Source organism: Eumetopias jubatus, unplaced genomic scaffold (assembly GCF_037043125.1).
Source record: "Eumetopias jubatus isolate StellerSeaLion01/CBP00866 unplaced genomic scaffold, mEumJub1_p1.0 scaffold_2, whole genome shotgun sequence".
Lineage (NCBI taxonomy): Eukaryota > Metazoa > Chordata > Mammalia > Carnivora > Otariidae > Eumetopias > Eumetopias jubatus.
In genome coordinates, this window is record NW_028274808.1 from 112,658,305 (window position 1) to 112,914,816 (window position 256,512).

The 256,512-nt window shown below is 40.6% G+C and overlaps 5 protein-coding genes across 10 annotated transcripts; 3 read left to right on the forward strand and 2 right to left on the reverse strand.

Moving 5' to 3' along the window:
* Positions 1–871: 871 nt before the first annotated feature.
* GAR1 (GAR1 ribonucleoprotein) lies at positions 872–9,928 on the reverse strand. 3 transcript variants are annotated; one of them, XM_028121341.2, is made up of 7 exons: positions 9,669–9,928; positions 9,104–9,311; positions 7,527–7,681; positions 7,033–7,092; positions 2,750–2,891; positions 1,533–1,604; positions 872–1,167 (listed from the first exon to the last, which is right to left on the reverse strand). In XM_028121341.2, the coding sequence occupies exons 2-7, from the start codon at positions 9,297–9,299 to the stop codon at positions 1,154–1,156; spliced, it is 639 nt and encodes a 212-aa protein (XP_027977142.1). In that variant the 5' UTR covers positions 9,300–9,311; positions 9,669–9,928; the 3' UTR covers positions 872–1,153. The 3 variants fall into 3 exon arrangements, with proteins under 3 accessions (XP_027977142.1, XP_027977144.1, XP_027977141.1); XM_028121343.2 differs by having other exon boundaries at positions 9,659–9,928; XM_028121340.2 differs by having other exon boundaries at positions 9,524–9,673.
* Positions 9,298–89,828, forward strand: CFI (complement factor I). Its single transcript, XM_088021335.1, has 16 exons — positions 9,298–9,314; positions 9,615–9,762; positions 10,129–10,206; positions 45,554–45,595; positions 53,494–53,773; positions 55,409–55,562; positions 59,243–59,424; positions 60,269–60,382; positions 60,483–60,593; positions 70,323–70,340; positions 71,533–71,568; positions 73,421–73,524; positions 73,690–73,793; positions 83,136–83,413; positions 87,396–87,500; positions 89,611–89,828. Exons 1-16 carry the CDS (start codon positions 9,298–9,300, stop codon positions 89,826–89,828), a joined length of 1,989 nt encoding a protein of 662 aa, XP_087877461.1.
* An 8,254-nt stretch (positions 89,829–98,082) lies between these two features.
* PLA2G12A (phospholipase A2 group XIIA) lies at positions 98,083–114,840 on the forward strand. 3 transcript variants are annotated; one of them, XR_003611988.2, is made up of 5 exons: positions 98,083–98,398; positions 107,897–107,973; positions 109,163–109,328; positions 111,556–112,003; positions 113,594–114,840. XR_003611988.2 is itself a non-coding variant. In XM_028121312.2 (4 exons), the coding sequence occupies exons 1-4, from the start codon at positions 98,188–98,190 to the stop codon at positions 111,672–111,674; spliced, it is 573 nt and encodes a 190-aa protein (XP_027977113.1). In that variant the 5' UTR covers positions 98,083–98,187; the 3' UTR covers positions 111,675–113,547. The 3 variants fall into 3 exon arrangements, 2 of the variants coding, with proteins under 2 accessions (XP_027977113.1, XP_027977114.1); XM_028121312.2 differs by lacking the exon at positions 113,594–114,840 and having other exon boundaries at positions 111,556–113,547; XM_028121313.2 differs by lacking the exon at positions 113,594–114,840 and having other exon boundaries at positions 109,163–109,353; positions 111,556–111,644.
* Positions 114,841–117,918: 3,078 nt separating this feature from the next.
* CASP6 (caspase 6) lies at positions 117,919–130,527 on the forward strand. 2 transcript variants are annotated; one of them, XM_028121297.2, is made up of 7 exons: positions 117,919–117,993; positions 123,575–123,617; positions 124,152–124,298; positions 124,720–124,796; positions 126,517–126,692; positions 129,223–129,382; positions 129,994–130,527. In XM_028121297.2, the coding sequence occupies exons 1-7, from the start codon at positions 117,954–117,956 to the stop codon at positions 130,230–130,232; spliced, it is 882 nt and encodes a 293-aa protein (XP_027977098.1). In that variant the 5' UTR covers positions 117,919–117,953; the 3' UTR covers positions 130,233–130,527. The 2 variants fall into 2 exon arrangements, with proteins under 2 accessions (XP_027977098.1, XP_027977099.1); XM_028121298.2 differs by having other exon boundaries at positions 117,948–117,993; positions 124,172–124,298.
* A 9,293-nt stretch (positions 130,528–139,820) lies between these two features.
* On the reverse strand, positions 139,821–233,777 carry MCUB (mitochondrial calcium uniporter dominant negative subunit beta). The gene is given in 9 exon segments (XM_028121327.2): positions 139,821–140,780; positions 140,782–140,819; positions 142,801–142,917; positions 143,734–143,937; positions 145,601–145,761; positions 156,699–156,803; positions 160,749–160,919; positions 161,416–161,491; positions 233,518–233,777. Coding segments are annotated over 9 exon segments (1,005 nt in total). The 5' UTR covers positions 233,617–233,777; the 3' UTR covers positions 139,821–140,746.
* Between the last annotated feature and the right edge of the window lie 22,735 nt (positions 233,778–256,512).

The window sequence follows — 256,512 nt, forward strand, 5'->3', positions numbered from 1 at the left end:
CCGAAAAAGTAATTTTCAGCATATTTGTTCATCATATATATTTATTAATTCTGCTGCAATTCCATTAATCAAAAAAGATAAGTAAAACCCAAATTACTGATAGAGACAATACTATATGCTACTCAAACAAGCATTCCAGAGTTAACCAAGTATTAATATTAGGTACAGCATGCTAGAAAATTTAAGGAAAGATGGAAACATCATTCTTTCTGAGAACAAATATGTGTGTTTGGGGGGGAAATCAATGGCAGGGAAATGGTTCCATTATCACAGCATTCTAACTTGCTATCATAGTTACTTCCTGATACTACACTAGCAGTAGGGATCAAAAATCCATTTCATTTGTAATGTCCCTACCCAGGAATCTGAACATGTATTTATTTCTAATGAATAACATCTCTTCTTTTCTTATGATAAATAACATCTTAAGAGTTTCTTTTAAAAAATAAAAACATTCAAACTTTCAAGATCCCATCTAAGATTGTTGAATGAGAATTGAACATTTCTCCAGAAATTACTTGAACTTCAGTTCTCACGTGAACAGAGCTGTTCCAACTTTAATACATTCATAATCAACACTATAATTTGCTAATCAATTATTAATTGAAATTAAAGAAACTGCTTTAGTAACTCTTAACGTACACAAGTGAAATGAAATAAAAGGTGCTGATGTTTTCATATACAAAAGGCAAAGATTTTGAAAGGGGGTGTTAATTTATAAATAACATTAAAGTACTGTTCCCCTAACCTACTTTTTTAAAGATCAGTTATATATGTTAACAAATCATTTTTCCTATCTGAAATCCACTGAGTTTTAGTTATTCCTTTTAACTTCAAAAATAGCTGTTTTAATAAACACAGCTGCTCTAACTTAAAGAAATAAAACATTTTATTTTAAAAATTCCAAGTATGCTTCAAATGAAAACTGCCCATTTATTAAGCACCCACAAAGTTCCAAGCATTGTACAAAACATTAAAACATTTGTTCATACTCTTTTAGAGCAAAATTGCCTACTCTGTTGCACTCATTTTTGCATGGCGTTGACATTTTAGTCCCACTGCCAGAAAATGACCAGTTCTTCAAGACTTGCTCAAGAAACAAGTTTCTTATCCATAGAAGTAGATCATGCAGGAAGTTTGTCAACTGTTACACTTAATGTCCTCTCCCTGATTAAGAGAAAATGAAAGTATTAAGGCTATAGAAAATAAATTTTTAATAGCACTATACCCGAAATCTCAAGTTTAAAATCTCTTCTTATACTGGTTAGACAACCAATTTACCAAATTTAACTGTCATTCATATTACACACCTTTTTATTTTTCAAATTAATACAGCAAAACAAATTAGATGTAGGTGAAAAAATTCAAAGGGGAAAGCAAGAAAGTGATATAAAAATGAAGCTATAAATTAGCCTAAAGCAATGGTGTTCTATATACTCGGGAAACCAAAATAAGACCGAATAAAAATTTAAAATGGTAGATAATACCAATTCAGAAATTCAGTGATTCAAAGATTTTTTTTTCACACTCACCTCTGAAACCACCACCACCCCTTCCTCCTCTGAAGCCTCCACCTCCACCTCCTCTTCCACCTCTAAAACCACCTAAAAATAAAGGAAATGTTTAGAAAACTACTGTAGCCTATGCTATTTTGATAAGCCTAACACCCTGGATTACAAGTTTTTAAACAAGTATTGTTTTAATGAATTACAAAAGCTTGTTAAAGTTCCATTTAGCCCTACTGTTAAGTGTAGGAGTACCTCAACTTTTGCTTACTTTTTTGATTGAACTAAGGCATTTTTATCCTAAGAACCAAGGGTAGCAGCTAGGGGGAGTGAATTTTTTTTCAGTGTTATAGATGAGACTGAATATAGAATGGGAATGAATCATCAGATTCTCAAAATATTTAATAGACATATATTCAGATTTCTTAAAGAGATTATCTCCTAGCTATATGGACCCAAAAAAGCATATTTAGAATGAAATAATTAAATTGAGAAAGGCAAAGGTGAAAACAGAGTTCTCTCCTTTCTGCTTCAGTAACAGAAGATATCCAACCAATTTTCGGGTCCCCTTCCTAACCACTTAGGCTCTGCCATCATCCTGTCACCTACCCACTACACCACTACTCACAGATCTAGGTATACTCTATGCTGCACCGCACCTTATTCCCAACCCTGTTCATAATGATCAATGTACCAAAACTCTGAGGAAATACATATATCAAAATGCTGAAATCAAAGCAATGAATTTATGGGGAAGTCTTTAACATGACATCAGAAGATAGGGGCTTTATTTTTAGATGGCCAATTGTTTGATAAGGGCAAATTAACTTCTGTAAGCCTCCCATTTCCTCATCTAAAATAAGGCTATCACCTACCTCACAAGGTTTGAGTGAATATTAAAAGAATATGACCAGCTCTCAGCATATAATCAACACCCAGTAATATTAACTAAAAAATTAAATTCAGTCAAGATAATCTTATACTTTATAAAATGCTCAACAAAACATGAATAACCCCAAAAAGATAAAATCCCTCAAAATTATATTTTATTAGATTTTTCTTAAATAAGTTATTGAAACTGAGCATTATTACTACGGCAATCTGCTAAGATTTGAAAATAGCTTTTCTAAAAAAAAATAAATAAGCATAAAGGAGGTTTGCCTATATAAAAAATTAAATTGTACTGTATGAACTGGCTGCAACTTTGAAATCTCATTAGAAAATTTCCCCCAAAAGTAACTTACCACCTCTACCACCTCGGCCACCTCCACCTCCTCTTCCTCCTCCTCGACCTCCCCTGCCACCACCTCTTGGAGGTCCCTTCTCACCTGGAGGTCGAGGTAAAAACCTCTGCAGTGGTAACAGTTTATATGGGTCTATATAAAACTGGAAGTATAACAGAAACAATCAGTGCGATGACTTAGGAAGTAGAACAGTATAATCATGAAGAATCTATACACTAGACTCAAATATGCTTGAGTTCAAATCCCAACCCTATTAACTACTGTGTAGCTAGCCGTGGGTAAAGACCTAATTTCTTTGTACCTTAGTTTTCTGATCTATCAAATGAAGAGAATAAAGTACCTACCCCACAGTCTTTGTTAAGATCAAGAGTAATGTATACAAAGCACATACTTCGCACACAGTAAGCAATACAGGCATATAAATAAAAACCAAGACCAATTCAATCTCATTTCTCATATTTATAAATAGATGTCTTCCAAAAATTAAGTACCTTTTCACTCAATAGAATTGCCCTAAAATGAAGGGCGCCTGGGTGGCTCAGTTGGTTAAGCAACTGCCTTCGGCTCAGGTCATGATCCTGGAGTCCTGGGATCGAGTCCCACATCGGGTTCCCCTGCTCAGCAGGGAGTCTGCTTCTCCCTCTGACCCTCTTCCCTCTCGTGCTCCCTGGCTCTCATTCTCTCTCAAATAAATAAATAAAATCTTTAAAAAAAAAAAAAAAGAATTGCCCTAAAATGAAAACTATTAAAAATTTAACATTAAAATTCACAATGAAGTACAGACACACTAGTTATTTCAAAACCTGAATAAAGGATCATATCAGTAACTATTTGCTGAACATACAAAATAGTAAAGGATATGCATAAACTAAACCCATTCTATTATTTGGGATTAAAGAGGTTATTTTTTATAATAATGAAACATAACGGGGTATATTTCACAATTTTACATAAAACACGCATAAGGAGTTTCAAATGATAATGTATTACTTATAGATGTCTGAATTCCTCTTTAGATACCACCTTATCATTCTTCCCTTCAGAGCGCATTCTCCCAAAAATATTGTCTAGCTCTGCACTGTCCAATATGGCAGCCACTAGCCACACTGGCTATTTAATTAACAATTAAAGATTCAGTTCCTGAGTTACATTAGCCGTATTTCAGGTGTTCAATAGCTACAAATGGTTAGTGGCTATTGTATTAGGCAGGTATTTCCATCATTACAGAAAATTCAATTAGACAGCCTGGGCTGGATAAGGAAGACTTGAACCTGAACAGTGAATCTAGAAAAGGGAAGAAGTAGAATGTACCAATTTAGCATCTGTGATAAAAAACACTAAATAATAAATCCACAAGGGCTCCTGGGTGGCTCAGTCAGTTAAGCATCTGCCTTCAGCTCAGGTCATGATCTCAGGATCCTGAAATCGAGTCCCACATTGGGCTCCCCACTCAGCCTGGAGTCTGCTTCTCCCTCTCCTTCTGCATCCCTCCCCCCACCGCTCCTGCTCTCTCTCTCTCTCAAATAAAATCTTTTGAAAAAAATAATAAATCCTCAAATAAATAATACTGTGAGAAAAGGCAGTCGTCCAGATCGAATTTTAGTGGCTCTCGCAGGCAAATTCCTTTTTTCAGGTCACTAAATGAGAAGCCTGGCTCTCGGGCCCACCTGAAGCAGTTCAATTTCCCAGGGGGTCCTTGCCAGGGTTTCTACAGCCAGCAGCAGCCTTATGCCAGCAGCAAGGCACTATCCCCATCTCATCTCCTATTCCAATCTGGGTTCTGGGCCCAGCACTCCATTGGCTCCATGACCTTTTGTCCTCCCTGTTGCTAAATCCAAAGAACACTCTGCAGCAGCATTTTGCCACAGCTGATCATTTCTGTTCTGACTTTGGTGATAACCACTTCTACGAAACTCTCCTGGTTTGCCTCCTACTTGACTGGTGTTATTTCTCAGTCTCCAAAGGATATATAAATTTAGGAGGTATCCTAAAGCTTTTTCTCATTCTTTCTTCCTAGACTGTACCATATACTGTCTGTACAACTTCCAATTCCACCTTTAATCCAGGCTCTTCCTTTGAACTCCTAACTATGTGAATATCTCATAAGTGCTTCAAACTCATTATGTCTAAAACTGAATTCACTGTCTTCCCCCAATCCCCTTCTCCTTCAATGTTTCCCATTTCGGTACATGGTGACACCATCCACAAAGATGCTGAAATCAGACATCTGAAAGATGATTTTTTTTTTAAGATTTTATTTATTTATTTGAGAGAGAGAGAGAGAATGAGCAGGGGGAAGGGCAGAGGGAGAAGCAGACTCCCTGCTGAGCATGGAACCAGCCGCCAGCTGTGGGGCTCGATCCCAGGACCCTGGGATCACAACCTGAGCTGAAGGCAGCCACTTTACCAACTGAGCCACCCAGGCGCCCCGGATGGTGGTATTTTTAACTTCAACTATTAATCAATTACCAAGATCTTTCAATGCTACTTCCTGTATCTCTCATAAATCCATCCACTTTTCTCCATTTCCACTGTCACGACTACCCTAGTCCAAAATATCTCCTCTGGGACTAATGCAAGTCTCCGACCTGGCCCTTTCACCTACAGTACTAACCCATTTCCAGGGTGCTCTTTTATTTTTCCAATGCTTTTTTAATATAACTTAACTGTATTTATCCTAATATTTAAAAACAAAACTAAAACTAAAATCTAAACTCTTTCCCACGACCTGGAGGGAGGCCTTAAGTAACCCACCCCCATCCACCTCTCTAGTCTCTCCTAAATGTTCTATGTTTGAGCTATACTTCTGCTTTTTCAGATCCTTAAATTGGCTGTCTCAGAGACTTGTACCAACTGTTTTCTCTTCCCACCTCTTTGACTAGCAGTGATTCCCCACTGCTACCCTAACTACATCAAAATTATCCAGGAGCCTGCCTTTTTACAATTGAATCCTGATCCCTACCTAAGACTTACTGGCTCAAATTTCTAAGAGTGGAACCAAGAAATATATGACCATAAAAGCTCCCCCAGAGAACCCTCCTACACCATTGGTGGGAATGCAAGCTGGTGCAACCACTCTGGAAAACAGTATGGAGGTTCCTCAAAAAGTTGAGAATAGAGCTACCCTACGACCCAGCAATTGCACTACTGGGTATTTACCCCAAAGATACAAATGTAGTGATCCAACGGGGCACACGCACCCCAATGTTTATAGCAGCAATGTCCACAATAGCCAAACTATAGAAAGAGCCAAGATGTCCATCAACAGATAAAGATATGGTATATATATATATATATATATATATATATATATATATATACACACAATGGAATATTATGCAGCCATCAAAAAAATGAGATTTTGCCATTTGCAATGACATGAATGGAACTAGAGGGTATTATGCTGAGCGAAATAAATCAGTCAGAGAAAGACAGGTATCGTATGATCTCAATGATATGAGGATTTTGAGAAACAAGACAAAGGATCATAGGGGAAGGGAGGGAAAAATGAAACAAGACAAAACCAGAGAGGGAGACAAACTATAAGAGACTCTCAATCTCAGGAAAGAAACTGAGGGTTGCTGGAGTGGAGGGGGGTAAGAGGGATGGGGCGGCTGGGTGATGGACACTGGGGAGGGTATGTACTATGGTGAGCACTGCGAATTGTGTAAGACTGATGAATCACAGACCTGTACCCCTGAAACAAATAATACATTATATGTTAATAAAAAAATTTTAAAAAAGAAAAAAAAAGCTCCCCCAGATATTCTGATGAGCAACAAGGTTTGGGAATCACCCCTAGTCAATTTTCAGGTCTCAGCTTCTAGTTCACTTCCTCAGAAATCCAATATACTAAATTTGGTCCCACTACTAACATTTTCATAGCAATCTGTGTATCTCCTTCACAGTATATATCATAATGTTATTGAAATATTTGTGAAATCATTTAATGTCTGGCTTCTCCCAAATTAATGTTTCACAATTTAACGTTTTACTTACAATGTTTGGTCATGTAAGCTTTCCAGTAAGAGTCTTACATAAACTAAAAAACATATTATAGTAGTTATAGAATTTGCTAATAAATATTTTTAAATAAATATTAAATATTAAATAAATTACTTTTAAAGACCAGTAAGTTTAACATCTAAAATACAGAACATCTCAATTTAAGAGCTTCATTAGTGATACACTGGGGGAATCTCAGGTGCTCTAAGTAACACTGTCCTAAGGAAGGTCATTCACTTATAAAACCAAAGATCCTAGTTATCATAAGCTTGACTCACCTTCTGCAGTTTTTTAAAGGAAGATGCCTTCATATTTTCAGACAATTTAACAGAAAAATACTATTAGTTATATTAAGGAAAAAGATCAAAGAAGGTAACCTTCTGAATTCATATGTAATTTTAAAAACAAAGTTATATGGGAATATTTAGGAAAGGTAAAAAATGAGTTTCCAAGAATAAAATGAAGTTTTTGTTTTTGAAACTTCTAATTCCACACTATTCCAGTGGCATCTTCATAATCAAAGCAAAGTACCTTAATCCTATAGCACTTATCCAAATGGCAATCATTTCTAAAACCTTCCAAAAAGGAAGTCACTCTTACAGGGTCTTTCTTTTCAATATGTGGAAATACATTCTCCTTGTTGGTCCAATCTTAGCAATACTCTGTCCAATTTAATGAAGCAGGAAGTCGAATTAAATCAAGACTTAGCTCCCTAAAAAGCAAATGGTAACCTTCCAATGAGATCACTGGGTCTTCTAATTAAAAAGGATACAAAATCTCTAAGTTGTCCAAATATTTCATCCACTTTACCAATTTGTTCTTTGTTCTCTAAATAAACTGGAGCATTGAAATAAGGCACCTTATTTTCATCTGTAGTACATTTGCAAACTATGTCATCTTCACAGGGATGCAGGAACTCTCCCAATACTGAAACAGGACAAGAAAATGTTAAAATATAAAACAATTTCAAATGACATTGACCAACAACATCTGGAAGCTTTCTTCTTGGGTACCTGGGATTTCACTTTATCTGTTCTCCTCTGAGGCAAAAAGAAAAAAAAAAAAAAAAAGCCAAAATCTCCACACTAGCTATGTGACCTGGGGTAAGATTCTTATCTCTCTGCTTCAGTGTCCTCATCTTTAATAAGGGCTAATAACAGTGCCAACACCTAACATATAGTATTATGAGGAACAAACACAGTAATAAATGGCAAGTGCTTAGAAAAATGCCTGATACATTAATGCCAACCTATAACAGGTGTTTTATTAGAACAATAACTATTATTATTAAACACTATGCTTACATTCTACTGTCTCTTTTCATTTCCCCAGTCCCTATCTGTAAATTAGTCTTTGTTCTCCTTTTTTTCCTCCTTTTATAATCTCCCACTACCACCTCTTCACCAATGACTCTTCACCCTTTTTCAGGGAAATGTGGAATCTCAAAATAACTACCTTTATTTCTGACTGTCACCCCAACTAAAATACTCATTACATCCCTGCAAAACTAATTCTTTATCCCTATCACCCAGGCTCAAAGCCTGGTACCTTTTATTCCCAAGTATTAGCCAAGTTCTACTGACTTTGTTTCCACCGAAATCTCTCTCCCATCAAACCCTTCCTTCTTTTTTCTGATGTCCACCACCCTCACAGTGCATCATGCATGGACTGTTGCATGCTTGTGGGCTCCGACCTATGACTCTAGCCACTGCATTCTTCAAACCATGTTGCACACTGATCCAACCTCATCTTTATATCTCTTTATGTCTCTTCCTCCTTTCTCCTTTTTGATGTAGGTTTTTACTGTCAAATCTGTCTCACTTTCCTGACTTCTAACCACCTCACTGATAATTACTTCAAATCTACTCTAGTTAGGTCTTTTTCTTGGCTTTCCCTCTGTAGTTTCCCTTCCAAGCAGTTTTTTTTCACACTTCTCTTACTCATGAATAGCAACTGACAGCATGGGCTTTGAAGTCAGGAAACCTGGCTTTGTATCTCAAAATGATCACTTATTACTATGAGAAACCTAACTCTGAATCACTGTTTTCTTACCCTGTAAATCGGGAACAATAGGAGTAAACACACAATATTACCTACTTAATAACTTCCTTTCAGCCCAAGCTCAATTTCCACTTCCATGACGCATTCTAAGTGTTCTTTTGCTTTCTTGATCTTCCCTTTACATTACAGCACTATTTTAAGTCAGTTTACAGCATCTTCAGACCTGACTCCCCAACCAAGCAGCGACTTCCGTATGACAGCTGCTAGAGTTTTCTTTCAGCAAGTAGTCCCCGAAATTAAACCCACAACCTCCGCCCCCAAGTAGGCTAAGCTTTGAAGCCGACATACAAACTACATGATCCGGCGGTCCTTGGTCCTGGCCTTTGTTAAAGCCTCCGCGGCCACCTCCTCGTCCAAATCCTCCTCTGCCGCCACCGCCGCCTCTGAAATTACCGCCTCCACCTCGGAAGTGGTTGTTGCTGCCGCCGCGACTGAAGCCGCCACCTCGATTAAAGCCCCCCCGACCTCCGCCTCGAAAAGACATGCTTAACTCTACCTGGTGAGAAAAACAGTGCGTACCTTTTGGTCATTGTGGCCTCTGGGTACACCACCTAACCCCTCTGAGCCAGGGACAGAACACCATACAGGGGGGCAATAATAAATACAGCACCCTTGCAACCTCACGCACGGCCAAGCCTCCAGAGACTAACCCGAAGGGTGAGGAGTGTCACCTCCCCAGAGCCCCGTGCGCGCTGACCGACCACTCACCAGCCTCGTCGCCCCCGGTTAGTACCTCCTCCCCCAGCAGGCAGCAAGGTCTTCACGCCGCATTCCCTTCTTTCCTCCCTCCCTCCCGCAGCTGGGTTTCGGGTCCAGCCATTCTCGTATCCATCTGCTCCCTACCGCAACTCACCGGCGCCACGTGCACGTCCGGCGCGGCTGCGCACACCCACTCTCCCGGTACTTCCGCCGTACACGAGCCTCCTCGGCCACCGTACCCGCGCACGGTGAGGGCGGGGGGAACGACCAGAAACTTGACCGACTGGTTTACAAAAAAGCCAGTCACCGGCAAAACCCGGGGCGCTGTCGCCTTTCCAAAACAGCCTTCAGCGCTGGAAGAGCAGCAGTACTAACTTCAAACACTAGTTCACGACAGTCAGGTCAACTTGCCTAGTCCTCCATAGGAAATGACGTATAATAGTGGCGTCCTTTGAATCAAGAAGTTGCAGGAAGTGCCCCCGCGGTGTTGCCCTGGGAGATGGCTGGCATTAGTGATCCGCCCCCTTTCCCGGAGGCCTGGCGGTTCTAGGTGGCTGGGGGCTGGCCGTGAGCCCTAGCTTTTCAGGCTGCAAAATGGTCTCCTCCTTCGTCAGTTCGTTGCCAGCCGCAGCAACTGTGCCAACCACATCTCTGAGGAGTTTTCAGCTGCGCTCTACCTAGAGGTGGATCTGGTGGCGTCGCAACCCAGTGCAAGGGCTTCCTGCGTTCTTTTGAGCGCTAATTTCTTCAGGACCTCTTAAAGTATGCACGATTGTGAGCTGAACTGTGCCTGTCCTTCTCTCCTATGGTTTCACCAGTTAAAGGAAGAAAAAAATGCGTGTATGTGTGTACGTTCCTTTAAAAATATTTTTTCTTTAAAAGTACCTTTTATGTGACAAAAAGCCAAATAATATTTTTATCTTTTGCACCAAATAGTTTATTCAATTTGTCAAGTGCTTTTTTTTTTTTTTTTACACGCTTTAGTTAAATAATCTCCACACCTAACGTGGGGTCCAACACACAACCGGGAGTTGAAGAGTGGCAGGCTCTTCTGAGTGAGCCAGCCAGGCGCCCCTGTCCAGTACGTTTTTAGCGTTGGCAGGCTCTGGACCATCTATGCTGCAAGCTCCTCTTCCCTTTTTTCTTTAAGCCCTTGATATCTAATTTCAGCTTCCAGTGAAATTTCTCTTCCAAAGAAAGCTAGTGATCTATTTGTTAAATTTGGTTGGTCTCTTTTACACCAGAATCTTTTTTTTTTTTTTTAAGATTTTATTTATCTATTTGAGAGAGAGAGAGACAGCAAGAGAGGGAACGCGAGCAGGGGGAGTGGGAGAGGGAGAAGCAGGCTTCCCGCCGAGCAGGGAGCCCGATGCGGGGCTTGATCCCAGGATCATGGGATCATGACCCTAGCCTAAGGCAGACGCTTAAGAACTGAGCCCCCCAGGCGCCCCTACACCAGAATCTTTTGAGACCTTACCTTGGTATTTGACGTAGTCGATGGCCTCTTCTTTGAAAGGGCAGAGATCGGTACCTACTTCGGAGGGCTGTTTTGATTCCGAAAGAACTTCGTAAACTTAACTATGAAATACTGGAAATCACAATATGTCTTCTACACCAATGTATAAGCTTCTTGAGAAGGCCCCTAACAATCCTACATATAAAAGGAACTTGATAAATGTATTTTTTATTCAGATTTGGTAAATGTACTTTAAATTCTGTACATAGTATAGAAAATTACTCAAAACTGCCCTGCCCTATTTTGCTTTACTTCATTTAACTTTTATGTTTGGTGTTTAGCTCCATTTGGTGTCCACTGTTACCTCTAACTCACTGTGATGAAATCAATGAAGTTTTATAAGACCTTCAGGATTACTTGGTGCCCCTTTATTTTACTTATTGTCGGTGGGAACTAACATTCAGACAGGTGAAGTAACTTTGCCAGCCAGTTATGGGAACAAAGTAGAACCTTAGATTCTCAGAGCCTTCAGTCCTTCTGTGCCCACCCTCCATCTCTTACTCTTCCCAAATTGTACATCATTCCCCTTCCCTGTCATACTCTTGGTGTCTGAATCTTTGAACTCAGACTTTTGAGCACTCTCCTCTATCATTGTTATCACCATCCCCACCGTAGCCTTGATTGGTCTCTTTTCTCCAAAGCTATCAATTGCTATTAATTCCTTGGAAGATAGCTTTGTGCTGTCATTACAGGCCGCCTGTTGTCACTGCCACACTTCCTTGTGTTAATTCCTACCCTAAATCACTCAATATAATCTACAAGAATTCAGAAGTCCAGAATAAATGCTTCCATGTTTAACTTTTCTTCCATCTGTATTGCATGTGATGACATACTGACCTAACTAAAAGAGTTTACTCATGCCATAGCCGTCCTCAAAACCTCAAATAGCTCCCCATTTCCTTTTTAGCAACAAGTCTAAAGTAAAATCTTTGCATTGAGTAGGTCCTCTATGTGATTAATTTTATTTCCTTCTTATGTTGTACACCATCCCACTTCTTAATCAGGCCAGCACCATTGCCTTGCTTCTCTTTCTCCATTGTTGTCATATACTTCCTGCTTAGAAAAGTTTCATTTCCCATCTACCAGACCAGCCGTTTTCTCTCTTTTTTTATCCTGGAGGAACCCTTAAAATAATTTTCATGTGTTTGAAACCCCTGCATAAAAATGTTATAAGTGTGTGTGCGTGTATTTATATATATATATATATATAATAAGCATATATATATATAAATATGATCAAGTTGTAGACATAATGATCCAGTAATAATTGTCAATGCTTTTTTAAACTGTGGTAAAAGACACATAACAAACTTTACCATATTAATCATTTTTAAGTGTATAGTTCAGTGGTTTACACTATTGTGCAACTCGTTGAGAATGATGTTTTTCTGTGAATCTATTTCTTTGTCCAACTTATTAGCCTATTCTGTGTACGTTCCCCTCCTCATAAAGGATATCAATTATGATGCAAATTTTTAAAAAACTTTTATTAATTTATTTGACAGAGAGAGCACAAGCAGGGAGACCTGCAGAGGGAGAGGGAGAAGCAGGGTCCCCACTAAGCAGGGAGCCTGACATGGGACTCAACATGGGGCTGGGTCCCAGGACCCTGGGATCACAACCCCAGGGGAAGGCAGAAGGCAGCGTTCAACGGATTGAGCCACCCAGGCACCCCAGTTGTGATGCGAATTAAGTAGGAGAAGAAACTTCCATTTTTCCTTTCATAAAGATTGCAAATCGATTTTAATGAATGTTAATCTCTTTTTATAGGCCTATATTTGGATAAAAGTGTTATTTTTGAAGTGAAAAAAACAGTGAAATTAACCTATTTACTAAGAAATCTTTTCTTGCCTTTTACTGTGTATATCCTCAATTCTGAGTCGATCTTGAAGCTGGCATACGTAGATTTCATTTTCAACTAAAATAAGATGATTTCTGTCTTTGCTCTTAATGTTCATTATTAGACAAGATAAAGCTTGCTCACACAAGTAAAAGGTTGAAAAGTACAGTAAAATATTTATTACTTTTCTATGAATGGTATAGGATGCTTTTCTTTTACAGAAATCCAGAACTTATAGAAGGGCAAATCAGTAAATTTCATCTTACATTTATAATCATTAATTCACAAAATTCTTCCTCTTCTATCAAAGTCAGGTGCTCAGACTGAGAAGATTCAGAGAACGGAGTCCTCATTCAGGCATACACTTGTGTTGTGGAGGGAAAATATTTTTTAGTTTTGTTCTACAATTCTCCTAAGTGGTTTGGTCTCAACTTGAGACTTGAAATTTCCTCACTAAATGCAAGCAGCAGTGGAAGCTTCAAGATTTCTTTTTGCCATGTGATTTTTTCCAAAATTTTTATTTCCATTTAAAACCAAGACTCTTGTCACTTGAAATCAAAATATTTTCTCCACGCCCTTGAATATACTCAACTAATTCAACTAGTTCATGTGATGAAAAATGTCTACTAAGTAGGCTAGTTTCTGAAGCTCTTCTTGATCTTCAAAGCATTTGGCACAACCTAGCCTACTATTTTCTTGGAAGTATTACCACAGCTCAGTTTTCAGCTCAAACATCCTGTTAAGAAACAAAATCTGTATTAGTTTCTCTTACTGTGTAACAAATCACCCCAACACTTAGTGGCTTAACACAATAAATATCCTGCATAATTTCTGTAGGTCAGAAATTCGGGAGCAGCTCAGGTTGGTGGTTCTGGCTCAGAGTCTCTTATGGTCTCAGTCAAGATGTTTCCTGGGGTCGCTGTCAGTGACAGTTGGAGGCACAACTGGGGGTGGAGGATCAGTTTCTAACATGGCTCACTCGTGTGTCTAGCAAGCTAATGCTTTCTATTGCCACCACATGAACCTTTTACAGAGTACTTAAGTATTTTCATGACATGACAGCTGTCTTCCCCTACAACAAATGATATCCTAAGCCATAAGATATTATGCATGTAGCAGAAGATTTATGTGGTCTTTGTCCAGGTTTTCAGTTTCTTAAACATTGTTCAGTGAACTAGCCTTTGATAAGTTTAGGCATTTTTTTTTCCTCTCTCTCTTTTAAGATTTATTTATTTTATGGTGTTCCTGTGTGGCTCAGTCGATTAAGTGTCTTCCTTCGGCTCAGGTCATGATCTCGGGGTCCTGGGATCAAACAACCCCCCCTCCCCACTCCCCCCCCATCAGGCTCCCTGCTCGGCGGAGAGTCTGCTTCTCCCTCTCCCTCTGCCCTTCCCCGCCCCCTCATGCACTCTCACTAAATTTGAGAGTGAGAGCAGGGGGCGCGGGGAGGGGCAGAGGGAGAATCTCCAGCAGACTCCCCCTGAGCAAGGAGCCTGACTGGGGGCTCGATCCCAGGACCCTGAGTTCATGACCTGAGCCGAAATCAAGAGTTGAACACTTAACTGACTGAGCCCCCCAGGCACCCCCAAGTTTAGGTATTTCTGTAGCATCGTCCCAAATTATTTTCATTTCAGCTCCAGAAGTTTCTGACACCAGCATATCTCTGGGAAGAAAGCAGTGTATTGTGAATATATCAGGATTTTCTTTTCTTTTTTTTTTTCAAGATTTTATTTATTTATTTGTCAGAGAGAGAGAGTGTGCGAGAGAGCACAGGCAGAGGGAGAAGCAGGCTCCCTGCTGAGCAAGGAGCCCAATGCTGGGCTCCATCCCAGGACCCTGTGATCATGACCTGAGCCAAAGGCAGATGCTTAACTGACTGAGCCACCCAGGCATCCCAGGATTTTCTCTTTTGTAAGAATGAACACTCTTAGGGAGCAATGTTCAAATCAGTGGGGCATCATCAGTGCAGATGCCAATGCACTTCTTAAAGATGTATCTTTTGTTTTAAATATGAAGACAAAACAGTAAATGTATCTTGGCCTTTGCTTGTTTAGGGTAGCATTTTATAGCAGAAAAATTCCCTTAAATTTCACCACAATTTATGTATCTTACAAGTGGTACCATATGTCAAAATCTGTTGATCCATCAATCTGAAAAAGTTGTTTTTTGGTTTATGACACAAAATCTCAGCATCATGTGACATGCCACTATTTACATCCATTTATAATACTTTGAGAGTAAAACCTTTTAAGTTTCTCATGTCTTATCCCAACATTTTACTCTCTAAATTTACATACTAGGGTTGTGAAGTTCTTACCAACTGTTGGGCTTTTTCCACTTTTAGTCAGAAAGTTCTGCTACATAACAACTTGCTTTCTGGATTTTTATTGAAGGTAACTTTTTTTTTTACTTTTTTTTCCTTAAATCTTTTACTCTAGGATTCCCAAGGCCATTTTAAATTTTTTGCTCCTTTTAAAAAATTTTTTTTATTTTTTTATTTTTTTTAAAGCTTTTATTTATTTATTTGTCAGAGAGAGAGAACGCAAGCAGGGGGAGGGCAGAGGGCAGAGGGAGCCCCTTGCAGGACTCAATTCCAGGACCCTGGGATCATGACCTGGGCCGGAGGCAGACGCTTAACCAGCTGAGCTGCCCAGGCACCATGACTTTCTTTATTAAAACTTTTATTAAAAAAAAAAATTTTCAAACATAAAAGTTCAGAGAGCAGTACAATGAACCTCTATGTACCCATAATTCAGTTTCAACAATAACCAGCCTTTTGCAAGTCTTGTTTCATCTATCTCTTCATTACTATATGTATAATATATATTATTATAAATTATACATATAAACTTATTTATAAAATATTTTATTTTTAAAATAAATATTAATTTATAATTCTAAAATATTTTATGTTATTTTATAATTATAAATTACTATAAATTATATATATATATATATATTTTTTTTTTTTGCTGGAGTATATTGTGGTAAGCCCCACATAGCATTTCACCCATAAATCTCCAACAGAGGACTTTTTAAACATGGGTGCAATATCATTATCACACCAAACTAAAGTAATAATTCCTTAGTATCAGCTAATAACAGTCCATGTAGAATTTTCCCTAATTATTTCAAAATGTCTGTCAGTCGTTGCTTTGAGCAAGTAAGATCCAAGCTATGCCTACGCATTACATTTGATTGATCAGTTTTCTCCCCCTATTTTTTTTCATGGCATTTGTTTGTTGAAGAAACTGAATCTTTATCTTGTAGTATTTTCCAACCTTTTAGTGGTATAAACCATGTTTCTCTATCCTCTGCATTTCCTATAAACTGGTAGTTAACTGGTAGTGAGATCTTGAAAATTGATTATGATCGAAGTTCAATTTTTTTTTTTTTGCAAGAGTATTTCATGTTTTCCACATGAGGAGGCACTTGGCATCCAGTTGTCTCTCTTGGCAATATTAAGATTGATCAGTGGGATCAGTGCTTTTCACCTAATGGTTTTAGCAACAATTGATGATTGTCACCTAGATTTATTGGTTTATAAGTGTTTACAAAGTGGTGATATGCTAATTTTACCATTCCTTCTGCAATTAGCTGACATAAAGAACTTTCCCTCGTTTTTACATATTTATTTTTATTTCAATCCTTTGTTATTTTTATTATTTTTTAAGTGCTTAAATTGCTTCATCTTTGACTTGTGAGAGCCCCCTGAAGTTGTGTCCTATATCTTTTAATACCACTCACTAGCCTCTAATAGCTTTCTTGCTTTCTGACACAAGATGTCTTTATCTGACTTATATGTTTTCTACCTCAGCCCTTTCTCCAAGGAGCCCTTCCTTCTTTTAGTGAGAAATAGTATGTAAAGAACACCATCCTGACCCTAACCCCTCTCATGTGCTCTCTCTCATTCTCTCTCTCTCAAATGAATAAATAAAATCTTTTAAAAAATATTAAAATATTTTAGACGAACCATGAGAGACGATGGACTCTGAAAAACAAACGGAGGGTTCTAGAGGGGAGGGGGTGGGGGGATGGGTTAGCCTGGTGATGGGTATTAAAGAGGGCACGTTCTGCGTGGAGCACTGGGTGTTATGCACAAACAATGAATCATGGAACACTACATCAAAAACTAATGATGTAATGTATGGTGATTAACATAACAATAAAAAATTTTTTTAAAAAAGAACACCATCTGGGCACAATGGGGTGGTCTTTGCTTCTGTATTATTTTAACTTCTAGGCATTGGTGAATACAGATAGGAGGTATATATTTTTAGAAAGAGAAAAATTATGGCTCACAATGACATTTTCAATTCAAAGTTAAGACTACAATGTTTTTGCTTCTTTGAATTCAAACTTGTGCCTCTTCTACCCTTTAATTATGACACTAACCTAATTACTTATTTACTCGAGCCTACAGACTTATGTGTGTTTGTGTGTGTGTATGTGTGCATAAAATAGTTGTCAAGTGTTGATGTTATTATTTACAGACTGCTGAATTCTATTTAAGATTTTGTTTATATCAGTTTGCTGGCATTTTATTTAGAGTGTTTGCACCTTTAGTCATAAATGAGGTTGATCATTTTCTTTTTCTTGTGCTGTACATTCTGGTTGTGTAGATCCTTATTAGGATCTCTGTGGATGATTGTGCAGGAGAGGGGTAGGGTGGGATGTGAGGTCTCAGGAGCTTGACTATGGCTTATTTTTCAAATGCAGAGATTTCCTGAACCCCATGAAGTTGTATATACCTGGAATGCTTCTTTGCTTCTCCTGCCCCACCATCTGCTCAGGAAATGCTAAGTTAGAACATGATGGGCCGAGAGCCTTCTGTAGACTTTATCCTGGAGCAAATGCTGAAGTAAGTTGCCCCAAGAATGAGGTACTGGCTCAGGGCACCTGGCTGGCTCAGTTGGTAGAGCATGCAACTCTTGGTCTTGAGGTTTTGAGTTCGAGCCCCACATTGGGTGTAGAGATTACTTAAAAATAAAATTAAAAAAAAAAAGAATGGGGTACTGGCTCAACTGTTCTGACCTTTCTTTAATTGACCACCTAGTCCATCACTTATCTCAGATTTCTACTATCTCTATTTATTTTGTGGTCTCCCTTATTCTGGATACCTTGTTGTCACCTATATAACATTTCTTAAACTTTGTTAAGTTCTGCAGTTAATCTCTTCCTGTCTATTGTACATCTTCAGTAATTCTTCACTGTTTATATCCTATTGATGGACTCCCTCTTCGGTTTTTGATGGTGCAGTGGAATTATTTTTATTTATTTTTTATTTTTAAAAAAGATTTTTTTAAATTTATTTGAGACAGAGAGAGAGAACAAGTGAGGGGGAGGATCAGAGGGAGAGGGAGAAGCAAACTCCCCAGTGAGCAGGGAGCCCAACACGGGGCTGGATCCCAGGACCCTGAGATCATGACCTGAGCTGAAGGCAGACAGTTAACTGACTGAGCTACCCAGGTGCCCCAGACTTATTTTTATTTTTATATTTATTCTCACGTGTTAGGAGGGAAGAGATACTAACTATAGAGAATGTCAGTCATTATGAACCATCCATTACGTTTCCTTTTTCATTGCTGACAGATAGGAAAGTCACTTTCTTCTATTGATTTTGTATTCAGTCATTTTAATAACTTTGACATTAGGTCTAATACTTTTTCAAGCACTTTTTATCTAAGTAGACAGTCATTTCATCTGCAAATAATGGCAATTTTGTGTCTTCCACTCCAATATTTATGTTTTTTCATGTTTATTGCCTCCAACAACAACAGTATTGAGATACAGCATCTTTGATTTTTCTGGGTTTGGCTCAAGTGTTTCACCGTTGTATATGGTGTTTACTGTTGGTTTCTACCCTTTATCAGGTTAATGATATTTGTTCTTTTTCTAGATTGTTCACTTTTTAAAAATTAAGAATTTATATTAAACTCATATCAAACACCTTTTCCATATCTTATGAAATAATTATAAAGATTATCTTATTTAATCTATTATTTTAATTAATTAAATATTTTAATATACTGAATTACATTAATAGATATCCTAATGTTGAATATCCCTGTAAATTTCTTAAATGCTCCCCACTTGGTCATTACATTGTTTTTAATATACTGTGGTTTATAATGTATAATTTGCTAATATTTTATTTAGGATCATTGCATATAAATAAATAATTTTAATTATTAGCTTATAGATTTCTTTTTTAAAAAAAGATTTTATTTATTTATTTGAGAGAGAGAATGAGATAGAGAGAGAGCATGAGAGGGGGGAGGGTCAGAGGGAGAAGCTGACTCCCTGCTGAGCAGGGAGCCTGATGCGGCACTGGATCCTGGGACTCCAGGATCATGACCTGAGCCGAAGGCAGTCGCTTAACCAACTGAGCCACCCAGGCGCCCTAGTTTATAGATTTCTTTCAGAGGCCCATCTTACCAGTTTTGGGTATCAGAGTATTGCTAATAAATTGGAGGGCTGGCCATCTTTTTCTGTGTTCTGGAAAAATTGTAAATAACAGAAAAATAATCTTTTTTAAAAAAAAGATTTTATTTATTTATTTATTTGACAGAGAGAGAAAGGGAGAGAGAGCAGGAACACAAGCAGGGAGAGTAGGAGAGGGAGAAGCAGGCTTCCCGCGGAACAGGGAGCCTGATGTGGAGCTCGATTCCAGGACCATGGGATCGTGTCCTGAACCGAAGGCAGACGCTTAACGACTGAGCCACCAAGGCACCCCAAGAATAATCTTTCTTAAAAGAGTTAGTAAAATAAAATCTTTAAAAAAAAAAAAAATAGGGGCACCTGACTGGCTCAGTCAGTAGAGTGTGTAACTCTTGATCTCGGGATTGTAAGTTCAAGCCCCACATTTGGTGTAGAGGTTACTTAAAAATAAAATCTTAAAAAAGTTAGTAAAACTTAGTGTCTTTGGGGGGTTAAAATCTTTAACTTTTCTATTGCTCCTTAGCGATTAATTTATTTGAATTTTCTACCTCTTCCTGAGTAAATTCTGATCATTTTATTTTCCTTGAAATTTTCCTCTAGATATTCAGATTATTTGATAAGTTGCACATGCTTTTATCACTTAAGGTTCTAAGTGACAAGCCACCAAACCAACTCTGGCTAACTTTAGTAAAAGAAAATTCATTTGGAAGATAATAGGATATACACACTCTTCCCCCTTCCCCAGAGAAGGAACACAAGCAGGGGGAGTGGGAGAGTTCCGCGGAGAAGGGAGCCCGATGCGGGGCTCGATCCGAGGACCCTGGAATCATGACCCGAGCCGAAGGCAGACGCTTGAGCCGAAGGCGGTCGCTTAACGACTGAGCCACCCAGGCGCCCCAGGATATTCACCCTCTTGACAGGAGGCTAAGAAACTAGGCTTAAGAACTGAGGATAGTCACTCAGGAAGGCGAAAAGGAATGACAGGAAATTTGTGTTACAACTAACAGCTAAACCATCTGACCCGCACACAGCTGCTGCCGCTGCTTCAATAAATTATTCCCTATCGGTTCTTCCGTTCTATCCTTAACTCAGCGTTCAAACACCAGGGAAAGAGACTATTTGATCAGTCCCTGGTCTATAAGAGGGAATGGAAAGAGGTTGGAGATGGATTTCTTAACTTCTGTTTTGGAAAACAGGTGCCGGGAATTATTCTCGCACCGAAACAACCCATAGTAGAAGAAAGATAATTCCACAAAAAAAATTGGGAACCTATTATGAAGGAAAATGGGTGTTGGCAGCCCCCTAAAAATTCCCACTTCAATAGCTTTCCTCTAAAATTGTTTTACTCTCTCTCCTTTTTTTTTAATTTCTCAAAATGATTCATTGGTTTACATATCAAATCTGCTACTTTTTTACTTCCTGGTTTCTTTACTATTTTTTATGTCTTTATTATTTCCTTTCTATCAATTTTGATTCATTTTATTCTTTTAATGCTATCCTGAGTTGTTTGCTTAGTTCACTTTTTTCAGTGATTTTGTTGTTGTAAAAAATTTAAATGTAATTTGGATATTTGTCTTTTTTGTTGTTTTTTCTTTAATTTAATTTTATGTCTTTTAAAGATTTTATTTATCTGTCAGAGAGAGAGAGAGCAAAAGCAGGGGGGGCTGCAGGCAGAAGGAGAGGTAGGCAGAGGGAGAAACAGGCAGGAGGAGAAGCAGGCTCCCTGCTGAGACAGGAGCCCGGTCCGGTGTAGGGCTCAATGCAGGGCTCAATCCCAGGACCCTAGGATGACTTGAGCCGAAGGCAGACGCTTAACCAACTGAGCCACCCAGGTGTCCCATGTTGTTGTTTTCTTCTATTTTTTCTAAGCTTAGAAATCACCCCTTACCTAAGGTTTAATACTTGTTTCAGTTGAATTTCTTTTAGAGATAAGAACCTTGATTCTAGTTTTAGCAATATTATAAAGTATATCAATAAGAATTTGGTCAGGAAAACTTAAACCACTGTAAGTATTTTAAACAGAGAAGAAGATCAGAAACAGTTCTCATTCACATGGGATGAGCAACAATATACATTACAGTTTTTCCATAGATCTTATCCCCCACCTTCTGTCGTAATAAAGTCTGAGGAAATCTGGATCATCTGGACTTCCTGTAAAACACCACATTCTTCCATTACATTGATGGCATTACCTTGATCAGAGCAGGTAAGCAAGAGGTGGCTAGCATGCTGAATGCCTTGATAAGACACATCTACTCCAGAGGGCAGGAGACAAGGCCAGGATACCTTCTCTAAATTAAAAGACAAATTATTTCATCTTGAACTGCCTTTCTCAAGGAAGAAAGCACAAAACACAGGAATACTGCTCAGGCTGCCAGGGCAGGAAAGTGTTCTGCAGTGGTTTGACAGAGACTATGATGTTAGAATTGTCGGTGGTGGAAAAAAATATTGTATCATGTTTGAGAAAGAACCATTGAGAGAATTACAGTAGAGAACCCTAGGGTTCTGGAGCAAAGCCATGAATTATCTGCAGCAGAATTATACTCATTTTGAAAACAACTGTGTGCTATTGGACCCGGTAAATCTGGAATTACTGAACATTGGACACTATATCACGTGAGCAGAAATGCCCATTGTGAGCCAGGTCCTAACAGACTCACAAAACATAAGGTTGAGCAGGCCTAGCAAAAATGTATTATAAAATGGAAGTGTTACATCCAGAAACAAATACAAACCAGACCAAGGGCACTAGCAAACCGCATCAGCTGGTAGCTTGGATATCCCCCTCCCCACCTAATCCAAACTGTTGCACCCAAGTCCTTCCCTCAGCTCACACCTATGGCTCTATAAGGAATATGGTATGACCAGGAAGAGGGAAAAACGTGTTTGGTTTACAGAGGGGTTGGCTCTGAAAGCTGAAAATAGCAGCCACAATACAGCCAAACTTAGGAGTGGTTTTAAAAGACACTGGTAAGGGGAAGTCTTCACGATGGGCTAGAGCTTCAGATAATACACCTGGTCACCCACTTTGTTGTTGCCCACTTTGTGTGGAAATATCAGTGACCCAAGACTAGACTGTATATGGAATCCCAGGCAATAGTGATTGCCTGACCATCTTTTTTTCTTAGAATAAAAAGTATTCAAGGATTAAGAACAAGAAGATCTGGGGTAGAAACATGTGGATGCACATATAGGAGTTGAAATGAAATATAGAAATATTTGTATCATGTGTTAATACCCACTAGCAAACGTCCACCAGACAAAAGATACTAAATAACCACAAAATGACTCGGCCAATTGGTATCAGCCAGTGTCAGTCAGCAGCCACCCCAGTGCTAGCACAGTGGGCACAGGAATAAAGTGGCCATAGTGGCAGAAATGGAGGCTAGTCATGAGGCCAATATCATGGGCCCCTTAAGATTTAGTTAGCTGATGCCATCAACAAATGTCCATCCTGAAAGCAATGGAGACTAATGCTGAGTCCCCAAGATGGCACAATTCATCAAGGATACCAACTAGCCACTTGGTAAACTGACACAGTTGGTCCTTTCCATCTTAAAAGGGCCAGTAGTACATTCTCACAGAAATAGACATATATTCCAGGTTAAGGTGTTCCTTTCTCGCCTGCAGGGCCTTAGCTGGGATCCTAATCCAAAGGATTTCAGCGTATTTAATCTTCCAACATCCTGTCAGACAAGGGGACCCAACCTGACAGCAAAGGAGATATGAGAGTGGGTCAACGACCATGCAGTTCACTGGTCATATCACATATTGCACCACTGGAAACCTGGCAGCCGTATGGAGCATTGGAACAGCCTGCTGAACGCAGGAGGGAGGGGTTATTTAAAGGCAATACTCTGAGGACTGGGTGCTGTCCTTCAGCAAGCAACATAGGCATTGAATCAAAGACCTTCATTTAACATTGTATCCCCAACAGACAGAAGATGGAGGTCTGGGAGCCAAGGAATAGAAGCAGAAATGACCACACATACTGTCACTCCCAGTGACTAACTGGGAGCTTTCTACTTCCTGGCTCCACAACTGGAGACTTTGCAGAGTTAGGGATCTTGTTCCCCAAAAGAAGCATACTTTTACCAGGAGGCACAGCAAGAATCCCAATGAATTATAAGCTAAGCCTTCTGCCTCATGCACATGGATTGGGCTTCTTGTGTCTAGGGACCAGCAAGAAAGAAGAGGAGTCACCACGTTGACAGGGATAACTGACCCCGTTCATGCAGAGGAAGTAGGGCTGCTGTTACCTAATGCGGGAAAGGAGGAGGAGTATGTATGGAACCATATGAGCTCCTTGGATGCCTCTTGTGAGAGTAAAAGGATAAAAACAGCAACTATGGTCTGAGAAGGAAATGTAACCAGGGGCTCTGGGAAGTTTGTGAGTCGTGACATTAGGTAAACACCTGAGGCTGGCAGAGGTGGAGCTAAGGTGAAAGGAATCTATAATGGATAGGAAAGAGGCAGAGGATGAATATCAACTACAGCCTCAAGATCCACTACAAGGGCCAGGGCTCTAGTTTTTCTTATCACTTCCCTCTTCTAAATTTTTCCCCAGGAAGAAAGGCCTCCTACGATTTGGAAGGAGCCGCTCCTGGAGCATATATGGAAAGTAGATCTAAGACAGCAAATGGTGGACTCAAAGCCAGGGAGATGAGTTTCCCAGATCCCACTTCATGGAAGGTTTTGCTGCCCTAGCTGTGAAAAGCGTGATCAGCAGACCCTTCTGATGGCAACTAAATGTCGGATCCTTCAGGGTCTTCCTCAGCTGCAGAGAAGGGCCTCACCTAAGGGGATGCCTGTCCTGGGCAACCCACACCAGGTGACTGAGCAAGGCAGGGTTTCATGGTCTAGCCATTTCTGTCTGACCCAGAGACACCTGATAGGCCACATTCACTCCAGAGTTCCCCATGAGTTGCCCAGGGCTTTGTTAAACCTGCATTCCAGTCTCACTTTTCTCTCTGCTCACTCCTGCTTCTCCTCCCTTATTTTCACAGGAGTTAATTTCTAGTAAGTTATCTTCCCCCCAACTCTGTCTCATGTCTGCTCTGGGAGAACCCTCACAAAGTTTTCTATGCTCAGAAGATATAATTTGATCACAGCATAACTGATGCATGGTAAAGGCACTGTTTTGTTGAGGATTTTTAATGTCTTCATCACAGCTTTCAATATGATATACTTTTACTTCTTATCTCCTTGTCTTCAACCTTAAGGGAAACCATAATTTTGTTTTACCAGAAACATAAGAAATTTCCTTCCAGTGTAGTTTCTGTCTTCCCTAGAAAACAGAATTGAGGCATTGTCTAGTAACAAAGTGGGGAAATCAGTTTCCTCTGGAGGAAACATACTCCCTATTGGTCACCTCCCTCAGCTATTTACTGGGAAGGTCTTTTTTGGTTTCAGTTACGGTAAAACTCTGGATTTTAGCCAAATTCTCTAAGTTCAAAAGTACAAAGCTCTTTAGGACACTTGCTTTTTCTAAATGTTTTTCCAAAGGTTAAAAATTAAATTTCAAAAGAATACCCAGGGTGCAGAAGAGAGACAGACCCTGAGAGTCTCCAACATGAAGCTTGCTCATGTTATTTTGTTACATCTGTGCTTCTGCATAAGTTTTTGCAAGGTAAGTAACTCAATATTTATGTAGACTATTTTAATTAGATTTTTAAATATCATAAAAATGTAAGCAAAATCTTAAAGACATGGGGGAAGGGAGGAAAAAATAAAATAAGATGAAATCGGAAAAGGAGACAAACCATAAGAGACTCTTAACTATAGGAAACTGAGGGTTGATGGAGGGTAGGTGGGTGGGGGGATGGGGTAACTGGGTGATGGGCATTAAGGAGGGCACATGACGTAATGAGCACTGGGTGTTATATGTAACTGATGAATCACTGAACTCTACTTCTGAAACAATACGTTATATGTTAATTGAATTTCAATAAAATAAAGTTTAAAATAAATAATTCAAAAGTAAAAAAAAATCTTAAAGATACTATTTTGACTTAGAGATTACACAGTTCAGATACCAACAGCAGCAGTATATAGTCAGTAATAAAGATTTTATGTTAATATCTTGATGAAAGAGCTTTAAGAAATTGCTTTTTTCGTGCGCCCTTATCTGTGCTAGAGATTGAACTGAATGAGAATTTTACTAATATAGATCTGTAATTTATAGTAATCCTATTAAATCAAAAAATATTTACCAAACTCCTTCTACATGCAAAGTATAGTGCTGGGCAAAGAGCATGTCTGATCTCCAATAGCCCTTCGGTACAGTTGTAGAAAGATGACATAAACATGACAATGAGGAAATAATAAGCAAGATTTAAATAACTTTTGAGAAGGAACTGTTTTAATTGCCAAAATGTTACATCTAATTGCCAAAAATGTTACAAATATCATGTGCCAAGGGACTTTGATGAGAGCTAAAATCCCTTCCTGCTAAGAGGTCAGGAAGAGTTTATGGACCAGTGGGATTTGAGCTGGATTCATAATTCTGGATTAGGGTAGAGAAACAGAGTGATTTCCACCCTTTTCAGCCTGGAAAAGCAGCAAGTGCTATGGTAGAAGAATAGTAAAGCCCTCATCTCCTCCAGGTGAATAAATCCATTTGATTAGAATGGAAACCTTGTGGGGAACTTGGGCAGTCAAAACTGGTATGATAGATTATAGCCAGGTTGGAAGGTCATCTATTAACGTTAGAAAGGCTCTAGATATTTTAGACAATTATTGATGATCACTTTTGTGATCAAAGCATTTTGAAACAAGATTACAAAAACTGTTTTGTCTTAATGCCAGCTTAGAGAAGCAAGTATTTAAAGAAAACTACCTAAGAAATGAGAATTACTTAAGTTTCCTGTAACTTCTAAAATATATATGCAATGCTTGTAACAGAGAACAAATGGAAATAAACTAAGTGCTCATTGATAAGAACTTGATTAAATATTGTACATCTATAAATGAACTATCATGTAGCTATGAAAATGATGCATTTTATATTTATTGAGAAAAAAGTCCTTACTAAAATCTTATTTCTGTTAAAGAAGAAAATATACACACATTCATGTATCTGTGTGTATGTGTACATATGCACACACACAAATACACAGATATGCTGCTCATATAAACAGCAATTTAAAAGTTCCTGGAGGGTATATATCAAATAGATACCAGTTGGTATCTCAGGTAATGAGATTACTGGTGATTTTTATTTTTTGTTTTATACATTTATGAATTTTCAGAATTCAGAAATTCTGTTTTATTCATTATTCATTTTTTAAAAATACCAAATAAATGTGTGTTACTTTAGAATAAAGAAAAATTTGTTTTTGAGGAAAAGATATTTCAGCCACATTTTTGGTTCCCATAACAAAAACAATAAAAAACAAAACAAAATAGTATTTTTCACTTACAGAAAGGGAAAGAGCCTCTTTCACTGAATAATCAATCAATAATAAAGTTGCCTTCTTTCCTTTAAAAAGCAGCATTTTATAGGAATTGTCATATTTGTGAGAATTTCAGAACTTCTTAAAATATTAATTTATAAAAGAAAATGCAATGCTGAGAGATAACCATTTTTAAATGGAAGTTGCCATAGAGACAACATAAATGTGTTCAAAGAAGTTTTAAAATGTGTCTACATTTTCTAAATGAAATAAAATACATACATCTGGGAGAAATTTTTGTTATTTTGAAAGCTAGGACCAGATTTCCGTCTAAGGAATAAAAAGTCCTATGCCTTTTTTATATCAAAAATTTTTGATGGACTTATTTGAAGGTGGATTATGTCAATAGCAGGAGTGAACTGGTAGTAGGATAGACTTAGGTTGTTCTGAAAGCAGAAATGAGAATTCTGGTTTTACTGCCCAGACATACAGATAAGGGGACTCAGGTTTCTCTGGGAGATAAAACCAGGACACAGAGGGATTGGCTGCTGTATTAATAACCAAGGTATATTAAAGAATAGGGAAGCCAAATGTTTCATTCAATATCGTTATTTACTACTGTGGGAGTATTGTGCTGTAACATAAACCCTGACCAAAACCTTAAATTTTTACTTACCCTAAAAGTTTATTACAAACCTAAGTTTATATTGATACTATTTTGGAAAGAAAGAATGAGAGTGATGTTCAGCAGAGTGATGAGGTAATGGAAAGACAATATGCACAGGAAGCAACATGCAATGCAGAGAGTGAGGTCAGCAAAAATGGCAGAGTAGGCAAATCCAAACTGTTGTCTTTCCACACACACATGCACACACACACACACACACACACAAATCATGCAGACTGTCAGAACCAACTTTGTCAGAACTCCAGTTATTAATCAAAGGCCTACAGCCTCCAAATGAACACTGAATGAAGGAAAAGGCAACTTAAAATGTTAGGAAAGCTTTGTGACATTTCTACTTGCCCTTGCCCTACCCTGTCCCCAGTTCAGTGCAGTCTTGAAGATGACAGTCCACATGAGGAACTCTTGTTCCTAGCTCCGGAAGGAGCAGAGCAGACTTTATTTAAAAAGAATGGTGTTTGTCTGTTCTAACCTGCCTGGGGGATACTGGAAAGACTGATCAAACATATTTGTCTTTGTTTTGCCTAACTCAGAACTCACTCAGAGTGGAAAGACAGTGGGAATTCCTCAAAAACACTGTGACATAGGGACGCCTGGGTGGCTCAGTCAGTTAAGTGTCTGCCTTTGGCTTGGGTCATGATCCCGCGGTCCTGGCATCAAGTGCCACATCAGGTTCCTTGCTCAGCGGGGAGCCTGCTTCTCCCTCTGCCTGCTGCTTCCCCTGCTTGTGCTCTCTCAGACAAATAAATAAAATCTTAAAAAAACAAAAACATTGTGAGGCACCAAACAACCTGGGACAAAAGATTACAGTTGAGACAAATGGTAGAGTGTCAAAGCTTGGGAGGAAAATTTAGGGAAAGAGTTTCTGTGGGAAATTAGACCATTCAAAAGTCCCTGTGAATACTTGGGAATTTAAAAAGCAACACACATGCCCAGGGCAGGATGCATGCTCAGAAAAGATTAAAGAATACTCTAAGCCTGCACCTCTAGATGATCTCTAGGCTCAGTGCAAGCATGAAGTGAAGGCTAAGAGAGAATTGAAAATGGCCTAAGTGTTGAAGGGGTACTGAAGAACAGAGCCAATTTGCAAAGTCTATTAGAAGTTTTCGGTAGTTGATTAGAGGAATTTCTTATTCTTTTTATTTTATTTCTATGAAAAACTCACTAGAGTTTTAATAACAGATTTGAGCAGGCAGAAGAGTAAGTGAACTTGAAAATCAATTAAATTATCCAGTTTGAATAGCAGAAAGAAGAAAATAATGAGAAACTAACAGAGATTAAGACCTATGGGACACCATTAAGAACACCAAAATATACATAATAGGAACCTCAGAAGAGGAGAGAACAGGTTAGAGAGAATATTTGAAGAAATAATAGCCAAAAACTTCCCAAGTTTGAAAAAATATATGAATCTACAGATTTAGGAAGCTTACCAGCCCCCAAAAGGATAATGCAAAGAAATCCACACCAAGACACATTATAATGAAATTGTTAAAAGCCAAGGAACAAAACAGAGTATCTTGAAAGCAGCAAGAGAAAAGCAACTCGTCATGGACAAGGAATTTTCTTTTTTTAAAGAGTTTCTTTATTTACTTGACACAGAGAGAGAGACAGCTAGAGAGGGAACACAAGCAGAGGGAGTGGGAGAGGGAGAAGCAGACTCCTGGCTGAGCAGGGAGCCTGATGCGGGGCTCGCTCCCAGGACTCTGGGATCATGACCTGAGCTGAAGGCAGATGCTTAACGACTGAGCCACCCAGGAATGCAAGAAGGGATTTTCAATAAGATTAGAAGTACATTTCTCATTAGAAACCGTGGAGGCATGGAGAAGAGAGTGGGATGACATTTTTAAAGTCTGAAAGAAAAGACTGTCAATCAGGAATCCTATATCAAACAAAACTATCCTTTAAAAATGAAAAAGAAATTAAGACATTTTTCAGATCGACAAAAGCTGACAGAGTTAGTTACTAGTAGATAGGAAATCCACTCTAAGAAAGATAGTTCTGCAGGCTGAATAAAAATATGCTAGACAGTAACTAGAAGCTGTAAGAAGAAATAAAGGACTTCAATAATGATAACTATGTAGGTAAATACAAAAGTCAGTGTAATTTTATTTTTGGTTTATAGCTCCTCTTTTTATTTCACATTATTTAAAAGAATGTATAAAAAAGAATTATAAATCTATGTTAACATGCATACAATGCCTAAAGATGTAATGTGTGACCATCACATAAAAGAGGGGGTGGACCTATATAAGAGCAGGGTTTTTAATATGCTCATGAAGTTAGGTTGGTATCAATTCAAACTAGATTGCTATACATTTAAGATGTTAAGTATAATCTCCATGTCAACCACACACACACACACACACACACACACACACACACACACACACACACAAATCTTTAAAATATACAGAAAAGCCATGAGAAGAAAAGCAAAACAGTTCACTACAAACAAATCAACTAAACACAAAAGAAGTCAGTAATAGAAGACATAAAGAACAACAAAATTGAGGCAGAGCAAGATGGCGGAGGAGTAGGAGACCTGGATTTCGTCTGGTCTCAGGAATTCAGCTGAATAGGGATCAAACCATACTCAACACCTATGAACTCAACAGGAGATTGAGGAAGAGAGTAGCAACAACTCTCTGAACAGAGAAACGACCACTTACTGGAAGGTAGGACATGCGGAGAAGTGAATCCGAGGCGATATTTGGGAGGATAGACGGCGGGGGAGGGGGCCTCTGTCAGCCACTTCTGGCAAGTGATAGAGCCGCGGAGCACAAAATTGGAACTTTTAGAAGTCGACTCCGCTGAGGGACGTCAATCCAGTAGCTAAGCTTGGGGTGGAACCCTCGCGGGACAGTCTGGTATCAGGACCCTCGGGGTCACAGAAAGACTGGGGGTGCCTGAGTGCAGCAGAGTTCCCAGGTATCGAAGCGGGGAAGGCGGCTGCAGAGACGGAGCTGAGGCGTGGGCTCTCAGCTCGGGGTTGCCATAAACTGTGATCCGTGGCCCAGTCGGGCCACTGCTCCTCCAGCAGGGACCCAACAAGTGGCAGAGCCGGGGAGACTCCCCTTCCTCCCCCGGGAGGAGCGGCGCGGGAGCGCACCACAGGGATCTGCTGAGTTTGGAGACTCCACACGGGGTTGGGTGCCAGAGATAGAAACACTCGGTCAGAGGCCGGGTGAGCATGGAGTGTGGCTGGAGACCAGGGAGACGGGAGTGACTGCTTTTCTCTGGGAGTGCACTGAGGAGCGGGGCCCCGAGTTCTCAGCTCCTCCGGGTGGAGATTGGGAGGCCACCATTTTCATTCTGGTCCTCCAAAGCTGTACCGAGAGCTTGCAGGGAACAAAAGCTCCTGAGAGCAAACCCGAGCAGCTTGCTTAGCCCGGACCGACAAGGGCGGGGCAATTCTGCCTCCGGCAAAGACATTTGTGAACCACGGCAACAGGCCCTTCCCCCAGAAGTTCAGCACGAACAGTCAGCAAGCCAAGACCAAGTTTACTGATCAAGGAGAATGGGAGAACTCCAGCGCTAGGGGAATACTGCACATAGAATTCATGGCTTTTTTACCATGATTCATTAGTTTTTCAAAGTTAATTTTTTTAACTGTTTTTTTTTAAATTTTTCTTTTTCCCTTTTTCGACCAACATCTTATCAATCCCTTTTTTTAAAAAAACATTTTTTATTTTTCATTTTTAGAGTCATATTTTATCCCTTCATAGTTGTTACCCTTATTTTGGGCATATATATATATAAGTTGTTCTCTCTTTAAAATTTTGAGGTACAGTTTCTTCTAACAGATCAAAATATACCCTAAATCACTAGTGTATGGCTTTGTTCTAGTCTCCTGCCTGATCACATTCTCTCCCTTTTTTTACTTTTTTTTTTTGATCTTTCTTTCTTCAAACAACTTCTTATCTTATCAATTCCTTTTATAAAATCTTTTATAATTTTCATCTTTACAGTCATCTTCCATCCCTTCATTGTATCAACCCTTATTTTGTAAATATATAAGTTTTCTTCCTTTAAAATTTTAGGAGGCACTTTCTTCTAACAGACCAGAATACGCCCAAAATCTAGTTTGTGGCACTGATCTATGCACTAGCCTGAACATATTTGATCATATTCTGTTTTTCTTTGTTCTGTTTTTGTTTGTTTTTATCTTTTTCTTTTTTTTTTCTCTTTCTTTTTTCTTTCTTTCCCTTTCTTTTCCCCTGGTTTCAGATCTTTTCTGATTTGTATAGAGTATATTTGCTGGGGACGTTGTTAACCTGTTAGCATTTTATTCTCTCATTCATCTATTCTCCTCTGGACAAAATGACAAGACGAAAAAAATCACCTCAGCAAAAAGAACAAGAGGTAGTTCCGTCTGCCAGGGACCTACTCAATACGGATATTAGTACGATGTCAGACCTAGAGTTCAGAATCATAACTTTAAAGATACTAGCTGGGCTTGAAAAAAGCGTGGAAGTTATTAGAGAAACTCTTTCTGGAGAAATAAAAGAACTAAAATCTAACCAAGTCGAAATCAAAAAGGCTATTAATGAGGTACAATAAAAAATGGGGGCACTAACTGCTAGGATAAATGAGGCAGAAGAGAGAATCAATGATATAGAAGACCCAATGATGGAAAATAAAGAGGCTGAGAAAAAGAGAGATCAACAACTACAGGATCACGAGGGCAGAATTCGAGAGATAAGTGATACGATAAGATGAAACAATATTAGAATAATTGGGATCCCAGAAGAAGAAGAAAGAGAGAGAGGGGCAGAAGGTATATTGGAGCAAATTATAGCAGAGAACTTCCCTAATGTGGGGAAGGAAACAGGCATCAAAATCCAGGAGGCACAGAGAACCCCTCTCAAAATCAATAAAAATAGGTCAACACCCCGACATCTAATAGTAAAACTTACGCGTCTCAGAGACAAAGAGAAAATCCTGAAAGCAGCTCAGGAGAAGAGATATGTAAACTACAATGGTAGAGACATTACACTGCCAACAGACCTATCCACAGAGACCTGGCAGGCCAGAAAGGACTGGCATGATATCTTCAGAGCACTAAACGAGAAAAATATGCAGCCAACAATACTATATCCACCTAGGCTGTCATTGAAAATAGAAGGAGAGATAAAAAGCTTACAGGACAAACAAAAACTAAAGGAATTTGCAAACACGAAACCAGCCCTACAAGAAATATTGAAAGGGGTCCTCTAAGCAAAGAGAGAGCCTAAAAGCAGCATAGATCAGAAAGGAACACAGACAATATACAGTAACAGTCACCTTACAGGCAATACAATGGCACTAAATTCATATCTTTCAATAGTTACCCTGAATGTAAATGGGCTCAATGCCCCAATCAAAAGACACACGCTATCAGATTGAATTAAAAAACAAGACCCATCAATATGCTGTCTGCAAGAGATTCATTTTAGACCCAAAGAGACCCCCACACTGAAAGTGAGGGGATGGAAAACCATTTACCATGCTAATGGACACCAAAAGAAAGCTGGGGTGGCAATCCTTATATCAGACAAATTAGATTTTAAAACAAAGACTGTAATAAGAGATGAAGAAGGACACTGTATCCTACTTAAAGGGTCTATCCAACAAGAAGATCTAACAATTGTAAATATCTATGCCCCTAACATGGGAGCAGCCAATTATATAAGGAAATTAATAACAAAATCAAAGAAACACATTGACAACAATACAATAATAGTGGGGGACTTTAACACCCCCCTGACTGAAATGGACAGATCATCTAAGCAAAAGATCAACAAGGAAATAAAGACTTTAAATGAAACACTGGACCAAATGGACTTCACAGACATATTCAGAACATTCCATCGCAAAGCAACGGAATACACATTCTTCTCTAGTGCCCATGGAACATTCTCCAGAATTGATCACATCCTAGGTCACAAATCAGGTCTCAACTGGTACCAAAAGACTGGGATTATTCCCTGCATATTTTCAGACCACAATGCTTTGAAACTAGAACTCAATCACAAGAGGAAAGTCGGAAAGAACTCAAATACATAGAGGCTAAAGAGCATCCTACTAAAGAATGAAGGGGTCAACCAGGAAATTAAAGAAGAATTTAAAAAATTCATGGAAACCAATGAAAATGAAAACACAACTGTTCAAAATCTTTGGAATACAGCAAAGGCAGTCCTGAGAGGAAAGTATATAGCAATACAAGCTTTTCTCAAGAAACAAGAAAGGTCTCAAATACACAACCTAACCCTACACCTAAAGGAGCTAGAGAAAAAACAGCAAATAAAGTCTAAACCCAGCAGGAGAAGAGAAATAATAAAGATCAGAGCAGAAATCAATGAAATAGAAACCAAAAGAACAGTAGAACAGATCAACAAAACTAGGAGCTGGTTCTTTGAAAGAATTAACAAGATTGCTAAACCCCTGGCCAGACTTATCAAAAAGAAAAGAGAAATGACCAAAATCAACAAAATTATGAATGAAAGAGGAGAGATCACAGCCAACACCAAAGAAATACAAACAATTTTAAGAACATATTATGAGCAACTCCATGCCAGCAAATTAGATAACCTGGAAGAAATGGATGCATTCCTAGAGATGTATCAACTACCAAAATTGAACCAGGAAGAAATAGAAAACCTGAACAGACCTATAACCACTAAGGAAATTGAAGCAGTCATCAAAAATCTCCCAACAAACAAGAGCCCAGGGCCAGATGGCTTCCCAGGGGAATTCTACCAAACATTTAAGGAAGAATTAATACCTATTCTCCTGAAACTGTTCCAAAAAATAGAAATGGAAGGAAAACTTCCAAACTCATTTTATGAGGCCACCATTACCTTGATCTCAAAACCAGACAAAGACCCATCAAAACGGAGAATTACAGACCAATATCCTTGATGAACATGGATGCAAAAATTCTCACCAAAATACTAGCCAATAGGATCCAACAGTACATTAAAAGGATCATTCACCATGACCAAGTGAGATTTATCCCTGGGCTGCAAGGTTGGTTCAACATCCGCAAATCAGTCAACATGATACAATACGTTAACAAAAGAAAGAACAAGAATCATATGATCCTCTCAATAGATGCAGAAAAAGCATTTGACAAAGTACAGCATCCTTTCTTGATCAAAACTCTTCAGAGTATAGGGATAGAGGGTACGTACCTCAATATCATAAAAGCCATCTATGAAAAACCTACAGCGAATATCATTCTCAATGGGGAAAAGCTGAGAGCTTTTCCCCAAAGTCAAGAACGCGGCAGGGATGTCCACTATCACCACTGCTATTCAGCATAGTATTAGAAGTCCTAGCACAGCAATCAGACAACAAAAAGAAATCAAAGGCAGCCAAATTGGCAAAGAGGAAGTCAAACTCTCACTCTTTGCAGATGATATGATACTGTATGTGGAAAACCCAAAAGACTCCACCCCAGAACTGCTAGAACTCATACAGGAATTCAATAAAGTGGCAGGATATAAAATCAATGCACAGAAATCCGTGGCATTCCTATACACCAACAACGAGACAGAAGAGAGACAAATCAAGGAGTTGATCCCATTTACAATTGCACCCAAAACCATAAGCTACCTAGGAATAAATTTAACCAAAGAGGCAAAGGATCTGTGCTCAGAAAACTATAAAATACGAAAGAAATTGAAGAAGACACAAAGAAATGGAAAAACGTTCCATGCTCATGGATTGGAAGAACAAACATTGTGAAGATGTCCATGCTACCTAGAGCAATCTACACATTCAATGCAATCCCCATCAAAATACCATCCACTTTTTTCAAAGAAATGGGACAAATAATCCTAAAATTTGTATGGAACCAGAAGAGACCCCGAATAGCCAGAGGAATTTTGAAAAAGAAAAGCAAAGCTGGTGGCATCACAATTCCAGACTTTCAGCTCTATTACAAAGCTGTCATCATCAAGACAGTATGGTACTGGCACAAAAACAGACACATAGATCAATGGAACAGAATAGAGAGCCCAGAAATGGACCCTCAACTCTATGGTCAACTCATCTTTGACAAAGCAGGAAAGAATGTCCAATGGCAAAAAGACAGTCTCTTCAACAAATGGTGTTGGGAAAATTGGACAGCCACATGCAGAAGAATGAAACTGGACCATTTCCTTACAACACACACAAAAATAGACTCCATATGGTTGAAAGACCTAAATGTGAGACAGGAGTCCATCAAAATCCTAAAGGAGAACACAGGCAGCAACCTCTTTGACCTCAGCCGCAGCAACTTCTTCCTAGAAACATCGCCAAAGGCAAGAGAAGCAAGGGCAAAAATGAACTATTGGGCTTTCATCAAGATAAAAAGCTTTTGCACAGCAAAAGAAACAGTCCACAAAACCAAAAGACAACCAACAGAATGGGAGAAAATATTTGCAAATGACATAACAGATAAAGGTCTAGTATCCAAAATCTATAAAGAACTTATCAAACTCAAGACCCAAAGAACAAATAATCCAATCAAGAAATGGGCAGAAGACATGAACAGACATTTTTCCAAAGAAGACATCCAAATGGCCAAGAGACACATGAAAAAGTGCTCAACATCGCTTGGCATCAGGGAAATCCACATCACAACCTCAATGAGATACCACCTCACACCAGTCAGAATGGCTAAAATTAACAAGTCAGGAAACGACAGATGTTGGCAGGGATGCGGAGAAAGGGGAACCCTCCTACACTGCTGGTGGGAATGCAAGCTGGTGCAGCCACTCTGGAAAACAGTATGGAGGTTCCTCAAACAGTTGAAAATAGAGCTACCATACGATCCAGCAATTGCACTACTGGGTATTTACCACAAAAATACAAATGTAGGGATCCGAAGGGGTACGTGCACCCCAATGTTTATAGCAGCAATGTCCACGATAGCCAAACTGTGGAAAGAGCCAAGATGTCCATCGACAGATGAATGGATAAAGGAAATGTGGTATATATACACAATGGAATATTATGCAGCCATCAAAAGGAATGAGATCCTGCCATTTGCAACGACATGGATGGAACTCTAGGGTCTTATACTGAGTGAAATAAGTCAATCAGAGAAAGACATGTATCATATGACCTCACTGATATGAGGAATTCTTAATCTCAGGGAACAAACTGAGGGTTGCTGGAGTGGTGGGGGTTGGGAGGGATGGGGTGGCTGGGTGATAGACATTGGGGAGGGTATGTGCTATGGTGAGTGCTGTGAATTGTGCAAGACTGTTGAATCACAGATCTGTACTTCTGAAAGAAGTAATATAATATATGTTAAGAAAAATAAAGAAGAAGATAGCAGGAGGGGAAGAATGAAGGGGAGTAAGTCAGAGGGGGAGATGAACCATGAGAGACGATGGACTCTGCAAAACAAACTGAGGGTTCTAGAGGGGAGGGGGGTGGGGGGATGGGTTAGCCTGGTGATGGGTATTAAAGAGGGCACGTTCTGCGTGGAGCACTGGGTGTTATGCACAAACAATGAATCATGGAACACTACACCAAAACAAATTATGTAATATATGGTGATTAACATAACAATAAAACAAAAAAATTAAAAAACAAAAAAAAACTAATGATGTAATGTATGGTGATTAACGTAACAATAAAAAATTAAAAAAATAAAGAACAAAATTATAATACATACAGAGAACAAATTGCAAAATGGCAAAAGTAAGACCTTCCTTATAAACAACTTAAATGTAAGTGGGTTAAATTCTCCAGTGACAGGCAAAGATTGGCAGAATTTATTTTTTTAAAAACTAACCATGGTCCAACTATATGCTGTCTACAAGAGACTCACATTAGAACCAAAGACAAATAGATTGAAAGTGAAAGGATGGAAAACAGTATTCCATGAAATAGTAACCAAAAGGGAACTGGAAGTGGCAGCATTAATATCAGACAAAATTAACCTTAATTTTGTCTTGTTATGAGAAACAAAGAACATTAGATATTGACAAAAGAGTTCATTTAAAATATTTTATTTTAAACATATACACACCAAACAGTAGAGCTCAAAATACATGAGACAATGACATAATTGAAAGGAAGAATAGAATTCTATGATAATAGTTGGAGACTTCTATATCCCACTTTCCATAATGGATAGAAAATCTAGACAGAAGATTAATAAGAAAATAGAGGATTTTAATAGCACTATAAATCAACCAGACTTAACGAGACATATAGAGCACTACACCTAACAGAAGCAGAATACACATTTTTTTTCAAGTGCCCATAGAGCATTCTCCAGCAAAGGCCACAAGAAGGCCACAGAACATGTCTCCAAAAATTTTAAAATATTGAAGTCATAAGAAATAGTTCCTCTAAAGATAATGGAATAAAGCTAGAAATCAGTAACAGAAGGAAAACTGGAAAATTCACAAATATGTGGAAATGAAACAATATACTCTTAAATAACCAGTGGTCAAAGAAATCACAGAGTAAATTAGAAAATACTTAGAAATGAATGAAAGCAAAAATACAACATACCAAAACATATGAGATGTAGCAAAAGCAGTTCTCACAGAGACATTTATAGCAGTAGATGCCTACATGAAAAAAGAACAAAGATCCTTAATAAAAAACCTAACCTTAAACCTTACAAGAACCAGAAAAAGAAGAACAAGCTAAATCCAAAGCTAGGAAATAATAAAGATTAGAATGGGGAGTTTTTATCACGAACAGATACTGAATTTTGTCAAATGCTTTGTATTTCTATGTTGGTAATTATTTCTGTTTCATTTATGATTTTATTTATTTGAGTCCTCCATTTTTCTTGATGAGTCTGGTGAAAGGTTTATCAATTTTGTTTATCTTTTCAAAGAACCAACTGTTGGTTTTATTGAACTTCTCTATTTTTGTAGTCTCTATTTCATTTATTTCTGCTCTGATCTTTATTATTTCCTTCCTTCCACCAACTTTGGGCTTTGTTTGTTCTTTTTCTAGTTCCTTTAGGTGTAAGATCAGACTGTTTGAGATTTTTCTTGTTTCTTGAGGTAGGTCGGCATTGCTATACATTTCCCTCTTAGAACTGTTTTTGCTATATCCCAAAGATTTTGGACCATTATGTCTTCATTTTCATTTGTCTCCATGTATTTTTTTATTTCCTCTAATTTCTTCACTGATCCATTGGTTGTTTAGTAGCATGTTGTTTAGCCTCCAAAAAAAAAAAAAAAAAAGAGGAAGATGGTGAAGAAGGAGAAAAAAAGAATGTAGATGGAAAAAATAAATAGTACGAAAATAGAATCAATTAAACTAAAAGTTGGTTCTTTGAAAAGATCAACTAAATTGACAAACCTTAGCTAGACTGTTAAAAAAAAAGATGCAAATAAAATCAGAAAGTGAGAACATTATTGCTGACCTTACAGAAATCAAAAGAATGATAAGAAGAGTTCTATGAACAATTATATGCCAACAAATTAGATAACCTAGATGAGTGGACAATTCCTACAAACACACACATTACCAAAACTGAATCAAAAAGAAATAGTAAATCTGAACAGACATATAACAAGAGTTGAATCAGTAATTTAAAAAAATTTTTCATCAAGGAAATGTCCAGTATCAGATGGCTTCATTGATAAATTCTACCAAACATTGAAAGAAGAATTAATACTAATTCTTCTCAAACTCTTCCCTCAAAAAAGAAAAGGAGTGAATACTTCCTAATTCATTTTATGCATCCAATATTACTCTGATAACAAAGTCAGAGATACCACAAGAAAAGGTGCAAAGCAGAGATAAAAGCTACTGTTTTCACTGACCTCCCCCACATATCAAGTATTCCCATAGATTTCCAGTATTCGTCATTCCTTTGGGTAGGTCCAGATTTCCATCCAGCATAATTTTCCTTCTGCTTAAAGGACTTTTTTTTTTTTAAGTTTTCTTGTAAGGCAGATATACTGATGATTAATTTTTCAGCTTTTGTGTCTAAAGAGGTTGTTATTTGCCTTAAACTTTTTTTAATTTTATTTTACTATGTTATGTTAATCACCATACATTACATCATTAGTTTTTGATGTAGTGTTCCATGATTCATTGTTTGGATATAACACCCAGTGCTCCATTCAATACATGCCCTCTTTAATACTCATCACCAGGCTAACCCATCTTCCCACCCCCCTCCTGAGCAGCCAATTATATAAACCAATTAATAACAAAATCAAAGAAACACATCAACAGCAATACAATAATAGTAGGGGACTTTAACACCCGCCTGACTGAAATGGACAGATCATCTAAGCAAAAGATCAACAAAGAAATAAAAACTTTAAATGACACACTGGAGCAAATGGACTTCATGGGTATATTCAGAACATTCCATCCCAAAGCAACAGAATACACTTTCTTCTCTAGTGCTCATGGAACATTCTCCAGAATACATCACATCCTAGGTCATAAATCAGGTCTCAACTGGTACCAAAAAATTGGGATCATGCCTTACATATTTTCAGACCACAATGCTTTGAACTAGAACTCAATCACAAGAGGAAAGTCAGAAAGAACTCAAATACATGGAGGCTAAAGAGCATCCTACTAAAGAATGAAGGGGTCAACCAGGAAATTAAAGAAGAATTTAAAAAATTCATGGAAACCAATGAAAATGAAAACACAACTGTTCAAAATCTTTGGGATGCAGCAAAGGCAGTCCTAAGAGGAAAATATATAGCAATACAAGCCTTCTTCAAGAAACAAGAAAGGTCTCAAATACACAACCTAACCCTACACTGAAAGGAGCTAGAGAAAAAACAGCAAGTAAAGCCTAAACCCAGCAGGAGAAGAGAAAGAATAAAGATCAGAACAGAAATCAATGAAATAGAAACCAAAAGAACAGTAGAACAGATCAACGAAACTAGGAGCTGGTTCTTTGAAAGAATTAATAAGATTGATAAACCCCTGGCCAGACTTATCAAAAAGAAAAGAGAAATGACGCAAATAAATAAAATCATGAATGAAAGAGGAGAGATCACAACCAACACCAAAGAAATACAATTATAAGAACATATTATGAGCAACTATATGCCAGCAAGTTAGATAATCTGGAAGAAATGGATGCATTCCTAGAGATGTATAAACTACCAAAACTGAATCAGGAAGAAATAGAAAACCTGAACAGACCTATAACCACTAAGGAAATTGAAGCAGTCATCAAAAATCTCCCAACAAACAAGAGCCCAAGGCCAGATGGCTTCCCAGGGGAATTCTACCAAACATTTAAAGAAGAATTAATACCTATTCTTCTGAAACTGTTCCAGAAAATAGAAATAAATGGAAGGAAAACTTCCAAACTCATTTTATGAGGCCAGCATTGCCTTAAACTTTTAATGATATTTTTGTTAGGTATAGAAGTATAAGTCAACAGGGTTCCCCCACCCCAGTATTTTTTAACTGCTACTCCACTGTCTTCTTACTTGCATTAGTGATGAGACTTCTGCTGTCACACTTACCTTTGTTCCTTTGCCCATAATGTGTCTCTCTTTTTTTTTTTTTTTTTTTGGCTCTTTTGAAGATTTTCTCTTTATCACAGGTATTTGACAATTTGAGTATGATATGCCTTCATGGAGTTTCCTTCATGCTTCTTCTGCTTGGGTTTTTTTCAGCTTGTTGGAACTGTGGATTTATATTTTTCATCAAATTTAGAAAAGTGTCGGCCACTATTACTTCGAATACATTTTTTGTTCCCCTCTCACTCACTTCTCCTTTGGAACTCCAATTACACACATACCATGCCACTTGAACTTGTTCCACAGCTCACTTATACATTGTTTGATAAATATTTAGGTTTTTTAATCTTTTCTTCTGCCAAGTCCTACCTGTCATTAGTCCCATCCAGCATATTGTTTTTATCTCAAATACTGTAATTTACAACGCTAGAAGTTTAATTTGGATCTCATACATTTTTGTTTCTACAGTCATAATAAATACTTGAATATCCTTGCCTGCTAATTCTAACATCTATGCTAGTGTTCTGGGTGAATTTCAGTTGATTGATTTTTCTTATTAGGAGTCATATTTGCTGCCTCTTTGCAGGTCTAGTATTCTTTATTGCATGGCAGATAATATTAATTTTATGCTGCTGGATGCTGAGTATTTTTGTATCCCTATAAATATTCTTGAACTTTGTTCTGAGATGTAATTAAGTTACTGAAAACAGTTTGATCCTTTCAGGTCTTACCTTTAAGCATTCTTACATAGGACCAGAATAGTACTCAGTCTAGGACTAATTATTCCACACTATGAGGCAAGATCCTTCTGTGTACACTTAAAATGCCCTATGAATCACAAGTGATGAGAACAAGCACTATTCATGGCCCTGTTTGAATGTGGGCCCTGTCACTTAGAATTCTTTTTGGGTAGTTCTTTCCCCAGTCTGCGGTAGTTTCTTCACACCCATTATTGCTGATGAATACTCGCTGAACACTCAGAGGGGATATGCTAAGGAGTTCCAAAGTTCTCTTTCTATTCCACTCACTTCTTTCCAGTACTCGATTCTGTGAACAATAGCTGCTTTGGTCTCCTCAGACTCTCAGATCTGTCTCCTCAGCTCAGGGAGTCCCTTAGGTTCAGCTCAAGTTCCGTCTCTGCACCACAGTCTTGGAACTCTCTTAAGGCAATCAATTATACGGCTTCTTCATTTACTTCTCAACTCTCAGGATATTACCCTTCTTTGCCTGATGTCCAGTATCTTGAAAATCATTGCTTTCTATATTTCGTCCATTTCTTGGTTGTTTTAGGCTGAAAGGTAAATCTGGTCCCTATTATTCAATCTTGACTGGACGCAGAAGAATTCCTATTTAATTTAATTTTAACTAATTTTAATTTAGATAGCCTCATTTGGCTAGTGGCTCTTGTATTAGACAGTACAGTTAACAATTGCTGGGATTAATGAGATTGAGTTTTTAAAATACAGATGTAAACTTCAAATGGGCATTTTTTTTAATGTATCCTTTAGTAGACATTGTGTTATAAGTTTAAGTTAATTCAGTCAGCTCTCAGTTCAACCCTGATAGAGGCAGTCGCATATACATTATGCACTGGAATTGTTCAAGCTCATTTTAGGTATAGCTCTTGTCTCCAAATTCTGTGTTATCACATTTTTCTGAATGTAAATAGATTCAAAATAAACAGTGTTGTCACAGTGAATTGTAAGGATGAAGGGGTGAAGAAACAAGTTGAGTTTTCAGTTTTTTCATTCTAATGGCCATTTGGAATTTTTGTTTTTTAAAATATAAAATAGTAAAACAGTGCAGACCAGAAGGTGTGCCAAGTGCAAACAATAGTACATACATTTTACCAAATTTGAATAATATCTTTAAAATGAAATTTATTCTTTTTTATCAATGTATTTAATTGTTCTTAAACTGCAATATTATTGGGACACCTGGTTGGCTTAGTCGGTTAAGCATCTGCCTTCAGCCCAGGTCATGATCTCAGGGTCCTAGGATTGAGCTCCGTGTTGGGATTCCTGCTCAGGGGGAAGTCTGCTACTCTCTCTCCCTCTGCTGTTCCCCCCCACCCACCTCCTGCTTGTGCTCTCTCACTCTCTCTCAAATAAATAAATAAATAAAATATTTTTTAAAACCTGCAGTATTATTATTCATTACTATAACAGACCTGTATATAGGTATATTCTTTTTCTTTTTCATTAAATACATTTATATAGTTAAAAATATGTTTTTTCCTTATTTGTACTGTATTGTATTTTTTATTCTTATTTTTTATAAACATGGTTTTATATATATATGAATTTCAATGAAAGAAAACGTTTGCTGTTTTCATTTTTCTGCATAATTTATTGTTCATTTCTTTCATGGTTTCTATTAAAAATAATTTTGTTGTGTGGGGTAATGTTTTCAAAGTATCTGTTCTGGGTGCACCTGGGTGACTCAGTTGGTTGAGCATCGGACTCTTGGTTTCCACTCATGTCATAATCTCAGGGTAGTGAGATTGAGCCTGGCATTGGGCCCCATGCTCATGCTCATGCAGAGTCGGCTTGATATTCTCTCTCTCTCTCTCCCTCCTCCCCTTGCTTGCACTCTCGCTCTCTCTAAAATAAAATCTTTTTTTTAAAAAGTATCTGTTTTGTGTGTCAAATACACTAGGCTTGCCATTAGTCAATAGATGAACAATTTTTTGCAACTCATATTCCAAAGTGCTGGGTTCTTTAACATATGGAGTTCCTACAAACAAAACAAAAAAGCCAAACAAACAAACAAAAAAACGAGACAACAATCCAGTATACATCAGAAAAAGATACGGTTAGTGCAAGGAGAGAAATAAAAATCTTAAAGTTTGAGCATATAGAGAGATGTTCAGCCTCACTCATTGGGGAAAATTGCAAATAAAACTGTACTCAGATAACATTTTTATATATCAAATTGGCAAAGATAAAAACATTTACTGAGGTATTATGTTCTGTGGTCAAGATTATGGAAAGTAGGCACTGCCATATATTGATGTTGTGAATGCAAACAAAAACAACCTCTATAGAGAGAAATTAGGCAGTATCTTTCAAAGTTAAAACTGCTAATTTTTTTATTCAGCAATTTCACAATTTCAGATAAGTACTGACATGTATTTATTATATGTGGGAAATGATGTGTATTATATAAAAAGATTCACTATAACATTGGTTATAATGACAAAACATTGGAAAGGGCCACTGGTTACAAATTACACTGGTGTAGGGGTGGGCAGAGTTAGAAAATAAAATATAGGCTCATGTACAATGATGATCTCTGGAAAGATTGACAATGAAATATTAAATGGTTGACTCTGAGATTGGCCTGGGTAGGTTGAATGGAGAAGAAAAAAAGGAAATATATGTTTTATAGGCACCTGTTTATAATATTCCTTTGTGTTTCCTATTTTTAAAAAATTAATTAAAATGAAAACAACAAAATTTCAGCCATCTTACCTTCATAATAAAAAACAAGACCAATAAACTAGGCCAATGATTTTTTTTTAAATCTCTGAGGCAAAAATAATGGATTTGACCCCAAAGTAATATTCCCAATTTTTTAAGAACAAGATTTAAGTGCCCACCCTACCTGAACATACCATACAACCATTTTCCTACCATTTCCAGCAACAACATACTGGACCTGGGACAAATGGGGTAGTTATTTAAAAAATAAAACAAAATTCAAATAATTTATGTGAATTAAAACAATTCATCCTTATGTATTAGTAAAGAAACATTACTTTTTTATCTGGATAGAATGGCTGCTGGTTAAGTATCTGGTTGTTGGGGTATCAGAGCATGATTTATATCAGAAACAAGTATAATACAAGATAGACAGATCCAAGGAGAGGAAAAAATTGAAAAAAATTGCTAGCGAAGACCAGGATGAGAAGAAACTGAGGCCACAGAGGGCCTAAAACTCTTCCAATGGAAAGACTTTTCATATGGTTCTTAACTTTAGGATATGAGCTGTTTATTCACTTCTGGAAGACAGACCAAATACTATATTGTTTACTCTTTTTCAATCTTTTCCATTTTTCCCCTCAGTGTTTTCCAGGGAAGTGATGATTGTACCAGTCAGTTAATGCCATAAAAATAAAATCACTATAAAATCTCAGTGGAATAAGACTTTATTTAGTATACTAGTCTGCAGGTTGGCTGGTGATCAGCTGATCTAAGCTGGGCTCAGCTAGAGTGGTTCTTCTTTGCTAGCCTGGCCATGTTCTTCTCATAGCTCTGGCAGAGAAGCAAAAGGACAAACCCAATTGGACAGATACTTTCCAATCTCCTGTGTCACATCTGCTGACCTCCTGTTAATTAAAGCAAGTCACATGGCCAGACCCAGAGTCTGGAGTTAAGAAAATACACCCTGCCCCCAGTGAGAAGCACAGCAAAGGACTGGAACACAGGGAAGATGGAACTGGGGCCACTTGCAATCCACCACAGTTACTATCATATTTGCATTTCTATAGGGTCTTAAATGTTTATTTGTGTTTTCCCATGTATTTTGCATTTGATCCTTAGAACAGCTCCGTGAGAATATTTTTATTTTCCACATTTTACAGAAGAACAGAATCAGAAAGTCATTTACCCAAGATCACACTGCTACTTAGCAGTAGAAGGGGGCAGTGGAGGCCTTTTCTGTGCTTTGGTCATAGTTGATCTTTCTTTTTCCTTTGTTTATAGGATACAGATGAAGAACAAAGAAAATGGACAAAGATGACACAGGTAAATTTATACAGCTGTATACAGCTGTATATAGGAGATTGTTTATTTCTTATTTTCTAATTACCAACCATCTATCTAAAATTTTGTCATTGTAGTCATGCTTAGAATAAAAAGACAAAATTAACATCTAAATAATTGCTACATTATTGCAAATACCAAGGAAAGGGCCAAAACAAAACAAAGCACAAACAAATCCAAATACACAAAAAAGCAACAGTAACTAAAGGAGTTGAGTCATGTTTTGTAGATGAGTAGACTATAGTCATAATTGCTAAAAATTTTTGAACATGTGATTCTAATAATAAATACACAGCTGTATAAATAATGCACCTTAAAAGACAAATACAATTTTAAGCACATAAATAATATTTTAATAATTTTCATCAGTTTTAATGGAATAATGTCATTAAACACACTTCATTATTTTTAAAATTTTTCATTCGATTTAACGGCATATTAGCTGCAAAAGATACTTCAGAAAGAGCAACACACAATAAACACATAGGGAGAGGTTCATCATTAATGATATTAGATATAAATCTTTATTTCAAGTACTCATTTTAATACTACTAATTGGGGGGACAGGGCTGACTTCTTGTCATATCTAATTAACTTTTCATGTTTTTAACCCCATGATGTGGCTGATGAACATCTTCTACTAGGGTTAGAAGTGTAGATTCTGCCATTTGCTTTTCCACTGGTGTTGCATTTGGGCATTATTTTCAATCCAGCATTCATTTCACACTATGAATATTTAAGCCACTTACCCACTTGTGAAGATTATTTTAGCTAAAACTAAACCGTATAATCTGTAATATTCCTTAATCCAGCATGTGTATATGATCCTCCATCTTAAAACGAAACCCTCTCTTGACTCAATATCCCCTTCCAATTATCAACCCCATTTCTCTGTTTCCCTTTACATCTAAACTCTCAAAAATTTGCTGTGCCCAGTTTCTCTTTTTCCATTATTTCTTGAGCCCAGCCAGGTTTGAGTTCCTACCATTCCACCAAAATTACATTTCTCAAGGTCATCATTTAACTAGAGAAGCATTAGATGCAGCTGCTGGTCACTCCTTCCTTCTTTTTGCCTCTGTGCACAATTTTCTACTTATTTGTCTTTTACTTCACTGACCACATCTTCTTATTTCTTTTACAAATTCTTTATCATCTGCCAACTTCTAAATATTGGAGGGCTCACACCCTCCAGTGGCTTTATATTTCATTCAGAGAATAAGCTGGTCTTTACAGTAACTTACAAGGTCCTATATGATTGATCACCCATCCCTCCAGTTCTCTGACCTCATCTCCTCCTGTTCTCTTCCAGCCTCTTACTCCCCTCCAGCCACACCTGCTCTCTAGACCAAGAGCACATCACATATGCTTCTCCCCTACAGATTTGGCTAATTCTTCTGACCATGACACCTCACATCTAGATACCTGCCTGGCTTGCTCACTCACCTTCATATCTCTGCTCCAAGGAAAACTTCCCCCAAAGTCTTCCCTGACAATTCTATACAAAATAGAATTCCTCCCCCTCACACTCCCCAGTATCTATCCCTCTTACCCTGCATAGCATTTGTCACCTTATGTTATACTATGTATTTATTCTCTATTCATTTTTGTCTGTCTTCTACTAGAAATGTAAGCTCTATGACTTTGTGCAGTTCACTCTTGTATCCCCAGGACCTAGAACAGTGCCTGGCACATAGTAGGCACTCAGTAAATATTGAATTAATATGTTATGAGTGCAGGCACACATGCCAATCCATACTTGATTATTAGTAAGGATTAATTTCTTCCTACTTTTTTAATAAAACAAATTAATATAATTTCTGTTATTTTACCCACCTGATTATCTTCACACTCGCAGGTTATATGTAACCCACTTTAGAAGTTATTGGTCAACAGAAGTGGTTGTCAGTCCTTGGGAGCATAAGAATCCTTATGGAACTTGTTTAAGCTACAAATTTCAAGGTCTTTCCCTAGAGATTCTGATTCAGAAGATCTATTGTTTGAGTTCAAGAATCTGCATTTACAAGATGATTCACCTTAAGTGGTTTTGATGCAGATGGTCTAGGGCCATAATTGGGAATACCTGATCCATGTATTTGGTAGGTCTTTTATAGCTCATTACTCCAGGCTAAATAAAAATGAGGAAAAAAAAAAAACAAACTACTTTAGCATGCTTCAATCAATTCACACATAGCTCATACACAGAATGATTTAGGTCCCATACTTTCTAGATAAGTGGTTCTCAAGGTTTGGGATTATGAGGACTATCTAGATATAGATAGCTATGTATATCTAGATACCTAGCCTATGTTACACAGTATTGGCTAGGTTATGCAGCAGTCAGAGCCAATTCCAAAATCTCAGTGGCTTCACACTACAGAAGTTAGTTTTTACTCATGCAAAGTCCACTGTGGGTCTGGGTGACTCTCTAGGGAAACTGTCCTCCATGTGTTGGCCCAGCATTGTGGGCTGCTTTGGTCCTATGTTGTCTCTGCAATACATGTCTCCATGATCACCATGTCAGGACAGGTCATCGAGCATTATATGTTCCTTCAGCTTACATTTCATTGGCCAAAACAAGTCACCACCATGTCCAACCTCAGAAAGGAATGCAATCTTCCCATTTGCCCAGAAGTAGAGTTAAATAAGATTTTAGTAAACAGTATTAATGTTTACCACAAAGATAAACACTAAAAAACGTTTTGATCCATCACCCCATCCTATATCATCAACCACATACATAATAGTAATTGTTCTTTTAGTATCTGTTATTGTGGAAGGGAAGGAAGGGACAAAGTCTATAATTTCAATGATGATTTAAATAATTTTGCTTAGTAATCTTAATAGCATCTACATACATTGGAAAGATGAGTTCACATAACTGTATGAGGTGTAATTTATAATCTGTTTCAGGCAAAGACTGGTATACAAATACATTTATAAACCCCTTTAATAATATCTTTAGACATCATCCACCCACTACTCTAGGCATTGAGGACCCATAGACACATGTAATTTACCCAGTCCCCTCAGCATTAAAGCTGGCTGTCATCATGTTTTACATAGCAGATAAATAAACCTTACTCTTCTGTCCCCATCCAGTGCCCCACGATAACTTTCTAGCTCTCATTTGATTACTGCCATTGTCAACAGCCACCGTGTTGGTGTTAGCCATTACCATCAACCTGAAATTTAAAATGTAATATTATTATAAAATTGATTCTAACTTACAATCAAAAGTTGTAGGAATAGGAAACTGCTTAATTTCTAAGGCAAACTTCTGCACCATTCCCTGATCATACCTTCTCCTATATCTTTCTCAGTTGTGTTTCAACAATACTGCTCCCTTCCTCTTAAAGCTTCAATCTTTCCTATTCTGTTAGTTTCCTGATCTTAGCCTATGGTGGTTATGAAATCTCCTATATCCTAACAACAACAAAGTTTCTCTTTATTCTGTGTCCCTTTATGCTACTATCCCAACCATTTTCCTTCAAAGCCTAATACTTAATTTTTCTCTGCTGAAAGCACACTGATATTCTTTTTCATTTAATTATGTTTATCAAATTAATCCATGTATAGTTTACAAAGGCAAATGAGGCTTAAAACCATGGTAATACTAAAAATGTTTAATTGTTAATGTAAATATGTTATTGGGCGTAGATACTGACCAGTCAGATAAGATCATGAACCAATTATCTCTGCTTATAAAATATCCTTATCACATCCATCCTCACCCTGATTTTCTCCATCCAGAGACAACCACTTTCAAATCATTACTGTTTTTTCTGCTATTTTTTTCTTCTGCTATTTATATCAGATTCCTTTATAACAAGTTTATACAAACATTTCTTTTAAACAATTGCCTGGATTTTTAGTGACTCCATCTTCTTCAAAAGTACTAATTCCTTTTTCTTTTTCTTTTCTTTTCTTTTCTTTATTTATTGACAGAGCAAGAGATAGAGAAAGCAGGAGCACAAGCAGGGGGAGTGGGAGAGGGAGAAGCAGCCTTCCCGTGGAGCAGGGAGCCCGATGCGGGGCTCGATCCCAGGACCCTAGAATCATGACCTGAGCTGAAGGCAGATGCTTAATAACTGAGCCACCTGGGCGCCCCTCAAAAGTACTAATTCCTAAACTTTTCTGGGGTCTGTGGGGTGAATTTGCTTTATTCTTATGGCCTTTCCTCATTAGGCCTTTTAGTTCCATCTGGTCTGCTAAATATATTACCACCAGCCCACCTGCTTTCCAGCTTTCAAAATTTTGATAACACCTCAAGTCTCTCGTTGCTAGGTGGACTGTGGAGACCTAGGGCCCTGAAGCCTTGATCCAACCCATCCATCTTATCAGCCATCTTGGGCCTTTCTGGTTTAATCTGGCTTGGCTTTGTTTTGGAGTGCTGCCAGGACAGGCCCCTGACTTCCTGATAGCTGGCCTTGACTTCTTTGCTGGCCTCCAGGTATCCTGTTAGAACCTAACTAACTGCCCCTAACAATCTCCCCATTCGCTTTGAGTGTATTGGTTACACCTTATTTTAAAAAATTCTTTTACCCTAACTTTAGTGGGCCTTGGAGAGGAAGCACAGATTTTTTTTTTTTTTACAGGTTTATTTACTTATTTGAGAGAGAGAAAGAGAGCATGAGCAAGAGGGGCAAAGGGAGAAGGAGAGAGAATCTCAAGCAGACTCCACACTGAGCACAGAGGCCCATGAGGGGCTCAGTCTCACGATTCTGAGATCATAACCTGAGCCAAAACCAAGAGTCAGATGCTTAACCAGCTGAGCCACCCAGGTGCCCCGGAAGCAGAGACTTTTTTAAAGCCTGTGTTCAGTATTCCATGTCAAAGCACGAGGCCAATCAAATGGCTACCCTGTACTTCTGCTTTCATTTCTTCACTTCCCATTCTGGCCTCAACTCACGTAAGCCTGGTTTCTGCCTCTAACATTCAACTAAGACTACTTCTTTGAAGAGTCCCAGTGATCTTTGTTCATCTAATTCAGTGGCCCTTTTTCAGTCTTCATCCTCTGAAGCTCTCTGCAGCATTAGACACGTGGAGCAAAGGACCCCTCTCTGGCAGGGAAGCAAACTCTCTTTTACTTGCTGCACATCTTCAGCTCCTTAAATATAAATTCTCCCCAGTGTTCTGTGTTCGTTGGGCATTTTTTCACCCTTCAATGAATACCAGGTCTACCATAGCCCTTAAAGCAAGTCTGAGCTGGGAAAGAGAAGAAGCTTTCATCTGAAATGAAAATCAGAGTTTCGGTGATTACAGAGAACTAGATATTGTAGTTGTTGTTTTACAATTGTTCCTGGGACTAAAAGTCTTAGTTTTTTGTTTTTGCTCTAATCCAAGAACGACTAGAAAGTTATGACACTTTCCCACGTTTCTGTCCAAAGACCAAGAAGAAAATGAGTCCTCAGAAAGGATTTAAAGGGATAAAGCCTGAAAAAAATCAAGCTGCTTTCTCCTTGCACCCAATTGGAATGTCTCTCTTTCAATATAAGGGTGATATGTAGAACGGTGACATTTCCTGCTATCAGGGCACTTACAATCTTCTCAGTGGAAGCTATAGGAGCTAAATAATTACAAAAATTTCAACTCTACTTAAAGTGCCACAAAAAAGGTACATGCAACCATGAAAAGTATGTGACTCATAGATTTCTTCAAAGATCAGTGTGTTAAAAACCAGTGTAGTGAATGACCAGTTTGTCAAATTTTCTTGTATCTGTGGCGATTTAGTAAAGTTTACTGAAAAGCATATTCAATGGAATGACTTTCAGAGCTGCGGCAAGTTTTTGCATAGTCTTAACTGACTGGTTTTCATTTGTTTTCACAACAGCATTTAAAGATTGTTCAATTTGTTTCTGCCCTCACTGTCTATTATTGCAGCTGGAGGACACTGAGAAAAAGAGGAAGACTTGTTGCTGGGGGCTGGGGAGACTAAAGGACAAGACGCTCATCCTCCAGATGGGCCAACTAGGGGACGGAGCCAGCACTGGCTTTCCACAAGTCATTTTTGACCCACTTGGTCTGTTCCCAGCCCTCCACATATTTCCCCTGGATTCCTGCAGGTCTAGTTGGCCTCCTGCCTGTCTGATCTGATCTCCAAGATCTTCCTCAAATGCATATTTGCTTCCTTGCTTAAAATGGCTCCCCCCAGGACCTGCTCTCTTACCCACCACCCTCCCTTTCTATTCTCCAGCCTCAGTCAAGCCTGCTGTTCTCTTTCTTACAGTCCTGCCTAAAGTGCCTACCCACCACCTCCTCTGCCAGCAACTTCTGCTCAGCACCCTCAGAACTCAGCCCAGATTAGCTCTTTCTAGAAATGTGCCCAGAGCCTCCTAGTCAGGCCAGGGTCCAGAACACTGTCCTGATGGCATCCCCAGCCCATCTCTATCAGAAAAATTGTCAGTCAGGCTTGCCTGTCTCTCTTTGGATTGGATAGAGAGTTTTATTCCTCTGGCCCTAGCCTTAGGCCATTCTCTGGCACAGAGTGGTGCTTACTAATTCATTTATTGAGTTACCTAATAAATGAGCTAATAATCTGTCTTCCAAGCTTTAGAAACACACCAGATATCCCTTTTCCACAAAGTATTTCCAGATGCATGTCCTTCAGACACTTCATACTCAACAGGTCCCAACCAAATTCATAATAGCATTTATACATCTTCACCATCACTCAACCTCAAAACCTAGGACCCACCCTCCAACCTACATAGATTAAATTGTCCACTCCTATTGCTTTTGCTTGCTTGAGTGTCTTTCCAAACCATTCTCATACTCCACTCCTGCTGCCTCTTACAGTTTCCTGACCAGTGACCACCCCATTTGAAGCATACAAAACCCCATATGCCCACCAGTTGGGACTGCTCATGATTCCCTAAATACATTCTGCACCATCCTTCCTGTGTTTTGCTAGCACCAGCCCTCTGCTAGCATCTGTCCTTCCTCACCTTGCTCAAATGCTACCACCTCCATGAGGCCTTTTTAAATTCCCCTAGAAAGACTAACTCTCTTCCACTCTGGTTCTCCAAGAGTACTGTGTTGTATTTGTACCACTGCTATATCAATTACCACAATCTGCCTTGTTCCCCAGCTATTATGTTTCTATCTTTTTTTCAAAATATTTTATTTATTTTTTTTGACAGAGAGAGCTAGCAAGAGAAGGAACACAAGCAAGGGGAGTGGGAGAGGGAGAAGCAGGCTTCCCGCCAAGCAGGGAGCCTGATGCGGGGCTTAATCCCAGGACCCTGGGATCATGACCTGAGCCGAAGGCAGACACTTAATGACTGAGCCACCCAGGTGCCCCTTATGTTTCTGTATTATTGCCTAGATATCAAGCCCTTGGAAGACAGAGCCCATGTACGTTCATCTTAGAGAAACTTTATACACTGTAGGAGTTTAACAAATGGTTTTGCATTATTAATAAAATTAACCTATTTCATTAACCAATTCATTCCACAAGACTATATTTAGCACCATTTTTTTTTACTTCTTAATATACTTATGAGATTCATTGATTTCTTCCAAGGCAGAATTTTATGTTGGCTTTAGGATAATAATAGCTCCCATTGATTTCATGCCTAGTACCTGTCAACCATTATATGTATATAATTTCTAATCCTTGCAATAGCCTTGCAAAATAGAAGATATTAGCCCCATTTTCCAGATGAGGAAACACACAATTCTTGAGGGTAAATAACTTACCCAAGGGCATAAAGCTGTAAGTACCCAAGCTAGGACTAGAAGTCGGGTTTGTGATTCCGTAAGCCACCACACCGCATCACCTCATCTGTACTGTGGGGTAGGTGAGTCTGTTTTGTTCCTTTCCTTCACTTAACTCCAAAAAGAAGATTTTAGTTTGTTAGTGTTTATTTTGTGTTTTACAGCTTTCTTCAATATTAAACACACCTCAAAAGCATCTGGTAGAAGAAAAGTGCTTAACTGAAAAATACACACATCTCTCCTGCAAGAAAGTCTTCTGCCAACCATGGCAGAAATGCATCGATGGGACCTGTATTTGTAAACTCCCTTATCAGTGCCCAAAGAATGGTACCCCAGTGTGTTCAACTAACGGGAAAACCTACCCAACTTACTGTCAGCAAAAGAGTTTTGAATGTCTTCGTCCAGGAGCAAAATTTTTAAATAGCGGAGCATGCACAGCTGAAGGTAGGAAAAGCCTAGTTGAATCTATGATATAAGAAGGAAATTGTTTACCATACTTTCTATTAGAAAATAATTTTGCTATGAAATGTTATGATGACAGTTCAAAATTCCTCCCTAGACCCTCAATTGTAATTGTGGTGCTAACTAAAGAAATTAGGGTCACCAGAATAGTCAGCCTTTGAGACCACAGCACAAGGCCCTGAGGCCAGTCCTTCCCCTTAGTGCCTGTGCCATTCTCTGCTGCTCAGGCCTTCAAAATTATCCCACCCTCACTTCTACCTGCATAGCAGAACTATTCCCAGAGCCATTGAGTCGGTTCAGAACCCAGTGAACAAGTCTTTACGTGAGAGGGATACTGACGCGCCTCTGGACCTCCATCTCCAGTAATTTCTTCCAGCATCCATCCCACCAGCCCCGACCCCTAGGGAGTCCCAACCCCATTGGCCCTGATCTAAGGGGAGCTTGGGCCACTGCTGACCTAGGACATGCTCTAACCTAGCAAACTTGGCACATCAGACAAAAGAGCTTGTCTACACTCCATCCAGGTTCCTAATGCAGTGAGGAGGCTGGGATGCTGATAGATGGATTTGTGGAGTAGTTAAGGTTAGGGATTTCACTGTCAGATTTAGTGGCAAGCCCCTCCAACCCCACCTCGGTTATTGACAAGCTATGTGACTGTCAGACCCCATTTTCCACATCGGTAAAATGTGAGTAACACTAGTTCCTAACTCACAAGACCCTCATGAAAATTAAATAAAATGATGTATGTAAAGGTCTTCACACAGTGTTTGGCACACAAAAAGAGCTCATGAAATTTTAACTATGATAGCGAACCTCAGGCTTATCTTCTGATATCAATTATCACTGGCATTTCATGAACTGATAAAAAATACTCAAAACATTCTCTTTTTTAAAGATTTATTTATTTATTTGAGAGAGAGAGCATGCAGTGGGGAGGAATAGAGGGAGAGGGAGAGAAAGTCGAGCAGAGTCTACGCTTAGTGAGGAGCCTGACCTGGGGCTTGATCTCACAACCCTGAGATCAGGACCTGAGCTGAAACCAAGAGTCAGGCGCTCAACCGAATGTCACCCAGGCACTCAAAACTTTATTTTTAAAGGTACCACGACATATCCTGGCACACAGTAGCCTAAATATGTGTGTGATGATGAGTGAAGATATTGAAGCATTGTGGAACAGGAAGAGAGCTCCCTACTGCCTGTGGGAAAGAAGGGAAGCAATAATGGAGATTATTTTGTCAGCGGCAGACTTTTGTTCTCTTGAGGCATTAAATGCCTTAAATATATGAGAATACATAAAACTTTTTTACATCCTAATGGTTTGGCTTACTCTGAAAAGCACAGACTTGGAAGTCAGATCAATATGGTAGCTTCCGATTCTTGGCTTCCCCACTGGAGCGAGCAACTTAACCTCACGTGTAAAAATGGAGGATAAATATCAGTGTAGTCTTCACAGGGTTGCCTTATGAAATAATTGCTTACTATTATTTAATGAAAACCTTCATGGTGTTCAATGTTAATTTGAAATTATCTCTTTTGTTATTTTAAAGGCTTTTTATCAAGAGGAGAAATGGTGAATGCTTAAATATTGCTCATTCTTTCGGTTTTTTTAAATTTTAGGACAATTTAGTGTTTCCATAAAGTATGGAAATATCACTTCAGAAGGAATTGTTGAAGTAAAACTTGTAGATCAAGATAAGAAAATGTTCATATGTAAAAAACCCTGGAGCATGACAGAGGCTAATGTGGCCTGTCTTGACCTTGGATTTCAACAGTGAGTGTTTGTGTCAGTGGATTTTCCCAGGATTGGTTTTATTGTTCCAACTATTTGTTTGTTTGTTTTTTCTAAGATAAGATTTCTTTTTTTTTTTAAGATTTTATTTATTTATTTGACAGAGAGAGAGAGAGAGTGCACAAACAAGGGGAATGGGAGAGGGAGAAGCAGACTCCCTGCTGAGCAGGGAGCCCAATGCAGGGCTCCATCCCAGGACCCTGGGATCATGACCTGAGCTGAAGGCAGATGCTTAACTGAGCCACCCAGGCACCCCACCTATTTGCTTTTTCATTACCCAGTCTTTCTCTGCCTTAATTTCCTCATATGTAACCTGAGAATATAACTGCCTGCCTCATAGCACTGTTATGAGAATTAAATATGTTCATGTTTCACCAGCACTTAGAACACCACTGAGCACCGAGCACCTGTAAGTTTGTTTAAGTATCTGGATATGAATCCTTTGCAGTTCCAGAGAGTTGTAAATATGTTCATTACTATCTCTGCTTGTCTATAACTATGTCCACTTTTTCATACCTAATATTGTTTATCTATGCCTTCTCTCTTTTTTCTTGATCAACCTTGAAGAGATCTATTTGACTGTGTTTTCGATTTTCTATTTTATAGGCAAATTGTCTCTTGTTACTTTCTCTCAACTTCATTAATTTTGTTGTTCCCTTTGGCTCTCTCTCTTCTTTTCTCTATTGTATTTTTTCTAATTCCTTGAGTTAAATGCTTACTTAACTCATTGATTTACAACTTTTCTTATTTTCTGACGAGCATTTAAGGTACAAATTTCCCTCTAGATAATGCTTCATCTGCATGCCATAAGTCTCAGGGGCATAAAAGTGGTGTTTTATTTATTGTTCAATTTGAAATACTTTTTAATATTCAGTATAATTTCCTTTTTTGATTTAGAAGTTTCTTTTTTACTTTCCTAATGAATATATATTTGCTTTTAGTTAACTTTTTGTTATAGATTTCTTATTTAATTGTACTGTGGTAAGAGAATAGTCTCTATATGATGACAATTGTTTAAATATTTGTTGACACTTGCTTTGTGCTGAGTATATTTTATTTTATTTATTTTGTGCTGAGTATATTTTAAATGTTTCATGTGCAGGGTTCTGTATACTAAATATGTTGTCCATTAAAATAAGTAAGCTTGTTAACTGCTTTGTTCAAATCTTTTCCTATTTATTTACTTACAAGCTTTTTATGTCTTTATCTTTTAAATGTGTCCTTTATAAACACCATGTATCTAGATTTTTAAAAAAAAAATCCAATATGACAATAACTGTCTGAAGAGCTTAGTCCATTTACATTATTGATTATTTACATTGTTGAATTTATTTTCCCTATCTTATTTTAGTATTATTATTTACCCTGTTTTTTCTGTGTATTTGTTTCTTCCTTTTCTAATTTCTATTGGGTTAATAAAGTTGTTGTATTTTTTAATCCCACTAGCCCCCTCTACTTGGTTTGTAAACTATATACATCCTATTTCTGTTCCTTTAGTGGTTATCTTCACATTTATACCATGAATTCTTTTTTTTTTTTTTTAAAGATTTTATTTACTTATGTGACAGAGAGAGACACGGCGAGAGAGGGAACACAAGCAGGGGGAGTGGGAGAGGGAGAAGCAGGTTTCCCATGGAGCAGGGAGCCCGATGCGGGGCTGGATCCCAGGACCCCGGGACCATGACCCGAGCCAAAGGCAGACGTTTAATGACTGAGCCACCCAGGCGCCCCTATACTATAAATTCTTGACTTAGGAAGTCCTCACCCTCTTAGGAATAATATAAGGAATGTCACTATTTTTACCGAGTTTCCAGCATTTAGTTGCACATTATTTTTATATATCCCTGAAGTTAATTGCTATCATTATATAATAAGTTATTATTATTACTGCTGTTCAGTTAGTGCTTACTCAGATTTATTTCATGTTTACCAACATCTTGGTTTGTTGCTGCTTCTTGCATCTCTCACCTTTATTCTAAATTCAGTTTCCTTCTTCCTAAACCACATCTGCTAGTAGTTCATTAGTGAGAGTATCTTATTAAATGGAGCCACGAGATATTTGTGATTTTTGACAGTTTGTGACCTACTACCTATAATTCAACCTAATGGGAAACTCTCTCCATCTTTGATGTCCCAGTATTTTGCTCTTATCATATTTTGTATGAGCTAATGGACAGACTTCTCTTATTTTATTTTATTTATTTACTTTTAAATATTTTATTTCTTTATCTGAGAGAGAATGAGAGATCACAGAGGGAGAGGGAGAAGCAGACACCCCGCTGAGGAGGGAGCCCGATGCGGGGCTCAATCCCAGGACGCTGGGATCATGACCTGAGCCAAACAAAGGCAGACGCTCAACCAAAAGCCACCCAGGCACCCCCAGACTTCTCTTATTTTAGCAAGTGGGTATTTCCTTTACTTCTTTAAGAGCTCATTGAGCCCCTCGTCAGGCTCCCTGCTCACCTGGGAGTCTGCTTCTCTCTCTCCCTCCACTCCACCTGGCTGCTCATGCTCTCTCTCTCAAATAAATAAATAAAATCGTAAAAAAAAAGAAAAAAGAAGAGCTCATTGAATGCATTTTATCTAGTATTTTTAGATAGTTTTAAATTGAGATGTTTTTTTCAAATTATTTACCTATGAGATTGCCCCAATGGCTCTCATTTGTTCTCATATTCTGATGCTGTTTGGCACAGTTTTATAACTCCTTTTTATCATCATTATTGATCTGAAATCATTAAAAATGCTTTTCTTATTCCCTTTAATTATCTTCTTTTTGCCTTCATTATAATTGATCTAATATTTATATTGCCATTATTGCTTTGTTATTGTTTATATTTACCTGAAGCATCTTTGCTCAACTTCTTATTTTTAACACCATTTCCTCCATTTCCTTCTAAAGAGAAGCAGGGAGCAATTGAATGTTGTAGAAGAATAGTTTACTGTAACTCATCATCTCTAGTATATTGAATCATGGAGGTAGCACAAATTCTGAACAAATTTTGAAATCCAAGCACTGGCATATAGATGCCAAAATATCACCTTAATACTGTCAAGGCTGAATTGAGAACATGGCTTGGCATAAAAACAAAATGAACCTGCTATAATTAAACCAACTTAACCTCCCAAATTCTAAGCAACAATGGGGCCAACCAGGTAAGCCTTACAGCATGAGGCATGTGAAAAGGTCCCCAAAAGGAAAGATGGAAAAGGTAAGCTAACCTTGCCTGATTTATAATTCCAAAATTCCCTGATTGATTATTTACTCCCTTTCCTTGAGCAAAAAGGAATTAAGAGATAGAGAGAAGCCAAGAATGACTCATCTCAGGTTGGAAGGAAACATCAAGAGTGTGGAAGAAGGAGTTCTCCTTAACAAGAAACAGAGAAGAGGAAACTAATATTTGCTGACTGTTTGCCATGTTTGAACTCTGGCTAACCAATTTAAATTGATTGTTTTAATTAATATTTACAAAACTAGCTGAGATTATCATATTCCCTTTTACAGGTGAAGATACCGAGGCTCAGAATTTAAGCATCTTGTTCAGTGTATCACTCATATGTAGAAAATTAGAGGAAATTACTTTAGTTCCTTACCTCATACAGTAAGGTTATAAATGCAAAATACTAATCATTCTATCCTAATGTTTCATTTATTCTATTTGTAGAGGTGCTTTTGATATTCAAAAAAAGTTTGAGGTTCCTGAAAATCTCCATTTAAATTCCACTGAATGTCTCCAAGTGCGTTGTCGAGGATTAGAGACAAGTTTGGCTGAATGTACTTTTATTAAGAGAAGAACTAAAAATGACAAGAATTTCGCTGGTGTGGTTTGCTACACACAGAATGCAGGTTGGTAGAGTACTTGCCTGAAACTTCAAAGCTTCCTTCAAAATTGTTTATTGCACACCACGTTGGTCGTAAACAAACAAGTTTAGGCTTTAGTAAACAAACAATTTAAGCTTTAGAACCTAAATTGGTGCTTTTCCTCTATTGTACCGTTTTGCATTCAAATATTACTTCTCTCCAGGTTCCTACATGGGGAGCAAAGTTGCCTGACTCCTCTATGCTTGCTGAAACATCTGGATAATACCACAAACATAAGTAATACAAACATCAGAAGAAACCTCAATATCTCCTTTGAGAGGCCCAGCCTACACACTTAAAAATGTCTTTAAAATATTTAAGTGACCACAGTCTCAGGACAGTCACTGCCACTTTCCTCCTCGGTCCTGACATGGGAATATTTTAGTCATACATAGGGTTTTAAAGGCTAAAGCCTTTTTTGGTGCTAAAAAAAAAAAAATACCATCAAAATATAAATTGCACTGCCCAAGTAAGTCATGGGATGGAAGTGAGGATTTGTGCAGCAGCTCGAAAGGAATGGGTGAACACTGGTGTTTGCCGATGTGAGCAAGGGCCCGTGACCCTGAGCCCCCTCCCCCAACCTCAGCAAGTACAGACCTCCACAGTAAATACTGGTTTTCAGAGATAACGAAAGGGACTCCATAAACCAGCATTGACATTTTTTTTTCTTTATTAACCATATATATTATGTTGATGCTACCAATACGTTTAATATCATTTTCTATTTGATGCCTGACTTTATATTAATGTCCTCATTATTCCAAATGTGATCAGGATGTCACCTACAACTCCATAAATAAAATTCACAAAGAGAATTCCTAATTTACAGCTCCTCCAACAAATGACTCCTTTCACTGTGTGAACGGGAAATACATTCCTCAAAAGAGAACCTGTAACGGTATCAATGATTGTGGAGACCAGAGTGACGAACTGTGCTGTACAGGTAGAAGAAGACTCCCCCATTGAATTTCAGATTCTATCCTATTGGATTTTAAGTATGAAGAAAGAAAAATAAAAACCTTCTTCTATTTATGTTTGTGTAGGATGCCGAGGCAAAAGTTTCTTCTGTAGATCTGGTGTTTGTATTCCAAACAAATATAAGTGCAACGGTGAGGTGGATTGCATTACAGGAGAAGATGAAATTGGTTGTGAAGGTAATTAAGGTTTTGTGCTACATTTTCCCATTACTTGATCTGGGGACTCTGAAACTTTCTTTTAGGTAAATTGTAATCTTAAGTGGGTATAGGGGAGTGTTAGCAGTAAGAATACTACTGAGTGGGCATTCGAAGAACTATGGAATGTTCTCTCATATTTTCATTTATTAAATACATTTGTTATTTCAGAACTTTTTATCAGAAAGGCTCCCACATAACAAAAATAGATTATTAGAATGAACCAAGATGTGCCTCTCTCCCAGCTTGAACAATTATCAATATTTTGCCAGTCTTGTTCAGCTTGTTTGAGTATTTTATTTATTTTATTTTTTAAAAATATTTTATTTATTTATTTATTTGACAGAGAGAGACACAGCAAGAGAGGGAACACAAGCAGGGGGAGTGGGAGAGGGAGAAACAGGCTTCCCGCTGAGCAGGGAGCCCCATGCAGGGCTCAATCCCAGGACCCTGGGATCATGACCTGAGCCGAAGGCAGATGCTTAAGGACTGAGCCACCCAGGTGCCCCTTGTTTAAGTATTTTAAAGCACATTTGAGATATCATGTCACTTCCCCTACATACATTTCTAATGATACAAACATGTTATACATACACAATATACTCTCATTAGTATCCCCAATAATAATAATTCCCTAACACTGTTTAATAACAGCCCATGTTCAAGTTTTCCCAACTGTCTCAAAAATATCTTTTTTAAAAGATTTTATTTATTTATTTATTTATTTATTTATTTATTTATTTATCTGAGAGAGAGAGAGAGAGAGAGAGAGAGCAGGAGGGACAGGGAGAGAGAATCTGAAGCAGACTCCAAGCTGAGTCCAGAGCCCTGTGTGGGACTTGATCCCACAACTGTGAGATCATGACCTGAGCTGAAACCAAGAGTCATCTGATGCTTAACTGGCTGATCCACCCAGGCACCCCTCTCAAAAATGTCCTTTTAGAACAGTGTGTTTGAATCAAGATCCAAAAGAGTCTAACATTCTATTTGATTATTAAGTTTTTAACATATCTTTTATTCTTTAAGAATTATGTTTCTTGGCCTTTTGGCTAAGATCAAGTGTAAGAGTTACCCACCTGGAAACACAATGGTCCAATATCTTTGGGACACAGCAAAAGCAGTTCTAAGAAGGAAGTTTATACCAATTCAAGCCTATCTCAAGAAAGAAGAAAAATCCTAAATAAATAATCTGACATTATAATCTGCATATAATCTGCAAAAATACTTAACAAAATATTAACAAACCAAATTCAATGATACATAAAAGGATCATTCACTGTGATCAAGTGGAATTTATTCCAGGAATGCAAGAATGGTTCTATATCCTTTAATAAATCAATGTGATACATCACATTAACAAAATGAAGGAGAAAAACATATTGTCATCACAACAGATTCAAAATAAGAATTTGACAAAATTCAATATCCATTCATGATAAAAACTCTCAACCAAGTGGGTTTAGAGGGATCATACTTCAACATAATAAAGGCCATATATGATAAACCTACAACTAACATCATACACAATGGTGAAAATCTGAAAGCTTTTCCTCTAAGATCAGGAACAAGACAAGGATGTCCACTATTGCCACTTTTGTTCAACGTAGTACTGGAGTCTTAACAATCAGACAAGAAAGAGAAAAAAGAAAGAAAAGAAAGAAAGAAAAAGAAAGAAAGAAAGAAAGAAAGAAAGAAGGAAAGAAAGAAAGAAAGAAAGAAAGAAAGAAAGAAAGAAAGAAAGAAAGAAAGAAAGAGAAAGAAAGAAAGAAAGAAAGAAAGAAAGAAAGAAAGAAAGAAAGAAAGAAAAGAAAAGAAAAAGAAAGAAAGAAAGAAAGAAAGAAAGAAAGAAAGAAAGAAAGGAAAGAAAGAAAGAAAGAAAGAAAGAAAGAAAGAAAGAAAGAAAGAAAGAAAGAAAGAAAGAAGGGAGAAAGAGAGAAAAAGAGAAAGAGAAAAAGAAAGAAAGAAAGAAAGAAAGAAAGAAAGAAAGAAAGAAAGAAGGAAGGAAGGAAGAAAGAGAGAAAAAGAGAAAGAGAAAAAAGAAGGAAAGAAAGAAAGAAAGAAAGAAAGAAAGAAAGAAAGAAAGAAAGAAAAAGAAAAGAAAGAAAGGGCATTTAAATTTGTAAAGGAAAAATAAAACTGTCCAATTTGCAAATGACATGATACTTTACATAGAAACTCTAGGGATGTCTGGGTGGCTCAGTCAGTTGGGCATCTGACTCTTGGTTTAGGCTCAGGCTATGATCTCATGGGTCTTGAGTTGGAGCCCTGCGTTGGGCTCTGCACTCAGTGGGGAGTCTGCTTGAAGATTCTCTCCCTCTGCCCCGCCCCACCTCAAATAAATAAATAAATCTTTTTAAAAAAGAAGAAAACTAAAGACTCCACAAAAAAACTGTTGGGCGCCTGGGTGGCTCAGTTGGTTGGATGACTGCCTTTGGCTCAGGTCATGATCCTGGAGTCCTGGGATCGAGTCCCGCATCGGGCTTCCTGCTCGGCAGGGAGTCTGCTTCTCCCTCTGACCCTCTTCCCTCTCATGCTTTCTATCTCTCATTCTCTCTCTCTCTCTGAAATAAATAAAATCCTTAAAAAAAAAAGAACTAATAAATAAATTCAGTAAAATTGCAGGATACAAAGTTAACATTCAGATATCACTTGTGGTTTCTATATACTAGTAACAAACTATCAGAGAAAGAAATTAAGATAACAATTCCATTTACAATTGCACCAAAGGAATAAAATACCTAGGAATAAATTTAATTAAGAAGGTGAAAGACTTACACTCTGAAAACTATAAGACATTGATGAAAGAAATTGAAAGTGACACAAATAAATGGAAAGATATACCATGTTCATGGATTAGAAGAACAAATATTTTTTTAAATGTCTATACTACCAAAGTAATCTACAGATTTAACACAATCCCTATCAAAATATCAATGGTATTTTTCACAGAACTAGAGCAAAGAATCCTAAAATTTGTATGGAACCACAAAAGATCCTGAATAGTCAGTCTTGATAAAGAAGAACAAAACTGGAGGTATCACAATCCTAGATTTCAAGATATACTACAAAGCTATAGTAATCAAAATATTATGGTACTGGCATAAAAGCAGACACATAGATCAATAGAACAGGATAGAGAGTCCATATGTTTACATGCTTACATGCTTGATGCTTACGTGGTCAATTAACCTACAACAAAGGAGGCAAGAATACACAATCTAGAATAGACAGTCTCTTCAATAAATGGTGTTGGGAAAGCTGGAAATGTACATTCAAAAAACTGAAACTGGACCACTTTCTTACACCATGCACAAGAATAAACTCAAGGGGCGCCTGGGTGGCTCAGTCGTTAAGCGTCTGCCTTCGGCTCAGGTCATGATCCCAGGGTCTTGGGATCGAGCCCCGCATCGGGCTCCCTGCTCCGCGGGAAGCCTGCTTCTCCCTCCCCGACTCCCCCTGCTTGTGTTCCCTCTCTCGCTGTGTCTCTCTCTGTCAAATAAATAAATAAAATCTTAAAAAAAAAAAGAATAAACTCAAAATGGGTTAAAGACATAAATGTATGTTAATTAATTGAATTTAAATTAAAAAAATAATAAAGACCTAAATGTGATACCTGAAATCATAAGTCTCCTAAAAGAGAACATAAGCAGTAATCTCTTGGATGCCAGCTTTAGCAACATTTTTCTAATATGTCTCCTCAAGTGAGGGAAACAAAAGCAAAAATAAACTATTTGGACTAAAACAAAATAAAGAGATTTGCAGAGCAAAGAAAACCATTAACAAAACAAATAGGTGAGCTATTGAATGGGAGAAGATATTTGTGAATGATATATCCAAAATATATAAAAACTTATACAACTCAACACACACACACACACACACACACACACACACACACACACACAATAATTTGATTAATAAATGGGCAGAGGAATGAACAGACATTTGTCGAAAGAAGGCATATAGATGGCCAATAGACACATGAAAAGATGTTCAACATCTTTAATCATCAGGGAAATGCGAATGAAAACCACAGTAAGATATCACCTCACACCAGTCAGCATGGTTAATATGAAAAAGACAAGAAATAATAAGTGTTGGTGAAGATGTGGAGAAAAGGGAACCCTTGTGCACTGTTGATGGGAATGTAAGTTGGTGCAGCCACTATGGAAAACAGTATGGAGTTTTCTCAAAAAAAATTATATATATGTATATATAACTACCATATGATCCAGCAATTCCACTACTGGGTATTCACCCAAGGAAAACAAAAACACAAATGCAAAAAAGCTATATGCACCTCTATGTTTATTGCAGCATGATTTACAATAGCCAAGATATGTAAGCAACCTAAGTGTCCATTGACAAATGAATGGATAAAGAAGATGTGATACACACACACACACACACACACACACACACACACACACACACACACACTAGAATATTACTCAGGTCAAAAAAAAAGGATAACATCTTGCCATTTGCAACAACATGATAAACCTAGAGAGTATTATGCTAAGTGAAATAAGTCAGACAGAGAAATACAAATACCATATGATTTCACTTATATGTGGAATTTAAAAAACAAAACAAATGAACCAACAAATAAACAAATTAGAAACAGATACATAAATACAGAGAACAAACTGGTGGCTGCCAGGGGTAGGTGGGGAAGATGGGGGAATTAGTTGAAGGAGATTAAGAAGTACAAACTTCCAGTTGTAAAATAAGTAAGTCATTGAAAAGTACAACATAGAGAGTATAGTCAATAATATTGTAATGATGTTGCATGATGACACATAGTAACCACACTTACTGTGGTCATCATTGCATAATATATAGAATTGCTGAATCATGATGTCATACACCTGAAACTAATATAACATTGTATGTCAACTATACTTCAATTTAAAAAATGTTACCTACCTATCCACCCCCAATTTTTTTCACACCATTGATTTTTTTTATTATGTTATGTTAATCACCATACATTACATCATTAGTTTTTTTGATGTAGTGTTCCATGATTCATTATTTGTGTATAACACCCAGTGCTCCATGCAGAACGTGCCCTCTTTAATACCCATCACCAGATTAACCCATTCTCCCACCCCCCCTCCCCTCCAGAACCTTCAGTTTGTTTTTCAGTTTGCATTTATTAATTGGTTTTCTATAGAGAAGAACTTCCCATCGTCTCTCATGGTTCATCTCCCCTTCCGATTTCCCCCTTCATTCTTCCCCTCCTGCTATCTTCTTCTACTTCTTCTTTTTTTTTAAACATATAATGTATTATTTCTTTCAGAGGTACAGATCTGTGATTCAACGGTCTTGCACAATTCACAGCGCTCACCATAGCACATACCCTCCCCAATGTCTAGAACCCAGCCGCCCTATCCCTCCCAACCCCCACCACCCCAGCAACCCTCAGTTTGTTTCCTGAGATTAAGAATTCCTCATATCAGTGAGGTCATATGATACATGTCTTTCTCTGATTGACTTATTTTGCTCAGCATAACACTCTCCAGTTCCATCCACGTCATTGCAAGTGGCAAGATTTTATTCCTTTTGATGGCTGCATAATATTCCATTGTGTATATATACCACATCTCCTTTATCCATTCATCTGTCGATGGACATCTTGGCTCTTTCCACAGTTTGGCTATTGTGGACATTGCTGCTATAAACATTGGGGTGCACATACCCCTTCGGATCCCTACATTTGTATCTTTGGGGTAAATATCCAGTAGTACAATTGCTGGATTGTATGGTAGCTCTATTTTCAACTTTTTGAGGAACCTCCATCCTGTTTTCCAGAGTGGCTGCACCAGCTTACATTCCCACCAACAGTGTAGGAGGGTTCCCCTTTCTCCACATTCCCGCCAACATCTGTCCTTTCCTGACTTGTTAATTTTAGCCATTCTGACTGGTGTGAGGTGATATCTCATTGAGGTTTTGATTTGGATTTCCCTGATGCTGAGCGATATTGAGCACTTTTTCATGTTTCTGTTGGCCATTTGGATGTCTTCTTCAGAAAAATGTCTGTTCATGTCTTCTGCCCATTTCTTGATTGGATTATTTGTTCTTTGGGTGTTGAGTTTAAGAAGTTCTTTATAGATTTTGGATAGTAGCCCTTTATCTGATATGTCATTTGCAAATACCTTCTCCCATTCTGTTGGTTGTCTTTTGGTTTTGTTGATTGTTTCTTTTGCTGTGCAAAAGCTTTTTATCTTGATGAGGTCCCAATAGTTCATTTTTGCCCTTGCTTTCCTTGCCTTTGGCAACGTTTCTAGGAAGAAGTTGCTGCGGCTGAGGTCGAAGAGGTTGCTGCCTGTGTTCTCCTTTAGGATTTTGATGGACCCCTGTCTCACATTTAGGTCTTTCAACCATTTTGAGTCTGTTCTTGTGTGTGGTGTAAGGAAATGGTCCAGTTTCATTCTTCTGCATGTGTTCATGCCATTGATTTTTAAACAAACTTGGTCATTTGCCTACAGGATGTTCCTTATTCTGGATTTACAGAGATGTGATGAGATACAAAGTTCAATATTTTAGGCAAGAATTCTTTTTTTTTAAAGATTTCTTTATTTCTTTATTTCTTTATTTGAGAGGGCGAGAATGAGAGAGAGAGAGTACATGAGATGGGGGAGGGCTAGAGGGAGAAGCAGGCTCCTCACTGAGCAGGAAGCCCAATGCGGGACTCGATCCCAGGACTCCAGGATCATGACCTGAGCCAAAGGCAGTCACTTAACCAACTGAGCCACCCAGGCACCCCAAAGATTTTTTTTTATATTTATTTGTCAGAGCGAGAGAGGGAAGAAGGGAGAGAGAGAGCAGGAACAGGGGGAGTGGCAGGCAGAGGGAGAAGCACGTTCCCTGCTGAGCAAGGAGCCTGATGTGGGACTCGATCCCAGGACCCTGGGATCATGACCTGAGCTGAAGGCAGACAACCGAATGAGCCACCCAGGGGTCCCTTAGGCAAGAATTCTTGATGGGTAGTGCTGTGTCCTTTCTATTACATAAAATAAGTTCTCTGGATATCCCACTATTAATGATACTAAAATTGATCACCGGACCAGCTTGATCTTTCCTTTTTAAAAAGTTCCCCCACAACCTTTCATCTTAATGGTTTTTAGTAGCCTGTGTGATTGTTGCCTAGATCCAATTTGTCAATAGGAACTATAAGATGGTGATTTCTTTAAAAAAAAAAAAAGATTTTATTTATTTATTTGACAGAGAGAGACACAGCGAGAGAGGGAACACAAGCAGGGGGGAGTGGGAGAGGGAGAAGCAGGCTTCCCGCGGAGCAGGGAGCCCGATGTGGGGCTCGATCCCAGGACCCTGAGATCATGACCTGAGCCGAAGGCAGACGCTTCAACAACTGAACCACCCGGGCGCCCCAAGATGGTGATTTCTAATTCAGCATTCCTTCTGCATTTATTAATTGGTTTTCTATAGAGAAGAACTTCCCTTCATCAACTATTTTGTTTCCATGAAATGCAATTCATAGTAGAAAGAAAGCATAGTTTTTAATTCTTTCCCTCTACTTACCAAGTTTCAAAGCAATGAGTTAATGCTCTTTGTTTTTTGGTGCTCATTGGAAAACCTCTGATGGTAAAAATATTTACCAAGTACCTACTCTGTGTCACACAGACTGACTTCTTACTTACATCAGTGCTTTCTGGAAGTTATTATATTCATTCATTTACTCAGTGAATATTTATTAAGTTCTTACTATGTGTGCCAGGCCCTGTTCTTGAAAACAATCTAATTATTTTTATATTCCACATGTGCCTTACAGGTAAGCATTAAATACATGGTGGAGATATATATGGATAAATGAATTGATAATAATTATGTTTTGCCATTGCTTGGTATTATTTGACTTTACTAAAGTCTTAACTTCCCATTGACATCAGTTTTTAAATGTAAAAACACGTTTTAGGATCTCAAATCATATTATTTCTTTTGAAGTTTCTATACGCTGTTGAGCAAAATACTTTTATGTCCATTAAATATAGTTAAAACCTTAGTAAAGAGAGGAGAGAAAGAAATTTCCAAACATTTTTTAAGGAGGAAGACCGTAAATCATGACTCTTGCCAGTAAAGCTTGAGAGTCATTCCTTCCCAGTTTTATTGAAATAGAATTGACATACAACACCGTATATAAGTTTAAGGTGTAAAACATAATGACTTGACAGACATATATTGAGAGATGATGACCACAGTAAGTTTAGTTAACATCCATCATGTCATATAGTTACATTTTTTTTCTTTTGATGAGAACATTTAGGATTTACTCCCTTAGCAACTTTCAAGTATACCATACAGCAATGGTAACTATAGTCACCACGCTGTACATTACATCCCCAGCACTTATTGATCTGGAATTTTTTACCTTTTGACGACAGTCACCTAATTCCCCACCCTCTACCCCTGCCCCTAGTAACAACAAATTTGACTTCTTTTTCTATGAGTTTGTTTTGTTAGATTCCACATATAAGTGAGATCATGCAGTCTTCCTCTGAAGGTCTACAGTTTGATTTCACTTTTTCAGTATAATGATATTTGGGGTTTCTTTTCTTTCTCCTCCACTTCTGTTCCTTTTCCCTCCCTCTCCTCCTTCTCCCAATTCAAAACTCTAAAGTTTAAGGTCAAAACACAGAATTTGTTGGCTTATCAGGGGAAAAAAAAAATCCCACTGCCAGGGAGTAACTATAACATAAAACTTACTTTTTAAAAATCAATTACTTGAATCCATATCAAAAATACATTTAGTCAACTGTCATTATTACTTCAGTTTACCCTTCTTTAGAGTGAGCACCACCTTTTGTCTTTCAGTAGTTGTTCTGATTTTTCACTCTCTAAGCAAGAGCAAATGAGAGAAGAGATGAAAAATAAAAATATTAATATATTCATTGCTCTTTCAGTGGACAGATAGGAATCACTAAACCAAGGGAAGTTTGGAGTATAACTTGGTTTCATGTATCCTGGAAAGCCCACCTTTTATAATTATAAGTTTAACAGGGTTATACATTTTGTATAACTGTATAATAAATTTGCTGTCCGTATGTGTTCAGATATATCCAAAATATACATCTCTTTTTAAAACTCAAGTAAAGGGGTGCCTGGGTGGCTCAGTCGGAAGAGCATGTGACTCTTGATCTTGAGGTTGTGAGTTCAAGCCCCATGTCGGACACAGAGATTACTCAAAAATAAAATCCTTTAAAAAAAGAGAGATTAAAGGGGCGCCTGGGTGGCTCAGTCGTTGGGCATCTGCCTTCGGCTCAGGTCATGATCCCAGGGTCCTGGGATCGAGCCCCGCATCGGGCTCCCTGCTCCTCGGGAAGCCTGCTTCTCCCTCTCCCACTCCCCCTGCTTGTGTTCCCTCTCTCGCTGTCTCTCTCTCTAATAAATAAATAAAAATCTTAAGAAAAATAAAATAAAAAAATAAAACTCCAGTAAAAATTATTTCCTTGCCGTAGTGAAATTGGTATGTGTTTAAATGCAATATGAAACATCTGTTATGTGGTATTAAAAATCAAGGAAAGATGACAGACTGCGATTCCCCTTTATCTTTGTAAAAAACTTAACTTGTTATACCAATTCTGAGATATTAATGATTCATGTATATTTTATCCAGGTGAACATTATCTCTTTGCTACAGTGAGTGTTTTGTTTTGTTTTTAGGAACTGGACATCCTGAAATTAAAGGACATCCTGAAATTAAAGGTAAATACATTGTTATAGTAGAAAATTTATATTACAGAATTGAAAACAAGGATAAGGTATTATAGTTTTATGATATATGTATAATATCATTGATATGGTATTCATTTTTCTCAAAAATTATCCTTTGCTGTGGTAAATTTTGTTTTTCTTACATGTGGCTCAAGGTAAAAAATTTAAATTCTTGGAATATTGCAGAATTGAAGCAAAACAAAGCTACTGCTGTCTTTTTATATATATTTTTAAAGATTTAGTTACTTTAGAGAGAGAGAGAGCGTGTGTGTGTTTGTGTGTGTGTGTGAGAGAGAGAGAGTGAACTGGGGGAGGGGCACAAGGAGAAGGAGAGAGAGAATCTTAAGCAGACTCCCTGCTGAGCATGGAGCCTGATGTGAGGCTCGATCTCATGATCCTGAAATCATGACCTGAACGGAAATCAAGAGTCATATGCTTAACTGACTGAGCCACATAGGCGCCCCTCTTCTTATATTTTAATGAAGCTATTAATTGCGCATGATATAACCACGTGTGAGCAATAACTCAGCTTTCACGTTAGTGCAGGCACAGAGGCCTTTCTAATGTCAGCTGAGTTCTCTTTCAGTCAGTGTTAGTAACTGTTCCCTGCTTTATGTAAGGACTTTGTGAATCAGAGTTGAAAAAGAAGCTTTCCTTCTCTGACCCAAGCATTTTGCCTATTCTAAATGCAGAAAACTACAGCACCATGAGTCTCACCATTCACTTGTACCAAGAGACACCTCTAGTTGGTACCTGCAAAATTTCTACATAGTTCATCCTGAGCCTTCACAATTACCTAGGTATAGAAAGGAAATAAGATGGTATGCTTTGTGGATTTGTACTGTCCTTTTTAAACAGAAGACAGGTTTTTGGGGTGCTTGGGTTGCTCAGTGGGTTAAGCATCCAACTGTTGATTTTGGCTCCAGTCATGATGTCAGGGTGATGAGATCAAGTTTGTGTCCATGGAGACTGCTTAAGATTCTCTCCCTCCCTCCGCCCCTCCCCAACTCATGCATGCCCATGCATGTGTGTGTGCTCACGCTTTCTCTCTCTCTCATCAATCAATCAATCAATAGACAACAGGTTTTAAGACAAAATTATGATCAAAGTTGAAATAATTTTAATTATTTAATTTCTATTATAAACACAACCATAAACATTGGAACTTTTTGTTTTATTATAGAAGAAACAGAATTTTTGACTGCTGATATGGATGAAGGTAAATTAACATTATTCTTTTTTACGAGTGCTTCCTTGATTTACATCTGCATTTTAATGTTGTGTGTGTATGTATGTATGTGTGTATATATAATTAATTCAAGCAACAATTACCTTTGCTATCAATGTAAATAGAAAAAAATAACATTACTCTTCTTATCACTCTTAAGAAAAACTCACATAAATGTTTCTTGAGAACTGCTTTTAAAAATGGGTTAATTCACAAGGCTAATTTTGAAGTGAAAACAATATTTTAGAGCTACATAACATTTTTTTATTTGCTATGAGCTTTGTCATGTCAGTTTTGTCAAAAACAACCAGATTTCGAGCATGACCCATGACATTTTGAAATATAAAAATAATAGACTTTACTTGAGCTGGTTCTTTTTCAATGTTTTCAATCCTGATAACAGAAGGTCTGTGAAGATCTGTATCCCGGCCAGTTGTGCACTGAGAGCTAAATTAAATTAAGTATTAAGTCCCTGAGGAGACAGTAATTAATAAGAGTTTTTGGGTCAGACAGACTTGAGTCATCCTGACTCAGTTATTTATTTATTAACTGTGTAACCTTAGGTGAATAACTTAACCTCAACTACAAATTGGGAATAAAATAGCTCCCTGTTTTAGGGGAATTTAAGCTGAAGTTCACATCAGACTCTCTTCTAATTGCCAGACCCCAAAATTAATTAACAATTTTTTTTCATCAGCAATGATTGAAAGATTTAGATTTTGAAGATACAGCTATCAGTCCGAGGAGATTTTTCACCAAAGGCTCTTTATTTTCTACTCAACGTAGCATTGGTTTTCAGATAGTGCCTGAGCTGCTTCCACAATCCTCAGTAGATGAGGTCTTTCTTCTTTTAAAGGTCCAAGCACAAATTTAAAACTTACCATCACATTTTTCCCCCAACCCGGTTCTTAGAATGGGTGGGACAAAACGAACAGACAAAAACCCATCCATATTCACTCACGATTTCTCTCCCTTAAAGACCCACCTCCTTCTTATATGCCCAAAGTAATTGACAGTGATATTAATTTTCCTTTCTCATTTGGGCCTAAGGAGCAAGTTTGTAAAGATACTCATGATGTACTAAAATATATAGAAAGAATAAGGAAAACAGCTTATATTTTCACTTTCTTCCTTTTTCATGAGTTCTTCCGCCAATTCCCATCTCAAGCCTTGTTCTGCCAGGTGTCTCTGTGACAAGTGTGCCACATCTAAATGTTCACAGAGGAAGGAAATATCATCATGTGTCAAGTGACCAAAAGAATACCCCCTCGCCCACTGATCCTGGATTGTCCATGGGTCCCTGGCACATTACCTCGCAGGGTTAATATGATGATTAGATTAAATAAACTACATACAAAATATTTAGCACGAGGACTGACACAGAAAGTGCTCAAATGTTAACATCATTAATGTTAATATTATTGAAAATAATTCCATATGAACAGCCTCTGTAAAGTAAAAACTATGAAAGTGAGAAGATATAGGTGCCCATGTTGTCAGCTCATTCTGATGATTTCTGAATGAGACCCTCATCCTGAGTATGCCTGGCCATTTGACATCTTTTATCTCTCTGCCAAAGGCAGAGATAAAAATGTTTAACCCTTCAAGTTGGCCTCTTTCTGCCACCAGTGTACCTTTAGGCAGAACTTCAGAGAATCAAGCAATCTTCATATTAAGCCAGAATTTTTGAACAAGGTCAACAGTACCAATTAGCATCTAAAAGAATTTATTAGTCAATTCAGGCTGTTTTGTTTTAGCAGTGACTTTGCTGGTTTTGTGGCATAAATTAGCAAGAAGTAATGGGTTCAAAATCATAATGATACAATCTCTTCCTTTCTTGAAGAAAGAAAACGGATAAAGTCAATTCTCCCTAAAGTGTCCTGTGGAGTTAAAAACAGCGTGCCCATTCGAAGGAAACGAGTCGTAGGAGGAAAGCCAGCACACATGGTAAACCTGTTACTTCCCAGGAGCAGTCCAAGTTTGAAAAACAAAGAAAGGTGGGGGAGATATGTAATGATAAGAGACTGGGAGTCTTGCAATGGGCATATCTTAGGGCTACCTGTCTATCACCGTCTGGTCGAATGACAGTGACCACACTAATGTCTCTTACAGGGAGACTTCCCGTGGCAGGTGGCAATTAAGGACAATGAGAAAATCAAATGTGGAGGAATTTATATCGGAGGGTGTTGGATTGTAACTGCTGCACACTGTGTCAGGTAAAAAATGTCTCCAAAAAGATTTTGGATTCCCTGAAATAATGAAAGTGGGTAATAGAGATTGTGGCAGATGATAGATAAAAACGTGACAAATTCCACTCTCTTGACAGCTAAATCCCCTCCAGCATTCATGATCAGAACCCCAGAGGCCATCTGTGTTCTTCTCCCCACCCCCCCCAGACCAAATTGTGATCCCAGATGGCAAGTTCAGATCAAACCCATAGGTACCAAGTTATGTCACGTGACTCATTTGCATGATGGGAAAGCAAGTAGATACTACCTACGTTTTGTAGAGTTAGGACCAAACTGTTGAGAAGAGTTTATGACTGAAAAGTTTATGAAGAGCTGATACTTACCTGGCATTTTCTCTGGTCTATCTTCAACAAGGATGTTGTTTAAAGAGCCTCATGCATTTAAAGGCTTCAAATGCACAAATCTTTTTTGCCCCTTCCACATACCCTTAAATGTATTTGATATGTGTTCCAGACAGTAAAGGAACTGCTCAAAGCTCCATGCTAACTGTCTCACGTGCTGCTCCAGCACTGGCTGGCTCGTCTGCTGCATGCGGGCATCACTGATGTCTCTTCTTCTTCCCATAAGGAGACCAATCGTATGGGGTCAGAACTCCACTTATGACCTTATTTAAACTTCATTACCTCTTTAAAGACTATCTCCAAATCTACTAATGTTGGGGGTTAGGTCTTCAACATACGAATTTTAGGGGAACACAATTCAGTCTATACCAGTAGCTTAAGGGCAATACACAAAAGGTGCTGATAACAAGTCAAGGTCAGCTGAAGGACAGAGTTTGGGCTTCCAGCCTCAGTGCTGATTTTTAGAATGAATGAAATGTCATTTGTTGAGTGCCTCTAACAGGCCAGATAATGGGTGTGGCATTTTCACAGATGTTATTTTGTTTTAATATTCTTAACAGCCCTAAGAGGTAAATATTAGTCTTCCCATTTTGTGGATTAGCAGACTGAGACTGAGAAGGTACATAAATTGGCTAAAGTTACGCTCCTATCAGCAGCAGAAACGTAATTTTCGGTACCCTCTGCCACCATACAAAGCCTTTACAATATTATTGATTATATTCTCTATGCTGTACATTACACCCCCTTGGCTTATTTACGTTATAACTAGAAGTTTGTACTTCCTAATCCTCATCACCTATTCTGCCCGCTTCCCAATTCCTCCCCCTTTTTCTGTGAATCTGTTTCTGTTTTGTTTGTGTTCATTTGTTTTGTGTTTTAGATTCCACACATAAGTGAAATCATATGGCATTTGTCTTTCCCTGTCCGACTTATCTTACCTGCAAAACACTCTCTAGTTCCATCCACGTTGTTGCAAATGGCAAGATCGCATTCTTTTTTATGGCTGAAAACTTTTCTATTGTATACATACATCACATCTTCTTTATCCATTTAGCTATCGATAGACGCTTAGGTTGCTTCCATACCTTGGTTATTATAAATAATGCTGCAGTGAACATAGGAGTGCATATATGCCTTTAAATTGGTTTTCATTTTCTTTGGGTAAATACCCAGAACAGAATTGCTGGATAACATGGTAGTTCTATTTTTAATTTTTTGAAGAACCTCCATACCTCCATACTGTTTTCCTTAGCGGCTGCACCAATGTAGAGTCCCACCAACAGTGCACAAATCCCTTTTCTTGACATCCTGGCCAACGCTTGTTATTTCTTCTCTTTTTGATACTAGCCATTTTGATGGTTTTGATTTGCATTTCGCTGATGATTAGGGATGTCAAGCATCTTTTCATGTGTCTGTTGACCATCCGTATGTCTCTAGATGTCTTTGGAAAAATGCCTATTCAAGCACTCTGCTCATTTTTTTTCTTTTTTTTAATTAACATATAATGTATTATTTGTTTCAGGGGTACAGGTCTGTGATTCAACAGTCTTACACAGTTCACAGCGCTCACCATAGCACATACCCTCCCCAGTGTCCATCACCCAGCCACCCCATCCCTCCTGCCCCCCACTCCAGCAGCCCTCAAGTTTGTTTCCTGAGATTAAGAGTCTCTTACAGTTTGTCTCTGCCCATTTTTAATTGTTTTTTTATATTAAGTTGTGTAAGTTATATACATATATATATGATATGATATTAACTCCTTGTCAGATTTATGATTCGCAAATTTCTTCTTCCATTCAGTAGGTTATCTCTTTGTTTTGTTGACAGTTTCCTTCATCATACAAAAGGTTCTTAGTTTAATATAATCCCATGTTTATTTTAGCTTTTATATTCTTAGCTCCTTTGTCATAGATTAATTGACCATATATGTGTGTGAGATTTTTTCTGGGCTCTCTACACTATTCCATTGATCTATGTGTCTGTTTTCAGGCCAGTACCATAATGTGCTGATTATTATAGCTTTGTAGTATAGTTCAAAATCAGGGAATTTGGTACTTCCAGCTTTGTTCTTCTTTCTCAAGATTGCTATGGCTATTTAGGGTCTTTTGTGGTTCCATAAGAAGTTCAGGATTCTTTTTTTCTAGTTCTATGAAAAATACCATTGGTTTTTTTATTTAAAAAAATCACAGTAAATGTGTAGATTGCTTTGAGTAGTATAGACATTTTAACAACATTGGTTCTTCCAATCCACATGGTGTATCTTTCCATTTATTTGTGTCACTTCCAATTTCTTTCATCAACGTCCTATAGTCTTTCATTTCCTTAAATTTATTCCTAGGTATTTTGTTCTTTTTGGTGCAATTGTAGATAGGATTATTTTTATTCTGATAGTTTGTTATTAGTGTATGGAAGCAATTAATATCTGTATGTTAATTTTGTACCCTGAGATTTTACTGAATTCATTTATTAGTTCTAATAGTTTTCTGGTGGTGTCTTCAGAGTTCTCTCTCTCTCCATATATATATATATATATATATATATATACACACACATATATGCCATCAGCAAATAGTGACAGTTTTATCTTTCTTATCAATTTCGATGCCTTTACTTTTTCTTTCTTTCTTTCTTTCTTTTTTTTTTTTTTTTTTTTTGGTCTGATTGCTGCAGCTAGGACTTCCAGTACTATGTGGAATAAAAGTGGCAAGATGGGCATCCTTGTCTTGTTTCTGAACTTAGGGGAGGAAAAGCTTTCACCAGTGTGCAGTGTGTATGATGTTAACTGTGGATTTGTCATGCATAGCCTTTATTATGCTAAGGTACATTTCCTCTACATCCACTTTGTTGAGAGCTTTTATCATAAGTGGATGTTGAATTTTCTTTCCTGCATCTATTGAGCTGATCATATGATTTTTATGCTTTGTTTTATTAATATGGTGTATCACATTGATTGATTTGTAGATGTTAAGCCATACTTACATCCCTGGAATAAATCCCACTTGATCATGATGAACGATCCTTTTAATGTACTGTTGAATTCAGTTTGCTAATATTTTGTTGATGGTCTTTGCATCTATGTCTATCAGAGATACTGGTGTGTAGTTTTCTTTTCCTGTAGTGTCTTTGTCTGGCTTTGGCATCAGGGTAATGCTGGCCTCATAGAATGAATCTGGATGTATTCCTTCCTTTGCAATTTTTTGGAACGATTTAAGAAGGATAAGTGCTAACTCTTCTTTAAATATTTGGCAGAATTCACCTGTAAAGCTGTCCAGTCTTGAACTTTTGTGTATTGTAAGTTTTTAAGTTACTGGTTTAATTTCATTACTTGTAATCAGTCTTGATTCAGATTTTCTATTTCTTCGTGATTCAGTTTTGGAAGGTTTATGTTTCTAGGAATTTATCCATTTCTTTTAGGTTTTCCAATTTGGTGGTGTATAGTTGTTCATAGTAATCTCATAACCATTTCTATTTCTGCGGTGAGTGTAACTTCTCTTTTGTTTCTGATTTTACCTATTTAGGCTCTCTTTTTCTTGATGAGTCTGGCTAGAGGTTTATCAAACTTTTTACCTTTTAAAAAAATCTGCTTTTAGTTCTATAGGTTTTTTTCTATTTTTGTCTCTATTTCATTTATTTCTGCTCTAATCTTTATTTCCTTCCTTCTACTAACATTGGGCTCTGTTCTTTTTGTAGCACTTTTAGGTATAAGGTTAGATGGTTAATTTGAGATTTCTCTTGTTTCTTTAGGTAGACCTTTATTACTATGAACTTCCCTCTTCAAACTGTTTTTGCTGCATCCCATAGATTTTGGACTGTTGTGTGTCCATTTTCATTTGTGTCAAGGTGTTTTTTATTTTTTCTTCTTGATTTCTCATTGACCCATTGGCTGTTTAGTAACATGCTGTTTAGCCTCCTTGTGTTTGTGTTTTTTCCAGTTTTCTTCTTGTAGTTGATTTCTAGTTTCATACTTACATGGTTAGAAGAGATGCTTGATATGATTTCTATCTTCTTGAATATATATATATTTTTTAAAGATTTTATTTATTTATTTGACAGAGAGAGACAGCGAGAGCAGGAACACAAGCAGGGGGAGTGGGAGAGGGAGAAGCAGGCTTCCCGCTGAGCAGGGAGCCCGATGTGGGACTCGATCCCAGGACCCTGGGATCATGACCTGAGCTGAAGGCAGACGCTTAACGACTGAGCCACCCAGGCGCCCTCTTCTTGAATATATTAAGACTTGTTTTGTGGCCTAACATATGATGCACTCTGGAGAACATTCCTGTGTGCTTGAAAAGAATGTGTATTCTGTAGTTTTTAGATAAAATGTTCTGTATATATCTATTAAGTCCATCTGGTCTAATGTATCACTTACGGCCAATGTTTCCTTATTGATTTTCTGTCTGGTTGCTCTATCCATTGATGTAAGTGGTATATTAAAGTCCCCTACTATTATTGTATTACTGTACCTTTCTTCATGTATGTTAATACTTGCTTTACATATTTAGATGCTCCTATGTTGGGTGCATAAATCTTTATGAATGTTATATCCTTTTCTTGGATTTACCTTTTATCATTATGTAATGCTCTTCTTTATCTTTTGTTATAGTCTCTGTTTTAAAGTCTATTTTATCTGTTGTGAGTATTGCTACACCAGCTTTCTTTTTGTTTCCATTTGCATGGAACATCTTTTTCCATCCCTTCACTTTCAGTCTGTGTGTGTCTTTAGATCTGAAATGAGTCTCTCATAGGCAGCATATAGATGAGTGTTGTTTTCAACTCATTCAGCCACTCTATGTCTTTCAACTGGTGCATTTAATTCATTTACATGTAATTATTGATAGGTATGTACTTATTGCCATTTTGTTAATTGTTTATTGGTTGTTTCTATGGTTCTTCTCTGTTCCCCTCTTATTCTCTGCATCTCTTCCATTGTGGCTTGATGGTTTTCTTTAGTTTTATGTTTGGGTTCTTTTGTCTTTATTTTTTGTATATCTATGGTAGGCTTTTGGTTTGTGCTCACCATGAGGCTCATATATATTAACCTAAAGTCTCTCTCTCTTCCCATATATATATACACACACACACAGCTGATAGTCACTTAAGTTTGAACACATTCTAAAAGCAATACATTTTTTTACTCCCTCCTTCATATTTTAAATTTTTGATGTCTTAAATAAAAAGATGTATCTTTTTATGTGTATCCCTTAACTGCTTATTTTAGTTATAGTTGATTTTACTATTTTTGTCTTTTAACCTTCATATTAACTTTCAAGTAGCCAATTTACTTTACTGCCTTTACTATATATTTTCCTATATCAGTAAGATTTTTTTCTTTCATATATTTTCTTATTTCTAGTTATGGCTTTCCCTCTAACATTTTTTGTAAGACCAGTCTAGTGGTGATGAACTTCAGATTTTGCTTGTCTGGGAAATTCTTTATCTCTTCTTCAATCCTGAATGATAATCTTGCCAAATATTGTATTCTTGGTTGTAAGCTTTTCCTTTTCAGCACTTTAAATATCTTACCACTCTCTTTTGCCCTGCAAAGTTTCTGCTGAAAAATTAGCTGATAGTCTTATGGGGCTTCCTTTGTTTGTAACTATTTGTTTTTCTCTTGCTGCTTTTAAGATTTTCTCTTTAGGGACGCCCGGGTGGCTCAGTCGTTAAGCGTCTGCCTTGGGCTCAGGTCATGATCCCAGGGTCCTGGGATTGAGCCCCACATAGGGCTCCCTGCTCCATGGGAAGCCTGCTTCTCCCTCTCCCACTCCGCTGCTTGTGTTCCTTCTCTCACTGTGTCTCTCTCTCAAATAAATAAATAAAATCTTTTAAAAAGAAATTTTCTCTTTATCTTTAACTTTTGCCATTTTAATTATAATATGCCTTGGTAAGAATCTCTTTGGGTTCATCTTGTTTTGGAACTCTCTGTGCTTCCTGGACCTGGATGTGTGTTTCCTTCCCCAGGTTAAGAAAGTTTTCAACTATTATTTCTTCAAATAAATTTTCTGCCCACCTCTATTTCTCTTCTGCTCTGTGGACCCCTAAAATGTGAATGTTAGTATACTTGATGTTGTCCAAAGGTCCCTTAAACTACACTTTAAAAAAATTTTTTTTTCCTTTTTGCTGTTCTGCTTGGGTAATTTCCACTATTCTGTCTTCCACATCACTGATCTGTTCTTATGGATCATCTAATCTGCTATTGATTTCCTCTAGAGTATTTTTTAGTTCAGTTATTGTATTCTTTAGCTCTGTGACTTCTTTTTGGTTCTTTCATATTTTCAACTCTTTGTTGAAGTTTTCACTGTGTTCTTCCATTCTTCTCCCAAGTTCGGTGATCATTTTTATGACCACTATTTTGAACTATTTATCAGTAAATTACTCACTTCCATTTCATTAGGGTTTTTTTTTTTTTTTTAAGCCCTGGGGTTTTATCTTGTTTGTTCTTTTATTTGGAACATATTCCTCTGTCTCCTGATTGTGTTTGACTTTTTCTGTTTCTGTGAATTAGGCAGAACTGTTACCTTTCCTAGTCTTGAAGGAGTGGTCTTGTGTAGGTGCTTCCCTGTGTAGACTGTGTGCGCTGGAGGTTTTGGTTGACTGCCCAAAGATGGAACAGGCATGGGCCAGGGGGTCTTAGGGCATGCTGCACTGGGGCCACCCTACAGGAACAGCTGGAGCTGGAGTGGGCATGGGTCTGGGGGTCCCAGGGTGCTCCATGTTGGAACCACCTGGCTGGAGAGCTGGAGCTGGAACTGGCCTGGGTTGGCAGGTTCCAGGGTGCTCTGCACCAGGGCCACTGTGGCAGGATAACTGGAGCTGGGGCAGACAGGCTGGCCCCTCCATATAGGGGCTGCCCTGGCGGGATGGCTGGAGCTGAAGCAGGTGCATGCTGGAGGTGTGCTCAAGTACTTTCCACCTGGGCCACCTTGGTATGATGACTGGAGATATAGTGGGCACAAACAGGGGGGTATCTGGGTGTGCACTGAATTGGGGCAGCCTCAGTGAGATAGCTGGAGATGGGATGGGTGCAGGCAGGGGCCCACATAAAGGGGCTGGCTGGAGCTGTGAGGGCTAGGAATCTGGGGTCACTGAGGCTGTAGGTCAGCCAGAGTGTAGGGCCCCTGTTCCCATCTGTGCTATCAGGGTGGAGAGGAAACATAGACAATGGCACTCACCAGCACCTCCAGGTCATCGAATCAAGTCTGGAGTTCCCATCATTACCATGTCTCTGTCTCTCCTACCATTCTCTATGTGGTCCCTCTGTTGTTGTGCAGAGCTGTTCAATTAGCCTTCTGTTCTTCTTCAGGAGGTATTGCTCTATATGTAGGTGTAGATTTGGTGTGTCCATGGGATAAGGTGAGTTCAGGGTGAGTTCCTACACTGCCATCATGGACCACCACTCTCAGTAGTCTTGATCTATGTTGTTTCTACTTTTTTAATGCATAGTCTCATGAATTTTGGTGGGAGGAAGGGCCCACTTCTCCCTTAGAGAGACTGAAAATGTCAGACACTTGCTTTGCCAGGCTTGTTTGCTTCTAGAGTATCTAAATAACATTGGCCCATTAAGCTCCATATGATCTGACCCCTAATTACCTTTGCCAATTTCATCTTGCCCCACAGCTTCAACTCTTGCTGTCTGCTCTACCTGCTCTGGACTTCTTTCAGCTACTCATGTGCACCTTGCTCCCTGTTGCAGAGAGACCTTCATATGTTATTTCTCATGCCTGAAATGATTTTTCCTACCCTGTTTCTCTAGTTAGTGCTACTCTTTATTCAGATCTTAGCTCAATCTTCACTTCCTCAGAGACTCTTCCCTGACTCCCTTAAGTCAAAGCCTTCTTGATAAGTTCTCAGAACCCCATGTGCTGTTCATTCCTCTCACTTTAGAATACAGTATCTTCATTATTGTCATTATCCACTTAATACTGTAGCTTTCCTTAGATCCTGAGCTCCATGAAGGCAGGAACTATTTCTGTTTTTGTTCATTTCAGTATCCCAGTGGCTAGCACAGTGCCTGGTAATAGTAGGTGCACACTAAGTATTTGTTAGTAAATTGAATGAATAAACAGCGTTAACCTTTAAACAATATTCATGACCTCTGATCCTAAAAAAACAACCAAAATTAATATGATGCACAGTATTCTTGGAATATTAAGTATAAATGAAAGCATCCTGAACACCTCCTTGGTTCCTAGAACAACACTGTTTAACTGTTAGGTGATGACCTGAGATAATGATGGTAAATGCCAATTTGCTGGAACCCATGAGGTGAAAATTAGTATGAAAATTGAGTGAAGCATAAGAACAAGCAATATCTAGCTCATTAACCATCTAAACTAAATTTTAAAGCAGCGAATATATGCCAGGTACAATACTAGATGCAGCCATCTATCCACAGATGAATTAGATCCCATCTTTGACCTCCAGGAGCACAATCCAACAGGAAGAAAAGCTTGTGAGCAAATAAATTACAATGCAATGTTAAGATGAAAAAAAAAAAAAAGATGAAGTCAGTCTTAAACGCAGGATAATGGCTGCTATGGTCTTCATCCTGAGAACCTCTGGGTTTGGCAGAGTAATGAGAACGTGTGTCCTGATTTCCTCATTTCCTCAACCACATTTCTGGCTACATGCTTTCTGGTCTCTGCTTGAACACCTTCAGTGATGGTGCTCTCACTCCAGAGGCAGCCAACTCATTCCACTTCTGGGTATCTCTGGTTGTTAGTGAGTTCTTTATGTCCCTGATATGGAGCAGTTAAGATGGATTATTCCTCTCTTCATTTACCCACTGACTTTAATTCTACCCCATAAATTTAATCACACTGCTTCATGACAGCAAGAATTTTTTAAAAATCTGGAAAAAGGAAGACAGTCCTTTAAAAGGGAGGCTATAAAGATAAAGCATCAGATGTTCATGTTTATAGTTGGTATTTTTCCTCAATATATCTTATCTCCCTTTTCTTTTCTGTTATAGCATCAGTAAAATATACCATTACCAAATATGGTCATCATTTCTAGATTCGTTAAGACCTGAGATGGACATAACTGTTCACTTTGCAAAGAATATTATTATTCATGAAAAGTACAACGGAACCACCTATGAAAATGACATAGCTTTGATTGAATTGAAAAAACACTCAAACCGAAAAGAATGTGACCTGCCTAATTCCATCCCTGCCTGTGTCCCCTGGTCTTCATATCTATTTCAAGCTAACGACAAATGCATTGTTTCTGGCTGGGGTCGAGAAAAAGGTATATGTTTTAAATTTTTTGATCAGAATCCAGGGGTTGAAATAAGTGGGAATAGAAATGGACAGGAGCTAATTTCCTAGTACTCAGGGAGAAACATAGCAGCAAATCCAGAAAAATGAGCATTCAGCCAGGGCTAGCTTCATGAGTGTGAGACCTGTGCAGTTGCCCAGCATCCCAGGCTCCAAAGGGCCCCTTGCTTAGTGTACAGCTCTGCTGTCATCATCATGAAATTCTTAATAATTTTTGCAGCAGCCCCCACCTCACGTTTTTATTTTTCACTGGGCCCTGAAAATTATGTAGCTGATCCTGATCCAGAGTTTCAAAGGACACCTACAGTCTGTGATCTTGAAGCATACATTGAGGGGTAAACATTTAAAAAAAAAAAAAAAAGTAGAGTGACGGGGGACATATATAACATGGACTTTCTAGATTTGTTAGAGAGACATGGATGGAAGATAAAGTGGTTTCCAAAGGAACAGTCAAAGTATAAGTGAGTCAGTAATCCCACAACCCTGTGCTCTTTCCTCTACTCCCCCATTCTCCTTGCCCCACCCTCCCCATCACATCCCACAAAGAGGAAGAAAATATAAAGAATTATTTCTTGAGCTTCTAAGAAGACTTGAGGTGAACATTTGTATGAATAAGCTATGTAGACACTTAGGGACAAATTATTAGAAAAACTGGCTAAAGAAGAAGTTAGATTAGAATTAAATTAGCCAATGCTTTTTCCTTTATCTTGAAGAGTTAACTTTGAAATTTAGCTTCCTTTTGACCTCCTACATACTCTTTGTAAATAACTTCACTACATTGGTCTTATAGACTCATACTCCAACACATTACTTAAAATTGCCACATGGAAAAGTATAAAATATGTATATAAATTAACCTGGATTTGTAGTATGTTTGAATACCCAAGACTAAATTTTATTAGTAATTAGTTTATCCAGAAGGCATATATCCTTACATTTGTTCCTTAAAAAAAAAGCTTTTATTATGTACACTTACAAGTATACAGAAGAGTAGAGACAAGAGTATAATAAACCTACTTATTCACCACCCAGTTTCCAGTTATCAGCACTCTACCATTCTTGTTTTATCTCTCTGAATCAATCACAAGCTCAATAGGATAATTAGGAAGGGTTGTTTATAAAGGGATTAATCACAGGGATGTGGATAGGGGTTGGGGAGCCACAAGGGCTCTGCAGCAACCTGGGACCAACAGTACCAGAACAGCCTCTCTTAGGTCCGAAGACGTGAAAGGAAGAAGTTACCAAGAGAAAGAACCTCAGGTAGAGCAGGCTGCCTTGAGAGAAGCAATGACTTTGGATCGAAGGTTATGGCCAACCCCAATCTCCTTATCCTCTCTCCTTACCCTCCCTTCTTCTGCTGGGGTTTTATATTGAAAACCAGAGGCTAAGAGATTCCTACTGAGGCAGTCCCTTAGATCAGGCTCTTTGGGTAGGGTGCAGGGCATTGAAGGGTGGAGAGTGGACCTGAAGGACAATTGGGAGCTATTGAACATATTCCCTCTACCCCATACATTTTCTTTCCTGGAGCATATTAAATCAAACCCAGATATAAAGTAATTTAATCCATGAATATGCCAATAGATATCTTTACCAGGTAAGGACTTAAAAACAAAAATGAAAGCAAAAACACAACACCATTCATACACAACAAAATGAAAGTGATCCCATAATAATATCTAATAACCATCATCCCATGTTTAATATTCCTGAATTATTTACAAAGTATTTTTACAATCAGGATTATTTCCATTGGGATCCAAAGTCTGCACATTGCATTTGGTGGCTATTTTTCTTAAGTCTCTTTTAATCTCAGTTACCCATTCCTTTTATTTAAAATGTATTTATTAAGGAAACTGGGTCATTCTTATTTTGGAATTTTCACACCTTGAATTTGGCTGATTGTATCCTTGATGTGGCATTTCACATATTCTTCTATTCCATGTATTTCCTATAAACTGGTAGATACGTTCTTATGCATTGTTTTACTTATTAATCAAATATAGTTTAACACATTTTTGAGCCCTTACTATGTTTGCAAGATAATAATGCTAATGTGCTAGGATTTCCCTGATGAACAATATGGACCAGGTCAACAAGGAGTATAGAGACTACAGATCTCAAGGGACTTGAGTACAGAGGAGCCATCAGACGTGAATGCCACCATCGGACAGCAGAATGTGACAGGTGCCTCGAGAAATATACAAAACAACGGGGTGCTTGAGTGGCTCAGTCGGTTAAGCATCCAACTCTTGACTGTGGCTCAGGTCAAGATCTCGGGGTTGTGGGATCAAGCCCCACATCAAGCTCCATTCTGAGTGTGGAGCCTGCTTGAGATTCTCTCTCCTTCTTCCTCTGCCCCTCCCCACTCACACTCTCCCTTTAAAAAAGAAAAAAAAAGAAGTATACAAAACAAGAGTTCTGGAGAGGGAGTAATTTCCTGAGCCATTAAAAACTGTTCACACAGGGGGCACCTGGGTGGCTCAGTTGTTAAGTATCTGCGTTCGGCTCAGGTCATGATCCCAGGGTCCCTGGGATCGAGCCCTGCATCAGGCTCCCTGCTCAGCGGGAAGCCTGCTTCTCCCTCTCCCACTCCCCCTGCTTATGTTCCCTCTCTCGCTGTCTCTTTCTCTGTCAAATAAATAAATAAAATCTTAAATTAAAAAAAAGAAATAAAAGACTGTCTTTTAAAAAAAAATTGTTCACACGGTACAGGAGTTCCCAGTTTTTAAATGCTTCTCCTGAGTTAGAAGGAATAATAAATTACTAATTAAAAAAAAAAGAAGCTCTTAACCTGAAGATAGCATCTTAAAACTAACTTGAAGTAAGACTTGAAGGAGAAAAAAAGAAACTCTTTCCTAATTTGCCCTATACTTGGGTGGATTTTTGTCTCCCCCTGCTTCTCAGAAGAGAATAATACTAGTTTTCACAGTTTATTACATACCCCCTACAGTGCTAGGGTCTGTGGAGGTGTCCTCTCAAGATATCCAGAAGCCTCTGCCCCCTGATAGTTTATACATTAAGTTAGGGGGTGAGTCATTTGGCATAAGTTGTTTAGCGTAAAATTGGATTACGGAGTTCATGGATGAATAAATTACATGAATATTTATTAAGCAACTACTTTGTGCTAGCATGAGGCTGGGTGCTAGCATAGCAATCCATCAATCAGGTCCAGTCCTTGCTCTCCTAGAGCATAAAAATTGCTGAAAGCTTGGGGGAAAGGAGGAGGGGAGATGGGGCAAAGACTTGCTCCTTACACCCAAGACATCTCACCTCATATTCTTAAGTTTTTCTTATCTTCCTGGACGGTCGATCAGCAACAGTATCTGCCACTTCTCTCTCCTTAGATGAAAAACGTTCAAGCCCCACATCTCTAACTTAGATGAAAAGGAAATCCTAAATCCTCTTTCAAATCACTTAGGAAATGAACTTCTTCAGACACACAAAAACATACACACTGATAACTTCGTATACATTTTCTTCACTTAACTTCTATTAAAAGGCCGTTTTCACTCTAACAAGCACTTTCCAGGAAATCCGGGATGTAAGATGATAGGACCTATTCATGTGAGAAAATGCCGATCACTGACTCCTACCCAGCTCCCACGCTGGACTCAGAAATCAAAGGGGAGGGAGTTTATCTTGTTCAGCTCAGAGCATCCAGGTCTTTGTGAAATAGGAACAACTTCAGGCATGTGTTCAGGAATGCCCCTTAACTTTTCTTTTTTTAAAGATTCTATTTATTTGCCCCTTAACTATTTTTAGAAAGACAGTTGGAGAAACTGGACATAGGAGCAGTGTGTGATTAAATATGTTAATGAGCTCTCCTCAAAAGTTGATGTATGTGTTAAGGAATATATATAATCTCTATGCCTCATGGTTTCCTAAATGATGAGAGTATTTATTTAGATTTCTCATTGGTGACTTCTAAATGTCTGTTCTTTCCCTTTGCTCAGATAACCAAAAAGTCTATTTACTTAAGTGGGGTGAAGTTAGTCTAATCAACAACTGCTCCAGGTTTTATCCGGGTCGCTATTTTGAAAAAGAAATGGACTGTGCAGGTAAGCACGGGGTGGTTTCCCTAAGATCTGTACCTATACCCCCTACCAAACATCTCCCCTCCTCACCAAATCTGCCTCCTCGCTCTGGGCCCTGGGCCCTTTCATCGGGCCTCCTGGCTGGGGCTTCCTCAGCCCTTCACTCAATCCCTCATGCTAATAGGAAGAGGAAGAATCTTCCTTATGCCACTGTATAGAAAGGCGCCTAAAAGCACAGACTCTGGAACCAGGCTGCCTGGGTTTATATCCCGATTTTTACCAGTTACGACTCACATGGCCTTGAGCAGTCTTCCCCATCTGCAAAACTGGGGATCTTCATAAATGAGGAAACTGAGATGCAGAGCAGTTACATAATTTGCCCAAAGTCTTATAAGAACTGGCAGATCCAGGATCAAAACCCAACCTTTTTCTGAATAAAAATCTGAATGATCTCATTTCAGACATGTCCGCTTGGAAGTAAATCCTCCCTCCTCAGCAATCCCATGGCACTTTTGATGACCCCTGCCACCATCTCCTTTACTCTCATAGTGGCCCTAGTGCCCCTACCCAATGTTGCAAGCTTGCAGAGTTCTTGTCTCACAGAGAGGAGGAAGGAATCTCGCGGACACAAAAGGGTGAAGTGAAGTGAAAGTTTATTAAGTGAAGGTGAGAGCAGAAAGGAAAGAAGAAGCTCTCTAGAGTGAGAGGGGTCCCAAATGGGTTGCCACGGAGGGCTTTTAGTGGCAGTCTTTTATTGAGAACTGACCGGAAAGCTTGTGGCCTTGAGATTTTTGTGTCTTGGTTTGCTGCTTTCTCTCGTTTCTCTCTGTCTCAGCGTCTCCACCTGCCAGGAATAGTTCCAGAGCCCAGTCAGGGGAGTCAGGGCCCTCCTATCTCTCCTGCCTAGAACTTAACCCCTTCCCTATTCATAAGACAGAACCCGTGGGCAGAAAGAGCTATACTAGGATTGTGAGGAATGACTGTTTACTTTTTAATAAGTGGGGGTGAGGGATAGCACCAGTCTCCAAGGAATCTGGAAGCAAGGCTTTCAGGACCTTGAGGGGCCGCTGCTGCCAAGATGAAGTTACTTTTAAACATTAAGGCACTGAGGCGACCACACTTTTCTTGAGGAAGGTCACCGTCTTCTAAGGTCTTTTTAAATCACTGATCCCAAAAGTTATAGGATGTCAATTACTTTCAGGTTATCTATCAGTGGGTGGCAAGCTGTAGGAGACTTTAATTTAAGCTACATTTCTTTTGCCTTTGTTTCCCATATCGCTAACAACAGTTACACAGCTACAAGTCAGTTCCTGCTTTTGGTGGTGACGCAAAGGCAGGGAACCAGCCAGGGTAATGCATTTAGGATGCTTTATTAAAACCACTTATAAATAGTGTATTCCAGAAAAAGGCAAAGTAATTGACATCCTATAACTTTTGGGATCAGTGATTTAAAAAAAACTTAGAAAGTCCTAAGAGTGAGAAGAAAGTAAACAGACCATTCCCTGTGCTCTCCCTTCTTAAATGGAGTTCAGGATGACAGAGGACAAAAGGGGAGACTAGCACAAAACCTACCAGGAGGCAATTATCACAGTTAAGAGGGAAAGCTCGAAGGGTTCTGCCTGCCTGAGTTCAAGTCCAGCCTGCCACTTAGTAGCTGTATGGCCTTGGATAAATTAGTTAACCTCCCTGGGCCTTATCTGTCTCATCTGAAAATAAGGATAATAATGATACTTATCTCATTAGGGGTGTGGTTTAGGATCAAAACAATGACTGACTAATGCATATTAAGCACTCAATAAGCACGAAGTATTTCTATTATTTCCCCCACTGAGTATTGGATGCTACTTTCAGATTGCAATCTCGTCAAGAATATACACTTGCATACACAACAGAGAAAGCACGGGAAGCCCTCACTAAATATGGAGAATGAGCAGAAGACAAAGTGTGTCCCAACCTGCATCTCTCCACCTCTATGGGCCCAGAGGGGTGTGAGGGAGAGTATGCGTTATTCCCCGTTAGCAAAGTGTAAGAAAGCCAAAGTTGGTACACACATTGGAGGAGACAGGAAGTCAGCATGGCAGCCTCGACAGATGGAAGTACGTGTGTGATTTTCTTTTTCCTTTGTCTTTTTCAGGTACAGATGATGGTTCCATCGACACCTGTAAAGGGGACTCCGGAGGCCCCTTAGTCTGTAAGGATGTCAACAATGTGACTTATGTTTGGGGTGTTGTGAGTTGGGGTGAAAACTGTGGAAGACCAGAGTACCCAGGTGTTTACACCAAAGTGGCCAATTATTTTGACTGGATTAGCCATCATGTGGGAAGGTCTCTTATTTCTCAGTACAATGTATAAAATTGTGATCTCCCTCTTCTGCTCTTTTTCTCTTGGGAGTTGGATTTTAGTTGAAATGGTACTGCATAATTAGTACTTCTCTAGGAAAAAAAATAATAAAGCACATTTTATTGGATATTTTTAAAGGTTTCTACAAAGCTTCTTCCATATTGGAACTTTGCTGTGTAATTATTGAAGAAATATTTTAGTCGGGCATACATACTTTACTTATTAGAAAATGTGATTAAATTATCTCTTTATATAGGAAGGATATATTGACTATACCAAAGGCTTTGCTAGTTGAATGACACTGGATTCACATAAGCCTGCATTCAAACCCCAATTCTACCATCTACTAATTACTTGGCCCTGGGCAATTTACCATCTTCTTTGTGTCTCATTTTCTACCTTTAAAATGGAAACTAGAATTTTGAAAAAATAAAACCACATACTAAATGAAATGTTTGCACAGTACCTGTCACAGGAAAATAACTGACCTCACACCTCTTGTCCCATTTCTCTGCTTCTTAAAGTATTAAAAGTTCTCTTGAGGGCGCCTGGGTGGCTCAGTTGGTTAAGCGACTGCCTTCGGCTCAGGTCATGATCCTGGAGTCCCAGGATCGAGTCCCACATCGGGCTCCCTGCTCAGTGGGGAGTCTGCTTCTCCCTCTGACCCTCTTCCCTCTCGTGCTCTCTATCTCTCATTCTCTCTCTCTCAAAAAAAATAAATAAAATCTAAAAAAAAAAAGTTCTCTTGAAAGATTTGTCTTTAGTTCCATTTCACAAGTCCTCCTTGACCCTCTCTTTAAACCCCTCCACAGATACTGCCACACAACCACTGACCTCCTTGGTGTCAAACCCACAGTCACTTAGCTACTCTCCTCTCCCCCTGCCCCAGCTGCAGTAGACACAGTCAGCCCCTCAGGACATCACACTCTCCGCCTGGCCCCCAGCCTCCCTGGCTGGTCTCCACCTCCTTCCCAGTCTCTTCCTTCTGGTCACTTCTTTCACTTTGTCTTTTTCCTAGTGATCTTACTAAATCCCACCCACAGTCCAATGACCCACAAATCCATATCTCCAGCCCTGATCTTCCTAAATCCCAGACTAGTATTTCACTGAGCACTTAACATCTCCATCTGGACATCTAATAGCATTTCAAAAGAAACATAGCCAACAGGGACGCCTGGGTGGCTCAGTTGGTTAAGCGTCTGCCTTCGGCTTAGGTCATGATCCCAGGGTCCTGGAATCGAGCCCCGGCATCGGGCTCCCTGCTCCGCAGGAAGCCTGCTTCTCCCTCTCCCACTCCCCCTGCTTGTGTTCCCTCTCTCGCTGTGTCTCTCTCTGTCGATTAAATAAAAAAAATCTTTAAAAAAAAGTAAAGAAACATTAGCCAATCCAAAATGGCCCCTTCTTTATCCAGTTCCTCCCTTCTTAGTAAATGGCATTTACTCAGGGCTCTCCTGCACGCCCACTGTACATTAGGCACCAATCTCTTTCTATCACGTGACCCTGGTTTGTCTACTTCCCCACAATGCTCACATATCCACTACTGCTCTCTGCTTTCTATGCTGTAAGACACAAGAGAAGAGAGACTGTCTGTCTTCCTCCTGTCTGCATCCCTAGCACTTGGTTCAGAGGAGGTGCTCAGTGAATGAAGAGTAGCTGCTTTTATTATGATGATTTAAAATGCAGTTCTCATCATCCTGAAGACAGGTATATTTTTCACATAAGTATTACCTTCAATACCTGTGGTTCAGTCCTGGATAAAGCCCAATTGTTTTAATAAGACAAATGCCCATTTCTATGTACATTCCAAAGTTGCTTACTGCCCAGATTTTTTTTCTTTTTAAAAATTTTGGTAACATATACATACAATTTTTTTTTTTTTTTTTTTTTTTTTTACTGCTTTAACCATTTTGAAGTGTACAGTTCAGGGGCATTAAGTACGTTCCCCTTGTGCAACCATACCATCTCCAGAATTTTTTCATCTTCCCAAACTGAAAACCTGTGCCCATTACATACTAACTCCTCCTCCCCTCCCATACTGCCCGGATTTTTGATGCTTTTTGTCATTGAATGCAGGAGAGTATTTGGTTATCTATGGCTGTAAGAAAGAACCCCCACATATATATTTAAATAGCAGTTGTTTATTATTTTGCTCACGTGTCTGGGGATTGACTGGGGCTCAGCTGGCCATTTCTTCCATCCTCTAGCGTAGCTACTATCAGACAGGGAGGGCTGGGGCAAGGATCATCTGGAAGGCTTCACTCATGCGTCTGGTGCTTGGGCTGGGAGAACTCAAACAGTGGGGCTTCTCAGGCATCTCTCTCTATGTGGTCTTCTCCACTTGGGCTCTCAACATGAGGACTCAGGGACACTAGACTTCTTACATAACAGCTGACAAGTGTCCCAGGAGAGCCCGCAAACTAGAACAGCCTTTACAAACCCAGCCTTGGAAGTCATTTAGCTTTGCTTCCATCACAAGACCTGATCAGGTTGAAGGGAGGAAATATAATCCGTCTCTTGATGGGAAGGGTGTCAAAGTATCTGTGGCATGTTTTAAAACCTCCACCATGTCCTGGCCCAGCAAACCTGGAGCATGTAGCATCTCCGAAGATGCCCGGATATGAGTACTAAGGGCTGCAAGCTGGGAGAAGGTAGCGTCGTGGTCCCTGGAAAGACCAAGCCAGTCTGCACATGACCTGGGACCTGGAGGCTTCACAGCAGAGTGGACCAGAATCGGGGCCTGAAGAATGAAGAGCCAGCTTCTCCATAGTGACTCCATGTGACAGAGCCTGGGAATAGCAGGAGTGAAGTGACTGGCTGCTGACCACAGAAGCCATTCTAATTGGTTTAATGAAAAAAAAAAAAAAAGATTTGTTCAAAGATATCACGCAGTTCACAGAATCTCCGGGAAAGCCAGAGAGTTGGCTATGCATCTGGGAATAATGCTCAAAGAGCGCAGTAGGACTGCTCATCAGAGGCTCCCGCTGCCACTAGCTCGGGTCCCAGGCTCCACGCAGAGGCAGGGCACTGGGCACTACTGCTTGACCCTCTGCCACGAGCTCGCGAGATGTGGAGTGCTGCCATCACCTTACATTTAACCCTGGCCTCGGCGTTCACTATGGTATGAGGGAGACAGAAAAAAATTATAAAGCTGCACTTTGCCAGGGACAACGGTGAGGAAAAGTCAAGGGAGACGCATAAATCAGTCTGAAGTGTCAAAGAGGCCTCCCCAGTGGTGAGCTTAACCTGAATTACAGAAGAGATTTCCAGGCAGATGTAAGTGCAAAGGTTCTGTGGCTTGAGGAGCCAACCACGAAAGGGGACCGAGAGCAGGGCAGCATGATGGTGGGGGTGTACAGGGTGCAACTGAGGAGCTGGAGAGGGAGAAAAGGGCAGGTCAGAGAGGGCTTCATGCCAAAGAGTTGAGACCACTGAAAGACTTTGGAAAGTTCACCCTGGAGGTATTGAGGAAGATGTACTGGAGGGGGTGAGATGGGGTAGGAGAGACAGTTAAGAGACTATTGGAGCAATCCAAATGAAAAATGGTGAAGGTAGAAACTACAGCAGGGCACTTTTAAAGAGGATGGCACTGATCCCAGATATATTAAGGAGTAGAATGAATGGCAGCTGGGGACAGAAAGAGAGGACAGGGCACTAGAGAGAGGGATGGGAGTCTAGAATAACTCCCAAGTTTTCTCTTGGACAATGAGATGATTGCTGTTGCCATTGATTGAAGAAATAAAGGAAACAGAGAAAGAGAAGCAGGTTTCGTTAGTTAAGGATATTTTGAAGCTGTGAGGTCTATGGGAGCCTAGGAAAGATGTACATAGCATGCAGTAGGGAACAAGAAACTGAAAATCAGTCAGAGGTTTGGAAGTAGCCAGAAACCCAACCTAGAGAGACCACACACCTGAATTTATCCTGATGGTCTAAAACCCTGCAGTCCCACCCAAATGCGTTCCTTCCATCCTATCCAGCACATTCTCTCTGTATGCTGAGTGATCTTACATTCTACCCACAAAGATCACTTGAAAGTCTCTTCCCTGATTGCTGTGCTTTGACTACTGTGTTCCCCCAAAACTCATGTTGAAATCCTAATGCCCAATATGATAGTATTAGGAAGTGGGGTCTTCAGGAGGTGCTTAGGTACTTAGGAGGGTGGAGGCCTTAAGATGGGGGACTACTATTTTATAAAAGAAACCCCAGAAATTCCACCCCCCTTCCATCATGTGAGGACACAGAGAGATGTCAGTTGTCTGCAAACTGGAAGAGAGCCCTGCCCAGAACCTGACCACTCCAGCACCCTGATCTTGGACCTCCAGACTTTAGAAGTGTGAGAAATAAACTTCTGCTGTTTATAAGTCACCTAGTCTGTGGTATTTTGTTAAGAGTAGCCCAAGCAGACTAAAACACTGATCAAATTTGCCTGATGATAGAATACCTGAAATGGAAAGCCGTTATCTTGAATATATCACGGAACCAGCCCATGCTTATAGATCTGGTGCAGTCATCTCTTGTCCTTCACATTGTCCCTAGTTTGAAAGCTATTCATGCTATTAATTTTTTATTTTTTTTTTAAAGGCAGAGCCTGGAAACTAGCACTTATTTCCCCTTAACTTGAGCCCTTTTTAGAAACCAATGTTCTCACCTTTACACTGGGCAAAGATTGATCATTATGGCTGGAATGGTTTCACCGCTTGGCATTTATTTTCATCACAATAACACTGCTTGGGCCATTTGATGAGACATTGGAAAAGGCTAAAAAACAGAAACTGCCCTTGATCATTTGTATTTTGTTGATTTTGTATTGTTTCAAATAACATAGAGGATTCCACCCTCCAAGCATTCTGTGTTAATATGTTACATTTAACCCCAATACATTTGGCATTCTTACTCATTAATATCACCATGTTCCTTGATGTCCATGACACTGAAGAGACCATTCGGGGTGTCCAGAAGGTGTTTCTGACTGACTAAGCTCATAACTGGACTGGAAAGCTTTGTATAGAAAACACAGCCTCGTCTCAGCCACCCAGAAGATCCCATTCCAAGGCACATGTATCATGCAGACAAGAATTAGCACAAACACAGCATATTTTATATTTTCATAATTTTGTGTGGATAATATTGACCAAAGTTGCTTTTCCCCATTCCTCTTCTTTTTCCTCCTCTCACTACAAATGTGTCTTGTCCTCAGTATTCCACTGACACTTTTCTTATGAAGTTTCCCGTGACCTCCCCGTTACTAAATTCAGTGATCAACAGCAGGTCCTCATCTCCCTCCACACCAGCCAAATCGACGGTTCTGCTGTTCTTAGACACACTGCAACAAAGCACTCTCTAGCTGCACTTGGAGGACCCTTCTGAGCCTCTTTTGCCACTTCCTAGTTCCCCAACCTCCTACAACCTAGACTTGGTTCTGCTTCTCCACATACTCACTTTTTAGAGGATCTCTTCTAGTCCCATGGCTTCAAAAGTCATTTCTATGCTGATGACTTCTAAATAAATTTCTATTCCTTGCCCCATCTCTGAACTACAAATTCAGAACAAGTTTCTCAAACATGTGTCTGAAATTAATTTCCTAAATTTTCCCGGAAATCAACTCCTAGAATCCTCCCCATTTCATTTAGTGAGAACTCACTACCCTAAGTGCTGAAACCCAAACCTTAATGTCATTGATTTCTCTTTCCTTCATTTACCGTACTCAATCCAACAGTAATTCCTGTTGGCTCTACCATCAAGTTCTATCTAGAATGTGACCACTTTCACACCTCCACTACTCCTTCCCCGGGCCGGTAAGACAATAATGTCTTACCTGGTTCATTACATCCTAACTGGCCTCCTGGCTTCAGCTCCTGCCCATCCAGTCAAAGTATATCTAGACAACCTAGCCATTTGCTAGCAGGAGAGACCTGGAAGTTGTGGGTTTGCAACCAACAGTGTCTGTCACAGTAATAACAAGATTTGCTGATTAGATGAAAAGTGCCCTGTAAAGAGGCTCTTTTCAAACCTTTTATGCTGTTAGGAAGGAAGGTTGGAAGGGGGTCATCTAGAAGTTAACATCATATGACCAGTCAGGGCCGGCTTCATGTCCATGAATCCTGTGCCCACGTACAAGGCACTGAACTCGGAAGTCTTTCACATTTGCTCTAATGCTCTCCTGTCATCACCTTGAAATTCTTCATGATTTTTGAACAAGGAGTCCTGCATTTTTATTTTGTACTGAGCCCTGCAAGTTACATAGCCAAACTCTAGTATCTGGCAGCAGGAATTAAGGGGGAAAAGTAAATCTTGGAATTACTGCAGCAGAACAACAAATATCTAATGATTGAATATGAAGTGAATGTAAAAATAAAACTTAGACTCTTGTTTTCTGGAAAGATGGTGATGATTCCAATGGGGAACACAGTGGAAAAGGAAATTTGTTTCAGAGAAAACGAGAACAACTCTATCAGTCCAAGGAACTGGAGTTTGAGAATTTAATCTCTAAAGAGAGTTGAGACAGAGAAGACTAAATCTGAATCCTCAGAGCAGAGGCTGTAGTTAAGGTATAAGAAATTAGAGGAGATCACCAAGGAGTTAATGTATAGAGAAAAGGAAAAAAGAAAAAAAAAAAAAAGGTTTTGGGGCTTCAGTAACTGAGGGTTGGAATCGAGTTACTACATTCTCTCTTTTCTTGTGGAATATTTATTCACATATGGGAGAGTTTCTCTGAAGACTTGAAAGAACCAAACCTGGTTTAAGGGTTTGGGTGGTGGAATTAGGTGGGACCGCAGAGGTAATCTAACTGAACACCCACACTTTAGAGATGGGAAAACCAATGCTCCAGAACACATAAAAAAATTTCTATGGTCCCTTTTCTGAATGTTTTGAAATGTGCATTTCAAAATTACCAAATATGAAGAAAAAAATCTTTGGCATCTCGTGAAGGTAGAATTAGCCCCTAGTTTGACTGGATACCGCCATATGACTCCTCCGTACTCTGACTCCTTCACCGAAGAAGGCTGACAATACCTCCAGGGCACAGGTCTCCCCTTCCCCCATTGTGGCAGGCAGATCACAGCCCAAGGGCGCCTGGCTGAGGGTCGCAGCCTGGGGTTGGGCTACATCTGTGTGTCTGCCAGGAGAGACTTCTTTTCCTGTTTCTAACTCACCTTAAGTCTGCATCCCAGTAAAGCGGTGTTCTGAATGTGAGATGATGTGAAGTACCTGGCACAGAGTAAGTTCTCAGTACAGGGGGACAGAATTCTTAGGAACTCTTTAGTGCACATTTATTATACTTATGAAGCTTGTAACAAACACAAAACGCCAAACTAGAATTTATTGGTAATTTTAATAAGAAAGGATGCATCTATTCCCAAGACTTGCGATACTGCCCTGGATCTTACCGTAAAATTCTAGGAAATTTCCGGGATACTAACATAACCAGATATTTATAGCTCTGGTAAAAAAACTACTGCAATAATTATTTAAGGATTCTGCACAGCGCAGGGAAAAAAATACTGAGAAACTTCACCGGAGTTATCAAATTTCAAAATATGGTCAGCAGAAAAGCAGTGATTTCCAATTAAGTTTTTTTTAAACTGTATTCAAGTGTAGAGTAGAATACCGTTTCTTCCTTATCCAGAAAGAAAACTTACAGTTTTTATTGTCAAACCAGTGTCTTCCTCCAGAATTTCTAAACGAGATCTCGCTCATGCTTGCCAGTCAGGCACCACCACCTCCTCCTCGGGTTGAGCGGTCCGGGTCCCGCCCCCGCAGCCGCGGCCACTGCGGGCAGAGGACCTGGCGAGCACGCGACGAGGTGAGATTCCGGATTCCGGTCCACGGGTCACGCAGATTCGCGTTTTCAAACCGAAACTTAGCTGGACCCCTCGCAGCGCTCTCTGTAAGGGGCTAAGGGAACTCATTTCTTCCACGGCGTCCACACCCAGAAAAGCTTGTCGCTACGAACGGGCGGGGGTAGGGACTGCTGGGCTGAACCCTGACAGGTCGGGGGGGGGGGGTCTTCACTTGGCTGCCCCCTCGGGCAGAGGCGCGCCCTCAGGCAGGGCGGAGGCGCGCCGCGGGGAGCGCTTGGACCGGAGTTCGCAGCCCCTACGCCGCGCTCCCGCTTCGCCGGCCTCTGACGCACCACACTTGTGCGCAGGCGCACAGTGGGGGCCGCGGGCCCAGGCCAGCGCGTGCGCCATGCCGCGCGTCTTCGCGACGGCGCCGCCTCCCAGCCAGAGCTGAGTAAAGGCGGTGAGGGCCCGCCTCCCAGCTCGGAAGGAGGCGTGGGCATGGAGCCGGCTGGGGACGCGGAGCCGGGGGCTGGCGCCGCCGCCTAGGGCGCCCCGTGGGCTCCTTGGGGGCACGGCCCGGTGCTGCGCGGATGGCCCTGCTCCCGCGGCCCGCGTTCGCCCTCGTCCTCCTCCTCTTCCTGCCCGCCGCTCTCAGGTGCCAGGAGCAGGCCCAGACCACCGACTGGCGGGCCACCCTGAAGACCATCCGGAACGGCGTTCACAAGATAGACACGTACCTGAACGCCGCCTTGGACCTCCTGGGAGGCGAGGATGGGCTCTGCCAGTATAAGTGCAGTGACGGTGAGAGGGAGCCCAGGTCCTGCGAGGTCCTCGCTTTCAGGGTGTTGCGGGGACGGAGGTCGTGGAGGTGTTGGGAGGCAAGGCAGACCTTGACGTTGTCCTCTAGCCGTGGAAAGACTTAACCACTGCTAGGGTCTTACCATTCTTGTGATTGAGCAATCAGGTTAGAAGTGCGCACCGCTATTGTTAGCCTGTGGGAGGTCACCTGAGGTGTACTCTCCGTTCTGTTTTCATTGCTTTTGAATCACTACGTTTTCTTTTTCTTTCTTTTTTTTTTCTTTTGCTATTGCACGAAGTTGCCTCAGAACTTTGTGACGTACGCATCATGGGAATGGAGTGGAACAGAACGATTTTAGCCCTATATTTTAGCACCGTTAGTCAGCCGAACATGCAGAATATACCGAGAATTGTAATCATGACGTTTTACCTTTTTCAAGAATTGGTTTTAATTTTTTTTTTCCCTGCAGGGCCACAGAAAATGAATTACGACCTTTGTACAGACTTCTGGTGTACTCTATTGTTGAGAAAGAGTTCTGATAATTCTTCTAGAAATTGTCTATCACTTGATAGGAATTTTCTTTCCTTGGTTAATACTACTATAATTGTTTTGATTTACTTTTCATATTTTTTAACTTTAATTCTTTTTGAATCTGAGAACTTGTTTGGTGCCATCGTTGGTAATAATAAACTCAAGGTCTTAGCAGAGATCTTTTCAAGCACTTGCTTTTTTTGAATGTTTAAATATTGTAGCAGCTCAGGTAAAGTACTCAGGCTTCTCTTTGGAAATTCAAAATTTTAAGATTTTGATTGGGAGGTCATGTTTCCAGTAAGAGTAGACGAAGTCGGGGCCTAGTTCATTTAGTGCTTGGCACCTTAAAGTAATAGGGAACTCAGTGACTAATGGTAAAACCAGATTGCATGGAGGTGAATTTAAAAGAAATCTATGTCATGTAAAACTGGGATGCCACTTGCTGCCTGTAATTCTCAAAATAATTTCTAGTTTTATGTTAATTGAGGTAAAGAATGAGCCATATCTCGTATGCTATGAAGTGCAAAATGTTTCCTTCCTAAATTTATGCCTAAATGTTACCACCAGTATGCAATCGGGAAGGATGTTGTTATGAGAAATAAGTGAATTATTTGAAAATTAAATGGTTGCCTTTCTGAGGCAGATGTCATAATTTTACTTAGTCATCCCCATTCGTTATAGAAATATCTGAGTGCCTGTTACGTCTCAAGTGTTCTACCAATTGGAGATTGAGCAGTAAACAAAACAGATAAAATTCCTGTCCATGGAGCTTACATTTTGGTGGGGAGAGACAGTAAACTAAAAAACAAGTAAAATAAGCCAAATATGCAGTATATGTAGGTCTGAAGTTTGCCAGTGTTTTGAGAACAATAGTAAAAACAGCAGTGGCAGTGTTGGGAGGCAGTTTACTCATTTTAAATAGGTTGTTCAGGGAAGGTCTCACTGATAAGACAGCATTTGAGAAGAAATCTGAAAATGCTGAAGGTGACACTGTGATGATCTGGGCATAAAACCCTCCAGGCAGAGGGAATGGCCAGTGTGAAGGACCTGAGGAGAAAGGCCAGTCAGGGATGACACCGAAGATTTTGGCCTGAGCCAAAGGAAGGATGTGGTTGCCATTTACTGAGATAGGAAAGGCTTAGAAGGAGTAGTCTTCATTAACTTGTGATGAGTCAGGGGTTCTAGAGTTTATTTACATTTAAAATAGCTCTGAAGTTGAATGGATACTGTTCCTATTATAAAGATGACTTTAATCTTTTGTTTTACTTAACCCTTTTTATCTTCAACAAGCCTCACTAAATTTACCATGTGGAGTCTCAAGCAAGATCTCCAGCACAAAAAAACATAAATGAACTTGAGAATTTAGGAAATGGTATGCTTCAGTGAACATCCTTTTGTGTCAGTAAATGCTGTCTTCTCATAGGAGTGTGGTTCCAAGTCACCATGTTGATAATTCCAACATAATGAAAATTGTTCTTTAATTGCTATTACTTGAGAAGTCTCCCTGGAACACTGTTTCAACCTTTCCCAGATTTTGGAATGCAAGTGATCAAATCAGAACCAAACAAACAGACAAATCCCAAAGCTAGAGGAGCATGGCAATTAAGGAGTGTTTAATAGTTGCAATAAAAGGTAAAGGGATCTTTAAAAAAGACTTGGTAGTAGGGAGAGGGTGATCAGATTAAAGGGCACTCACTTGTTCCATTCAGTTATCTTTGTTTTATCAAAAGGACTGGCTTTATGGAGACTTGCTCCCTTCTGGCCATCCTCCCTCTGGTGAGAACAACACTTTATTGAGATTGAAGTAAAGTTACTTAGGGGAACAAATTAGATGGTTGCTATTTTTTTTCTATTTTTTTTTCTCCCTGACAGCAAAGAAGATTTGAGGATTTGAGAAAGAAAACTTTCTGTTTTCTTTTGAAAAATAGAAAACAAAATTGGCTTGTAAAATGCTTTAGAATTATGAATAGGTAGGTAACTCATTCAGTGATTTATGTTTATGTCTTAACAGGATCCCTTTGGCTGTTGTGCAAAGGATAAAAAGAGTCCAGGGAGGTGGGAGAGCAAGAATGGAGGCAGAGTGACAGATGCAGGAATTCAGACAAAAGATGGTGGTGCTTTTGTCCAGGTTCATAGCAAGAAAGGTCATGAGAAGTGGTTGGATTTGGGGATATATTTTGAGGGAAGAACCTGAAGGATTTGCTGATAGCTTGGAAGGAAGGTGTGAGTAGGGTAAAAAAATGATCCCAAAGTTTTTGGCCTGAATGTTTGGAAGGATGGGGTTGCCATTAACTGTAATAGGGCAGACCATGGAAAAAAGTCACTAGGAAAGATAATAACATATTTGTATGCTTTTGAGAATGATTCGGTAGAGAATGAAAACACTATTGAAGGAGAAATGAAGGAGAATTATTGGAGTCAGGTCCTTAGGTAAGTGAGAGGAGTGGGTTCCAGTGCATAAATAGATTGGCCAAGAGCACGGATGGCCTATCCCTATTAATAGGAACAGAGGTAGAGGATATGGGCACAGATGCTGATTAGGTGGATAGATGTCCAAGTTCTCTTCCCATCACTTCAGTTTTCTCAGTGAAGTAGGAATCAAGGTCATCAGCTGAATGCGAAGATGGGAATGGAAGTGTTGGAGGTTTGAGGAAATTAGGAGAGTGAATGGACTAGAAAAATGAAGTAGCACAAGGGCCCTCCGAAGATTAAATCATGAATTAAAATCTCAAGTGTTTAGGAAAGCAGGTTTGAATTCTACACTGCATTTCCTATAAAGCACAGTGCTAAGATCTTTGACCCAACAGCCTTCCCTTTCTGTTTCCCATCTGCTTCAGTGTCAATCATGTGAAAGAAATTCATCTGTTGGGAAGTATTTACATCAAATTTTTTTTAAAAATATGTAGAAAAGATCTATCGTTACCTCAGTCCAGGCAAATCTTTAGACTTTATCTGTCCATACAGATGATAAAGCATCAAGAGAGGAGCATTTGCCTCAGTCAAAAAGTAGAATCAATGAATAGTATTTCCATGTAGTTGTACCCAGTGGATTTGGTTTGTTTTTTAAATTCTTCTAATCTCATTTTTTTCTTAGCTTTCTGTATTTGCTTACAAATTTTAGTGACTCTGATACATCATGGATTTTGGTTTGACTTTGATATTGCTTCTTCTGTTACTCAGTTTTTGCTTGCTTTGTGTATTAGTCTGTTCAGACTCCTGTAACAAAATACCATAGACTGGGTGATTTAAACAACAGGAAGTTATTTCTTAGAGTTTTGGAGGCTGGAAAGTCCAAGATCAGGGTTTGGCCAATACTGTTCTATAGTGAAGGTTCTTTTCCTGGCTTGCAGACAACTAACTGCCTTCTTACTGTTTTCTTACACTGGGGGTCGGAGAAGCAAGTTCTCTGGTGTCTCTTCCTTGCTCTACTCTCATGACCTTATCTAAACCTAATTATCTTCCAAAGGCCCCATCAGCAAATGCATTGGGAGTTAGGGCTTCAACATAGGAATTTTGGGGGGGACACAGTTCAGTTCATAAGCACTGTGTAAAAATTGGCACTCAGTAGAAATGCTAAATTTTTTTAATGTTTAGCATCTTACAACAACAGTTATAACAACATTTAAAATGATATTAACATATTTATAATTTTTGAAGTGTATAGCAACTTAATCTTTAATAAACAACTTTCTATGTAACTTGTCTTGCTCAGAAATAGTAATTTCAATTTAAAGGTGAATTTAGAACTTCAAAACACTTTAAAATGTTTTGGGAAATCTGTTATTTCCCAGTTCTCTGGGGTTTTTTGGGTTTGGGGGGTTGGTTTTTTGGTTTTTGGTTTTTGGTTTGTTTGCTGTAGATAAAGAATATTTTAATTTCAGGAAAGAATTTCCCCATTTTTTTCTCCAGCAATTTCACAGGTGCCTACTATGTCCCAGGCATCTTCTAGGTGAGCAAGACAAAGTTCCTGTCCTCATAGAAACTGATTAATTATGGGGGGGTGGGTGGGAGGATGGACATTAAGGAGGGCATGTTTGGTAGTGAGCACTGGGTGTTATACGCAACTAATGAATCATTGAACACTACATCAAGAACTGATGATGTACTATATGCTGGCTAATTGAACATAATAATAAGAAAAAAAAACAAAAAAGAAATTGCCTATTATGTTAATTTGGTCAATGAATGTTAGAAAGAAGAATAAAACCAACCAACGGTGTATGGAATGGTTGTGGAAGGGGGGAAGGGGCACTGTCTTAGATGGAGTGAGCGGGGAAGGCCTCTCTGATGAAGTGACATTAGCACATTCCTTCAAAAGCCAAACAAAAACCAGTCACCTGCCCCCTTTGCCACTTATGCTCGGGAGCCAGTTTTATCAGCATTTATTTTATGGTGTTATTATTCAGTAGTTCATGTGCAGTAGGTCTTGGTTCTCACTGCATTTTATCAGCTTCCCTCCTGAGAGCAGTTTTAGACACTGGCTCTGTTTGAAACAACTGCCTCCCCCATCCTCCCGCTTCCATTTTCAGTTTTGCTGACACATTTGCTTCTGTACCATCTCTGTTCGTCTCCATTCTCCTGTAGTAGGCAGGCTTTGATTTGTTTGGTTTTTCTCCCTGACTTCACTTGCTTCTGATCATTCTCCCACTCAAAGGTAATTATCTTTTACAAAATGAGAAAATATGTATATTAGTACATATATATGTACATACCTATGTATCATTGTCATTACATACATCAAAATGTTAAAAAGTGTTGTATAGACTCAAAATCGGAAGAATCCATAGATTTATATAAAATACAAAGGGAAGGAAAAATAGAACTGCTCCTGTAGTATAAATATTAAAACATTGAGGGAAATATCTTCCCAATAAAAAAAAGTAGACACTTGATATTAGAAACCCACATGCCTTTAAAACTCTAGGCCTGGATCAGTTGTCTGAGGGAGGTAATCTTTGATTCTCATGGAAGAGGGATAGGTACCAGAAATCTGGAGACTGGCAGATGGGGAACATATAGGGTATCCAAAAAGTTGGAAACAAGATAAACAGTATGTTAGTTACATTCTCAAGTAATGTGCCCAATATGTGTTGCTTCAACCTTTAGATACCTTTTTAAGTGATATACTTCTAAGTTGATAGCAGTAAGTCCAGTCGTTAACCTGAAAAATACGTTTAGTAAGTACACTACTTATCCTGTTTCCAGACTTTTTGAATACTCTTTGGCTTATTTATTGTACTTTTTTCAGATTAAAAATTCAACCCATTCCTTAATGTCTATTGCTAGATGAGTTTCTAAACATTTTGAACGGTCGATTGTTAAAAACCCCTGACGAGAGAGCATCATGATGAAGCTTCCAGGAACTAGAATGGCTTCCCCAAGAATATCATGCTGATCCAGCTTCCCTCCCATTCAATGAAGAGATTTCTGGTGTGGTAGGACAAAGAAAACCATAAATCTGATGGCTAGTTTTTCATGACATTCCCATGAGAAATGTAAGCTGGGTAAAACTTGATTTAAATGAAGTCACAACTGATTGAGTGGTCTACCCAAAAGGTTGGGTTGATGACTTCATGGCTGCTTATGGAGAGGGCTTATCTATGGCAGGGTGTTGCGGACCTCTGCCTTGGTTAATATCTGTATCTCAAATTTGTGAATGTCTGGGAGCAATACTAATACTGGGTGAATAGCCCTAAATTTAAACTGTGCTGAATAGTCTTGAATGATGAGCTAAAACTAACAAGACAGAATTTCACAATCTAATATTTAGGCTCAAAATTTAAACTGTAGCAGTGCTGAGTCTCTAGCAGTAGAGTTTATTTTAGAAAGAACTGATGGGTTTTTTCCTACTGTCCAATGTATCTTAGAACTGAGACACAGCTAAAATATATGCTAACCATCTTAGGTTCTATTAATACAAGTACTTTATCTACTTCAAAATAGGCCCATCACACCTATTGGTGTTCAGTTTGGGATGGCACATTTTAAAGAGATGTGACAAACTAGAAGTGATCAGTCTTTGGAGGTTGATTAATGCTCGCCAAACTCAAAGGAGACTGAAGGATAAGCAGCAGTACCATGAGTATTAGAACTGCCACAGGGAATTGCCTTCCAAGTCACCTGCTCATTCATTCATTCATTCATTCATTCATCAACAAATATTTATTGAGAACCTAACCATATGCCGGGCACTGTTGGAGGCTTTGAAGGTATGAAACACAAATTCCTGCCTTCATGGAATTTGTATTTTAGTATGGGGAGACAGATAAAAAGTAAGTAGGTTAATAATATAATGTTTGAAGGTTATAATGCGTGCTACAAATGGTATGGTCAGAGAAGGCATTGCTGAGAAAGTGAAGGAATTACTATGTAGATACCAGGAGTAAGAGTATCCACATAGAAGAGCAGCAGGCTCAGTGGCGCTAAGCCAGGAGCGGACTTGCAGTGTCTGTGGAACAACGAAGAGGTCAGATGTGATGGGATGAAGTGAGAAAGAAAGGAAGAGAGGTGAAAGGACTGTGGGAGATGAGGTCAGAGAAGTCACAGTGTGTTGTGTGTGGGTGCAGATTATATAGAGTTTATAGGCACTGGAAAATGTTTGACTTTTATTCTGAATAAGATGCGAAGCCATTGGAGGGCTTTTGGCAGAAGAAAAACTTCATCTAACATTTTTATTTTATTTTTTTTAAAGATTTTATTTATTTATTTGACAGAGACAGCGAGAGAGGGAACACAAGCAGGGGGAGTGGGAGAGGGAGAAACAGGCTTCCCACGGAGCAGGGAGCCCGATGCGGGGCTCGATCCCAGGACCCTGGGATCATGACCTGAGCTGAAGGCAGATGCTTAACTGACTGAGCCACCCAGGCGCCCTGATCTAACATATTTTAATAGGATCACTCAGGTTTGGTGTTGAGAATAGACAATGGCTGGAGGTGGTGTGTGGGGGTGCTGTGGAGTGGGGAAAGTGAAGTTGGGAGACATCAGGAGGTTATGGCAATAATCCACAGTGGCTTGGAGCAGGATGGTAGCAGTGGAGGTGGGAAGAAGTGATTAGATCCTGAATATTTTGAAGGTAGAATCAACAGGACATGCTGTGGAAATGGATGTGGGATATAAGAAAATGAGAGTATTAAAGATGGCTAAGGTTTTTTCCTGAGCACTGGGAATGTTGGAATTGCTTTTATCTGAGAAGACAGAACTATGGATGGAGCAGATTTGGGGATGAATATCAGGAGGTACCTCTTAAGTCTGAGGTGCCCATTAGATATTCAGGTAGTTAGTATATCCTCCCTCTGTGGGCCCTTTTAAGTGGAAAGCCAAATCATAAACAGTTTTCTTTATTTCTTTACTTCTTTATTTATTTATTTGACACAGAGAGAGACAGCGAGAGAGGGAACACAAGCAGAGGGAGTGGGAGAGGGAGAAGCAGGCTTCCCGCCGAGCAGGGAGCCCGATGCGGGGCTCAATCCCAGGACCCTGGGATCATGACCCGAGCCGAAGGCAGTTGCTTAACCAACTGAGCCACCCAGGCGCCCCATCATAAACAGTTTTCTTAAGAATGAAGGACCAAAAGCAGGAATTGAAGGATCACAGTGACTCATCCATGATAGCTTGAGGTATGTACCTTCATTTTCCAAGGGCCCAGAAACAACCATCCTTCTTGGGCAGTGCTAGAGAAAGAAAACCAACTTCTGCCATTGGCCTCCTCATTCCTTAATCCATCATAACCATTCTCTTTGTACATACTGTTCTTTAGACTGGGTGGAGCCAGCTAAAGCTTCGTGAAGTTATACTCTCTTTAGGCTCTAGTTCATCACTTCAGCCGAGCATGTGAGTCTTAGCAACTCAAACTATTTTTAGATCCTTACTTTGAGTGGGTTACTTACTTTGATGGTTGATTACTGGAAGGGTTGCTTTTTTTCCCCCTCACTTTACTTTTGGAGGGTAAACATCTTTATTTAAGTCTTCTAGTAATAATTATTAGTTGACTGAAAGTTGGTAGATACTTTGTGTTTTTCCTAAGTAAGGAACTATGGGGAGATATTTGGAATAACAGGGGATGTTTTGCTTTTAGAATTGAAGATGAACAGTAGTCCGAAATGTTGGAGGGTTTATCATGTAAAATATGTAATTGGTTTGTTTTGTGTTCCCCAGGGGTAGAGGATTGCTCATAAGAAAACAAGAAAGAATTTAACAGTTAGTGCCACTCCACAATGGAATAGGCTATTTCTTGATACTGTAGGAGGATTGTGGGAAACATTCAAGAGAAAGTAGGTGACTGGCATCTTGAAGTGATTTGTATATTTCTTGAGGACAGATATTTTTGAAGTACTTTGCAGCAGTTAAGATTGCTGTGATAATGTCATCTTTCTCCTGGTTACTGAACCATTGTCTCTGTTAGGGAGAATAGAGCTGGAGTAAGATGGCTCACCAAGCTGTCTTTATTCCTGACCTTTTTCCTTAGCTGGCAAAGAAGTGTATTTGTGAAATGGTTGGTTGGAGTGCAGGCTAGAATGTGTGGTTCTGTAATGTCTTATAATGGCATTGAGGCAATTAAATGTTTGTTGGATGACCTTATCTTCCTTAGCTTTAAGCTCTATGAGTAAACTGGTTAGTTAATGGTTATTGAGGTTTGTGTGCAGTGGAGTATTGGCTGAAGACTGGGAAGATACAGTTCTTGCCTTATAAGTTTTTAACCAAAAAATGTAAGTGTTAAAATGTACAGGGAAAAAGGGTGGATTTATCTTTCATACATATGGACCCAGTCTGGCATATAACCTCTGAAATCTCCTGAAGTCCAGAGTAAGCTTTTGCGTGTTTTGTATGGTATAGGCTTAGAATAATGACATTCACTTATGTCAGTACCCAAATATTAAATATTTCCAAGGCTAGTCTAGTAGTACCTCATAGACCTTTTTGCATGTTTTTTATATTTGAAAATTAATTATGATACCATTTATATTTTATAGGATCTAAGCCCTTCCCACGTTATGGTTATAAACCCTCCCCGCCGAATGGATGTGGCTCTCCACTGTTTGGTGTTCATGTAAATATTATTATTTTCTTATTTGAGAAGTTTTATGATCAGTAGGCTATGTAGTACTCTTTTTTTAAGATTTATTTATTTAGTAGAGAAAGCATGCACAAGCAGGGTGGGGAGGGGCAAAGAGAGGGAAAGAGAGAATCTCAAGCAGACTCCCTGCTGAGTGTGGAGCCCAGCAAGCAGCTCGACCCTGAGATCGTGACCTGGGCCAAAATCAAGAGCCGGTTGCTCGGCCGACTGAGCCACTCAGGTGCCCCAACTACGTAGTACTCCTAATAATTCAAGATGGTCAGTGTGTTCTCAGGGTCACAAATAATTTTGCTTATAATGTTAATTAGGTTTATTATATTCTTTTATAGCTAAAACACATTTAATAAGTCCTAACAAAACTAAATGGAATAAAATTCATGTTTTATTTTTTAATCTTGTGGATGTTAATACTATTGAAAAGGTATTTCCTCATGTTGCAAACATGTTTTAAAAGTTTGGAGTATAGAAGTAATGCTACTTAGATGAAAAAGTATAGATAAAGCATAATATTTTCTGTATTAAAGGAAAGCTAAGGAAGGTAGCTGTGTTTGTTTTGTAGACGAGGCTGAATCTGAGCCAACTGTTGTGGGAAAAAAAATGTTTATGAGTGATTCCTAGACACAGGTTTTGCAATATAAAGTTATTTAAAACAGTTAAAGATAAATTATAGATTTGAAGGAACAGTATCTTTAGGGAATAGATACTTAAAGATTGAACCACAATAACATAAACTGTAAGTTGTAGGAGCTTAAAACTTTTAAGTTTTCAGTGATATTTCATATAAAGTACATTTTACAGGGGGAGAGGTACAAAATACATTGGAATGTCCAAAAATCAATCTTTGCTCTTAGCCTGACCTTTGTGTTTTTGAAACTGTGTTTTGTGTTTTGGACAATTGGAAGTTACATTTGTTACCAGCAGATAACTGAATATTGCAAAATAGGGAGTTTTGAGGCATGGCTGAGAGGGAGAGAACATGGGTGCATGCGGGTGAGTGATGGGCAGATGTATAAATAACATGGAAAATATTTGTAGACAGAAATGGATTTGGAAAATTACACAGCAGTCATCGTCCTTGATTTCTAAGTCTACTTGAATGCAGTACTTCCGCAGAGGAGTTTTGAATTTCATCAACAATAATCCATCCAAATGCCTCTTTCAGCTTAATGTTGGCATCCCTTCCCTGACAAAGTGCTGCAACCAACACGACAGGTGCTATGAGACCTGTGGCAAAAGCAAGAACGACTGTGATGAGGAATTCCAGTACTGCCTCTCTAAGATCTGCCGGGATGTGCAGAAGACACTAGGACTAGCTCAGCATGTTCAGGGTAAGGATGATCCAGCAGGATGGAGGTGAGAGCAGTTTGTCAAGTTTTATTGCCTGACTGCTTTATGTTTCAGTACAGGATTTACCACTGGAAATCTTTTGCTGTGTATTACTATATCTATTGTGACACAGCCCCTTCAATTTTTTGAGGTGAGGAGTCATTGACTTTGTCATCTCCAAATGATTTATAGTCATGGAAGCAAAAAGTGTTAGGAAACCTTCGGAAGATGGTATCAAAAAGTGTTAGGAAACCTTGGGAAGAGGATATGCGAGGCAGAGAAGAATTTATCCGAGATCTTGTGCCCTGTGGTCTGTCTCTAATTATCCGGAACCTAAAGTTTGAAACCCTGGATCCAGTGATTTTAAAAGTATAACACAGGATTTATAGTGGGAAGTTCTAGAAGATTTGAGCTTTAACTGTCTCTTCATATGTATCTGTGTCAGGATGGTCCCCAAAACAACTCCCAGGTTTGCTAGGAGGACTCACAGGATTCAGGATAACAGTCTTACTCAGAGCAAAGGGATATGAAGCAAAGTCAGTAAAGGGTAAAGGTGCATCAATGTTCTCATTTATAAAATACTACCCATCTCATAGAGTTGTCATAAAGATACAATAAGATGTTTGTGGAAATACAAATCACTGTACAAATACTAGAAGTTACAAAATCTTTTCACTGTCAAGCCGAAGTATTTATCATACATCGAAATCAGAAGAGAAGGTGCAAGAAAGGAAACTATACATTTTTAAGTATTTTTCATAAGGTACCATGCTAGATATTTTAGATATGTTTTCCTCAATGTCCACAAAAACCCAAAGAAGTAGGTAGTGGTATACTCATTTTTCAAGAAAGGAAAAGGAGGTTCAAAGAAGTAACTTGTCCTAAGTTGCATACTTTCGATTTTAAAACTTGTGTTCTGTCTACTGCAGTATTCCCCAAACAGTGTCATAGGTCTGATTCTGAATTCCTAGTAATAACTGTCAAGGAAGAAGGCTCTGCTGCAGGTGCAGCTTGAACCCCCCAGCCTTTGAATCCTTTGCATGCTTTCGGCTGAGGCAGACTAGTTGCACAGCAGAAGCGTACATGGATGTATTTCCTGTCTTCTGATCTAAGGACATACCAATGCGGCTAAATGATGAAGCCAATTTCCTTTCAATGCCCTATTGAATAATTATAGCCTTTACACTTCTGTGGTGGTTGTGTTCCTTAATGGCACAGCCTTTTGGAAAAGTTTGAAAATGTCAGGATTTTGCAATGAATGGTTACTTCCTTTTTTTTTTTTAAGATTCTATTTATTTATTTGACAGAGAGAGAGGGAGACAGTGAGAGAGGGAACACAAGCAGGGGGAGTGGGAGAGGGAGAAGCAGGTTTCCTGGCAAGCAGGGAGCCCGATGTGGGGCTCGATCCCAGGACCCCGGGATCATGACCTGAGCTGAAGGCAGACACTGAGCCGCCCGGGCACCCCGAAGAGTTTTTTCCTTAACATGAATATTTGAAACTGGAAGTATTTGGGTGACTAAAAGCTACTCTGTGCTGTGTCTCTGGAAGTGAAGTGTATGAAGATAATCTCACCTGGATGTTCCAGGCTTCTTAGAATAAGAAAAGTAAATCCATTATCTTTTTTATAGTCCTAAAAAAATTTTTAAGCCCTGCTAGAGAAAAAACACTTTTGATTCCTAGGTCTCCCTTCCTAGGCCGAATTGGGATATTGAGAAAGAGAGAGAGAGAGAAAGAGACTAGGGTCCATTTACCTTAAGCATCTTTAATGATGTGTGATCAGTTCTTAGAAGTCATTGGCCGTAATTAAATGTCTTGAGGTTTCTCTGTTTTTAACCTTTATTTTTTCTACACCTAAATATCTTTCCTTCAAATGCAAAATTAAGAGTGTTCTAAGGCATCTTTATAGTGGTATTTTTCAGATAAAAGGGAAAGTAACAGTGATGAACTAATCAGTGTTATTGAGAGAGACTTGTTTGCCTCGTAGGAAAAAAAAATGGGTTGAACAGTTGCGGGCAAACAAAAAAGTAGCTACATGCTCAAGATGCTGACACTGAAAGTCTGTATGTGTGTGCTTCGGGCCTATGAGGGTTTGGGAGGACGTTGGCGTAACAGATGTTTAAGTGCCCACTGAGGATGTGCTTGACACTGTGCTGTAACATGTAATGTATGTGGAGGGAGAGCAGGGCTTTGCAGTTGCCCAGCAGTAACAGCACTTTCTTACCTTGCAGCCTGTGAAACCACAGTGGAGCTCTTGTTTGACAGTGTGATACATTTAGGCTGCAAACCGTACCTGGACAGCCAAGGAGCCGCATGTAGGTGTCGCCACGAAGAAAAAAGTGATCTTTAAAGACGATGCTCACAGTTGGTGACAGCAGATAAGGACAGAAGAAGATAGCCTTTGACAAAGAACTACTGTTTTTACAGCATAACGCTGCCTTATTTTTGTGAAAGGATTATTTTAAGACTTTATTTTGACATTAAAACTTCAAACTAAAGAAAAAAGTGGGGGAGGTGATCTTCCTGGACGTTGCTGCCTTAGTGTACCGAATTGTCTTGACCAACCTCAGAAAGAGGTGCATGTTAAGGGGAGAATATTTTAAAAGGAGGAGTCTGTAACTCAGTTTTCACAACTGTATTTACCAAAACAATGAAGTCAAATGTAAAACTGATTACAAGGTATGTTGAACGTTATCTTATTTGGAAATATGGGAAAATCTTCACTTAGAAGTATTTGTTTACTATAAAAATTTAAATATACATTTATTCCTGGAAGGCTCTGACTTTATTTTTTCTCTGTTTTAATTAACACATAACATGCTGTTTTCCCGTAGCCAATTGAGCACTTCTATTAATGACCAGACTAGTTATAAGGACAGAGTTTCCATGTTTCTTTTTCTTATAAAATTGGAACCATCAGCTGGTGGCCTCTTAGGGAGCAAACCAGGATATCTAGCTATTATGTAATGTGTCTAGAAGGTGACATGAACAAAAATCGGAAGCACAGCCACTTGCATTTTATGAACCATCCATATGACAAATATCATATTTTGCTATAACCTTTGCCTAAATTGAAGAAAAGGTGGATTTAATGAGACAAATGAAAAGTTCTTTCACATACACATTAGAACATTATATGCCGCTATGCTTTGGTGTTCATTCTCTAGCACTTGGTCCTCATAGTAGATTCAGGTATATTTTTAAAAAGTCTGTAACCTTTTCCTAATAGTGGTCTTAATAAATACTGTTCTTGATATTTTTTTTTAAGTCTTTTAACTGTGGAGTCAGAAGGGATGGTAAAGCAAGATGCAAAGAACTATCTTTTGTAGATTTCTTATTTACATTGAAAATTACTAGCAGATATTTGAAAGCAAATCCCAGGACCTCCGCTGCCTTGAAAACGTCTCTATGTGTTGGAAGCTTTTGCACCCCTTGGAAAGCACAGCTGTACTCCTCTACTGCTCTTTGCCTACCACTGGCTGTCCACTTTCCCTTGCCTACGATCCCAAGCCACAGAAAGCTTGTGGGTAACCTATAGCCACAGTTATTAATATAACTGCTTGGAATGTCAGAGAAGGACAGCTGCAGAAGAAGTGGTTCTTTTTTAAGTCAGTACAGGCAGAAATGGGCAGAGAGAAAAATATGTTCTGGAGAAGGGGCCACATTCCTAACTTTGAAATAGATACCATTGCTAAAAACCTAATAACTTCCCAAACTGAGATGATGGAGCTTTTCTGCTAAGAGATGTGTTCTCTGTGAGACAAGGCAAGGGTATCCCTGTGACTAATTGAGCAAACTGGGCTCTAACATAAATGTTTAGAACCCTTAATTGATACTTTTCAGACTTTTTAAAAGGTAACAGTTTAAGCCATTATCCGTAATCTTTACCAGTATTTACTATCGAAATACTTGACCAGGTAACTTTAAACTTACAATAAATTCATGGATTTTCTTGGCAGCATTGGCTTTCTCAAGAGGACAGACTCAGAATTCTATGAAATATTTAATTCATGGTCATAAATTATATACAAAGATCAGTAGCAGCTGTTTTTATATGTTAAGATTTTTATCTTGGAATAATTTTAGATTTACATAAAAGTTGCAAAGATAATGCAGACTTGCTGTATACTCCTTACCCCTAATGTTAACATTTTACATAACCGTGAAAACATTTGTTAAGAAACCAACATTGGTAATTGCGATTAACTAAACTCTAGACTTCATTTGGATTGTACTGGTTTTTCCACTAATGTCATTTTTCTTTTCCAGGATCCAATCTAGGATACTACATTGCATTTAGTCATCATGTCTGATAAGCCTCTGGTCTGCGATGGTTCCACAGGCTTGTTTTTCAAAATCTTGATGGTTTTGAGGCATACTGGTCAGGTGTATTGTAGAATGCCCCTCAGTTTGGGCTTGTCTGATGTTTCCCCTCAGAATTGGACGGCGGTTATGGATATTTAAGGAAGAAAACCACAGAAGTGATGAAGGGTTCTTCTCAGCAAATTGTATCAGTAGTTGAATGTTATCAACTTGATATGTTAACTCTGAATACTTGGTTAAAGTAGTGTCTGTCAGGTTTCTCCACCGTGAAGTTACTGTTTTTCCGTTTCCATACTTCTGTTCTTTGGGATCCAGTCCCCAAGTCAGTCAGTCTGTGGGAGGTGGGGGTGCACAAGACTCTGTTCCACCTCCTGGAAGGGGGAGTATCTTTATATAGTACTTGGTATTTTTCTGTAAGAAGGATTTGTCTCCTCACCCCTCCCATTTATTCAATTACTTATATTAGTATGGACTCATGTATATTTCTTTTAGACTTTGGGTAATGTTTATTTTATTGCTCAAGTTGTTCCAGCTCGGCTATTGGGAGTTATGTCAGGTTGGCTCCTGTGCGTCTTTAATGTGCCCCCATCCTTTTGATTTTTGAGCACTTCCATACTTTCTGGCAAGAAAGTAGGAATGTTGCTCTGGGCTTGCCTTGTGTATTTCCAGCACTAGAATCAGCCTCTTCTCCAAAGAGCACTGGTTCCTGTTATTGGAGAATGGTTTCTAGTGGAACTTAGAAACCAGTATCTGGGTGCTGGATGTGCTCGTTGCTCTTGGGGTGTCACTGCTGCTAGACCCTCCCAGCAAACAGAGCTAGGAAATACGTATGTATGTTAACCCATGTACAATCTATAATGATTTCTGTATGTGTGTGTGTGTGTGTATGTGTGTGTGTATATATATATATATATATTAAGCTGAGCATGAGTTCTTACTGATATCTTCACTTGAATCATGTACCACAGGACATGTATTTAGATTTTGAGAATGGTATTTTCCCTATCCGTAGAATAAATTCATTAAAAAAAACAAGCAAAAAGAAAACCCCAAAACTAGCTTTCAGCAGCTCTCTGCAAGAAATACAATACTAATATTTTTAAATAAAACTATATTGCCTTCAAATAATGCCTATGTCTTTAAAACCTTTTGACACACTTCTTCCAGCAACAGATAAGGCTGTGTTCGTTTCATAGGTGGAGAAACTGAGGCACCAAGAAGCTCTAAGGAAGACAGAATTGAAATAGGACAAAAGCAAACACATCTGGGACAGGCTTTCCTTCAGTGAACCTGTAAACTAGTAATATTAATTAAATAGTTGTTTTCTTAGCTTCTAATTTTCCCTAAGATGAAAATGTGGTATTTCTGTCAGTCTTTATAGAAGTACAAGATTATCAGGAAATCAAAATGTATATTACCCTGGTACAAAACAAGAATAACATCTAACAAAATGAAGACAATGGAGTCTCTGTAAGAACAACTATTTAGTAGACTGACTTCAGTAACTTTGGGGTAGAATGAAACCTATTAGGTAAGATTCTTCCACATATATTTCATTGCATTGCTCAAATTCACAGATACTACTTGCACTATTCATTTGGGTCTTGTATAATGACTTGTTATAATAATTGAAGTAGCCCCTTTAGTTTGCTGTTTTTCCTCACGGCTTAACCTTACAAAACCAGCCATCTGCTCAAATCATAAAAGCAAGAATGAGTTAGTGTAACCAGTATACAAAAAATAACTAATAGTTACTAATAAAAATAACTAAAACTGGATCAGTAGTATCCTCTTGGCATATAAGCCATAGTGATGTTAGGGTTTTTTGCCTCAGGCTTATAGGTTTCCAAAACATCCTTTCAAGTCCCCTTGCTGACAACTTTACAAACCTTTTTCGCTTTCAACTTGTAAGTGTAGGAGTCAGGATAATAGAAATCTAACATTTCTGTGATTTATATAGGGAACACCAGAAGGTTTAGTGGGGTAAACTGAGAAAAAAATGACCAAAATTTGAGGATCATCCCTGATTTTTATTCCATATGTTTCATTTCTAGGATAGGTGACAGCTAAGACCTTCAGTTTCAGTAAGTTCTATGAAAGGACATTTCAAGCCATCTGTCAAGTAACTTTCAGTCTTTAGGGTATCAATTATTTTAATAAGATGGATTTGCTTTAGATTTTTTTTTCTTCTTTGCGAAGGTAGGATTGGTAGGATTCTAATTAGTCTATGTCAGTGCACATGAGTGTGCAGTTGAATCACTGGATTCTGGCATAAAAACACCTACTGGGCCCCACCCTTAGCTCCTCATTCAGGAGATCTGATTCTATAGGTCCCAGAAGTTTGCATTTCTAGTAAGTTCCTAGATGATGTTGATACTGTTGGCTTAGGGACCACAGTTTGAAAACTGGTCTAGGTAGTCTTCAGTAGCTAAAAATAATGTACTGAAAGCTTACTGTGGGCCAGGTACTATTCTAGAAGTTTGACAGTTACTGTCTCCAAATTTCAGTAAGCTTGGTCCCCATTTTACAGAGAAGAAATTGAAGCTGGGGGAGATTGAGTTGCATTACTTGCACAATGTTTCACAGCTAAGAAAATGGAGCCAGGGTGAGAATCTAGGCAGCCTGTTTTCCAGTCCTAGGCACTTACCCATTTTGTTGGGATAGCTATTGCTTTAAAATGCTAAAATCACTCATTTATAATTCTGAAATAAGTATCTCAAAATGCTTTGTACTTACGTCTTAAGATAGACAAAATCTTACTTTAAAATATAACCACATACATATGCTATAAAAATAAAATTTTCTGAGATAAGATACTTGGGGGGGGTAACAAATTCCTTTCATCTGCTCCTTTCAGGTAAGTGGGTCAGCTGTTCCACACCTATAAAGGGAGTGTTTTCAGGACTCAAGCAGAGGAGACCCTGAAAATTAGGCAAAAGGACAGGAAATTCTGGTGGTCAGATAACACGTTCAAACTGGATAAAGTCCAAAGTGCAAATGCTGAAATCCTGGATCTCATTCAATGGATAAATATTTACTGAGCACCTCCTACATGCTAAGCAACTGTGCCAGGTAATGGGGAAACCAAAAGAAGGCCAATCCTTTCAATGAGCTAAAGATGGTGGTAACAGAAGCCAGGCACTGTTTTAAGTAGTCATTTCACTTTATCGTTACAAAACCATATAAGGCAGAGAATGTTATTTCCCATCTTAACTACAGAATAAGTTACTAAAATAGATTTCTGAAATACGCATACAGCGAAATGAACAGTAGTAAATGGCATGGGATGAGGAAAATCCTGATTTCATATTCTTGTTAATGACCGCGCACACGTGGGAAAAGTTACCACGTTAAATTTTATTTTTCTCTCCCCAATAGGGTAATATTTAGACGGATTTCTTATACTTATTTTAATGTATTAGAAATGATGCCTTAACACATTTTTCTCAGTCTGAAGATGGTTACTTTTTAAATGACAAGGCCCAGAGAAGTTAGAAAAGATGAAGCCACCTTTTCATCCGAACTTGAGTTGTTCCTTGAAGCAAATTTACACAATAGCCAACCACCCCGTAAGGCGGAGCTCGGTTAAATGCAGCCTTGAGCTCCCCGCCGCGCCCAATTAGCGCACTGTTCGGGCATTTTATGAGTGAGGACAACAGGCTCTGGCTCTACAAATCTTCACCTGTACACTCCTAAGCTCGGGATCCGAATTTCTGCATGATTGCTTCCCTGAATTAACTTTACCTATGAAAGCCAGACTTAAATCCTAGGCCTGCCTCCAGTTTTACTTTGCCCCAAATTCCCCAAAGAGAATTTAAGAGAAATCATTACAGGTCCAATAAAGTAACCGTCACTGGGGAAGGACTGCCCGTGACACAGGAAAACACTACACCCTTCACCTTGGAGGCGGTCGGGAAGCGCGAGCCCTGGAGGCGGGGCCGGCGAGCACTTGGCTCCGCACAGGTGCTCTGAAACAGCCCGCCGTGTCTCCTCGGGGTGGCAACCGGCATAACCCGAGGGCCGGGCTCGTCTCCGGGCGCCAGGCGGACGAGACCGCGTCCCTCGGCCCTCCCCGGGCGCTCTGGGCCCTGCGAGCTCCGGAGTGAGGGGCAGGAGCCTGAACTCGGCGGGCAGGAGGCACCGAACCGAGGCGCAGCTCCCACCCACTCCCAGGACGGCCTGCGGCTGGCCGCGGGCCGTGGACGGCGCGGGGGCGGAGGCGGCGGAGGAAGGGGCGGGGGCTTGCGGGCTCCGGGCTGCAGGAAGGGGAGGCCGCCTGGGCGTCGGCGCTGCGCGAGGGGACGCGATGAGCTCCGGGCCGCAGCTCCGCGAGGCTCCCCCTGCAGGTAGGCCGAGGGGGCGAGGTGGGGGGCGCGCGGCGACGGAGAGCTTCCCAAGGGCGGCGCGGGGCGCGCGGGCGGGAGTCGAGACGCGGGCTCTCTCTCTGCTGAACGGCCCCAAAGAGTTGCGGGTCTTGGAGGGAAGCGCTCAAGTCCGGTGGGGGCAGCTTGTCAGCTTTTTGGTCTAGAAAACCAGCCCAGAGCTTCGCCGCCGCTCGGTGCGGCCCCGGGTAGCGGCGCCCGGCGCTGGGGCGTGCCCCGGCCGCCTTTGTCCTCAGGGCGGTTGGTTATCCCCTTGCAGACGTCGGGCCATTAAACCTTGGAAGGCTGGCCAGGCCGGGGCTGGCGCCCCCCCCCCCCCCCCGCACCTGGTCCTTTGGAACTTTCGGAGGGTGGATTTGGTTTTGTTTTCTACTCGTGAGTTAAAAGTAAAAAGAAGTGGTTGCATGCATCATGGAAGCATAACCAGCCCGCAGGAGCGCCCGACAGGGGCCCCTGGTTATGCCCCTACTTGGGGACAAAAACCAGGCCTTGGCGGGCTGGGTAGCCCCAGTGTCTCTCCCACATCCACGACTGTTTGTGGATTTGAGTTGAAGCCACATCTTTCTCTACAAAATAATCAACGTCTAAACGTACGTTTAGAACTTTCTTCCCTGTCACTTACTAATTATATCACTGATAGCTTTAGAAACTTGGAGCCTGGCCATAGTAAAAAAAAAAAAAAAAGAAAGAAAGAAAGAAAAGAAAGAAAGAAAAGGTTGAAACTAGCGGTTGATGCAGAATACCTTATTTCAGAGCTTTTTGTTTCTTGCTCCATGAAACCAGGCTTGCCCCTGAGGCAAGTTGTAGGAAGTCACCTTGGCCGTTCAGGGAGTGGCCTTGCCCTGGACGGACTGGGCAGGGTCCGGTGGCCACTCCCATTTTGGATTCCGTGGTGACGGGTGGGCAGCAGGGGCAGGGCTCCAGGATGCCCACCACTAGTCAGGGCACTTGCCCCTCTATTCTCTTTATCTCATTGCTTTCCTTCTCCTACCTGCGTCCTTCTTTTTCTCCACCCCACCCCCTTTTTAGTGTGTTCTAGGCCCGACATAGCTTACTCAATATAGGATTATTAAACAGATTTTTGATAAGGGAATATAGGTGGGTTTTCATAGGTACTGCAGTGAATGAAGACGATGACCGTGGTTAATGGAGAAGGTTGGAGAAATGAACACTTAGTTTAGGAAGGGAGCTGGCCTCTCTGGTAGGAGGGGTTTAACTTGGTGACCAGAGTGCAGAGATTTGGAGTTTCCAGGCGGACCTGGCTTTGAATCCCAGCTCCACTGCAGTGCCGTTGGACAAGCCTGGAGTACTCTGTCTCTGCCTCATGGGCTGTGGAGCTGAGATTGAGAAAGTCTGGAGTGTCAGTCCCTCAACAAATGTGCGCTGGCAGGATTATCTGGAGGCATTATCAAATTAAGGAGAGGAGAAAAAAGAAGTGATTAGTTTTGTAAAAATTAAACTGGTTCGAGGAGCAAAGAGATGGTAGGTGCATCATGGTGAAAAGGAAAATTGCCTAAATCAGAGAGACAAGGAAAAGTGAAAAGAGGTCAACAGACAAGTTTAATGACAGAACCATTTTTGAGAAATAGATTGCAGATGCATAGGAATTTACAAATCTGTTATTTACAAGGTATCTCCCTTGAAATTTACTTTTCCCATGAAGACAGAACCCTTTACCCTTGTAGGCAGTTAATTTGGATTTCTGCCATGTAATGATGATACGTGTTAAGTGTGCCCTTCCTGAAAGTTTGTCTGCTGGGGACATACAGTCTATAGAGTGACCACAGCGGAGTCACGGTGTATTATGTAGATGGAACCTGGGTCAAATATATCAACTCCAGTACAGTTTTGGAACTTAGGTTCTAACAGCTGTGTCCATCGCTTTCTGTTCTGATTGAACAGACTGCTAGAATAGAACCTGGCCATTGACTAGCTCCTGCGGGAGGCAGGGTGCACGCTAATATCAGAGTGGGCTTTGAGATGGCAAGGGTCCGAACTAAAGTTCTCAGAGCCCAGTTTCTTTCCGCATCCATGGTGTTAACAGTAACAACAAAACACTCTTTAAAAATCCCTCAGAGATTGCCATATCTGTTAACTTTGAATGTTATTTTAGGTTATCTGGAGCTACCTGAAACTAGCTATCTTTCCTATATCCAGAGGTCACGTCTAAGCTGAGGGCAGGGTTTGAGACCATCCAGATGCACAGCTGAAATTACACCTGGCCAGGAGGAAGGGTGCAATTCCTTCCTTAGACTATAAAAAATGAGTATTTTTCTTTTGCATGGATGTTATTTATTTACATATCTGTGTCCCATATGAGCCTGAGAGAAACTCAAGGACATTTCTCATGTATATAAAAAATGAATTTTAAAGACCCCCCTGATCAAGTGTCCATCTCCCAATGCTTTCACCCTTGATGACTTGAGTTAGTTTGGTGACCGGCCATTTGGCACAGCTTCCATCCGCTACACTTGATGTCTTCAGCTCACTAACCGATGTGGAGCAAAAGCCAGAAGAGGTGAGCTCCTGGGTCTGCTACTTTGTGCGCCATGTTAGAGATCAGTGCTTTCTTAATTGGGCAGGTTTTGGGGGAATGAATGAGGGGACTGTCCTTCACACGGGGATTGAATGTGTTTAGTTTGAGATGTTCTATTTCTTTATCATTATAACTGGTTTAAAGATAAAGAGGTGAGGTTATTAAAAGGAGGTGGATCCTGGACCACTTTTGAAAATGGAAGGAGAGAAAATTCCTCTGCCTTAGTAGAGCAGTGTGGGGAGTAGAAAGTAATCCCAGTATTTGGGGTGTGCGGTAGGAAGTATTCAGGATAGAGCAGTGTGGGGAGGGAGAGGAAGTTTCCTGGGTAGAACTGTGTGAAGGAGGAGGTCTCCCCAGAAGAATGGTGTATGCAGTGAGGAAGTATCCCGGGTGAAGCAATGTCTGGTAGAAAGTGTCCTAGTAGGTGTGTGCCAGGGAAGTATCCCAAGTAGTGCACTGTCTTACAAGGCAGATTCCCTGTAGAGCAACGTGGGGAGTAGGATCTCTGGGAGAGCAGTGTGTGGAGTACGGGCTATTCCAAGTAGAATGATGTGTGGAGCAAAAAGTATCCCAGTAAAGCAGGGAGTTCAGAGGGCAGTATCCCCGAGTAGAGGGAGTCTGAGTAGGAAGTACTCCCCAGTAGAGCAGTGTACGGAGCACAGGGTACCCCGACAGGGGCTTGCGGAGCGGGAAGTACGCCCGCAGCGGCACGTAGACTAGGAAGTGCATTTGGCAGAGCAGGGAGTGAAGTAGGCAGTCTCCCGGGGGAGCCCTGGCGTGTGTGCAGGAAGGAAGGGCGCCCGCAGGGAGGAAGTGTGCGGGGCGGCGGGTGCGGCAATGGCTGGTGGGAAGTGTCCCGTCGCCCCGCAGAGAGGCGAGCGCGAAGGAAACTGCCCTTGGGTAGAGCACAGTCTTGGCAGGAAGCGTTTCCCGTCGCACACAGTGTGGAGGAGAAGTATCCCAGGTAGAGCAGAATGTGGAGACGGGGTCCCGGGGAGCACGAAGAGTGTGCCATCCCCTGCAGAGCAGCTGTGGTGTAGAAGTTTCTGTGTAAAGCAGTTTGTGGAGTAGGAAAAGTAGGGTGTAGCCTCAGGTGGGCAGCTTGTGGAATAGAAGTATCCCCGGTAGGAAAGTGCGTAGAGAAGGAAGTGTCCTTCACAGAGCAGGGCCTGGAGTGGGCAGTATTCTGGGTAGAGTAGGTCATGGAGTAGGAAGAGTAGAACATACTCCTCGTAGAGCAGCAGGTGTCCCGGGTCGATCGATGTGTGAATGGTAAGCCTTTCAGTAAAACAGCGCATGAGGTACGAGGTAACCTTGGTAGAGCGGCGTGTGGGTGACCGCGGATCACCCATAGAGCCGGGTGTGGGGGCGGAGGGGTCCTCCAGAGAGCGGCTGGCTTTAGGGGGTATACAGGGAGAGCAGTGCGTGGGGCAGGAAGGAAACCTGGGAGAGGGAGGATGCTTTAGGGAGGCTGCTCTTGACTCCACAGGTTTGGTATAAAAATCACCTTGTGAAAAATGCAGATTTTCCCTCGCCGGGGATTCTGATTCTGTAAATCTGGGTTGGGATCCAGGAATGGACATTTTATCACCCAGGCCAGGAACTGATGCAGAAATCGATGAGAAAAACTGAGTTGGGGTCTCCTGGACAGCAGAGGGCCTTTGTGGAGTCCTGGCTCGATGTGGATGCTGTGTGGATTCCAGGAGGAATAGGCCGAAAGTGACGGTGAAGGGCACGGAGTTGAATTCCATCCTCTCCCTCCCAGGGCAGATTGCTGTCGGTGAGGGGGTGTGAGGCTAGAAGAGTCGGGTGTCGGGGAGAGAAGGGACCCTCCTGGTTACAAGGTGATGGGTGGGAGGGTCTGTCGTGCTTCCTTCGGTGACTTCAAGGGAGAGGAGCTTCTTGCTATGCTGTTAATAATGTTAATAACTATCCCTTCCCTTCCCTCCCCTCTGGGCTGTTACGTTTATGAGGTTAAAAACAGAGTCATAGGTGTCTGGGCCTTTATTGTAGAAGATGCTGGACTGTGCTGTCCAGTACAGAAGCCACTGTCCACGTGTGGTTATTGAATTGAATTAAAAATGGAGTTCCTTAGCCGCACAAGCCCCATTTCAGGTGCTCAGCAGCCACCCGCGGCCGTGGCTAGTATATAGGACAGCACAGGTGCAGAAGGGTCCAGTGAAGGGTGGCCCAGAGGGTGGGGAAGTCTGATCATGGGTTGGGAACAGAGGGTCCCCATCATGGGATGGGTTGTAAGTGCAGATGTGTCATTTGGGAGATCTAAAATTTAAGCCTTTGCCCTTGGCCCTTCCCTGCTCCAAACTTCAACTTCTTCCAGGTCATAGGGTAATCCAGTATTATCCACACACTGTGTGTCAGTTTTCCTGTGTTTTTAATTCCTTCTCAGTTACAAGGAATATCTGTAAAAACAGTTTCTGCAGAACAGTTCCATATTGCATTTGTGTTGGTCCATAATCACAGAACTGTGTTACTGTAGGTATATTTTGCAATGAATGCATTTGCATAATATTTTCTCCATTTCTCTTGATAATGCTTTTTCCTATTTTTTCAAATAAGACTTCAGGGTGAGAAAGAATTGAGCTGTTAATTTATAGTTCACTTATTTTTAAGCAGTTTCCCTTCCTTTTTCTCGTTCTCATATACTTTTTTTTAAGATTTTATTTATTTGACAGAGACGCAGCGAGAGAGGGAACACAAGCAGGGGGAGTGGGAGAGGGAGAAGAAGCAGGCTTCCCACTGAGCAGGGAGCCCGATGCGGGGCTCGATGCGGGGCTCGATGCGGGGCTCGATGCGGGGCTCGATCCCAGGACCCCGGGACCATGACCTGAGCCGAAGGCAGACGCTCAACCACTGAGCCACCCAGGCGCCCCCATATACTCTGAGTTTTAAACCAAGCAAAACTTGAAGGGCTTAGAGTGCGGGAGGCCTGCTGTGTTTTACTGCAAGTCAAAAAGTAAATTAACAAAATTCAACTTTTTTTAAAAATAGGTGAGGAACAAAACATGACAGAAACGGACGCCTTCCATAAAAGGTAAAAATGTGCACTTTCCTAATGAAGGCCTCTTCCTTTGCCGATCATGATCAGTCTACAAGAAGCAAGAAGGGCACCAGGGAGCGAGTAGAGCTGAGAAGCGCACGTGTTAGCATTGGGACAGGGGGCTCGTCGACCTGCGCACTGGTTGCTGCCCTTGGTCGTTTCCGGACCTAACAGTGCTGTTCAGAATATCTAGTAACTGGTGTGGTGCAGGCCCTGGAGCCAGAGCTGGGGCCTGGGCAGGCTGTTGTCCCTGGTTCCTGGATCCTGGAGAAAAGACGCCCCTGGAAGGACTGGGGGTCGGGGTGCTCAGGATGGCTGCCGTTTACCAGTCAGTACAGAAATATTTCGGGGTTTTCTTTAGCACTACGGCCGTGAGGCTTTCCCAGCACACAGCAGAAGCGTGTCAGCCTGGTAGATGAGGCGCAAACAGCAGACCTTTGTCTACCTTCCACAATGATCTTGGGCTTGGAGGAGCTCATTGTTCAATAGGACTTAAAGTGATTGTTGTTTAAAACTTTTCATTAACAGTGAAATATTTGATCCGGCAGAAAAGTACAAAATGGACCACAAGAGGAGAGGGATTGCTTTAATCTTCAATCACGAGAGGTTCTTCTGGCATTTGACGTTGCCAGAAAGGCGGGGCACCAGCGCAGACAGAGACAATCTTAGACGCAGGTACTAGTTTTATCTACATGTCAGGAGAACAGGATATTTAAGTGATACTTCTCAAAACTTGTCCCTGCTGAGGAAATAACAGAGCAAGAGTATCTGAGGCTATGCCTCACTTGGGCACAGGGTCCCTTGAGAACTTGCCTGAATTTTCTTCCTAACCCTCTTCCGTTAAATATTAACAGGCTCTGCATCGTTACATGTGTATTTGCATAGCAGATGGCAACGTTCTAACTTGAATCAGTTATGAGTAAAACCTTTCCCACTGTGGGTGATCAAGGAAAACCATCATTGTCATCTTTCATTTTTTCTTTCCCCCTAAAGGTCAATTTATAGGTCATAAAAACCTGTATAGACGTACTCCTAGTAAATATGGGTATGTGACAACTTTGAGTAGCTCCTAAGCTAATATCCAGTTTATCACCAGGTTTTCAGAACTAGGATTTGAAGTGAAATGCTTTAATGATCTTAAAGCAGAAGAACTACTGCTCAAAATTCATGAGGGTAAGTAGTTTCCTGTTTATCTTCTGAGGGGATTGAGCATCCTATCTATAAAAGCATCCAAATAATTAACTGTGTTGTAAAAAAGTCTTAGCAACTAATTTAGCGTGGGTTACAGGTTTGGTTGTGCCTCTCTGCTTGGATGTTACCCACCAGATTCAGAGACTCTTGCAAAGTATTATGCCTCCAGTTTTTATTTAGCATATACCACTCATTACAATCTGTTATTCTAGAAATGAATGAAATGACCTTCTCATTTGGGAATTAAAAGTCTAAAATGCAAATACTACAAATGCTGGGCAGTCATGTTTTAATTCTATGAAATATTTAATTCGTGGTCATAAATTATATACAAAGATCAGTAGAAGCTGTTTTTATATGTTAAGATTTTTATCTTGGAATAATTTTTTACTGGTTTCAAAATATTAAAAAATATTAATTGTGGATTTACAAATATTGTCTCTGAGTTTCTACATCACTGTGCAGTAGGTAATCTAACTTACGTTTATCATAATTACTGCGTGCCATCGGTTTTCAAGTCATTTGCAATGGACTATTATATTTATGTATTTAAACTGCAGAGCTTTTTAAAATTTGAGGGGTAACTGAAAAATATCAGTTTCAGGTACAACAACGATTCAGTATTTGTATACATTGTAAAATGTTCACCAGTGTCCTCACCGTCTGTCACCTTACAAAATTACAAAAAAAAAATTGTGATGAGCATTTTAAAAATTTAGCCACTTTCAAATATATAATATAGTATTATTATAGGTGCTATGCTGTATATTAATATCCCCAGGACTTATTTTATAATTGTAAGTCTGTACCTTTTGATCCACTTTACCTTACCTACCAGCAACCACCAATCTGTTCTCTATCTGCAGGTTTGGTTTTTTTAGATTCCACATATAAGTGAGATCATATGGTGTTTGTCTTTCTTGGATGCCCTTAAAATCCATCCATGTTGTTGCAAAGGCCAAGATTTCCTTTTTTATGGCTGAATAATAATCTAGTGTGTGTGTGTTTTATATCCCATTTTCTTCCTTCCTTCATTCACTGATGGACACAGGTTCTTTGCACATCGTGGCCATTGTGCTTCAGTGAACATGGGGGATGCAGGTGTCTCCAAATTAGCGTTTCCGTTTTCGTCATTAAATACCAGAAGTGGAATTGCTGGATCATACATGGTAGCTCTATTTTTAATTTTTTGAGGAACCTCCGTACCAGACTTCTTTAACCTGTAAATCATTTTAACTGGCTGCTTAGCAGGTTTTCTGCTTTGCTTGTGGTCAGTGCTGCAGCTGTAGAGCGAAGCCGGCATGCTCACTGGAGGTGCAGCAGCCCCCAGGAGCCCCTCAGCAGCAGCCCCCCCAGAGTAGTTGCGGGGGCTTTCCAGATGGCCCTCAGAAGCTCTCTGCTCAATGACACTTTTATTGCCACAATCATCCCATTATGTTTCCCATGTCACTGTAGGAAAGCTAATGAAATTTGTTCCAACTCTTTGAACTTTTAATAGGTTTTTAAAAATCAGATACAGTATGGTATAAATTATTCTGTTTGATTAAAGACTAGGTTGTTTCATTACATTTTACATTTATTGTAATAAATTTTCCTCCTCCATCATTGTAACTTTATTCTCATATTAATAAACTGAATTTTTACATGTACATAATAAACATCTTATCTTCATTTCTCTGTGAACTTTTGGTGGCCTTTATAGCGTCAACCGCTAGCCACACAGATGCCGATTGCTTTTTATGTGTTTTCCTGAGTCATGGCGAAGGCAATCACATTTACGCATATGATGCCAAAATTGAAATTCAGACACTGACTGGCTTGTTCAAAGGAGACAAATGTCAGAGCCTAGTTGGAAAACCCAAGATATTTATCATTCAGGTAAGACTGATTATATTACAATCTTAATTGTAAAGTCCATGGTTTTGCACACGTGATTATAAAGAACTAAAGCCAATTTTGAAAGTAACTCTCCAATAATTGGAAAGGCCTTTTGGCTTCCCAGCCAGTCAGAGTTGCAATTAATAGTAATTCCTATTAGTAATTCCTTCTTAACAAGGAATAAATAATAAAGGTTATCAGTTTACTAATAGATTGACATTTGAAAGGACTTAAAATACCCAGTGTGCCACACTCCGGCTGGGCCCAGCATCAGGTGCAGCTACCAGAGGAAGGGTCTCTGTTGGAAGAGACCGTGCAGGGAGGCCAGTGGGTACCTTTTCCCCTCAGCCAAACTGGCAGTAGGGGTAAAAATATGTTTGGCCCTGAAAGAGCACATCTGGCACATCAGTAAGGAATCAGAACAATGTTCTAGTGCAGCAGTTCTGTATTTCCATGAACAGCATGGGGGTATGGCCACATTCCACCTGCCATAAAGCCTTGAGAGGAGGGAGCAGGGGGTCTCTACGAAGTTAAGGATGATCCATCGTTTCTTGCTGGGACAACTGCCTTGGAGTATCCATCACATACGGTGGAGTTACAGGTCTAGAACTTAGGCAGCCTGGGTTGGAGAAATACATTTGAGAATGATGAGGAGATGAATGGTAATGGCAGCCACGGGAGTAGATGAATTTACAAGTATCAAGTATGGCTTGAAAGACGAGGGCAAAGCAGAACTGAGGGACAGCGTGCACAGAGGAAAGATACTGAGGAGGGCGGCCCAGCGAATAGGGGAAAAATCAGGGAAAATAATGACATGACTGCTTCATGAAAAGAGCAGCCAGCCCTGTCAGAGACAACAGAAATAACTAGCGAGCTACTACGCAGGGATAGTCACAAAGGAGGAAAATGTTTTGCCCAGTTATTTCTCTGTGCCTCCAAGTCTTCATCTGTGAAAGGGGATAAAAGAGCACTGCCTCATGGGGTGGCTGTGAGGATGAACGACCTAACAAATGAACACACTTGGAACAGTGCCTAGCACACGCAAGCCCTCCGTAGAGGCTAGCTCTCAGCTGACTGCAACTGAGTTGGCAGGTGAGAGCATCAGATTCTAGGTGTTTTACAGGAGACAAAGGAAGACAGTGGAAAGTAAGCTCTGAAAAGAAGCCTAATATAAGATTAAAATCTCCCTGTAAAAATGGAATATTAGGGATCTTTAACTGAAATCACTCACGACTTTTTTCTTTCAAAGCTTGTAAGTCTTGGCAGCACTTTCTGCCCTGATCCTGTCTCCGTGCTTTATTTATTTATTTATTTTTAAGATTTATTTATTTATTTTAAGAGAGTGAGAATGAGAGAGTACATGAGAGCGGGGAGGGTTAGAGGGAGAAGCAGGCCCCCCGCCGAGGAGGGAGCCTGATGCGGGACTCGATCCCGGGACTCCAGGATCATGACCTGAGCCGAAGGCAGTCGTTTAACGGACTGAGCCACCCAGGCGCCCCTGTCTCCGTGCTTTAATAGAACCACCTTTTGCACAATAAATAAGTAGATAGCTTATAACTCTTTAAGCATTTCAGAATGAGGGTTGCATTTAAAATACCACCACCAAATCTTATTAGGTCATCGTATTAAGTGCACTAGGTCCGCCAGAACAAAGTACACAGCCTGGGTGGCTTAAACAACAGAAACTCGTTTTCTTACAGTGCTGGAGGTGAGAAGTCTGATATCAAGGTATCAGGTCTCCTTGGCTTGGACGTGGCTGTGTTGTCCCTGTGCCTTCACACGGTCTTTGCTCTGTGCATGTCTGTGTCCTCATCTGAGACACCAGTGATAGTAGATTAAAATCACAATAGACCTCCTTTTACCTCAGTTACCTTCTTAAAGGCCATTATCTCCAAGTACAGTCACATTTGAGATACTGAGGGTTAGGACTCCTACATATAAATGGGAGAGGGTGACAAAAATCAGCCCGTAATAGTCATTTAAGAGTAGAAATTATGTCAGCCCTTGTGTGAGTCCGGATTAGCGGGTAAGAATTTTGAGACTTCCCTCTAAAGCACGAGCAAAAAGAAAGGCCACAGTGAAAGATGTCTCCATGGGTTAGGTGGTGTCCTTTTGACAGTTTTTGGCAGCAGCTGGGCAAGCACGACCCACTCGGGGCATGGATTCCCTGGTTCACTAGTAACACTAGGCAAAGACCATAGCTTTTAAATAAGAGGTGCATCTTGGTGCTATGGCGTGGTTATTAATCCAGAAGAAACTTTAAAACCACAGAGGCTTTCTCCTCCATAGCATACGTTTCAATCAACACAATTTGGTGTACAGCTGAGGATGCCAGGTTTTTTTTTTGAAAACATTAATTAAAGGTAGGCAAAAGCGGTCAGCTTCATTTGCTCCGAAACTGGACATGGTTTCCGAAGTACCTATAAAGTGGCTTGGGTTGCTGCGAAATGACACATTCACAGTAAACACGAAGCACTGGGAAGAGGAGAGTAGGTAAGACAGGAAAGTGGGTTTCCTCCTCGTCTCCTAGGCGTGTCGGGGAGACCAGCACGACGTGCCCGTCATTCCTTTGGACGTAGTGGATCATCGGACGGACCAGCCGGAGGCCAACATCACCGAGGTGGATGCGGCCTCGGTGCACACACTGCCTGCCGGAGCCGACTTCCTCATGTGTTACTCTGTTGCAGAAGGTGGGTGGGTGTTTAATACAAACAGAACTGGCTTCCCTGACTTGACTGTACGTTTCACCTGAGATTAAGACTGGTGTTTCTGTCAGATACCGCGATTTGATCCTGAAGTTCAGTCTTAGAGTTCTCTGATCACATGGCACAGGGTGATCTCTGAAGTGTAGAGTGACTTAGAGAAAAATCATTCCTGAGAACCGTGTTAGGTTACAAGTTATACTGAATATGAGCTGCCTGTTACCAGTTGATTGTGACAGTGTCATGATAACATTCCTGGAAAGCTTTGTTGAAAATACTTCGACTACCATGTTCCTTGCTCGTGCAGCAAACTATGTTTTTCTTTCCAATCTTGTGTCAGAATCACTGCCTGGTTCCTGTGGTCTTGGGCATTTTTAGGAAATGGAGGAAACTACATAGAATTAACCCCATTTTTATAAAACTATATAAATGAATCCCTTTTCCCATAGGAGACTAGTCAACCGAGAAAACTTCTGAAACCGTCAGGGGCACATCTTAAGAATTCAAGAATTTTTGAGCACTTATATTTCTGTAATGGTGCATTATAAACTCAAAGTAACTGAAAGCCAAAAAACCCTGCCCTTTTCCTTCCTTTTTAGGTTATTATTCTCATCGGGAAACTGTGAATGGCTCATGGTACATTCAAGATTTGTGTGAGATGCTGGGAAAATTCGGCTCCTCCTTAGAGTTCACAGAACTCCTCACCCTGGTGAACAGGAAAGTTTCTCAGCGCCGAGTGAACTTCTGCAAAGACCCAAATGCAATTGGAAAGAAGCAGGTTCCCTGCTTTGCCTCAATGCTAACTAAAAAGCTGCATTTTTTCCCAAAATCTAAATGATAGGAACTATTTTGTTTTATGTATCTATATTCAAAACAGATTTTCTATCTTTTTATATCAGTAAATATCACTAGGTTGAAATTTATGATACAGCAATTTAAAATGTCTTAAAAGGTTTAACGAGAACTTTAAAAAATAGTTCATATTGGTATTAGACATGGTGAAAGGGTTTAATATATGTGAAATGAAATCCTCAGGGAATTACTATAAAAATCCATAAGCATTTGTAATACTTGATTTTTACAGTAAATCACAAAGTTACTCAAAATACCTTGCTGATTTAACTTGTATTTTGTTAGGGTTTTTTATAAAAGTTTTATAATGTTTTTAAAGGTTTTTGAAACCCAAGAATTAGTTGTTTTCCCTTAATAAAATATTTGAAATTCATTTTAATTTTTCTAATTCACATTCATTTGTATAATTCAGAGTAGATTTGTTTTACTTGGTCATACAAGTTGATCTACATATGGATTTCCACTTTTTAAAAAAAGATTTTATTAGAGAGAAATCATGAGTGGGGATGGAGGGGCCACATGAGAGAGAAGCCGACTCCCTGCTGAGCAGAGAGCCCGATGCAGGGCTCCATCCCAGGACCCTGAGGCCATGGCTTGAGCCAAAGGCAGACGCTAACTGACTGAGCCACCCAGGTGGCCCTGGATTATCACTTTTTATACAGGACTTCAACTCTCACATTAAAAAAAAAAAAAAAAGGCTTTTTGGAAAGATATACCATGATCATGGATTAGAGGAATTAGTATTATTAAGATGTCCATACTTCCTAAACGATCAACAGATTCAGTATCATCCCTATGTAAATACCAATGGCATTTTTCACAGAACTAGAGGAATCCTAAAATTTGTATGGAACCACACAAGACTCCAAATAGCCAAAACCATCTTGAGAAGAACAAAGCTGGATGTATCACACTCCCTGATTCCAAACTATAATACAAAGCAATAATAATCAACAATATGCTACTGGCACAAAAACAGATTAATGAAACAAAATAGGGAACCCACAATCAAATAATCTTTGACAAAGATGGCAAGAACAAAGGGGGAGAAGACAGTCTCTTAAAGGGGCACCTGGGTGGCTCAGTCGGTTAAGTGTCTGATTCTTGGTTTCAGGTCAGCTCATAACCTCAGGGTCAGGGGATCGAGCCCCAGTCAGGCTCTGTGCTTAGAGTGGAGTCTGCTTCAGATTCTCTCTCCCTCCCTCTCAGTCTCCCTCTCTCTTTCCCAAATAAATAAATAAATAAAATCTTAAAGTCTCTTCAATAAATGGTGCTGGGAAAACTAGACCACTTCTTACACCATATGTAAAAATAAAATCAAGGGTGCCTGGGTGGCCCAGTCGGTGAAGTGCCTGCCTTTGGCTCAGGTCATGATTCCAGGGTCCTGCGATCAAGCCCCGCATCGGGCTCCCTGCTTAGTGGGGAACCTGCTTCTCCCTCTCCCTCTGCCTGCCGCTCCCCCTGCTTGTGCTCTCTCTCGCAAATAAATAAATAAAATCTTTTAAAAATAAAATCAAAGTGGACTGAAGACTTGAATGTGAGAACTGAAACCATAAAACTAGAAGAAAATATAGGGTAGTTAGCTCTCATCACTGGTCTGAGTACCCGCCCTCGGGCAAGGGCAACAAAAGCAAAAACGGACTATATCAAACTAAAAGCTTTTACACAACAAAGGAAACCAACAAAACAAAAAGGCAACCTACTGAAAGGGAAAAGATATCTACAAATCAGGTTATCTGATAAAAAATACTGAAATTATATAAAGAACTCATTCAACTCAACACCAAACAACCCAATCTAAATAAAAAATGGACAGAGGACCTGAATAGACATTGTTCCAAAGGAGAAATACAGATGGCCAACAGACACATGAAAAGATGCTCAACATCCCTCGTCAGGGAAATGCAAATCAAAACTACAATGAGCTATCACCTTCACACCAGTCAGCATGCCTAGTATCAAACAAATTCCAACCGTTGGTCAGGATGTGGAGGAAAGGCAACCCTCCTGCACTGCTTGGGGGAATGCAAACTGGTGCAGTCACTATGAAAAATAGCATGGAGGTTCCTCAAAAAATGGAAAATACCGTATGATCCAGGAATTCCACTATTGGGGTTATCAACACAAAACCACTAATTTAAAAAAATATGTGCACCCCGGGGCGCCTGGGTGGCTCAGTCGTTAAGTTGTTAAGCATCTGCCTTCGGCTCAGGTCATGATCCCAGGGTCCTGGGATTGAGCCCTGCATTGGGCTCCCTGCTCCACAGGAAGCCTGCTTCTCCCTCTCCCACTCCCCCTGCTTGTGTTCTCTCTCGCTGCATCTCTGTCAAATAAATAAAATCTTTAAAAAAAAAAAATGCATCCCTATGATCACTGCAGCATTTTTTTTTTAAAGATTTTATTTATTTATTTGACAGAGCCGCAGCGAGAGAGGGAACAGAAGCAGGGGGAGTGGGAGAGGGAGAAGCAGGCCTCCCGTGGAGCAGGGAGCCTGATGCAGGGCTTGATCCCAGGACCCCCCGGGATCATGACCTGAGCCGAAGGCAGACACTTAACGACTGAGCCACCCAGGCGCCCCACTGCAGCATTATTTATAATTTGCTAACATACGGAAGCAACCTAAGTATCCATCAATAGATGAATGGATAAAGAAGATGTGGTATATACTTCGTGCTTTGCAGTTTTTGTTTTGTTTTTAACAAACTGAAGGTCTGTGGCAACTCTGCACTGAGCAAGTCTATTGGCACATTTTCCTAACAGTATTTCCTCCTTTTGTGTCTCTCATATTTTGGCAATTCTCATAGGTCAAACTTTGTCATTATTATATTTGTTATGGTGATCTGGGATCTTTGAGGTTACAATTGTAATTGTTTTAGGGTGCCGTGAATAACACCTATACATGACAGCAAACTTAATAAATGTGTGTGTTCTCATTGCTCCACTGACTAGGCATTCTCTCCCCTCCTCGGCCTCCCTATTTCCTGAGACACAACTCTGAAATTAGAGGCCACTGTAGGATTATTCACTGGCCTAAGTGTTCAAGTGAAGGCAAGAGTCACAGGTTGCTCACTTAACTGAAGGGTAGAAGTAACGAAGCCTGGTGAGGAAGGCATGTTAAAAGCCAAGATGGGCCGAAAACTATGCCTCTTGTGCCACAGAGCCAAGTTGTGAATGCAAAAAGTTCTTGAAGGAAAGTAACAAAACTAGTACTCCAGTAAATACGGGAGTGATAACAAAGTGAAACGGCCTTATTCCTGATAGGCAGAGTTTGAGTGATTTGGATAGAAGAATAAACCACACCATTCCCTTAAGCCAGTTAAAGCTGAATCCAGAGCAAGACCTTAACTCTCTTCAATTCTATGAAGGCTGAGAGAAATGAGGAAGCTGCCGAAGAGAAGGCAGAGGTTTGGTTTGTTCCTGAGGTTTAAGGAAAGAGGTCATCTCCATACGTAAAAGTGCAAGATGAAGCAGCAGGTGCTGATGGAGAAGCTGACAGTTCTCCAGAAGATCTAGCTAAGATAATTAATGAAGGTGGCTACACAACAGATTTTCAGTGTAGATGAAACTGCCATCAGTTTGGAAGAAGACGGAAGAAGAAGATGCCAGTTAGGACTTCCATAGCTAGACAGGAGAAGTCAGTACCTGACTTCAAATCCTCAAAGAATAGGCTAACTCTCTTGTCAGGGGCTAACGCAGCTGGTGATTTTTGAGACCAATGCTCACTTACCATTCGGAAAATCCTAGGGCCCTTCAGAATTATGCTAAATCTACTCTTCCTCTGCTCTGTAAATGGAAAAACAAAGCCTGGATGACAGCACATCTGTTTACATCATGGTTTACTGAATATTTTAAGCCCACTTTTGAGACGTACTGCTCAAAGGAAAAAAAAAGATTCTTTTCAAAATATGACTGCTCACTGACAATGAACCTGGTCACCCAAAGCTCTGATGGAGATGTACAGTGAGATTAAGGTTTTCAATTCTGCTAACACAGCATTCCTTCTGCAGGCCATGGATCAAGGAGTCATTTCAACTTTCAAGTCTTAATACTTAAGAAATACATTTTGTAAGGCTGTAGCCGCCATAGACAAGTGATTCCTCTGATGGACCTGGGCAAAGTCAACTGAAAACCTTCTGGAAAGGATTCACCATTCTAGCTGCCATTAAGAACATGTGTGATTCATGGGAGAAATTGATTCTCACCCATATGGATGACTTTGAGGGGTTCAAGACTTCAGAGGAGAAAGTAACTAGGGTAGAAACAGCAAAAGAACTGGAATCAGAAGTGGACCCTGAAGATGGAACTGAACTGATGCAACCCCATGACAAAACTTGAACAGATAAGTTGCTGCTACTTAGGGATGAACAAAGCAAGTGGTTTCTTGACATGGAATCTACTCCTGGTGAAGATGCTGCGAAGATTGTTGAAATGACAACAAAGGATTTAGAATATTACACCAACTTAGTTGATAAAACAGTGGCAGGGTTTGAGAGAATGGACTCCTAATTTTGAAGTAAGTTCTACTGTGGGTAAAATGTCAAGCAGCATCACATGCTACAGAGAAATCGTTTGTGAAAGGAAGAGTCCATCGATGCAGCAAACTGACGTCACGGTCTTTTTTTTTTTAAGATTTTATTTATTTATTTATTTTTTAAAGATTTTATTCACTCATTTGACAGAGAGAGACACAGCGAGAGAGGGAACACAAGCAGGGGGAGCGGGAGAGGGAGAAGCAGGCTTCCTGCTGAGCAGGGAGCCCGATGTGGGGCTCAATCCCAGGACCCCGGGATGACTTGAGCCGAAGGCAGACGCTTAACCACCGAGCCACCCAGGCGCCCCGTCATTTTCTTATTTAAAGAAATGGCCACAGCCACCCTGACTTTCGTTCACCAGCACCCTGATCAGTCAGCAGCCATCAGGCAAATCCCTCCAACAGAAGACTAACAAGTTACTGAAAGCTCAGACAGTATTTTACTTATCAATGAAGCATTTTTTATTTAAAAGTCGGTACAGCTCATCCTTGAACAACATAGGTTTGAACTGCACAGATCCACTTACATGAAGATGATTTTGATAAGTACAGTACTATAAATGTATTTTCCTTGTGGTTTCCTTAATGTTCTCTTTAACTTAATTTATTGTAAGAATACACTAACATAATACATATAACATACAAAGTAGGTGTTAATTGACCATTTTATGTTATCACTAAGGCTCTGGTCAACAGTAGGCTATTCATTAAATTTAGGGGGGAGTTGGGGCACCTGGGTGGCTCAGTGGGTCTGCCTTCAACTCAGGTCATGATCCCAGGGTCCTGGGATGGAGCCCCCCAATCAGGCTCTCTGCTCCGCGAGGAGTCTGCTCCTGCCTACCACCCCCGCCCCCGCTCATGCACGCGCACACTCTCTCAAATAAATTAATCTTTAAAGTTTAAGGGGAGTCAAAAGTTACACAGATTTCCAACTGCACAGGGGGCGGCATCCCTAGTCCCTGAGTCGTTAAGGGTCAACTGTACATTGCTTTTTTTTTTTCGATATTTATTTTTTTCAATTATAACATTGCTTTTTTAGACATAATGCCACAGCACTCTTAGCAGACTACAGTAGAGTGCAAACACAACTTAATATACCGGGAAACCAAAAAATTCATTTGACTTGTTTTATTACAATATCTGCTTCACTGCGACGGTTTGGAACTGAATCCGCAGTATCTGAGGTATGCCTGTATAACACGTACAATGGAATATTACTCAACCGTAAGAAAGGACGAAATCTTGCCATCTGCAACAACAGGGAAGGACCTAGAGGGTATTATGCTGAGTGAAATGAGAGAGAGAAAAACACACGCTGTATGATCTAATTTATATGTGAAATCAAAAACAAAAAACCGAGCTCACAGATCCAGGGAACATCTGCTGGTTGCCTGACAGGAGGGTCGAGGGGATGAGCAAAATGGTGCAAGGGGATTAAAAGGTACAAACCTCCAGTTACAAAATAAATTAAGACATGGGAACAAAATGTACAGCGCAGGACATATAATTAATAATACGTAATACCATGTATTGTGTGGTGACAGACAGCAGCTAGATTTATCACGGAAAACACTTCATGCACAAAACTTCTGATTCACCGTGCTGTACTCCTGAAACTAATATAACATTAGTGCTGTAGGTCAACTACACTTCAATAACAAATAAACCCAACTTTTAAAAAATTGCCTTCAAGAACTGCTGTAGGGCATTCTGAGGAAGAAATACAAAACATGCTAAATTCTCAGGGTGGGCTAAGCACCCGCGAATCGGAATCCGTCGCTCTTCCACGCTAAGTCACTGTACCCTGTCCGGCAGCCATCAGTCCCACTCACGGGCCTCCGTGTTAATGGAATAACAGATGTTACTTTCAAGATTCCATTCTTACTCGTATGATCTATAAAACTGGAGTAACTTTGTCAGTAGCCTGCCAGAGGCTGAAGATGGTAAAATGTCTGTGCTTTGAGGACTGAAACTTATGACCTGCTAGTTCAAAAGCAATCATTTTGGGGGCGCCTGGGTGGCTCAGTTGGTTAAGCGTCTGCCTTCGGCTCAGGTCATGATCCCAGGGTCCTGGGATCGAGGCCCTGCACGAAGGCCCCTCGTGGGCCTCCCTGCTCAGCAGAAAGTCTGCTGTTCCCTCCCCCCTCGTGCTCCCCCTCATGTTCTCTCAAATAAATAAAATCTTAAAAAAAAAAAAAAACAGCAGTCATTTGCACATACGCTTTCAGGTGTGGCTCGAAGAGCGTGCCAACCAGATGCTCGGTGAGCGGGACGTGTGTACCTCTGTGTGTGGTCATGACAGGGCCTACCACGCTGCCGCCACTGTGGCTCCACCTTCCAGAGCTACTGACTACAGAACTGCTCCTCAGCTCACCTCATGGACACTGGCCTGGCCCTCTAGGCAACGGTGACACAATTCTGCTTACCTAAGAGAAAGTAGCCAATGTTATTAAAAAGCTCTAAAAGCAAAATAAAATCACCTTTTCCCTTGAATGTGATCACTTGACGGGTTCATCTGAGTAACATCCTCTTATTCAGATGCAGGGAGATCGGTGGGTACCAAACCCACCAACTGTGGTGACATTATCTGGGTATCAAAATGCCATCAAATCTGAGCTATGGAAGTAATCAGGACACAACCGAATTTTAACCATTGTCTCTAAATGACAATATTTTTGCAATAAAATTTAACATGTAATGTTTGGATTCCTTTAATTTTGGTTCCAATCTGTTTGGACTTACAACTTGGAACTGAGTAGAAAGAGCACACTTTGTTTATATTCCGAGTTAACTGATCCAGCAAGTTTTAACATAAACATTAATGGGACATTTGTCTCCTTTAGAGAAACTACAGTTTAAATATTAAAAAGGCTGGAGTGTCCTGCCTCTTATCACTGAGTTGTCCCCTCGGTACTCAGAAATGAGTTCCACCAGTCATAAAGTACAAGGTGACTTACACACAGTCCCTTATCTGAAGAATTAAACTCTGTTTTACTTCAAGCAGGAAGATACAAATCAAAGGAAGCTATCTTTTCTAAGAATTTGTTTTTCACATGACGAATTTTCTGAAGCCCTAAAAACATAGTATTCTTTGCTAATTATCTTTCATATTCCCGTTCAGGGGTCATCCAAATTTTTCTGTAAAAAGCCAGAGAGTAAATACGTGAAGCTTTGCGGCCACACTGTCTCTGCTGTAACTGGTCAGCTCTGCTGCTTGTGGTGCAGAAACAGCCGAAGGCAATACGTAAATAAACAATAGCCGACTTCCGGGAACACTGCATTTACAAAAGCAGGCATATATATATGAGTTTGCCAGTGTCTGCTCTAGTCTACCCCATCTTCCCAGATTGCCCGTAGACTACTTGCAAGGATTCACAAGCCAACCTTTCTACTCTCCCAGTCTAGACTCTGCCCAGTGCCACACCTGAAAATGCCACAAGCCTTTCACCATCTTCCTGGGTACCTAGCATGAGCCAGGCATTATTCCTGGCACTTGGGATGGATGCATCAGTGAGCAAAGCAAACAACTGCTGTTCTCCTGGAACTTCTATTCGGGTGTGACATTTATAGAGCAGCTTAGATTAGGCATGTTCAAAGTATTTTATCTCACTTCACTCTCAATAAGGTCAATGGTATTTTATACTTCTTTCAATGAGGAGAGGTCAGGTTCGTTGTCTAGTATCTCCAGCTGGTAAGTGGCAGAACCTGCCTGACCCTAAAGCGCACACACTTTCTAGCCCACGCTGGATCTACTCTACTGTTTTCCATATTAAATCCAGAATCCTGATTCCATTATCTGAATCCATCCTCCCAGTCCAACCTTGTTTCAAGAAATCTACTCCTTTTGGAAACCCTCCTACACTGTTGGTGGGAATGTAAGCTGGTGCAACCACTCTGGAAAACAGTATGGAGGTTCCTCAAACAGTTGAAAATAGAGCTACCATACGATCCAGCAATTGCACTACTGGGTATTTACCCCAAAGATACAAATGTAGGGATCCGAAGGGGTATGTGCACCCCAATGTTTATAGCAGCAATGTCCACAATAGCCAAACTGTGGAAAGAGCCAAGATGTCCATCGACAGATGAATGGATAAAGAAGATGTGGTATATATACACAACAGAATATTATGCAGCCATAAAAAGGAATGAGATCTTGCCATTTGCAACGACGTGGATGGAACTGGAGGGTGTTATGCTGAGTGAAATAAGTCAATCAGAGAAAGACATGTACCATATGACCTCACTGATATGAGGAATTCTTAATCTCAGGAAACAAACTGAGGGTTGCTGGAGTGGGGGTGGGGTGGGAGGAATGGGGTGGCTGGGTGATAGACATTGGGGAGGGTATGTGCTATGGTGAGCGCTGTGAATTGTGCAAGACTGTTGAATCACAGATCTGTACCTCTGAAACAAATAATGCAATATATGTTAAGAAAAAAAAAAGAAGAAGATAGCAGGAGGGGAAGAATGAAGGGGAATAAGTTGCAGGGGGAGACGAACCATGAGAGACGATGGACTCTGAAAAACAAACTGAGGGTTCTAGAGGGGAGGGGGGTGGGGGGATGGGTTAGCCTGGTGATGGGTATTAAAGAGGGCACGTTCTGTGTGGAGCACTGGGTGTTATGCACAAACAATGAATCATGGAACACTACAGCAAAAACTAATGATGTAATGTATGGTGATTAATATAACAATAAAAAAAATTTAAAAAAAGATATCTACTCCTTTTCATTGTGTATCCTCTGGAGAAATATTCCACCAATACAGAGCCAAGACCCAGTTCAGGACCCCCCACCCCCCCATGTTAGATCCCTGCCTGCGATGCTTGCCCCTCTTTCCAAATTCCACCCAAAAGGCAAGGCCCACCCTTCCCAAGCGGTTCTCTTAACTTTGATCGTACTGATGTCTTGTCTCTCCCTGGGAATAGAGTTCAAAGGCGGCAGAACATGTCCTAAGGACTCGGCATAATGCTTAACCTGGTGATATTCATTATAAAAACATACTAGTGCATATTCTTAGCTTAGTAATAAGACACCAAAATGGAAGTAATTCAAAATCTCCATGTTGCAGAGACACTGACACAAACAGCAAGTGGTCACTGTATGCTGTTCCAGTTCAGGTGAAGGAAGTTTGAATCTGATTTGACTGAAAGATAAACTCTGAAAACACTGGGGGCTTTGGGGTGTTTTTTTTTTTTAATAGCAAATCTCTAATATCAGGGGATCACCATTACCCTTTCTGGCCCACAGGCCGTGAAATCCTGGACAATGGACTAAAAACCATTAGTTGTAATGCACAAAGATTTATCATCTACTATGAGTAGGTGCTGAAATCTGGCTCTGTGCACTTGGGCCAACTAGCCTCTCCATGCCTCCATTTCCTTATTATTAAACTGGGATTAAAAATAGCTACTCTCATAGCATTATAGGATTACAAATAATGTATCAGTACTTGACATATAAACAGTATCTGTCTCAGTGAGTACTAGTTAAGATGAAACATTTCAAATGACATTTTATCATAATTTTAGCTATGTTTAATGATAAAGGTCTTCTAACTGTCATGTATTTCAAAATAAATCAATTACAAGACAACCGTAAGGGAAGCCTAAGAATGAGAGTGAATGCCACGGGCGCTGACCACTCCCCCTTTGCGGGGGAATGAACACAACGTTGGCAGACGAGGACTCTTAGCTCAAGTGCCAAACCACAGCTGCTCTGACTTGGATGCACGCGTCCAAGCTCCTCCCGGCATTAATCCTGGACAAGTCGTGTGAATCCACAAACCAAAAATCTCAAGTGAGAACTTCAAAGAATACCTGTGTTTTTGCAAGCATTTTTTTTAATTAACAAAAGAGACTGACGTTATCAAATTCAAAGGAACTATGGGACTCAAAAAGTTCCAGTTTCTAAGTTGCAGAATCAACACATACTGGAAAAATTCAATGACATTCAAAAAACGTAAGATTAATTCTTTTCATTGAGCTCCTCTCCTTGCATAACAGAGAGAGTGGCGCACCTGTTTCAGGGATTCCGTGGCCTGTCAATGGGAAAAAGAAAAAAGTACATGATCAGAGAGAATGAGAAACAGCGTTACTGCACGAGAGGAATTCTATAAATTTAATGTATCCTTAGGTTAATAAACATATTTAAACTACTAATGGCAAATGCCTACAGTATTTCGATGAATAGGGATTCTTTTTGAAAAGAAGAGTTTAAGGCTTCTAATATATGCTTCAAGTTCTTGCTGTGTTCGCTGTCCCCTTTATAATGGTTTTTCTAGTTCTTATTTGAAAAGAAAAACACTCTGTGACCTATCAGTCTCCCTTCTTCCTCAACATTATTACCTTAAAAAAAATACTTCACAGGTGCTATTTTTTTTAAAGATATTATTTATTTATTTGATAGAGAGAGAGCACAAGCAGGGGGAGCAGCAGGGAGAGGGAGAAGCAGGCTCCGGGGTGAGCAAGGAGCCCGATGCGGGGTTCGATCCCAGGACACTGGGATCATGACCTGAGCTGAAGGCAGATGCTCAACCGACTGAGCCACCCAGGCGCCCCCACAGGTGCTACTTTAAATCTTCAATGCCCAGTGTTATGAACTAGTTGGAAGAACATCCATCCCTTAGCCTTCTTAGATTAGATCATTTGAAGGTAAGAGTACCCACTAATTAAAAATAAAATCATTATATTTTTCCTAAGTAGTGATTTTATAGAAAAAATTTAAAAATTGTTAAGGGTTTATCATCCCCAATTCTTGGATTACAAATTTAATTCTAGTAATAGCTTATTTTTTTTTAATTTGAGAAATGGGTAGTTCAGAAGATACAGGCAACAAGAGATATTATGAATATTGGCTATTAAAGGAGCATGCATTAAGCAATGGAAGAGATTTTTACCAAAACGTTTTTCTTTTAAAATTACTAAGAAAAATTAAAAATCAAGTTAATGTGTCAAGAAACTACCATCTAACAAAGCTACTGAGTCCACTGGGAGGCCAGAGTAGAAGCCACCTCAGACACAGATTGTGTGGAAGACCTTCAGAGCGGAGGCTCCGGAGTCAGGCTGTTGGGTTCATAGCCTCGTTTCCCCACCTTGAAACAGTGTACTACCTGGGCAAGTAACTAAGCACCTCTGTTTTCTCACTGGAAAGATGGAAAAGATGAAAGGAGGAATACCATACAATGACTCTTTCATTTTTAAGGAGAAGAAACTTATAAATGCCTTTAAAAGCTTAAAATGTGTTATCGGTGGTCACCTTCCTAAAAGTCTACTTTCTTTTATGTTCTCTCTCTCTTTTTTTTTTTTTTAAGATTTTATTTATTTATTTGACAGAGAGAGCAGGAACACAAGCAGGGGGAGTGGGGGAAGGAGAAGCAGGCTTCCTGCTGAGCAGGGAGCCCGATGTGGGGCTCGATCCCGGGACCCTGAGATCATGACCTGAGCCAAAGGCAGACGCTTAACAACTGAGCCACCCAGGCACCCCTTTTATGTTCTTAAAAGTTGAGCTTCAGGGGTGCCTGGGTGGCTCAGTCAGTTGAGCTTCCAACTCTTGATTTCTGCTCAGGTCATGATCTTAGGGTTGTGAGATCAAGCCCTGCGTCAAGTTCTGTGCTGGACACGGAGCCTGCTTAAGATTCTCTCCCTCTGCCCTGCCCCTGCTCTAAAAAAAAAAAGAAAAAAGTTGAGCTTGATATTGGACTGTTTTCTTTAAAAACACATACTCAGAGAGTGAAAAGAAATAAGACTGCTACTGAAAACTATTATTTTATTATCTCGAAGTCATTTAAGACATTTCCCCCCATACAAAAGATATCCCCATGTAGAACACGGGAGTCAAAAACAAAACTGTATAATATGAAATTAGCATCACACATGTCAACTGTTTCACTGAGCAAAGCACAGTACACAGAAGTCTATCGAGGACCAAGATTTAACTTAGGGATTTCCCCGATACTATGTTCTGGCTCCCAGATGATCCCCAACGGGCAGTTATAAGATGTCGTATTTTCAATACAGTACCTTAGCAAGATCTTCTTTTAACTTGTTGTACTGCACCACATCAAAATGCTGTTTCTTTGATTTCTTATGGAAGAAGTGAAGAAACTGCCTACTCTTAACAGCTGCGTAAGTATAATCCTAAAAGGAAAAAATAAAAAAAAGAACATGTTTTAAATGAACATAATGTCTCTGCAAGAAAGACACTTGCTTAGCAACACTAAAGCAAAAGCAGGCAGATGAGTAAAATATTTGCAGTGGCCAGCAGAGCAAGCAGAAGGCAACACAAGTAAAACATTTCATCTTGCGTGAGATCAGCTGCTGCTTTCGAAAGCAAGCTGGGAAGAGAAATCACACATATTCTTGATAGAAAGGAGCAAAACAAAACTGTTTTGGCACAATAATCATGCAATGAAGCTAAAGTTACTGAGTGTTTTTGCAATACATATTCAATTTTATTTATAAAGACACAGAACAAAATTTGATGTGTTTATCTCCATGGAGAAATTTATGAGCTATACTATTTATTTCTCTATAGAGGTTAAAGTTTTGCTGTGCTGTATATAAATCTATATCCTCATGAAAAATAACAGCAACATTTATCAGCTTATAAAAACCCAGAGAGCAATTCAGTAAATAAAAAAGGCTTTGGGCGCCTGGGTGGCTCAGTCATTAAGCGTCTGCCTTCGGCTCAGGTCATGATCCCAGGGTCCTGGGATCCAGCCCCACATCGGGCTCCCTGCTCCGCGGGAAATCTGCTTCTCCCTCTCCCACTCCCCCTGCTTGTGTTCCTGCTCTCGCTGTGTCTCTCTCTGTCAAATAAATAAAATCTTAAAAAAAATAAAATAAAAAATAAAAATAAAAATGAAAATGGCTTTATTGCTCATTACTTCAGTTGGATAAGGAATTATTTGCAAAACATGTTCCAACTTCCCATTTTCCTAACAAACTACTTACCTGTCGAGTGACGATAAAGTATGCAAAAAAGACCATGGAATTTGCAAATGTGATGAAGTACGTCACTGGTTCCATAATATCCCAGGAGTACACCCACCAAGTGAGCCAGGCCAGTGCCCCGCCCTGAACAGACAGCAGTGCTAATCCGGCCCACAGAAGTCCGCTGGTTTTGGCTTCTGAGCGAGCTTCGATGCCAGCTTTTATCTGAGGGGCAAAAACAGCCTGGTTCAGCTTACAGGCTACCAACTCACGGGGAAAGAAAAGAAGGAACAAAAGTAAAATAATACCTATCTGCATTATTTTAACGAGGTCTGATTTAGGGACAAGTTATGAAACAGACACATTCACAAGTGATCACTAATTTCCAAATCAGTTCATTAAGTGAGTCATATAAATTATAAATTATAAAGGTAATACCTGCTTGTGGGGGAAAAAATTAAATAGTATAGAAAAATTAAATAGTATAGAAAAAATTAAAGAGTATAGAAATTAAATAGTATAGAAAGGTATACAATGAAAAACTCAAGAGGCTGTCCTCTGAAACCTAAAATTACGTGCCTATTTTCTTTGCCCCAGCAACTGCACTTCTAGGAATGCGCCCCATAGGTATCCTTGCTCACACACGGTTCATTACAGATTCTCAAGAGTAAAAGACTGACACTTGTGCATATATCTACCAAGCTCTTATGCAGCAGTAGTGAGGACACCACATACCAATGTTTAGATCCCTCCAGGATACATGGTTGGTGAAAAAAGGGGAGAATAGTACGTAATGGTGTATGCCCTTTTCGGAAAAAGGGAACAAAATAACCTATTTGTACTTGTGTGTATGCAGACGAAGAAAATCTAACGTGATCCATGCGTGTTAGGATATGGCAGGTGGAGGAGAACTTTCCATTGGCACCTTTCCAGATTTTCAAGTCTTAATGCGAGTCGGTATATTGCCAACTTTTTAAAAAGCAAAAAACAAAAATGTGGATACACAATCCAACAAATAAAATTTAAAAGTCCCTCACTCTACCATCTCCTAAGTATCCTCAGAGGATACTATTAAAAGTTTCTTTTATTTCCAGAAACTTCCTATTCAGATACAAAGATACGCAAGACACCCATCCATTTTTAAAAGTCACAAATGGGTTCAGAGGTTTCAAAGATGCCGTTTTTTCCCCTTAAATTAAAACAAACATGGGGAGCCTGGGTGGCTCAGTCGTTAAGCATCTGCCTTCGGCTCAGGTCATGATCCCAGGGTCCCGGGATCCAGACCCCCGACGTCGGGCTCCCTGCTCAGCGGGAGGCCTGCTTCTCCCTCTCCCACTCCCCCTGCTTGTGTTCCCTCTCTTGCTGTGTCTCTTTCTCTGTCAAATAAATAAATAAAATCTTTAAGTAAATAAATAAAACAAACTCCAACCCCGCCTCCCCAAAAAAGTTCCAATTTTTTTCCTCCATCAATGACTAACTTCGGATGCTAGGAAGCCATGGCCAACTTCCCAGCTGGCCATCTGGTAAGCAGAGCTGGGGCCATGGGCCTATTCTCTAAAAAAGGGACCAGGAATCCTGCAGCCAGTGCGACGGGCTCATCTGCTCCTCAAGTCAGCGAGACGCTGCGGCCAGTGGCGGAGGAGGGGCGGCACCGCACCAGTTCAAGATGGCAGCTCGGGCTGGGCCGCCAGGCGCTACCCATGCACCTTCACTGTCTCTGCTTCCCCACCTGAAGGATGACAAAGGTAACGGTACCAAACGCACAGGCTCATCGTGAGGACTGAAGGAGAAAACGAGCCTAGGTAGAGCACTCACAGAAACATTCACTTAGCAAGTGCTCAGTCAACAGTATTACTTTCAGGCAGACCCAACGGTGTCGCTTCCTAACCTGTTCAAGGGGCTGCAGCTGTCCCTTCAGGTGGTCAATCCTCTCCAGCAAGTGGTGCTCTCTCTTTTTCTGAAACTCTTCTAAGTGCAAAGCTGTGAACAGTCTGTGAACCAAGGATTTCACATTGTCCATCTCCGTAGCATGCTCCATACTCACTTTCTCTGACAAAAGACACAAAGGACACGTAAGGCCGTCACCACACTTCTTCCTCCAGGCTCTCCGACTCCCAGGAACCCAACCTGCGTGCCCGTGGCTGGCGGCCTGGGCGCTCTAAGTCCTAGGGAGGCATCTGGGATTGGCCTTTCTTCCTGTCTGAGGTGATTCGTCCCTCCCACAGAAACACAGTCTGGAATGATAAATTACTATACAGTAGGCTTTAAATTCTTTATGTTTTGGGTGCCTGGGTAGCTTGGTTGGTTGGGCGACTGCCTTCGGCTCGGATCATGATCCTGGAGTCCCTGGATCGGGTCCCACATCGGGCTCCCTGCTCAGTGGGGAGTCTGCTTCTCCCTCTGACCCTCCCCCCTCTCATGTGCTCTCTCTCTCTCTAATAAATAAGTAAAATCTTAAATAAAATAAAATAAAAATAAATAAATTCTTTATGTTTTTTGTCTTTTTTCTTTTGTACTAGGACTTTACTGTTTCTTTAAAAATCTTCACACAGGAAAAGGTTTCCATCTACCAGAATCCAGGTGCATGCCTCACCTTAGTTTGTAACACTTCAGTTTATGGGTGCATTTTGTTGTTGTTGCTTCAAGTTTTTATGTAAATTCTAGTTACTTAAAATATAGTGTAATACTGATTTCAGGAATAGAATTCAGTGATTTGTCACTTACATACAACACCCAGTGCTCATCACAAGTGCTCTCCTTATGGTCATTTTTGATACTTGACTTCAACCTAAGATCCCTCCCCCTAGACCCCAGCCATCCATTCAAAAATTACTTTAGGACACGCAGGGAGGGAAGCTGGTGTACACATGTGTAAACAAAAGCATAATACACATTTGAAAAGCAATTAAAGTGTAAGTTCTTCTCAACAAGATGTAGATCTGAAAGGAGGTTCACACTGATAAGAAAGGAAGTCAGTTTCTAAGTTTTTAACAAAGTTCTTTTTCTTTTGCTTATGGATTTCTCTTGATCCTTCTGTCTCTGTGGATCTATAAACTCCCACAAAAACTGGGCTATAATGCTTCTTTCCTGAGGAACTGCTGCTCAGTACTGTAAGGGAACTAGAGGTGGGGGGGCGAGGTGGGATGAGGCGGGACAGACCTGCCCACCAGCAGCGCACACTTGCAGCCACAGGAGGCTTAGGGCCCTGGAGTCAGGACTAGCCCAGTGAGGCTCCAGTGAGCCTCCAGTGCGTGCCAGCAGGCCTCAAGTTATTTCCCTTCCATCTCCACCCACTGCCTTCAAGAGTTGAGCGTGGACTTTAATCCCTTCCACATTCTAAGCAACAGCTGCAATGAACAAGTGAGAAGTCGAAGTTCCCTTCCAGGCTTCTGAGATTTGTAGAACAGTCAGAGAGCCCTTTGGTTTTGATGAAAAATGTACTGCTATTTAAAAGGCCTTAAAAAAAAAAATTAAAGGTCTACATATAGAAGAAAGGTACAGATGGGGCACGATTCTGTCCCAAGCAGTGGAGCATATCCAGGACAAACAAAGCCAGACACCAAAGTGATAAGGAGAGGTTTCAATCAGTAACCACTGCGATGAGGAAGAGGATCCAGTGTGAACTGAGCTCAACTTCTACTTGTGCAGAGGTGGCTGGGCGTTTTCAGGGAAGGAGGGGAACCCTGGGAAACATCGGGGGCCTTAAGAAGCAGAAATCTACAAAACCTCGACGTGATGGCTGTTGGTTAACCAGACTAGGCCATTTGTGTTGTTAATGAGCACTTAGGCGGAAGAGGAACAGACAGAGGGCAGTGTGCAAGTCAGAGCAAGGCAGCCACCCCGCTGGGGGGTGAGACCAAGAATTCCCTCCCTGCATGTCTGTGGTTCTCAGGTCCTTGAGATGGCAGTTCTGGGCGGTAGAAGCTGTACACTTCAAAGGCACAGAGAAAGGATTTATAATTGCAAGCTTTCCAAAGTAACTGCTAGAAGAGGGGGTTCACGGACCTATGTGCTTATCACCAGGCTTTCCCTGGACAAACAGTTCTCCTAACCGTGCTGTACTTCCCCAGGCAAGCATTTTAGGAGGGCTGTAGTCTAATCCTAGGGATAAGGCCCTTGAGCTGGCAGAAGCTCTGCTGGTGTTTGTTCAAGTCTCTTAGGGGTGGGGGGCGAACAAAATCATTTGTGTGGAGAATCTGCAATCTTTTTTTTTTTTAAGATTTTATTTATTTATTTGACAGAAAGAGACACAGCGAGAGAGGAAACACAAGCAGGGGGAGTGGGAGAGGGAGGAGCGGGCTTCCGAGGAGGGAGCCCGACGCGGAGCTCCATCCCAGGACCCTGGGACCATGACCTGAGCCGAAGGCAGGCGCTTAACGACTGAGCCACCTAGGCGCCCTGAGAATCCGCAATCTTTTTATAGGTCATGGCTGAGGTCTAGTCAAGAAGAGGGCTCAGGGGGTGCCTGGGTGGCTCAGTTGGTTGAGCGACTGCCCTCAGCCCAGGTCATGATCCCGGAGTCCTGGGATCGAGTCCCGCATCTGGCTCCCTGCTCAGCAGGGAGTCGGCTTCTCCCTCTGACCTTCCTCCCTCTCATGCTCTCTCTCTACCATTCTCTCTCTCTCAATAAATAAATAAAAAAAAAAATCTTTAAAAAAAGAAAAAAAAAAAAGAAGAGGGCTCAGAGGCACCTGGCTCAAGTTTGGTCAAAGAGAGAGTCTTTGTTAAGTGACACAAAATGTTTATCTGAGTTCAGTGACAAGCTATGGTCTTTCAGAAATGGCACCGCAAAATTCATATGTTGTGTTACCAATTTAAACATTTCTCTAAATAAATAAACATTTGTCTGGGGTATCGCCTAACAAAAACCAGAAGCTGTTTATTCCTTTTATAGGTGTCCTCAATGTGGATTTCATTTTCACATCCTGAATTTTCAAATACAAATTTGCCAATGCTTTAGAAAAGAAACGGAGTTTAAATACATCTTTTAATTCCGAATTTATAATTTTACAAACTGAATTTTCTATTAATCCAGTATAATTCCTCTGTCATCTTCCTTCCAACCATAGCTCCTGTGCCCGTTAGTTGAATTCACACTGTGAGCCTGAGCCGGTGGGACTTGGTGTTCAGCAAGGCACCTGGTAAGCCCGAGGACAGGGAGGCGTGGGCGCGCCCAGGCAACATGATCCCAGCAAACCACCCCTCCAGGCAGGGAGAAGGCTCTCCTCCCAGTAAGCTGGCAGGAGGGAGGCCGCAATTTAGTCCACACGGACCTAAAGCTTATGTGACATGTTGGGGCTTGCAGGAGAGTAAGGTCAAGTAGAACAATGAGATGCCTTAAAAAAACGTTTATTTCCACTTGTTTCCTCAAATACCCAACCCACAGAAAGGAGACAGAAGACCTTCCAGAGTACTGGGGACTCACTGAACATGAACTTTCTATCTTAACAGGGGTTTCCATTTCTGTATTTCTCAACTTCTACCATCCTTCTCTCTTAAATACTGCCCTGATTTTTAAGAAAAATTAACAGTAGGGCGCCTGGGTGGCTCAGATGGTTAAGCGTCTGCCTTCGGCTCAGGTCACGATCCCAGGGTCCTGGGATCAAACCCTGCATCGGGCTCCCTGCTCAGCAGGAAGCCTGCTTCTCCCTCTGCTTCTCTCTCTCTCTCTCTCTCCCCCCTCCTCTGTCTCTCATGAATAAATAAATAAAATCTTTAAAAAAAAAAAAAGAAAAATTAACAGAAGAAAGTTCACAGTTGTTGAAATGACAGACTCATTTTAATTTCTCTACTTGTGTTTGAAAATTCCATAAAACTTTCAAACATACAATTAAAATTTTGAAGTACGTTTTTTTCTTCAAGGGATCTTCAGAGAAATGGCTGACACCAATGCTGGGGTACAAGATCAGACCGGATCATCTAGTTACACCAGAAAGTAAGAAAAAGCTTGAAATAAAAATGGGGGCAAGTCACAAGATATGGGAGCTATGGTGTTCAACTGGACCCATTATCATTAGTGGGAGCCCCCTTAAGCTCCTTGGGACTTACTCCCATTTCTCTGTGTTAGCCTTTATTCTTTTTTAATCTAAATCCCCTCCCCTCCCCTATCCCCTTCTCATTGGCACCTTCTGACACTTCTTGGCTCATGCAGAATTGGGAGACTCTGGCTGCAATATGACTTTTCAATTCCAGCAGCCCTCCCACATCTACCAGTCAGCACTTAGCATCCTAACTATAAACAAGAGCCTGCCCTTATTTATTGATCTATTTATTAAGGCACAGACTTACTAATTCCTTCTTGCTGCATTCTACCGTCACAGCTTACTGGGAACAGAAGCCTCTGGAGCCAATACTGGCAGGAACACTTAAACTTAACTGGTGATTTGCTGGAGGCTCAGTGTGGACCGGTTTGAGAAATAAAACACATTCATGAGTTTTACCTCCAGGAGTCCCACAGGTACTCACAGTGAAGGTCAGAGATCACACATAACCTGGTGCTTGGAGCAGGGAGAGGGGAAAAGTAACCATTCTGCATCAGCCCTGAGCATAACTTTCTCCACAGCAAGGAAACTACTTTACCAGAGCCTTCTCTGGCTTGGAAGAAGGGCAATGAGCACACTCCAGCCCCGCCCCCCCCCCCCCCCAGTCTTCCTCTCTCACATAGGGGAAGGAAAAATAAAAAGGCTAAGAAACTCTTCTGAAAGTTGCAGCCCGGGAATTCTGGCCCAATACAACACCCGAGATTCAATCATAGGTTTAGAGAATGCTTCTCCCCCACCCTCAAGACCTTACCACCACATCAACAGGGCCGCAGTTCTGTGCCAGAGGCAGACTCCAAGAAAGAATTTCTAGGGAAACTCAGAGACAACAGGGAAGACAAAAACAGAGACACTAGAAGAAACTCAAGTGTCTGATACCTGCAGCTACAGCAAAGAGCCTCTTAGCTGGGTACACATAAAATGCCTCCTTGCTTCAGTTTCTACTATCTAACACGTCATGCCCAACTTTGAACAAAAAATTATGCAGCAAGGGAAAAAGCAAGAAGGCATATCATATTCAAACTGCAGAAAGTCAAAGATAAAGAAAAAACCTTGAAAGAAACCAGAAGAAAGAATGCCTTACCTACCAAAGAGCACAGATGAAAATTACACCTGACCCCTCCCGGAAACGACACCAGCAAGGAGCGGGTAGAGGGAAAACTCAGCCTTGACAGTGATGAAAGAAATTTTCAACTTCATGTCTTGGGCCCTATACTTTCCATTTGCCAACGTCAAAATGACTTGGCAAAACCTCAAAGCAGGGTCTACTTCTGCCCTCACACATGCTGTACATCTGCTTTGTTAAAGAAAACAAACCCAGGGGCACCTGGGTGGCTCAGTCGGTTAAGCGTCTGCCTTCGGCTCAGGTCATGATCTCGGGGTCCTGGGATCGAGCCCCGCATCGGGCTCCCTGCTTGCCGGAAGCCTGCTTCTCCCTCTCCCTTTGCCTGCCGCTCCCCCTGCTTGTGCTCGCTCTCTGTCAAATAAATAAAATCTTAAAAAAAAAAAAAAAGGAAAACCACCCCCAAAGACCATTCTGAACCAAAATTAAAAGGAAGAAACTCCCCTGGTTCCCACAGGATTAAAGTCCGACAGCTCTGAATATACTAGAAACTTAAGGTCGGCAACTTTCTGAAATGTCCTTTGTCTAATGACTTGTAACTTTTTATGCAAGAAAATGTAAATAACCTGCACCAAACGTTCCTTTGACAGAGCACCCTCTGCTTTGTAAAGACTGCGTATCCTGGGCAGCTGTCCTAACCTGGACTCCAATAAAATTCTCTTCCTTTTAGAAATTCTAGAAGGTGCGTTCATTTTATGTCAATGTGGGAAAAAAAAAAAAACCCACAAACCTAGAATTCTGTATCCCACCAAAGTATCCTTCAAAAGTGGAGAAATGAAGACTTTCTCAAAACAAAAGTTGGAGAACTTGCTGCCAGTAGCCCTGCCTTGTGAGAAGTGTTAAAAGTGAAGGGAGGACAATGATGCAAGGTCAGAAACCTAGATCTACATAAATAAAGGAATTCTACGTTAAAGAAGGAATAAGGGGAAGACAAAATTAAAACATATTTTTCCTTTCACTTATTAATTGATGTAACAGTCTGTCCAAAATAATAGCAGCAAAAATTGTATTCAATGCTTATAGCTTATATATGAGTGAAATGAATGATAAGGGATGGGAAGAAAGAATCAGAAATACATGGTTATTTTGGGATGCCTGGGTGGCTCAGTCATTGAGCATCTGCCTTCAGCTCAGGTCATGGTTCCAGGGTCCTGGGATCGAGCCCCACATCCAGCTCCCTGCTCCGCGGGAAGCCTGCTTCTCCCTCTTCCACTCCCCCTGCTTGTGTTCCCTCTCTCACTGTGTCTCTCTCTGTCAAATAAATAAATACAATCTTAAAAAAAAAAAAGGAAAAGAAATACATGGTTATTTCAAGGTACTTGCAATGCCTGTGAAACAGTCTGGTGTTATTTAAAAGTGGATTTGGGGGTGCCTGGCTGGCTCAGTTGGTAGTGCGTGCAATTCTTGGTCTCAGGGCTGTAAGTTCGAGGCCCACAGTGGGTGTAGAGATTACTTAAAATCTTTAGGGGTGTCTATGTGGCTCTGTTGGTTATATCGGCTCAGGTCTTGATCTCAGGGTTCTGAGTTCAAGCCCCACACTGAGTTCAAGCCACGCCCAGCATGGAGCCTACTTGGGCAAAAAAAAAAGAAAAAGAACTTAAAAAAAAGTGAATTTGGGTTAATTGTAAATGTATATTGCAAAATCTAGGGCAATCACTAAAAAAAGTAAAATTTAAAAGTATCACTGATATGATACAATAGAAAATGGAATCATAAAATGCTCCATTAAAACCACAAAAGGCGGGGGTGCCTGGGTAGTCCAGGTCGTGATCTTGGGGTCTTGGGATTGTGCTTTTCCCTCTCCCTCTGCCCCTCCCTCCCCCTGCTCATGTGCATGCACACTCTCTCTAATAAATAAAATCTTAAAAAAACAACACAAAACACATTCAAAGACCAGGAGACAAAATTAGAAACAAAGGGGCAAGAAATAGAAGTAACAAATATGATAGATACTAATCAGACTATAGCAACAATCACTTTAAGATATCGATGGTCTAAAAACACCTTATTAAAAGACTGATTAGACTGGATTAAAAAACAAGGCCCAACTACAGGTTGTCTACAAAAAATCCTCTTTATTTTTTTTATTATGTTATGTTAATCACCATACATTCCATCATTAGTTTTTGATGCAGTGTTCCATGATTCATTGTTTGTGTATAACACCCAGTGCTCCATGCAGTACGTGCCCTCTTTAATACCCATCACCAGGCTAACCCCTCCCCCCACCCCCTCCCCTCTAGAACCCTCAGTTTGTTTCTCAGAGTCCATAGCCTCTCATGGTTTGTCTCCCCCTCCAATTTCCCCCCCTTCATTTAAGAAATCCTCTTTAAATATAAAGACATACATAGATGAAAAGGAAAGGGAGGCAGGAAGATATATCATGCTAACACTAATCAAAAACAAGCTGGAAAAAAAATTATAACTATATATGGATGGATACTAACTAGACTTATTGTGGTGCTCATTTTGCAATATATACAAATATTAAATCATTACGTTGTATATCTGAAACTAATATAAAGGTTTATATATCTAAATGAAAAAGAAAGCTGGAGTAATTATATTAATTTCAGACACAGCGGACTTCAGAGTAAGGAAAGTTATCATGGATAAAGAAGGGCATTACATAATTACATAAAGTAGTCACTTCTCCAAGAAAACACAGTAACTCTTAATGTGTATGTAACTAACAACAAAGTGTCAAAATATGAGAGGCAAAACTGATAGAACTGCAAGGAGGAAGAAATAAATCCAATAATAGCTGGAGACTTCAATACCTCTCTATCAGATATGGAGAGACCTAGCCAGCAAAAAAAATCATTAAGGACATAGCTAAACTCAACAGTACCATCAATCATCTAGACAGAATTAACCTCAATAGACTATTTCATCCAACAACTGGTAATACACATTCTTCTCAAGCTTACATGGAACACTCACCAAGATAAACATCACTTGGGGCCACATTCAAACAAACGCAAAATATAAATCATACAATGTATGCTCTCAGACCACAATGGAATTTAAGTAGAAATCAAAAAGAGGGCTGGAAAATTGCAAAATATTTGGCAATTAAACACCACACTTCTAAATAACACATGGGTCAAATAAGCAATCAAGAAAAGTTACACAATATTCTGAACTACATGAAAATGAAAACACAACTTATCAAAACTTGTAGGATGAAACAAAGCAGTGCTCAGAGGGAAATTTACAGCATTGAATGCATACATTAGAAAAGAAGAAACATCTAAAATCAGTAAGTTTCCACTGTAGGAAACTAGAAAAAGAGGAGCAAATTAAATTCAACATAAACAGAAGAAAAGAAATAAAAGAGCAGAAACCAATGAAACTGAGGTGTGCCTAGCTGGCTCAGTCAGAAGAGCATGCAACTCTTGATCTCGGGGTTGTGTTCGAGCCCCACATCGGGTGTAGAGATTACTTAAGAACAAAATCTTAAAACAAAACAAAACAAAAAATCAGTGAAACTGAGAACAGAAAGCCAATAATCAATGAAACCAAAAGCTAGTTCTTTGAAGAGATCAATAAAATTGATAAACCCCTAGCCAGGACAAGAAAAAAAGAGAAGACACAAATGACTAATATCAGTTTATACATACTAACTTCATTATAGATCCCATGAACATTAAAAGGATAATAAAGGAAGTGGTAAGTAACTCCATGCTTGCAAAAATTTAATAACCCAGATTAAATGGATCAATTCTTTGAAAAGACACACTGGCAGAATACACACAAGAAAAAACAGACAATTTGAATAGGCCTTATCTATTTAAAAAATGGAATCAATAATTAATAACCTTCCAAAAGGGAAAGCACTAGGCCCAAATGGGTTCATGGTGAATTCTACTCAACATTTAAGTAAGAAATTATACCAATTCTCTACAATCCCTTCCAGAAGACAGATGCAGAGGGAGTAATTCCTAACTCATCCTATGAGGCATTACCCTACTAATGCAAAAATCAGACAAAGACATTACGGAAAAAGAAAATTAAAGACCAATATCTCCCATGAACAAAGATGCAAAAATCCTCAACAAACTATTAGCAAACTGAATCCAACAATGTATAAAAACAATTATGCACCACGACCAAGTGGGATATATTACAGATATGGAAGGTTGGTTCAACTTTCCAAAGTCAATTAATGCAATCCATTACATCAACAAGCTAAAGAAGAAAAATCATGTGATCATACCAAGAAATGCAGAAAAGCATTTGACAAGATCCAATACCTATTCATGATGACAACCCTCAGCAAAGTAGGAATGGAGGGGAACCTCCTCAACTTGATAACAACATCTACCATCATATTTAATGGGGAGAAACTTGAAGCTTTCCTGCCAAGACCAGGGCTTCATTAAAATTAAAACCGCTGCTCTACAAAAGACAATGCCAAGAGAATGAGAAAACAAGCTACAGATTGGGGGAAAAAATATATTTGCAAAGGAGAGATCTGATATGAACTGTTATCTAAAATACGCAAAACAGGGGCGCCTGGGTGGCTCAGTTGGTTAAGTGACTGTCTTCAGCTCAGGTCATGATCCCTGGGTCCTGAGATCAAGTCCCTCATCAGTCTTCCTGCTCCACAGGGGGCGCCTGCTTCTCCCTCCCCCACTCCCCCGCTTGTGTTCCTGCTCTCGCTGTCTCTCTCTGTCAAATAAGTAAATAAATAAAACCTTTAAAATATGCAAAACAATCTTAAACCGACAATTAAAAAAAAATGGACAACCTGCTTAAAAAATGGGCCAAAGACTTGAACAGACACCTCACCGAAGAATGCAGTAAGCATCTGAAGTCATATGCCATTAAGCAAGTACTTAAAAAAATAAGCTATTACACACCTATTAGAATGGCCAAAATCCCAAACACTGACAAGGCTAAAAGCTGTCAAGGACGTGGAGCAGCAGGAACTCTCACTCATTGCTGATGGGCATGCAAAATGGTATAGCCACTTGGGAAGACAGTTTGCCAGTTTCTTACAAAACTAAACATACTCTTAAGATACAATCCAGCAATCATGCTCCTTGGCATTTACCCAAACGCACCAAAAACTTATGTCTACACAAAAACCTACAAATGCCTCATACTATATGATACCAACTACATAACATTCTGAAAAAGGCAAAACTATGGAGACAGTAAACAGATTAGTGGTTGCCAGTGGTTGGGGGGTGGAAGGGATCAGGCGGATCACAGAGGACTTTTGCGTAGTGGAATTACTCTGAATGATACTACAATGGTGGATATATGTCATTATACATTTACCAAAACCTAAGAGTGAACCCTAATGTCAACTATGATCTCTGAGTAATAACGAAGGGCCAGCATAGGTTCACGGATTGTAACAAATGTACCACTCTGGTGCCTGACAGTGGGTGAGGCTATGGCGCGGGGGACAGAGAGTATATGGGAACTGCAGACTAACTGCTCAATCTTACTATGAACCTACTAAAACTACTCTAAAAAAATCAAGTCTATTTTTGAAAAAAAGAGTTAAGTGCTACAGGATACACAGTTGGGATTCATGATTTTCAGGCCCACTTCTTAACCCAATAATGTGAGGTTAAGCATTCAAGATCCTAAAATGAAATCTTAAAAGTGTAAAAGAAGTATACGACACTAAAAAGTCCTGCTGGGCAACTGCTACTGATCATTCATACCCCTGCCAGAAAAGCTTAAACACCGGTTCTCCAAAGCCTTCTTGGTCACTTGGTTAATTAAGAAGGTTCTTAAGCTTGTTCCCTGTAAAATCCCACAACTAAGGGGAAATGTTAAGATAGTTGCATAGCTGTATCTCTTACCTTTCTCGGGGCACTGTACATCATATGTTATTTTGTTAATGACAAGCTTAAAATCATTCATTAGCAAAATTTCCATCAAGGTCGAAGCTGGAATTTCACTGCCATCTGAGAGAAAAAACATCATGTGAAAATATGTCCTTGTTTTAGACAGTAAAAACCATTTTTCCAACAGACAGAAAAAGATTTACTAACTCGGGTCTTTACAATACAGGAGGGGACACTTTCATTTGGGGGGCTCTCCAATACCCAATACTGTTCCCACAGTGAGGAATCCTTCCTTCCTGCTCTGCCTCCCATTACACTGGACCAAATAGAGCAGGGAGGTGCTCCCTCTCCCATGCTCTGTCAGCTGGGCTGGGATCTAGGCAGATGTTACTGGCAGGACTCTATCTACACAAGGTCACTCAAAGCTTCAGGGGACATGGGAACTCTTCACAGCAAGGCCAGAGCAGTGGAGGTGACACTTTGGGCCGGGGGGGGGGCGGGCGGAGGGGGGAAGGTGCGGGTGTCAGCAGCAGAGCCCAAAGACGTGGTCTTTGCTCAAGTCCTCCCTTGGTTCCTGCCTTCTTCTGAGCCTGGCTTTCTGTCAATTCTAATCTCCAGAGCCTACTGACATACTCCGTTGCTCAGCCAGAGTCCTTATCTGCTGCTGAGAGCTAAGCCCCTGACTGGTATGTGTAGGGCACACAGGTAGTAACATTTAAAAGCCTTTTAATTATTAGAGGTGACTGATTTGTTCAAACTTGGTAGCCAAACAGCACCACCAACCACAACCACACAGGACTCCCTACCGTTCTAGCTGGGGAAAGGTGAAGAGAGGCGAATCTTCCAGGAGCTGGGGGCGGCAGGAATCATAATAATTAAACCTAAGGAGTCAGTCTGCATGCATGTGGTTTTTATGGAGGTCGTAAATGGTAGGGGAGATTCTAACAGTAATTTCAAGTATCCTAGGAACAATTCAAGGAAAAAGGAAAAAAAAAAACCTCCTGGAAAATGTTAACCTCAGTGTGCTTTGCACAGTCTCTCAGATAGCCTGGTTTTTTATTTTGGAACTAAACTTTAATAGAACCCAGGTGTTGAGAAAGCAAACTATTAGAACAATAAGCAGAACACTGGCGGTGGAGGGGGGGGAGTTTCTCTATCATTCTCCCTTTAGAACAGTCCACACAGAAGTGATATAAAGTCCAGGATGGTATTTTCGCGCAGCCTGGCATTTGCCTGGCTACATCCAACCAGAGCTACTGCAGCTACATTAATATGCATGACAGCAGTAATGCTGCCAGTAAAATCAGGAAGAACCTGGTTGTCTGCCTGCTGTCTGGCTCTCTGTAGTTCTTTTGTTCCAGAAGGCAGCGAGTCAAGTCTGCACCTGGGTCTGTTCCTCAAATTTGGCTGTTTGGGTTCCTGTTCATCAGTTGGGGTGACATCATTTTCCCAGGAATTGCCAAATAATTCAACCCACACTATGGGCAAAACTGTGACAAGCTTAGAACACTCTTTTCAAGCCCAAATTAAAGGCAGGCAAATTCCACCCACAGAACCTCTCTTTTTAAAGATCGGCAACACACCAATCATTTTATATGACTTTGCAAGTGTCATTTAAAAATTTACATTTAAATAACTTCAAACTTACTCCTTAAAATAGGGCTATAAAAAGCAATCACCTGGGTATGATTTCTCGGTGGAAGTACTACATTGTCCTTTATACTAATGTAGGAACAGCAGGAAATGGACACGAAACAGTCTTTGAGGAGCTAATGATACAGTCTTGAATTCTTCACCGATTCTTGGGTAAGTACTGATTTAAACCCCAATAAAGTGTTTTCACTCAGTCTAAAGAGCCCTTTTTCTCTAAGATTTCTAGTCTTTTCCTTTGTGCTTTATGTTTTAAAGCTACTCAGATTTTTAGAAACAAGCAGGGTCCATGTCAATCACCGCTTTAACCTGGCTTATTTCATTCACTTCAGGGGCACTTACTGAGTCCACACCACCAGGCAAGGACTGTGCTCAGTGGCCCCCCAGGCACATGGGCTGGCAACCAGCTGCCGGCTCTTAGAAGCTTAGGAAGGCAGGTGCTGGCCCAGTGCAGAAGGCCCACGGGCGTTCAGTGCTCCTGGGACTGTCCAGTCTAGTTCAGAGACGAAGCGCTAGGCCGCTGTGGCCACAGGACTAAAACCTTCTTTTCGGATCCTGGCTTTATCAGGAAGAAAGCTCCCCTTCCAGTTAAATCCAAAGTCCTTACCACAACCTACAATAAAGCTTTCCCTGACCTGTCCCTCCCACCCTGCTTCACCCAGCTGCCTCCTTTGCAGCCACAGTGGCTGGGCTCCCACAGCTGGGCCCCTGCCCGGAGAGCCCTCCCATCGACACAGCACCCCCTTCTCTTCCAGGTCTTCCTAGAACCTGACCTTAGTGAGCATTCCCCGCCCCCCACCAACCCTGCCTCCCCGAGAGCATCTCTTCTCACACCTCCCCCATCGCCCCCCATTCTGAAAGCACCTCCTCCCACAGCACACACACTCCCACTCTGCAAGCATCTCCCCCTACACCATGGCCCCCCACAGCACACCCCCTGACTCTGTGAGCATCCCCCCCATGCCACACTCCCCAACACCACACTCCCCACTCTGTGAGCACCTCCCACCACACAACACGCCCCCAACTCCAGAGCATCTCCCCCCACACCACATAAACACCCACTCCACAAGCACCTCGCCACCACCACAGCCCCGACTCTGCTTTTTCTCTGTAATATTTATTATCTAACGTACTACATATTTTCTCCACCTTTTTCTTTCTCCTTTCAAAATATAACCTCAAAAAGAGCAGGACTTTTTTTTTTTTTTTTTTACCTCTATTGTTCTTTGCTCTGCTTCTGGCACCTAGAACAGTGCCTGGAATATGTTAGATGCTCAATGTGTTGAGTAATTCTTTTTTTTTTAATTTAAATTCAATTAATATATAGTGTATTATTAGTTTCAGAGAGAGAGTTCAGTGATTCATCAGTCTTATATCACCCAGTGCTCATTACATCACATGCCCTCCCCAATGTCCATCACCCAATTACCCCAGCCCCCCACCCCCTCCCCTCCAGCAACCCTCAGTTTGTTTCCTAGAGCTAAGAGTCTCTTATGGTTTGTCTCCCTCTCTGATTCTGTCTTATTTTTCCCTCCCTTTGCTTATGATCCTCTGTTTTGTTTCTTAAATTCCACATGTGAGTGAGATCATATGATAACTATCTTTCTCTGACTTATTCCGCTCAGCATGAGACCCTCTAGTAAACAGATTCTTAATCTCTATTTTTCCAACTTCTGTATCTACCCCTTGTTTGGTTCTGAACTTGGACAGGGAAGAAGAATGTTTATTTCCTTTTCAAAACTGAAACAGTAATCACTAATGCTTCAATAAGTTTATTCTAAGCATGTCATACTACAATAAAATAAAATTGCAAATTTGGTCATTTATCTCTATTTGTAGCCTCCATGTTGGGCTAGGGTAAAGAAATTCTTTATTCTACTGTAGGGGCAGTAGGTCCAAGAACCACTTCAGACTATGAGGACATAAAAGCTAGATCCCAAAACTTGAAATGTCTAGTGATTAACCACCTCTACTGGTATTAAAAATATATATATATTCTTCCTGAAAACAATCCATCAAAAAACATACAAGACCATGACTGCTTTATAATAAAGATTAGTGAACTATCTGTGTAATTATTCACTAGCTATTTTAATCATTAAAACTGCATTTTGTTTTCTAATTATTCAAATTGTGCTGAAAATTACATGCTAATGACTGTCATTAAAATTTTCTCAGAAAAAAATTGGGGGTTAAGTTTATGAAATAAGTAACTGAAATTTACATTAAACTTATTCCACTAATTCTTTATTCAATAGAGTTAATTTTTTTTATATTACTGATACACAAAAATGGAGGACACAGTAAAGGCCATTTATTATATAATGAATTAAAGAATCAACTGTATAGAATAAGAACAAAATAAAGGTTCAGAAAAAGAAAAAAAGACAAGTGGAAAATATATATATATACCTGCTGTGAAGATGGCTGCGGTTTTGACACCTTTATCTTCATTCTGTAGGTCCTGAAGGAATGAGCCAACTGTTGATGACATTGGTTTGACCACAAATTGACAGCGCTCTTTTCTGGATGGCAAAGTGAGTGTTATCAAGGGAAGGCCGTGTCTATAATTAACTGTTATTTCTGTCGAGGAAAAAAAAGTAGGAATACAGGAATAGATAAAATTTAGTTTTTAAAAGGCAACTTTAAAATACAAGATTCTATAAAGAATGCTGAAATATGGAATTCATAACCCTCTGAATTCCTGTAATAGTGCCTTCGTTATACTACAAGTTACCTATTCTCTACCATTCTATAACATTTCATTAAGCATGTGTCACGCTTTATTATATTATCTGCTTAGAGTCTTCCCAGGTGAAGAGTTAAGTTCTGGAGGGCAGAAACTGCTTCTAATTCATCTATAACTCATCTGTTGCTGGGGTGGGAGTTTGCCAAAAGACATCAGAGATATTATGGCCGCAGAAAAGGGAGGAAGTGAACTAGGGGTGGGAGGCGGCGGGGGGAGAGAATGGAGGGGCACAAGAAGAGTCCATTTTGCTCAAAACCCCTACTTATCCTTTTATTTGGAAGAATGGAAATACATTAGCATAGGAATCTAAGAAATGATAAGAAAGCTTACCATCAGGGGGCACCACTGTACTATAAAGATGTGATGGATAGTATTTTGGATTTCCACACAGCTTCACACACAAAACCTGTAAGAAAAATTATTTCTTCTTTTAGAAAAAGTGGGAAAGTTGAAATAAGTGTCTTTACCAGAAGATTTTTCTAAACTTACAAGACAAGCATGATAAACACTTCAGCTTCCCACACATACCCAGATAAGCCCTTAGAGAAGCTCACCAAACCTTTCTGATAGCTTTGTTGTCCCATATGGTAGGCACCAGCCACACGTGACTATTAAAATTAAAATGAACACTAATAATTCAGTTTCTCAGGTGAGCTCCACGTGCCTAGTGGCTACCATATTAGCACAGAAACGGAACATTTCCATCATCACAGAAAGTTCATCAGAAAGCACTGCCGGGCTTAAAACATCTAAAATGGCTACTTGACTATGGCACATGTTTTAGAGTTGTGTTGGTGTTTGGTTGACAGTTGTGCTGGTGCTTAAGGAAGGCCAGATGACATCATGCCACACTAGGGCACAGAGACGCTGTGGTCACTGAAAGAAAGGGCACCGAAAAACTGGGTCATAGGCCTTTGGTCCTCAAAAGAACCTGTACCAGAGGAATCAGTACCATAGTCACAATATCCAGGGGTTTTTTCTTTTTCAGTAGGCTCTACATCCAGTGTAGAGCCAAACGCGGGGCTTGAACTCATGACCCTGATATCAAGACCTCAGCTGAGATCAAGAGTTGAGATGCTTAGCTGACTGAGCCACCCAGGTGCCCCAACATCCAGTGTTTTTTAATGTATCATCTTGCAAAGGGTTATTTGCATTAACAATAAGTTTGCCAAGAATTATGCAATGAAGAATTATTCTTCTGATTTTTAAGATTTTTAAGTAATCTCCACACCCAACATGGGGCTCGAATTCACAACCCCGAGGATAAGAGTTGCATGCTCCACTGAGCCAGCCAGGTGCCCCAAGAATTCTTTTCTAAATTATATTTTTCAAGTTTTCATTTATGCAAGGGTGCACTATTAAAATAAATCAAAGAGTTAAAAATGTGCTCACTGCTATGAAAAATGAAAACAATGACAATGACTCAAATGATGTTCCATTATGCTCAAAATCAAAACAATGTTATCAATAAGTTAAACAAAACATTCAGATACATATTTCTAGTATTAAGCACAACATGGGCTATTAGTTACAATAAAATATCATGTCACGTTAATTTATTAAGGCTGTTCATTTGAGTTTTATTTCTAAAAATAACTCACTACTAAGATGAAAAGGAAGAAAACCCTATTTCTTAAGATAGACGTAGCTCTCAAAGAATAAAGACACGCAGAAGTTTTCCAAGTTTGGATAATGGACAGTACAATACTGGTTTTTTTTTTTCCTACCAGTTTTAGTTAAACTACAAGAAACTGAGAAAAACGTATCCACTGGAAAACACATGAGAATTCTCTACCAAAATACTTCTTTAAAAATATTTAATGACATAAATGATTCTCTATGTATAAAAGTCAAATATATAAATTTGACTTTCTTTCTCTATGTACAAAAGTCGTAGGGTGTAAAAGTTAAAGCCCTCCCCTTCACTTCTGCACCATCCCACAACCTCCCCCAGAGACAGTCACTGTTAGTGGTGACAAAGACTCTCTCCTTAACTAAACTTTACTCTGGCTCCTCGCAGCCAGACTGAGCCCCATCCTTCGGCGTGTCCTCTAGGAGCCCCTTTTAGCAAGAATCCAGTCAGTTTAGCCAGAATCCTCCACCCTCGATATCCAGTCAAATTCCTCATTCTCCACAATCCCCCACATATAGGTATTACCTGATAATCCTGGTCTGCCTTCAGCAAGAATCCTGGTAGGTCAGTTTAGCAAACAATTACCCTACCCTCTTAGTAATTTTCCATCCACCACCCCCACCCCACCCTGCTCTTTGATATAAATCCCCATTTTTCCTTGTTGTATTTGGAGTTCAGCTCTCTCTCTCTCCCCACTGCAAAACCCCACTGTAAAACCCCACTGTCATAGTTCCCCTGAATAAAGTCTACCTTTATGAATGCCCTGAATCATTTTTTAACAGTGGTTTGGTATGTCTCCTTCCAGGCTTTTTTCTCTATATTACCACTTTTACAGACTAGCTAAATTCTATGGTAGAGTCTATATAAAGCTAGGCGGCTTATGAGTCAGGTTCCTAGATGGCAATGGTAATTCCCGATCAGAAAGTATTTATTATTTAAGGTGCTGATGAAATTTCTGGTCTACTACTGAGGAATTCATTTTAGAGGGAACCACCTGACAACTAGGAAATTCTGAAAGGTAGAGTAGCCAGAGAAAACTATCCAAGCTGTCTCAAGCATTTGCATGCCTCTAAGAATCACCTGAATACTACAATACCATCTAGTGTTAAGTAGATAGGGCTTGCTAAAAACACGGATTCCTGGACTCCACGCTGAGATTTTTGATCTAGTAGGTCTGAGGTAGGATGTGAGAATCTGCATTTTTAATAAGCCCCAGGGTTATTACTGAAGTTTACAGGTGTGAGGATCAGACTCTGGGTAGCTGGCCTCTAGAGGACCCTCCATGACCTTCAGGGCACTATGCTAAATTTCTGCACAGAACCATTTGGATTCATGATACTCATGAAAGCCCCTTCTTTATTTACTTCTGCCTAACAAATCCTGTCATTCCCTCAAGGTCTAGCTCAAAAGCCATTTCCTCTTCAAGTCTCCCTGCAAGGTCATGATGGTCACAGTAGAAAGAACACAGGCTTTGCAAGCAGAACAAGTTGGAATCCCAGCTTCAAGATATACCAGCTCGCCTGATCTTTGACAGGCAGACTGTTCAGGAAGATAGGGGTTGAGAGAACGAGGAGGAGACAGCTATATTGTATGACAAAAGGGAAAATATCATTAACATAGGAGAGGTCTGTTTCAGCTTCAAAGTAAAAGGGAGGCAGGTGTTAGGAGAAAGAAGATGTGTAAGAAGCATGTGTTGGGGCCAATTAACAAGACCAGACTGCTTCTAAAGTTCTGCCATATTTCCGATTAAATATCCTTCTTATTGTTAATAAAATCAAGATGCAGGGTTTTTAATTTTTTTAAAAGATTTTATTTTTATTTATTTGAGAGAGAGAGAGAGTACAAGACAGGGAGAGAGGCAGAGGGAGAGGGAGAAGCAGACTCCCCGTTGAGCTGGGAGCCAGACATGGGGCCCGATCCCACTACCCTGAGATCATGACCTGCGTGGTAGGCAGACGCTTAACGGACTAAGCCACCCAGGCTTCCCAAGATGCAGTTTCCATTCAAGATGGTGTTGTAAATGCACACTTAAGGGACCCCTCTCTGCTCCATTAAAAAACAACATATGTATCTCCTTGTACCAAAAGCAAGAGAGAGACACAATGTGATAAGCAAGGTTCAAGTGGAAAGTCGGCTAGGTTCTGGGTCCTGCAGAAAAAAATGTTTCAATAGAAAAATATACATTGTCTATATATAGCACACTTTTTCAAGTTAACACATTCTAGCCCTTTTCACTGGTTTGAAGCCATTCTGCAACCATCTAAACTGTAGGTAATGGATAGGTATGTAAATTTTGCTCAATCTGGTCGTGATCCAACTGACTCACAGACACACCCCCAACCAGTTTTATCTCTAACTGCAATTCATCTTAAAATTCTTTTCTCCATATAAATGTGTACAATTTTCATTTCTCCTTTTGGCTGGTTATAACATCTGCCTGGCTTCTTTACATTATAAGAGTAAAATAAATTCTTTAATATTAGGTGTTTTTATAACTCTATGACAGTCATATTTTTACCTCTTTTTCTGAAAATAAGAAGTAACTGAGAGTTTGACCCTTTTAGCCTTCCACTGATGTGATGACTTGATCTGTGATATCTCCGATATCACTGCAATATTCCAGGACAGGGACCCTCAGGTGGCAATTTAAGAACCGGGGATTCTGGGCTCTGGCCACAGGATCCCAGTTGAAAGCAACAGAAAATTACTAGCCAGAAGCCTGTGAGTACAGAATGAAAGATAAACTTTTAGAGTCTCTAATCCGAAATTCTAATATATGAGAAATTAAATACTAAGAAGGAACCAACAAATTTTGAAGATTATTTCCATTTAGGGAAAAATAAAAATAAGAGTCATTCAAAACTGACTTTAATATAAATTATACTTAGGGTCTTCAAAGAGATAAAAGGGAGAATTATCTTCTAGAAAATCAACAAAAAACTGTCAGAAAACAAGTAGAAACAAAAAACTACGACCAACTAATTAGGATATCTGGAAATAGAAAAAAAAATCTATGTATGTGTCAGAAAGCCAGCTTAATGGATTAGATAAATCTAGACCGGATAAAGTCAATAGAAAAGAAAACTAATGAACTAGGCAATATTTCACCCAGGTATGACACAAAAAGATACAGAAACCTTGAAGAGGAATTAATTCTCACACATTAGTGGCAAGAATATAAAATGGTACAACCATTCTGGAAAACTTCTGGCAGTTTCTTATAAAGTTAAACACACACTTCCCATGTGACCCAAAGATTTCACTCCTAGCTGTTCACCCTAGAGAAATGAAAGCTTTACCTTCACACAACTTGTACAAATGCTATTTCCTTTTCACCCACAAGTGTGCATGCTCCCTGGGAGCAGGGAGGGAGCTGGTCTGGTTCACTGCTGTATCCCCAGCACCTGACACACAATATAGGGGCTCAATAAACATATGTTAAATAAATGTAGGAGTATCTTCGAGGTGCTAAGGGAACATAAATATAAACCTAGAACATTATCTCAGGAATACTACTGAAATGAAGGAAGAGTTTTCAGATATACAGAGATCACAGTTTTCTTCCCATATATCTTTGTTAAAAACTTCTTCAGGAAGCGGGGAATTAAACCCAGATGGAAGTAGAATGCAAGAGAACACCGTTAGGGGCTGAATTGTGTTGTGTCTTCCCTCTAACCCATAGATTCATGTTGAAGTCCTAATCTCCAGGACCTCAGAATGTGAATATATTTTGAGGAGGTAATTAAGTCAAAATGAGGACATGGGTGTGGGCCCTAATCCACCATGACTGGTGTCCTTCTAAGAACAGGCTGTCTGGGCACAGACGCGCGCGCACAGAGGAAAGACCGGCAGAGGACATAGTGAGAAGATGACCATTCAGCAGCCAAGGGGAGAGACCTCAGAAGAAACCCAACTTGCCAACACCTTTACCTCAGACTTCTGCCTTCCAGAATTGGAAGAAAACAAAGCTGTTGTTTAAGCCACTAGATCTGAGGTACTTTGTCATGGAAGCCCCAGGAAACAGATACAAACACCAAAATTATAAAATATGGTGGTAAATAAACTATTCATTTTAAGCAGTTTAAAACCACTTTTTGGTGTTAAAATTGAGTGGAAAATTCTAAACAAGAGTTGGCATGTTACACTGAGTGGATTCTTAGAACATGCGAAGATCCTTGTCATGTTCAGGAGGAGGGCAAAGACAACGAAAAACTTAAGACTTTGTTAGAAAATTTGTAATTACGTGTGTATGTTAAACACTTAAAGGAAACCACTCCATGTAGGTTTCTAAAGTGGTAGAAAAAAAAAAAGAAAATTTTCAAGGAAAGTAGAAAAAAGCAAAAAGCTCTTTAAAAACTAGAACACTAGGGGAGCCTGGGTGGCTCAGTCGTTAAGCGTCTGCCTTCCGCTCAGGTCATGATCCCGGGGTCCTGGGATCAAGCCCCGCATCAGGCTCCCTGCTCTGCAGGAAGCCTGCTTCTCCCTCTCCCACTCCCCCTGCTTGTGTTCCCTCTCTCGCTGTGTCTCTCTCTGTCAAATAAATAAATAAAATCTTTTAAAAAATAAATAAATAAAAACTAGAAAACTAAAAAAAAAAAACCTAAAGTAAGTGTAAAAAAAAAGTCACTGTGGCACCTTGAGAAATATAGAAAACAAGCATCTACAATCCCACCAACCCCTGACTTCATTTATGCCAGCCTTTCTTCAGAGATATATGCTCTTGTAATCATAGTCCACTGAGAACGGATCATTAATGTTTTATAAGCATTTACCTACCTCAAAAACTTTTTATAAACAAAATAATTTTAAATGCCCCATAACCACTCATCCTACAGATGTACCAGAATTTACTATTTACCTATTGTTGGACATTTCCATTTTATACACCATTTCTGTACATTTTTCCTCATCGGAAAGTAATGCATGCTCATTTTAGAAAATCTACACATCACAGACTCACAGAAAGAAAAGTCATCAATAAAGCCATCACCTAGAATTACCACAGTTAACACTGATGTATACCTTCCAGGTTATTTTCTATGTATTATTTTCAATTTTTCACCATTACAGGTAAACTGATTCTAAACATCTTTGCACGTAAATCTTTCTTTGCATTTTTTTTCTTCAGAGTAGATTGCAGGATGATTAGATCATAAAGCAGTATGATAATGTATTATCAAGCTTCTTGTTGGGCATATTTTCTTTGCTTCATATTGTTTATTCAGTACAACCCCAGATTAATAGTAGTCTGAACCCAAACAAGCAAATCTTCATAAAGCTCAGAATCAAACAGTAACAGACATATCTGGGCATCCCTGGAGGAACCAGCTTCCTGCTGGAGGCTCACCAGATGTCCTCACTGGGACAGCCCACTGGTATCTCAACCTCAATACCTCTTGAACTGAGCTTCCTCGTTCCCCCATAGACCTGATCCTCTTATTTTAATGAACTCACACCACTAACAACCAGTCGTTAGAACTAGAGCCCCAACAGCTATCCTCAACAACCAATATTCCATAAAATCAACTGGTAGACCAGTAGTTACAACTGAACTACCACTAAGGCATGCTGTGCTGGTTCTAATTCACACGGAGCCCCCAAATCCAACCTTCTCCCTCCATCTCCACCTCTGCCGCCCTCGTTCAGGTCCTTGTCATCTTGCCTAGATCACTGCAACGGCCTTCTAACTGGCTTCTCCCACCAATCCACTCCACAGTAAGATCTATTCCAATCTTCTGAAATCATATAAAGTCAAACTATTTCTAGATTTAAAAACCTCTCTTTGCTATCCATTGGAAAGAGAAACAATTTCAAAGAAAATTTTCAAAGAAAACTTGCCATGAGCTGATTCCTGTCTACTTCTCTGGTCTCACCTTACCATCACTAGCACCGCCCACCTCCCGACCCCGGATTTCAGACTTGGGAAGCACTGCAGTTTCCAGACTAGCGCACACTGTTGCGTGCTTCCTCGCCCTTTGCACTCCTTCCCATCCCATAAAAACTATTCCCATTGCCATAAAAAACACAGAACTCTATTCTTACTATCACTTCCTTGCCTACCGCAATCAAGTGACCTTCCTCTTCAAAGGCCAAGCCGTCCTCAGCTGCTCTTCATCTTCTACATCTCAAAATCTTAACTCCATCTCCTATCACTACTTCTCACAACACAGATTCAGTAGGCAGATATGATCTGCTGTGTCTCATCTTTAACAAGGTCCAAACCCTCCATTAACCACATATCCCTCTAGCTACTGCCCCATTCATAGGCTCTCCTTAGCCAAAACTTTCAGTTTATCTATGCTGGCTCATCCTCAACTCCTATTCACTCTTTAACATACTACCATCAGGCTTCTTTCTATCCAGCCCCTCAACTTTCTAGCCGGACCTCTCCCAAGTTCCAGACTAGGACATCCAAATGGGGGGACTAACATGTCCCCTTACATAATCATATACATCTGAGACTGGATTTATCCAGAACAAAACTCTTGATTTACCGCCTGAAACTTCCTTCCTCTGGTTTCATCTTCCCCCTGCAGTAACTGACCCACCATCTCCCTAGCTGCTCAAGTCAAACCCGGGAGTCATTCTTGATGCCATCAATTCCATCAACCCATCCATTCTCCCTGCGTAGTTTATCCACTTCTCTCCATTTTTATTGTTAATACTCTGGTCCAGGCCACCATGATCTACTGTAATAGTTTCCAAACTCGTTTACTTGCTTCCACCCTTGCTCTCCTCCATGCTACCCTCCTCAAAGCAGCAAAAGCGATGATCTTAAAATGCGAACACAATCACCCCACTCTTCCGCGTAAGATTTTTCAATGAATTCCCTTTACGCTTCAACAAAACAAAAGCTTATCATGGCCAATTAGATGCTGCTTGTCTCACCAACCTTGTCTCATTCCCTTTCTTCCTTGCTTGGGTTCCTCTGATCCTACTGGTTACCTCTCAATTCCTAGAACGTAACAAGTTTCTCAGATCTCAGGCCTATAGCACGTGCTGTTCTCCATCTCAAATGTTCTCACCCTCTTTGTATAGCTAGATGTTTTATATGCAATCTTATTTAATCTTTCTAGCAACTGTATGAGGCACATACTATCACTTCCCATCCTTTTTTTCCCCATTCAAATGTATTTATCACTTAATTTATCAAGAAAAGAAGCTTAGCATTGATGTAATAGGAAGTAACTAGAAAGCTAGAGTTGGTAAACAAGAGACTCTGGGGCTAATCCAGCATGCCCCTCCCCCAGTTTTCAAAAATCAACTTTATATTTCAGATCAATTTTAGAACAGCAAAACTGAGCAAAGTGCAGAGTGTTCTCATCTACGCTCATCCCTTTCTGCCCCTATCCCACCCGCTCCTCCAATATCAACATCCAGCACCAGAGTGGTACATTTGTTCCAATGTGTGAACCTATATTCATACATCATTTTCGCCCAAAGTCCATAGTTGACATTAGGGTTCTTTCTTGGTGGTACATTCTATGAGTTTTAGCACCTGCACGAGGACTTGTGCCCACCACCACAGCATGACACGGAACAGTTTCACTGCCCTGAAAATCCTCTGTGCTCTGCCTCCCTCTCACCCCTGCAGCCCCTGGCAACCACTGATCCTTTCACGGTCTCCACAGTTTCATCTTGTCCAGAATGTCATACAGTCAGAATCGTACAGAATGTAGCCTTTTCAGATTGGTTTCTTTCACTTAGTATGCATTTAAGGGGGTTCCATGTCTCTTCATGGCTTGATAGCTTCTTTTTTAAGTTTTTTTTTTAAGATTTTATTTTTTTTGGTAGAGAGAGAGAGAGACAGCGAGAGAGGGAACACAAGCAGGGGGAGTGGGAGAGGGAGAAGCAGGCTTCCCATGGAGCAGGGAGCCCAACATGGGGTTCAATCCCAGGACCCTGGGATCATGACCCGAGCTGAAGGCAGAAGCGTAACGACTGAGCCACCCAGGCGTCACTCTTTTTTAAGTTTTTTATTGAAAATATGATATACAGCACTGTTTAAATTTCAGGCATACATGTTGATCTGATACATTTATGACTGCCATGTCATCAGGTAGCACCTCTTTGACATCGCATAATTATCATTTCTTTTTCAGGGTGGGAATAATTAAGATCTCGTCTCTCAGCAAGTTTGATGATGATAATATTGTCTACATTGCTCGTTTCATTTTAGTGCTGAATGATATTCCATTGTCTCAATGTACCACAACTTATCCACTAATTTACTGAAGGGTATCTTGGATGCTTCTCAATTTTGGCAATTATCAATAAAGCTGCTGTAAACAGCTGTGTGCCGGTTGTTTCCCATATCTTAATTATTAGAATACTGGAACACAAGCAGATTAAGTAATCTGTCTAAAGTCAGTTAATAAGTGAGCAGAGTCTAGCACCTGGGAGCCCCCATTCTTTAAACTGCTTCACTGTCCTGTCAGTACAGTCCCTCTGTGGGAAACAGGATGTGGAACCGCACCCAGCTCAGGTGATCATACACTGTGCCAGCACCTGTGCGGAGTAGTGAGCTCTGTTTCCAGACCAAGTATAAGGAAGGGGACCTTGGAAGGCAGAAACAGTAGCTGTTAAAACTAGCTCTACACTTGATCCGAAGGTGCACATGCACCCCAATGTTTATAGCAGCAGTATCCACAATAGCCAAACTATGGAAAGAACCAAGATGTCCATCAACAGATGAATGGATAAAGAAGAAGTGGTATATATATATAAATGGAATATTATGCAGCCATCAAAAAAACAAAATCTTGCCATTTGCAACGACATGGATGGAACCAGAGGGTATTATGCTAAGCAAAATAAGTCAATCAGAGAAAGACAAGTATCAAATGATCTCACTGATGAGGAATTTGAGAAACAAGGCAGAGGATCATAGGGGAAGGGAAGAATAAATGAAACAAGATGAAACCAGAGAGGGAGACAAAGCATAAGAGACTCTTAATCTCAGGAAACAAACTGGGAGGGTTGCTGGAGTGGTGGGGGGTGGGAGGGACGGGGTGGCTGGGTGATGGACACCGGGGAGGGCGTATGCTATGGTGAGCACTGTGAACTGTGTAAGACTGATGAATCACAGACCTGTACCCCTGAAACAAGTAATACATTATATGTTAAAAAAAAAAAAAGTAGGAAGGGAAAAATGAAGGGGGGTGGTAATCGGAGGGGGAGACGAACCATGAGAGACTATGGACTCTAAGAAACAACCTGAGGGTTCTAGAGGGGGGGTGGGTGGGGGGATGGGTTAGCCCGGTGATGGGTATTAAAGAGGGCACATATTGCATGGAGCACTGGTTGTTATATGCAAACAATGAATCATGGAACACTACATCAAAAACTAATGATGTAATGTATGGGGACTAACATAACATCATAAAATAAAATTAAAAAAAAAAACTAGCTATACACTAGTGAAACCCATGTTTAAAAAAAAAAAGTTTCATGGGACAAGTGGTCTGAACAAGAGGAAAAAGTATTAGGTACTTCTATTACAAACAAATCTTAAGAAACTGCATTCATACCGTGATGGTGAAACCAATTTTTTAATTGTAAATAATAGGTTCTTAAGTCAATATACTCTAATGTTTCAACAGATCAACATGCTCGGTAACAAACAAATTAGTCTAGTATCATCTGTATGAGTTGTAGTCCTTTGTTATTTGCTCTCAAAAGCACTTCCTTGTTGAAGTGAAGAGAGGAAAAAAGGAGTGAATGAGGAAAGGAAGGAAGAATGAAGATACACATACATACATATACAAACACACACACACACAAATTTTAGGGATCCTGCTGAGGTCAGTCCAGACAATGGCTTAAATGCCAAGGGCTCAGAAGGGATATAAACATGGTCTTGCTGAGATACTACCCTCAACATGTGGAAGTTATTGCTGGTTACCAGCCAATTGCTGTACGCATTACTTCTGTTTCTGTTCTGTTTCAGTCATGTTATAAACTACTCTTCCTGTACTATCCAGATCAAAAAGAAAAATTTATTTTAACACTGATGATTCATGTAGTACCTGAGAGAAACTGAAGCATTAGTTAAGATAACTGCCCAGTGTGCGCTACAAAGTGCAATTTTTGTTAGGCAGATTTAAAATGTAATCTTAGAGACAAATCAGAAGACTCATAAAAATGAGCTACTATGTAGTTGATTTGGGGGGTGGAGGAGGAGTAGGTACAAAGAAGCAAAAACAAATCATGAAAGCTCCAGGGCTTAGGGTGAGGTTTTACAAAAAATCATGATGAAACACAAATGGACCCAAGGACAAGCTTCAAAGCAAAACACTTATCCAACCAAGGAGTTTACTTGCCTGCTTCACACATTCCACACAAGAACTCCACATTAGGTGGTACATAAAACCGGGTTTGAAATATTAAGTTTTGGGGTACCTGGCTGGCTCAGTCAGTGGAGCATGCAACTCTTGATCTCAGGGTCATGAGTTCAAGCCCCACATTGGGTGTAGAGCTTACATTAAAAACAGAACAAAAACCAACAATAAAATATTGAGTTTTATTAATTTTTTATTCTTGCACTTTACTCATTTCCTTGTGCAATATTTCTTCTGCATTCTTATTCCTTCTCTGTTAAATTTTGCTCAGTACAGCTCTGAGTAATGTTTTCAAAGAGATCTTTTGTATGAGAAGTAAAATCCTCAGTCTAGGATGTTAATAAATTTGGCAATTTCTGTCCTTTTCACTGTTGAGTTTAATGTGTTTACATTTATTATCTCAGATAAATATTGATATCTGGGGGTGCCTGGGTGGCTGAGTCAGTCAAGCATCTGCTTTCGGCTCAGATCATGATCCAGGGTCCTGGGATCAAGCCTGCGTCAGAGCCCCGATCGGGCTCCCTGCTCGGACTCCCTGCTGAGCAGGGAGTCCGCTTCTCCCTCCCCTTGCCCCTGACTTGTGCTCTCTCTCTTTCGATCGCTCGCTCTCTCAAATAAATAAAATCTTAAAAAAAAATAAAAAAGAAAGAAATAAAACATCTTCTGTAAATTTGAGGTTTTCTTTGGTCTTTCCGCGTCTGGGTTCTGCAGTTTCACCACGGTTGTGTCAGGTACAAATGTGATTTTGTTTTTCCTGCTTGGGACTCATAATGCTTCTTCAATCTAAGGATTCCTTCTGAAAAGGGCACTCATGGAGGGGGAGAGGAGTGGCGCTAATGTGGGGAGTCGGACTTGGAGTGTGGCTGGAGGGCATCCCTGCACGGGGGCAGCCAGCATGGGGTTAAAGCAGCCTAAGCATAGTGGAAGGGGGATTAGTGTGGCGTGGCAGGACCCGAATGGAATGAAGAAGGAACCTGCATGTAGGGTAGGCTCAAAACAAGCTGTGAGAGCCCAAATCAGGTGGGGAAGGCATCTATGTAGGGGAAGGAGTGGTGGCAGAGATGAGAGGCTGTCACATACAGGGAAACTGATCAAATAAGCAAATATACCAAGATTAATGGAAGTCAGATTTATCCTGTCAAAAAAAGAAGCCACAATATGTAAAGGAGAAAACTAGAATGAATGCTGTAGCATTGGAATGAAATTGGAAGTACTGGTAGGAGTTCATGGTTTTTAATATGTAAAACTATAAATAAAACCAACAAGATAAATATAAACATTTTAAAAGATTCAAATGTTTAATGCATATGTGTTTATATATTTAAATTTCATATATTTATATTTTTTATACTTATATGGGTGTATCTTCTCTTTCCGTAGGGGCTGTGAGCAGTAACACTCCCAATAACGAGCATGGTATCTAACATCTAGATCTTGGCTTATAAATACCATTCTTATCTAAAGGGAACCAGGATTCCTTAGAGAAATGGCTAATTCCAGGGCTGGGACACAGAAAGGACAAAATGAGCCGGAGGCATCTTGCTGTACTAAATAGCAAGAAGGTTCTCAATGAATAATGGGACACATATCAAAAAGATGCAGAAGTCAGCCTGAAGGAGTTCTCAATGGTCAAATCTAGAACAATTTGAGCATTAAGATAATGATAGTAACAGATCATAATCCATTGAAGGAAAAAGAAAACCATGAGTCCATTTTGATATAATTAAGTAAATGAAAAAAATTAAAGGCTGATAAGGAACAAGATACTCATACATAGTTTTAATATGCCTCCACACAAAAGCATTAATTCCAAGGGGAAAATAGTAAGTTCAAAATACAAGTTCAATAGTAAGTCTTTCAGGCACCACCTTAATCAAGCGATCAAAGTGACCAGTATCAGTAATGGGCCCAAACTGAAATCATGCCCTGAGAGAGACTACATGCAACAGGTGTGAAAGTGCTAACAAAGATGTGAATCAAATCACAAGAAACACCAGTCAAACCCAAACAGAGACATTGTACAAAATAACTGTAATCTTCAAAAGAGTCAAAATCGTGGCAAGTCAAAGAAAGAATGTTAGTTTCAGACTGAAGGAGACATGACAGATTCAATGGTGAGTCTCAACTTTTTCCAATAAAGGACATTAATGGGAAAATTGGCAATATTTGAATGGGGTCTACAAATTGGATGGTGGTAATGTACCAATGTTAATTTCCTGATTTGGATGGTCATTTTGTGGTTTAGTTAGAGAATGTCTTTGTATTTGAGGGGGCATGGCATCACATCAACGACTTATCCTCAGATGGTTTTTGTTTCTTAACTTTCTTCCCACTGCATTTAGCTTGTTCCAAAATAACACAATGCTAAAAACAACAGGTTAGACAAACACTGAAATTATCATTTCCAGAGAGAAGTAACCTATTAACAAGTGGTCAAACGTCAAATAAACTTTTCTTTTTTAGTGCATGCCAGTAAAAATACTATGGCTACCTGGGGAATTGAATTTTTTTTTAAAGAAAAAAATAAGGGGTGGGGGGAAAAACAAGCACAGAAACTCATGTACCCTTTACAAGTTCTTATTTAGAAACTATAAGGATACCGGCATTCTCCTGACATGACTGTCAGGTATGAAAGAGAAACTATCATACTTAGCCTATGACAACCCTTTTTCAGGAGGCATTTTATTAAAAGACCATTCTAAAAAATTTACACAAACCCACCACACGTGCACAGCCAAAACATTTCAAGACTGCCTAACCCAAACTCACTTCTTCTTCCAATTTACATCCCACCTGTGGCCCATCTGGAGACTTCGAGCAGTTACTAGTCCTGTCAGAGGGTTCATATTTTTGGGACAGGGTCAGTTTTTTTGTAAAATAAACTTACCTATCTAGTCTAATTCGAGTAATATTGCTTTTCTTGGATGTTAACAAATGATAAATTACTTTCGGTATTAAAATCTAGTAGAGAGTACATCAATAACTCTGTGACAAGCCATTTATTTAAAAATGACACATCGGAGGGAAAAAAACGAACACATCCGGGAGACTGAACAAAAAGTTGAATCTTCTTTTAGTTCATCGTTTTCATCCCTTTCAAGTAAGAACAGCAGTCTTTTGTGATCCAACTTTACATTCTGGCATTAAGAAAATGTCAAGTGTCAAGAAGTAGAAAGTACGGTGTAAACAGAAGTCTAGCCCAGCGGAGAAGAGAAAAGCAGTGGTAGCATAACTGCAAAAAGAATGAACTACTCGACATGGAGTGAAGAAGAGCTCCTGAGGTTTCATGGGCAGCAGCAGGAACTAGCATAATGGGCACAATGAATATAAATCAGAGGGTAGCAGTTTAAATTTCTTAGTTGAAAGGCAACAGTGACACATGGAAATGGAAAAATAAATAAAAACAGAGTGCTTCTAAATAGAAGCCTTTTTAGGACAACTTTAAATTATCCTGCTACAAAAGCACTCTGTGTGACACCAGTCCCAGTATGGGGCTGTCAGCAATAACATGGTGCTACGGTTGGCCCTTCCCACATCCACAAGTGAGGACTCCGTTATTATTGCCCTTTCCAGGGATTGCGCAGTTGTATTCCACAGGTATCATTAGGTCATGTAATTGACTTTAAAAGGATTTGAGTGAGACACATACTGGAAATCGGATGAGGTAAAGCAACAGAGTTGATTCCGAACAACACCTGGCTGTCTGAAGCCATCCAATTGCCACCATTAAAGACATTCAAGGGGCGCTTGGGTGGCTCAGTCATTAAGTGTCTGCCTTCGGCTCAGGTCATGATCCCAGGGTCCTGGGATCGAGCCCCGCATCGGGCTCTCTGCTCACTGGGAAGCCTGCTTCTCCCTCTCCCACTCCCCCTGCTTGTGTTCCCTCTCTCGCTGTCTCTGTCAAATAAATAAAATCTTAAAAAAATAAATAAATAAAGACATTCAAAGTAATGTGGCCCAAGGTCTGAAAACAACTCCAAAAATGCAGTCATAACATTTTGTAAAGTCAATGCAAGTATTTTCTATTTTCCCAAACTAAAGGTAATATTTGGATATGTATGGTCTAATGTGTAAATATATACATATTAGAATAACCATACTGTATATAGACACACACACACTGATTGAAGTCAGTACACACGTTTATAGTCACAACTTCTACATACTGCAGAAGCACCTAAAGATCTCTGCATGGCCTGTTTCCTCCTGGGAAACAGATGGGCACCGTATAAAGGAAACACATCCGGATTTCTTTAGCAGGCAGTAATTCCAAGCTATTACACATTCTGTGGTGGTAAATGTGGAAACAAATGCTCTCCCGGGTAACCTAAGCTAGGCGGCAGAACTCTTTTCACTGGAGATCTGAAAGCACAAAAAACCTGACAGACGAGACTGCAGGATGTAATGCCTGACAATATTAAGTCATTCAGTCAATTCAACCAATATTTACTGAGCACCTCCTAAGTGCTGACTGACGGAACCTTGCAACCTGCTACCACCCTTCCCTGCTTCCTCACTGCTGGCGTGCAAGAAGTCTTTCTGCGTCCTCCTAAGGCTAACACATTTCCCGGAGCTGGGATCCCAGCCGTTCCCACTACCACCAGAGAGACCGCACTTGTCGGAATACTTTCTGTCCCAGATCTTTCCCATCAGCAGGTTAGCATGCTCCGGTCTCTGCTACTTTCTGATCGCCTTCCCTCAAACTCCACCCCCTTGTGCCCTCCTTGCTAAGTGACTTGAGAGGCCTGGCCACAGCTGTTATCCCTACTACCCGTAGCTTTCATTCATCTGTACATGTTACACGCCACCATTTCACTGAAATTCCTCTCAGAAGGCCACTGACCTCCTTATCCCTCCGTTAGGTAAAAACTTTTTAGCCACCGACTTCGCAGAAGCAGTCACCACTTTTGACTGCTGTCTTTCAAGGATTCTTTCTTGGCTTCCATGACACCACATTCCCTTGGCCCTCTGATCACACCTTCTCAGTCTCCTTGAGAGATTCTTCTGGTCATCCTAAAATTGCTGGTGTTTTCCAGAGTTCCACCATGAACCACCCACTCTCATCTCTCTCTCTGAATTCTCTTTGGGCACGCTCACCTAGTCACATGGTTTTAACTACATTACTCTGCTGATCACTCAAAGCTGTACCTCCAACTCAGAGCCTCTCCTTGTGCATCTCATTTGCAAATACTATGTTGAAACCTTTTAGGAGATCTACACAATTCACACAATCTCTCATTTTCTAGAAACTGCCTCTACTTCTGCTAGAGCCTATCAGTGGTGGGCTTTCCCAAACCATGTCTGTATTGCGTGACCCCTGAACCCCCCCAACCCCCCACACAAGTCCCCTCGTCGTAACTGACCAGACATCTGCTCCAAGTTGGGCCAATCAGGCTCCCATCCTAGGAATGTGATTGTGTGTTCAAACTGGAATTCTTGTACACTGCTGTTGACAATGTAAACTACCACTTTGAAAACTGGCAGTATTTCCAAATACCAACATACCTAATGACCCAGCAATTCCATTCTTGGGTATAAATCAAGAGAAATAACTACATATGTGCCCAAAAGACAAAAGTACATTCATAGAAGCACTCTTTATAAGCAAAACCTGAAAACTACACAAATCATCAGTGCAACAAACAGGTATATTCATCAGAAGGAATATTACAACAATGCAACAAGTCTCACAAACATATTAAGCAAAAAGTACAAAAACGTGTATGCTCTAAGATTCCATTCATATAAATTCCAACAATAGGCGCAAGTAATCTATGGCACTGGAGAGGCAGGATGATGGTTATACTTCCAGGTTTAGGCAGAGACTAAAAGAGAGCACAAGGGGCTTCTAGGGTCTGGTAATATTCTGTTTCTCGCTCATAGGTATGTTCACGCTGTGAAAAGCCATTAAACTTATGGACAACGTACTTCCTATACGAATATTCTTAAGTTTCTCAGCTAAATCTGAACTGGACTCTTGAACTGCGATTTCAATTCTCCTTTGTGAGAATTCCTTCCAATAACGCTTAGGACAGGAATAATCCCGTGAGAGTAAGTATGATAGTGGAGAGAAAAAATGAAGTGTAACAGAGCCCGAGATAAAAATAAGAAGGAAAACTTTACATGGGAAGTGCCTTTCAGGTAAGAACATACCTGAGCCAATTACTTATTTTTTTTTGCTCCTAATCTAAGCCAATTATTATCAAGAATTATGTCAAAGGAGGGGCGCCTATGTGGCTCAGTGGGTTAAGCGTCTGCTTTCGGCTCAGGTCGTGATCTCAGGGTCCTGGGATGGAGCCCTGCATCGGACTCTCTGCTCAGCGGGGAGCCTGCTTCTCCCTCTTCCTCTGCCCCTCCCCACTGCTCTCGTGCTCATTTTCTCTCTCCCAGATAAATAAATTCTTTAAAAAAAAAAAAAAAGAATTATCTCAAAGGAATGGAATCGAACCCCAGAGGTAGAGCCAGATGGTACTAACAAAGCTGTCTTCCTGGCTTTGATGCCTGGGTGTCTAAGATGATAGAGGGCTGAAAGCCACACGGGGTAGCAGTTGGTAACTCTCCTCCAGTCCAGCAAACCAACACATCAAGTACTTATAAATTTATTCCTCTGCAGGCATACTTAAGGACTCATGTTTAATAAGTTTCTTTTAAAAATTCCTTATAAAAAATTCCTTATAAAACATTAGGTCCTGTTCTAATAAATGCCAAACAAAAGACTTTAACTGAAAGCCAGGATGATTTAAATTTTATTTTAACAGGGCGCCTGGGTGGCTCAGTTGGTTAAGCGCCTGCCTTCGGCTCAGGTCATGACCCCAGGGTCCTGGGATCGAGTCCCGTGTCGGGGGTCCGGGCTCTGCGGGGAGTCTGCTTCTCCCTCTGCCTCTCTTCCCACTTGTTCTCTCAATCTCTCTCTCTCTCTCAAATAAATAAAATCTTAAAAAGAAGTTTTATTTTAACAGATATTTCTCCACTTGTTATTTCTAATGTTATAAATTTATAATATTTCATTTTAGACTCTTTCCTAAAATACAATGGATTCCTATCTCATCAGTGTCCTTATATCTCCTTCTAACCTCACACCTTTCTGCCTACATCATAGTCTCATAGTCATTCTTTGGGAGGACCAGTCACAGGGCCTGACGTTCACTGAGCCACCACACCCTGACTCCTACCAAAATAGTGCTAACACAGAGACTGAAAATGACAGGACTGACAAGAAGACTCAAACAGGTAAAATACACAAACCAACTAAAAAAAAAAATCATCACTACTCATTCCCCTCCGAAAACAGTATATGGCAGAACACACCTTATGGCAAGATGCCCTTTTAGGTCCACTGACATCCGGTAGTATTTTTTTTTTAGGACAAAGAGAAAACAAAAAGGAAACTGCCATTAAGATCTAATTAACATAGGAAAGATTATTTTGTTTAAAGGTGGTTCACTGAAACCATAACATGCAAACCAGTGACAACTAATCTCACACATAATGGCGGCGTGAAGATGACTAAGGACCATGGGAGGGACCAACGGAGGAACAGAAGACGGTCTGTGCCTTCAAGAAGCCAGCCCTCTGGCTGTGTAGAAAATACAACCTCAGAAGGAAAAAAGGTAATTGTCACCAAGGGACATGGGGCAGATCCATGTGCAAACTGCTCAGAAGAGGAAAAGAATTCATCGAATACCCTGGCCGCCTGCTGGACCTTGAAGATGTGTGGGAGCATAAAGGAAGAAAAGAGGGGGGAAGGTGTCTGGGTAGAAGGTCAGCAGAGCCAAAAGACAGGAAGCAGGCCTTCACAAAGAAGGAATGCAGAACAGAGAACAGATGGGGCTTTATGCGGGAAAGATGAAATAAGGGATTTAAGAAAGTATAACTGAGTTTAATTTTGATCTGTCGTAGGTCAAACAGCATAGTTTTTCATAACAGAACCTCACTATTTTCAGTGTAGTAAAAGCTCAGTAGATTTTAGATTTCTTTCATTTTCAATGTAGCAAGATTCAGCTACAGCCACCCAGCCGCGCTGCCCCCCAATTCCTGCCCCACAGAAATCATGAAGGTTAATAAACTAGTATGGTTTTAAGTCCCTAAGCTCGGGGGTGATTTGTTATGCAAAAATCTATCATAAGTCTAAAATTCAGATGTCTGTTTTCCTTAACACTTCTCTAGTCTTGAAACCTGAGACCCTTCTTTACTCATCCTCTAAACCAAGGGGTCAAGAAACTACAGCCCATGAGCTAAATTTTTTTTTTTTTTTTACACATTTGCAAAAGGTTGATTTAAAAAAGAAGAAGAAGAGGGGCGCCTGGGTGGCTCGCTCATTAAGCATCTACCTTCGGCTCAGGTCCTGATCCCAGGGTCCTGGGATCGAGCCCCACATCGGGCTCCCTGCTCATCGGGAAGCCTGCTTCTCCCTCTCCCACTCCCCCTGCTTGTGTTCCCTCTCTCGCTGAGTCTCTCTTTGTCAAATAAATAAATAAAATCTTTAAAAAAGAAAAAAAGAACAATAATATGAACAAGACACCATAGGTAGCCCACAAAGTCTAAAATATTTACTATCTGGCCCTTTACCAAAAAAGTGTGCTCACCTCCCTCTACACAGATACCCAGACTGGAGGGAGGTACTGTATTCAGTTGCAGTCCATGGCTCCTAGCAGTCTGCAAAAACATGTCTAACTTGAAGAAGAGTGGAGGACTCGCGAGAGGCTTCCCCCCCCCCACCCCGAAGAGGGTGCAGCTGCGGGCAGCTCAGACGCTTGCAGGAGAGCTGCCGCCTGGGCCAGGCTGAGGAAGGGCAGCCCCCTGCTACGGGTGTAAGCTGGGCGGGAGGCCAGGTCTCCCTGTGGGAAGAATTGAGCTGAAGGACACAGCTGGCGCTACCTCAGAAACAGCCAGCAGGTGGGCAGAAGGCCTGCGAGAGTTGCTGAGCTTGGTGTGGGAGGACCACGGGGTTCTGGCACCGAAGGAAGAAGACCCAGAACTGGGAAGGCAGTGATCCCTGTGGCTATCACCTCGCCGTGTGACACCGCTGACCAGTCCCTCTTCTCACAGAGGCTAACCCTGCGCCAGCTGCCAAAGGAGATGTTTCCAGGGGCCAACTCCAATATCCCGAAGCAAAGAAGGGTGGGGTGGGAGCGGAGAGAGAAGGGATTAATCACTAGCACCATATTCCTTTTATTCCCCTCCACTTTGTCCTGCATTTTTTTTAAAGGAAAGACATATAAGCCTGCGTTGTGTCTCAAGTGTTAATGACAATATTTACCACTATATTTAGTAAACATGCCACAGGCACTCGGTTTCATTCTATTATGTAACTTGTGTTCTGAGGAAAAAAGACCTACAGTGAGCTGAAAGAGTCTCACATTCCCTTTTTCTTTTATTTTTTAAAGATTTACTTATTTTAAAGAGTGAACACAAGCAGGAGGGGCAGAGGGAGAGAGAGAGAGAATCTCAGACTCCCCGCTGAGCAAAGACCCCCCCCAACACGGGGCTCCCCCAACATGGGGCTCCACCTCACGACCCTAAGATCACGACCTGAGCCGAAACCAAGGGTCGGGACACTTAACCGGCTGCGCCACCCAGGTGCCCCACATTCCTACCTCATTATCCAGTGCTGGGGGAGAAAAGTCAACAAGGGAAGTATGAGTGTTGAAAAACAAAGCCCTGAGACCCAAAGCAGAAGAGACTGCGTAATGCTCACGGACCAGAAATGTGTCACGCATCATCAAAAGCCACAAATCAAGTGCCACGCTGTGTGGAGTGTGGTGTTCGACTCCACACCACACAGAACCATGCGGACTGGCGTGTACCGGCCAGGTGACTGGGCAGCAATCTCACGACTGGCTTCCTCTGGAAGGCCATCCTCTGCCACCAATCATCCCAGCGTGGTCCCATCTGTAAGGCCACTGGCCTGCACCCGGAGATGGACTATTTCGGCAGAAAAGACGAAGAGGAGAGCAAAGTATTACATAATGCAAAGGAGCTCGATATGCCCTGAACCCCGTGCGATGGGGAAGCGCGGGAGCTCTTCCAGTAAGTCCCACGGTGTGACGAGAGAGTCCAGGGAGTGCAGTTTATACAATTCAGGGGAAACACGGGGCCCTCCGTGTAGCTGAAAATTATATCCACTGCCTGAAAATAACCCTTAAGAACATCTTGAAAGGATTCTTTTTTTAATCTGGTAAAAGACAAAAGCAGCTATGTTCTCCAAATCCGATTTCTAGTAAACAAGACGTCTAGCCTAGAGAAAAAGCTCTAACTTAAGCTCTTAAAGGTTCTCAAGAGCACAGACTGAATTTTAATCTGGAAGATCAAGAAGGAAACCGGATTTAGTTTTCCCTGGGACCCCACCAACCAGGACCCACAAATAATTGTTCTTCAGCAGTAAGTCCCAAACAGCTGCTCCGAGTATTTCAGCCTTTGCCGGCTCTATCGCCCTGCCCTACATGCCAGTTCTCCTAGACTCTACCCCTGGTGTTGTAGCCAAGAAGCCAATCGAGGGTGCAAAGGTCAGAGACAGAGCGCCAGAGTTCAAGTCCTGATTCCCCCGGCAGGATCCTGGCCCAGGCTCTTAACCTATCTGCAAGCTCACTTTCTTCTCCTCCTCCCTCAAGAAAACTCCAGTTTAGCAGAAAGGCAGAAACTCTTTTCTCTGCCCTACCAGCTTCCCCATCAGTAAACAGAGTCACCATCCACTCAGCTGCTCCAGGCAAAACCAAGGAACCCTTCATTCCCCGTTCCTTTCAGAAACACAATCCCTCACCAGGTGTCTTCGGCTCTACTTCCAAAACGAACCCCAAGTTAATCAAATTCTATTTCCACTGTGGCCACCCTCCTGCAAGCCGCCAGCATCCCTCCCTACGTACTTCCGCTACCCCCTAACTTGTTTCCCGGCTTCCACTCCTGCCTTCTCCCACCTATTCTCCCAACAATAACCTCAGTGACCCTCTAAAAGCATAAATCAGGTCCTGTTACTCCCTCGCTCAAACCCCAGGAGCCCACCATTGTGCTTGGAATGAAATTTAAATTCCATCCCGGTCCAGCCTCTGCCCATTTCCTGACTTCACTCTCTCTTTCTCTTCTCTTCACCCTGTCCTCTCTAGGCACACTGGCCTCCTCTCTGTTTCAGAAACACATCCGTTCCATTCCTGCTCGGGGACTTGGCACTTGCCACTTCCTCCCCCTGGAATACCCTTCCGTCGAGTCTGTGCACCGCTGACTCCAGGCCACTCAGCTCTTGCTCCAATGTTACCTCCTCAAACAGGCCTTCCCCATCAGCCCCACCAGTACTGTTTCTGCCCCATGACTCCCGTCCCTTACCCCTGCTTTAACTTCCTCCTCCTCCTTAGCTCAGTCTGCAGTTAAATCAGGCTCACTTCTTCGCTACCCTCTCCCCACTAAAGTCGCAAGACAGCAGCGATCTTGATGCGTATGTTCTGTCGCCAAGGCGCCAGAGTTTGGGGTAACGTGTTCCAAACCCCAACAAAAGCTATTCATTTCCTAAATTACTTAATGGATTCAAGGAGGCAAAGCTTAGACTCTTTAATTCCCCCCAAATCAGGCATATCACCTTGTACCCAATCACGGAGGTGAATTTAATTCTTCCTCAATACCTTTACACTGTTATTCTAAATATTTCAATGAAAAATTAAACTTCTTTTGTCATTTCTTTCAAAATGCTTCCAGATACACGCCAGTAAATACTGGCCATCTAGTGGTCTCAGAAAACGAAGAATTATGATGTATTTGAGGATAAATTTGTTACCTTTTGAGGAAATTTTTTACATCTCAAAAAACTAAATTTAGAGATAATGGTCAGGAAAGCTGTGGTACATCTTGAGCTATGTTAATTTTATTAGAAATTAAAAAACAAAACTAACTTCCCTGGCAAAAGAGCATAATGGAATCATTCATCCATTACCTTTTTTGTTTTTTAAGATTTTATTTATTTATTTGAGAGAGAGAGTGAGCACAAGTTGGGGGGAGGGAAAAGCAGACTCTCTGCTGAGCAGGGAGCCTGACCCAGGGCTCGATCCCAGGACCCTGGATCACGACCCAAGCTGAAGGCAGATGCTTAACCGACTGAGCCACCCAGGCGCCCCACATCCATTACTTTAACATGTAAAATTAGCATTTATTTTTCACATATTAATTAATCTCCACAGTCCTTCCTTCTTTTCTCATCTTTATCCTCCAATCTTTAACAAGTATCTCCAAATAAAAAAATCTGTTTTGTGGTAGAGGAAAAAAAAAATCAGCCTGTTTTAACCACAATGTAATAAAACACAGCAAATGCACTTCAACTTGTTCGGTATAATCTCACAAGTGTGAATGTTACCCAGGCCTCCTCAAAACAGAATTCTTAGAAACACAAATAATTAACAGCAGGTTCTTTTTTTTTTTTTAACAGCAGGTTCTTTTTTTTTTTTTAACAGCAGGTTTTTAACACTTCTGCCAGCTTCGATTTAACTTTATATTAAAACCCAGCTTTAACTTCCCATAGCTGTAGACAACCGCATCCACCCTTTTTTTACTTTAGCTGTTTCTTTGAAACCCAAACTTTAGCTTACAAAATGAAAATAAATTAGGCAGAGCACTCAGACACTACCCTTGAGACCATAATTGAGTCTAAGTAGCTGAGCTGGTAAATAGGTATTGTTTGGCAAATAACATGTCATTTACATGATTTCCTAAAGAAAATATCAGGTATTAAGACCAGTATACCTCGGTTAAAAAAAAAAAATGAGGTGACCATTTAATGATAGTAACTATGTGTAAGCATTTTCTCAGGACAATATCTGCTATACCTTCCTATCTCAGAGGTCTTTCATTTCTACTCCACATATCCTTATTCCCAACTATGTGAAAATTTTGATAACACGGAGGAAAGGTTGGATTTCTGGATCTTCCAGACTGCACTGAAGTGGGTAACAGCCTGAGCACCAATTTTGATTCATGAAGCAGAACGCATGAATTGACAAGCCACCTAACTAACCACTTTGGGCCTCAAGTTTTTCATCTGAAAAAGATGGGATGGCCATTAAAATAGACACATAAATCAATGGAAGAGAATAGAGTCCAGAAATAAATCTCACATATATGGTCAGTTGATTTATGACAAAGGAGCCAAAAATATGCAATGAGGAAGGGATAGTCTCTTCAATGAATGGTGCTGGGAAAACTGGACAGCTACATGCAAAAGAATGAAACTGGACCACTATCTTACACCATATACAAAAATGAACTCAATATGGATTAAAGACCTGAATGTAGGACCTAAACCACAGAGCTTCTGGAAAAAAAAACACAGGGGGTAAGCTCGTTGACACAGGTCTTGGCAATGACTTCTTAAATCTGACAAAAGCAAAAGCAACAAAAGCAAAAATAAGCAAGTGGAACTACATCAAACTACAAAGCTTCTGCACAGCAAAAGAAACCATCAACAAAATTAAAAGGTGAGGCCCTGGGTGGCTCAGTCAGTTGAGCACCTGACACTTAATTTCAGCTCAGGTCATGATCTTGGGGTCGTGAGATCAAGCTCCACATTGGGCTCCACACTCAGCGGGCTCAGCGGGGAGTCTGCTGGAGACCTCCCCCACCCCGCTCACATTCACACACGCTCTCAAATCAATCTTTTAAAAAAATGAAAAGGCAACCTACTGAATGGGGAAAATATTTGCAAGTTTTGTTTAAGAAGAATTTTTAAGATGGTCAGAGGTGGATTCTGTTGCCTTCCACAAAGTGAATTTTAACACAGGAAAGGTACAGGACAATACAAATATACCATATTGCTTTAACTGTACTATTAAGAGTTGAGAAAGGTGCTACCTATTGAAAATCTATATAGCAGCACTTCACCTGTGTTTCATGATTTAATTCTCAAGTAAACCCGAGGAGGTAGGTGTTTTTCTTCCTCTCTCACTAATGAAACTCCCAAGTGTTAAGTAACTTGCAGGGCCCAAGTCACAGGGTCCTAGTTCACACCCAGGTCAATGACTTCAAAATCACCAGACCACAGTGCCTTTAATAATTTTTTTTAAATCCTGGCTTTCAAAGAACTTTTCATTAAGTCTAAGTATTCAGAATTATAATTACTTATCTGTGTAGTAATTGACAGATCACTTATGTACTAGAACCAAGATTTCTCAATATTGAATTTTTGTATATTAAATTTACTAAATCTCTTCTTACATAACCTTTGCTTTCTCCTTAAAGGGAACATCACTGGAGAAAAATATTGTGATGAGAATTTTTTTTTCTTGTAAAATTTCTCTGCTGGAAAAATCTTTAAATTTTACATCTTCTCTGTAAGAAACTTCTAGGAGGAATTTGAGATGGTTGAAAACTGTAAAATGAGTCAAGAAGCAAATAATGTAGGGGAGAACTGAGTGCTGAGTGTAAACAGTGTTGACAAGCCAGTATTGGCACAGTCTAAATTTCATTTGGGGTGTTACCTCAGAATGCAGGACACTGGCCAACAAGAACCCTAATCTAGAACACTCATTTGTAACTGAAAGAACAATTAGCAAAAGGTTGAAACTCAATCCCTACTGAGCTTTAATAACTGAGGACCAATGCACTCTGGAAAAATCATGAAGGAAAGGAATACGGCAGATAACCTAAATACAGATTTTTCTGACTACACTCAATGGAAATACCGCATTCCATTCAGAAAGAGGAGGTGCCTTCTCTCTCCCTGTGTCTCTTCCTTTTTCCCAAAACCATTTATCAAGTACTTCTTCTATTTGCTGTATAATGTGCCAGACCCTGGAGGTACACTGGGAAACAAGATACAGTTCCTACTCTGTGGGACAAAGGAGTAAACAGACAATTTTAATACTGTGGGAAAAGGTCTATGATGGATTAAGTTTTAGGGTGCAGTGAGTGCATCCACAGAGGCATATATACGATTTAATCTTGAAGTAACTGGAGTGTATTTTAACAAAATATAATAACTCATTTTCAAATGCCTCAGATGATCCTCAATTTTAAATCATATTGACATTTCTATTAAAACATCCTTAAAGTCCCACAATTGCTTTTTGAAACCTAATTCCTTTATGATCTTTCCTCGTAAGTTTAACTTTTTAGTTTCCATTCATTCAAAACTTTTTGCCAATAAATAATTTGGTTACTTTACATATTTCATCCCAAATTTCAGAAACATTAACTTTTATATTCCTTATTAAATTTTGTTGTTTAAAACAAGTATGTAGGGTGCCTGGGTGGCTCAGTTGGTTAGGCGACTGCCTTCGGCTCAGGTCATGATCCTGGAGTCCCAGGATCGAGTCCCACATCGTGCTCCCTGCTCAGCAGGGAGTCTGCCTCTCCCTCTGACCTTCTTCCCTCTCATGCTCTCTCTCTACCATTCTCTCTCATTTCAAATAAATAAAATCTTTAAAAAAAATAAAATAAAACAAGTATGTATTATCACATTAGTTAGCAATGGATGTGGAAAGGGAAGGACTTCTATCTCCCAATTCTTTGTTTTTTTTTTATAATAAGCACACATTCCCTTCGTAATTGAGAAACTTTATTTTTTATTAATAATACCATAAAATCTACATGTTGTTTCATGTTCATGTTTTCTATGAATCAACTGCAGAGGTGCAAATACACTAAAGTTATTCCACTGTGATTTAATTATTGATGGGTAACAACCTTAGTAGTGACATTATAATTCTGTGATTGTCATTAAGCAGAAACAAGCATAAAATGATTATGCTCTATTTTATGTACTGTCCCTTATATTATCGTACTTACTGTAAAATCTTGAGGGGTAAAATTTGTTTTATTTCTTGTGTGTGTGTGCAGCTACTACAAAACATTATGTACTTTTCTCTCAGAATACTAAAATTCAATACTGCCCACTTAAATTCATATACTTTTTCTTCTAAGCATTTTTCAAAGTGCTACACAGCATTCATCTATCTTGCAATATTTCTGCATGGTATAGAAGAAATAACTAAGGTAACCACCATCTTTTCTCAGATATGCAGGATAAAGATGGAGAAGAGTATATATACTCTCTGTGCCGCCCAAACTCTAAGAGGTGCCTTCAACTGTATCGTTTAGGACAGCTGTAGAATCAAACATACTCCTTCTAGTCTCTAAATTCTTACCTCTTCATCTCATTCTTTCTTTCCAAACAATCCAGTCTATTAATAGTTATGGAAAAACAAAGACAAAAATTCAACCAAACTGGTCAGATTTGCTATGGTTTACAGCTAGAAGAATGTGGAGGCTCTGGCCCCTTGGGCAAGTTGCTCAGTGTCTCAGAGCTCCCGCTACATCAGGTGTAAACTGGGGATCATGTTGCCTCTTTACCACCTGGAGCTGCTTGAAGGCACAGAGGAAGAGGGCTTGTGAGTTACCAAGAGTCACAAGGACAAATGTGTTACTAATGTAATAAATGCTCTTTATTCTTAATCAACTCCCAACCTCTTCAGATCAGGAACAAAAAGAAAAACATACAATTTATTGCCATCAAATCATTTGTGCACAGAATTAGTTATGATGAAAACTGAATGTTAATTTATGCACGTGTGAGATTTACAACACCTGGCATTTGGGAGACTCAGCAGACATTCCTTTCCTCTGCTCTCATGTTACATCTAGTAAGTTACTTGAGTTTCTTCATAAATAGCTTTTTAGAGCACTTTGTACAATAAATTATAGTAGTGTAGGGAACCAACTAAAATTCCTCTATGATGTAACTTTTAGTAAAAGGGCGAGAAAAGGAAGAGAAGTCTGATGAAATAACTCACCATCATTAGTACTGTGCAGGGATGAACTGCTTCCTGCCCACAATGTGCAACAATGGAAGAACTCAGCAGGAGATGTGGGCAGGCCTCACTCCTGACCTGTTGCTGGGGCCGGTGAGCCAGAAGGAGTCCCTCTTGCTGGGGGGTTCCAGAATTCAAATTTACACTAGTGTTAGAGGGTATTACGGCATCTCTCTGGCAGTGCATGGTCTGTGCACAAAAAGTAAAGGAACAGAACACTTGGTAGTTGACCTCATATGAATTCAGCCAGCAGTGCTGCTAGCACTGTCCTCAGGAGTGTCATGTCAATCCCTAGAGGCCCTGGAGACTGATGAGAGAGGAACCAGTATGAAGTTCTGTTTTGTTTTGAAGATTTTATTTGTCAGAGACAGAGAGGGAGAGAGAGAGAGCACAAGCAGGGGGAGCGGCAGGCTCCCCGCTGAGCAGGGAGCCTGACACGGGACTTGTTCCCAGGACCCTGGGATGATGACATGAGTCAAAGGCAGATGCTTAACGGACTGAACCACCCAGGTGTCCCCGAAGTATTTAAAGGCAGAGCTGAGTCAGGAAGGCAGGGATCGTCATCCAAATGGTCACTCAATAGCTATAGGATCTAGGTACCTCAAGTGTCCTCACCTATACAATGGGGATAACAGTACCTACCTCACAGAGTTGACACACGCATTAGGGATAAGCAGGTGTGTAAAGCACCTTAGCACTAAGTGCACTGACATCACTATTACTCTATTATTATTATTGTAATTTCTCAGAATCAACATAAGCTCAAAACACTATTATAGACTAACGCCACTAATGACCTAAAAGCTTTGTTAATTTCAAGAGGAACAACATAACAGAGAGATTCAATATTCAGTAATGGACTTTGAACCAACTGGGATTCCTGGTACATCAGTTTGGGAAGAGTGATAAATGTCAACTTAATAAGCTTCACAGAGGATGCAGTTTCTTTGCTGCGTGGAAGTCAGTCATGAGCAAGAAAAAGCAGTGGTCTTTTTCCATTGGCTCTAAATACTTTTTTTTTTTAAAGATTTTATTTATTTATTTGAGAGAGAGAGAATGAGAGATAGAGAGCACGAGAGGGAAGAGGGTCAGAGGGAGAAGCAGACTCCCCGCCGAGCAGGGAGCCCGATGCGGGACTCGATCCCGGGACTCCAGGATCATGACCTGAGCCGAAGGCAGTCGCTTAACCAACTGAGCCACCCAGGCGCCCCATTGGCTCTAAATACTTTTTAAACAATATAGCTATTTAAAGTATTAATGATATTTGGGAGCACCTGCGTGGCTCAGTTGTTCAAGCATCTGCCTTCGGCTTAGGTCATGATCCCAGGGTCCTGGGACTGAGTCCACATCGGGCTTCCTGCTCAGCGGGGAGCCTGCTTCTCCCTCTCCCTCTGCCTCTGGCCCTACCTTTGCTCCTGCTCACTCTCTCTTTCTCATTCTCTCTCTCAATAAAATCTTTTAAAAAATAAAATATTAATGGTATTTATAAGAAAAATCACCCCTCCAGTCACATCTTATATTTTATTCTCCCTATGGTTGCTATTTAACTTTGGCCCAGCGGTTGTATATCTTTGCTAATCATAATTTGTTACCAGGCTGTTTTCTCACTTGCCGTTTAATTAGGTAAAAGTGCAACATATGCATTTAATAGGAAACACAGTAATCAAAAAAGCCCATCATTACATGAGTCTTAGTTTGGGTTTCTCTGAAAATAGAGCCTAAGACCAGATCTGGGTACAGTAATTTACGTGGGAGGTGAAGAGGGAATCAGAGAATAGAAGGCATGAGACAAGGAAAGAAGAAGAGCAAATCTGAAGAGCATTACTGAGGTCACCGCTACAGACGACAGGAGGCTGATTCTGCCAGCAGTACCCACGAGAAGCATTTAGAACATTTTCCAGAATTGATCATCTGAAGAACAGGAGTCTGTTTATTCAGCCTGACTGAGGGTTGTCCCCTGGGGGGGGAACAGAAGGAACATTAACACCACTGCCCTTACAGGCTGCACTTGGGACACGGGCTCAGCAAACTCCCTAGTTCCTTTGCTGCTAAGAACGTATTGGGGCAGATGCAGAAAAACTGAGTGGACATGACTTTGAGGAACACCAGCAATGGAAGGTGTTTCTGGATTTGCAAAAAAATGATCCAGCACAGCTACTACTGAAACAAGAGGTGGGCAGAGTGATTGTGTGCAAGGACCAGAGGCATATGCTGCTACACATATCAAGAAGTTACATATGAAAACAAGATGTCCCAGGCTTTTCCAAAGAATAAAGGGAAACTACCCTTATCCTGACCTTCCCCAAATACTTTTGAGAGCATCTTAATCTAAAGTAGGTATAAAAATAGGTCCAAAGTAGGAAAATCAAATCTTTGCATATTCTTTATTGTGGACTTAATAAATATCTGATTAGACTTTATAAAAAAGAGACTAAAAATATTATTTATAACAAAAAAATGGAAACCTAACTGTCCAATAATAATGGAAGGGTTAAATAAATTATGAATCTGTAAAATACATTATGCACCCATTAAAACAGTTTTCAAGAAAACACTGACACAAGGAGAGTATCCTGATAATGATAACTTGGAAAGATGTTAGATCCAAATAATACAAAGTGTTACTGCATTTGTGTAAAAGCATAAACAAATGGTCTTCAAATTTCTTCTATTTCAAAACCAGCACTTTCATACCTATACATTTTCACTTCTAAATTTCCTTTACATCAAACTTACCTTCCAATGCATCAGCTAACCAACTGTGTTTTGCTGCCGCCCGCCCCCCAGTACATGTGGAAATGTGTGGGGAGTTTTTGGTTGCCATATTGACCAGTGGGTGCTACAAACATACAATGGACAAAGCCAGAGATGCTAAACATTCTGCAATAAACAGGACAACAACAACAACAATATGCCCTACGAAAATGCCAACAGTAAAAGCGATGAACTATGGAGCGCCTGGGTGGCTCAGTCAGTTAAGCGTCTGCCTTTGGCTCAGGTCATGATCCCAGGGTCCTAGGATGGAGCCCCACGTTGGGCTCCCTGCTCAGTGGAGAGCCTGCTTCTCCCTCTCCCTCTGCCCCTCCCCACCCCCGCTTGTGCTCACGCTCTCAAATAAAATCTTAAAAAAAAAAAAAAAGTGATGAACTAAGGAATAAACACTTACCATGATCCTATGCCAGACGACAGCTCAGTTTTACGAACATTTGTGCCAGAAAGTTGAGGCAAATTTGCAGTATTAATTTGCCTGTAACATTACTATTTTACAAAATCAGTGGAGATGGGTAAATCAAAGTGTTTATATAAGTGTTACAAAGCAGCAATTACAATGTGGTTGGAACAAAGAAGGAGATTAACAGAGGTTCATAGAGGGGTGAATTTTTTTAACATGAAATTGTCTATTCAGGCTTTGGCCAACTGAATAGATATATTTTTAGTTATAAATCAAAAGATCAAAATTAAAGCCCATGTTCCAAACACTGGAAATTCATAATCACAAACTGTCTAAAAGATGCAGTGCCATTTGCAATTTAATAACGTTCTTGCTTTCTGAGAAAAGAACAAAAACACAAAATATATTGTATATTTTTGTATTTTTGACTTTGGGATGTTTGTAAGAACATATCATGTGGGAACATGATTGTGTACAAAGACTGGAAGGAAAAATATTAAAATAATAGCATGGTTATTTTTTAATGTTTTATTTATTAATTGAGAGAGCGCACACTAGCACAAGCAGGGGGAGTGACAGGCAGAGGGAGAGGGAGAGGGAGAACCAGGCTCCCCACTGAGCAGGGAGCTCAATGTGGGGGCTCCATTCCAGGACCCTGAGATCATGACCTGAGCCAAAGGCAGACGCTTAACCAACTGAGCCACCCAGTCACCTCCAGCATGGTTAGTGGAAGAATTCTCACTTTCCTCTTCACTGAAATTTTAGTGGCTTAAATGAAAGTCATTAAGTCTGCACTCAAGAAAATCCAAAAGTTGGCAAAACAGGCTAAGGCACACATGTTTAAAGTGTCAGGTCCAAATGAAAGCAAAATAAAGCTGGGCTGGATGAAAGGCAGGAGGACAAAATTTAGAACTGTATTTCCTCGTAGTTGCATATTCTGTCAGGTAACAATTGCTAGAGGCGGTGGACAAAGCAGCCCCAACGCATAGACTCTACTAGAGGTAAGGTACTACCAAAAACTTGGCAAGACTTTCAAAATCTCTATGATAGAAGCAAAATGTACATCAGTCAGGATAGTATACATAATATAGACCTAAAAGTACATCCTATTGCTAAGATAGAGCAGTAAAAATAACATGTAAAATTCCCCAGCAGAAAATAGTTACAATTTAAGCAAACCTGAGCACTGTAAAAGGAGCTAAGATAGATTAGAAAGGCAATTTAGAAATATGCACTAAAGGGGAAAAAAGTATCAAAATATCATTTATTCTTTCCACAGATGTTTGTCAAGTAAGAAGTGCAAGACACTATGGATCTGGGCGCCTGGGTGGCTCAGTTGGTTAAGCGGCTGCCTTTGGCTGAGGTCATGATCCCAGAGTCCTGGGATCGAGTCCCGCATCGGGCTCCTTGCTCAGCGGGGAGCCTGCCTCTCCCTCTGCCTGCCTCTCTGCCTACTAGTGCTTCTATCTCTCCGTCAAATAAATAAATAATCTTTAAAAAAAAAAACACTATGGATCTATCACTGACCATTTTACATCTATCCTTTTTGAACTTTCAGTTTTGGTCTATGCCCTCTGTAGCTATCAGTTTCGTAAGTTACTATTCATCATATTGGAGGTATTTTTTGAGATATGACTGACATATAACATTATAGTTTCAAGTAAAAAACATGATTTAATATTTGTATGTATTGAAAAATGAGCACCACAATAAGCTAGTTAACATCCACTACCACATACAGTTACAACTTTTTTCTCATGATGATAACTTTTAAAATCTACTCTTAGGGGGTGCCTGCCTCAAACAATAGAGCATGCAACTCTTGATCTTGGGGTTGTGAGTTCAAGCCCCAAGTTGCACCTAGAGCTTACTTAGAAAAACAAATCCACTCTTAACAACTTTCAAATATGTAGTACAGTATTGATAGTTGCCATGCTGTATATTACAATCCATTTTATAAGCTGGAAGTTTAAACCTTTTGCCCATCTTTGCCCATTTTATCTACCCCTATCCCCACCCCTGGCAACCACCAATCTCTGCTCTATCTCTGAATTCAGTTTTTTCTTTTTTTAAGATTCCACAAGTGAGATCATACAATATTTGCCTTCTCTGACTTATTTCACTTAGCATAATGCCTTCAAGATGCATCCATGTTGACACAGTTAGATTTCCTTCTTTTTATGGTTAATATTCCATTGGCACATTCCATTCCACATCTTTATGGTATATATACATGCACCATATACACACACACACCCCCTCTTCTTTATCCATCCATCAATGGACACTTAGGTCGCTTCCATGTCTCGAGTATTGTAAATAAAGCTGCACCGAACAAGGTAATACACGCATCTTTTTAAGTTAGTGTTTTCATCTTCTCCAGATAAATATCCAGAAATGGGATTGCTGGATTATACGGTAGTTCTGATTTTTTAACGAACCCCTACACTGCTTTCCATAGTGGCTACACCAATTTACATTCCCACAAGTGCAAAAGGAAGGGTTCCCCTTTCTCTACAACCTCATCAACATCTGTAATTTCTTATCTTTTTGATAATAGCCATTCTAACAGAGGTGAAGTGATACCTCATTGTGGTTTTAATTTGCATTTCCCTGATGATTAGTGATGCTGAGCACCTTTTCGTGGACCTGCTAGCCATCTATCTGTATGTGTTTTTTGGAAAAATGTCTTTCAGATTCCCTTTTTTTTTTTTAAATCAGATAGTTTATTTGCTATTGAGCTGTAGGAGTTCTTTATATATTTTGGTTATTAACCCCTTTTCAGATACATGATTTGCAAATATTTCCTCCTATTTGATAGGTTGCCTTTCCCTTTTGCTGATGGTCTCCTTTGCTGTGCTGAAGCTTTTAGTTTGATGTAGTACTATTTGTTTATTTTTGCTTTCACTGTCTTTGCTTTTTGTTAAATCCAAAAAATCATCCCCAAGACTGATGCCGAGAAGCTTATTGCCTATGTTCTCTTCTAGGAGTTTAATGGTTTCAGGTCTTCCATTCAAATCTATAATCAAGTTAGTGGTCATGTACAGTATAATAATCCAGTTTCACTCTTTTGCATGTGGCTGTCCAGTTTTCCCATCACTATTTATTGAAGACTATCCCCTTTCTCTATTTTATATTCTATGCTCCTTTGTCATAAATAATTGACCATATAGGCATGTTTTTATTTCTGGGCTCTTCATTCTATTCCACTAGTTTATATGTCTGTTTTTATGCCAATACCAAACTGTTTTGATTGATTACTATAGTTCTGTAGTATAGTTTGAAATCAGGGAATGCAATGCCTCCAGCTTCGTCCTTCTCGAGATTGCTTTGGCTATTTGGGGTCTTTCGTGGTTCCATACAGATTTTAGGATTATCTGTTGTATTGCTATGAAAAATGCCATTGGAGGGGCGCCTGGGTGGCTCAGTCGTTAAGCGTCTGCCTTCGGCTCAGGCCATGATGACAGGGTCCTGGGATCGATCCCCGCATCAGACTCCCTGCTCCGTGGGAAGCCTGCTTCTCCCTCTCCCACTCCCCCTGTTTATGTTCCCTCTCTCGCTCTCTCTGTCAAATAAATAAATAAATAAATAAATAAATAAATAAATAAATCTTAAAAAAAGAAAAAAGAAAAATGCCATTGGAATTTTTTTTCTCCAGAAGTACATGAGTTTTTAAATTCTAATTCACATACAGTGTAATACTGGTCTCAGAATTTAGTGATTCATCACCTACATATAACACCCAGTGCTCATCACAAGAAGTGCTCTCCTTAATACCCATCACCCATTTAGCCCAGCCCCCACTCACTTCCCCTCCAGCAACCCTCAGTTTGTCCTCTATAGTGTAAGAGTCTCTTATTACAGTTTGCCTCCCTCTTTTTTTCCTTCCCCTATGTTCAATTGTTTTGTTCCTTAAATTCCACATGAATAAAATCATATGGTATTTGTGTTTCTGACTTATTTTGCTTAGCATAATACACTCTAGTTCCATCCACATTGTTGCAAATGGCAAGAACCCGTTCCTTTGGATGGCTGGGTAATATTCCATTGTGTGTGTGGATATATATATATACCACCTCTTCTTTATCCATTCATCAGTCAATGGACATTTGGGCTCTTTCCACAATTTGGCTATCTTTGATAGTGCTGCTATAAATGCTGCTATAAACATCAGGGTGCTTGTCTCCCTCTGAATTAGTATTTTTGTATCCTTTGAGTAAATATGTAGTACAATTGCTGGGTCACAGGGTAGTTCTATTTTTAACTTTTTGAGGAACATCTGTACTGTTTTCCAGAGTGGCTATAGCCGTTTGCATTCCCACCAGCAGTGTAGGAGGGTTCCTCTTTCTCCGCATCCTCATCAACATCTGTTGTTTCCTGAGTTGTTAATTTAAGCCATTTGACAGGTGTGAGGTGGTATATTTCATTATGGTTTTGATTTGTATTTCCCTGATGATGAGTAATGTTGAGCATCTTTTCGTGTGTCTGTTGGCCATCTGGATGTCTTCCTTGGAAAAATGTCCGTTCATGTCTTCTGCCCATTTCTTAACTGGATTGTTTCCTGGGTGCTGAATTTGATTAGTTCTTTATAGATCTTGGATACTAACCCTTTATCAGGTCATCTGCAAAAATCTCTCATTCTGTAGGTTGCCTTTTAGTTTCATTGATTATTTCCTTTGCTGTGCAGAAGCTTTTTATCTTAATGAAACCACTGGAATTTTGTTTGTGGATTTCACTGAATCTATAGATTGCTTTGGGTAGTATGGATATTTTAACAATATTAATTCTTCCAATCCACAGACACAGAATAGCTTTTCATTTATTTGTGTCTTGTTCAGTTTCTTTCATCAATGTCAGTTTTCAGGGTACGGGTCTTTCACCCCCTTGGTTAAATTTATTCCTAGGTATTTTATTCTTTTTGATGCAATTGTAAGTGGAACTGTTTTCTTATTCTCTTTCTGGTAGTTTGTTATTAGTATACAGAAACAAATGATTTTTGTATAATGATTTTCATGTCCTGCAACTTTACTGAGTCATTTATTAGTTCTGTTTTTTGGTGGGCTCTTTAGGGTTTTTATATATAACAGCATGTCATCTGCAAACAATGGTAAAGTTTTCCTTCTTTCTTTTCGAGTTGGAGGCCTCTTATTTTTTTCTTGCCTAACTGCTCTAAGACTTCCAATCCTATGTTGAATAAAAGGGGCGAGAGTGGGCATCCTTGTCTTCTTCCTGATCTTAGAGGAAAAGCTTTCAGCTTTTCACTGTTGAATATGATGCAAGCTGTGGGGGTACTTCCTTTCCTGTCCTAAGTGGATAAAAGCTGCACACGGTGATAAGGCTTGTCACTCACTGATTGCTGGAACAAATATTACCGAGATGTATCACTAGTCACAAGTGTCTTCTCCCTCAGTGACCCTTACCAGATGTGCCCATGGAAGAAAAGACGGTCTTTCACAGATAAAGGAAGATTATTATTCTTTGAGGAATATACTCAGAAGGAATATACCACCTTCTTCAAGTTTTTATTTGTTGAGACCTAGCAAATAAATCCCTACTTATGACAATCCTGTTGTTCAGGATTGTCTACAATGCCAGCATTTTCAAGTCTCTTCTTTTGGGTTGGTCAGATTTCTTATAAGACGCTGCTCTGTAGCGTGCTTGGAGGATGTAATCCTAACGGCTAGGATTACACGGTAAAGAAAGATGGCTGGAGTCTCAACTTTGGTAAGTTAACTTTCACTCAATCGTCCTGTTTTCCAGATGCAAGTTCTCATTGGTGCCTAAGGTCCCCAGTCTTAAGAAATACAACTGTGAGGGGCACCTGGGTGGCTCAGTTGGTTGGGAAACGACTGCCTTTGGCTTGGGTCATGATCCTGGAGTCCCGGGATCGAGTCCCGCATCGGGCCTCCCTGCACGGCGGGAGTCTGCTTCTCCCTCTGACCCTCCCCCCTCTCATGCTCTCATTCTCTCTCTCAAATAAAATCTTTAAAAAAAAAAAAAAAGAAATACAACTGTGGCATTCCCTCCAGGTGGGAGAGAGGGCACCTGCCCACCTATATAGAGAGTTTGGGGTCTAATAGCTTCTTAAACAGATCTTCAACCAATCCTCATGTTTATAACCCATAATTTACCCCATACTTCCGGAGGCACTGGCTCCATCAAATCCTATGGTTAAATGATATAAATTGGTTGTTTCTTAGTTTTCTTTACTGCTGCCTGATGGTCAGCTTTTTGGACTGTGTGTGAGTTGGGATTCAGCCCAAAGAGGTAAACCACTGAGAATGTACTGCATAACTACACAAAGGTTTGTTACAGAGATCTGACCTTGGGCAACTGTGGGAACTGGTCAAGTTGCTTTCTAGGAGGCTGTCATCGTCATGTCTGATTCTGGAGCTGAAGTCCACAGAGTGGGCAGTCAGGAAAGGAAGATGAATCCAAAGTGCAGCAGAGAAAACAAGCTAAGAACCACAAGCACAACCTGGAGCCCACGAGGATGGGCTGAAATCGGTCAGTTCCTGCTGCCTCTGATCCTGGTGACAAGGGTATTCTGCAGAAGCTGGAGCCCTTCCTCAGGGAGGGAAAGTCACGCACCTGGCCCAGGAGTCAGAGAGGCTGAGGAGGATCCAGGAGAGAGTGGGTGGGTTGAAGGTCCAGCTGCTGCTTCACACTAATGAGGGGTCATCAAATCAGCAACAAAGTGTGTTGGGGTGGAAAACCTATCTCCCTCCACAGGTCAGCAGTTGGAGAAGGACTATACCCAAAAGGCCTGGACCTGATTCAGATGACACCATTTTGGACTTTGACTGATGCTGAAATGAGATGAGGCTCTGGGGGCCTTGGATAGAGGTGAATGTATTTTTTTGCACCTTGGAGGTATGTAAGTCATGAAATGGTCTGTTGTATGTGGTTTGCAAATATGGCCTCTACACAAAGGATCCATGGCTGCAGGGGTGGATACACAAATCCACACATGATAAAACTGTAGGAATTTGTACAGAACTGAACACACACACATACATCCAAACAAGTACAAGTAAAACTGGGAAATAAAACTGGTGGATTACATCAGTGTGACTATCAATATCCTGGGTCTGATATTATACTAGTTTTGCAAAATATTACTTTTGGGGAAAACGGGTGAGCTGCACACCAGATCTCTCTGTATTATCTCTTACAACCTACCTGTGAGCCTGCAATTATCTCAATAAATATTTCAATTAAAAAAAAGACCCACAGTGATCTCGTTCCTGACATGTTCACCCTTTTATGACCGCTTCCCCCTGGGTGTGAGCAGGACCCAGTGACTTGCTTCTAGCAAACAGGAATGGTGAAAGTGATGGGCTGTTACTTCCACGCTTAGGTTCTAAGACTTTCTATCTGCTGGACTAGCTCTGCTGCGTCTCAGCCCGCATGCTTTGATGAAGCAAGCTGCCGTATCGGAGAGGCAAGGAATGGAGGTTAACCTCGGGCCCAGAGCCAACATCGTGATTTCAGCCTGGGACAGACCCTGAAGCATACCTGGATTCCTGACCCACGGAAACTGGTAGATAAATGGGCACTGCTTTAACCACTACGTTTTGGTGTATCTTTGTTATATGACAATAGATAAGTAAAACAGGCTTGTCTGCTTTGTAGCACCAGTATTTTGTTGTGATGGCCTCTTTTCCCAATTTCTTTATCCTTGTGGGCATGTATCTTTTTTATTCCTATATTCTTGTTTTGTTAGGATTTCAGAAAGGAAACTTGTACTTGTTGAATTTCCCATCTTTTACTGAAGTCACACTCAGATCTCCTGTTATGGACTGAATGTTCGCCTCCCCACAAAATTTGTATGTTAAAGCCCTAATCATCAACGTGATACTAGGAGGCAGAGCCACTGGGAGGAAATTAGGTCCTGATGAGGTCAAGGGGATGGAGCCCTCATGATGGGATTAGTTCCCTTGTAAGAAGACCAGGACCCCAGAGCTTTCTCCCCCTGCCATGCAAGGACATGATGAGAAGGTAGGGTCTGTAGACTGAGAAGAAAGTTCTCACCAGGAACCAAATCTGCCGCATCTTGACCTTGAACTTCTCAGCCTCCAAAATTGTGACCAAAAAAATGTGGGTTGTTTAAACCACTCCATCTATGATATTTTGTTATAGAAGTCTGAGCTAATATACCACAAGACCAACAAAATTAATGAAAAAAAATGAGCGGTCTCTTTTAAATGACAGTTATTTTATTCTACAATTTTCAAGTCGTCAATCTAGTAAAGGAGATCAGGAGAAATTCTAGGTTCCAAAATGTACTCTTTTCATTTTAATCACTTGATCAATGCAGCATAATCACAGGGCTTTATGTTCTTATAGTTTCAGCTAGCAGTGGAATTTAAAATGCCCCAGTTTGCCATCTGCTTCAGTTTTGCCAGCATGAGCGATATCAATGGAAGGAAATCGCCTTCAAACCATCAGCCTTTTTTCTAACAGAGAGAAAAGAGACATGCCTAGAATTCTATTTGAATCACAGTGAGATTTGACCCTAATTTCTAGTAATCCTCACTCATATGATGTCTAGGCAACCGAATTACCCCTTTTACTTCTCTATTAAGTCAGTACTTCAAAAAAAATAGATATTAACAGAATTGTGAAAGCACCTTTGGTGGACTTGGAGAAATAAAACTTCCCTGGATTTCTCAGTGTTCTTATAAAAGTCCTTGCCTCCTGAGACAAGGAAAATATAAGATATAAAGATAACAAATGTTTGCTTTCACTTCTCTTAGATGCATTTTGCTTTTCATAAACCATGAGGATTAGATCTATAGCCATTTGTCTAGCTCGATCCAAAAGGGATGATAAAACTTATCTCCACAGAGGGCCAAATGGTTACAGCCCAGACTAGCCACCTAGGCTAAATTCCCAACATGCCAGGAAGGCAGAAGCATTATCTTCCTAGGTATTTACAGAAGCACAGGCCCTGGAAACATCACCTGGACATAAAAATCCGGAAGACAGGGATGTTTATCGGGCCTCAGAGAGATGCATCTGTATTCCAAAAGGTTAGGGTAGGAACCTAAGAGCCTTTCTATCTTATCTAATAGGAGCAAAGGTTTTTCTCCCTCCTTATGAGAGAGGAGGGGAATGACTGCCTCTCTTCTGTATATAAATGGAGAAAATACACTAGTGTCATCTCCCGTCTATGGGGTCAAACCTGCCACCTGCACAGAGAAATTCCATGAGCTTTCATTGCTCCATGGTACTCTAGTTGTTGATCTGGTTGTATCAATAAATAATTCTTTTTTAAATAAAGAATGATTTTCCCTGACCCAGATGTCTTGTCTTTCCACAGTATTCATACACACACGTATACGTATATGTGTATATAGAGATATCAATCATGGGGCACCTGGGTGGCTTAGTTAGCTGAGCATCTGACTCTTGGTTTCAGCTCAGGTCATGACCTTGGGGTCGTGAGATCGAGCCCTGTGTCAGGCTCTGGGGTCCATGCTCAGTGGGAAGTCTGCTTGAAATTCTCTGCCCTGCCACCTGCTCGCTCGAGCTCTCTCTCTCTCAAATAAATCTTTAAAAACAAAGAGAGAGAGATCTCAATCACATAACTATACAAGTAGGCTAACCCTCAAACCCTCTCTCAAATCTTTAAAAATAGAGAGAAAGAGAGAGAGAGACCTCAGTCACTTAACTATACAAGTAGATTAACATCTCAAACCTCAAAGACTGAGGAGCAGCAAACTTAAGAGCAATTAAGCAAGTTAGAAAGGGAGCATCCACTAGGAAGCAAATAGGACCCCCTTTATGTATTTTAGATTAGTCTTATAGAACAAGCCTCCTCAGAGGTGAGAGATGCACATGGGGTCCAAAAATTAAATGATATGATGAAAACATGTCTCCGTACTCCCCAAGTTCCCCCCATGGAGGAGCTGTGGGCCTCTCAGTTCCAGCCCATCCTATCTAGTTCTTATTCTCAAAGCTAAGCTCCGCAATTAGGGTCTTTCTCAGCTCCCTGTCAGACCTACTCCTACCACTAGCTGACAGTGACCCAGGGATGTCCAAGTACCTAAGGCAATGTGTCAGCCCCAAAGAGCTGTTTTTAAGTCTGCGTGGGGCTCCCCCAAGCATCAAATGGATGATGGTGTTGGGCTGATTTTTAAAACAGCTTTTAATCTATGAATATACCATTTTACTATAGCAGCACAGCAAAGTACAAAGTGGAAAATGTAGGATATTCAACATCTGGATGAGAGCTGGAAATTTATTAGAGGCACTGAACACTAGTAAGGAAAGAAAAGCTGCATCTGAGGTACAAAGGCCACCTAACTATCCCTTTTTTTTTTAAAGATTTTATTTATTCATTTGAGACAGAGAGAGAGAGCATGAGCAGGGCGAGAGGTAGAGGGAAAGGAAGAAGGAGACTCCCCTCCAAGCAAGGAGCCTGATGCGGGACTCGATCCCAGGACCCTGAGATCATGACCCGAGCCGCAGGCAGACGCTTAACCATCTGAGCCACCCAGGCACCCCTAACTATCCTTTTTTAAAAAATAAGGGCACCAGGGGCGCCTGGCTGGCTCAGTCGTTAAGCATCTGCCTTCGGCTCAGGTCATGATCCCAGGCTCTTGGGATTGAGGCCCACATCGGGCTCCCTGCTCCGCGGGAAGCCTGCTTCTCCCTCTCCCACTCCCCCTGCTTGTGTTCCCTCTCTCACTGTGTCTCTGTCAAATAAATAAAATCTTTAAAAAAGGGGGGGGGCACTGGAGCCCAAAAAGGTGAAGGAATTGCTAAGGTCACACAGGTAGTAGCAAAACTAGCACTAGAACTCAGATCTCCTGAATCACAATCAAGTACTTTTGCCATTTCACCACTAAATATCTGCATTTCTGGGGCGCCTGGGTGGCTCAGTTGGTTAAGCGACTGCCTTCGGCTCAGGTCACGATCCTGGAGTCCCGGGATCGAGTCCCACATGGGGCTCCCTGCTCAGCAGGGAGTCTGCTTCTCCCTCTGACCCTCCCCCCTCTCATGCTCTCTCTCTCTCTCAAATAAATAAATAAAATCTTAAAAATCTGCATTTCTTATTGTGGAAATAGATTTGCCATCACAGCCTAGATAATATATCCCTGAAGCCCCTGTCCAACGAGCAACTTCTGATTGATTTGCATCTCCAAGATATCTCAGTTCAAGGAAAACACTGCCCTGCATATGACATACATTTCTAACTATAAATTAATGTTAACATCATTTTAATAAGAGATTTAAGTTTGACCAGCATAGCTCAGGTCTCACTAGGTCTGGACTCGCACCATGAACTGACAAAAACCAAGATTCTGAATCCTTGAGACCACTCACAGGATCCATCAAAGAACGTTCTAAAGCAGAGCCATCCCCAAGGACCTTCTAGACAGTCCTCCCTCAAAACTACTGCCGTGTAAAGGCCGTAGATACTCTGTAAGTACATGTTTTGGGGCTAAAGTTAAGTTTACTTAACTTCAGAAAGAAACAGTAAAGGCTGCAAAGTTGTTTCTTGTAGTTCGGGCGTTTTCCATAACTCAAGATTTTTTTCTGTCATAGAAGACATGCATCCAAAAGAGGTCAAAGAGGATGGAACAAAAGCTGGGAGGGATGGAATGGGGTTTTGAATGCCAACTACATAAAAAGTTTCAACTGATTTGAAATTCAATCCCAAGCAAAGCTCAGCACTTAATTAAGGCTTCGAATTCCACTGTAAGCTATGATACTCAATTCCGTTCTTGGACCACAGCGCTTAATTAAATAGCCATCATTAAGAATACCTTCTTTCTTCTCCCACTTTCACCTTTTTTCCTCCCAAATAAAGGGATAGCTGATTTTTTGGCCATTTTTTTTCTTTTTATTTTTTTTTAAGCAGGCTCCACGCCCAGCATGGAGCACAATGGAGGGCTTGAACTCGCGACCCTGAGATCAAGACCTGAGCTGAGATCAAGAGTAGGACACTCAACAACCTGAGACAACCAGGCGCCCCTTGGCTGTTTTCTTTTTTAAAACCTATTACATGTCAAGGACATTCAATGCTTTTTCATTCCAAAGTGAAAATTTAAGCATTCTTGAGAGATGATAAATGCCCAGTCTATTTATTCTGACACATTTGGCTGATATAAAAGAGTTGACTGGCTGTATTCTGAACAGCTGAATATATACATATACTGATCTATTGAAATACTTCCACGATTAATTCTTTTGCTGCCAATTCAGAGAACAAAATAAAATTAACCATTTGACTATGGAAAGAAAACCGCACATACTTTTTTAAAAGTAAAAGGAATTCAACGAGCGAAGTGTCAGCTTGAAATTTTGAAACAAATCTCCCTTTGAATCAAGCCTCATTGGCAATATGAAAAAATCAAGGACCCAGATCAGAATTAAGAGAGAATTTGACCCAATTTTCCTGCAATTTAAACTCCTTCCAGAAGACCTGCTTTCATATTTATGCAGCTGCAGCCATCCTGCACCACCGCTGTGTGTCCCAACCTGGGACGCCTGTCCTTCCGGTCTCCTGTGTCCATCCTCACTGCAGGCTGAGCTGCTCTGTCTTCGTGAAGCACTCTCCAAGGGCTAGTTAGGTGCTGCCTTTCCCTCTCTTTTAAATACCAGCATCTAGTAACCCAACAAGCCCCATAGTACCCCTCACAGTTCTCCTGTAGAGCTTAAAAATCTCACTGAATTGGCCGCCAGGTGAACTGCTGTGACATGCCAAAGAACACATGCAAATTGGACCCCACTCTAACGCCCACAACAGAACCTAGCTTTTCAACAACCCACACAGAATCTAGGAAGCAATTTTTTAGACATAGTTACCATGTGCTCCAAATCCACACAGATTGTATCTCTTGGTAAATACTCAGTTTTAGAAATTCTCAGGGCTCGGGCGCGTGGGTGGCTCAGTTGGTTAAGCGATTGCCTTCGGCTCAGGTCATGATCCTGGAGTCCCTGGATCGAGTCCCGCAGCGGGCTCCCTGCTCGGCAGGGAGTCTGCTTCTCTCTCTGACCCTCCCCCCCTCATGTGCTCTCTCTCTCTCATTCTCTCTCTCTCTCTCAAATAAATAAATAAATAAATAAAATCTTTAAAAAAAAAAAAGAAAAAGAAATTCTCAGGGCTCTGCCGAATTCTGAAGAGGTGTGGCAGGCTTCTAGGCAGCAGGGGTCATTAAATAGAAAGGGAAGAAGGAAGGCAACACCTCTTCCCTCAGGCTTTTCTCCACTAGTGGGACTGAGCAACACTTGGCCAACGATCTGTCTGGGAATTAGACAAGTTGACACAGTCCTTTTGGAGTCCTGACATTATCCTTGGCCTCACTATACCATTCAGAAGACAGAGCAGCAGCACCAGGGAAATTTACACAGGCTTAAATTTTGCTTCCCTGACTTCACATCTCTGATACAGTGCCAGGGAGCAATCGCGTTCAATGATCTAGAAAAAAATATTTACTGCATTGTATTAATGAAGGCGATGAATTAAAAAAAAATACAAAATGGGTAAATCTTTCAACATGGCATCAATAGTTTATTACTAGATCCAAAGTTGGAGAGAGACGTGTATTTTGCATTAACCATCTTAAGGAAATCAAGTTAGTTTTCTCAATTATAGTGCCAGTTTTCAAATAAGTCCATTTTTCTGAATAAGAACATTCACACTGGTGTTCCAAATAAATTCTAATAAAATAGTCATTTACTGGGTACCTGACCTGCTGACCATTATATTATGCAGCTAGACATAGAAAGGAATTGGACACACTCTCACAATGCCCAGAAATGACCTCAAATAATCATTCAGTCTCTCAGTCTTACATACCCTTGCAAGGCAAGAAGGCAACAAACACTAAGTGAGGCTCCAAGCTCCAATAACTGCTCCGGCAACTCTAGAGGAAAACTGGAAACAAAGTATCTTTCCTTGAGTTTGCTTTGTAACAAAAGACTGGACAACCACGTTTTCTTATTATTCCAGTGATTCCCTGCATACTGTCCCGTTTTTAAGGAAAGCTCCTATTTTTTCGTAATTATGCAGGAAAAGATTGACATGAAATAAGATTACTGAAATACTGTTGGGTATTATCCAAAAATGGCCATTCTGAACCATCACACACAAGAAATATGTGTGTTTATATTTGCACGTGCATACCTAGCCAACCTGCTCTAGCCCTGAAGTGATTATTGGTACTTTCAAAGAGACATTAGTGTGTTACACCTAGAAAGAATGAAGAAAATATTAGATCATGAGTGGAGTCTCTCAAGTAAATGCCTAAAAAGGATTGAATTTATAAGACAGAACATACCTTAAATATGTTTTATCCTGGCTCTCTCCCTGTCAATATATCCACATGTACATCACTGCTTTTTAATTATTCCCATGACTTATCAAGAAAAAGCATGAGGGAGCTTTCTGGTGTGATGAAAATGTTCCTATATCTTTACATTGGTAGAAGATTACACAGGTCTATGCGTGGTCAAAAGTAGAAAGTAGGCACACAGGACGTACTTCATTGTATCTAAATTTTATCTAAAAACACAAAAAATATTGGTCTCTAGTAAGGTTTGCTTTTTGCAGTGGCACAGAAAAGAGATTCTACAATTATTATTTTCTGTATATTCTACATACTGAAATAATGCAGACAGGTCCCTCACTGATAGAGATGTAACCTTCAGTGTTGGGTTGGAATTTGCAGGAATCATATGAACTCATGGTATATATGTGTATGTTACATAAAATATATAGTGTTATAAAATACACAAAAATAATATTTTATATATATATTTTTTAATTTTCTTATGTTTGTTTCTTACTAGCTTGGTTTTCTGAGATAGTGCTACAACTGGTACCCAGGAACACGCGTAGCCACAAGATCTTGGTTTTTAAATACCATCATCCACTAAAAGAAACTTGGGCTCTTTGGAGGAAAAAGCTAATTCTTACGTTAGGGCAAGAAAAATACAAAATGAGCCCTGGAACATCTTGCTGCACCACAAAGGAAGTATTCAAAGAATGATAAGAAGACATCAAAATAATGCAAAGGTCAGACTGAACTCCGACTGGCCAAGTTTGAGCATGATAAGAAATTATAACCCATTTATTAAAATCAGAATCTGTACGTTCCTACTGATATCGGCACTTTGAACTTAAGATTTTGGAACTGCAGATAAAGGGATTGTGCGTTTGTACCGAAAAGAGTGTGGACCATATTAGATAAACTCCATCTAATTGCACAGTTTCCTATCAGCTATTTTCTTTCATATTAGTATGAAAGAAGGAGCAACAACACAAGCAATGTGAAGTAAACAGGGACTACGCAAGAAGAAGATAGTAAAACCTCAAGTTAATATCTTCAGAGATAAGACATTACATCCAGAAAGAACAGGATGTCTTTTTAAGGGAGGAAATTCAGCAAATAAGAGTTCTTAGAAAATACAGAATTCAACAACAGAAAAGGAAAACCTCAAAATAACACTTAGATCAAGAAAATCTCCTAGAAAGTAGAAACAAAAGACCAAGAAATGGAAACTGAAAAAAGATTAGAAGTGGAGGATCGATCCAATATTTAAGTGAACAGAAGTTCTGAAAAGTTCAATTACAGAGAGGAATGGAGGAAAGAATGGAGGAAATCATCAATTAAATAAAACAATTTCCAGAGCTAAAGGACACACGTTTTCTGATCAAGAGGGCCTACTAAGTAGCCAGGACAATGAGGGAAGACATAGCCACAGGCCCACCCTTATGAAATCTCTGAACAGCAAGTTTCCTCACAGCGCAAAGAAAAGGCCCTATGTAAGCTTCCAAAACTAAAAAAAATGGTTTCATACTCAGGACCGAGAATCAGAATGGCACTGAACTTAACACCGGAAGGTGAAACAGAACGGAGCAATGCCTCCAAAATTCCAAGGAAAACACTCTCCTCATCTAGAGTTCAATACTCAGCCAACCCAATCAAGATGTGCTCTATACCTGATTGAGTGAGGATCCAACACCGAAGAATGGGGTGGGGGGGCTGGAGATCAAACGTGGCAGCTGAGCAAACAGACCAGGAGGGCAGAGGCTCCAGGAAAGAGTTTCTCAAAAAGAAACCACTGAAAGGATGGCAAAGGAGTTTCGCTGCAGTGAGATTTACACAACTGAAGGGAAGTCCCAGATTGAAACACTGAGTGATACAAAGAAAATTAAGTGCAAATGTGTGTGCGTGCGCACACTTGTATGTGGACCAACAATTCTACACTAAGGGCAAGAGTGACCTTGTACAGAAAAGAAGTAATCACAGTTTTCTACCTGGCTCCCCTGTGAAGAGCACCCATGTGGTCACAAGGTACCCCTGAATGCTGAGCTAAGATTACAGCTTTAGAGAGAGAATAGAGAGACAACAAGGTACAGGGCAGCAGTAAGGAGAGCTAAATCCTCATTTTCCCAGAGGTCAATGGAAAATGCCTAAAACAAATATCAAGTGACAGTAATAAGGCCTATCTTTCAGAGCGACAAAGGGCAACAAAACCTATCAGCTAAAAGAGTCGTGAGTGCTCGCTGGTAGGTAGTGATGAAAGCCTGCTTTTCATAGCAACTTGTATAACTATCTGACTCAATGTATGCACATATGAATCTACTAAAAAAATTCAATTTTAAAAACTGGGCTTTTTCTCTACTCTTTTTATAAGACCTTTCTAATGAAAAAGCCGCTCTATTTTTAAAGTCCATAAAACATGGAAATTGCATTATAGTTTTCACTGTTCTAATCAAACAATATTTTAAAACTGGTGTAGAAAGGACTTAAACTATAAAGAAACAAAAGCAATAGGAAGTCAATTATGGGCAACAATTGTAGGCACCCTGCTGTTCATAAAACACTTTCAAAGGTACCCTTATTTTTATATATCTCTAAAGTCTTTTTATGGTTAAAGAAACTGAGGATCCAAGGGTTACTCTTAGAACTCAGAGAAAAAAGGCTTGTGGTATTATTCTTAGCCTAATCCTAACAGCCTTCCAATAGAAAATCTTTTAAGACTATGCACTTCTCACAAAATAACAAAAACAGAACAGGATGGGCGCCTGGGTGGCTCAGATGGTTGGGCGTCTGCCTTTGGCTCAGGTCATGATCCCAGGGTCCTGGGATCAAGTCCCGCATCGGGCTCCCTGCTGGTGGGGGGGGTGCTTCTCCCTCTGCCTCTCTCTCTCTGTCTCTTATGAATAAATAAAATCTTAAAAAACAAAAACAGAACAGGAAATGGATCTGAATTAGTCTTAACTGAGGGGTACTTCTAATTAAAGAAAAAAAGAAACAGTGTAAGGAGGAGTCTACCACCACATAAATTGGTGGGATCTGCATGAACAAGAGGGAAGAAACCCAAGACCTTCCCAACGGTCTCATCTAAGCTATGATGAGGCAGTTCTGAGTAAGGGCCATGACCACAAAGAAAGAAACGGGATTCCTGCAAGGTCAGGCAGATGGACAAAATCAGTCCGGTGCCAGGAGCTATGCCAGGCCCTGGGGATACAAAAGGGACATAATCTCTCCCCTCATAAACCTTAATGATCAGCAGAACTAAAAGAAAGAAAAACACCATCAGAAGGAGCAGATTTCAGTACGCAGCCATTAAAGCTCACTCAGAAATTCATCTGAGCAGCAGCAGGGAAAAAATTTAATACGACAGTCTGTATCTATGTCTCCGTTTGCATCCCAGAACAGGAGATGGTGACGAAAATGAAGGTTTCTGTAGACTAGAACTCTGCCCCCAATACCTAAAAACTTAGGGGCTTTCTCTACATCTTTAAACTAAAGCAGATGGGGTGAGAGCAGAGGTAGCCTGCACAGGACCTGTGTCTGCAGAGAGGGAAAGCCTTCCGGAAGCTGTCAGCGTGCCCTGGGTTAGTGCGAGCCGCGCATCTCTCTGCACAGACCCGCCGTGCAAGTTATTTCCAGAGCAGAGGGAAGCACCAGCATGTAGACAAGGAGCAAGATGAAGGAGTCAACGCGGGCCCTACCACGCCTTCTGACGAAGAGTCACACCAGGAGGATGGTAATTTGTTGGGCCAGGCAGGGCCTTCACCTTGAGGCAAAAGAAGTAACTAAGAATCTTTTGTACTTTAGGCTCCACCTTCCAAAGAAACTGATGAGGGCATCAGCAGCTGTCCTTTGGAGGACTGTCAGGAGAATGCCAACCTGGTGGGGGGCGGGGGGAGGCGCACCTGGGTGGCTCAGTCATTAAGTGGCTGCCTTTGGCTCAGATCATGGTCCCAGGGTGCTGGGATTGAGCCCCGCATTGGGCTCCCTGCTCAGGGGGAAGCCTGCTTCTCCCTCTACCCGTCGCTTCTCCCTCTGCCTGCCACTCCCCCTGCTTGGGCACGCGGGCACGCCCTCCCTCCCTCCCTCTCTCTCTCCCCACCCCTTGAATGAATGAATGAATGCATGCCGACATGGCTACACAAAAATAACCTCCAAAAGCACAATGCATGGGGCACCTGGGGGGCTCAGACGGTTAAGCGTCTGCCTTCCGCTCAGGTCGTAATCCCGGGGTCCTGGGATTGAGCCCTGCATCGGGCTCTCTGCTCAGCGGGGAGCCTGCTTCTCCCTCTCCCCCTGCTTGTGCTCTCAAATAAAAAAATCTTAAAAAAAAAAAAAGCAAACCATTCCCTTTAGAGGAGACTGGCTCTTAAATCCTGGGAACCTCACTAGGGCGCTTACTCTAAACATTTGTACACCCTTCTGCCTTTTCACCTGAACACTGCTATTATCAGTGGTTGTCAAAGTGTGTTCCAAGCAATGTGCAGAGGTGCCCCACAGACCTGGTGGGGATGGCCAAAGGCGGACTAGATAGACCAGAGCCGGGCACGCCACACCATTTCCCTCAGGCGTGCATTATATCTGGTTTATATTTTGGGTTTCACCCAAACACAGCCCTTGAAAAGAAGATTCCACTACCTACATGTGAAAGTCTTTTCATTCTAAGTTGTTTATACCATGCTGGATTCCTGATGGTTTAGTGCAGTAGGCACAGATAAAATAGGGGAGCAAATACATTGGTAACAAGAAAATTCTAAAAGCAAACGAATTAATAGAGCAATTTTAAAATGCAACTTTAATAAGTCACTTTCTAAAAAGAACAAATTTAAAAGGGCATGTCTTCAACCAACCAGAATATCAAATGTGAAATTGCAAGGAAGAAAAGTATCTGAATCAAGAGGGTCTTCTAATTTAGTATCTTTCCTGGATTATCTGAACCCAGCTCAGAGGACCATCTTTTAGAAAACATAAATTCGCTCAAGGGTTTAAAAAAATGTAACTAAGAACGTCAAGCATACAATGCTACGGCTGCATTATGGAATATTATGCAACTATTAAAAACTGTTTATTAAGAGTTTTACTAATATACTAATAACTGCACAAATCTTTTAAAAAACTGATTACTTTGGTATATTAGTTTAACATGAAATTTACCAATATTTTCATTTATACCTCATAGTCAAGATTACATTCTCATGTATTTTCTTCTAATACTTCCAAAGTTTTTCATATTGACCCTTTCAAGTCTTATGAAATTTTGTGAATATATGAAGTACAAATTTACATTTATTTTTACAAATAGATAATCAATTACCCCAAAATCATTGACCAAGTAATCTACTGTTTCCTTAGTAGTCTGAAATGCCACTTTTATAATATACTAAATTCTCATTAATAGTCTGTTTCTCTATTCATTCTTCTATTCCCTGATCCATTTAGATATTCCTGAACCAATACAACACTGTCTTAATTATGACAGTCTTAGATGACATCTGTTAGGACAAGTCCCTTTCTTGTTTTTTTTAAATTCTGACTATTCTTTTCCAAATGAATTTCAAAAATAGTTTATCAGATTCCATGAAAAATTAACCAAAATGTCTGTGCAATATGATTTATCAATCATTCTTTATATTGCATTCAATTCCCCATCATCAACAATTTATAAAACAGGTGTTAGAAAAGCTAAGGGGAGCCCGGCTGGCTAAGTCGGTAGAGAATGCGATTTTTTTTTTTAAGATTTTATTTATTTATTTGTCAGAGAGAGAGAGAGGGAAAGAGAGTGAGAGCACCAGTAGGGGGAGCGGCAGGCAGAGGGAGAAGCAGGCTCCCTGCTGAGCCCAAGGAACCAGATGCAGGACTTGATCCCATGACCCTGGGACCATGACCTCAGCCAAAGGCAGACGCTTAACCGACTGAGCCACTGAGGCGTCCCAGAGCATGTGATTCTTGATCTCGGGGCTCTAAGTTCAAGCCCCCTGGTAGGCACAGAGATTACTTAAAATTTTTTTTAAATAAAATAAATTTTTAAAAAAATAAATAAGGGCCGCCTGGGTGGCTCCATCATTAGGCGTCTGCCTTCGGCTCAGGTCACGGTCCCAGGCTCCTGGGATCAAGCCCCACGTAGGGCTCCCTGCTCAGCGGGAAGCCTGCTTTTCCCTCTCCCACTCCCCCTGCTTGTGTTCCCTCTCTCTGTGTCTCTGTCAAATAAATAAAATCAAGAAAGAAAGAAAGGAAGAAAGAGAAAGAAAGAAAGAAAGAAAGAGAGAGAGAGAGAGAGAGAAAGAAAGAAGAAAGAAAGAAGAAAGAAAGAAAGAAAGAAAGAAAGAAGGAAAGAAAGAAAGAAAGAAAGAAAGAAAGAAAGAGAGAGAGAAAGAAAGAAAGAAAGAGAAAGAAAGAAAGAAAGAAAGAAAGAAAGAAAGAAAGAAAAAGAAAGAAAGAAAGAGAGAAAGAAAGAAAGAAAGAAAGAAAGAAAAAGAAAGAAAGAAAGAAAGAAAGAAAGAAAGAAAGAAAGAAAGAAAGAAAGAAAGAAAGAAGGAAAGAAAGAAAGAAAGAAAGAAAAGCTGAGAACTGATGGGATGGGCTATGGAAAGCTATCAATAGTGAGGCATAAAACATGGCCCTTGTAACTTCTGTGAGGCATGACAAGAAAAAAGGTCAGGCTGACTTAGCACTTACTAGTAGCAGAAAGGCCTCAGTTTGCCAGGAGAGGAATTTTTGTTAGTATCGAACTAAGAAATGTAACCCTTCATAAGGGATAAAAAAAATAGACACAATCTTCAATAGAGGGTGGCGGAAGATAAAACAAAATTTTCTTTCACTGGCCATTTCCAATATTCAAACCCTGCTAAAAGTGGACGATTGCAGCATCGGAGTGCAAACCTCAAAAACTCAAAAGAAAACATGTCAGTTTAGCTGACAGAGAAAAACACAACTGAATTCAGCGACTCAAACACCAAACTCCTCGCTGTAGACACACCCAGTTTCTTGGGCAGCCCAAGGCAACAGAATGAGTTGCCTGGCGATTTGCAGCACCACAGCAGAATGAGAAACAGGTCTACTGGCTACAACATTTCACCTCACTTTGATGTGCCATCCTTTAGCATGAATATTTTTAAAAGATGAGAAATAGAGGATATATTTTAAAGATGTATTCTTGCCCATTCAGCCACAACCCTACCTTATCTTTCCGCTAGGACGTTTTGGTAAACAGACCATCACAAAATTGTGATTTGCCTTCTACAAGTGGAAAGGTGAAGGTTTCTGCTAAACTCAGTAGTTTTTAAAAACTAACGCCTTAAATGACAAAAGAACCTTTTGAGATCTGTCCCTTAGATAGTGATGTAACTCTTTAAAGTTTCTGTATTTTAGACCACATTATGGCCACAAAGCACATAGATTTAGCTTCTAATTATGTCAAATCTACCAACCAAAATAGCAAACAAGCTTTCATTTGTACTGGCTTAATTTTTTCAGTACAATAAAGGCAGCAAAATTACTATTTGTAACATTTGAAAAAAGAACTAAATATTTAATTCATTTTTACAAAGCCTCCAGCATAGACTGATATCTGCTATTTTTATATGAGCTCATTTCTTAGAAAAAGTTAAGATTATGATCTCAGTAATTATGCAACACTTAGAACATAGCTTTATATATTAGTCATTTATCACTGTTTCCTGTTAAAATCTGTAACTTTTTTTTTTAAGATTTTATTTATTTGACAGAGAGAGAGAGAGCCAGAGAGCACAAGTGGAGGGAATAGCAGAGGGAGAGGGAGAAGCAGGCTCCTTGCTGGGCAGAGAGCCCAACATGGGGCTTGAACCCAGGACCACCCGAGCCAAAGGCAGACGCTTAACCATCTGAGCCACCCAGGCGACCCTGTAACTATCTTTTAAGAGAATACTCTCATTGCCCATAAACTTTCATTTCAAGCTTGTTACAAAAGTAATTTTCAAATCTTGTTATGTTCCTTTACAGAAATTTGGTTATTTCTTCTGTCCTCTAACTGCTATTTTCAGCCAGACTTCATGTTTGAATCAATCTCTGAAGAAACTCAAAGCTGACTGTAATACAAATCTCCTCTATGTGGCAGTGGTCAGGATTTTTGCACTGACCCTTAGCTGCCCTCACGTGTATTTAAAAGTCAGCTTCCCTTCCTAGATATATTTTTTAAAGATTTTATTTATTTATTTATTTGGCAGAGAGAAAGACACCGAGAGAGGGAACACAAGCAGGGGGAGTGGGTGAGGGAGAAGCAAGCTTCCCGCGGAGCAGGGAGCCCCATGCGGTGCTTGATCCCAGGACCCTGGGATCATGACCTGAGCCGAAGGCAGACACTTAACAAGTGAGCCACCCAGGCACCCTCTTTGAAACTTTTTTTTTTTAATTTTATTTATTTGACACTCAGAGAGAGACAGCCAGAGACGGAACACAAGCAGGGGGAGTGGGTGAGGGAGAAGCAGGCTTCCCGCGGAGCAGGGAGCCCCATGCGGGGCTTGATCCCAGGACCCGGGGATCATGACCTGAGCCGAAGGCAGAAGCTTAATGATTGAGCCACTCAGGCGCCCCTAGATGCAACACCCTTAAGCAAGGACAAAGTCTGCACAACTGTACATGGTGGTCCCACTTTGCTTTAAATGTGGGGTTTAACTAGAGTCCCTACAACTAAAATATGCTAGAGGGAAAAAAAAAAACAGAAATCAACCCCACCAGAACAATGCATTTCAAAGTATGGAGTTATCACACAAGGTCCCAGACTTCAGAGAACATGCAGTCTAACCGAACAAGTACAAATGCTCTCTATCATCAACTTCAATAAAAACAATGGAAGCAAGGGTCAAGTGGCATCCTACCAAAGAAAGTGAAGATCTGTGAAAAGGGAACAGAGCTTGTCAAGGAATACTGGAAGCGGACGCTGAGGGGCCAGATCTGCATATGCAAATGAGGGAAACTGGGATATGAAAATCAGGGGAGCTTCAAACAATAAGCCGCTTTTTCTTGCTACTTGTCCTGTTCATTTTTACCATCCAGAAAGAGAACTCCCTCTTTAGGATTAATCGTGGGTTTGCCCAAGTCTATCTTACTATTTTTGTGCTTCAAAAGAAAGAAGAAAACTAGGGCACTGCAAGAGTTGGTTAAAAGTATGGGGTTTGGGCCACCTGGGTGGCTCAGTCGGTTAAGCATCTGCCTTCAGCTGAGATCATGATCCCGGGATCCTGGGGTCGTCTGGGCTCCTTGCTCAGTGGGGAGTCTGCTTCCCCCTCTCCCTCTGCTTCAGCCCCTTCCCCAAAACGTGCTCTTTAAGAAAAAAAAAAAAAGTATGGGGTTCATCATCAGAGGACCTGGATTTAAGTCCTCACTCCCCCACCAACTAATTATGTGAATAATTTACTTAACTTTTCTGGGCCTTAGTGTTCCTATTTATAAAAGAGTATTACCCACATGACAAGGCTAGAGAGAGATTACACGAGATCGCATGTATAGAAAGTAATTTTTAAACTTTTAGGTAGTAAGTTATTCTTAGTGACTTCATCAAATTTTCATACATCTACCATCTTCAGATTTCAAGAACTATATTACTAAGTATTATTTTATGATCACTTAAGGGAATAACTTTAAAATTTAAGACACTGGACTATTTTCAGGGCACCTGGGTGGCTCAGTGGGTTAAGCATTTGCCTTGGGCTCAGGTCATGATCCCAGGGTCCCAGAATCGAGCCCCACATTGGGAGTCCCAAAACTGAGCCCGGCATTGGGCTCCCTGCTCAGCGGGGTGTCTGCTTCTCCCTCTCCCGCTGCCTGTCCCCCTTGCTTGCGTGTGCTCACAACCCCCCTCTGTCAAATAAATCTTAAAAAAAAAAAAAAAGGCACTGGACTATTTCTGGTTGTGGGGGGGGTGGATAGATTTTAAGTGACAGGAGACAGCTATATACAAATTTAACTCTGATTTTGCTATAATCTTGCTACAAAATAGGATGCGGACCCAAACTGTCTTTTGAAGTTCCTTGCCCAATATTCTTGGACTGTGTGAACTCAGTACACCTGACCACTGAGTTTGAACAATTAATGTCTCTTTTAATTAACTGATGTTAAGTTCCTCTTTTGAAGGCCAACTGCTTCTTTTGGAGGGAATAAAAAAGTTTCACTGGAACTTTACTCAGCGGTTTACTTGGAAACCTTTTAAAAAAGGTTTTGGAAAAGTTTACACTTTTTCACCATAAACAAATTTCCATATGAAACTGGTACAACTGGGTCAACTCTGTGGTATACTTCAAAGTTTAATCTCACAGCTCTTATGAGATTCAAGTATCCATTTCAAACTACAAAATAATCACATTTCAGCAGTGTTGGAAGCTCTTCTTCAACTGAGTCAGCATAATCAAACTCTGAAAAGATAGTCTTATAACTTTTTTTCTTTTTCAAAAGTGAGAGAGAACTTCCCTCAACAATAAAGCAGAGCGGCTGCTGGGGGTGCAGGCCTGAGATGCCACAGGCCAGGTCTGAGCCTCAGCTGCTGCCTCAAGTGATGAGTAAACAAGGGGGCAACGTGGGCACCCATCTCCCAGGACGCTGGTGAGGGGGCTAAATGAGATGGTGAGGAACGAGCTGGCGCCAGTGTCTAGCACAGGCCATGGATTAGCTATCATCATGCATGTTATCAACCAAACAAAAGGAGCGGGGACTCCACAATAGTAGCAGGCAAAAAAAAAAAAAAAGAGAGAGAGAAAACATTACCTAGAGGCTGGACTTGGAAAAACATCGGCCTCTTCATTAAAAATGATTTACTAAAGCACCTCAAGTCTTCACCTGGACCAGGAAGACAGAATTCTGCAATTCCAGTTTCAATGAATGTTAATGTTCAAAGGAACAATAAGGAAATAATTTGAGTGACTATCTGGCTGGGTCCTTCAACGAAGGGGGTCCCTACTCCCTTCAAGGCGGTCTTGGGTCCTCCTTCCCCGACACCCCCCCTCCACTAGCCCAGGCTTACTGCACCATCTCTGGCAGTTCCCCTGCACCCACACCCCAGTGCATAGTCCTTTGTGTAGAAATGCTCTTCTGATTATCCTTATCTGACTGAGCCATCTGTTTCCTGTTGGGATTCTGAATTATACAATCACTTTATACTCTGACTAGTCGTCCAGAAAGAGTTCTCACATCAGGACATGCTTTACACGTTGAGTATTGTTTTTCTCTGCCAATTTCACAGGTTAAAAAAAGAGAGAGAGAAAATGTATCCATTACCCCGTTGTTTTCATATTCATTTATCAGTGATGCTTACAATTTTTCATGTTTATTAGGCATTTTTAACTTCCTTTTCTGAGAATCACTTATGCCCTTTACCCATTTCTCTACTGAGATCTTAGTGGGTTTTTTATTATTTTTTTATTTTTATTTTTTTTAAGATTTTATTTATTTATTTGAGAGAGAGAGAATGAGAGATAAAGAGCAAGAGAGGGAAGAAGCAGACTCCCTGCTGAGCAGGGAGCCCGATGCGGGACTCGATCCCGGGACTTCAGGATCATGACCTGAGCCAAAGGCAGGCGCTCAACCAACTGAGCCACCCAGACGCCCTGTTATTTTTTTTTAAAGATTTTATTTATTCATTTGAGAGAGACAGGGTATAAGCAAGGGTAGAAGCAGAGGGCAAAGGAGAAGCAGACTCCCTGCTGAGTGGGGAGCCCAATGTGGGGCTCTATCCCAGGACCTGGAGGTCATGACCTGAGCCGAAGGCAGACGCTTAACCATTTGAGCCACTCAGACGCCCCTCTTAGTGGGTTTTTTAAAATAAGTTTGGGGGCGCCTGGGTGGCTCAGTCGTTGGGCATCTGCCTTCGGCTCGGGTCATGATCCCAGAGTCCTGGGATCGAGCCCTGCATCGGGCTCCCTGCTCCGCGGGAAGCCTGCTTCTCCCTCTCCCACTCCCCCTGCTTGTGTTCCTGCTCTTGCTCTCTCTCTGTCAAATAAATAAATAAAATCTAAAAAAAAATAAGTTTGAATGATCTTCATGTATATATGTGCTATTTGGATGAAAGGAACAAACATCTACTTGACTTAGCTTAATTGAGGATGGAATTTACTCTAAGGGCAAAGGGGTATCTCTCAAGAGCCTCAATGGAAGGATTTAATTACACCTTGGGAATGGACCAGGGACTGGAGTGTCATATTGAGGTTGGTGAGTCCTCTTGACCGTATTTTATTTCTCCTTTTCTCTACATGTCAGCATTGTTCTGCTTTATCACTACAAAATGATTTTCACCGTTTCCTAGTCCCCAAGGTAGAAAATGATCATTACCGACCAGCTCCAAGTGAACAACCCACTATTGAAAAGAGCAGCCAACAGGGATGGCAACCTTAAACCCCATTCCAAATTCCTGGGTCAGGTGACCAGTTAAATGCAAGTCACGTCCTACTAAGATGGCCAACTGTGCTGTAAGCTTGTATTTAAGAGCAGGGAAGACACCTGAGAAAGATGACTAGCACCACGAAGATGTTTTCTAAAGTTTCAAAACCAGTAACATTACTATGCTAAAATTGTTTTAATGCTCACTGTTGTGCCTATGAAAAACCTTTTCTAATGCCTAATAGTTTTAAATAAGCAGAATTATAAATGCAGTATTAAGATATTTCATCCTAATTCAGTTCCAAAGGTAAAGTCAAGTTATGTAATTTCTCTCCGACAGGTCAGACTTGGATGATTTCATACAATTGCAAGCATAACAACAACTGTTGATTACAATGCTTAGTCACTGGCACAAATTCAGACTTTACTAATTAAATGTGGCACAGTCCTTCCTAAATGGAATAAACTAAATAAATGAAACTGCCTGGATTCATTACAAAGTGAATTTCATATACAAAGAAAGAGCTATAACCTGTTAGCAGAAGATCTGGGCTTAAGCTCAGACTGATGCAGTTACGAGTACCACACCGGGTGGGTGACTTCCAGGCAAGAACCCACAGCAAACATACCAAACCCAAACCTCTACAGAAAGAATACTACTATATAAAGGGCCAAAACACAAACCACCACAACTAAATAGTCATTACACTCTAACAATCCAAAGGTTTTTCTTGGTAGAGAAGGCAGAGAGTAAGGAGTGGACAACAATAGATAATGACTAATTTTTAGCCAACTTTATCAATCTCCAGACTCAAGCAGTTTCTGACTTTGGGACAGATATCAAAGACTGCAGACCTAAGGGACCCCCAGAACATTAGCAATGAAAGGAACCTTACAGGTCACCTCAGCTGACCTCCCATTTTGACCTTGACCTGAACCAGATCCCAACTAACTCTTCTCAAGCCTACTTTTTGGCTTCTCAATCATACACCCCTTATCTTCCTACTTGCTCACTCTAACGTCCTCAAGCACTTTTTTGGGGGGTGGGGGGCTGTCTTATCTGTTCCTCTGTGGGTTGGACTGTGTGTTCCTGGAACAGTCAAGTGCTGCTTCCTTGATTTCTGATCTATACTATAAGCACAGTATCGTATCCAAAATTACCACCCCTTTAACCAGTGTCCCAGCCATGGTCTGGCCTCTTGTCTCCCATCGCACCTTAGCTTTGCCAGGTTGGCTATGCCCATGACAGCAGCTGTCCCTTTCAAGTACTGCACAGGTGTTGCCTCATCCCACCTGGGATGGTTATCAACTTACTTCCAGCAGGCTCCAAATTCAACCTTTTTGACTTCTCTGTGAAAATGGATCTGGGCCCTTTAAATAGTTTCTGTCTGCCGGCGGGCACTAAAGTTTTGTCAGTAGGGGGCACTAGAGAGACACTGGAGGAGGAAAAGAGGCTCTGCTTCCTAGCTCTGGTCAGCTGTGTTCATTGAGCAGGCTCCAGCAGTCCTTCTCTGGCATCTGCCCGAGTTCTTCTAGTAACTTAAAAGTCCTGTGCTTTAAGAAGCAGTCCATACATGCGTGAACAGCCAGAACAGATACAAATAGTTTCTTAAACAGAGCTGAGCTCTGCTTACCTACTAGTCTGCCCAATCTCAGGTGATTTTCCTCATTCTGAAGCAACAAAGGATAACAACTTTCTTTCACAAGAAACCTTCTTATATATTTGAAAACAAAGATTTACTTCTTCTTTGCTTTCTTTTCACCAGATTAAGAATATCCAGCCCTTTTAATCATCTTCTATAGAAATCCCCAACATCTTAATCCTCCTCTGGAGGTATCTCCCTCCCCACCAGCTTGTCAGTGTCCCTTCTGACGTACTGACTCAGAGACAAACCATAATGCCCTGATGCAGGATGCAGCAGGATCATTCATGTTGTAACAACACCGGGCTAAGGCACAGGTGCCATTAATATTATAATATGTTCAGATCAGTGATAACAGTATTACGTATTTCCAATTATATGTGTTTCTACATAATACATATTGTATACTTTAGCCCTTTGGACAACTGTTTCATTAAAGCCTTATTAATGTTTCATGGACAATTAAATACAGTGTCCAAGCTCAAGACATGCATAAGGATCTATGGTAATCTAGTCATTTCATGATCTAAAACAATAATTATACTGAAGTACATGAAAAGCAAATGGGAAAGGAAAACATTTCTTATATCTCAAAGCTAATCAAAGTAATGCATTCAAGACTGATCAACAGTGGGAGCACCTGGCTGGCTCAGTCAGAAGGGCATGGGACTCTTGATCTCAGGGCCAGCTATGAGGAGTTTGAGCCCCATGTGGGGTGTAGAGATTACTGAAATAAGTAACACTTAAAAAAACAAACCAAAAAACCCAGATGATCAACAATGATATCCAAGCCTGACAAATTAAAATTAAAAAGCCAGCGTATAAGCCAAAGAAAGGCAATTAAGTAAATAATGTGGTAAGGAGACATTATAAAAGGTCATATTAATAAAACTCTTTCTGAATATACCCTGAATTACAATGGATTATTCTCAATATGTTATATACTAAGCTATATTTCATTCTAAAACACAGCATTTTTCAAGAGTCCTAAGTAATTAAGATTGCCCTTTAAAAAACTTTTTCCCTTTTTTAGACCATATTTCTAACAGGCTAGCCTAAAAAATGCAATTAAATTCATATACTAGATATGCATGGTACTTTTATAATTTTTATCTATTAATCATCACAATTCCTCTAAACGAAGTCCTTCCCTAAAACCATACTGTCAGTACTCTCTAGTTTTTTTTCCCTCCTTATCAAGTGTCACTGCATAAACTTGAATTCTGGCTTCAGCTCCTAACTGAATCATCAGAACTTACTTCTCTCCCTAGACTTAGAGTGTACAAGTGAGACTACACCCTTTCCTATTAAGCTACGGCCCCAAGGACATATAACGAACCTAACAAGCTGTCAAATGTTCCTGTTCTAGCCCAAATTAAAAATGCTGCATTTCCATCATTTCCTTTTTAAGTTTTCCAGAAAGAAATAAAGCTTCCCTATAAATATCTATTGCTGAGGAACACATATAACCAAGCTCAATAGAGCCTTGGAAATTCAGTGCCCACAAAATGCAAAACTCTCCTGTTTCTGGCCAAGGGGCCTGCAGCAGAAACAGCTAGATGTCCAAGGAAATCCATCTCCCTCCTTCCACACTAATCAAGTTTTAGCTGGAATGTGGCTCCCTGCCAGGACTACATCTCTCAGCCCCCTTGTAGCTAAAAGTGGCCATCTGACATAGTCAATGAAATATTCAATGGAATGTGAGCATGGGTGTTATGTGATATCACCAACCTCGCACATTAACACCCTGCAAGTACAAAAGCAAAACAAAACAGTCCTACGGTCCACAGGTTGACGAGGACAGAGAAAATGGTCAGCTTAGGGTCCCTGAATGACCGTGTGGAGCAGAGCTAGTGCTACAAAATTCACCTCAGAACCACTGCCTAGAGAGGAAAAACTTAGCTTAAAAACTGCGTTTAATTACTGTTGGGTCTTTTGTGTCAGCAAAAGCTGAACCTTGTAGCTTATTCTAACCAACAGAGATAATATTCATTTAGAAAATGATTTGAGAAAGGAAAAACAGTACATACACATGGACTGTAAATTCTAATGGTGGATTCAGATTAAAGGTAAATGGTACCCCTGGTTTAATGATAATTCCAAAGAGAAACAAACCCTCTGGAATAAATGCGTGTGCCAATGCACTGCTTCTCGAACATTCCTTACTCAAGTCTTCACTTCTTCACCCATCATGTTACTGAATTAGAACTCACCACAGGACTGATTGTTCCCCTGCCTTCAGACAGCAACTCATCATCTTAGTCCCAGTCTTTCCATTCTCTTCTTTCTCTCGAGCCTGCCAGGCACTGTGGCCTCGTGATTAGGTAGAACCCTAATCTACTGAAATCTGCTGAACACCTATACGTCTTCACATTCTTCCTTTTGTTCTTCCCATTGTTCTAGTTCCTGTTCTTCCAGCTCCATGTACAGTAACCATGACTTCATGATTGGTCCTTAGTTCTGTGCTCACTTACCTCGTCCCACTATACACACACTGGATTGCCAGACCCAGATTCATCTTCTAGCACAGCATCTCTATTACTACTGCCCAAAGTCCTGGTATACTGTCTACAGGCCAGGAGGTGGCAAACTATGACCTATGGGCCGAATCTGACCTCTTGCCATTTTTTAAAATAAAGTTTATTGGAAAACAGTCACACCTATTCATTTATATATTGTCTGTAACTGCTTTCCCATTACAATGCCAGAGCTGAGTTAGTGGTGACACGGACAATAGGATGCAAAGCCCAGATCACTATCTGGACCTCAACATAAAACGTTGATCAAGGGGCGCCTGGGTGGCTCAGTCGGTTAGGCATCTGCCTTAGGCCCAGGTCATGATCTCAGAATCCTGGGATCGAGCCTGCTTCTCCGTCTCCCTCTGATGCTCCCCCTGCTTGTGCTCTCTCTCTCTCTCAAATAAAATCTTTAAAAAATAACATAATTTTAAAAAAGATAATCAACATGTGGTATAGACCAGCATCATTTCTCATAAAGACAATGGCAACTATCTTATTCATTTAGCACCACAAGCACTGGCAGAATAAGAAACACAAACATACATACGCCCAAAGATGTAAAATATTTGCTACCTCCCTTAATCAGCCCCTAAGCTCTGCAAGACCAATAGATGGTAATCTTACTCATGGCAACTCCACGCTCCAAAGTAGAGTATGCCCCACTTCTGGAATAGCAATAAAAAGGTGGTTACAGGAAAGGACCTGCAAGTTTCCTAACATCAAAAATTATATTCTTTTCTTTGGGGTTTATTTTCCAAAGGGTTAATCTTATACTTTGCCGGGGTGCCTGGGTGGCTCAGTCATTGGGCGTCTGCCTTCGGCTCGGGTCGTGATCCCAGGGTCCTGGGATGGAGTCCCGCGTCGGGCTCCCTGCTCCGCAGGAGGCCTGCTTCTCCCTCTCCCACTCCCCCTGCTTGTGTTCCCTCTCTCGCTGTGTCTCTCTCTGTCAAATGGGTGGATAAAATCTTTAAAAAAAAAAAACTTATACTTTGCCCAGGAGCTACATCTTACAAATAAACATTTTTATCATTGATTTTTAAATATTCTAAATTATTTAAGTTTTAATGATTGAGCTTTTAGTACCAACACTAATAATTTTGGCAATCCCAAAACCTCACTTTATAAGTCTAAAACTAGTATGATCTAACACTTTAAGAATCCCATTTAGGAAAGCCCTTGTCTATGGAGACAAGTGCTACCTTCCTCACACGTAAACAACCGTCCTAAATCAACACCACACTTTAAGAACAGCCAAGACAATTACTGAAAAAGAATTAACAAGTGCTGACAAGGAGGTAAGGAAAAGGGAACTCTTGTGCACGGCAGACAGGAATGTAAATTGGTGCAGCCCCTATGGAAAATAGTATGGAGAGTCCTCAAAAAAATTAAAAACAGGATTATCACATGATTCAGAAATTCCATTTCTGGGTATATATCTGAAGAAAACAAAACCACTAACTTGAAAAGATATATGCAGCCCCATGTCCACTGCAACATTATTTACAATAGCCAAGATATGGAAACAAACCACCTAAGTGTACACTGATAGATGAATAAAGAAAATGTGGTGTACACACACAATGGAGTATTATCCAGCCATAAAAAAGAATGAAATCTTGCCATCTGCAGTAACATGGGTGGACCTTGAGGACATTATGCTAAGTGAAATAGTGTCTGCTCTCGGAGAAAGACAAATATCAAGTGATGTCACTCATATGTGGAATCTAAAAAAGAAAAAAACAAAAAACAAAACAAAAAAAACCCCAACAAGTTCATAGATACAGAGAACAGACTGGTGGTTGCCAGAGATGGGGGACAGGTGAAATGGGTGAAGATGGTCAAAAGATACAGACTTCCAGTTATAAAAATACATGTCACGGGGATGTAACGCACAAGATGCAACACATAGCATGGCGACTCTGGTTAATAGCACTGTAGTGCGTATTTGAAAGTTGCTAAGAGACTAAATCTTAAAAGATCTCATCACAAGAAAAAACTTCTGTAACTATGTATGGTGACAGATGTTAGCTACACTTATCGTGGTGACTGTTTTACAAAACATATACAAATATCAAATCACTTATGTTGTATGCCTGAAATGAATCTAACATTGTAGGTCATATACCTCAATAAAAGAAAAAAAAACAGCCAAGAAAACGCACATCCTTACACACCAGGCTGCACTTAATTTATGCTTCATTAGGTTATGTTAATCATATCCTTTAAAATTCCTGATTTGAAAGCATATCTGAAATAAAACTAACCAAGATATGATTTAAGACTACTGCTTCCTTTGAACAGAAAATACAATACATAAAGATTATTTTGATTAACTTTTAAAAAATCTTCAATTATTCAAGGTTCATATCACAAAAAGTAGGGAAGAATGCTTCATGTGTTCCCAGCTGGATGAAGTGGAGAAGAGGAAACTGAGAAGGTAAGACCTGGAGAAAGTACACCATTAAGGAGCTCTATGTAATATTTAGTTCTCGGTCATCCGTCCACTCACCCTCTACCCGACAAGCATGTATTATGCACCTACTGTGGCAGGGCCGAGGCCATCAGAGGTGAGGAGAAAGAGTTCTGACCACAAAGTGCTGAGAGAATCCAGGTGGGAAAACCATATGAGCACAACGAGAACACATGGCGGGATGCTGTAAGTGTCGTGGGAGAGGAAAAAAGAACGTGGTTAATTCTGCTGGCACAGACCTGTGGACCTCAGCAAAATGGGGATCCGTGCAGTGGGTGGGTGGGTACTGGAACTCAGCCCTGGGGGGAAGTGCAGAATTCAGGAGAGTGAAGGAAGGGTGATTTGGGTGTGTGTGTGCGTCAATGCTACCCAGGGAACATCACAGACACAATTACAGGACACGGAAGGCACGGAGTAGAAAGTAGGACAGAAGGGATGAGGCCACTGGATTTCTGGATCAATTGTAGCTTATGTTTTTTGGGGTTTTTTTTTTTTTTTTAGATTTTATTTATTTGACAGAGAGAAACACAGCGAGAGAGGAAACACAAGCAGGGGGAGTGGGAGAGGGAGAAGCAGGCTTCCCGCGGAGCAGGGAGCCCGACGCGGGGCTCGATCCCAGGACCCTGGGATCATGACCTGAGCCGAAGGCAGATGCTTAACGACTGAGCCACCCAGGCGCCCCTGTAGCTTAAGTTTTAAAGCTTTCTTACCTTGGTTTCATGAATAACCAACCCATAAAAGGATAATTTACAAGGTCAAAAGAAACCATACTTTCTCTTAAAAAGTGGAAATTGCTTTATTATATATTATCTGAAACATTCTCAAAGCAGACTTGCAGAAATGAGTCATCAGACTGTAAAATGTCATCACAAATATCCCCTAGCAAGGGCTTAGAGAGCCAATGCTACGTTGATCTGTTTGCAGACATTGTCTAAAACAATGTTTTTTCAGGTTTGTGGTCACAATACCATCAGCCTCTCTAATAAAAATGTACACTTATATTCCAGCTGCATTACTGGTGCAAAGAGCAGTTATTCATCAAACACCTTTTAAAATCCTCTCTTCAAATAACCTATTCAGCCTACTGGGGAAACTCATATCAAAAACAAACAAAATATTTAACAAGAGAGAGCCACACATGAATACGCACACACGCACAGTCAGAAAAACAAGGATTTGTCAAAAAGAGTAACTTCTTCCTTCCTCCAACCAGATTCAGGACAATTTATTTACCGTTATGCCTAAGAGGTTAAAAATAAGCTAATTCATCAAGTCCCAGAAATGTGATTTAAGCAATGGTTCATTATAAAAGCATTCCTACAACAAAATAATTGAGAGTTCCCAGTGGAATTAAATATAGTGGGATTACCACTCGTGTTCACAGCAGCTATAAACCAAACCATCTCTCCATCTAGTAAGTATCAAAAGACCCTCAGGTACAACACCTACTTGTGGGATGACCCTTGCCGATCAGGAAGACTTTTTCCTACCTAAAGTTGCCACAATAAAGCTTTGCGCACCTATCCATTTCTTGATAGGAGGTTTAATGTTTCATGTCACTTCTTGTTTCTGCTCACAGGCTATAAACATTTCAACTCCGGCTCCATCCCTTGTTACTCTTTTCATGGCTCCCTATTTCTTGCCCTGAAACCTACTGAGAAATTCTCTTCAGTAAACTTTGTTTATAGTGTAGTTTTCATACATCATTTCTTACCAGTATTGTGAATCCTGAATAGAAATCTATCCCCGGGATGCCTGGGTGGCTCAGTCGGTTAAGTATCTGCCTTCAGCTCAGGTCATGATCCCAGGGCCCTGGGATCAAGCCCCACATTGGGCTCCTTGCTCAGCGGGGAGTCTGCTTCTCCCTCCCCCACTTGTGCACACACTTGCACTCTCTCTCTCTCTCACACAAATTAAAAAAAAAAATCTTTAAAAAAAATAAAAAAGAAATCTCATTAGCCCCCAAAAGAGCTGTCAAACAAAAGCCTGGACTGCAATGTCTCTATTCCCTTTATAATGAAGATACATCTAAGATAAAAATCATGTACAATCAAGTAATACCATTTATGAGTTAATGGAATAGGAAACTCTGAGAATAAAGAGATTTAGAGGCACTGGTAGTTGACCCAAACTAGATTTTAAGTCAGGTGAGGACAGGGGAGGTCGCAAGGAAGTAAGAATTGGGACAGGTGAGGGTAGTAAGAAGGAAAAAGGGTGGCGAGTAAACAAGTTCAGCACCCCACTTAAGAGAGAACCATACATGTCAATTACATCTCAATTAAAAAGAGCAAGAGAACCACAGCATCAAAATTAGACTCTTACAGTAGCTGAATTCAATACAATCAATATTTATTGAGCACTTCCTATGCACAAAGCCCCTAGGAGACTGTGAAGACAGACGCTGGTTTGCCACACTTCCGCAATTAACTACTTAGAACATATTTGTTCAAACATCAAGGGCTGATTTTTTAAATTTCTTAAAACCTTATTTATGCGGGGTGCCTGGGTGGCTCAGTTGATTAAGCATCCGCCTTCAGCTCAAGTCATGATGGGATCTAGTCCCAAGTCAGGCTCTCCTTGCTCAGCGGGGGAGTCTGCTTCTCCCTCTGTGTCCCCCCCCCCCAATTTGTGCGCTCTCACTCTCGTGCACACTCTCTCTCAGATAAACTCTTAAAAAAAAGTTATTTATGCACATTTTCCCATTAAAGGACAATTTCAGAAAAAATGGGTGAGGATGTGAATGGAGGGAAAAAAAATGAAGGTAGAGACGATGAAACCATGAATATGGTAAACACATAAAATGCTTTTCATTTCACATTTGTTAGAAGGTGGGTTGAAAATCGGACTCTAGGCTTTCTGGCAGCCAGTGCACAGGGAGAATAGCACTGGCTACACACTCATTTCACTGCTGGTACAATAAACCCAGCATCTGGGCAGGAGAAACCAGCGACTTGAATACTAAGACTAGACAGCAATTTCTTCTGGGGGTCCTCTTAACCTTTTAACTGACTACATGTTTCATAGGGCTGTTTTTTTTAAAGGTATGCTAATGTGGGAAATTCAGTAAAAACGTTTGGGTGAGGGATTCCATGCAGTCTGAACTCAGATGTATGCGGCTCAGAGAACAGAAAGCTGATATTTATTTTTAAAAAGACAGGAAAATTCATACTGTGGTAAATTAAATGGGATTTTTTAAAAAGAAGATGCTTTGGGGCACCTGGGTGGCTCAGTTGTTAAGCATCTGCCTTCGTCTCAGGTCATGATCCCAGGGTCCTGGGATCAAGCCCCACATCAGGCTCCCTGCTCCGCGGGAAGCATGCTTCTCCCTCTCCCACTCCCCCTGCTTGTGTTCCCTCTCTCGCTGTCTCTCTCTCTCTCTGTCAAATAAATAAAATCTTTAAAAGAAAAAGAAGATGCTTCTAGAATATGGCTGAGGTAACACTATTTACTATCTATTGGTTTATAGCCTACAAGTTAGCTCAAGATGTCTATTATATAATGGTTTCAGGGTTCTAATGCTAGATACTCTTGAATAAGCAACATTTCACAGATGAAAACACTGCTGATGACAGTATGATCAGAGCGAGACTTAATACTGACATGCTTACCCGATCAAATAAATTTCAATTACTCTTCAAAGGGAAAAGTTACTAGGACCACAAGGTAGAGCTGCTACTCTAGTGACTGCCTAAGATCACACAGAGGATTGTTCAACCATTAAGACAACCATTCTGACACTGACAGTATTTCATTCAATACTCTCCTTACATCCCCTGGTAAAATCACAAAATGGCAATTTTCAAGATGGAAAGGGCTTTGGGGACCAATGAGACAAGTCTCTTTGTTTTGAAAAGGGAGTACAACAGGCCCAAACAGACCGAAAGACTTGGGGCTAAGTTGAGAGAGCTCTGCGGTGGCAAGGCCACCACGAGTGCCAACCGCCTACCACCACCTCAATTAGCTGCTCATTTCTATTCTATGACCTAAACACATTTAGTTTATAGAGCAATCAGATCAACCAATATTTGCCTCGGGTTTTCTACCTTAGTTTCACAGGGACCTCATTCCACAAGTGTTTATCTGCCAAGACACAAAATTATGTTCTAGCTTAGAGTTTGCCATAAAACAGCACTAATAGTGTTTGTTAAATCGCAATAAATAGTAAAATCTAAAAAAAAACTGAGCACTAATACTAATACCTAAGCACTGGGAAGACAGTAATGTTTAACAAACTGGTCTAGAATGACCTTGCCCCAATGTCTTCTATAACTTAAGTACAAACTCCAAGGTACAACTAAACACCCTCCTCAGGAGAGCGCTCTGAAACCAGTATTACAGAGTACAGTGCCCTAGTTACAAACACAAGAGGCAGAATGGGAGTCAAGTGTCAAATGGGATTGACCTACATTCAAAAGGCAAAAGCAATTTCTAAATTAACATCTGGTGGTGGAATGAAAACATGTATTGCTATACTGCTTTGTTTCCAGATGTTTAAAAAAAAAGCATACCCAAACTTCTCTGCAAAGTACACTTGATTTTTTTAAGTTTTAAACACAGCTTATGTAGAGACTCAAATGCTGTCCTGGGGGCCTGAAATCTTACCAGGGAGGTTTTCAAACTAAGCAGCAGAAAACCCGAGTTAAGAAAGGCACAATTAGGTAAGGGCTTTCTGTTTAGAGATAATTCACCAGGTGCCATCATCACTCAAAGCTGCGTCCTGCAGAACAGAAAGACCAGCAGGAGCCATGGATTGCCCTGACAACCGCTCAGCCTCAGCCAGTGTGCTGCTGACAAGCAGAGATGCTGACACTGGATCGTGACCATAGACACCGGGCCATGCCTTGGCTAAAGGTAACACGACATGCTCTTGCTCGCTTATGCTTCAGATTAAATGCGTTCTTTAAAAAACAATTCTGGTATACAAAGTGTATCCATGTTGACAAACTTTTTCCCACCCAAAAAATACTGACAGACTTACCTACCATATGAAGGATGAGAATTGTCTATTTTCCAAAATTACCAAATCCTCCTATAAATTAGAGCACACTCATACTTTCAGAAAAGGTCAAATATAATTGGGAATGCTTACTTGAGCTACTATCAATGACAAGTCCTTGCAAGCTAAGATTTTATGAGCTGTGGGGTTGCAAATATCACTTTTGTTGTGTTTTTCCTGTTTTCATGGATGCTAGGGGTCTGAATGTGGCAAAAATATATAAAATACTTGTCTTTAGCCATAGGACTTTTCATATCACATGGGGAGACCACAAAACAGACTTTGAGTGAAAAATGTCCCCACGGCCAGTTAATAGAATTTGTAGAAAATGGTTTAGTAGTCCTAACTAAAACTCCTAAGTGGCCAGGATATTTGTCAGTTTCTTTATGGTATGATTTCAAAGAGGCGAACTATAAAGAAGCCAACTCACAGGCTTGTCCTTCTTCTTTCAGGGGTCTTTTATGAAGTAAAATGATGGAAGCATTTCCACTTCTAAAGTTCAGTAAATTGACTTAATAGGATGGACAGTCAAAACGTAAAACAAATATCTGCAAATTAGAAACAAGCCAATGTAAGGCTTAAGATGATTACCTAGAGGCGAAGTACTAACGAGTGTTCCCCTATGATTAAGCCTAATAAGCCCCACTGTATCATTTTCTTTTTTTTAAAGGGCATCCATATTCCTGCTGGGGCATGCAGTGGCACCAGGTGGGAATAGCATCTGGTGGGAAATATGGAGAAAGGGGCTTAGAGATGATAATTTGAGAAAGGGCAGCCAGCTCTGTAACAATTCTACTCCAGATGTTAAATGGACTTAATAGAAAACAAAATTAATCATTTATGTTTAAATGGTGGTATAGTGAAGGGGGCTCCTTGTGTTGGGCTTGTTTCACTGTTTAGTATATTTTTGACCGAGAAGTACAACACTTTCTAATAAAGTACAATTTCATAAAGTGGAAGCCCCTCTCTCCAATTTACTGCTAAGTATCATTTTAAGGAGTTTGCCCCTTTTCCTTGGTGTTAGTAACAAAATGCCCTTCCTCATTCTCTCTCAAACACTCGGGGAGAGAATTTTAAATATGTATTTAAATATTTCCTCCAGCATTCAAAACTGTGAAGCCCTGAAATAGCTGGAGAAAAAAAACACAGGAAGTGAAAGTGACAAGATAATGGCATGGCTTTTGTTTTTCTTGCAAACTGCGGAGCTAAACGTATTTTTCTCTTTAACAATCTGAAACTAATCTAATGGGGGGAGGGAGGCTGAGAATTAAAACTCAGAAACAACGCGCTCCCCAACCACACGCACCTGGAAGGCTTTTTTTTTTTAAGATTTTATTTATTTATTTCAGAGAGAGAGAATGAGAGAGAGCACGAGAGGGAAGAGGGTCAGAGGGAGAGGCAGACTCCCTGCTGAGCAGGGAGCCCGATGTGGGACTCGATCTCGGGACTCCAGGATCATGACCTGAGCCGAAGGCAGTCGCTTAACCAACTGAGCCACCCAGGTGCCCCCTGGAAGGCTCTTTTTAATGGGCTGTCTTTCCTCATCAGGCTCAGTTAGGGCTCCTGTCGGGCTCCATCCCAATCCGAGTTGCACGCAGCATTTTCCCCTCTGTCTTTTCTAGTGCACATCCACTCTCTTCTCTTTCCTCCCAGCAACGGTTCTACCCAGGCCACAATACAACTGTGTCAGGCCCGCTGTTACTCACCGACACACACTCATGATTCACCCGTGTCTCATAACAAAACGCGAGTTTTTCTTCCCCCTTTAGAAGGGAGGGGCTGGTGGTTTTCAGACTGGAGATTTCACTTCCCTACGACAGTGCACACTCGGGGCAGTCACTGTGCTCCATCGTTTCCTGAGCCCCTCTCCCCACCCATGACCGAGCCGACGGCAAAGGGACTCTGAAAACTTCCTCCGGAGCGCGTTTTGGCCGCGGAGAAACTGCCTCCCGGAGAGATTCTGCTGCTCCCTGAGGCGCCTCCCCGTGGTCCCCGCACCCCAACTTGACGGAGGTGATGCTCCTCCTCGCCGCCCCAGCCTCGCCTTCCCTCGGCCGCTGGGCGTGACTGCGCCTGCAGACCTGGGAACCCATGTCTGCGGCCCGGGCGCCCACTTGTCGGGGTCTTCCCGCGCGCAGCCGGAGGGCCAGCAAAACGCGGTGAACTTGCCAGCCGCTCGGCTTTCGCTCCCGCTCAAGTTTCCCTACGCAAACTTTTCCAGCCGCCCCCCGGCCCCCGGAGCCGGGCTCTGTCTCACCTGAGGCATCGGCGTTCGCGGCCGCGGACGCGCTCGGCCCCGGGGTCCGGGGATCGGCAGCAACCGCGGGCGCCGCGTGCAGGCGCCCCTCAGAAGCATTATCCTGCCCAGACGCGGGCTCCCGCACAAGTCAGCCAGCCAGCGCCCCGAGGCTAGCAGTGCGCGCTCTCAGTGCGTGCAGCCCGGCCCGCGCCTCCCGCCAGCCCCCGCCTCCCCGCGCCGCGCCGCGCCGCGCCGCCGGGCGGGGGGAGGGCTAAGGGGAGGGTGTGTCCCGCTTCCAGAGGCTCTGTGTAAGCGCCCGGCGCCAAACTGTTTTCTCTCCTCCGACGGAAAAAAGAGGAAAAAGGGGCGGGGCGCTAGTGAACCGCCCTCCCCCATCTTAGATTTCGACGGGCAGCGCGAATGCGTGGCGTACACCTCTTTTTCCCGTGGAAGCCCCTTCTGGAATAAACGAGAGTTTGCGATCACACCTTGGGGGCTGTTGATTTCAACACCCACCGTTAATTCTGGGGACTTAGCGTCTCCGTTCCCGCCCACGGGGCAGGGATGAGTGGGGGTGAGGAGAGGAGAGCCTCCGGGACCTGGAGAGACGCAGGCGGGAACCCTCTGGGAGTTAGTCTCCAGGACCGAGTGGGAAAGGGGGAGAGAAGCAGGTCCCCAAGGCTCCACGCGTCAGTTGTCTCCGAGGCTTATGCTAAGGGCAGCGATGGCCAGGGAGCGTCCATCAGAGTCAGCTCAAGGCCTACTTCTGCCGGAGGTTTGCAGTTCTCTAGACGGTGGCCCGCCTGGACCTCTCTGGGACAAGTCTCCGCCACAGCGCAACCGGCTTCTCTTTTCAATTACGTTTTTAATGAAAAGAGCAAAGGAACCGGAACTTAATCTTTCCAGCAACGGGAAAATGTAATGTTTTGACTTTTTGTTTATAAAAACAGATTAAGAAGGGAAGCTTGGGTGGCTCAATCGGTTAACGTCCGCCTTCGGCTCAGGTCATGATCCCAGGGTCCTGGGAAGGAGCCCCGCATCGGGCTCCCTGCTCAGCTGGGGAGTCTGCTTTTCCCTCTGCTTGCCGCTCCCTCTGCTTGGGCTCTCTCTTTCTCTCTCCCTCTGACAAATAAATAAATGAAGTCTTTAAAAAATAATAAAAAAAACAAATTTTAAAAGCACTATTTGAGCAACCTAATCTTTCACATAGCTTGGTTATAATAGAGTTCTCAGATAAAATACAGGATGCCCAGTTAAATTGGAATTTCGGATAAACAAGTAATTTAAGTATGTACCAAATGTTGCATGGCCAACACTTTAAAGAAAAATGAGATATTTGGGATATACTTAGATTAAATTATTTATTTATCTTTTAGCTATAAAATGAATAAATTCTGGGGACCTAATGTACCACACGATAACTATGGTTAATAATACCATATCGTGGGGCGCCTGGGTGGCTTAGTTGCTAACCTCTGCCTTCGTCTCAGGTCATGATCCCAGAATCCTGGGATGGAGCCCTGCGTCAGGCTCCCTGCTCCCAGGGAAGCCTGCTTCTCCCTCTCCCTCTGCCCCTCCCCCTACGTGTGTTCCTGCTCTCGCTGTGTCTCTCTCTGTCAAATAAATAAATAAAATCTTAAAAAAATAATAGTAATGATACCATATCATATGCTTGAAATTTGCTAAGAGAGTAGTAGATCTTAACTGTACTTAGCACATAAAAAAAAAGTAACTATACTAGGTAACAGATGTATTAATTAACTTGGGATAATCATTAGAAATGCATACATATATCAGGCCATCACATTGTACCCTTTAAATGTATTCACTTTTTATTTGTCCATTATATCTCAATAGAGCTGGGGGGGAGGAAGAGAAAGGAACAAAAGAGTTTTATAAGGGAAAATGAAGAAGAGGAGAAAATGTCTATTTTAGAGCACAGACTCTGCCCATACACATTGTAATACTTTTTTCCCAATAGTTTTTGGCAACATTCCCTTTAATTAAATTTTTGTAGCACAACAGTTTTGCAATACTTTCTATAGAGAAACTAGGAAAGATAGCTGTCTTTTCTCTAGCATGTTGATTTGTTTTATATCATTGATAGTTGAGAAAAGTGTCTCTAAGCTTTACAACTCACCATTGGTAACATCATGTTAATTCTTAGGATTGTTCTTAAATTGGGGAAAACTTCCTTCAGGTGTTTTTCATGTATGTAATAATTAAAAGAGTATTCCACAGACCGACTTCTGGTTCCATTCATTTCAAATGCCATTTTTCACTAGCCCCAGACTTCTGGTAACTTGGCACTGTAGGACACATTCATACTCTAGTACAATCTCTGGCTCTACACTTTGGGGCCACAATACAGGGTAAGTTGGCCCAGTAGGTGATCGGAGTATTCTTAGAAGCCACTTCTACATGGGTGTGGCTAGCAATAATTTTAGTAAACCTGGAAATGACCTGTAGGCTGCTTAAAAATATCCCACTAAATCCAAACTAGATGTACCTCCACTTCAACTTATTTTCTGCTGGATCTTGAAAATGGCCGTAACTCCTCAATCACATGATAAAAGGAAATGTGTGACAGAGGAGTGGTGGAACAAAAAAAGAGACAGTGGTCTTGATTTCAGTAAAAATGTCTTACTTTTAGTAAAACAAAAAACACCAACACATTGCTAGGGACCCTTCACTCCACTGTAACGGTCTTGGAAGAGGCTTGTGTAAGTGAAGAGCCCCTGAAACTTCAACTAAATTAACTTTGCTGGTACCTAAGTCCTCAATAAATGCTATTATTATTATTACAGACCATTCCATTGCACTTAACACCTGCCTATTTTGTAGCATTTATCACACTATTTGTTTGCACCTATGTCTGGCTCTCCAGCCAAATTATAAATGCAGGAGCAGGTGCATGGTTTTATTAATCTTCGTGTCAGAGTGCCTAGCACAGTTCGTGCTTTAGAGACTTAGTCAACAATGAATAAATGAAATTATGCTAATGGAAAGGAAAAGATACTGCAAGAACAACTTAAAACAGATGGACTGAGGAAAAGTCCAGGAGCTGTGGATACAAGTACTTGTGTCAAGTGCTCAAGGGCAAGGAACAAAGACCTCAAACTAAAAAGAGGGACATCTGGGTGGCTCAGTTGGCTGGGCATTTGACTGTTGATTACAGCTCAGGTCATGGGAACGAGCCCCAAATCAGGCTCTGCGCTGGGCATGGAGTCTGCTTAGGATTCTCTCTCTCCCTCTCCCTCTGCCCCTCTGCTCTCCCCACCTCTCTCCAAAAAAGAGAGAGAGAGAGAGAAATGCAGAATTATAAGAAGTGTCTTAAAAACAGCCAGTGTAATTCCATTTACATAAGATGACCAGAGAAGGCAAATCTATAGGGACAGAGAGTAATTAGTAGTTGCCTGGGGCTGAGGGTGGAATTGGGAGTGATGTAAATGAGCGTGAGGAATCTTTCTGGGGTGATGGAAATATTCTAAATTGGATTGTGGTAATTGTTACATGAGTCTATAAATTTGCCAAACAATAATTTGTACACTTTATTTTTTAAAGATTTATTTATTATTTATCTTTTTTAAAGATTTTATTTATTTATTTGACAGAGAGAGACACAGCGAGAGAGGGAACACAAGCAGGGGGAGTGGGAGAGGGAGAAGCAGGCTCCTCGCCAAGCACAGAACCCGATATGGGACTCAATCCCAGGACCCCAGGATCATGACCCGAGCCAAAGGGAAACACTTAACTGATTGAGCCACTCAGGCACCCCCATTTGTACTCTTTAAATGAGTGATCTTATAGCATGTAAATAATACTTGATAAAGCTGCTTAAATTTTTTTTCTGACTAGTAAGATCAGAGATTCAAAGATGAAAAGGCTGTAATATCTAAGTAGCATTTATGAAGTGGCTCACATTAAGTCACTATTCTCACCAAAATTCCCATACATTATGGGGAAGTTTGTTGGGCACCAAAGAGATTTATGTGTGCTGAGCCACTGTGTGGACAGAACCTCCACAGTAAGCCCTTTCCATCTGCAGTGTCCAGAGGCTCTCTCCCAGCAGTGTGCTGGCTTCCCAAGTTACCAGAAGTACATGCTTAGTAAAAAGAAATAATGTTTGAAATCAATGGACCCAGAAGGTGGTCTATGGAATATTCTTCCAATTATTACAGCTCATATATGAAAAACACTTGATGGAAGTTTCCCCAAATTTAAGAACAGTCCTAAGAATTAACACAACATGGCCAATGGTGAGTCATAAGGCTTAGAGACACTTTTCTCAACTATCAGTGATATAAAACAAATCAACATACTAGAGAAAAAAGTTCTCTTTTCAATTCTCTCTATAGAAAGTATAAAAAAATTGTTGTGGTATGAAAGTTTAATTAAAGGGAATGTAGCCAAAATACTGTTGGAAGAAAGTATTACAGTTGATACGTGGGGGTGATGGATTTTTAAAAATATTTTCCTTTGAGGGGTTTGTGCTTTTTAAAAAAATTATTATTTATTATTTATTTTCTCCCTCTAACTATTCATTACCCTGCCAATTTTGTATTCCTAACTTCTTATTACTTTTCATAAAAAGGGTCTTCCAAAGTATATAAGCTTCATGCTCCACAAAAGCTGATTCTGCCTCTGGGGATCAGGCATTAAGTACTTCATGTTATCTTGTTTAGTCATTACAAAAACCTTATGGGATAAGTATTATTAGCTCCCTATTACAAATGAAGAAATGGAAACTTGGTAGGTTATACAGTCAGAATTTGAGTATGGAATTCTGTAACTATGACCCCAAGATTTTTGGACTCAAGACCCCAAGATAACCCTGCCTATCTCTTCTGACATCACCTAGCCACCTGACCTTCCCATAACCACAGCTAGGATTAGGGTGAGGTGAATTGTTGAAGTGAGGAGTCCAGATTCTGGCTTTATTTAAAATTTTGATATTCTGTTCATTATGGATTTTTTCCTTAATTTTGATTTTTAAAAAATATTACATTAAACAACCAGCATCACAGAAATACAATTATAAGAGAATATTACGAAAAACTATATGCCAAAAAACTGGACAACCTGGAAGAAACAGATAAATTCCCAAAATAGGAAGAAATAGAAATTTGAAGAGACCAAAAATTAACAAAGAAATGGAATCAAAAAATCAAAAAACTCCCAACAAACAAAAGTCCATGACCAGATAGCTTCATAAGAGAATTCTACCAAACATCTAAAGAAGAGTTAATATCAGGTACCTGGGTGGCTCAGTTGGTTAAGCGTCCAACTCTTGATTTTGGCTCAGGTCATGATCTCAGAGTAGTGAGATCCAGCCCCTTGTCATTGGGCTCTGCACTGGGCATGGAGCCTGCCTAAGATTCTCTCTCTCCATGGGGCACCTCAGTGGCTCAGTCAGTTAAACGTCCAACTCCTTGATTTTGGCTCAGGTCAAGATCTCAGGGTCCTGGGATCAAGCCATGTGTTGGGCTCTGTGCTCAGCATGGAGTCTACTTGAGGATACTCTCCCTCTCCCTCCGCCCCTCCCCTGCTTGTGCATGCCCTCTTTCTAAAATAAATAAATAAATCTTAAAAAAAAAATACTCTCTCTCCCTTTCCCTTTCCCCCCTTGTTTGCATGTGCACACACACACACACACACACACTCTCTCTCTCTCTCTCAAAAAAAAGGAGTTAATACCTATTCTTCTCAAACTACTCCAAAAAATAAAAAAGGAAAACTTCCAAATTCATTCCATGAAGCAAGCATGAACCCTTATACTAAAACCAGATAAAGACACTACTAAAAAAGAGAATTACAGGCCAATATCCCTGATGAACATAGATGCAAAAATTCTCAATAAAATATTTGCAAAGTGAATCCAATAATGCATTAAAAAAATCATTCACCATGATCAACTGTGATTTATTTCTGGGTTGCATTTGTGGTTCACAAATCAATCAACATGATATGTCATTAATAAAAGAAAGGATAAGAACCACATGATCCTCTCAATAGATGCAGAAAAAGCATTTGACAAAGCATCTATTCATGATAAAAACCCTTAACAAAGTAGGTTTAGAGGAACATACCTCAACACAATAAAGGTCATATATGAAAAACACACAGCTAACATGATCCTCAAAAGGGAAAAATTGAGAGCTTTTCCTCTACGATCAGGAACACGGCAGGGATGTCCCCTATCACCACTATTATTCAACGTAGTACTGGAAGTCCTAGCCACAGCAGTCAGACAACAAAAAGAAACAAAAGGCATCCAAATAGGCAATGAAGAAGTAAAAGTTTCACTATATGCAGATGACATGATACCATATATTGAAAACCCAAAGACTCTACCCTAAGTCTGCTAGAACTGATAAACGAATTCAGTGAAGTCACAGGATACAAAATCAACATACAAAAATTTATTGCATTTCTATACACCAATAATGATACAGCAGAAAGAGAAATTAAGGAATCAATCCCATTTACAATGGCACCAAAAACAATAAGATACCTAGGAATAAACCTAACCAAAGAGGTGAAAGACCTGTACTCTGAAAACAATAAAATACTGATGAAAGAAATTGAAGATGACACAAAGAAATGGAAAATCATTCCACGCTCATGTATTGGAAGAACAAATATTGTTAAAATGTCTATACTACCCAAAAGAGTCTACACATTTAATGCAATCCCTATCAAAATACCACCAGCATTTTTCACAGAGCTAGAACAAACAATCCTAAAATGTGTACAGAACCACAAAACGCTAAATAGCCAAAGCAATCTTAGAAAATGAAGCTGGAGGCATCACAATTCCGGATTTCAAGGTATATTACAAAGTTGTAATCATCAAGACAGTATGGTACTGGCAAAACAAAAGACACCTAAATCAATGGAACAGAATAGAAAATCCAGAAATGGCCCCATAATGATATGGTCAATTAATCTTTGACAAAGCAGGAAAGAATATCCAGTCTCTTCAACAAATGGTGTTGGGAAAACTGGACTGCTACGTGCAAAAGAATGAGATTGAACCACTTTCTTATACCACACACAAAAATAAATTCAAAATGGACTAAAGATCTACATGTGAGACTTAAAACCAAAAAATCCCAGAATACAATGCAGATAGTAACTTCTTTGACATCAGTCGTAGCAACTTCTTTCTAGATATGTCTCCTGAGGCAAGGGAAACAAAAGCAAAAATAAACTATTGAGACGACATCACAATAAAAAAAATGTTTCCTTCCGCACAGCAAAGGAAATAATTAACGAAACTAAAAGGCAGACTACAGAAGAGAGAAGATATTTGCAAATGACATATCTAATAAAGGGTTAGTATAAAAAATATATAAAGAACTTTAAAATTCAACACCCCAAAAATGAATAACCCAATTTAAAAAATGGACAGAAGACATGAATAGACATTTTTAAAAAGAAGACATCCAGATGGCCAACAGACACAGGACAAGATGCACAACATCACTCCTCATAAGGGAAATGCAGATCAAAACTACAATGAGATATCATCTCACACTTGTCAGAATGACTAAAATCAACAACACAAGAAACAACAGGTGTTGGCCAGGATGTGGAGAAAGGGGAACCCTCTTACACTGTTGGAGGGAATGCAAACTGGTGTACCTACTGTGGAAAACAGTATGGAGATTCCTCAAAAAGTTAAAAATAGACCTACCCTATGACCCAGCAATCATCCTACTGGATATTTACCCAAAGAATAGAAAAATACTAATTCAAAGGGATACATGCACCCTGATGTTTATAGCAGCATTATTTACAAAAGCCAAGATATGGAAGCAGCCCAAATGTCCACTGACTGATGAATGGATAAAGAAGAGGTGGTATATATACCTACGGTGGAATATTACTCAGCCATCAAAAAGAATGAAATCTTGCCATTTGGAAGGATATGGATGGAGCTAGAGAGTATTAGGTTAAGTGAAACAGTCAGAGAAAGACAAATTACCATGTGATTTCACTCATATGTAGAATTTAAGAAATAAAACAAATGAGTAAAGGGGAAAAAAAGAAAGAAAGGCAAACCAGGAAAGAGACTCTTAGCTATAGAGAACAAGCTGATGGTTACCAAAAGGGAGGTGGGTGGGGGATGGGTGGCATAGTGATGGGGATGAAGGAGCGCACTTGTGATGAGCACCGAGTGATGTCTGGAAGTGCTGAATCACTGTATTGTACACCTGAAACTAATATTACACTGTATGTTAACTAAAAAAAATTACATTAAAATATTATCTTAATGACTGAGTTTTTAAGTGCCCCTTTTAAATTTTGAGCCCTTGTTTTAACCCTGTGTCATATTCTCAATTAGGACATCAATATTCATATTTGTACTCTAACTTCTAATAAACCTAGACTGAGTTTTTAAGTGCCCCTTTTAAATTTTGAGCCCTTGTTTTAACCCTGTGTCATATTCTCAATTAGGACATCAATATTCATACTTGTACTCTAACTTCTAATAAACCTAGTCCACAGATTTCACCCACTGACTCTTATACAACCTGCTCTTGCAGACACTATTCACTTATGTCCTCAAACTACCTTCCATTTGAAGAACTCAATTTTTCATAGATTAGCCAACCAATAATGAAATTGGATTATCTAGTGTTAGTACTGCTTGCATGCTACTGGCAAAGAGGCTCGCCTCAGGGGCGCCTGGGTGGCTCCGTCGGTTAAGCATCCGCCTTCGGCTCAGGTCATGATCCCGGAGTCCCCAGATGGGGCCCCAAGTCAGGCTCCTGCTCAGTGGGGAGCCTGCTTCTCCCTCTCCCCCTGCCCCTCCCCCTGCTTGTGCTCACTCCCTCTCTCTCTCAATCACTCTCTCTCAAATAAATAAATAAAATCTTAAAAAAAAAAGAGAGACTAGCCTCAGTCAAGGTGGAAGGAAAATTTATTTACCAAAAAAGCTTTATATTTTTTGTCACCTGGTTTTACTGGTAAAATCATCTGAACTGAACAATCTTAAATATATCCTCTGAAGATGTGAGCTGCACTGGACTGTAGGATGGCAGAATGGCTAAGGGGTCCCCTCAGATATCTTACTTGGAGGCCCCCCTGACTGAATTCTAGAGAAGGATATTCCTTTTCCCTATTCTGCCTCCAGGCCCTAGGTCTTCATTTTTTTTTTTAAGATTTCTTTATTTATTTCAGAGAGAGGGAGAGAGAGAAGGCACTCATGGTGGGGAGGGGCATAGGGAGAGAGAGAGAGAAAGAGAGAATCCTAAGCAGACTCCCCGCTGAGCACGGAGCCCAATGCATGGCTCGATCTTACAATCCTGAGATCATGACCGGAGCCAAAATTAAGAGTTGGATACTCAACCGACTGAGCCACCAGGTGCCCCTAGGCCTTCATTTTTTTTTTAAGATTTTATTTATTTATTTGATAGAAAGAGACACAGCGAGAGATAAACACAAGCAGAGGAAGTGGCAGAGGGAGAAGCAGACTCCCCGCTGAGCGGGGAGCCCCATGCGGGGCTTGATCCCAGGACCCAGGGATCATGACCTGAGCCAAAGGCAGAGACTTAACGACTAAGCCACCCAGGTGCCCCTTAGACCTTCATTTTTAACAATTAAAATCATAATACCCAAATGAGAATACATATTGTCAAACACTATGGAAGATTCACAATATAATGACCATATATCAGGCCTCAAAGGAATTCTCAAAAAAAATTTTTTTTTTAATTTGAGAGAGAGAGAGAGAGAGAGACACGTGAACTGGGGGAGGGGGCAGGGCAGAGGGAGAGAATCTCCAACAGACTCTGCTCTGAGCGTGGAGCCTGACATGGGGCTGGATCTCACAACCCTGAGATCATGACCTGAGCTGAAACCAAGAGTCAGACACTTAACTGACTGAGCCACCCAGGCGCCCCTCTCAAAATATTTTTTAAACCTGATAACAAAAAGCTATGTTTATGAAATTAGAAATTAAAAAAAGACAAAGCATCACAATTAAATTTATATTTAAATAACACACAAATAGTCATGGATTAAATACAAAATATACAGAAATTGGGAACTATTTTAAAACTGAATAGGAATGAAAGCACTTAATATTAAAACTTCTCTACTCAGGAAATTGCACAGTCTTGAATGCATTTATTAGAAAACAGTAATGTGTGAAAATAAACTAAGCTTACAATCCAAGAAGCTCAAAAAAGAGCAGCTAAAATAAACCCAACGGAAGAAGTGGAAAGGAACTGATAAAGGTAAAAGCAGAAAGTGAATCAAACTTACTCTACATTTATTCTAAAGCAACCTCTCCCCAAAAGAGAGTGAGTCAATAAAACCAAAAGTTTTTTTTTGTTTTTTGTTTTTTTTAAGGCACCAAGACAGGCAACCCTGAAACAAGAATGATCAAGAAAATGAAAGAAGGAATACATAAACATGACAGAATGGATGCAAAAAGGGAACCCCCATGAAAAAGAAAAGAAAAAAGCGAACCCCCAATAATAATTGCTTATACCAATCAAATTAAAATTATAAAGACCAAACTTAGCTCAACAAAGATAACTTGAGTAGATCAATGGTCATAGATTAAAACAGTGATTAATGATCTACCTGGAAAAGTGTCCAAGGCCCAGAGGCATAATGGGCCAGTTCAACCAAAACTTCAAGAATAGATAATACCTACCTCATATACCAAAATCTATACAAACTGTTCCAAAGCATCAAAACAGGTGGGACACTAGCCAACTCATTTAATAAGACAAGCCTAATGCTGATCAAAATTAAACAGGTGAATACTATAAAAGCAAACTATAGAGCAATCTTATAAAAGTAAATAAAACAGGGGCGCCTGGGTGGCTCAGTCGTTAAGCGTCTGCCTTCGGCTCAGGTCATGATCCCAGGGTCCTGGGTTGGAGCCCTGTGTCGGGCTCCCTGCTCCGTGGGAAGCTTGCTTCTCCCCCTCCCACTCCTCCTGCTTGTGTTCCCCCTCTCGCTGTCTCTCTCTCTGTCAAATAAATAAATAAAAATCTTTAAAAAAAAAAGTAAATAAAACAGATCGTAAGTAAAACATTAGCAAATGGAACCCAGTCGCGTAATAAAAGAATGATTAAGTAAGGATTCATCCAGACTGCTAAAGTCAATTCCCAAATTTCACATTCTCTTAATGCAAACATGTCCCGTCTAAACTCTGCCCAGGGCCTGATGCATTCATCTACTGTTCACTGCGTCTGCCTTAACCTCTTCAGCAGCCTACTGGAGGCTGACTGGACTCCTGTTAGGGTCAGGTCACATTGCTCCTCTTTTCAAAGCCCTTCAAAGACTTTGCACTGGCCACACTAACTCCTACTCCCTGCCTGTAGCCCTCACTCTGCTCTATTTTTCTTCCTGGCATTTAATCATTACCTGACATATTATATATTTTTATCTTTTATCTCTCCCACCCCCGCAACCGGAGTGCAAATTCCATGGAGGAAGGGACCTTGTCTGTCTTGTTCACTGCTCTAAAACCATTACCTCACAATGCCTGTCACATAGTAGGTTCTTAAATTTTTGATGAATGAATGAATGAATGAATGAATGAAAAATAAAACAGGACTTCAAAGTTCAAAACAGCAACCACCTTTAAGAATAACAAACATGGGGCACCTGGGTGGCTCAGTCGGTTAAGCATTGGACTCTTGGTTTCCACTCAGGTCATGATCTCAGGGTCATGAGATTGAGCCCCACGATCTTGGGATCGTGTTGGACATGGAGTCTGCTTAAGATTCTCTCTCTGCCCCTCCCTCTCCCCAACCCTGTTCCCATGTGCACCCGTGTGCTCTCTCTCTCTCAATGATAATAATATTAATAATAATAATAATAAAGAATAACACAAATACACATACTTCTGGTTATGTGTGCACAGGGGTGTGCCAGATATTGTTCAAGTCTCTAATGATAGAATGATGAATGAAAAAGCTGAGTTTCAGGGCGCCTGGGTGGCTCAGTCAGTTAAGAGTCTGTGTTTGGCTCAGGTCATGATCCCAAGGCCCTGGGATCAAGTCCCACATTGGGCTCCCTGCTCAGTTGGGAGCATGCTTCTCCCTCTGCCTCTACCTGCCACTCCCCCCCGCTTGTGCTCTCTCTCTCTCTGTGACAAATAAATAAATCTTAAAAAAAAAAGGAAAAGTTGAGTTTCTTGCCCAAACAGGACATAGTAGGAAAGCTAAACAAAACAGGTAATTAAATAAAGTGAAATAAATATTGTAATAGGAAAAGCACCAGGGCCTATGGACCCATGTAGCAGGGAGACCCCCACCTAGGCTTGGGGTAAGTTTTAAGCTGACGTCCATACATACTAATAACTGAAGGAGGAATGGGAGCTAGCCAGATGAAGAGGTGAAGATGTGTTCCTAGCAGAGGGAATAGCATGTTCAAAGGCCCAGAGGTATAACAGTTCATACTCTTTACTAATAAAGAGATTATCAGGTGGAAAGTTAAAACTTGATATCAAACAAAACTTAGTGTAACAATTGTGGCTCACTGGTGAGCATCAAGTTTTGAGGTGTGATGGTATATGATGGAATGGAGTGAGACTGCTTCTGTATATCCACAGTGCTGGGTGGTCTGAAGCAAATAGAAGTGTGGTTCATACACTGATCATAAGAACAAGGGAGTTATGGTGGTGGTAGCCAGCACTAATAGTTTGGGTCCTAGTCTTAGTGGGGAAGAATTTCAATGAAGGTAGAAACTGATAGGTATTGAAGCTGGTGATGAGGGCAAAGAGCAGGCTCAAGATGGGAGGCTCATCTCTATATGATTGCTGTGCTGCTATTTTGTCAAGTCATTCACTGCCATTTACTGAGTCTAGTTGGCCCTTAAACATGGGGATCTGGGGCACCAACCCCACCCTCTAACCCCACCCCATAGTCAAAAATCCATGTATAACTTTTGACTCCTCTAAAAACTTAACCACTAATGGCCTACTGTTGACCAGAAGCCTTACCGATAACATAGCCAGTTAGATAACACATATTTTGCATGTTATATGTATTATATACAGTATTCTTAGGGTAAAGTAAGCTAGAGAAAAGAAAATGTCATTAAGAAAATTGTAAGACAAAATACATTTAAGTACTATACTGTATTTATTGAAAAAAAAATCTGCAACCAGCAAAGAAATTGAATCAGTAATCAAAAATCTCCCAAGAAACAAAAGTCTAGGGCCAGGTGGCTTCCCAGCGGAATTCTACCAAATATTTAAAGAAGAGTTAATATCTATTCTCAAACTGTTCCAAAAAATAGAAATGGAAGGAAAACTTCCAAACTCATTCTACAAGGCCAGCATTACCTTGATTCCAAAACCAGACAACCCCCCCCCCCGAAAAGAATTACAGACCAATATCCCTGAGTGAACATGGATGCAAAAATTCTCAACAAGATACTAGCAAATCGAATCCAACAGTACATTAAAAAAATTATTCACCACAGACAAGTGAGATTTATTCCTGGGCTGCAGGGGGGTTCAATATTCACAAATCAACCAACGTGATATACCACATTAGTGAAAGAAAGGACAAGAACCATATGATCCTCTCAATAGATGCAGAAAAAGCATTTGACAAAATACAGCGTCCATTCTTGATAAAAACCCTCAACAAAGTAGGGATAGAGGGAACATACCTCAACATCATAAAGGCCATAAAAAAAGACCCACACTTAATATCATCCTCAATGGGGAAAATCTTAGAGCTTTTCCTGTCTGTTCAGGATCAAGACAGGGATGTCCACTCTCATCACTGGTATTTAACGTAGTAGTAGAAGTCTTTGCCTCAGTAATCAGACAACAAAAGGAAATAAAAGTCATCTAAATTGTCAAGGAAAAGGGCACCTGGGTGGCTCAGTCGATTAAGCGTCTGCCTTCAGCTCAGGTCATGATCCCAGGGTCCTGGGATCGAGCCCCACATCGGGCTCCCTGCTCAGTGGGAAGCCTGCTTCTCCCTCTCCCACTCCCGCTGCTTGTGTTCCCTCTCTCGCTGTGTCTCTCTCTGTCAAATAAATAAATAAAATATTTTTTAAAAAATTTTAAATTGGCAAGGAAGAAGTCAAACTTTCACTATCGCAGATGACATGTATATTCTATGTAGAAAAATCCAAGACTCCACCACAAAGTTGCTAGAACTGATAGATGAATTCAACAAAGTCATAGGATATAAAATCAATGAACAGAAATCTGTTGTATTTCTATATCCCAATAATGAAAAAGCAGAAAATGAAGGAACCAATACCATTTACAAATACACCAATGAATGAAACTGGATCACTTTCTTACACCATACACAAAAATAAACTCCAAATGGATGAAAGACCTAAATGTGAGATAGGAAACCATCAAAATCCTAGAAGAGAACATAGGCAGCAACCTCTTTGCCTTCGACTGCAGCAACTTCCTGCTAGACACATCTCCAGAGGCAAGGGAAACAAAAGGGAAAATGAACTATTGAGACTTCCAGATAAAAAGCTTCTGCACAGGGGTGCCTGGGTGGCTCAGTTGGTTAAGAGACTGCCTTCGGCTCAGGTCATGATCCTGGAGTCCCGGGATCGAGTCCCGCATCGGGCTCCCTGCTCAGTGGGGAGTCTGCTTCTCCCTCTACCTTCCCCCCTCTCATGTACTCTCTCTCTCTCATTCTCTCTCTCAAATAAATAAATGAAATCTTAAAAAAAAAAAAACTTCTGCACAGCGAAAGAAACACTCAACAAAACTAAAAGGCAACCCATGGGATGGAAGAAGATATTTGCAAATGACCTATCTGATAAACGGTTAGTATCCAAAATCTATAAAGAACTTCTCAAACTCAACACCCAAAAAACTTACAAATAATCCAGTTAAGAAATGGGCAGAAGATATGAACAGACATTTTTCCAAGGAAGACGTCCAGATGGCCAACAGACACATGAGAAGATTCCAGCATCACTCACCATCAGAGAAAAACAAATCAAAACCATGATGAGGTACCAGCTCTTACACCTGTCAGAATGGCTAAAATTAACAACACAGGGAACAACAGATGCTGGTGAGGATGTGGAGAAAGGGGACCCTCTTACACTGCTGGTGGGAATGCAAGCTGGTGCAGCCACTGTGGAAAACAGTGTGGAGGTTCCTCTAAAAGTTAAAAATAGAACTACCCTAGGACCTAGCAATTGCACCACTAGGTATTTACCCAAAGGATACAAAAAATACTAATTCAGAGGGATACATGCACCCTGATGTTTATAGCAGCATTATCAACAATAGCCAAATTACGAAAAGAGTCCAAATGTCCATCGACTGATGAATGGATAAAGAAGAGGTGGTGCGCGCGCACACACACACACACACACACACACACACACACACACACAATGGAATATTATGCAGCATCAAAAAGAATGAAATCTTGCCATTTGCAATGACATGGATGGAGCTAGAGTGTATTATGCTAGGTGAAATAAGTCAGTCAGAGAAAGACATATGCCATAATCATTCATATGTGGAATTTAAGAGACAAAACAGATGAACACAGGGGAAGGGAAAAAAAAGAGAAGAAGGCAAACTGTAAGAGACTCTTTTTTTTTAAAGATTTTATTTATTTATTTGAGAGAGAGAGAATGAGAGACAGAGAGAGAACACATGAGACGGGGGAGGGTCAGAGGGAGAGGCAGACTCCCTGCTGAGCAGGGAGCCCGATGCGGGACTCTATCCAGGGACTCCAGGATCATGACCTGAGCTGAAGGCAGTCGCTTAGCCAACTGAGCCACGCAGGCGCCCCTGTAAGAGACTCTTAACTATAGCGAACAAACTGAGGGTTGCTGGAGGGAGGTGGGTGGGGGATGGGCTAAATGAATGATGGGGATTACCGAGGGCACTTGTTGGGATGAGCACTAGGTGTTGTATGTGATGAATCGCTAAATTCTACTCCTGAAACCAGTATTATACTATACATTAACTAACTAGAATTTAAATAAAAATTTGAAAAAAAAAGGAACTTAAAGAAACTAAAAACTTGACTTTATAAAAGTAAAAAAAAAAGAAAAACAAAAAAGAAAAAATCTGCATATAAATGGACCCACACAGTTCAAACCCACTATTGTTCAAGGGTTAACTCTATCTACTATGTCCAGGTGTTACACAAGAAACTTTACACATTCATACCATATAATTCTCACAAGATTCTTAGCACGAATTATCTCTAGTAGGGATGACAAGGCTCAGAAAAGTTCAGGGACTTGCCCCGTCACACAGCTACCAGAGAGACTAGAATTCAAATTTTGTTCTGTTTGGCTCTCAAACCCTATTTTTTCCACTATAGTTATTCTAATATAATGTGACAGATCCAGGACTAGAATTGAGTTCTCTTTCACTGTCAAGTTTGTTTGCACTATACCTCTCAGATCATTTTCCAATTTCTATTCAGCACAGTTTAGAATGCTAGCCGGCATTCTTTACCTAGTGGGAGACAGATACCGTAACTTCTCAAGAGTTTGGGTCATCAGTGACCTCCTCACCCTTTTTTTTTTTTTTGAAGATTTTATTTATTTATCTGACAGAGAGAGACACAGAGAGAGAGGGAACACAAGCAGGGGGAGTGGGAGAGGGAGAAGCAGGCTTCCACTTGGAGAAAGAGCCCGATGCGGGGCTTGATCCCAGGACTCTGGGATCATGATCTGAGCCGAAGGCAGCCGCTTAACGACTGAGCCACGCAGGCGCCCCCTCACCTTTTTTTTAAACAAGTTCCTGTAATATTACATTAACTTTTAGAATTGAACATAGAAATATTAAGAGGCACTCTGGAAAATCCTAAAGGTCCCAGATATAGTCCTCCCTGCCCCCATTATATAGCAGCAAATTAATTCCTCGTCACAATCAGAATCGGTCCCCTTCTGGCTGTTGGTATAAGAAGTCAAAATGGCCAGATGGTAGTCCTAACTTTCAATTCAGTGGGGACATTACTGTGTTCCCCAGCCCCCAGTGGGAGCATCTTGCCTTTGGGAACGAAGACCCCAAAATTCTGTGAATAGGCTAAGAGGCAGTGTGCTCACTTCCAATCTCAATCCTCAGAGCTGTGTGTTCTGGCTATGAAAGAAAAATCTGGGTTGCAGACGTAAAGCATATACTACATCTTGTGCGACAGTACACCAGTAGTCCCTGTAACTGAGTCTTTGGTAGGGCATTCCACTTTTCCATCAGGCCAACTGCTCTCTGAGGTGACGGGTTGTGGAAGACCAGTGAATTCTCGTAGCCACACTCCTTTTGCCATGGGATGGGTTATCTGATCAGAGGCAATGCTGTGGAGGTCCCATGGTAATGGTGAAGGCATTCCGTAAGCCCACAGATGGTGGTGTAGACAGAAACACTGCAGGCAGGGCAGGCAAAGGCATACTCAGGGTATGTATCTATTCTATCGATGACAAATTACTCCATGATGGAAAGGTCCAGTGTCATCATCTTGCTAGTGGCTGGTGGCTTTGTTTCCCAAGAAATGATGCCACACTGAGAAATCAAAGTAGGTCTCAGCTGAAAACAGGTTAGGAATACAGTAGTGGTAGCCATTTATTTAGCTCACGCTTCGCTTCTGTTCTCGCAGGTACGGCAAATTTGCACATGGGCCACTGAGCCAAATACTGGGGTGGCTAAGGAAAAGGCTGACCTTCACAGACGGGTCACTTTGTTCACCTGATTGAGGGGGGCAATTTTTGCTGCAGATGCCCTTTGGTGTACATTCATATAGGATGGACACAAGTATCTTCTCTGTGTGAAGTCTATCCACACACCTGTTCTCCAAACCTATTTGTCATCAATTTCCAACCTTGTTCCTTCCAAGTCCCTTACCATTTAACTAGCCAATGGCTACCGCCTGGGAAGCTGTCTAGACCTACATCTCTTGGCCATCTCAGTGTAGACAAATGCATAGCTTGAAATCTGCCCACAAAGAGGATTTCCCTTCACCACTAGACTAGCACTAGCACTCTGGCTGTCCAGTTGGGGGCCAGGCTCTGATTTTTTTCTTCCTTGGTTAACCGGCCCTAGGGAGATACCTCCTGCGGCCATAGCTGGGAAGTGAGTGCCAGCTGCAAGGCAGCAGGACCAGCCCCCCTGAGAGTCTGAGCCACCTGCGCACGCCACCTACCAGGACCAGCTGAGCCTGATACCTTACACACGTGCACTTAACGGCAGACTGCAGCTGGGCACACCAGTCTTGCTGCCCAGTTCACCCTGGTCAGCTGGGATCACAGGGGCACTGGGTATCTTGTAGTAGACAGCCCGGCAGCAATCTAGGAGCTGTTCTCAAAAAGAAAAAAAATTTTTTTTTGCGGAAGATACAGCTGCTCCCAAGCCCTCGAGAGGTAATTCCCCACTGAGCCTGCGCGTGGCATTTGTATTCGCCGTAGACACTCCAGTGGGATCTGCAGGTCAATAAAGCTCAAGTGGCAGAGCGGCTTGCACGGTGGCCTGCGTCGGTGTGGAGCCGTCTCCTGCTCTGACTGCGAACACTTGGCCTTACCGGTTACCTGGTAAATGGGTCAGAGCAGTGCCCTGAAGTGTAGGATGTGTCGCTTCCAAGAGCCCCCCAAAACCACAAGCGTTGTACATAGTGTTGTGCAAGGTGACACCTGTCTTCCGTTTTGGAGGGAATCTGGCAACAAGCTCCAGCCCACTGAGCCTCCGGAAACTTCAGAAGTGGAGCCCTCCTGAATTCTCTTGGGGCTTGTACCCTCCTCCTGGCACTACTCCCATTCTCTCTCGCAGACTTTCCTTCCGTTTCTACCTAGCATCGTATAGCAGGTTTCCTCTTTCTCCCAGACACTTGTTTCTTTTGTTTCCAGGTTTTCAACTCATGTCATCTCCAAGTTGGAGTCATTTATCATTGATTCCATACTTACCGCATGCCTACAATGTGCCAGGCCTGGAGGGGGTGGGGGTGGGCGCGAAGACAACACAGCTGCCTTCGTTTAAGGGGGGACGTCGAGTACAACATGGTATGACGGGGCCTATGACAGAGATAGCAGAACGAGGGCTGGGAACCCACGGGGCGGGGATCTAAACTAGGGGGGGGGAGTGGTCAGGAAAGGCGGCCAGGAGGTAGCCATCTTCAGGCTGAGTTTTGATAGATGAGTGGGGCTCCGTAAGTAAAGCCAGGATGGGGTCAGGGGGTTTTCCAAGTAAGGGGAGCAGAATGTGCAAAGCCTGGACGTGAACATCAAGGGCAGCTCCTATGATGTACCATCAGTCTTCTTTCCCTTTCAGACTTCTCCTTCTGGTTCCCATCCATTCTCCAGTCCAATTTTGTTCCCATTCCTTCCCTGAGGATGACCCAAATATGCCGTTAAGTTCTACAAAGACAATTTAGCTTCACTACGTTTTGGGGAAAAACACCCTTATTGCTTGGGGACACAGAACTCTGGATCCTAGTTATTAAAGAACGCCACTTCAAGCTTTGACCCTTCTTGCTTCAACAACTTATTCCTTCGTTTCTGCCTGTTATTTCTCGACTCAGCAAATAATTAATTATCAGTTTCTGATAATTAATAGGAGATAGTCTAGGGGCACAGTATCTTCAAACTACTCAACTTTCAATAGGTAATCGGCATTTCCTATTGTTCCTATGCAAGTCATAGGACTAAGTCCCGAAGGAGCAAGAGATTCGAAAGAAACTGGAATACAGCAAAAAATGCCATAAAAAAACGGAAGTGGCTTTCCAAGCTAGTACAGTGTTCTATGGCTTTCTCATGGGCCATTGTGAAATGACTCCATTGTGAGAAAGGCGAACCAGTTTTCCAGTCGTTTAAATGTGTTCCTGTTATGTAGCCTGTCCTGGGATAAGGGCTCAGGGCCATGTGACGTGGGATAAGTACTAAAAAACCAAGATACAATTGTGCCTTAAAGTAACTTTTCTATGTAATAAAGAATTGAGAGGAACATACGGGGATTTCACATTATTTCTTTCTAAAGAAAAGATAAGCTTAAGCATGTGATTTAATATTATAAAGCCACAGGCTATTAACTTTAAAAGCACCTATTATATTGCACTTACTCTCCTTCCATTTACCACTTATTTAGATTAGCACATACATACTAGCCATATCATCAATAAAGTGCTGCAAGCTAGGTAGAGGTGTAGGTTATACATATTTCTGTCTTAGCAATGAGAGTATAATTGTTTTATGTCTATTGTGTACCAAAAATATACTTAAAAATGTAGTTATAGAAAACTAGAAAATTATAGTATAAAAATAAATATATAGACATCACTACACACTAATCAAATTTATCAACAACCTACATGGCCACCAAATTAAAATAAAGGCATCTATCTGAAAAGCAAAAATAGCAGCAAAAACCATGAACATCTCCCAACAGTGATGATACACTCATAAGGAAATGCCTGAGTCCTTGTTGGAGGGTAGTTTCTGATAGTTGCCTGACGGGCTCTCTGTGGCACAGTATCTGCACTTTTGGGAGTTTTTGCAAAATTATGAAACTTGCATGGGAACCAAGTTTCTTAGGAGAGCAGTAGAGTCTCGAGTCTCAAGTAACTCTAATAACATTGGTTTATTCACAAATGAGTGAATACAAATTTTAGCAACCTTTAACAACTCATTTAGTGGTTACTAATAAGTAATGCTTTTTGGCCTCCAGATGGACATGAAAATCTACATAACTATGCGTTGTTCACTAATGGAAACTAAAGAATGGCTTTCACTTTTGGATTAGCTCGTGATCTATCAGAAGGGAATGAATTAATAGCCTCTGTGTCCCCAAGTCACAGGACCTTCCTCCCGCAAGCCGTGCACACACACCCTTCCTGCCCACTGGTTTTATGTCAAGTGCCGTGTCTCGTAGGCATTATAAGGCAGAAGTTAAGAGAAGACCCAATTTTCTGGTTGATACAGATTCTATCTCTGAATTCAGAGCTAAAAAATGAATGAATTGTAAAATATCTACCTACCACTTTTATTTTTCAGGAGGTCTCTGTCTCATATGGCAAAGCTTAAGTGCTTTTTTCCTCCCTTGAACTCTTCTTTCACTTATCAGTGATTCCACTTAGATAGTATCTGCAGTGTTGCTTTCAGCTTTGTTATCTTTTTTTGGCTTTGAAAGCATTTTTAATGTCTTCAAAAGTTAATTTGAATAGAGGACTCACGGCTTTCTTAGTATTACATGTTGCTAATCAATACATACATGTCATAGCCTCACGAGTTGACCACAATAGATTCCTAGCCACAAACAGCTTTCAAAGTTTTTTGCATACACATATACATTAATATATAAATAAAAAATAGAATCCTTTTCCACTGATTTGTGGACTACACTTGATCTGTTCAATAGAAGTACTCCATAAAAGTAGCATGTAAACATCTCTATAAATTACATGTTCCTATTCAACAATGGTTTTAATCGGGGATTAGGAAATTATTCATATCACCTGGGATAGTCTTAAAATACATCTCTTGGGGCGCCTGGGTGGCTCAGTTGTTAAGCATCTGCCTTCGGCTCAGGTCATGATCTCCGTGTTCTGGGATCGAGCCCCGCATCGGGCTCCCTGCTCCGTGGGGAAGCCTGCTTCTCCCTCTCCCACTCCCCCTGCTTGTGTTCCCTCTCTCGCTGTGTCTCCGTCAAATAAATAGAATCTTTAAAATTAAAAAAAAAATACATCTATCTCTCCGGTCAACCTCCTACCCAGGTGAATATGATTTGAGGCAGAATAGATGTATGTATCAAAAAAGCTCTCCCAGGAAATTCTCTTTCCATTCCCACTACAAAAGTAAGAACCTCTGACTTTAAATGACAGCTTCATTCAAAAGGCGCTCACAGAACTTCTGGGAAGCACACCCGTTCCTATCATCAGACCCTGCTTCACAAAACAAGTGGCCAGAGACTCATCCTGTGAGGAGGCAAAGAGAACTGATTTTCCATCTCCCATGAGGTTTAACCCATCATGCCTATATTCCTGTTTATGTCAGTCTCTACACGTTCTAACAAACCTGGCTGTGTTCTGAGGACATGACTTCCGTACAAACCTTTCAAGAGGTGTGTTTCTTAATCTCAAACCAGGTAGGCACCCCTCAGCTCCTCATTTGTGGACATCCAGATTATCCTTTCTCCTTGCCTACCCCAGGTCCTCTGAGCTCATGTCATTATGCCAGACAATATCCTCTGTTCCCTTATTTACAGTCCCCATCTCGCTACAACTACTTGTCATTTTTCTTGGAAATTTTATTTATTTTTAAAAATTTTATTTATTTACTGGACAGAGAGAAACACAGCAAAGAGGGAACACAAGCAGGGGGAGTGGGAGAGGGAGAAGCAGGCTTCCCGCGGAGCAGGGAGCCCGATGCGGGGCTCGATCCCAGCACCCTGGGATCATGACCTGAGCCGAAGGCAGACGTTTAACCATTGAGCCACCCAGGCGCCCCCTCGAAATTTTAATAGTCAAATGAATGGTCCATCTAAAACCCTGGATTCGAGTTTCGACCTCCTTACCTCCTGTGATCTTTTACACCACCTCAATCACCCACTCCCACAGACAGACCCTACGTCTTGCCATTATCAAAATCTAAGCTTCCCTCAAATCTCAATTTCAAGCATCCCATACACTGACACCACTTCTTATCTTTCCAGCTCATTCCTTCTGGTGTCCATATTCTAACAGCCCTTTGACCTCAACAGGATACAAACTACTAAGCCCACTTCCCTTTCTCTATCCATCCCGCATTTTGTGCGCTTTTCCTTTAAGAGTCCCTCCCTCGTATGCGTCAATTCCCTCATATGCGTCCTCAATTCCCTCATATGTGTCCTCAATTCCCTCGTACCAACCCTGCTGAAATCCAACCATCCCCACTATGCAGTTGAATGTGAGTGGAGGAAAGAGGCACAGCTAAGCGCAATGGTTTCACTTAAAGTTCATGACTCATATATCCTAAGATGAGTCCTCAGTGCTGCCTGACAATCCTATTACTTGCCACTAGTCAATTCAGTCGCTCACTCCCTGGGCAAGTATTTCTTGA

What these genes read in the sequence shown, in the direction of transcription:
- CFI (XM_088021335.1), top strand. An exon ending in TTGCTACACACAGAATGCAG is followed by an intron (nt 59,425 to 60,268) that starts GTTGGTAGAGTA and finishes CCTAATTTACAG; the next exon opens with CTCCTCCAACAAATGACTCC. An exon ending in GACTGCTGATATGGATGAAG is followed by an intron (nt 71,569 to 73,420) that starts GTAAATTAACAT and finishes CCTTTCTTGAAG; the next exon opens with AAAGAAAACGGATAAAGTCA.
- GAR1 (XM_028121341.2), bottom strand. Translation starts at nt 9,299, where the DNA reads ATGTCTTTTCGAGGCGGAGGTCGGGGGGGCTTTAATCGAGGTGGCGGC. An exon ending in ACCGCCGGATCATGTAGTTT is followed by an intron (nt 7,682 to 9,103) that starts GTATGTCGGCTT and finishes GTCCTGTTTCAG; the next exon opens with TATTGGGAGAGTTCCTGCAT. An exon ending in TGGCCGAGGTGGTAGAGGTG is followed by an intron (nt 1,605 to 2,749) that starts GTAAGTTACTTT and finishes CTTTATTTTTAG; the next exon opens with GTGGTTTTAGAGGTGGAAGA.
- PLA2G12A (XM_028121312.2), top strand. Translation starts at nt 98,188, where the DNA reads ATGGCCCTGCTCCCGCGGCCCGCGTTCGCCCTCGTCCTCCTCCTCTTC. An exon ending in CCAGTATAAGTGCAGTGACG is followed by an intron (nt 98,399 to 107,896) that starts GTGAGAGGGAGC and finishes TATATTTTATAG; the next exon opens with GATCTAAGCCCTTCCCACGT. An exon ending in CTCCACTGTTTGGTGTTCAT is followed by an intron (nt 107,974 to 109,162) that starts GTAAATATTATT and finishes TGCCTCTTTCAG; the next exon opens with CTTAATGTTGGCATCCCTTC.
- CASP6 (XM_028121297.2), top strand. Translation starts at nt 117,954, where the DNA reads ATGAGCTCCGGGCCGCAGCTCCGCGAGGCTCCCCCTGCAG. An exon ending in ACGGACGCCTTCCATAAAAG is followed by an intron (nt 123,618 to 124,151) that starts GTAAAAATGTGC and finishes TTTCATTAACAG; the next exon opens with TGAAATATTTGATCCGGCAG. An exon ending in CCAAGATATTTATCATTCAG is followed by an intron (nt 126,693 to 129,222) that starts GTAAGACTGATT and finishes CTCGTCTCCTAG; the next exon opens with GCGTGTCGGGGAGACCAGCA.